General features: G+C 31.2%; 4 protein-coding genes across 5 annotated transcripts; 2 read left to right on the top strand and 2 right to left on the bottom strand.

Moving 5' to 3' along the window:
* The first annotated feature begins 40,799 nt into the window (after window positions 1–40,799).
* Window positions 40,800–97,922, top strand: Apt1 (Acyl-protein thioesterase 1). The gene is made up of 7 exons (XM_075368424.1): window positions 40,800–41,055; window positions 65,520–65,579; window positions 68,756–68,787; window positions 82,404–82,469; window positions 91,068–91,362; window positions 93,651–93,815; window positions 97,151–97,922. Exons 1-7 carry the CDS (start codon window positions 41,011–41,013, stop codon window positions 97,199–97,201), a joined length of 714 nt encoding a protein of 237 aa, XP_075224539.1. The 5' UTR covers window positions 40,800–41,010; the 3' UTR covers window positions 97,202–97,922.
* A 27,939-nt stretch (window positions 97,923–125,861) lies between these two features.
* On the bottom strand, window positions 125,862–187,545 carry l(2)k01209 (uridine-cytidine kinase-like lethal (2) k01209). Its single transcript, XM_075368423.1, has 11 exons — window positions 187,477–187,545; window positions 179,455–179,582; window positions 174,575–174,748; window positions 171,597–171,703; window positions 168,473–168,643; window positions 167,287–167,358; window positions 163,350–163,601; window positions 161,436–161,645; window positions 151,328–151,513; window positions 141,764–141,929; window positions 125,862–139,600 (listed from the first exon to the last, which is right to left on the bottom strand). The coding sequence occupies exons 1-11, from the start codon at window positions 187,527–187,529 to the stop codon at window positions 139,455–139,457; spliced, it is 1,665 nt and encodes a 554-aa protein (XP_075224538.1). The 5' UTR covers window positions 187,530–187,545; the 3' UTR covers window positions 125,862–139,454.
* A 129-nt stretch (window positions 187,546–187,674) lies between these two features.
* Window positions 187,675–233,179, top strand: tilB (touch insensitive larva B). Its single transcript, XM_075369653.1, has 10 exons — window positions 187,675–187,684; window positions 196,799–196,966; window positions 206,970–207,144; window positions 209,701–209,879; window positions 211,966–212,068; window positions 218,348–218,578; window positions 221,798–222,020; window positions 229,205–229,315; window positions 231,320–231,414; window positions 232,996–233,179. Exons 1-10 carry the CDS (start codon window positions 187,675–187,677, stop codon window positions 233,177–233,179), a joined length of 1,479 nt encoding a protein of 492 aa, XP_075225768.1.
* Window positions 233,180–245,752: 12,573 nt separating this feature from the next.
* Window positions 245,753–287,521, bottom strand: Rab10 (RAS oncogene family member Rab10). 2 transcript variants are annotated; one of them, XR_012756713.1, is made up of 6 exons: window positions 287,387–287,521; window positions 274,908–274,968; window positions 271,664–271,802; window positions 260,983–261,072; window positions 258,061–259,553; window positions 245,753–248,720 (listed from the first exon to the last, which is right to left on the bottom strand). XR_012756713.1 is itself a non-coding variant. In XM_075368422.1 (5 exons), exons 1-5 carry the CDS (start codon window positions 287,511–287,513, stop codon window positions 259,368–259,370), a joined length of 603 nt encoding a protein of 200 aa, XP_075224537.1. In that variant the 5' UTR covers window positions 287,514–287,521; the 3' UTR covers window positions 245,753–259,367. The 2 variants fall into 2 exon arrangements, 1 of the variants encoding a protein (XP_075224537.1); XM_075368422.1 differs by having other exon boundaries at window positions 245,753–259,553.
* Between the last annotated feature and the right edge of the window lie 837 nt (window positions 287,522–288,358).

Genomic DNA, 288,358 nt, shown 5'->3' with positions numbered 1-288,358 from the left:
TTCGACGACCAAACAACCGCTTTACTTTTCATGATAATAACAATATAAATTATTTAACTAAGTAAACTTTAAAAAATAGGGAAAATAAATTCGATGTGAATAAATACTATGAATGAATGATTAATGTTACCACAGACAAAACGATTTATCATTTTATTTTCACGTAACCATTTCACTTCATCTACTAACAAACGTCATATTTTGCTATACAATCTTTACTTATTACCAAGAATTTTAAAGTTGTCATTTTTGTTGTTATTTATTTTTTACAAATAAATAACTACGATAAATGGTTACTGAAATAGTAACCATAACTAATTTACATAAAAAATATATATAAAAAAAATAGTTGTTTGAAACTTTAAAATTGTTTTTAATCCCTTCTTATCGACTTTAAGAAATAATAAATAAATAATATTAAATTACCTACAATTATATGGTAATGTTGCCGTCTATGAGAATTTTAATTACATATATATAAATAATTAAAATTACATCGCCAATTATCAAGACTCCATTGCAATAATTATAATATTTAAATACAACAAAAAAGGAAAACTCTTAAATATGTACCCCAATTTGTTTTTTTTTTCTTGCAACTAAATTAAATACTAATTATAAATTTAAAAAAAAGAAAACTTTAAAAATTACATAAAATCTACAACTTAATGGTAATTTCGATTGTTAAACAATTACAATAATAATTATAGATGCTGAGGAATTAGTTTCTTATTACTAATTTTTATAAAATTGCATTTAACTATTTTTTATAACATAGTTAAATTTATAAAATTCAGTAACCATTAAATAAAGAATAATAAATAATTTAATTAATCGATAAAAAATATTATCGAAATAGTCAATACACAAGCAAAAAAATACTTTAGTTTTGTTTTAAAACCTTGAAACGCATTAAAACAAGAGTTTTAAATCGAGTTTTTAAATTATCTTGAATATAATTTTAGAGAAGTAATTTTATAGTTGTAATTTTTAATTATATGTATAAATAAAATTTCATATTACAATTCATAGATTTAAATCTTTCGATATTTTGTAAAATGTATTAAATAATTTTAATTTCTGTTTGTGATGGATTATCATTGTATTGTTTAAAAATTAAATTTTACGTTTTTCCTTTTTAATTTGAAAAAACATTAAGTATAGAAATTTAATAAAAAATTAAAAATTACAAATTCTTATATTTTTTCAAATTTTGATTACGTTAATTTTTGTTTCTTAATAATATTTTTTCAACCAGTATTTAATTACATAATATTTCACTACCCAGCGTAAATTTATTTACGTATATTTTGTAGCTTAATAAAAAAACAAATATATATAGATATATACATACATACGTAATTTATATTTTTATTATATTAGTTGAATTATTTTCTGTTTATCTGAGTCGTACGTACGTTTTCAACTAGAGGTTGATCTGTTGATATCGTATCAATTGAACAACCGATTGTAACCATAGAGTAAAGGTATACATCTTTACCTGTATCAAGATTCTTATCCGGATAGCGTATACTTACTTTGTGACTTGTACACAACTCATTACAAGTGACTTCTACGATGTTAGTACCGTAGTAATCCGATAGTCTTTTTATCAAAAAATTCATTTTACATTTCTTTTCGATCTGTTTTTCTGTTTCATTTCGATTTATTATTTCTATTTCATTCTGACGGGAACAGACGTCCGTTTTCGATATCTTTATCAAGTCATTACGCCTTAAATTTTCTGTAGGCAAAGATGAAACATTAACAAAAAATATTATTATAGTTATCAATATCATCTCGGAGAGCATCATTTTTATTTAAAAAACCAAAAAAAACTATTTGCCAAATTAAAACTATCACCGAAAATTTATGTAACTTTGATTAACTTAAACTCAGTCTCTAAAGTACACTTCAACGTCACTATATATTGTAGCTTAAGTTAACAAATCTCTCTGTATACTGTAATGAGTTCAAGAAAAAAGAAATACGACTTTTATTCGTTTTTTCGTTTCCTTTACCACCTACGTAGAAAATTATAAATTAATTTAGCTCCTTCTTTACTTGATTTTTTTTAAGATAAAGGAAATTATGTTCTTATACACCCACTCTTCCTTAATCGTAAACAACGATAATATTAACGTCAATTAATATTAACATTTTTAAACGGGGAATTCTTACTTCTTTAAGTGGGGAAGTTTTACTTCTTTAAGTGGGGAAGTTTTACTAAACGCAATATATTTTTTTAATTGCGTAATATGTTTTCGTCAAAAAATAAAAATATACAAAAAAGGGTGAAATCACTATTCGAACTTAATAAGACGTTTTAATTAGGTTAAATAATATGTTTGTGATTGGTGAGCCAGTTTTCCTCCTTCCCCTTCTCAGTCTCATCACCTTATTCTTCCACTGCCTGAAGCCTCAATCATTAAAAAACCAATGAACGCAGCTAGCAGTTCAGTTTATTATTTAATATCTAATTTAGATGTAAAACTACAGTTAGCAAGTTACATGAATGCGATTATTATAAATCACGTCTGTAATTTTTATCATTTAATGAAACAATAAAAAAAAAAACTTATTTGCTCATTTATTTGTAATGAGTAAACACGTATAGATGATTAAACAAAAAAAAATAGTTCTTTTTTTGTATATTTGACGAAAAGGATATGTAAGAAGTTAAATTATAATGTTGCTAGTTTCGTACCGTAAAATTAAACAGTCGATCGAATTCCTAGTTAAATAAAGCTTGACTAACCTACTGTTTAATTATCTCTTAATCGACTTAATCTGATACTTCGTCGATCAGATCGTGAATTATTAAAAAATACCTATGAAAAAAGTAACGATATTCTTGATTTAATAACATAAGAAAAAAAATTTATTTCAAAATCTTTAATCTGATTTTTTCCTAGTTTATAAACTGGAGCGTCGACACATTACAATCATTTCTTTATTATCACCTTTATCTGAACTGATGTAATTTTATTTTCTAATTTAAATGCTTAAAAGTTTTTTTTTGTATAAGCTTTTTTCATCACATAAGCTTGAAGACCATGAGTGGAAATAGGAAATAAAAATTATATATAAAAAATGCCACGCCTTACCGAGATTTTGAACCCGTGATCTTCCATGTAAAAAGCTGATAGGCTATCAAATAAAACATAATGTATCTTACATCAAATAAAACATAGTTCTATTTACCTAATAATTACGTTCGTATTAATGAATCAAATAATTAAATTCCTGCCGTTTTTTTTTTTAATTTAAAAACATAGTAACACGAGATTGTATTTATTTCGTAGAAAATAAACGTAAACATGTATATATAAATTTAGAAGAATATACTACCAATATATTTAAGAAAAATGATTTTCTATATAAAAAAATCTGACGACAAAGTTGTTATACGTTCCTGGAATTTTCTATTCTTATATAGTGGAAAAATAATGATACATGAAAAAATTCAAAAGATTGGTATTTGTAAAATTTGATCGGCTCTCCCAACCCTAATATTGCCCCCAAAGTATTTATTTGAGCCGTTTGCACTACTGCTATGCTGAGGAGCATACCTTTTTTCACTTTTTTCGTACAATTCCTTAATTCCGTTGTATTAGTACCAACAAACTTAAATTTAATGTTGATAATTTTTCTCTAACTTTAAATTTACAAGAATTTTTTGTTAATTTAACAGATTCAACAGATTCTCTTTCTTGTTTCAATCTCTTTGACAGAAAGTAAAAACGTTTGTCTAAACTTGGTCTTATATCTACAAACCATTTTTGACACAATTTATGCACTTGACTGACTGGCTGACGGACTGCTGACTGAAAAACTGAACGGCTGGCTCGCTGAAAGGGTAGATAACTGGATGGCTGGAGGCTAGCTAAATAAACACAAATTACATTTTTATTACTAAAAATTGAATTTTTGAAGTAATTAGAACTGCTTGCTTGCTGAACGGTTGGCTGGGAGGGTGGATGGGTTGGTTAAAACATTAATATGGATGGTTGATTGGATTGGGTAACACATGGATTGTTCAACAAATGGTTAGACGGATGGATGGACGGACCAGTCAACACATCGATGAATGGATTGATCGATACATGGATGGAAGGATTATTTAACATGTGGATTGTACAAGAGATGGCTTTATAGATGGATGAATGAATGGATGGATTGGTCAAATCATGGACGGACGGTGAGGCAGGCGGACGGGCAGAAAGTCAGTCTAATGGCATACTGACTGACTGGCCGTCTGACTGATGGACTGGCTACCTGCCAGGCTGAACAGCAAGCTCGCTAAAAGGATAGATGACTGGAAAGCTGGCCGGCTGACTGAAAAATACAAATTGATTTTTTTTAATAAACGTTAAGTTTTTAATGTAATTAGTTAGTTTTTAATGTAAAAATCGATGAAGAAAGAAGCATTTGGAAAAATATAGTTAAAAGAAGAGACAGACTTATAGGCCACATAATAAGGCATCCTGGAATAGTCGCTTTAATATTGGAGGGACAGGTAAAAGGAAAAAATTGTGCAGGCAAGCAACATTTGGAATATGTAAAACTAACTGTTAGGGATGTAGGATGTAGGGGGTATACTGAAATGAAACGACTAGCACTAGATAGGGAATCTTGGAGAGCTGCATCAAACCAGTCAAATGACTGAAGACAAAAAAAAATGTAATTAGACGGCTGGATGGCTTGCTTGCTCGATAGCTGGTTGGCAGGATGGATGGATGGGTTGGTTAAAACATTGATACATAGATGGATGAATGGATTGGATAGCACATGATTTGTTCAACATTTAGAAAGTTAGAAAGATAGATGGATTGGTTAACACATGGATTGTACAACACAAGAAATTATGGATTGATGAATGAATAAATGGATTGGTCAATATATGGATGGACGAACCGGCAGGCGGGCGAGAGACCTACGGACATCAAGACGGGCAGATGGCGGTCGGAGAGACTGACTGACCAACTGGATGGCTGGATGGCTAAAAACTGGCTGACAAACTGACTGGCTGGACAATTAGTCGGCTGGAAGCCCAATTGGACGGCTAGGCGGTGGACGGTTTTGCGGCAGGACGGCTAGTTTATCGCACATACGTAACTATGCTGTCACTATTCGAAGTGATAAAGAGTAAACGAGAGGCTACCATGATCCATAAACGACCAGAAATCGTTTTTGTTAATAGGTGAGAGGGCTCGATAGAAACAGTAACAAAAATTAGGAAGGATTTTCAACTTGACCTTTGAGGCAAAAGGTCCAACTGAGATTAGCAATATGATATTGATCGTCGCCTTTCAAAAGGCGAAGTTATGTCTTTGATTAGGGAAAAAATATGACTGACTGGCTGACCGTCTGACTTTCTGAATAAACAGCTGGCTAACTTACCGAACAACCGGCTGTCTGACCGATTGGCTGTCCGAATGACTGATCGACTGGTTGACTATTTGACTAGCCGAATAACCGTCAGGCTCACCGACTGGCCGAATAACTAACTGGCTGATGGACAGGTTTACCGAATAGCCGATTGTCAGACTGGCTGATCAAACGGCCGATGATTGACTGGCTGACTGACTGGCTAACTGATTGACTTACAAGCTAGACGGTTTTAACTGACCGACTAGCTGGAAGGTTGACTGACCGATTAGTTGGGCTGCTGGCGAAAAAAAATTAAATTTTTATTAGAAAGTTTTATATGTTTTAGCAATAAATATTAAGCTTTTAAAGTAATTAGACGGCTTGAAGATGGCAGGATTCATGAACGGTTTAATTGGTTACCTCATTAATGCATGGATGAATGGATGGAGGAGTAACACACGGATTGTTCAACGTACGAATTTCTCAACACATGGCTGGATGGGTGGATATGTATTTGTTAACAAATCGACGAACCGATGGGCAGGCGGGCTGGCACTTGGGAAGGTAGGATTGCAATCGGGTGGATTGGCCTACAAAAAGAAAGACGGGCTGACTGACTGGAGGACTTACTGACTGGTGGACTTATGACTGACTAATTGACTAAATGTGCGACTTACCTACTAGTTGACCAACTGACTGACTGACCAAATGAACGACTGGCCGACTAGCTAATGGCCGGATTGTTTACGGCAATCTCAAGGCGGATTGTTTACGACCGACTGGCGAAATGACCGACTGACTCCGCCGGCTGATTAACAAGTTAATCAGACAGACTGACCGAATAACTGACTGAATGCCTGACCACTAGCCAATAATGGCCAGGTTGAATAGCTGGTTGTCAGACTGATTGGAGGTCTTGACAGCTGGACATCAAGCCAAAATTTTATTTGTAATTTTTATTTTTCTGATTAGTAAAAAGTAAATTTGGCTTGATAGCTAACTGGCAGGATTCATGAATGGAATGCCTTGTACATGGATAAATCGTTAGATTGGTATACATTAATCCATGGATGGATGGATGGTTGGAAGGATTTATTGTTTATCACATATAGATTGATGGATGGCTGAATTGCACAACATATAGCTGGATAAATGGATGTGGATTGGTAAACAAATGGACGCACGGGCAGGTGGATAGGCAAGCTGAGGACAGGTGGTCGGGGTAGCGGGCGCACAGGCAGTTGTTGTGTCGAGGGGGACCGATTAGAGTGTCGGGCCGGAGTCCTGCTGGCGAAGGCGGCTGGGGAGGCTGGTTGAAAGACAGCCAGTAAGGCGAAATGATAGAAAGATGGGGTGGCTGACTACTGAGTGACTGGTTGACCGACTGGCTAACATAAAGGCCAATGACTGACTGACCTTTTTGTATAAATTTTTATACAAAAAAAGTTGTATGATAATAATTCGCTTACTATGAACATGATATAGCAGATTAATTCCGTAAATAATTTTAAAAAGTGATTACAAATATCAGTATATTTTATCATATTAATATTAACTTTATTCCGATCATTGTTTGGTCTGGATTTTTTTGATGTAGTATTGATTTAATTCACAAAAAGTAAGATATGTATGTAAAATTCCAAAAATATTCATAATTTTTTTACTTTAAAACTATTTATGAACTTTTTTATGTTTATTAAGTAAAAAATTCCAAAATTTACCACTTTTTGGGATAAGTAGAGTTAATAAATGTTACTTTTAATTTAACGGCTCCAAAATGTGGAAAAACAATTCGGTAACGAGGTTTATTTTTTCATAATTTTCTTTTTAATAACACAATTTAATAACGGTTAGTTTTTGTGACTTACAGTTTTGTGTATATAAAAAAAAGCATTATTACTAATTTTTTTTATAGATTCACCGCTTCTCTACGTATGACGTGCGTAAGTGCATATAGAAACTATTTGTTTCTTAATGGTTTATTATGAAGCCTATTCGGAGGTTATAATGTACGTGCACATTTCAAGTGTGTGTATATGTTCCCGAATATAATGATAAATTATTATTATTATTATTATCAAAATTTGATGTGCCTGTAGCAGTCGAGTTCGGCTATGACGTAGTTACGCGCCAGGTTGTGTAGGCCTATGGACCTGTGATACTAATTCAGATAACGTGCGGTCAAACATACCTCACTGTTCCTTAGTTTTTCGTACGCATAATTACTTTTTTCAAATAATACATTTACTTCTTGAGTTTTCATTGACGTCAAGGGTTCACCATTACGTACGTACTTGCGACTGCTTATCGGTTAACTGATAAGCAGATTTTACTAATTGTAGGCCTGTGGGGCAACTTGCGGTGTTTTTCTGTAAACTTACAGTTCAATAGAATAAATAAATAAAAAGATTGTGTATGTGTGTGTTTGTTTGTTGTTTATACACTGTAATTTACTTACGACTATCTTTCCATCGAAATAGATCATTCCAATTTCATACAATCAGGAAAAAATTTGACAAATATTTCTATAATCATTTATAAATTTGAAACTTTTCATGAGAATATGAGATTGTATATGTGCAGGAAATTTCGAACACTGTACCTTCCAAATCAATGGCTAAAATTCTACGGACATTTTGAGTAGCTATTTTCGTTAATATATTCCCGAAAGATAATTCCAAATCTGCCTTCATTTTTAAAACGGAAATGTTCTTATAAATAATTTTTAGTTAATAATTTTGGGTATGCACTCAGTACTTTACACATCACTTAGTTGTGTACATTGCCTAAATCCAGCTAAAAAATCTAATATTCTTCTATCATGATAGATACAACTAATATTTTTCAAAAAAAAAGAATAGAATTTTTCAAAAATAGTTCATTCGATGTTGACAAAATTTGTTAAATCTCTACTTTATTGTAGTGAATGTGCCCAAGTTTTTCAATGATTTTTATTTTATTTATTTTTACTTCCTTGTACGAAGTAAAGGAGTATTTGAACGCAAAAAAATTCGGTTTTTAGATTTCAACGGAAATATCCATTTTGACCATCCCTGAATCATTTTGACTAGTTTCGGCGTGACGTTTGTACGTACGTACGTTTGTACGTACGTATGTATCTTGCATTACTCAAAAACGATTAGCTTTAGAATGTTAAAATTTTGGATTTAGGACTGTTGTAACATCTAGTTGTGCACCTCTCCTTTTGATTGCAATCGACTTGACCAAAAGTGTCCAAAATCCAAAACATTTGTATTTTGTACTTTTTCTTAACTGCAGTAGTAAGCCCTCATTGAAAGCTTTTCAACGATATATCATAAGTGGTACTTGTTTTGATTGGTTTCAGAGCGAAATAAAATTTTAATTAATAAAATAATTGGCTCTTACAAGGGTCTTTTTCTTAATTGAAATGTATTGATTTATTAATAATTATTAATCTGTGATTGTAAAAAAATGTTTACAATAAATAATAATTCAATAATAACAATAACAAATATGAAAAAAATCAGAAGTTATTAGTGAAATAAAATTTTATGTACTTTTAAAAATGTTTATATGTAATTTAATAGGCGTACAAGGAAGTCATTTGGTGTCCAAATCAGTTTTTTTTAATTTCATTTATTTATTTTTTTTTTTTTTGTTTGGCTTGATGATATCATTACATAAGTTTCCATTTAAGCACATAAGTGTGGGATATGGAAATGGAATTTTGTAGAATATAAAAAATGCCACGCTTGTCCGGGATTCAAAACCGGGACCTCCAGATTGTTTTTTTTTACTTGGAAAAATAATCAAGAATTAAATTATTGAGAAAGGATCGTACAATATTTTTACAATTTCAATATTTTCATTTTCACGTAAAAGATTTAATTTTTACATTAATTTGTTTAACCTGACAGAAAGTCTCATAAAATTATTGAAGAATAATATTTTATTTCCGTTTAATTTTATTATTAAAAATAATATTAGAAAAATCTGATGTGGACACCACATGACTTCCTTGTACACCTATTAAATTGCATATATTTTTTTATATATTTATATTTTTATTACATTTTTCTTTCTTTTTTTCTTTTTTCTTTTTTTTTATTGAGTTATTACTTATTGTGAATTTTTTTTTACAATCACAGGTTAATAATATATAATAAATCAATATATTTAAATTAAAAAAAAGGAAATGACGGATTATCGCCCATATGACTTCCCCTTGTAACATCCAAATATTTCATTAAAATGTTATTGGGCTCTAACTTTGGAACCAACAAACATAAGTATCACTTATTTATTATATATGTAGTTGAAAAGCTTTCAATGAGGGCTTATTACTGCAATTAAGAAAAAGTCCAAAATCCACATTTTTTGGATTTTGGGCTTTTTTGGACACTTTTGGTACAGTCGATTGCAATCAAAAGGGGAGGTGTACAGTTAGATGATACAACAATCCTAAATAAAAGTTTCAACACTCTACTGCAAATCATTTTTTAATAATGCGAGATACATACTTACGCACATACGTACGTATGTACATACGTCACGCCAAAACTAGTCAAAATGGATTCAGAGATGATCAAAATACATATTTCCGTTGAAATCTGAAAACCGAAAATTTTCGCGATCACAATACTTTCTTTACGTCAAACAAGGAAGCAAAATTACTGATCAAAGGGAACTTACAAATGTTTGCAATACCAGGAATATTTTACTGATATTATAGTTAAAAAAAAAAAACATATCAGTCGAAAGATTTACTACATCAGTTAACACATATTCACCACAAGGTTATTATCTGAGGTTTTCTATATCTTAGTAAATCTCAGTCTTCCGGTATCAAATAAATGCTCAATTTGCAACACGTTTTTTATAAATAAAACCTAATTTTAAGGAAAAGAGAACTGACTTCCTTTAATGTGTGTTATGTAATATCAATAATTTCTGAATTAAATTAAAATATTATGTCACTGATAAATACTTATTAATTAATATTTTATTAAAATCTTATATTAATTTATAAACACAATTTTTAAGGTTTTTATCACCATTTTTACGGTAGGATTATAGTAAAATTAGTTTCACTTTTGTAACTCATTTACAAGTAAGTGTATCTACTAATTATTATAAACGACGTGAAGTCATTGTTTCTGGATAAGACGTAGACAACTTGTTCAAATAAGTGAATCATCATCATTCATGTTTCACGTTTCATCATCACTCATGTTCGTATGGTATTTAAGGCGACACTCACTAGTAGCGTGGCGACGCTCAACAGTAATTTAAGGGGAAAGTTCTTATTGTGAACGGTGCTTGTAATTAAAAATTTTTGATAGAATTTTAGCTAGATCGACTAGTTGTGCATATTTCGTTTTTCATGCTAAAACCATTAGCCTTAACCTCAACTTTAGCCTTTACGTGATAAATATTAATGGGATAATTTTTTTTAATAATTTTTTCCTTAATTCTCCGTTCAAAATTATATTAAACCACATTTTTTATTACAAAATGTAAAAACTGAATTAAAAAACCAACTCAAAATAATTAAAATTATATTTGCTATGTTTTCTCATAAAATAATTTATTGAATAACAGTCCTAGCGAGTAAATCATGTAAAAAATGTTTTTTTCAAGTGGAAAACACAACAAAATTTTGAATTTAAAAAAAATTACTATACAAATTACATCAGATTCTATTTCGTTTAGTACTAGCGAGAGTGGTTTAATAATTAAAGAAGTAAATGGCTTTAGAAAAATTATTATTTATTCATTAGTAATAAAATTAATGCTACTATTCAACATAATCCTCGACTACAATTAGGCACCTGTCCCATCTTTCTGTGAGCTTTCTTATTCTAGTAGTAAAGAATTGTGTTCACTTCGGTGTCTGAGCCTGATAAATATTTTGGTTAGTGAATCTCGAATTAATTATTGTTTTTTATGGATGACTTATGATAGCACTAATTTTTCAATAAAAATATCTGTAGTTGTCATAACGACATAAAGAGTTTTCCTAAATTGTACGTAATAAGAATGAATATTATTAAACAAACTAAAACATACCGCAAGTATTATTACTATAATGAATTACATCTTTCTATTTTAAAAATTATTTTAATAATAATAATAATAACAATAATAATCAAATTTTAATTAATTATTAAATCATCCTTTAAGGTTTTTTTTGATCACCTAAATTTACAAAGCGTTTATGCAGTAAAAAAAAATTAGTCACAAGAATTAATGATCACATAAAACGTGATTATAATGTATGTAATAACTCGGGTATATCTAAGTAAAAATTCATAATTACAATAAACTCTTAACTTCATCACCATTCTTTACTTAATTTTTACACGACTACCCAAAATGTAAGTATTTAGGGTGTATGTATTCAGTAGCTCAACGATGGAACCGATTTAGATGTATGACCTCCGTTGAAATCCTTACATTACCGGGAGTGTCATAAGCTATATATACATATATATATTTAGGTATTTCAAAAGGAAAGGGAAATAACTTGGAAGCTGATTTTTGAGCTTGAAATAAGGAAAAAAGCTCATACAAAGATATGTCTAAAAACGCTTTGTTATCGAGTTACGGTTAGCGAAAAATTTCCCATAGATTTCAGTTTCCCCAGTGAAATTTCAGTAAATTAGGGGTAAACTTGATACCCACCGGGTTGGTCAAGTGGTGAACGCATCTTCCCATCTATTTGGAAGTCGAGAGTTCCGGCGTTCAAGTTCTAGTAAAAAGTCAGTTATTTTTACACGGATTTGAATACTAGATTGTGAATACCGATGTTCTTTGGTGATTGGGTTTCAATTAACCACACGTCTCAGGAATGGTCGAACTGATACTGTACAAGACTACACTTCATTTACACTCATACATATCCTCATTCATCCTTTGAAGTATTATCTGAACGGTAAGTACCGGAGGCTAAACAGGAAAAAAGAAAGAAAGAAAGAAAGAGGTAAACTTGATGGTTTCTTATGTTTTTTGACCTAAAAAATCTAATAAAACAGAACTTTCTTTTCCGTAGCTTTCATGATATTCTACATAAAACAGAAAGATTCGGTAACGACAAACATTTTTTTAGGTTTGAAATACAATAACTGTGTTAACTAATAAATGCGTAAATTTTATTATCAAAACTTGTAGAAAATTTTATTCTGAGAAAATTGATTTAATAAATTCTATGAAAAAAAATTCAACTTTTAGTAACAGGTAAATTTACTTTAATTAAATTTGTCAAATTTACGATTAGTGTCTTATTCTACAGAATAAACAAATTTGAAAACGTCACCTTCAAACATTTCAAAATGGCGGCCATTTTAATTATTTAATCTTCAATATCTTTGTAATTATTTGTTTGATCAATTTTTTTCTTATTACAAAAGTTATTAAACATTTTATTTTGAACAAAATGACACCTTATTTGTAAAAATCCGCTGACAAACAGTCGACTTATTGCAAACAATTATCCGGCAGTACGCTTGCGCACCATACTGCAAGGTGATAATTTTTATATTATTAATTTACTATTATTATTTATTATTAATAATTTTTATTACATTTAGCGGAGAAAATAAAAACAGGCAAAAAAATGATCAGCTTGCATTACGCTGCGCAAGCGTACTGCCGGGTAATTGTTTGCAATAAGTCGACTGTTTGTCCACGGATTTTTACAAATAAGGTGTAATTTTGTTCAAAATAAAATGCTTAATAAATCTTGTAATAAGAAAAAAGTTTGATCAAACAAATAATTACAAAGATGTTAAAGACTAAAAAATTAAGATAGCCGCCATTTTAAATTTTTGAAGGTGACGTTTTCAAAATTTTTTATTCTGTAGAACAAGACCGCTAGTCGTAGATTTGCCAAATTTAATTAAAGTAAATTTACCTGTTACTGAAAAATATTTTTTTTGTTAAAATGGCGTTCAAGAAGAAAACAAAGCAAAATAGGACTTATGTCAATATGAACGTTTTTGCTCATTTTGGTAGCCTGAATCTGTTTTTGAAGTTCGGCGAATAGGTACGGAACACTCCATATACATTTTTAAATAATTTTTTTTTAAATTTGAAATTATACTATATACAAATACTATATATAAAATTGTCAACTGCAGTTTCTTTAATTATGCTATATTAAACAGCAATGTTTTTAAACACTTTTTTTGCCTTTCGAGTTCGACAACCAGCGACACCGAGTTACTTTTTTACAGTTTAAATATTATTCCTTTATTTAATTCTACCACTCATCTGCGACGCCGTAACATAGCAGACAGAATTTTTTTGGGGTGGGGGTGCGAGTTTTTGCAAAATTATTTTTATAAATATTGTTATTTTTTAATTGTTAACAAATGTGCCTAAGAAATACATTATCTTAATTAAGCAAAATCTCGAGATACTGAGGCTTGCTCTACAGCCTAATCCCCTTGAGCTTTTAAATTGAAAGTTTAATGACCCCCATACATAGGAGTAACCTGACCAGAGTTTGGTCAAAGTCGGTCCAGTAGTTGTGGAGATATAAGGTGATTTGGAGGCCAACATCGAACACACACATGTATACGAACATTAACATCCGGAAAATTTCCACCCGGTTTTTTTGGTTTTCTGTGTTCCTTAGGTGTCAAAATGTCAAGATCTGGTGAAAACCGCATAAGCTCAAATTGAATCGATTACAGTACTTTCCCTTCTAGAGCTCTGCTATAGTCCTATCTAGATGGAAATATAAAATTTAATAGAAAGGAATAAACTAACTTTATCAAATTATAATCAACTGCAAAATTTTTATTTCAATTAATATCCTTAACGATCAATTTATGACCTGCTGCTGAATAAGAAGGATTGTGCTCAAGAAAGCATTTTTTAACGGTTCTATGACAGAACAAAATTGAAAAAACTGAACATGAAGAAACAGAACACCGAAAGAACAGAACAATGAAAGAATTATTATTTGATAATAGAGTTTTTATTTGCGTTCGTTATTTTCTTTAAACATACGTTTTGTGTCAGGAATCCTAAATAAATGTCATTAGAAAATTTAATTATAATTATATGAATAAGTATTTCTCTAATTATTCCCTTCGTTAGTCAACAAATAAATACTGAATTTTCTTTAATCAATTGAAATTAGACAAATATAATATGATATGTTCTGTTTTTCCTTATTCTGTCTTTTCATAGTTCTATTCTATCAGTGTTTTGTTTCTTCATTTTTTGTTTTTCATGTTCTATTTTGTCAAGTTTTCTTCTTTTCGCTACGTTTCTTAACATATCTTCAACAGTAATTTCATATATAAAAATAGACGTAATTTTTTAATTATCAAACACTTTATTTGTTTAGTGCTAATCGTCATCCCCTTCTGTTCGTTACTAATCATTTAACCTTAACATATTTAGCACATATCTTCATTTGCCTCGTTCATAAACATAAAAAATGTTGTCTTCCTACAGAGATTTTACTTTCTACTTATGTTTCTATATTGTGATCTAGTTACAAGTTATACTGCAATTTCAAGTAAGGCACCAAATAGATATTGATATTTGTACAGAAGTCGTTCAATAATAATTAAAGAGACAAATGACTGTATAAAAATTATTATTTATTCAATAATAATGAAACTAACGCTTCATCTCAATTATTATTATTTAATTAATAGTAATTAATTATTTACTGGAGATCGGCTAGCACTCACCTGATCTCCGTAGTGGAATAGTAGCTTGTCAGCCTTTAATCATGGCTGAAATGCCGGAAAAACCCAGAGATTCGAATTCTGGTCAGGCATGATATTTTTGAAGCTTTGAATTAACAATCAACCAAAAAATAAAAAAGTTAAATATATGTCCTAGAATTTAAAGAATTGTTTTCTCTTACAGCTCTTATAATATGTTTTTTGTAAGACAAATAAGTTTTTCTAACTTTCTGACTACGGTTAACTCTTATCGTGTTATTTTCATACTCTATTTTTTACTTTATTTATTTTTTAATAAGTGCAGCCTGAGAAATTACATTTTCAAACAAGCTTTTTAAATAGAAGTCTCCCTCTTGAAGTTATCGCCACAAAATTTCTATTTAACTTTTCACTTCCTTAGACTTCCGAATAATATGTCATATAACCTGCCATAAATCGGCCTAGCTAATCGATCGCTGGTGATAAAATTAGTATTGTTTCATCATAATTACAATTACCTAACCGAAATGCTAACAAAAATTACTAAAAAAATACTCCGTATTTTACGGTACTAGAAAAATATAGGATTGGGTTGCACGGTTAAAAATCATACGGATTATCGGGTATCAACCGTAATTATACATTTAAATCTAATCACTGATTAAAATCTTAGATAATGTCTTATTTATAAACAATTTACACTGGAATATTTTTAGATGTTAACACACGCGCACGCGCGCGGAGAGAGAGAGAGAGAGAGAGAGAGAGAGAGAGAGAGAGAGAGAGAGAGAAATGAGATAAATTAAGATATATATAAAACATCTGCTAATGATAAGATAATAAAGTCTATATCATATATATTATGCACATTTATATCATTAAACGGTAGTAAAATGCCAGTTTCATTAATTCATATTAGATCACAAAAATAACATGTCTCAACGGCCATCATTATCGATGTAAGTAGTTTTTATTATTTATTCTTTAAATAAAAATTTCTTATTTAAGACCAACTTATGATCTGCTTGGAGAGGTTTTCCAGGCAACTCTTCTTATTTATTATTCTGAAAAGATAACTCAATCAAAATTATTAGTGAAAGTAGCTTTAATTTTGGGATTTTTGTTGTTTTTTTTTTTTTTTAACTTTCATACCTCTGAAATATTTTTTATTAATATCCTCACCACTTAAATTATAAAAAAAAAAATGTTTCTATTAATCGAAGACATGGTGAAAATTTTCAATTTCAAAATATGATTCTGTGAATCTTCAGAAATAAACAAGATAAATTTTAGACCTGATTATTAATTGCTATATTTTATTGCGGGTAAACAAATACTTTCTCCTCACAAAAAGAACCAAGAAATGTGCTCATCCAAACACTTTTCATATATTAAAAAAATAGTAATTTTAATAAACGTTAAGAAATTTTTTTGTGAACAAAAAATAAATTTGTTGTTTGACTAACTGCTTATTTATTCAGTATTTATTAAATAGAACTGTTAATTTATGTGTAAAATTTATTTTCATAGATTCATGTAATTGAGTGTTTAATAGTTTAAGTGAAATTTATGTTTAATTATCGTCAATCTTTACCATCTTTATCATACTGTCTTAATAATAAGAAGAATTGGGCCTCCGTGGCTGAGTAGACAGTGTCTCGGTATTTCGTAAGAAGATCACGGGGTTCGAATCCCGGTCAGTCATAGAATCTTTTCATATGCTACCGATTTTCAGCAGGCTAATGACCAGAGCAGTTATGCCTCTCTTTCATAACAAAAGAAAAAAAAAACAGAATTGGAACCCTTAAATAACTTTACAATCGTCAAACACAGAAAAATTAAATTTAACAAACCAGACAATTAAAGAATCCTAGAGCCGCCATAGGGAGCAACTCGAAAATTTTAAATGGAAAGATTAGGATTATGATGGATCATTTTAAAGGGTACTGAAAAAAATAATTTTATCTATAAGATTTTGGACAACAAAACCCTAAAAAATTTAATGCCGTATAATGTATTTCACAGCGAATTTCAAAAGTGATCAAGTACCTCTAAATAACTACCCAACAGCGAAACACAAAAAAAAACAATTATCAAAGGCCCCTAGCTGAAAATTATCTATTAAGATGTCAATTTTGAAACTAGGAATAAAAATATAAAATGACCGCTATTTTACTTAGCTTGTAAAGACTTATGAGCATGTATAGACTTATGCTTTTTACGTCATTTGATTTTATTCATTCTTTTTATAACGGTATGTCATAATCCTACCTTTTCTATATAGAATTGCTCCCCAAAACAAGGAGTATGGAGTTGCTTCTCCATGGGGGATCTCAGTAGGATTGTAATGTGGAGGTATCATACCAAAAAAAAAAGAAAGAATGGTTTTGAGGTAGCAACATTTGCAAAATATCACTTTCCTGTGTTGAACGATTATAAAATTATTTAAGAATCCTATTATGAACACTGTATTTAATTAATTAATATTTTTATTTTTACTTTCCCGGCAATGTAATACATACGGAAAATCACGCTAATAGAACCAAATGTTGTTTGTTGGGGGTTGTCAAAGAGAATAATAATTTATTAACACAATTCTTTACACATGTACTTATATACTTTAATGTTACACTTAATTTTCCTTAAATATAGTCTACTGAGGGCGAAACCACCGACAGCCAGATTTTGGCAACACTAATGAAATTGCAACGTTTATGTATAAGAGAACCTAATATAATACCTGTTGAACAAAAAAGGAAACAATAGTTTTAGTTGCGGGGATGGCTGAAGATTTTTCCCCTTGATAGTGTCACTAGCAAAGACGGTAACTTCTAAACAGAAGCCTTCGCTGTTTTGCAGTTTGATAAATATGAAAACATAGTTAGAGAGGTCTTCGAGCGTTTCGTAACGTTTAATTGTTATCCTCCGAGTGTCAATAACATTCGTCGATGGCATAATCACTTTGAAACGACCGGATGTCTATGCAAAGGGGAAGAGTATGGACAATCAAAGGTGTCTGAAGAAAATGTTGAACTTGTAAGGAAGTCTTTCATGCGTATGAAAGGCTAACAGATACGAAGGTCAGCCGGGAACTAGCAATGTCGGTGATGTCAGCGTGGATTGATTTAAGGAAACGCTTATATATAACGTCCACACCGTTACATTGATACAGGTTTTGAAATCTCATCCACCTAGTGGTGAGCTCGGCATCGTAGATCAACTGATTTCGAAGTCGAGAGTTCTAAGGTTCAAATCCTAGTAGAGGCACTTACTTTTATACGGATTTGAATACTAGATCGTGGATACCGGTGTTCTTTGGTGGTTGGGTTTCAATTAACCGCACATCTCAGGAATGGTCGACCTGATTTCGTTTTTCTGTTTAGTCTTCGGAACCACGTTAGGTATTATTTCAGAGATGAATAAGAATGATATCTATGAATGTAAATGAAGTGTAGTCTTGTACTATCTCAGGTCTACCATTCCTGAGATGTGTGGTTTATTGAAATCCAACCACCAAAGAACACCGATATCCACGATCTAGTATTCAGATCCATATAAAAGTAACTGCCTTTACTAGGATTTGAACCTCAGAAATCTGACTTCAAAATCAGCTGATTTTCGATGACGAGTTCACCACTAGACCAACCCGGTGGGTTAGGAATGGTCGACCTGAGACTGTACAAAACTACACTTCATTTACATTCATACATATCATCCTCATTCATCCTCTGAAGTAATACCTTATGGTGGTTCCGGAGGCTAAATAGAAAACGAAAGAAAGAAATGGTTTTGAAACCCATTAACTATGTTGTGCGTGCCTACTTCGCGATCGAAATGTTGCAGAATCAATATGATGACTTTTTTAATTATACTGGGTTTCATGACGCGTCAAGATTTTATCGTAATGGAAAAGTTAAATTACACAGTCTGTGATTCATCAGAACGGAACATAATCAATTAATTGTAACTTAAATTAATAAATTAAATAACTATTTATTCTGTCAATCACTGTTTCAATGTAAACGACCTAAAGAGCTCCCTACCACGAAGGTAAACACATGCCACAGCTGTTCTCGCCAATAAACAAGTCCTAGCAACCGTAGGCTGAAAGTAAAAATTATAATCTCAAACTCGCAGATAATGGAGATAGTTAACAAAAAACGGTAATTAACAACGAAAATAACTAAGCAATAACTAAAATAAAAGTGAGTACAGATAATCAAAACAACACGAAGTCAAAAGTTATGGCAGCGGCACAACAATAAATAAATATTAACTAAAAACACAACGAAATCATAATTATATAACAATGTTCTGTTTCACGTCGAGCCGTTCGGTGCTGCGATCTAGTGGGGGCTAGCGCTAACCGGAAGTGAGAACGTACTAATATTTTCCGTTAGAATCCCGCCCAGTACGGTCGCATTATTCATTTTGTCCAGAGACAATTAGTGTTAGTTATTTTATTCGTTAGAATCCCGCACAGTGCGGTCGTGTTTTCATTTCAGTCCAAGGCGATTCATAGTTTCTTGATAATGTTCAACTTCAATTATGACTAAAGTTTCATGCATTCTTAAGTTTAGTGTAACTATTGTAATTAAATCAAAATGTCAAGGGTGACAAGAAATTAAAAATAAAGTCCACACTAGCTCTAAATTCTAGCCAACAGAAATAACTCAAACGAAAAAAATAAACGAACAAGAACACGAAAACGAACTGAAATACGAAGAAAACGAAAAACTTAGTATGAGGTGGGAAAAACACGTCTAACCGCTTGACTTGACCTAACCTCTTTTACTCTAAATATTATACAACACCAAGCTCGCCTGTCCCTTATTCATTTATTCATTCCGTTATTGTATTCAAAAATACTATGACGTTATATTATAATTATTCATTACACTCGTTTATTAACATCGTGTTCATTAACATAAAATTCACTGTTGACTATTAATTAAATCAATAAAAGTTTACTAGACACTTTAACACTGTACACAAAACATAAATAAGTCAGTATTTTAATGGGGTTTTTTCTAACTTACCTGCACGTTTTAATATTTTATTTTTATGTAACCGTGATTTTTTACTTTTAACTTACCCGATATTTATAACATTATAATGTTTTAACGAAGTACCCTACGTGTCTATTGGTACCACATCTTATCTATTATGCGAACGGGATCTGTTTCGATATACATGAAAATCATAAGAAAAACTGTTACCGCCAAATAAAAGAGGAAAACCCTTGAAAATTAAAGAAAAAGTATTTAGGTTAATTAAAATTATGATTCAATTCGCTTTAATTTCCATTGCAGAAATCTTTCGCTAAATCTCATCCTACCTAATGAATCATTAATAACAATTTAAGAAAAATAAAAGATACCTTCTACCCCCCGTTAAAAATGAAGTAAAATTTCCGATTAAAGTTGTTTACAAAAACCTGTTTCTCCAGAAAAGTGAGGATTTAACTGATTGTTCTATTACTTTATCATTGATAAACTAAATCTATTTTTCTTCAGTGAAACTGTTCCAAAAAAAAAACACAAAAAAAACAGTGTTTTTCACCTTTTCGTTCTTCACCTCTTACGAGGAGAAACCCATACACAACTCGTGATAATGGACGGAAATTAAGTAAAATTTCAACTTATCCATTAAATAAATATCATTTACAGGATTTTTACAGCTTTCTATTTGTAACAGAAGAATATCATATCGCAAAAAAAATCAGTGAGAAAGAACAGTATATAACATGAGGGTAAAATATAACACTTTCTTGATTTCCGTAAGGTTACCTACCTCGAGGCATGTCCTTTGCCCGTGTCCAATTTTCTCTTTCTTTTATTTCCAGCTTCTTCTTCTTTTATTTTCTATTTTGAATTCTTGTTAGTTACCACCTTTTTTGGATCATCAGTTTTTTCTGCTTTCTTTTTATTTTCTAACCGAATAGCTTAAATCAATCCTTCTTCTCTCATGATATTTCCCATCCGGTAAGCTTTTCAATTTTGAACCATCCTAATTAAGCAGTTATTCTCGAACACTATCCTTTTTAATTTCATTTTTCGTTCTCTCTATTAATTTAATCGTCTTCAATGTTTACCATACATATAATTTAAATATATCCCGCCTTTCTTTTTATTACATATCGGCCATTCTTTTAACTTTTATCAATTTTTTTTAAGTTTTACATCCGGTACAGAAATACATTGCAAATGCAACACTTTCTAAAACGCTTCTTTATTCATTGTTATTCTTGTTTTTATTTTATTTTAACACTTTAATTTTTTGTTAACGTTATATATACGAACCTGAGTTCTTTTATCGGTTCAATCCTTCTTTCTTTTTGTATAATTCACTAGCTTATTGTTTCACAAGATTTTATTTTCTTGAACTTAAGAAAACAAAATCCCGTTCTGTCAAAATGTCTTCCAATTTTGAAATCATCTGCCGAATATCCTACTGTTCATCTTCTAACCAAACTGTAGCAGCCGTCTGGAAACCTTATATAATATATTTTTCTTCCATTTATGCTAAATAAGTTCATCATATTCTAAATTTGTTTTTTTCACAGCTTTAATATATAAATTTAATTTTAACATATATATTACGGGAATAAGCCCTACTTTATTCTTCTTCCTACCAGGAAGCCCCTTTATTTATCCTTTATTCTCTAATTAATTTACTACCTTTCAATTTATCCTTATGATTTTTTTTATATTTTCATTAGTTTATCCCATTTTACGGTCGAATGGTTTATCCAAATCTATAAAATATACATTTAATTCTTCCTTTACCTGTTACTTTCCCGTCTAAATAGCTCTATAACAGAGCTATAGCTCTAGAAGGGTCCGTGGTAAGGGTCCATTGAATTGTAATCAGTCCATTTTGGGCGTATGTGGTTTTCACCGGATCTTGACGTTTAGACACTTAAAGAACACAGAAAACCAAAATACCGGATGGAAATTTTCCGAATTTTACTGTTCGTATGTACATGTGTGTGTTCGATGTTGGACTCTAAATTATCTTATATCTCCATACCTACTGGACCGATTTCGATCAAACTTGGTTATATTACTTCTATAAATGGAGCATTGATGCCATTAAATTTCCAACTTAAAAGGTCAAGAAGCTGAAGCTGTAGAGCAAGGTCACCCTCAGTGTCAGGAGATTTCGCCTAATTAAGGTCTTATTTTACTTAGGCATATTTATTGACAACTAAAAAAAATTTGTTTTGCAAAATCGCACCTTCGCCCGAAAAATGCACTAAAGTACTCCTATGTTGTGACGTCGTTGGTGGTGAGCGGTAGAATTAAATAATTGAATAATATTTAAAGTTTAAAAGAGTAACTCGGTCTGGCTGGATCTCGAACTTGATCGCCCGGTTCAGTCGGTACCGGGTGCGTTAAGCCTCGCGGCTACACAAGGTGCCGACCGAACAAGCGAAATTTGTTCTGTGTAAGTTGTGAAAATACATTAGTTTAGTTAGTGCCGACCGTCGCTGCTAGTACTGCCACACCCGCGCGAATTAAATACGGCATGCGCGCACGATTTAGTTAGAATCATTAAATTTAAAAAAACGAATAAATATTATACTTAAATAAAATGATAAATATTTTAAATTAAGTTGTATGGGTAAGCCGTGCATCAGAAACAACCCACAGTTTTAGGCCTTTCCCGGAACGCGGCTTTAGTTGCGTGACGGGAAAGTCCCACAATTGTGTTGTCAGCTTTTTTTTTCTATCACATGCCACTCATAGTTCTTATTTTTCCGAGGTAATCCTTTATCCATCTTCTCTTCCTGAATCCACATCGTTCTACTGTAACCATTATCTATAATTTTTAATCGATTTTTTGTTCAGAAGTCGCTGAAGAACATTGAATTGATTCAAAATTAAACTAATTGTAGGGTGATGTTTACACTTTACTGTTTTTTGAGATTGGAATAATAATTGTTTTAAGAAATTTTCTCACCATATCCCCGTATTGTAGATAGCAAGATTGTATTATTAAATATAACAATAAAAAATATATATTATATGCACATTTAACATAATACTTGAAAAGGATTTCCTAGCTGAAAATAGTAAATTCTATATATATAGAATTTTTTAAAATTAAAATCTTATTTATATATATATATATATATATATATATGCGTATGTATAAAATTTTGAGGCTCAAAATACTCCAAACTACTACATCAGTTTCATTGAAATATTTTATGCATGAAATTTGATGTGAATTGGTTGAGTTGTTCTTGACCGATAAGGATCAGCTATCTCAGATGCATCACGTCTGAAGTTTGAATATTTTTAAAGTAGTTACTATGGGACTTTCATACGGTCCAGTAAAAAAAAACAAGAATGCTAATCGAAAAACTGTTTCGCGCAAAGATTAAATTTTTATTCAGGATTCTTAAACACAATTCATATATCCAAAATCATTCCTATTTAATTAATAAAATGAATTTGAAAGTACGGAAGGTGTGGAAAACCCGTTCTTTAATGATTACAGAGGTAGCGCGCCGCCTCTCTGCCAAGTTGTCATACTAGCCAGAGGGAGCGCTAGCCTCGACCCTCGATAATCAGTATTATTTACAAAAAAAGCTTTTACAAAATAATAAATAGATTGCGTTAATAATATTCATATCAAGCCATCCTACGTTACCGAAAACAACGGTTACCGATGTAGGTCAAACAATTTTTTTAAGACGTCATCAATGATATAACTTACAGTCATACATTCCATTTGTTGTAAATCGGAACCGAAACGCTACCGTCATTAGCTCACATTGAATGAGAAGGTATTAATGATTAAAAAGAAACCGCGAAAAATAAAAACAGGAAATGTACTCTATCAAAAGCAGGTAAGTGCTGATTACTACAGTGGTTGATTGAAATTAATAAAATAAACAACGGCAACATACGCTTTAAAAGTGTTGTTTTTTTTTTATATTCACTAAGTACATACATAATATTTCTACATACGTAATATGTAGTACGTACAAACGTAATATCTACATATTTCGCGAAAAATTATAATCGTTTTCCTTACTATGAATTTAATAGTTCTAATTTTGTAAAACTTGTTTTATCTTAAACCATCTTCAAGTACTATGTCGAATGCGGTTATATCTTATCTGGAGTTTTTAAAAAGCCTACATGATTTTTTAATATTATGTAATTTATTAGCATTATCGTATTATTAATATATGATATTACATAATTTATTTCACCACATTAAAAAATGGAATTTTTTTAAGGGTCCTTTTACTAGATACCTTGTACTACTGGAATATATATACAGTTATACACACACCACATACACACACGCAATATATATATGCATTGTTAATAATGAACGGAACCCTTTATATTTTTAAATAACTTTCAACCATTAACACAGTAAAATAAAATTCATTAGACATACATTATCAGTATATTCTTTTATTATTTTGTAAGTAGTAATGTGTTAAAGGTCTGAAATAAATATTTAATATAGAAGAGGTCCCAATAAAGATGGACACTTCTAATAATAATCCTAAATATGGAACGGACTTATCACTTTCAATATTTATTACATTAAATCGTTTCTTAAGTACTTTAGTCCATTAATTTGCTTACGATGGAAGGTGATGTATATGTATGAATACGATGCTTGTACGAACAAGTTATATTACATGAGAATTTATACGTAGGATTCATCTTAGTCATACAAGCAATATAAACTAATTTTCAGCTAAGTTATATGAACTTTTTTACTTCTGAATTTTCTATAAATATTTTTCACAGTATGGTAATTGATTTTTAATACAACAAAAGGTCTTTAAGAGAGCTTGTAGATACAAATGTAACGTTTTGTATTGTGTCGTGCGAAAAGGTTATCATGTTTCAAGGAAAATTATGTAATTCCGTAATGATAACGATGGGTGATGATGATAAATTCTCAACTCTAAGCGACAAAAAGAACTCGTAAGTAGTGTAAAAATTTGTTTTTAAAAATATGAAAATTTATTGAATGAATTTTAAGAGTTTCTTCGTATAAAGATCTAAATTTTTTTGTGTGGGGCCAAAATACATTCAAAAATTTACTCGAAAGTATTAGATCAGTGATAACGAAAAAAAAACGGTTGTGATGAAAGAAGCAATTAAAGTATAAAAAGATTAATAGAATACGTATTTACCTACTGATAGATTACTACTAAATTTTTAAAACTTCATAAATAATTCCTTTGAGTATTGTACCAGAAAAGTGTAAAGCTGAGTAAAAATATTTTCGAAGTAAGATTTTCCTAAAGATAAATTCACAATTGTGCGGAATAATATGAAACCATTTTGTGGAATTATAAATATGAGAGGTCTGTTCAGAAAATAACCGAACATTAATTACGCGTCAACGGAGATATTTAGTGAGTGTAGTTGGCAGCATTGTGTTCTGCATAACCTCCTCTCTAACCACACGTTCTTGAATTGTTGATATGTCGTTTAGTTCTTGTGATATTGATACTTTGAGTGTAACGTGTTTAAGTATGTTTCATCGTCACTGGCTTGTTCAAAAAGTTGCCGACAAACGAAAACTCGATGTTATCTTTGCTGTTAGTCATCAAACGAGAAACAAACTTTGTTGCAACTCGATGCATGTTCAATTTTTTTGTCAAAATGTCACGACATGACCCAATCGAGATGCTAACCTCTTCTGAAAATTCTCTGCCAGTCAATCAGCGATTTACACACACCAGATTGTTGATTTTCTGACGTGGGTGTCATCAGTTGAACTCAAAAACCTTCCTGGACAATTGTCATTTTCAATCGACTGATGACTATTTTTAAATCGTGAAAACCACTTGTAACACTGCTTACGACTCAGAGCATCATCTACGTAAGCTTGTTTCAAAAGTTGAAACGTTTCTGTGAACATTTTCCCCAGTTTCACGGAAAACTTTACGTTATATCGTTGCTCCCGAAAATCGCACATTACAAAAATCACTAACAATACTTAAACACGTTGCACTCAAAAAATAATAACACCAAAAGTAAACGAGATATCAACAATCCAAGAACATGTAGTTAGAGAGAAGGTCACTTTGCTGTCGTACATTTCTACGTTGGCGCGTAATTAAAAATGTTCGGTTATTTTCTAAGCAGACCTCGTATGATGAAGCAAAATGATTTTACATTATAATACAGTAAAAACAAATTAAATAACTGAAATAATCATATAAAAAAATAAGTGAATATAACTACTTAAAAGTGAAAAAAAGAATATGTTTGTCACAAGAATTATGTATAAAGCACAGCTAAATACAGAGTGGCGTGCGAAATGATCCAACATTTGGTTTTGTTAAAAAATATTTACTTGAATCGCAATACAGAAAAATAAAATACAACGTGTTTACTATATACCTGGAGATTATGTTCTGCTTATCACATGTTCAATATGACCACCATCATATCTAGCAACTTCTTCATCACGAACTCCTATATTGTAAATAACTCGACGACACATATCCTCGGTTATCTCGTTGCACGCATCAATGATCAGCAATCGCAGTTCCATCACTGTACGAAGATATTTAGGGAAAATCTTTTCCTTTAGAATCCCCAAAGAAAATAATCACACGGATTCAAATCAGGACTGTTTGGGAGCCGGTTCTGTCCACACGCAGTACGATCAGGAAATCAGTTTGAAATGACTTAGTGTTAAAATTTTCATGCAGAAAGTCTAAAACAACATTAGCTGTGTGCGGTCTGGCTCCTTCCTGCATAAACCACTCGTTTTCTAATCGAAACCCTTTTTGCAAGAATCTGAGGAACAAAATTTTTACACAGCATGTTTAGATAACGTTCACTGTTCACTGTCTGTTCAAAAAAGATTATTACCCCGTAACTGGAGATAGCGGCCCGTACCGTACGTAATTCATGGAACGGGATGCACATTTTCATGAAACACGTGTAGATTTTCAGAAGCTCAATAACGCACATTTTGTTTATTAACAACCCCGTCTAGGGGAAAACCCTGTCTAGGGGTAAAACTCCGATATTTTTTTTGTATACCCGGTATTTCAAACATATGGACTGGTGTAGTTTTAATTTATGTGTACGTTAATAACTTTTGGAAAGTAATTTTCCATTAAACACAAATTGCGTCTCATACGAGTGCGTCTCGTAATATATTCTTCCATAATAAAAGTGCGCAACACTGTCGTCGTTGTTGCGCACAACAAACAAACTTTCGTTGAGTGCTGACCGTGATGTAATGACCGACTACTCTGGCTTGTATACTAAGCTGCTAATTTACGAAATAATGTTAGAAGTTACATTTACAATTTTACAGTATTAGAAAGATAGGTTTAATGATAATAAATTAACTATTTTTCAAAGATGAATTATCTTTTTCGGCAGTAAAATTATTAATTTAATTTCTCAAAATTTATTTGATAAAAGTAATTTCATTAATTTTTTGGTTTTAAATTTCTCAAAAAATTGGTTAAATAGTTCTTTCTAACAAAAAAAAATTTTAACATCGAAAATTTCCTAAAGATGTATTTACTATGTATACATGCATGAATGGTGGCTTATATTTTGTATAATAACTCCAATCCGTGGATGGACCTATTTGGATAAAATTTAGCATGATGATTTTCGTATATGAGGCATTGATCTCATTTAATTTTTATCTTAATTTGGCAAAGGAATAGGAAAATACGGAAACAACTCAAAATTGTATTCAAAAGGAAATTAAATCGTTTCAAGTAATGATGTTAGATCTTATACAAACCCGTATAAAACCATCGGACAAAAAATCATTTTTCTTTTTTCTTGTTTCTGGGCTTAAAGTCGCATTCTTCCATAAAACGCACTGGTTAAATGATTCAACTACATTATTATTACGTATTAGTATTAGGATTACGTATCAATTTCATTCAGGGATGTGGGTAATAGACCTATTTTTTTTATTTTCGGCATTTACCCTTTTTCTTGATATCTTCAGACTAGATTAACCGATTTTTATGTAATTCTGCAAGATTATTACGCAATATTGCTCAGTGATACCAATTAATGTTGGTTGGTGATATACGGTCACCATGGCTTTCACATCTCAAAATTTACTCAACGAGTAAAAACCATATTTTTACATAACTCAATTTTTCTTCGAAGGCAATTAAATATTCTTGTTTCTTGTTGTGTCTTATCAGAAGAAAATTAAAAGTTGAAGGGTAAAAGATGTTTTTTTCACTTTTTAATATATCATAAAAATGTCCTTATTTTATTGGCTAAAATAAGTTACATATTTAAAACACAAGGTAAACATTACGAATAAATTTGACAAACGGAGGCCGAAATGTTCGAATTTACGAAGTTCTTAAAAATAAAAACTTCCTGCCGAAGGTGAAACCCGAGAGAAACCGAGTTGTTATGCCACATTGCAGAAAAATAAATATAGTTTTCAATACGTTTAAAATTATGTTATCGATTGTTAATTTATTTTTTAATTAATATTTAAATATTATATTTCTTTACTGTTTTAGTGTGAGTTTCCAGTTTTGAATACCCACTTAATTTATTTTTCACTTTTTTTATCTCCGCAAATATTTATTATTGTTAAGAATCAAATAAAATTTTAAGGAAAGTTGCTATGAATACAATTAATACACTATTGGGCAGGGTTTTATTCTTTTATTGAATTTGACAATAGTTACACTACTAATTTTATAATTCGTAATTTTTATTTTATTTTATTTTGTAATTAAATTTAATTATATCATAATATGAATATTTTAACAATAAATTTCAAATAAATTAGAATTATAAATTTAATTAAAAATTGAAATCTAATATTTCAATTGCACCCCTTCTAAAAAAAGGTGTTTTTTTTTCTTTTGGGGGAGGTTGATTCATTAGTTTATTACTGAATAAAAAAAAATGTATATTACATACTTTACATAGTACTATAGTTTCCTAGTGTTATTATTAGATGAGGAAATTAAGCAGTTCTGTTAATAGTTGTATGTGTGGAGTTATAATAAATGTTAATTTCCTTGCTATCGCTATCCTCAGCCTATTTTTCATTGTTTTTATAAATTATCTAAACAAACTGATTTCTATTTGCTTAGGAACCATTATCATTTGCCAAATTAATACGACTCCTTTATTCGATGACGGTTACGCCTAGAATTTAACGGATCGAAATAATTTCCCAAATAAATCTTCAATAATAATCAATTAGTAAACATTTAGTTCAGCAGCAGTCGGTAAAAGAATAAGAGTAAAATAACCAAAAAAAATTTGAAATTGATTGATGTATGTTAAAACTTTTTACACGCCTGAACATCTAGAATCGTCTTTATCTACTTCACCCTCTTCCCCGATGTATTAAAAATATAATCCTTTAATTTTAAATTTAATTATAATATAAATTTTAAATCCTTTTTTTTTATATTCTTCAAATGCAATAAGAATTCTATGTGAAACGTGGTGTATTCTATGATATATAAAATTCGCTGGGAATAATGAAGAAATGGAAAATTTTCACTTTGCTTCTACTTAGAATAAAATTTGAATAATTGCGTTTATCCAAGAGAAAGGAATTTTACGGAGAGTGCACCGATCTTCAAAAAAAAAATTAGATATTTTTATCATTTTATAAAGAAGATTAACAATATTGATGATAACAAGAAAGAAACACTTTACAATCATTATTATTGGGATATGTTATAATTACAACTAAACTACTCAATGAATCGCAACCAAACTTTTACCCATGTTTCTTGGCATAACTGAGAAGGTTTTTTAGATATATTTCATCTCCAAAATTCTGGAAAAAAAGAAATGTATATATATGTAGTAGTGGAGATTTTGCGGTTGAAGCAAAAACTTTAAAGAATTGAATTAATGAACTGTCAATAGGAGTATCTATGATTGTGTGAGTTAGGTTTGAACTGAATGATTCGGAATGTAATAAATAATATTACAAAAATAATAGAATTTACGTTAAATAAAATTATATTAAATAAATTAGAAAAATTGCTGTTTAACAATAATGGGCTTCCCGTGGGGACTGCGAGTAAGAGTAGAGTAATGAGATATGCGATCACCTCGTGGGAGGCTAGACCAATCATCACTATCAACTAGTAACAAACGGGGTGCCCCTAGAGCGCTGTTTTGTGAGGTGCAATGAGATGCTCTTATTATATCTCTGAAAACAATCGTCCGATTTTCAAAATTCAAACGGGGTATTTGTTCGTAGGTTAAAGGCTAACTTTTGCATGCATTAGGTACACTCTCGATCTAACAGATCTGAGTTATTCGGAAATGTACACACATATATATATAAAGTTTGTCTGTTTGTTTGTTATCGCATCATGCGTAAACCGACTTTACGCATGATAAATGCGTAAAGTCGGTTTACTTTCAAATTTGCAGGATACATTAGTGTTATCCCAGGGAAGGTTTTAAGTCTTCGACCAAGGCCCTAGCTAACTTGAAGGTTAAAATATTAAAAATATTCATTATGTCTTCGTCCCCAAGAAGGGTGAAGTTGTGAATTAAAGACATTCATTAAGGAAAAAGTAGATTAATCCTTTTACTTCATTAATATTTCTGCCATCATGGCAAAGAAATAAATTATGAATTTTTCGTCATCAAAGGTGTGTGTAGTTTAGTTACTGTAGTTACTCTTATTCTATCTATTGTAATTTAGTTTCTTTTTCAGGTTTCTATAAAGCCTGAATATTATAATTATTATTTATCAGTATTATTCTCACAACGATGTGGATAACATACTAACATACAGTGCGGGGATCGAAGGGGTGTAGCCCTCTGGGTAGATGAGAATGGCGACCGAAGCAACCTTTGCGGGTGTCCCACGACACCGGTCTCCCTGAAAAATTGGAAATAGCGAGCTCTGCGGCCATGTAATCGGCCCCTTGGCTCCGGGGGGCCCCGAGGAGCCTCTGAGTGGGCTTCGGGATTTGCCTGGTCTGACCTAAGCTCCGAGAGTCCAGGTTCTGCCTAGACGGGCCGGCTAATATAAATATATATATATGTGTATGTGTATGTGTGTGTGTGTGTGTGTGTGTGTGTGTGTGTGTTTATATACTTGTATAAATTATTTGTCGCTGAGAATCCGGAAAAATGTATAATACAACCGGGTATAAAGAAAATTATTCATGTATACATGCATAAAGAAACAATTTCTTCTACAGGAGTAAAATGAAGTGATACTGAAATTCTCTGAATTTAAATTAAGGGATAAATTTGATTGCTTCAAGTGGTTTTAACCTGAAAGATTGATTAACACAGTTTCCAGAATTATTTTTAATAATATTTTAGAAAATTATTGTAAAAACTAAACTATTGTGTCGCAAAACACAATTTGTTAGGTTTGAAGTGTAATAAATTAGTTTAAAATCTCAGAAAAGAAATAAAATTTTTCAACAAAATATGTAAAAAATTAAATTCTGAGAAAATGTATATATTCTTTTCTGTTTAGGCCCGGGAATCACCCTCAAGTATTACTCCAGAGGATGAATGAGAATGATATATATGAGTGCAAGTTAAGTGTAGTATTGTACAGTTTCAGGTCGACCATTTCTGAGATGTGTGGTTAATTTAAACCCAACCACCAAAGAACACCGGTATCCACGATCTAGTATTCAAATCCGTATAAAGTAACTGCCTTTACTAAGATTTGAACGTTGGAACTCTCGACTTCGAAATCAGCTGATTTCTGAAGACGCGTTCACCACTAAACCAACCCGGTGGGTCGAGAGAAAATGTCAACCGTACATGAACAAGTGCTTAAGAAATATGAATTTATTAAAAAGAAAAAAGCACGGAACGTGTCAAATAATGCCGTATTATAATTGTAAATGAAGGATGAATTATTTTAATATTCGAGAATATCCAGAAATAAAATCAATTATTTATATAATACCAGGATACAGAGTATCAGCACAGTGACATGTCTTCACTTTGCAGAGATGCTAACGCATCTGTTCGCAGTCTGGCGTGTAATTGTAGCAGTAAATCTGTAGTCTTGAACACACTCAGGCCGACCACTCCTGAGTCGTGTGGTTAATTGAAACCCAACCACTAAAGAACACTAGTATCCATAGTCTAGCATTCAAATCTATATAAAAACAACTGTCTTTACAAGGACTTGAACCTTAGAACTCTCAACTTCAAATTTTACAATGATGAGTTTAACAACTAAGTCTAGTGGCTAAACTCAATAAATTATAATTAAAATAAAAATAAAAATTAAATCAGGGTATAATATTTATTATCCTCCCTTTTTTTGTCTTCAGTCATTTGACTGGTTTGATGCAGCTCTCCAAAATTCCCTATCTAACGCCAGTCGTTTCATTTCGGTATACCCCGTACATCCTACATCCCTAAGAATTTTTTTTTACATATTCTATACGTTGCGTTACTTTAAAATACAGATTCGCACTGTTACCCGTGCCTTAGAAATCGGTTGTTTTTTTGTTTTTTTTTTTCTGAGGACTGAATCACCGTTTAATGTTATGTGTCTGTTTAACATATATTTTTAAAATGTAGTAAAATCTATGTAATAGGTATTATTACGTAAAACGTTTAAACAATAAATGAAATTTCGTTAATAGGACTCATATCAGCCCACCGTGCGATCAAACATTTAATTACGACGTCATCAATGATGTTATAGACTTACACATCAACATCAATGAAGTCATTAAGACGTCATAACTCGTCATAAATTTTTGTCATTTGTTGTGAATCGTTACAGAGACGCTACCGTCATTAGCCCACATTAAATATTTAATGATTAAAAAGAAATCGCAAAGAAAGGAAATTAAATAGTTTGGAAGAATGGTGAGTGCTCTTTATTTCAGTGGTCGATGTTAATATAATTATCAATGGCGAGTTATGGGTTAAATATTAGTCTTTTTGCTTATTACACTAATATATAAATAACTACAATCGTTTTTCTTACCATAAATTTATTTTTGTTTTATTATTTTCTAAAACTAATATTGAATTTGATTATATATTACCTGAAGTTTTTAAAACCCCTTCATAATCTAAAATACATAATCATTAAAGACTTCAGTTTATTTACATTGAGAAATACGTTTTTGTTTCAGTGTTATTAAAAATGAATATTCTTTGGATCTTTTTTCTAGAAACAGTGTATTATTGTAATAAAGATTGTACAATAATGAGTAATAGGGTTTTAAAGCTACTTAATATCTCTTAACTTTGACTTTCTGTAATGCAAGTAAAATAAAAAAAAACTCTTACAGTTTTTTGCTACAAGTGAGCATCCTGGCCCTCATAGGGAAAGAAACTCGCCTTGTGACGATCCCGGTCGCCATACCACCCCCTCCGTTCCTAGCCCAGATGAATTTTATCGGAGGTTGTATTTTAGACCTCTAAACTTGATAACACATCACAATTCTCAGTTCGACCTCTGTCAAGATGCCACAGACGCAAATGCGTCGGTAAATATTTCCATCAGTGTATTTACACAACCTATTATCGCCTTCGTATGGCCTCTTCCAACCACGACCAGCTACCATAACTTACTATACTATAAAGTTAACCGATTCGCGAAAGCGCGATCCCCGCCCCTTCCTCTAACACCGAAGGTTTCACACAAAATCTCTTCCTACATTTAACTTCAATTAGACTATGCGCTCAGATCATTACTTGATTGAGTCTTTAAACATCAAAAATACTACCTTCATACCAACAAAACAAGTGTTGATCGCTAAAACGACAATTTTGTTCTACAATTCAATTTATTCAAAGTCCTTTTTATTTAGTTAAAGATCAAGAAACAAATACACAGATTTAATAAACCTCTAATGAAAACATTCCTTATCTCTTTCTCCTCTGGTCCGCTTTCGGGAGCAAGGTCAATGCCTACACCCTCCCAAACCGCAGTTCCAGCACAGAGTTCTCCACACATCCATCTCATCCTAACAGCGAATAACTAAGCTAACCGAGGCTTAATATCAAAATGCCTATCTTGGTGAAGCAAGCACCCAGGCCCCTAATCACCCGGGTTTACATCTACATCTATAACCCGGCTGTATCTATAATAGCATCAGACCCCCCCTCAGCCGTCCTTCGCAGGGATAAGAATCTAAGGAAGCCATCAACAACGTTCCATTCTCTTTCGGTTTCCCAATTAATTTGCAGATCAAAATTGATCCTCGCTAGCTCCCCAATTGTTCCTCGCAAGCCTGGTCAAATCTGGTCAACCTATCTCAAAAAACACAATTTCCAAAAAGAAACTGTGAAATATGCCTACTAGTGGAAATCCAACTAACTACCTGCATACTTCTGACATCAGCAAAGATTTCACGGAAAAATTCCATGAGTAATCAGGCGATTCAGTCCACCTGACTTGTCATAGATGGAAACCCTGGTCATCTATTGCTTTTATGCGACCAAAGGTACGTTGGCCTACCTTCTTGGCATTATAAGGTAATTGGCGCTCAGTCGCAAGGATATCAATGAGCTTAATACCATAAATAACAAGAACCGCCTCTCGAGAAACAGTCCTAAAGGTACCAATCACAGATAATAGTAGGAGACGCTGGGCTCTTAACAAAATATTCCTATAATATTTGTACTTCATTCAATGAGCCTAAACAGCTGCAACATACAGCATTATAGTTCCGCATACACCCTTATATATTACACGCGTAGTTCTGAAATTAAGCTCCCAATCGGGGTGAACTGCTCTCCGAACACCGAAGAAAACAAAACAAGCCTTTTAGGCAGCATATTGAAAGTGCTGCTTGAATCGAATACTCTCATCAAGCATAAAATCTAGATACCTCTGCAGCGGGACATATCTAATTCGATGGCCCGCCATTTATACACGCGGTCGTCGTGCGGCAGTTACTCTGCCCTTGAGCAACATTACTGTAGCTTTCTCTGTATTAAACACCATCTTACGTTGAAAATTCCGTAACTGGAGTATCTTGCAAGCCTGGGTCGCCCTGAATTCGATCTCATTCCTCGAATCTCCTTTAAACAGCAAAAGCCCATCATCCGCTTACCCGATGACGCGGCATCCACTGGGTAACCTCAACCGCATTAAAGACTATCCTGCGAACAACCTTTATATAGCGTTTTTTCTACTTCTGAAACGAAGTTCTCGAAGAACGTCTCAATTGCTGAAATAATTGCATAATACATTCAGCTCATTCTGCGTACAATCACACTTCTGCAGCTGAAACAGGACAGAGGGTCACAATAAATTATTAAAAACTCCTGACAAGTACAGAAGAAATACTAGAAGAAACAAATTTCATAACCTTAAGAATAGCATCTTCCCTACCCCTGCCTGGGTGAAAACCACACCGATTATCCATCGACAACTTTCTAGAATTCAATATATCAGTAATAGGAAGATACAATACCTTCTTAAAACCTTTCCAATAACTGGAAGGAGCGCTTAAGGCCTATAAAAGGAGTTTACAGTGGGGTCTGTGTCACCATCTTTAAACAAAAGTTATAAATAGTCACATAAACATAAATATCCTCCACCTTATTTTCCCCACATCCACATCTCAAAAGCCTCAATCTAGTCCCTTTCCATTTTCCTCATCGTCGATGCAACAAGATACTCCATACATAGCATTTAGCCAACCTCTTTATTAACTCTAACTTCAGATTTTTACTATGTAGTAGTTAGTACACACTATATTAAAATCGGTACAGTCACTCTGGAGTTACAAGAGCAAAAAACAAACAAATATAACATTATGATTTTTCATGAACATTCGACTAAAAATAATTTTTTATAATATCCTATAGATGAAAATTTTTATATTAAAATTATTTGTAAATAATATTCAATAGTTGTAGAGTTAATTTCAATGAGCTAAGATTTTAAAGCTTTACCGAACATTATACTGATAATCCTTCTTCTCGTTAATAACAGATTAATAAATGAGATTAGTTTTAAACTACATAACCGCTATGAATTTATAAAGAAATCTAGGTATTCCAGTGTTGGTATTGCTTACAAAACTGATCAAGTATCGTACACATGACCTGATTCCAGTTTTTCATTTTATTTTTAGAAACCGTTCCGATTGAACGTATGTTACAATCTAATGATGAAACATAATATGAAATGATACTTACCTCCTAATATGACTGCTTTAACTCCTTTAATACATTCATTAATCCAGGTATAATGAAAGTAGGTTCTTCTACAAAGTTATTGTATCGCTTAAATCTGGTAGAGTAAAAATAAGAAAAAGATCTAAAATTATTATATAAAATTTTACTATATTTTATGCAACATACAACATCAATGTGACGTGTGAAAAAAAATTAAACCTATACATTGTTAAGACTGTTTAAAAAGGATTTACTAAACAATAACGAGGATGATGTGATATTCAGACGAAACATCGTTTAAACTAAAATACGAAGATCATTCAATAATTAAAGATACAAATTGTTCTGGAGCTAAAACTGTTTATTTAATCAATTTGACAATTTTTTTCGCTTTTTAACATAATTTCCAGCAACACTAATACACTTGTTCCATCTGTTCACCACAGATACTTAGTGAATATCATTACTCTCAGAGAAAGTATCCCTGATAAGCGCTTATTGTACCTCTGGGTGATTTACGTATCTTTCAGACATAAGGAAGACGGGGTAAAACATAAATGAATGTACCTCTTTTCAAACCGTTTCATTTTATCATTTCTTTCAATTAGTAAGAGTATTTACCCTTTAAAAAAAATTACTTTCAAAAAAGACTCCATCGATTAATTCATAATTTATTTCTAATATTAACAATTTACTTTTATTTAATACATCAAATTTTAAAATTAAAATTTTAAATAAAATCCAAAGAATATGCATTCAAAAAAAAAATTGTGGAGATAATCCAGGGTAAGAGTAAAGTAGTTTCCGGAAAGGATGCGCTTGCACTGATAATGAATTCATATTACAAATAGCCGGCCACTCCGGAAAAGTCATTTAACTCTTGCTACCTAGTAAGTGTTTTGCTGTCGATAAACTATCGAATATTAAAATATATAAGTGTACGAGTAAAAAAGTAATAAAAAAAAGTTGTTCTACTCTGATTAGAATTTCGAAAGACACAAAAAAAATTTGTTTAAATAAAAACTATCACGGGAATCATGGTGACCGTATCTCCTGTGACCGTTGAACAGTTTTAATCAAAATTAAATGTTTATGGCTTATATTCAGAAGCAATCGTAAAAAATTTCATAAAAAAATGGTTAATCAAGCAAACCGACAACTGACGGAAAAAACGAAAAATTAGGTTTATTATTCCCAATCCCTGAATGAAATCACCCGAATACAGAATCAAACATAATAATAATATAATGGAATCATCTAATTAGTATAAGAATACGATTTTGAGTCCAGAAACTGCAAAATAGAAAAAAGGGCTTTTTGCTTCCACCCCTTTATGGAGGTGGAAGCAAAACACCCTTTTTTTATATTAATTATTTTTATTAAAGATTAAGACCAAACAAAATTACAAAGTATCAAAATTTATTTACACAACAATTATAAAATAAAAAATAAAGATTTATAATGTACTACCAGGTTACCCGTCGCGGGTAACCTGATTTGTGCATACTTTTTCGCCGCTTTTTTGACTTGATTCTTTCTTGTTCTATCCGTGAACCTCGCACGACGCTTTTTATTATTTCTAGCAGGAATAGTTGAAGATGAATTTTGTGAAATAGTTTCTTCTAAATCAGGCAAATATACATCAAAATGACCACTATTAATATTCCCAGTAACACACAATATTTTTACAGACAATGTGTCAGTACCAAATTTCCAACAAAGATTGTAGTTGTAATATACTTCAAATAAAAATGGAAAAATTTTTCCAGCTGCAACTAATTCGCAATAACTACTGTAGACAGAATGAATAGACGTTTAGCGTACATATTCCTCCCAAACTGGAAAGTTGTCACCATTTGAAGATTTGTAAGACATATAAGCAAAGTCAATCCAATGATCAGCCACGTACGAAACGATTGCGTTTCGTACCTCCTGGCATCGTCCTTCATCACTGAATAAGTGAAAAGCAAATGCTCGGAACAGGCATGAATCATCTCCTTTGATAGGTTTAACTGTTTGGGTTATTAACGTGTCGTTGACAGTTATCTTTTCAATTGACATGTTTATTCACTTTTTGAAACACTACACTAACCTGTTGACTCGTAAAAAATCATATGATTTCTTTTTTTCTTAAATGTTTATAAACGATCGGTAGGAAGAAGCAACACCAAAAAATATGAGCCAGAAGAAATAAACAATAAATAACATTAATAATAAATTTAAATTAAATTATTAATAAATTTTACTACCGTAATCCATTCATTCAATATCGATTGATCTTAAAACACAAATATTTTCGACACAAATAAATCGATACTGAAAATACTATTATATATTTACTTTAAATACTACTATTTATTTGAACCCCTTAAAATCATTTATTTGAACCCTTTAAAATCAAAATTTTGCAAAATCCTTTCTTAGTGCACGCCTACTTAAAGATACGACGGTACCCTGAAAATTTCAAGTCTCTAACTACAGTAGTTTTGGCTGTACGTTGATTATGAGTCAGTCAGTCAGGACATTCTCTTTTATATATAAAGATTATCGTTCCCCTTCAATAATTAGGCTTTTTAATTTAAAAATAGAATTGAAAAAATATCTATAATAAAATACATTTCTCGTCAAACAATTTACTCCAGACCTCAATTACCTATCTAACTGGGATTAAATTAAATGAAAAACTTGCCTACTCTCTGAAAAAACTGAGATACGGGAACCTTCCTGTCCCCTTAATCAATTGTTACAAAAATTAAATAGCATCAATATTCCATAAACAGAAATCATCATGCCAAATTTCATCCAACTCAATTTATCCAGTCTATTAAGCAAAAAATACATTTTTCAAGTATTCTTTAATACTATTTTTTTTTGTTTGTGCGGACCACTAAGGATCAAATTTTCATAATAGTTAGAAACTTCTTTTGTTTTCCCAGTAATTTCCTCTATTCCTCTTAGTCTTCTTCTCTGCAAATTTAGATTCTTTGTTTAATTTTCTAAATTGGTCTCCATTTAAACAGGTTTCTTTTGAGATTTTTGACGTTTTAAGATTTTTTTTTATTTCTTGTTTTTTTCTTTTTTTTAAGAGGATCATAAAACCTCAAAATCTATACAATATTAACATTACGTTAACAAGTATTAAAAAAATTATACAAACTATTAACATAAGTAAGGAACAAAACGGGTACTAAAACACCTGTGAATAACTTAACATTTTATCATAAACATTAAACTGTTATGAGCACTGAACTAGATTTAAGTATAATATTTGTTTTGAGCATAGTATAATATATCATTAAGGAACATTATTCATAAGGAAACGTTTTTATTAGACGCACATTCATTTATGGAAATGAAAACTGGGTATTTACGAGTTAGGACAGATTTTCCTCCCCGAGTTTCGGAAATGGCTTTCTTCATATCGGTCAAGTCTATTCCCAGACTTGATAAGCTAAGCCATCAAAATATATGAAAAGAGCTTCAAATTTTTCCTGTGAACAGTGTTATTTGATAAGTAAAGAAGTAGACGATCGTGTTTTAAGGAAAGACTTCTAGACATCCGAAGTACGTAAGAGTTATAAATCAAAAGGATGTAAGGGAAGAATACGGGAAAAATAATACCAAAAACTGAAATGTAACTTTCCAATTATAAAACGCTTTGTAAAATCGAAACAAATGTTCCTCTTCTAAACTCTGATGATAAAAAATTCAAAGTTAGATGAAGTGTTTTGTGCTTATTTAGTAAAAACTACGTTATTCACGTTTTTGAAATTTTACGTTAACCATATAAATTGTATAATTTATACACTGGGAATTCTTTACAGAAATAGATCGATATTGGTGGTTAAAAAAATAATAAAAGATAAGAGATTACGTGTAATATAAATACTAAAAATCTTTTTCAGGTTAAAAAAATCCCAGTTATAAATCTATGTTTATGGTTTTGTTCATCCTGCCTCGTAAAAAAAAAAAATATTTATTTAATTTTATGAGCAAGAAGTAGTTATATAACGGACACATTTTTTTAAAATTAATCTGCAATAGTATTTATATTTTTATTCATTTTTATCATTCTGCCTATTTCCAGCAAAAATAACTTTTCTAGATTTTAAGTTGAAATTTTAGGTTACTTGAACGATGCTTGTTTGTATTTCAGCAACACTTGTATTCCAACACCGACAAGCATAATAATATACGGTGCCTGAAAAAAGAAAAAACACAGGTTTTTTTTTGCGAAAAGGAATTTTAAAACCATTTTTAAATGTTATCACTGCTTTATTAGTTTAAAATTTGCGCTGTAATAAAACACTTCTTTTTCTTTTTGTTACAGTGCCGTTGAGTTTGTTGGTAAAATGTAGCAAGTAAACAGTTTGTGGTTTATGAAATAGTGGTCGGTTAGAAATAAATGTTTATTATATAACTGTTTAAAAGTAGGTCATCGACTGGACAACACGTTTTCTAGTAGCCGTGGTTATTAATAATGATAGCAATTTAACGCTATCGAGAAAAAGTCGTTCGTATTCACACTGTGCACTGCATCAATTCATAAATGTTATTCCGATTTCTTAAACCAGTTTACGAGTAAGTTTTCACTGAACCACACTAATTATTCTCTTTGTAAAACTGTTTTTTTAAGATTGTAATACCGGTTAAGTTGAAGAAACAACATTTTAAAATATTTTAGTCTAAATATTAATTATTACAGCTGCGGATACATTATTTGTTTTTGACCGCATTGAAATACACGCTCGTTGAACAATAAACTCGACACAGGACGTACAATTAAGCGGCAGCCGAGGACCATCCGCTGCTGTCGCTAAAACGAACCTGACAGCTAATCGTTAATAATGAATTCGATATTCGATCGCTTTAGCATCTTCGTTTTTGTAACGGTAAGTAGCTAAATTTTATCAAACTACAGTTAATCTCTGGTAACTAATGCAATAAAACAATAATACTTGGACCAGAAATAGTTTTATTTAATAATTATTATTATTAATATTTATGAAACATTTTTAATTAAATTTCTTAGTTTAAAATGGGCTGATTTTTATTCTATTTATCACTTGCTTGTAATATGATATTTATTTATTCAAAAAAGGTGTTTTTACCGCTATATAGTCTCCTGAAAAAATAAATTTTTATAGATATATATTCTTTTAATTCAGGAAACCTCTCTTTTTATGGTTTAAATTAAACAACTTTAAATTATCTAAGCTTTAACAATTACATTTGTAATTGAATTTAAAATATTAACAAATTAATTTACGTCTTATGTTTTGAAAAAACTAAAAATTTAATTTGACTTTATTTTTAAACTATACAGTTAAGTCATAAAATTGCTTAATTTTCACAACTCTTAAAATATTAAAATGTGATTTTTTTTTAATGCGGACTTAACAATATTCAGAAGACTCACAACAAAAGAATACAATAATATAAATTAATTAAATTATTAATATATTAATAATATAATATTAAATAAAAATAGATAAAAATTTGTTTAATTTACTAGATACAAATCAAAAAATAATAATAATAATTAATAATTATAAAGCCTACCTCTACACAAGTGTTAATTTATTTAATTACATTTATGAATATCTTTTGTAATACATTATATTATAAAACGCTTGCGGTTTACTCAGCTTTAGTTTTGTATTTATCTTGTTATTAATTTTAGATATTTTTTTTTATTATTATTATCAATTATATATTTTAAAGTCTCAAGAGAAAAAATCAAGTGAAGTGAGATTAAGAAACTGATGGAGCGGTAGTATGACAAAAGTATTTATGATTTCCAACTGGAATACGAGATAAAATGTTCAACAAAACTAATAAACTGAATTAAAACTTCTAATTAAATATTCTAATCAGAACGTATTAAAAAAAAAAAATTGTTAAATAATCATTTTCGTTAATTTTCCGTGAAATAACACCCCAGATATATTTTTTTCGCTTTGTATAGACGATTGTTGAAACCTGTAAAGATTTTCATTGGTTCAAATCCGGTTATTCTTTATATTAAAATAAACATTATCTAATATCGTATTCTTTTTAATCTTGACAGATAATTAATCCGTTAGATCGTCTAGTTTCATAAGTTCTTGAAACCTGACTTTGTGAGACCGTAACTTTTAAGTGCATTTTATATTAAAAACGATTGTTTTGAAAATTCTAACCTTAGAAGATAATTTTTTTCGATGACATTCTCGGATTTCTTCAGCCGTCAGCTTTTAATACCGTCAATCATATCAACCTGAAGGACAATCAGAATGCGCTGTAACTATTATCCCACAATTTTCGTAAAAACGATCGAGCAAATTTGTATAAGTACAAATACATCTAAAAGTAGATCGAGTAAATCTGTTCAGTACATGGGTATCAGGATACACATTCTGAAACAAAATGTTTTTTTATTTCATACGTCTGCATATAAATTCATTTTCAGATAATATTCAAAGATAAAAAATAATTTCTCTAATGAAAAAATCACTTTATATCCCTTTTCAATTAGTAGTTGATAGATCAAGTAGTCACAGACAAAATATCTGTAATCACTTTATACGAAACGTTGTAGCTATTTATTATTTCGAAGCACAATATTAAAAAAAGGGAATCCACATACCTGTTTTCTTCGAGTAAATACTACCATGCAAAATGCAACATTTTGTTTATCGTCCAACTCCGCAATGATTACAGTGCCTTCGAAACCGTAAAAACAAGGGACGGATTCTATGTCTGTAGAATCATCTTCCAACCTCAATATAAATATCAGAGTTATTACGAAAATGATGTATTCTTTCACCTTTCTGCATAATTAAACCAACGCATGCCGCATTAGTATTACGATTTAGTGTTACCAAAAGTATAACAGTAAAGTAACCACCGACCTAGCGGCAAATTGAAGTTCTAATCTATCATAATTTTTCAAAGAAAGTTTTTTTTTATTGAAACATACTTTGAAATAGTTTTTATGATTTTTCAAAAGAATTTGTGTTTTGAAAGTCATTTCTCTTTTGCTTTCTCCAGAATTTCTGTTGCAACAAAATTTGGTTATATTCTCTTTCTTGATATACTGGACTTATAAAATAAGTATGAATGTAGCACCTTATGATTTATAGTGAAATAAGAATACTCTCCTGTTTCATTCTATTGATCTTCAGTCGATTATCATCACTCTGTTAAATAAATAAGTCATCATTGATGTAAGTTCACACTGATCAAAAAGAAGAAACAGAATGCATAGATATAATCTTTTTTAGAATATATTTTTGTCTTCTGAGAAGAAATATGAAATCAATAACATTTATGCTACCTATTTATTTGTTTTATATCATAACTCATGAATATTGAACATCAAATCAATTTTGCCCTTGTTTTTTACATCCCATCCTTTTACTTTAAATATATATATATATATATATATATATATATATATATATGTGTGTGTGTGTGTGTGTGTGTGTGTGTGTGTGTGTGTGTGTACAATTATACTGTCAAGCCATAGAGTTTATCTCTTCTTTTATACCTATTACAGTAAGCAAAATAAACTGATTACAAAATAATAAAGCTTCATAATATCCACACATAACAATACCAGACCAATAATCTACTAAGTGACTGTTTATGTTGCAATTGCCCCCTTGACTGACAGGAAACAAATTACTTTATATATTTTTCTCAAAGAAATTAACTTACAATTTACAATTTTTTACTTATAAACCCTTTTTTGTTTTTTAAATAATAGAGAGATTTTGTATTCTAAAAACATAGTGTTATTCTACACTAAATATCTGTTAATAACATATAAATCCCAATTAAAATGTTTCACGCAAAAAAATGTGTGTTTATAAGACTTATTTCTTGAGCTTTATTAAATAATTTGATATGTCAAAGAGAAAAAATTGGCAATAAATAGAGTGTAGATTTCAAGTCTGAGCCAAAGAGAGCTTACTATTGAAAGGAATATTTTCAAATTCTGGGTCAGTCATAGAATTTATTAGAATATTATAGTTATAATTCACTAACTCTAGAAAAGAGAAGGAATGATGACTATGTCAGGTTTTGTATTTTTTTTATTTTTACAGAATAACATTGAATTGCAGCAGGTATTCTTTTTTTAGAATTTCCTGGTATAGTTAAAATCAAGATAGCTTTCTCAAGGATGAAAATACAGAAAATTAAAACCATTAATTTTGGTTTTAATTTTTCTGGAAATGAAGCTGGAAACTAATAGTTTTGTTTCAATTTGTGCCATCTCAAATCAACTGAATAATTTCAAATATTAATGAGTGATAATTAGACATTTTGAAACATAATAAAAACTTCATCGGTTTTTGGTGTTGAAAAGTTTGCTTATAAGTCAAAGCATTATAGGTGCATCAGTCATTCTGTGCGTTTTTATATTACAATGAAATACTCTGTAATATTTTCCACTACTACAATTTATCTAATGAGAAAGTAATTGATATTTGTAATGAATGGAGCAGAGGCACAAAGTAAAATGCCAGTAGAGGTTACAAAGTATACAAAAAGAAAATATCCTTAAAGAACGTAGGAGTGCATGTAGAAAACTGTGACCATCTAGTAAAAAGCAAATGATATAGGGTCCGGCATATAAATCTGACGATTTTGTAGTAACTGTTATGTTGGCACTACTGTCAATGATAATGCGGGAGTGTTGTATATTGACAGGTCTATTCATGCTATTTCAGTAGCCAGTATGTCGTGGTCGGGTGAACAACGAGCGTTTGTGATTGAAGCCTATTTTAAAAATAATGACTCGGTTATTGTAACACAGCCTTTATTTCGCAGACATTTCAATTTAAATCGACACACGTCTGTTCCTAGTAGGAATACGATATTGTTGTGGGTGAAGAATTTTAGGAACACAACGTCTGCTTTAAAAATGAAACCAACAGGACGAAAACGGACTGTGAGAACGCCTGAAAACATTAACGCTGTAAGGTTAGCTGTTACGCGGTCTCCACGACGTTCAGCAGCCAGACATGCTGCTGCGCTAGCCATTTCTGATCGGGGTGTACAACGAATTCTTCATGCCGACCTGAAATTCCATCCGTATAAGATGATGTTAGTGCAGCAACTTAATGCAATTGATTGGGCGTCTCGCAAAGCAGCTTGCGAGGTCATCCTCGAAAATGTCCACCAGGATGCCATTATTCTTTTAAGTGACGAGGCACATTTTCATCTGTCATTTTCATTTGTGAATAAACAAAACTACCGTTATTGGGCTTCGCATAATCCACGGCAAATTCTTGAAAAAACACTTCACAGTCAATATGTTATTACAGTGTGGTTTGCGGTTTCAAAGTTCGGCATAATTGGCCCATATTTTTTTGAGGAGTTAAATCGCAGAGTAACAGTAACATCTCATCGATACGTAAACATGTTGAATGAATTTCTGCGACCGAAACTGAATGACTTTCAAGGACATGAAATTTGGTTTCAACAGGATGGTGCCACCGCCCACACAGCTAGAATCGCAATGGATGTTCTGCGAGAAACCTTTCCTGGACGTTTGATTTCCTGATTTGGCGACATTACTTGGCCAGCGCGTTCACCTGATCTAGCGGTTTGTGATTTTTTTCTGTAGGAGTATCTCAAACAAAGTCTTCAGTAGTCGACCACAGTCAATTGCAGAACTCAGAGAGGCCATTCAACGAGAAATTGAAGCAGTTCCACAAGTTATGATTGAGTGAGCAATGTCAAATTTTAGAATGAGGTTAAGTGAGTGTGTGAAGAATAATGGAAAACATTTGGACGACATAATATTCAAATTAAAAAAATCTATTTAAGTAATTCACTATAAGTTGCAAAAATTGATCTATAATTTGATATATTAAATGTTTTAATAGTACGAAACACAGTTTAATTATTATCCCTCAAAAATCGTCAGTAAAATTGAACCGATTAGAATTGTAACATCACATGTCTGCATAAGTTAATTTTTCACCAGTTAAAAAAGATGACCAGAACAAAGAATGAAAAGTTTCATGGTAACCAAACTGCATACACTGATACCACTCAATTCAGAACATAAAAGTAAAAAAACTAAATTATTAAAAATCTGCCCTAAAGAATTTGGAAAAAACTTTGATGGACATATGATGTTACAATTCTAAATGAAAATTTTGTTATTAGGCAGCCTAGGAAAAATTAATTTGGTTTCAGTTATTGATTTATTAATAAATTTTTAAAAAATACAATAAAATCCTATTTTCCTTATATATTTTAAAACAAAAAATATGTAATTTATCAAATTGCTAATCTTCATCACTACCTTCATCATTATCTTTTTCATTCATAGCCCATGCCATTATTGATTCACAAAATTTATTATTATCATCAACAATGTATTATTGCACTTTTTATATATATAACCATTTTTTTTTATTTTATTGGATTCATTGACCGATTGGGGAAGGCTTTTTAAGCTGGTAGTATGATTCATTTTAGAATATCAATGGATTTCAAAAGTTTAAATGAATGCTTTAGAAATCCATCAATGAATTCTCTGGTAATCACGATCCCATCTTGAAAATATTCAAATGCCAGATATTTTGAAAACCACTTCTTGATCTCTCTGTACACTTTTCTCATAAGATTCTACAGATAATGCACAATATTTAAATAAGTCTTTCACTACTTTTTAAAATCATAGACAAGTTCATTATTTTCTAGCAAATTTACAATAACTATACCTTTTCCATTGGAGGCTATGATTTTGCATATTCCTCTGGAAAGTAAGTGCAGTCTATTTTCTTTATCACTCATTTAATTACCCTAAAATGTCAGTCACAAGGTAAATAACTGTGACCCCAAACTGGAAATAATTGGTGGATTGTTTTAAATTTCTTCATCAATGATAAATTTAAAAGAAATCATATTATAGCATGATTATGATTTTGGCCTTCACATACATCTGCAAATATATACAATTCTTCAGCAGAATCAGGAATGGTTCTTCTTAATGAAGTCATAAACAAAACTTATGACTACGTTTGGACTTTTCTTACGTATAACTTTATGGTGCAAGTACATGTAAATGTGACAAGTATCATGTTTTAAATCATATATTCCAAAACAGTTGACCCACAACTGCAAATAATAAAAAATTTCTTGTACTGGAATGTGGGACAAAGGCAAATTTTGCATAAAATCTGTAACTATGCCATATGTAGAGTCACTTTCCCTATATTTCTCCTCTACTTCTTTCATCTAAGCATAAAATTTATTTGCTCTTTTTAAGTGCAGGATTTTTTCATCAACTGTTAATCTTTTAATGTTTTCTGCCAATACAGAACTCTTCATTTTTACAACCTTTTACCTTCTCACAAGTGGAGCAAACATCAACTTGTGGCCTACCAAACCACAAGATAAGGTTTTCTTTAAAATACATGTAATACCAATAACGAACTTTACTACTTCAAAATGTTCCCTTAAATAATAATGATCTTGATCTAATAGCATATTTTGACCTGAAAAGAAGCTATGTGATCATGGGTTTGTTCACATATCTCAGCTGGTATAGCATGCGAGTTGGGATTAAGTCATTAATAGGCATCTCACCTGACAAGGGAAAACTACATATTCTTTGAAGCCTAACTTCAACAATATCGAAAATGTTTAAAATTGCTGACTTACATATCTGAACCTGAGAGTTATTTTCCTTATTTAAATAATATTTGAAAATAACACTCTTAGCTTTTGACTTTTCATAATCATAGCCTAACCTACATCGTGAAATATCATGATTTTCTACTAATGCTTGCTGGTATAAATCTTGTTCATTTTTACTATTTAATGCATAAAATCGTTTAAACAACTGTTTCATATCTTGTTCTATAAATGAATTTAAACAATCTCTTTTTACACTTACATGGTTTTTTTTATTTCTTTGCTAAAACAGTTTTTCCTTTTTGATTTATGTATTCATAGCCTGCATATTTTTCCTTTTTTCTTACATTCCTTTCCATGAACTCTTGTTCACGACTTCACGCTTTCGTTTTTTAGATTCATTATTTTGTCTTCAATCACTACTATCACTATTACTCAACTTCTGAAACTATTAAAATCTTAATATCAACTTAAAAAACAACCTACATACAGCCTAATCAGAGGAATAGTAGAAAAAGTTTAACTAATCTAGAAAAATGTTCATTCAAATATTATTCACTAATCAGCCGATTATGACATGGTTTAGAATTGTAACAACACAAGTTCAGGACATGTGCTATTTCATATCTAAACAAAATTATTTAGTCTCCATAACTACCTATGGACCACATTGGGACATGTGATGTTTCCTTAATCAGTAGAAATATAGAAATGGTTAATGTCTTGATGTTGATTAGTGTCTTAATGAAAAAATAATCCAGGTGAAACTGTGTAATATATTCTACAGTTAGATGTGGTCAAAAAATTTTCTTAAAACAATCATGGTTCCAATCCTTAAAAAATCATGGTGCAATAAGGTATCAAGATCACAGGACAATCAATTTAATTTCACAAAAATTTCATTAAAAACTTCTGTCTTTGGTTAATTTAGTTCCCTGTTTTTCTATTGTTCTTTCCTCTCTGTCTCACGCTTCTATATTACATTACTTGAAGTCCATATCCTTTTCTTCTTAAATGTCAGTTTTCTTAGACTGTACATAGATTACACATAATCATATCAAACAACTCATATTAAACTTATAAAGCATAGAAAAAATTAAAAATAAATTTTATCGACTCATTGCTAGAACAGAAATTCAGTTTGAAAAGAAATATAATTAAAACATAAGTAACGAAATATGACAGAAAAGAAAGTGACAATGAAATAAGATTATTTAGAACTATAAACATTTTAAACAATAAATTTTAACAATATATTTTTAATATACGTTTTTAAATACATGAGTTTTATAATTGCTCTTAAACGCATTATACTAATAAAAGTTTTAAAAGCATTATACTATTAGATTTGATTCAGTTGTGATTTTAAAAAACTTTCATTTTTAAATAATTTTTATTGCCAGCCATCAAGGTAGGCAATGAAAAATGAATTACCAAAGGAAAAAATGAAATGAAATTAAGATATAATCTTATAAACTAATTTTGAAAACTTTTATTTAGCAAAGTAACAATTATAGACAAATAGAGGAAGGTACTAAAAACCAGAAGAAAGCTTACCACAAAGAAAATAAACTTTATATTATAGTGCAATTTACAGCCATCTTTTTTTTAAAATTAATCTCTTTCATAGCTTTTAAAAATGTCATTATTTCAATATAAATCACAGATTACTGTTATTTAATTAGACTACATAAAACAACAAATAAAATTAAAAATAAATTTCTACAAAATGAATTACTGTTACATCACTTCAATGTGTTTTTTATATATATATATATATATATATAAATCTGTCACATCTTACATTTTTCAGTGAAAGAGATTTTTAATCTTAAATGATTTTTATTAAATACATAGCCAATACGTTAGTGAACTTATTTGAGAAGTATCGTAAATTAAAGGTGTATTCATATAGTTTCTTCAAAAATATTTAAAATCCAATCAAATCAGCCAAGTTTAGATAACTGAGCTAACATGGTAATGATTTCAGATGATACCTACAACATGAATTGTTAATCATTAGTAGTTAATAGCTATTATACATATTAACTTATTATCAATTAGTGTGTAACATCCCAACACTATAGGGGAATACACCCGCCTAGTGACGTTCTGATCACCACACCAAACCCACCCCCCCCACCAAAGTTCCTTGCCCTGTTGGAGCTTTAACGGGAAATTAGCATGTAACAGTGAATTCCAGTACTATTATATGTTTGTTGTACTTCTATATACATACATTTATCACTTTTATCAAGTGGTAATTCAAATGATGAGTCATCAAAATCAGAAAAAGCAGTTCATCAATAAGTTCATAATCAAATATGTCTAGAGTTATTAGAATTTAAAATTGCATTTTAACATCCTCCCATTGCAATTTCTTCCTTTGCTGATGAAATTTACAGATTTTTCTGCAATGAATTGGCCAATATATTAGCATCATAATTGTAAGTAATTTTAAATTACTATAATTGTAGCTGTTAATTTCCCCTGCTGAGTTAAGCAATGTATAAAAAAACATTGTTTACTACAGAAGGAGGTATGTTAATCTATTTCTTTATACTATCTGTCTCAGTCTTTCATAAGGCTGTGATGCTTAAAAAGCAAAGACCTAAGGTACAAGATACATCAATTAGTTGCTTTCTCTGACAGTAAAGATGATCACTATACAGGCAGTCCTTGTGATGAACAGAATTAAGTTTGTGCACTGTAAAACTGAATATAACTTTTTTACTGGGTTTGGCATGCATGTATGCCAATCTTCATTTTTCCTTATAAACCTAGCATGGGTTGCTTTGTATTCTTAAGGATGGTCGTGCCATTTTTGGGAGTGACTTAGATTCATGTCAGGTCATCTACAATAACTATGATTATGCTACTTAATATGATGAACTATTGGTATATAAATTGCAATTAATACTAAATAATCAAATATATACTATAGATATTAAGATATCTCAAAGAGGTTTTATTTCGTAAAATTAATTTTAAATTTAATTATATCATTGTGTTCCTGAAATATTGAGAATGAAGACTTTTTTATTATTTTTAGAAGATTCAGAGGGATATAATTATAATAAAAGTTGATAAAACGTAAACTCAACTGTAGAAAAGAATAAGACAAGAATTTAGTCTATCCCTATTGATTTTCAGCTCATAGATAGAAATAACAAAAAAACAGAAAGAAAAATTTTAACAATACAAGGGAAAAACTCAGATGTCTTTTTCCTTGAGCAAGACATTCAAGATTAGATTCGTTATTCATATATAATATTGTAATTGTAGCTGAAAATAAAAGTGACTTCAAAGAAACACTAAATGATATTAATTCACTGCTAAAAGAAAGTTAATTAGAAAATAAGAGTAAATCAAAGGTTAAGATATATGACAGAAATTTAACATAATGGTATATTTGAAGGGTGAACATTATGTTCCACAAGTCAAAAAAATATTTTTATTTTGATAGTAAAACTGCAGAATTTGGATAAAATAAGAAAGTTTACTACTTTTTTACCCATAATAGCCAACAATGATGAAAAATTAGAAACATAAATTAATTTTAAAATATAAACAAATTAAAATGAATTTTATAAAACAAAACGTCATATTGATGATGTGATAGCCAAATTTCTTGAAATGTGCAATTCCAAAAAAAATAGCATACAAGTGAAAAAAATCTGATACGCCCTGAGAGCAATGAACATAACAAACTGTTTCACACAGGATATAAAATCACCAAAGAATTACTACCCCTAGAATATATAAACCAAACTGTTCTGACTGCTCGTTATTCTTCATTGACACAGTTTCACATAATGTTACAGTGACTTAAAAGCCCTCTATAGCAACATAGGATCAGTATTTTCAACCATCTTGTAGACACAATTCACAAGTTTACACAAATTGACAATAATCTAGATATTTTATGCATACCTAAAAAAAATACCATATCTTAACACTTTTGAAAATTATGTAACATTAACACACATCATCAATGCATACTTCATGAACAATTTAAATTTAAACATTCAATTTAAATTCAACATATTTTTCTACCATCCTTAATTAACACATGTCTGCCTAATTTTAAAAAAATGACTATAGTAATATCAGCTGATTCCAGTATGAAAACAGCAGCACTAGTAACTGAAGATGATGGCTGAGTAACTACTAACTAGTAACTACTTATGATGGCTGAGCAACAGCTGAAGCATTTTGGCTTACTCTATGATATCTCTCTATCTCCTTCTATTATTCATGACTTCTAACCAATTGGCTACTTGAAGTTGTTGATGGACTTGCTCAACATTGTTATAATCACTGCCTAGACTTTCCTAGTGGTCTTTTACCCAATAGCTGATGTTTATAAAAATAATCTTACTGTATCTAAAATCAACCGGATTAGATTGTTCTTTTCTCATCACGTTGACCATTTTGTGAGATCACAAAAGTTAAAATTTGTTGAAAGAAGCAGCTTTGTCATAGCTCAATAACTAAGATCTTGTTCTTGCCCTCCATCCTCCTATCCCAATCTTCCAGCACCACAAATCTGCTCCAGCTTTCTGTTCTCCTCAAAGGACTCCAACTTTCTCTACTATTCTGATGATAAATATCAAGCTATTTATAGCCATAGGTAACATTCAATCTAATGATTGCATTATAAATTGTAAATTCTAATTTAAGTAATAAATTTTTTGTATTTAATAAATTAGCCAAAGTTTCTATTGTTCTACATCAACTGTGGATATCTAAAGACCTCTCTACCCATCTCATTTCTCCAGATAAAAACAGCACCCAAGTATTTAAAATACTCAGTCTTCCAAACTCTCAATCATCTTAACTCTAGATCATCCTTGGTTGAAGGAATTTTACCAACTTTTTAAAGGAATTTTGAAGTAGGTTATTGTTTTATTATAAAGTTTGGGTTCGTTCATTATTGCAAACATTTTTTTTTTTTTAAATAAGGAAGATTCTAAAAAAAAAAATATAAAGAAAAACTCTCTACACAAAATAAATTTGCTGTTTTCCAAATATAGTTTTAAGAATTAAAAGTATTTTTTTTAAATATTTTGGGAATAATAGAAATAGATAATCTTCAAACAAAATCAGAAATTTGCATTTGAGTTTGAAAAATGAAGGGGTAATGTCTGCTCAACTAAATGAGTTAAAATCAGCATTCAGTTTAACCCAAAAGCACTGATCATCATGATATTTTAACACTTTTATTGTGAATGGTAGCCAGTATGTTTAACTTGCAGGAGAGAATGTGTAAAAGCCTGAGAACAATTCAGATTTCCTCCTTTAACATAACACTGTTAGATTCACAATGATGCAATGCATTTAGTATGTAAGGAGCTCTTATTGAAGTAATTCACTTCTAGTACTATATGGTAGCAAAATAGACAATATAGAAAAGCCAGAAACCCAAGAAGATAATGGCTTTTGAAATATGGTGTTTTAGAAGAAATTTGAAAATTAAGAAGGTTATAAGGCAGAATAAAGATGTTTCTGAATGATTAATATGGAAAAAACATAAACAGGAGAAAAGTCAAAATACATTAAACAAACAGGGTAGATGTGAGACATAATAAAAATACTGAAATAAAAATTTTGGTGTAATTATAGGTAATGCAGAAGTGTTTTCATTACGGATATATATATATATAAATATTTATTATCAAGTTATGAATATTAAAGTATTGACTACTGATTGATTTACATATAATTTGTTCATATGTATATTCCTTTGTTATTATTAGTTATTTACTATGTTATTATGTCATTAGTAAATGTTTGTTTTCTATGTTATTATGTCAGTTAATAAAATATGTAACAAATTAGATATTTTATCACTGGAAATTTTATTATTGTAGCTTGTATTAATTATGGATGTCCAACATGGTAGCAGGATGTAGTTTTAAACATAAATCTATTATGATGAATGATGATAAGTTACAATTAAAGAAATTCGTTGATGAATGAAATTGGACAACGTAGAAAATTATGAAAATGTCGTAAATTTATAAAACCTAGACCAGATACTGAAAATTATGAAAATAAACTTAGAACGTGGAAAAAAGGCAAATGCAAAAGCAAAGAAAAGTCTTATTTTATCTCTCAGTATGAAGCTGTTACTTCGTATAGCTGGATGTGATACGGCAAAAGATGTCGTGAATAAATTGAATAAAGTTTATAATATTCAGTCTACTGAAAACATAGATTTACTATGACATCACTTTCATAATAACCAATGGGAATCTGCAGGTGGTATGAAGAATCTTTTAGCAAAATTTGATGAGATACAGACAAAATGTTGTTACTTGAAAATCCAGTTGAAAAAAATTATTAATTGCTACAAACTCTACCAAAAGGTTTTGATTACATTTATGTCACTTAGCATGACTTACCTCAAACAGAGAAAACATGGATGAAATTATAAATGAGATGTCTGAATTATAAACTTTGATTGACAAATACAGATAAAACAGATGTGGCCACAGCGATATTATCAAAATCTAGTGTACAGATTAAAAAACAAGAAAAGTTGTAGGTTAATCAACAGAAGGAGGTCTTTCTGTCAAAAACGATGTTTCTCATGTGGAAAAGTAGGACATTTATCACATGATTGTAAGACTGGTATAGTTTGTTTCAAGTGTAAAAAGATGGGTCATAAATCAAATTTTTGTTCTAATTGAGATGAAAATAAACATTAGCCGTGATATCTGCTGAAAATCAAATGAAATATAAAAAGGCATTTTGAGAAAGGTATGTATAAATTTTTTATGAGTTATTTAATTTTTTTAGTTGAAAATAAAAAATTGGAAAAAAAACAAATAGTACACTGATAATAATGCCACACACCACATAACAAACCCTTGTTGACTGGTATGACAGCTTTGAACCTTTTGAAGTGCAAAACAAATGGAAAGTGCTCATCAAGGATTAAAAGCTCTGGTTATTGGTCATACAAATGTTAGTTTTAATGGACAAAATTAGTATGATTGATATTTTGTTGTTGCTTTTGCTGTTGCTGATGCTGCTGCTGCTGGTGCTGGTGTTATTGCTGGTGTTGTTGCTGTTGCTGTTGTTATTGTTGTTCAGATAAATAAAATATCAGTAATTAAATAGACAACTATTACCTTATTCAGCTTTGCTTTTACTTATCAGTATTTACCAAAAACTACACACAAATGCTCATCCATGACTGTCAGTATTTACTCAAAAGACAATATTTGCTCTTAAAGTAATACTGGTACATTTTTAATATAGCAATCTTAATAAATTTGCTTACTACAGTACCTAGATTACATTTTACTTTTAAAATGCTATTAATTTTCATGCCATTGCTGCATTTATGAACATTCAAATTCAAAGAAATTATAGAGAACAACAATTTACGGTCTTGCTTCAATTTCAAAAATTATTATTTATTTAAGTTTTAAAATTAAGTTAAATTAAATTAAAGATAAAAAAATTAAGTTAAATTAAATTAAAAGTAATTAAGTTAAATTAAATTATGTTTACTCCTTAATTTGGGTTCCTAGAATTTCAATATGGTTTTATTTCATTCTTTGCCCAGGAATCTGAACAAAATTTTTTGCTAGCCATAACTCGCTAATTTTTACCACACATTAATGTTTTTACCACACATGTTTATTTGAAATTTTTTCATTATTTTTGCTAATAGAATGAGCTCAGAAAGTGCCCGTAACACTATGTGAATCACTCTGTATAATAAAATAATATTCAATTTTACTTTCAACAGCCAAAAAACATATTCAGTTTTGTTTTATAATTTTTATCTTACTTTGAAACAATATTTCTGTCAGCTTTGTATCATCAAGTTGCTATGCTAAAACAGAATGCAACTTTACCCAATTATTTTCACACCTTAGTTAGCTTATATGTCCTATTTATACCAGTTTCATCATCATTATTTTTTGATTCAGTTGTTCTCCAATCTTGCCCTCAAACATCATACAGTGTTCAGGACATTTATCATTTGCTCTTTCAATCCTCAATCTGTTCTTGATCAGAAATGATTCTCTTCCTACAGCAATTGTTCTTCAAAAATGTTGTTCCTCCAATCCTTTCTAATAAGTTGTATTTATTATCTTGTCCCAATAAATTATAACAATTATACAAAGGTGAACTGAGTATAGTTTAGTAAAACAGAGAGGAAGCTTCAAGTACACATTGAAATTTATTCCTCGTTATAAATTCTCTAATGTTACAAACTTATTGGGTCCTATCTGCAAAATCAATAAATAATTTATTTAAATAACTACAACATGCTGAGACTCAGTAATTATTGATTGATGATAATGAATTTTGTAGTGAGTGAAAAAATTTTATGCTTATCAATTAATTTTGGTTTTGGATTAAAGTCCCGACTTAAACCCAAAACCTCCAGAAGAAAGGTAGAAATCTACCACTTCACCACAGAGATCAGCAGATGGTAATATCTTTAAATGTACTACTCAATAAAATTGTAAACTTACTTTTCAATAATATAGCAAAAGATATAACTGATATAACATGGTAAAATAAATAATCAATATTTAAGTAATTTTATGGAGTAGTTTAAAATTTTGAACAAATTAAAATTTTCTAAACAACTTTTAGAAATTTATTTTATACCTAATTCTAAGGCCTTTCGATAATGTTTTCTATATATCAAGAGAATGAGTCATTTTTAAATCTTTTCTAATCAGATTTTACATGTTATTATTGAACATGTACAAAATTGAAATGTAGAATTGCAAAAAAAATCAAAATCTTCAGTAATAACATGTGGGTCCAATTTGAGCCCTTGGTTAAATGAAGTGTTTACTTAAAGATTATGAATTATAAAAAGTAAAACTTTAAAAAAAAAATATTAAGGTCCCATTTGATAGCTAACAGCCACAACTTTAAAAACAGATAATAGAACTTTATAACAGATATTAGAAATTACAAAAAGATTTTTTTAATTCTCAAGTTTGATCCTATGGGACCCTGTTTTTAAAAAGAGTTCCAATGTCATCTACATTAGCATTTCTCAACCTCCATGTGGCAGTGATATGAAAGATGGGTCATGAGATTACTATTAAACTAAATTAGCCTACAACTTTATACATAAAAAATAATTAAATCATTTTATAAAAAAATCATTTACTATACGCATTTTATTTACATTTATAAGTACACATTTAAAAAAAATAATTTATGAGATGGTTGCGTTTGTTTTTCACTTACAAGTTTCTCCATACATGGATCTATGCTAGAAAACACAAGAGAAAATTGTTTTCAAGTAATAAAAGATGATTCCTGTATTTAGTTTTTAGCACAGCCATAAACAAAAACCCTTTTCACATAGGTAACACGTGGCGAAAAGATTAATATTTTCCATGCTTCTGTGACTAAATTTCCTTAATCACTTTGATGAGCAAACCAAAATGTATCTAAATCGTCAGATGTGAATTGTAACATTTTATTGGCAGACATTTCGATCAGCTAGTTGTGAATCTCAAATGGTAACTTAGCATCTGCCACCATGTTTTCACTAAATGGATTCAGTACCCTCTTCGGGAAATCATTTTTAACTTCTGGGAAATACTCTGCCAACTGAATTTTTGACTCACTCAAATGCATCTTCATGCTACCCAAACAGTGGTTAATAATAGTGTCTTTTCACCCCAATTTTTCCCAATATAATTGGAAGTGAGTGGAAACATACCAAGTATTTACTTTGAAGGTGAAAAATCCAGATATCAAGTATCTTAATGAAAACATGAACTTTGTCTGTCATTAATAAAATGTTTTATCATGTCTTCTAAATTTGCATTCAAGTTGTTTAGATGCAAAAATACATCATGTAAGTAACCTAACAACAGCATATACTCATTATTCTGTAAAAACATTGAGAATGGCATTTGTTTATCCTGGAAAAATGTTATTAATTCAACTCACAATTCCAATAACACTTTCTTTAATTTCTTTTCCCTGTTTAGCCTCCAGGAATAATCATCAGATACTACTTCAGAGGATGATATGTATGAGTGTAGTCTTGTACAGTCTCACTTCAATCATTTCTGAGATGTGTGATTAATTGAAACCCAACCACCAAAGAACACCGGTATCCACGATCTAGTATTCAAATCCGTATTAAAGTAACTACCTTTACTAGGATTTGAATGTTGGAACTCTCAACTTCTAAATCAGGTGATTTTCGGAAATGCATTCACCACTAGACCAACCCAGTGGGTCACTTTCTTTAGATTGTCTTAACTCATTTTAACCAAGTTAAGACAAGTTAATTACCAAGTTAAGACATTTTAATTTTTTCAGAAATCCACTACTCTTTCCTGTTATCGCCTTTGTGCCTTCACTACATACTGCAACAGATTTTGTCCAGTCTATGTTATTGTTTTTAGTAGCTTCATAAAACACATGAAAAGAACATTGCCCTGTTGGATGACCTGTTATTGATTTGCAAAGCGACATATTTTCATTGATTGATATTTCCCTATCGCACTCATATATCATAAAACGTAAGAACTGAGAAATATTTGTCACATCTGTTGATTCATCAAATTGAATACTAAAGAATTCACTTCAACTGACTTGCTGAATTATCTGACTGTGAATATCAGCAACCATGCCATTGATTTACCTTTATACTGTATCAATAGAACAAGGAATTTTTCAATTTTTTTGCTTCTTCCACACCTATTAAAACACTGACCATATCAACTGCAGCCATCAATATGAGGCTTCTGCAATTGTATGGGGTTTGGACATCTTAGCTACTCTTAATATTACGAGATAAGTTGCTTCAAATGTACTTATCAATATGGCTTGATTTACACATAGAAGCTTGTTGATTTTTCAATTTATATCACTTTCCTTCAAAAAATGCAAAATGGTTTGCTTTTATGATCCGGATATTTAGTTTCCAAGTGTCAAATTAATTTTGATGGCTTCATGCTTTCATCAGAGAGGACTTGAAAGCAAACAACATACTGTGGCCTTCCATCCAATGAGGTAAAACCATAATTTAAATAACTGTCATTGTACGATTTTGTCTTTTACCAATCGATTCACTGAATATAGATGGCTCACTTCATTTCTTCACAAATTTATCCATTTTGCATAAGAATCTAATTGAAAAAAAAAACAGTTACACCATTTGACCACACACTAAAAAACCAAAACCTCAGTTATTATTATTTTCAATGAAACTATGCTTTTAAAGACTTAAGTAAAGGCACCAGACTCACGATTTGCATTTGAAACTAAACTGATATTCTGCAACCCTTATACCCTTTTTTATACTGCTGAGAGCATGAAATGTTCAAACATATCATATGCATGTTCAAACATGACACTCTCACAGCAAATATTATGCAAGCAGACCAAATTAAAAGTGGCACATACACATCAAGTTGGAGCCTGTAAATTGCTCATGTTTGTACAATTTATACATGCATGTTCGCTATCAATGCAGCTAAATAGTCTTAAGTTTCACTGGGTGGGGTTTGGGAAGTTGTGAAATACATTACATTTTTTTTACTTTTTGGGGGTAGAGAACTAAAAAGGTTGAAAATCATTGGTCTACATTATTGTTAGATACAATCAAGTTTTCAATCTTGAAAATGTATATTTTAAGTATAGATCCCATTGCTTTTTAGAGGTTAAAGGTTTATTTACTGGTATAATTAATTGTTTACTTCAATAAGTTGGCTCAATTTGGTGCAATATTATTTAACAAGGTTAAAAAAAATTGTATTTACTGAAAAAAAATCACCATGACGTCCTCTTCTCTAATGGAGTCGAAAATTAGCCAAAGCTGGTTTCACATTTATATTACCAAATTTAAACTTTTTTGATCAAACAGTTTTTAAGATAGGAGAAGCTGTTTAAAAATAACATCAATAACTGTGATGAAGAAATAATTCTCCACCCCCTACATTTAATTGACTTAAAACTTAGATTCTCGAAAATAATTAAAATAATAACTAATAAGTCAAATGATTTAATAAGTAATTTAATAATAATAATAATAATTTAAATAACAAGTTAAATAATTCAATAAGTAACTTTTATTGTATACACCTCAACCTTTCTATGATCAATTTACAAAATATCAAAAATTTAAAATTATAAAACCTAACTTTTGGTGAAAAATAATATAACAACCTTTAGAAGAAGAAAGATGATGCTTGATCAGAGAAAAATTATATCAAAGTTAATGTTGAGAACAGTTCTGAGATATTAGCTCTAACAATGGATTTGCAAAGAGTTGACTATCCAGTTACATTGGCATCGTTGTGTTGTAGAAAAAAATTGCCCATCCACTACTTTACAATATATAAACTTAATGACAATGATGAAAATTTGTATATGTGGCATGAAAGTAATGATGGTTTATTGAGCAGTGAATTCATCTCATGTATGGTAGATTATATGATGAACAATAATTTAAAAAATACTATTTTGATACCACAAAGGTGCACCTATCAAAATAGGAATAAAACCTTGGCAAGTGTCTTAAGTTATCTATCCATATAAATCATTCTTTACAATTGAGCAGCTGTTTTTACAGAAAAAACGCATAGTAATGAAAGCAGGCAGTGTCCGTAGTACTTTGGAACATTTTTCAAGCTTCCAATCAATGCACCATATGATTACATTAAGTGAATGCTTATGACAAGAAGAAATAACCATACACTCTAATATAACTGATCTTGTGTTTTTCAAGAAATATGATGGACACAGATCTAACTATATCAATCAGACCAAGAAGAAAATCAGGTAACAACTATTCATGGCATTTTCAAACTAAAGTACACTCCAAATTTGATTTGTGAGGCATTATTATATGGCTAATTTCAAAGATATGCAACATATTCTTCTGTAGAGAAGAACTAACTTTAAGACACCACAAAATATTAAAAGGTTATAATTAAGCCCACCAGCTATCAATGAATCTAAGTACAAGGTCTACACTAAGTAAGAAAAGGATCACCATTCATGTTATAACAGTCTAGTTGGGTATCTAATCAAACATAAAAAGAAGAAAAGTTGCACAAAATAAGACAATTACACTAGTCAACAAAAAAAGTTTTTTTATGCATCTGGAATTGTACATGATGATTTTAACTAATTTTGGGGTGCTGGATTCAAAATTATTATCAAAATTTGTGTAATATGTCATGTTTTTTAGATACATACAATTTATCTACCAATAAATGCATACTCACTGTGAAATAAATATTTAAAGAAATTATTAATTTTAAGAAAATGTTTAATGTAAGATGGTAACAGTATTATTTTTAAGAATGCTTTGTTTGATTTTGTTTTTTAAATTAATTTTTTTCTTAATTCTTTTTTAAAGTTTATTATTGTATGTTTCTACTGTATTTTAAATAAATTTAAAATAGTAATTTGTTTTCAGATATCAGTTATAGTGTTTATTAATACTTTTTGCATGAATGGCATTCAGTATGTGAGCAAAACCTACTATGTGAAAAAAATTTATTTTATAAGTTTATTTATTTTAAGGAGTTAATAACAATCAAAAACATATGAAGACTACATGGTAAAAGCAATCAATCATTTTTTTAAAATGTGGATTTTTGGCGTTATCTAATGGATACTGAATGTAACTACATATTTGTTTGTAGTGATGAAACTTTGAAATATCAATCAGAGTCCATAATATAGTACGCTTTAGGTTAGGCATACAGAGGAACAACAGTCACAATCCACTGTTATCTGAAAGAACAAGCAATGTTCAGCCATTAGTCAGCTGTTACTTACACATAACCTACATTATCTGTGCAGTTTTAGCATTTGTTTGTGAACTATACTTGTGCATGAACTTGTTTGTGCATCTCTCATGCTTTTAAGTTATTTATGTGGTTTCTATAATTTAAAATGGAATCTATTTTATTTTATGAACGTCAAGAACATGTTAATCCATCTGTTAAAGTAACTAGAAATAAAAAGATTTGTGGTTGTCTTTTTGAAGTAAGTAAAAAACTTTTGTGCTTCCACACATGACACCAGTGAGTCTTGTGAATGTAAAAGACTTGATTGTTTTAATAATGTGAATTCTGATGAATAAAATAATAATATTATAAACTACTTTAATTTACTTGGTGATAGAAATAAACAATATGCACAGCTAGGCTGTTTGATTGAAGTAAAAGATGTTTACAGGCAGAGACCATGAAAGGAAACTGGTGGTCTAAAGTTGAACGATTACTCATACAATTATAAAGTTAGAATAATAATTAGCGTAAACAAATTAATTGAAATTCCTGTGTGTTATAAAGCTTTTATTTTTTTACATAGAGTTAATAATCAAATGATGATCACTATTAAAAAACCTCTTGCTTCAACTGTTTGGCCCACATCGATAAAAGAGGGCTTACATAAAAGTCATGGCCACAAAAAAATAATGCTACAGTTGCAAAAGTTCTTGAACACCTATAATCTCTTAAAGGAAAAACAACTAAATGTTAAAAAGTTACATAAATTGTACAAAAATTTATTTCCTGATTTTCCAGTATCATATGAGATTTATAGAAAAATATTTACAACAGAGAACAATGTAGGTTTCAGATATCCAAGGAAAGATTCATGTTCTTTCTGTGATGAAATAAAAAATTAATGGCACCAGAAGTTAATATAAAAAATTACTCCACAGCTGGGAGAGAAATTAAAGCATTAACCATTCAGAAAAATATGCATTTAAAAAAAGCAGATTACTTTTACAAAGAAAAAATGTATAAATTATTATCCAGAAAATTTTTAATCTCAGGTTCAGAATATGGTGCAATCTATATTGACTTTATGAGAAATATGTTATGTCCAAACATAACTACAAATGATGATTACTACTGACAACTATTTGTTTAGTTTAATATCCATGTTATTGAATACACAAGCTATTTTCTCTCTTTTCTCTCTCAAAAGAATGCTTGCTCAATGCTCAATCATTTTTTTATAATATTTTTATAAAAATTTGACAGTGTTTATGGACAGCTCAGCTGGTGTGTTACAAAAAAAAAAAAGATTTGATGCGATTAATATTATTTTAACAATAAGAGGCCACAATTACATGGAACCAGAGAAGAATATGGGTGTCATAAATCAGAAAGTTTGTCTTGAAACTCCAGCCCAGTGGATTGATCGTATTGCTGATGCCTGACAGAATTCGATGTCATTTAAAGTAGTACAGTGTAGCCAGACAATGTTTATGACTTGGAAAGATTTTCTTAAACCCAAGCACAAGAAAATATCACCATTCATGAGCCGAAAAATTTGAGAAATAAATTAACTTATGATAATTCTTCATATATGTACCTCTGAACAAGTTATAATGATGTGTGGGAGTCATTTCAAATACCTATTGCTTTTCCCAGTAATTGTAATGGCAAATCAGAAGAACTTCAAAGATCATACAATAACTTATTAACATTGTTGGTAGAAAAATTTGGTCATACAGCACTTAAAAATTTCTGTTCAGAAGATTATCAAAAACATTTTTCCATGTTACCTGAGCGATGCCAGTTTATTTCTGAAAAGGTTTAATTTGTCAGTATGTTATTAACTGTTTTATTATTGTGATTTGTGATAAATTAAATTTCTTTTTACTTTTTTAATGTGAAAAATTCTATATTTTTTAAAGTTTATTATACTTTTTGTAAAATTTTAAGTTCATCTGTATAGCTTTTAAAATGTTAATAATAAACTACCTAGTTTATAAGTTTATGTTTTTTAAATATTCAAGCATACTGTAATTTAATACAATTAAAGAGTTACAGAAAAATTATTAAAGTTTTTATGTTCAATGCTTGCAAATATCAATCTGAGTTCATTACCATTTTTTTTTTTATTATTTGATTTTGGCAAAAATGTTATTTACAATAGTTTGATTTCTGTAACAAAAATATCTTACATATAGTGCTAAATAATGACTGATTGACCTTAAAAACATTTTATGAAATGAAAGAATAAAGAGATTTACAACCATTAAACTGAGCATTTCTCCAACATATGACTGTTCTTCCCTTGCAGTCTTCATAATTAAAGATGAGGTAAAATGTTTCATGAAACCACACTTCAAAACATCTGTATTCTACATATTAAGTTATTGACATTATTTAGTGTTCTCTGCTTCTCTTGAATTGTTTTGTTTTTAACACATGGTAGATTTTGCCTGCCAATCAATGGCATAAACAATACAAGGTTTGTAAACTACTCATGGTAACTGGAGTTAGTGCTGTAAACATAGCATTATTTTTAATTGACTTTTCTTTTAGATATCGGGTTTTTATTTTTTTCATTAATATTCTAAAAATTGATGACAAATTTCTCAGCTCCCATTCTATTTTATCTATGTCCATTACTTTATTAAAAAAAAACTAGAGCAAATTTTTCTTGGATTCCAATGAAATATATATACATTCAAGATTAACATTATAGCCCTTAACTTCCACAAAATCTTGTTTAATCTTTATCAAATCATCCTTGACAATCTGTACAAATCAATAAGATTTTTAATTTCCTGATATAAATTCTTATTTATTTCACATCTTTTATATCTTATAACCCTTAAAATTTTATAACACATTTACATAAACATTTTACAAAATATATAAACTTTTTTTTTTTACAAAACATTTTACATAACTCCACTAAAAGCATTTTTCTTTGCATAATGAATTACATTCTGGACACATATAATAGCTAGTACTTAATTCAAGAAGGCTGACTGTTATAAACGCAATTACAATGACATCATATATTACATTTTTTCCCATAAAATAAATTATAACTCACAGTAAAGAGTGTAAAAAAACTGAAACAAAACTGAAACGAAAACGAATAATTGATGATTTGGATGGTATTTTTTAGAATACAAGATTAGCAATGAGTAAAAATTTCTGGAAACATTTATCAAGCAGACTACCTAACAGATGATAATAAAAGGTGCATAAAAGTCTGCTTTTAACTCTCCCTGACCATCAGCGAGAAATAAATATTTATATTTATCTTAAAATAAAATAAAAATTTGTCCCAACTTTACATTTCACTGGTACCACTTCATCCATTTTTCCACAGTTCTACATAAAACGTTTAGCAATGTTAGGAAAACGTTTTTTCACAATCTCAATAGTTACGGGGTTTGTTTTTAAATGAAGCTAACTTTAAAATTTTTATACAGCTAACTAAATTTCAAAGAAAAAAGTTAACATCAAGCTCCGAGGGATTAAGTAAATCGAATATGAAACAGTATCTAAAGACTAACAAGTTGAATAATCCACAGTTGTAACGCGTAAATAATTTTCAAGTCTTTAAGTCCGTGTTATTTACAACAATGACCGATAGATTGTGTTGGAGTAGATTATTGAAGTACGTCTAGGTTTACTGCGGTCAGTAAAATTGCTGATACCACTATTTCAGTGTAAGGGTCGGTGAAGCAAACTGCGATAATAGTGTTAATCTTATCTCCTGCTCTGATCGTCTTGTTGCGTTTAGTTGTAAAGACTTTAATGTTCATATTTTAAAGAATCGACTAGTGTACGATAATAGTGTGGTACGATTATTGAACGTGTTCGAACCAATGTAAACATAGCCTGTTTTGCATTTCTGCTGTTTCATTTATAATAATTTTGTTTGAACTCGTTATTGCTTGTTTAATAAATTATAATTTATTTATTAGGTGGTAAAAATGTCTGCAGCTCCTGTTGTTATTGCCGCTGCATCAAAGCCAAACGCAACGGTAAGTTAGGCTGTTATGCCTCTTATTTTTACGAGTATTTTTATTTCTTACTGAGTAAAGAGTTTATCATCATACCATTATATTTAAGGTAACAATTATAAACTAATTAATTAGTATCTTCATTTTAATTAGGTTGTTATAAATAGTGTATTTAGTTGAATCAATTTAGGTTAGGCAAAATTATACTATGAGTTGGTTAATTTTTCTTGTTCGTTGCGAATTTAATTAAATAGATGTGATGAAATAATAACTGTAATTTTATCATGCTATCAGCTGGTAGTATTTCATTTGGCACTGATGATAGCCTTTGTGATTATGTTATCAACTTTTAATTTCTGGGTGTCTTATGTGGTCCAGCGAGTGCCATTGTTAATAATAAGAGATCTTGACAGCTAAAGACTACTTTACTAAAATTACAATACCTGGATTAGTGACTGAGTTTGGTGATGTTAGTTACCTGATGGCTGTGTGTTACCTACCTACAGCTATGTGTTTCTCGTGTAATATTCTACACTATTTTTAACTGCAGTTGTCATTGAACATAATCATTTCTTCTTTAATAAAAGAGTTTATGGAAATATTTATTTCTTATTCATTGTCTCCAGTTTTCAAGTGCTGTGATTCCATTTTACTTCATTTTTTCATACTGAGAAGTAGACAGAAAATATTTAGTACAAGGGCTTGAATACAAGATTTTTTATATTCAACACAATTATAAGTAGTACTGTAAATTGCTTGTAAGTAGCCAGCATTGCTTGTCTATTTTCAATTTTAAAATAAGCCATAACAGAAAACAGAATTATATTCAGTCACAAATTATATGCAACATTCTAATTAATTACATATTTTGTAGTCTAGTCAACAACATATAAAAACCAGTTTCTTACATAACAATCAAGATTTTATAAGAACTGTTATTAACAAATACTGATACTACATGTTAATTATAAAAGAATTAAAAATGTATCAGCAGAGATAATAAACTGTAATGAATATTTCATCTACCATAAAATTAATTATGAATCATTCTTAATTCATTATATACCATTTAATATTTGACTGTCATTGTCATCATTATCCAGTTGAAATTGCTTATACTGAAAATGTCTTTCATTAAAAAAAAATAAATTAAAGTGCAGAAAAAGCTGAGATTCATATTATTATTATAGTACATCCTCAATAAGCAACTACAATACACTTAGTAATTGATAAATACTAAAAAAAAAGTTTTTAAACATTTCATCTATCTTTAAGTACATACTTTTAATGACTCTTCATTCTTAATATAACTTTTCAAATAAATCCATGGTTTAATATGTAGACTTCAATAAAATTATCTGAAAATGTATGAAAATACTAACACATAAAGGTCATATACCTCTTGAGTCTCGGTTGCAGTATTTGCTCCAATGAATACTGCAATTAAGTGAGTGTTTAAAAAGGTTTAATCAAATTTCTTGTCTTGAATTCATTCATGTTAACGATTTTTCCCTTCAGCTCACCTTTATCGATATTTTATGTCATCCACTTGTTAATGTTTTCCTCCACTTTTGTCGTAAGTAATTATGATTAGCGTCCCATTTCTGTTATCATTTGACAACATGTAAAAACCAGTTTCTTACATAACAATCTAGTTTTGCAGTGTGTCTGTTCATTTAATACATGATAGTTACAAATGATTCATTGAATTTTAAAAATTGTATTTAAAAAAGTAGTACACATAAAGTTATGAATGATACTTGAAAATAAACAGAAACTGTCCAAGTCACACTTTCATAAATGTTCGATATGGCATCCATTCATCACACAGTACACATCTATGCGGTAGTCCTGTTCAGCCCATACACGTGTTAACATATCCCTCTTGATGGTCATAAATGCAGCTGTAAAGCATTCCTTAACCAAAGTTATTGGTTGTGGGGGCACTTAAAACACAGTCCAGCCCAAAGGAAAAAATCACAGATCAGGAGATCTAGGAGGCCATTTTAAGACCACTAAGTCATCATTGCATTTTGCCCAATCCAGCGGCACGGAAGTACTTCGTTCAGGAAGCCTTGTACTTCAGCGTGCCAGTGAGGCAGAGCCCCATCTTGTTGCAATACAAAGTTATTGGAGTTATCTTTCAATTGAGGAAACTACCACAACTGCATCATATTGAGGTATGAAATACCTATCACAGTATTCTCTGAAGAAAAACGGTCCATACACCTTTATTTTAGAAATAGCACCAAAAACATTAAGTTTTGTGAAATTACATTCAAGTTCTACAGAATTTGGTTGTATTCAGTAACCCATATCCTGATGTTATGGCAATTCATCTTTCCATTCAAGTGAAATGTTGCCTAGTCACTAAAACCACATAGCAAAATTCTCATTCTCCATAGCTTCTTGCATGTCTCTACAAAATTTGTACATTTGTTGAGGTCATTTGGTTGTAACTTTTTTAATAACTTTATATGGTATGGTTTCAGTTGTAATCAAGTTTGCAAAATCATACAGACAGTTGGCTGTGGAATATAGAGTTCACTACTAGCGGATTGAATTCACTTCTTTGGGCTACGAACAAAACTTGCCCTGACTCTCTCCATTGTTTCATCCGAAACACTTGGGCAGCCTGTGCTTTTATCTTTCCACAAATAACCAGTATCCTTAAGCTGTCAATACCATCTTAGAATGCTTTGATGGCCTGGTGGTTCTGTTTCAAACCATCTCCAGAATAAACACTGCATAGTAACAAAGAATAAACTAAGACTCATACTCTTAGACACAGAATGCTTTCTGTTGCATAGACACCATTTTAGAAACTCAGCTTGTGCTACTACCTGTCAGCAATCATTTTAAACCTAACCTGAAACTTGGACGGTTTCTGTTTATTTTCACGTATCATTAATAATTTTATGTGTGCTACCTTTTTAATTACAGATTTTTAAAATCGAATGAATCATTTTTAATTACTTGTGTATTTCTATGTGTTTGTTTAGCCTTGTTAATATTTGAATATATTAAAATATGGCTCTTTTCCATGTAAGTAACAAATATCATGGTTTTTATTTTGGTGTTCTGAGGACCGATCTTTGAATTAAAATTATTTGATTTATTTATCTGCTGTAATAGAATAATATTATGTTCAAAGAATTTATACAATCAATGATTTAGTGTTTATTTCTCATTTTCAGATTATATTTCTTCATGGTCTTGGTGATACTGGGTGAGTTTACTTTTAAGTTCTATGTAGCGAACATTAATTATAATTTTTTTTTTTTAATAAAATTACCGCTTGTTTTGCTTATATTTTTTTGTTACTCTTGGTGTTCATAGTCAGAGGAAAGAAGATACTTAAATTTGACATCTTTAGTACAACATTGAATATTTAAAAAAATATGTTTTAAAAATTACAACATAACAAAAGCCAGATTAATGTAGAATGTTATTAGTAATTTCAAGAAAGTTATTAACTTGGCAGAAAAAAATTTTTTTTCCTTTTTTTTGTGTAAAATTTTTAGCTCTATAACTTTCAACAATTCTATAAAATGTATAGATAATATTTATCGAAATTAGATTTTATCCTTACCTTCATCAAATTTTTTCTTGTTTCACTGATGGTGACCATTTAAAAGAAGACGTTATATCCATCTCCAGTGGTCATTATCTAGTGTACTGCCTGGTGGTAGGTCCCTTACACCACTGTTGTCTCCATTCATCCCTGTTCCAAGTCCTCTTCTTCATCCCCTTGTTGTTTTAAACCTTCACCTCATCTATTAACTAATCCTTCATTTCCTTTCTCCTTCTACTGTCCCTTCGAATCTACTCATGAAGATATATATAGTCGCTCTGCAATGGTAAAAATATTAACTGTAACAGCTTTTTCTTACTTTATTTTATAGCACTTTATTTTTGCTTATATGTATACTGTTCATAGGTTGTGAACGTAAATTAAATTTTACATATAATTATTTTGTGTATTGCATTACTGAAAATAAATGTTTAGCTGAAGTTAACATGAAAATATAATCTTTTTCAAATAAATTTATTAATTCATACTTTATATATATTGGTGTAGAATGACCAAACTTAATTCCATTTTATCAAATAGTGGCATTCATTTTTTGTAAACAGAAGGAACATCTGCAACATCTCTGCATAATTATAATATAATGAGTGATGGTTTTGTAAGAGAATGGTGCAGAAAATCCAGGGAAGGGTGAACTAATGTGCCCAAAGAAGAAGGATGAGGGGGAACATTCCACTGTGAAGAATGAACTTGTTGAAAGAAATTTTATTAGCGTAATTTATGAAGCCAGCCACAGCAAATGCTTATTGTAAAACATTGACAAAGCTTATGAAAGTGATACAGGATAAATGGCAGGTAAAAGAGATTGTTTTGTACAAAACAATACACAGCTTCACACCACAAGCTAGTACCAAAGGTATACTGAACAAGTTTAAGTGGCAGACTTTTTATCATCCCCCTTACAGTGCTGATTTGGCACTGTCTGATTGTTATCTGTTCACTAAATTGAAGAATTGGCAGCTGATGACTCAACGGTTCAAAAGCGATGATGAACTTAGCAGTTTGATAGAGCCAACAGATGGGTGGGTACGTTGGTGGAAGCATTCTTCGGGGAATAAACAAACTGGTGTCAATGTGACAAGTGCTTGAATTTGGGCAGGGGCTATTGGAGAAGTAATATAAGTATGTATGTAAATTTTTTATGTAGTAAATTTTTTTGATTTAATTTGTTTATTTTTAATATTTGACCATTGGTTAATTAATAAATAATCCTACATATAAGAATATGGAACTATATATATATATATATACACACACACACACTTTCACACATATTAGTTCTCAGAATTATAAAGCATAGATTTCCAATAAGTTTTTTATATGGTATATTTTAACCTATCTTCAATAGGGTTTTAGGTATTTTTATATGCTACTGCAGGATGATAATTTTTCTTTTTGCAACAAAATTCATAGGGAGGATCATATAAAATCACTGATTTTGGAATACTACAATAACAAAAATATTGATGTAGTAGTACTATTTAATTGAGGATATCATTAGTAATTTTAAAATTGAAGTTATATATTAATGGATTTTTTTTTATTTTGGAGAAAATAAGATGAAGGTTAGGAAAAGGAATTGAATATTTAGTGGTCATTATTTATTGTGATCACATTTGTGATAACAATAAGTGGATGCTAACAGTTACAGAAGAAGATATTTATTTTATTTTACATCACCTCTGCATTTTTAAAACTCAGCCTACATAATTAAAGAATATACTGGTATTGTGCTATATTATAATTGTGAAACATGTATATTAGATAAAAGATAAAACACATAACCAAAAATCCACATACTCTTACATATTAACTTACCTACAGAGTATATACATATTTTATGATTGTAATTTTAATAAAACTAACACATTAAATAAAAGCACAGATATAATTTTTTATAGATCATGTTCAGTTTATATGTAACAAAGCTGTAGGATATTGATTCCAAGATATACTTTTATAACAGTAATTCTGTGACTATTTTTTCACACGTTAATTAACATACAAGTAAGAGAGTTAAACTAATGTATATTCGTAGTGTCAATAAATATTAAATATGAAAACAAGGAAATGTATACAACTAAACTACTTTTTTTTTATTCATCCAGCCAATTGCCTGCTATTGCTTATTAAAACTAAATTCTTTAGGATGTACCCCCAAAGTTTGTAAACTTGCCATAATTCTTTATTTGTTATTATTGGTGATATGACACCCCTCCCCCCACTCATGTCTCTCTCTTTCTCTTTCTTTCTTTCTCTCTCTCTCTCTCTCTCTCTCTCTCTCACCCGCTCACTCACTCACTCACTCACTGGCTGACCGACGGTCTGTCTGTGTGTGAGTGTGTGATTTTGATAGTAAAATATAGTTTGATAATTTGCAATTATTCTATGAGATTTCATTGTAAACTTATTAACTAACCACAAAGAAATATAATATTTAAAAAATGTTTAAAAGATTCTTCCCTGGAAAAATCAGGAAACTATAAATTTAAATTTTGCAAAGTTTGAATCTAGGACATATGACATATGACTTATGTACTGTGGAATACAGCTAGTGAAGAACATTTTCAGAATTCTAAAAAAGTGCAGTGAGAATCTTAAGAGTCTGAAAAATAATGAATCTTGTTAAGAACATTTTATCAGTTAAATTATTTTCATGGTTAGCAACTGATTAATAGAGTTAAAAATATATACTGAGAACATAAATAATCATACATTACTGAGTGTCATATAAACTATAAAAATATAGAATTTATTCATGCATCTTATAATCAATGATTTTCAAAGTTTAAATTTTTTAATTTTTCAAAAACGTAGAGTGAAAATATTCTGACGGATTTATTTTCAGCATTAAAAGCAGATTGGTTTCATGTATCACACATTAAAAAACAAAATTTGTGTTAATCAGTGTAATTTTTAGAGAACTGTCTCATTTCAGAGTGTAAATATGACTCTGCATGTGTCCAGTATAGTACACTATTCTCATTAGTCATGCTTAAAATACAGTAACTAAAGTGTAATGACAATCTTTTTTACTGTTAATTTTTAAGTGGGTACAAACTTATTATTGCTGCTGCTGAAATAATTGCCAAAATGATATGAAATTTTATGAAAGAAATAGTAAGTCCATATTTTAACATACATTAACCTAAAGCACTGTTAGTTGTAGTGTTCAGAAATGACACGCAGTAACAATAGAACAAACACACACGTTTTCCCACAGTTTTCTATTAATGTAAATGACAAAAAGGTCAACGTTTTGTTAGTAAAACAAGTTATTACTAAAATAATATTAAACAGAAAAGCTTTAAATTTGGTAATTTTTTTCTAGCCATTAGTTGTGTAGTTGTAAGGACGTAAATTCAGATACTTTCTTTCATTAGTTAAAATATAGCTACTTAAACTGCTAACTATTCTTTTAACACTTATATCTTGCTAATTGTTCTCTGTCACTCAGTTTAAAACGTAAGATCACAATTGTTTTATGAATTAATGTCAAAATTACTAATTGAAAAATTTATTTTACCTGTAAAATAAAATAATATATATTTATACATACATTTTAAATAATATATTTTAATAAATATTATATATTAATATTATATTATTTTTATTAAATATATATTGTTTTTATAAATATATATATATTTCTGAATCAGTAATATAGAATAAAATCGCCCTCTACAAATAAAAAAATATATATACATGGGGTGACTGAAATGTAATGCATGGTTCCTTATAAATTGCAAATGAAAAGAGGTCGTCAGATGAAACAAATGTGGCATAAAGTAAATTTAAATTACTACAGAAACTTATTATTATTTTTCCATGTAGTCATCATTTTCAGCCATACAAATTTCTCCCATTTCTGGACCAGTTTTCGTATTGTCGATGAGAATGCTGCAGTCTTTATGGTCTTTCCTTGATCCATGACTTCACTGCATTGTTCGGTTCATCAGCTATGGGGAAATGAATACCTCAGTATGGAGAGTCTGAAATAGATTAACATTTCAACCTCTCTAGTGCCACGGCAGTTGCATGCAGTATGTGTGCCGTTATCATGCACACTGCTGCAATGTGCAGCAGTTATCATGCTGCAGAATTCTCAACTCCAAGGATTGTTGAATATGACATGTATGTCTCCTATGGTTTAACATCTCTACATATGACAGAATTTATACTCAACCTATCTTCCAGGTAATCAGTCGTGTACAATAAATCAGACTCTAAATCAGAATCAATAAATTCTCTAATGTTTAGAACCCCAGAACACTATCAAGGTCAATTTTTTTACGAAGGGTTGTCTCTTGATTTTCTTTAATTTGTTGAATCATAGTACTGGTATTCTCTACTCTGCCATTTTTCTTCCATATCTTAATGATGCACCCAAATTTTATCTCCTGTCACAATATTTAAAAGGAAATCATTACTCTCATCACAATAATATTTTGGAAGCTGTTCTCATTCCTTTTTTTGTTTGTTCTTTTCTGTGAGTTTGCATGGTACCCACCACAAATAGATTTTATGTTATAATGTCCTACTCATTCTTTCAGTATGTCTATCTAGGTGGCAAAATGTTGTATGATGCAACAGTCATTTTTCATCAGTTCAACCACTTCCTTTAGGTGCTTCTCATCAATTGCATTTACTGGTAGACCTCTGCAAGGTTCATCCTCAAAATTCGATCTACCAGCTTCTGATCCATAAAACTTTATTAGCCACCTACTCACAGTACTTTGGTCAACTGCTTCATCACTATAAGTGGCTTTTAGACAACAATAAATCAGTCGCTATTGTTCACTTGTTCCACACTGAATTTTAAAAATTCAGTCATTGAATTTTATTTCAGGTATGTTGACAAAGCAGACATACTTGGCTCCAAAACAATGGTGACTGGCAGAAAATGAGAGGGCATGATTCATTGAGTTTTGAAATATTAGTAGTAGGAGAATGAAACTACAAGATGGCATCACCTGTTGCTTTGTGGATCATTTTATTCTCATGTTATATTTTGGTGTGCATTACATTTTGTTCATTTCAGTCATCCCTTGTAATTTTTTATTTTTGTTATTGAAAAGAATAAAAGAATTTTATTTATATTACATTTATCTCAAATACCCTTCTTTGTTTACCTTTTTTTACTTCTTTTGGGCACAAGAAAACACTTTGTACCAATTGAAGTAGATGTTTTACTGTTTACCATTCAAATCGCCAAAACTGATGTACACCTATTGTCTACAATTTCCAAATCACTATCATCTTTTTCTGAAAATATTTCACTGTCAGAATTACTTACTATGATTTCAATTACAAATGATTCGCTGAAATCATCTGTGAGTCTCACTTTTTCTGTATTCTTCTTCGATAGTATCAAATAGTCACAACACTTTTTCTTCCAATTTTCAACAGTAATTGAAAAAAAATTCATTACACAGGTTTTTGCATTGCCAATATTATATTACTTGCTACAGTAGATTTTTTTTTTTTTTTTTTACTTAAGCCTGTGTAAGGTAATTAAGCTCAGGACAATATAATGTGTCAGAATGGCCTCTCATTTGTAACAAAAGCACACTCTTTAAGGACAGAGTTCTATATAGAAGATTATTTTTGTTACATACTATACTCCAGTAGTAAGTATTAATTTATTGCAGCATCTTTATGAAAAGGCAACAAGCCTGATAATGATTTGTCTATCATTCAGTTCTATCTGGTATTTTTTTTTTTTATTGATTTAGATGAAAAACTGCTTTTTTAAATATTTATTTAGGGTTTGCATGATGGCTTACTTTTCCCTGTTTTATTTTTGGTCTTTTAACAACCCCTTCCTTAATAATAATTGTTTTTCCCACATAGTACTGCATTGAAAATTAAATTACCTTGTGTGTTTTAATGTCAATTTTATTTTATTTTTCAAAGTAATATTTGTTTTCCTTAATCTGCACATCAACAGTATTATTTTTGGGGAAAGGGGATGATAATATTTTGTGTTGTAACCTTTTTGCCTAGATAATGTTTGCTTGTGAGTATTAAAATTTTTGAGGGATTTTTACTCTCTAGCCTACCATGTAAATTTCTATAAATAACTTGCAAAACCGTATTAACATTATTAATAATTTGGTGCATTGCACCTCTCAATCTCTACAAGACCACAATGTTGATCTTGTAAGTATTATGTGGGCTAGCCCTACCTAAATCCTCTATGGAATGATATCATTTCATGGAATCTACATTATCTATTAAATTTGAAGAAGTTTCAAGTTGAATTGTTTCGTGAGTAAAATCACATTAAAATTAGGAATTAATATTAAATTAGAATTTTAAATTCTAATGTGTATACATACACCAGTCGTTTATTACCAGTAGTAATAATAGTAATCGATACCAGAAATAGTACCTGATGTATAACTAATAGTAGTATAAGTCATCGGTGCCAGAAGTAATACCTTATGTTAAGCAGGAAAATCTCAGTGATCAAACATTTGTATAGAATCACTAAATGAAGCAAATCAATTTTTTAGGCCCATCATCATGGGATTGACATCTAGATTTCTGTACTAGCATTAGTTAATGCAGTAGCAGCACATATCATTCGTGAAAGAAAAGAAACAACCATTTTGAACAAGAGAACTATAGCTCTTGTTTTCTGTGGCACAGAAAAACTAAAGATAATCAATATGGCATATTTTGATTCACTGAGAAAAATTAGACATGCTGTTAGAATCAATAGTTGTGCTATATTATTCAGTAGAATGTGCATTTGTATAACAATACTAGATTTCACACTGTCATTAAACTTTTCAACTTTCATAAGGATTTGCTGGAAAAGTTTTTATAAAGTGCTCCGTTTCTAACCTTGTGCCGATTAAATGTCATTTAAGCACGTTAAAATTGATACCACACTTGTTTAATTTACGTAAATGAAAAAAGCATTCATATTTTACGATGTAGTTAATGGACTTTTTAATACTGGATTAAGGAAACTTCTGACGTGAATAGAGATTTAAAGAAGTCACGGAAAACTGAAAACATTACTTCGACCTTATGTACCAAATTCCAGACGCTGCTTCCATTATCAGAGTTTTGGTCACACCAAAATTGGTTGCACAAAGGAACAGCTTTGTGCGCGTTGCGGCTGTACTAGACACGATGACATCACATACGCTGAGGCAGAAAAATGTACAAATTGTAATGGTCCACATCGGCAAGATCACGAGAATGCCCCGTTTATAAAGAAGAAAAAGCCATGTTGAAAATCTGTACTGAGCAGAACGTGTCCTTTCCTTTGGCACGTCGAGAATACAGAAATTCACTCAGCATGAGGAATTCTGTTGGAATTAGTTTTGTAAGAAATGCGCATCGTGTAAAGAACTAACCAAATTGATAGAGGCTTTGTCAGAACGAGTAAAATCCCTCACGGCTGGAGTTACAGCAATGAGTATTGGCAAAAAGATAATTTCTAACAGAAAAACCGATGGTGGTTTATCTAAATCTACATCAGTCGTTACACCGACAACTAAAGTTCTTGCTCCACTAATTACGCAGCAAACATTCAAACCAACAGTTAAAGTTCCTGGTGCACAAATACGTAGCAAACAACCAAGATCCCCTTGAAGGGATGAAATAAAACATCATCGCCTAGAACGGCATTTCCTTCCTCCCAGGCTTCCAAGTCCCCTCCATCATCTCGAAATTTTTACGAGAATATGGTGGCGGAGAAAGTATCCGAAGAAACAGAGCACTTCTTAAAAATATTAAAATCCAAAAAGAAACACCGGATAGTATTTGATAAGTGATCTGCACACAGAGGTTTTATGTATTACAGAAAAAAGTATTACCTGTGGCTAGAAATGTTATTCAGTGGAATGTTTGCGGTCTCTGTTCTCGCCGTGAGCATATTGAAATCCTGATACAGGAAGATAATCCGTTAATATTGGGTGCAGGAAACTCGCCTCCGTTCCCAGGTTGATGTGTTTTTCACCGATACGTCTGCGAAAGATGCGACCATCAAACTGAGAGTAGAGGACATGAAGGTGTGGCTGTGTTCCTGAAGTAAGTCGTGGTGATAGCTGCCCGTATTTCGCTAGCAAAAATATCCCTGCAGTATCAATGAAGATAATGGCACCATTCAAAATGAATATCTACAACTTATATCTTCCTTCGAATTTTGATATCAGTGAGGATGATTTCTCCAGTCTGTTTACCAAATTCCCATATCCTCCCTAATAACTGGCGATTTCAACCCCCATCACCATTCTTGGGCCCACCATCCCGAGGTAGTATAGTTGATCGACTGAGGCAGAACTTAGATATGTACTTATTGAACGATGGATCGTACACATTTGTATCACCTTCATCAGATACATCTTCCTGCAACAATGTTCAGCAACCTTATTCCCAAGTCTTGAAACGTTTTGGAAATTTCCAACGCGTTTCCAAAAACTTCGGTGGAAGCGATCATAAACCACTTGTAATCTCAGTCGGTAATAGTGATTTGCCTCAGTCAGCCACGCAGATAGGTGGTTCAGAAAGCGTTCTGGTTTCCGTATGAATTGTGTACGTATAGATTGCGCTACCGTTCTTGTCATACCGGCCAGAGCCGGTATGACAATATACAAGAACGGTAGCAAAATTTACACCAAATTCTCGACAGCGCCAATGAATTCATCCCTTTAACATCTGGAAATCCAAGGTGGATTTACGTAATTTTAATCGAAGATCGACGACTGAATTGCTCTGCGCCTTCCGCAATGCGAGGGCTGTTTGCCGTCGAGTGTTTAGGTGTGCTAAACGGATGGGACTGATGATACAATGGACCACGTCCTCTATATGTGTCCCCGATATGAGGTCGAAAGTTCACGATCTGTTAAAGAACTTGAGAGAATGCATTCCTTTCTGGATCTCTGTATTAACTGGATGATCCGCAAGGAGTGATCTGTAGTGGCTGGTTTTCTTCGCGCCCTTTTGGTGTGTAGGTCTGCAGAGAGAGTTTAATCGAAGTATTTGATCATGGTAGGATCCCGGGTGGCTAGGGTTCCGGCCTAGGAATTGGATTGGTTGGAGGTAGGCGCATTGCCATCGTGCCACGGTTATATTAGTATCGTTTGTGATTCGATTTGGGGTTCTCACTGGCGGGGGTGGCCGCGCTGCCGGAGTATGGTAGCCGTGCGACCGGGGGCGTGACTTCGTTCCGCCGGTGGCGGTCTCTGATTGTGACTTTGTAATGCCGCGCGAGACTCCATGATGGAACCGGGTTGGAGTGCGGGGTTTGTCCCCGGCTTCTGCGCGGACCGGAATGAGATTACGTTCCCCTTGTTAGGTGACTTAATGTGGTCGAATTATTTGAGTGTAGGTCTGAATTTCTATGTTGCGTAAAACATAATTTTGATTGGTGTGAGTGTAGCACTGATTTGACTTACAAATCCGTTTGTTTTCTGAGACATTCGCAGTCACAAACGGTTTGTCAAATTTAGACCAGGCACGGGGTCCGCGCTTCCGCGGTCTCTGTTAGTTAGTTTGAGGGAATCATGTTAGGTTGGATGTGAAGATGTCCATTTGAGGCCTACGTTAAGGCAAAATTTGATTTGTTTTTTATTAATGCAGTCACCAGGTATACAGCCTGAGGTATTTACATTGGTGGCAATCCAACCGAAGCCTGGCTGCTGACTGTGAGTACATCTCACAGTCTCTAACTGATTACATATCAGTTAGAGGGTCTAAAGACGACCTCCGGTAAAGCCCATCATTGCTCGGAACGGAGGGGTCTGGTGTGGTGTCCGGTAACGACACAAGGTGGGTGCCCTCCTACGGAGTTGGGCTGTGCTAAACAGAGTTCTTGGCTGAATTACGTCGAATCAATTTCTCCAAAAACACCATCAATTGTATCGAGAAAGGTTCGAACCATGTGTGGATCATTAGCCGATTGGACTGCAAAGTGGCGAAAACCTTGTTACCACGCCAGTTGATATAGTGACCACATTTGGAAGGTCGTTTAAGGCAGCTTCTCTTATGTCATTCTACTGCCCCGAGTTTGTGAGATATAAGTTGCAGGTTGAAAATATCCCGTTGGTGATTGGAAACTCGCAAAATGAATTAACATAACCTTTATAATGAAGTAAGATATGCCTTGAATAATTCTCAAAATACTTCCCCTGGAAATGATATCAGGTTCAATATATTATCACACCTCTCAGATACTGCACTAATACATTTTTGTGTTTCTATAATAAAATTTTCTCTGACCAGGTAATTTCCAGATTCTTGGCCAGAGGGACTGTTTTTCCCCATTCTGAAACCTGGTAAAGATAAATCATGCCCCACATCCTAACTTATTGATAAGGATAAGTTATCATCCTATCTCCATGTCCAGTATCCTGTGCAAGGTGATGGAATGAATGGTAAGCCATCGTGTAGAATGGTATCTTGAAAGAAATGCCCTAATTGCCACAGTACAGTGCGATTTCTGCCAGGGTAGTCGTCTATTGATCACGTAGTTGCCCTGGAAGTTGCTATTCAAGACGCAGTTTTATTTCACCAAGCCCTGGTTGCTGTATTTTTCGATTTTCAGAAGGCATGCGACATGATATGCAGGAGAGGAATCTTAAATACACTTCGTGAATGGGCTGTACAAGGTAATATCCTCACATTTATCAGGGTTTTTTTTCAGTAGTCGATCCTTCCGAGTTTGAGTTGGAATGACAGTATCTGAAAGTTTCACATCAGAAAACTTAGTACCTCAGGGAAGTGTTCTAAGTGTTACTTTGTTTGCCATAGCCATAACTAGTATAAAAAACTGCATGTGAAAACCTGGATATGTGTTCTTTATTTTTAGATGATTTTTCTATTTACATAACCTGTAGAACATTAGCTAGTGGTAAGAGGCTGCTTAAAAAAATAACCCATTTAGAATAGTGGTGTAAATCTAACGGATTCACATTTTCCTCCAAAAAAAAGAAGTGCATTTGCTTTTTCCAGTTGAGGGAACATGTTATCCCTTAACTGAATTTACATGGTGAACCAGTTGAGGTATGCAGGGGGGACAGATTTCTAGGAATTATGTTAAACTCTTAACTAATATGGGTAACACATTTAGAGGAGTTGAAGGTGAAATGTGTAAAAATGTTAGACATGCTGAGAGTTCTATCTAATACCTGTTTGGGAGCTGATCGTATATGCATGTTTTTCTTCTACTGAGCTCTAGTCTGATCCTGATTAGATTATGGCTGCATGATTTATTTGTCGGTGCAGGCCACCACTCTAAAGTTGCTTGATGCAGTCCATCATTCATTCATTCGTCTTGCCATTGGTACTTTTTATTCAAGTCCCATGGTAAGTCTCCTGGTGGATAGTGGTAGCTATCTCTTTGTATTAGATGGAAGCAAATGATATACTCCTATCTGACTCGGATTAAAGCGTAACCTGCTCATCCAATCTTTGATGTGGTATTCCCCAACTAGCTGTTAATCGATACCAGCAGCAGCCGCCGAGTTCCACTGCTCCACTAGGCATCATAGCTCAGCCCCTTTTTCCAGCTCTAAATATACAATTACCTCCAGTCCTTACTGTTGCATCATGTTATTACTTCCCCTTGGTGGTCTTCTCTCATTAATTTATGCTTTGATCTTTGTCAGTATAATAAACACAACACAAATCCATTCATTTTGCGAAATAAATTTCATAATATTATAAATAGCCTTAATCCTGATGCAACATTTACACGGATGTCTCTAAAAACATTAACTCTGTGGGTTGTGATTTTGTGGTTGGCAACAGAACGTAGATGTTTGGTCTCCCCAGCATCACCAGTATTTTCATCACCAAGCTCTTTGCTATTAATAAGGCCTAAATATAATTTGCTAATTTGCCCGACATTTTGCCATGAACTTGTTTGCTCTGATTCCATTAGTGCCTTATAGGATTTCATAAGCGCACTGATAGTGCAGCAAAGGAGGCTTGTTAACAATTGCCTTTTACCGATTGCGTCACTCTGAGCAATCTTTTCTGTTACCTAAAGAGGGTGGTTCACAATGAGTAGTAAAATGATTAGAATGCTACCATGAACAATAAACTTCACCCAATAAAGAACACTGTTTCACCCTGGAGCTCCTCATGCAGAAATAACCATCAAGAGGAGGTTATGTCTGCTCTTTTTTGAATAGGGCACACTAGGCTCACTCATGGATATCTGATGATCCAAACAGATGCACCAGTTTGTGCTTGCTACAACTGCCAACTGACAGTGCACCACATCCTTGTGGGTTGTATCTGTTATGCAGCATTGTGTCGCAGTAGGGGATAACTTGCAAACTATTCTAGGGGATAATGAAATGTTTTAATCTTATGTTTTACGATTTCTTAGGGTGGCCATCCATTTATATTCAAATATATAAATTACTGCAGTATATTTCAACTATTCATGCTATTTCCCATAAAGCAGCTGGTAATTTTATTATTTTAATTTAGATATATAATGTGATATATCTTTTTGTTTTTATTTCACTTTTAGCATGCAATACAGGCCTTTTACTTCAAAGATGTATTTTTGCATTGCTGAATTTTTAGTTTTTAATTAATTTTTAATTGTCCATTTTTTAACATTTATTGTGTCTGGGCAATGATAACACAAAAGTGTTTTTCACCCAGAAAAAAAAAATGATTCCTTACTAGACTGTACTTAAAAATCACATCTAATGATAACAAGCTCACATTCAAATTTAATCACTTTATATATATTTTTTTTTTTTATGGTGGATGAAAAAAAACTTTTAAAAAACTCATGAAATATGCCAATCCTAGCCAGGATTTGAACTCAGATACTTGCATGTGGAAGGTAGAAACACTATTTGTCATTTATAGAGGTCCACTCTATCACACTAATCAATAATGAATAAGATTATTTCATTTAATTTGCCACTGGGAGAAATTGACCACTTTTTTATCAGTAGTTAAGAGCAGATCAGTCAAGGAAAATATTACATGTGACAAAAAGAAAAACAACTTTTTTATATTGCTATTAATTTGATTTGTTGAAAAATTAGATAAATATAAATAATAATGCAACTTGCTTTCTAAACAAGGAAAGAGTAAATTATATTTTTCTCTTAGAGAAAAATCTAATTTTTAATATGGTATACACCATATTACATTACATATAAGTGTATGTACATACATTCATGTAATTTTTTAAACTTATGAAAGTATATAATTTGTTTTATTAAAAGAAGTAATTTTAACCTGTTGTTTGATATGTTTTTCAGCCATGGCTGGGCCACTGCTATTGCTGAAGTAAGGCCATCATTTATGAAAGTCATCTGCCCGACTGCGTAAGTCTCTTTTGACATGCATTTACTTTTTACCATTATGTATTGTACTCTTTTATTTATTCCTAATAAAAGTTATTATTTTAGCTTGTTACAAGTTAGAGAAGGGTTGTTACTAAATAATGTAAAGAATATCTTTTTTAGGAAAGAGTACCATTTTATATCCTCGGGTAATATTTAGTTCTTCTACCCCACTCATACATAACATAAATTGTGGCATAACATTTTAAATAAAAATTAGTAATATGTAACATTAATGAAATATAATGAAGATAAAGTTACATCTCCACAATAAATATAAGAAAATAATACATATATAAAACTGGTTAAAATCATGAGTTAAAACTTTAGTTTTAATTTATGATTAATTTGAAAGTTCTACGAGTAGACCGGTTCTTTTTTTTTATAATATCGGGTGATTCAACAAATTAAAAAAGGACTTCAAAACTTTAAAAACATATAAAAACTTATTTAGATCACTTACAGATTCAGTCGAGGTCTCATTTCAAAGAAAAACACATCAAGTTTTGACCCATATAGTTCATTAGTACCAAATTTGGCCACCACTGCTGTCACTATGTTAAAAATGGATACATATATTGATGCAGAATGTGCTTGTGTGTTTTGGTTTCATGATTTGCAGTCAGTAACTGGAGTTCAATGTAATTTTCATAGAGAGTACTGTAGGGAACCTCCTAGTCGGCATACAATTTACTCTTGGCATCAAACCTTCGTTGAGACAGGTTGTTCTATTAAACATACAAAATCACCAGGATGCCCATGCACTCCTGAAGCTGCTGTGGAACAACTCAGAGAAAGCTTTGCATGTAGTTTGAAGAAATAAACACTATGTGAGACTGGCATTTCACAAAAGACTGTTTGGCATGTATTACATAAACTACACTTGAAGTCATACAAACAGATGCTTCATTACAAAACAGATGATGACAAAGTTTCTCGGCTGAAGTTTTGCATGGAAATTAGAGATAGAATTGCAGACAATGATACATTTCTAGATAGTATAATTTTTAGTGAAGTCAACACATCACATCAGTGGCAAGAGGAATAACTGCAACCCCATAACTGTCGAATATGAGGTAGAAAAAACCCTCATGACACTTTGCAGCACATTTGTGATAGCCCTAAGAGCAATGTTTTTTGTGCCCTAAGCAAAGAATGTACTGTACTGTTCTTCTGGAGGCAACCATAAATCGTATTGTTTATCTGGGTATGCTTCAAAATTGTCTTAATTCCTCAGTTAGATGATGATGATGTTGACCAAGATGGATGCCATTACAATCAGCAAGATGGAGTACCACCTAGAAGTCCAAGATTTTCTTGATACTCATTTCCCAGGTCAGTGGATTGGTTGTGAATGTCCAATTGTATGGCCACCTTGCTCCCTAGATTTGACTCCGCTATTTTTTTTTGTGAGGTTTTATTAAAGATCAGGTTTATGTACTACCTTTGCCTGCTGATCTTGTTGAACTAAGACTTTGAATTAACACTGCAGCTGCAGAGGTAATGACTTGCTAGTTACAGTATAGAATGAAATCAACTTTAGATGAGGAGTATGTTGCATTACAATTGGAACCTTATTAAACGAAAGAGAATGTTTGGTGATAAACTTGCTGTGTTTTTCTAAGAAATGAGGCAGGCCTCAGCCAAATCTGTAACTTATCTCAATAAAATTTTATTTGCTTTAAAAGTTGTGAAGTTCTTTTCAAATCATCTGGTATAATATTTAACATCCTTTTGATATTTTACATCCTTTTTTGCTTTTTGTACAACACAAAACCTTTTCTATTAAACTTTTGAACATTTACAAACAGGATAAATTTGACAACCTTTATTGATCATAGATGCTTGCCTAACAAGTAATTTTCTTTGATAGATATATATATATTGGTGCTTAATGAGTATCTTTTTCTACAAAATATTATGCGAGGGCTTTGAATACAAGTACAATATTAAAACTAATATCCATATAAATAAGCAGTTTAATAGTTAGTCATCCTTTTTATCACAACATAAAATTTCAATTTACCTCCCCACCAGAATATATTATATAATTTATAAACAATTTTGTTAAAAAAAAACCTTCTGTTAAAATATTAATTACAATTTTTATTTGCTTGATGTTAAAGATCGTTCCATGTCAAGTGATAGAGTTTTGTAAATCGTCCCCAGTTGACCATCTTCCAATATCATCAAGTTTTTAGTGGAAGTTCCCCATGGTCTAAAATGCTGTTTTACCAAATTGCAGCTCTTTATCTGTTGTGGCTGATTTTTTGTGGCCTCTTGAAAAGGGGGTACTTACTTGTTTGTGGACATATATAAAATTGTTATCTTTGACCAACAATTTTGACAGCAGTAATAAAAATACAGACTCAAATTTTGGTACTGTTGGTTAACTTTTTATGCTACATCTGAATATGTTAGTCAAAAGTTTCTTTTGGAACCTGGATTTGATATATAGCAGCTGAAATTCAGCCAAAAATTTAACGCAACATTTTGGAAGAGTTTGAGCTTATATATTTATATTTTCCTTATCTAATTCTTTAACTGGAATGAGACTTTGTAATTTGAAAAAGAAAATAATTATGTGTATGATCCTGCAATTTCAAAGCAATTGGAATCTTATGTTAGGAGAAATCTATCACCAAATTTGGTCAAAAGTTTTTATCATGATTTTTGGCTTATCTTCAAAGGCATATAGATATACCTTCTCAGATTTTGTTAGTTCTATAATAAGTGGAAACGGCAGCTTTTAAACAACACAATCCATGCATTTTTTTTTGACCCACACGTTATAATAGGTAGGAAGCCTTTCAAAGATAATTAATCTTTTGCATGTGGCAGATTTTTAATCTGTGGACATTTGTAGTTAACAGCTGACGGTGGAAAACATTCAATTCTTCAGAATATTATTCAATTTTTAAAGAATGTTCTAAAATTTACAATATCTAGAAAAAATGTTCAGTATTCTAGAAAATGTTGGACTATTGTAGAACTTTCTAGGCTGATCTGAAAAATTTATTTTCTAAGATGTTCTAGAAATTTCTAGCTGTAAAACTCAATTCTACAGAACATTACAGAAAGTTCTGGAAAACTCCATTCTCCAAAACATTCTAGAAATTCTGGAAAATCCCATTTGTCTAGAAGATACTAGAATATTCTTTATTTTGAAGAAAGGATATACAAGCTTCAACTTTTTGTGAATTAGCAGTTATTAGTGAATAACTTTTATAATCAGTGGTGACATTTATTGTTATTTTCAACTATGTTTTGAATTGTTTTGAAATAAATGAAGTTCTTGGCCCTTGCCATTTTGACAAACCTGATGGCATTGAATACCACAAGTCTTTATGTAATAATGAAAAAGCTTTTTTGTTGCCTGTAAAAGAACTATCGGCAATGGACAAAGAACTTTTACAGCAGCGATCTGGAATTAGCTTTAATGAAGATGCTGACATATCTTACTATCATAAAGCTGTTTTGTTTAAATTCCTACAGAAGAACTGCTGTAATCCATTTGCAAGAGTCGCATAAAGACAGAACAGGATTGTGATCGATCTATTGATATTGATTCTGTTGACCAATTAAAAGCTTTAACAAATTATTACTTCAAGCCAAGTCAAAAGTTATGTCCAGGATATAGGCAAGAATTGAAAGAGAGATTCAGGCAAAGGATGTTCAACCGGAATCAGAATCTAGCGATGTGGTTTCTGAATTAAAGGATGCCTCACTGTCACCATATAATCTCTCCTTTGCAGCTTAAAAATGTCAAATCTTCTTAGCATGTCACAATTGGTATTTTATATCTATATATATAAAAATGAATGTTTGTCTGTCTGTATGTCTCTTATGCCTTCCTAAACCATTCATCCGATTGCGATGAAACTTTTGTAAGTTGTTTTGCGCACGCCTGCGAAGGTTTCTAAATTAGTTTGAATTAATTAATTAGGTGGCGCTGTGGTCGAGAGATTTTGAAAAATTGTATTTATGGTCCAATTTGGCTCATATTCAGAATACATATTAGTTATGCGATAAGAGACATTTTTGCAAAAACTATACCCGCTAGGTGGCGTCGGTGTCAAGATATTTATGAAACAAAGAAAGAAATATACAAAAGACTTATGTGTTACTTACATGGAAAGAAATACCTCTGCAAAAAATGGACCCACTAGATGGCGCTGGGGTTGAGATGTTTGGAGAAAATTGCATTTATGGTCGGATTTGGGTATGATATTTAGAATACATATTAGTTATGTAAAAAGAAATATTTGTACAAAAAATGGACCCGCTAGGTAATGCTGGAGTTGGAAAAATTGTATTTATGGACCGATCTGGCTCATATTCAGAATACATATTAGTTATGCGAAAAGAGACATTTTTGCAAAAACTATACCCGCTAGGTGGCATTGGTGTCAAGATATTTATGAAACAAAGAAAGAAATATACAAAAGACTTTCTTCTATATATATATATATATATATATATATTTAAAAGGCAATGTTCATATGTGTGTCTGCTACAGACTAAAACCTAGTAGACCGATTTACGCTACTGGTCCAATTTAAAAGGAAAGAGGGGAAAAGAAAAAATAACAGGGAAATAGAGAAAAAGAGAAGAAGGGGAAAGGTAAAAAGAGAAAAAAGATGAAAGGGAAGAAGGGAAATAGGGAAAAAGAGATAAAGTGAAAGGTTAAATTTTATGAAGTTCTGTAATGTTAATCTTTTAATATATAGAGCTACAAAAACAATAAAGGTTCAACTTACCTACTCAAGGCATATCACTTAGCTTGCAACCAGGCCAGTATGTGGCTTGCATGTATGACAATACTTGGTGGCTTGGAAATATGTGTGATATATCATTTGAAATATGATGTTCTCATTAGTTTTGTACACCCTCATGGTGCAGCTCATTCTTATCATTGGTCCCATAGAAAGGATACTTTCTGGATTCCAGAACAGCACATTTTTGCTACTCTTGAAGTATCAACAATTTCATCAGAACGACAGTATATGTATCCAGAATACATCCAGTCTATGATTGAGAAACAGTTTAAGCAGAAGCGGTATTAAAGGTATTGTGCTAAAAGGTTTCTAACTACTTTAGATATTTTTATTTTATTTTGAAGCTACTGTGTTCTATGTGTACTGTGTAATATTGTAATATTTTATTGCACTCTGTTATTACTGCTACGACTATATTTCATTTCGTTGATGATTTTAGTATTTTTGTAAATATTTAAATAAATATTTTTTTAAATTTTGCTTTAAATACCGCTAATACAGTTAACAACTTTGTATTGATATTACTTAATAAAAAATTACTTTCTATTAGAGAATATTCATTTAATCCATAAACATTACAGAAAACTTGTTCCCTGTGTGAAAGATGCATTATCTCTAAACTGTTTTTTCTGTCACTTATAAACAATGGGTCAAAAAACAAACTACATGGATTTTGTAGTTTATAAGTTGCTCTTTTTAATTATTATAAAACTAACAAAATCTAAGAAAGTATACCTGAGATGTAATCTTTCAAAGGTAGGTCAAAAATCGAACTAAAGCATGTTTTACCAAATATGATGATGAATATCTCCTGACATAAGCCTCCAGTTGCTTTGAAACTTTAGGTTTTTACTCATAATTATGTTACAAAGTCTCCTTCCCATTAAAGTACTAGATAAGGAATTATGTAAGCTCAAACTTTGACTTACAAAATGCTGCAACAACTTTTTAGGTGCTATATCTTATAACCAGGTGCTAAAAGAAACTTGTGAATAACATATTTGATTTCAGCAAACTGTTAACGAAAAGTATTAAAACTCAAATCTGCAGCTTTATTATTGCCTTCATAATTATAAGTCAAAGTTAGAATTTTTTGCATGTATGCGTAAACTACCACTAAGTACCCTTTTTTCAAGAGATCACAGAAACTCAACAATAGCAGATATAGAGCTACAATTTGTTAAAATGGCATTTAAGACGACAGCGATTGTCCACACAAAATTGATGAAGTTTGGAGATGGTCGACTGGGGACCACTGGTCCACTTGATGTAGAATGACCCTAAAGTAAGCTATTTTGGATGTTTTTCCTTTTTAGATTTGTTTCATTTTGTAAACATTTGTTCATATTTTTATTTTTGCACTTATATTATAAACAAAAAGATCATTGTTTTTCAGAAACTAGTAAATTGTCATACATTGTTATAATTCGTTACTAATTTTTATTGTTATTCTTTGACAATTTTCTTTATAAATAATAGTCCAGAAGACGGTATATCATTTTAAGAAGATGTTATATCATTTAACTGAACACATTATTAAACCATACAATAAAGTTTTGCTATCTGCTACAATTTGAAATAAATTCTTGACAATCCATCTAAAAGATTTTTCTTTAATCTATGATAAAATTTAAAGATTTTGTATTACAGAAACAATATTACTCTGTCATTGAGTTTTTAAAGAATAAGATAAGAAGTGATATTAAAAGCACCTTATGTTTTTATATCTTTGTTTAGCATATGTTTAATATGTGCTCAAATAATTTACATTAAAACTTTTTTGATTATTTCTTTTGTACATTCTTTATTTATTTATTACCTTCTGATATTTAATTTGCAATGTTTCATGAATTTATTATTTTTAATCATTAATATGGGCTTAACTGCTTCTATTTTTTATTTAAAAATTAATTTATTTTTAGTAATAGGCGCTGTGATCAACATTTTACTAAGACTTCTTTTGATTCATCCAGATAGATGCTAGGGCATTATTATTTTTTTTTAATCATTGAATAAAAGTTTTTATGTAAATATTAACAGTCTCAATAACCTTTGAATAAGGTTATCATGTGGAGAGAAACATTATTTTATCTCCATCCAGAAATTACTTATATTGTGTAATTTGTGTACTTTAAAAACCTTTAAATCCTGTATATTATATATTTTAAGGTTCAAAGAATGGAAAGTAGAATTAACACTACTAGTTAACGCAACATTTCCTTTTTGTCTTAAGTGATGATGGTAGTTTTTCCAGGTTTTATCCAAGAGGCTTGTACATTTTTCATGAAAGTAAATGTATATCTTCGTGAAACAATAATAGGCATACTTTTGTATGCCTTGCTGTACCAGGTGTGTAAATGTGAAACTGGAATTTTTGTATAGAAAATATACGTTTATTGTATGAAAGTGATAAAAAATATTTTATTCAAAATATTGGCTATCGCTAGCTATGCATTTTTCCCATCTCTCTGACAATTTATGAATGCCACGCCAAAAAAACTGTTGCTGTTTTGAGGCAAACCAGTTGAGCCGTTTTCTTAAGAAGTGAAGCACTGCTCAGCAAGTGCGTGTCCCATTGATACAAATAAATAGTATTGGGACAGAGCCAAGTTTGTTGAGTAAGCCGCATGCGAAAGTATTTCCCAACTGAACGCCTAAATCATTTCCTTGACCGGTTTTGCCGTGTGTGATGGTGCATTATCATGAAGCAAAATCACTTTGTGTTGCTTTTTTTGATATTCTGGTCATTTTTCACACAATGCTTGATTCAAATCAATCATTTGTTGTTGGTAACGTTCAGTATTAATGGTTTCACCAGGTTTTAGCAACTCATAGTAGATCACACTCTTCTGATCCCACCAAACAGAGCATGTTTTCTTTCCATAGCGATTTGGCCTTAAAATCAATGTCGATGGTTCACCTGGAGTTACCCATTATCTTTTACGCTTAGGATTTCAGAATATATCCACTTTTCATTTCTTGTCACAATTCAATGGAGAAATGACTTTCTTTTGTACCTGGCGAGCAGCATTTTGCAAGTGGTTTTTCAGATTTCTTGCTGTCTTTCATTCAACCATTTTCCCATCTTCTGGATCTTTCCTATGGCTTTCAAATGTATGGAGATGGCTTCTCGTGTTACATTTAATTGATGTGCAAGTTGTGTTGCATTTGAGCATCATCCTCATCCAACAATGCTTGCAATTTGCTGTCATCAAACCTTTTCAGTGGTCTTCCACATTCTTCATTTCTCACGTCAAAATCACCACTTTTGAGTATTTTTTTTTTAAATCACTCAAAGCACTGTGATTTACAAAGACCATGCTCACCATAAGCTTCGACAAGCATTCGATGCAATTCTGCAGCAGTTTTCTTTAAATGGTAACAGAAAATCAATGCTGTCTGCAAATCATAGTTTGCAGGTACAAAACTATACATGTTCAACACTAATTAAAACTATGCTGTTGAATGGAACTTGAAGTGTTGCGAGTTGAAAATCTATGTCAGCTGTCAAAGAAAGAAAATGGTGCCAGTGATGCTGTTTGACAGTTACTTCATTGACAGCTAGGGCCATCTATGGGCAAATTCCAGTTTCATATTTACACACCTGGTATTCATTGCATAGAAAAGAGTCTTTGAGTTAATTTTTCATAAGTAATAGAAAAAATAGCTGTTCTATCTCCATATATTTTCAACATGCATACAATTTCATTTGTAATATAAAATTATTATTCTTTTATTTTATTTATTGCTTATAAACTGGTAAATCAGTAATGTTTATTGGGAAATGTTTATTGTATTTTAGGCACACTATTCCAGTGACTTTGAATAATGGGATCAAAATGCCATCTTGGTTTGACCTCCGATCCCTTGATGCCAGTGGCCCAGAAGATGAGGCAGGTATTAAAAGGGCTACAGTTACGATTCACTCTTTAATAGAAAATGAGATCAGAGATGGCATACCATCAAACCGCATTGTTCTTGGTGGTTTCTCTCAAGGCGGAGCACTTGCATTGTATTCGGCTCTTACTTATAATAAACCTCTTGCTGGTGTCGTTGCTTTGTCTTGTTGGCTTCCTTTACACAAACAGTTCCCAGCAGTAAGTAATATATTAAAATTTATTGTCGCACTTAGAAGTAAAGTTTATAAAATAGATTTATATTCAAGGCTTTAGATAGTTTTCTGATCATACAATATAAATAAATTACAGCAATATCAGTAGGATAAAAACATTTTGTCAATTTCATTTTGGTATAAAATATCAATTACAGAAATTTCTGATTTATATCTAAATGCCATAGGTTCTTCAAGAAGGAAATGGTGTTTCAGTAAAATAATATTTTAAATATGAAGGTTAATCAAATATAAATTAGGTTTTCATGGCTTGTGTATAAACATTAGTGGGCTGGAATGTTGGGATATTGATGATGGAGATGTGGGGAGAGGGTGGGTTCTCCAGCAGCCACCTTGCCTTTGCATCTCTCATCGTCAGTTGTGCAATGTATCAAGAGGGTGACAAACCAACCAAAATATTATCTAGGCTGCATGTGCAGTTTTGAAATATGACATTGTCACGTACCCAAATCTACAACTGGGCCTGTAAATAATGAGTCAAAAAGGCATTCATGGAAGAATGTGACAGATGACAACATTTGAGTGATCTGTTTACCTTACAATTTATGAAATTGCTTCATAAGTCTGTATAAGAGATGAATGTGTCCATTCCATGATTAAAACTCACCTTGGGTTCCAAAAAGTCTGTGTGAGGTTGCTTCTAAGACTTTTGACCCAAAAAGGTGTGACAGAAAATTTGCTAATGGTTCCTAAATCGATTTAAAAGAGAAATCATTTTTTGTATTGAACAGTCACATATGTTGAGACATAGGCACCATGTAGTGTAGTGGTGCCCATCACTGCACCCAATTCAAAATCAAGCATGGAGTGGCATAGGGATGGAGAGCCTTCCTTTATAAAGACAAATGCATCTGTCAGCTGGAAGATTGCACACCACCATCTTTTGGGATTGAAAAAGGTATATTGCTCATTGATTTTCTTCATAAACATTGCACTGTAAGTGCTGCATAATACTGCCAGCTCTTGGACAAAGAGAAAGCCACCTGCTGGAACAAAAACCACAATCAGCTAATAAGAGATGTGTTTCTCCTTCACAACACCGGGCCTTGTACAACCATTAGCACTCAGGATAAACTTAAAAAAATTTGCTGGAAGATTATAGAACAGTTCAGATTTATCTCCTATAATTACTTTTTATTTGGACATTGACAGGAGCACTGGGAGGACTGATTCCTGAGCAACAACAAAATAGAGGATTTCATGTAATTGGCTCGTGACACATCCTCATACTTAGTATGAAGAAGGAACAAGATTGTAGAATTTCTGGGAGACTACATAGAGATGCAATAAATATGTTTTGTACTTCTATTCTGCACTAGTAAATGTTAAAAGTAAAAGTGGTTTGCATTTGACATACCCTCATATCTTGAGTATTAATCAATTAATGCAAACTCTTCATTATCTACTATATCAAAGTTTGTACCAGGTGCTGTTTTAAATTTCTTGTTAAATTTTTTAATGATCCTCATCATTTTAGATTTCTCCTATGAGTGTATTAATTATTATACTCTTCTTTTTATTTTTAACCATATTTTTTTATCTTAGTCATTTTATTGTGCACATTTTAAAATTCATTATCTTTGGTATTTTAATAAAGTGAACGCAAGCTGTTTTTTTATTTTTAAACTTAATGATTTTACTGTTCCATTTTAATATTTTTAGTTTATTGTGCCATCCTATACTTTATAATAGAACAGAATGCCACAGACCCAATATTTATCTTTACAACAAGCAATACATTAGAGTGCTCATAACAAACATATTGTACACGTGATTGTGTAGAATCTATTTTGAATAGATGTAGATACAAAAGTATAAAAATTTAGTGTGAAAACCTCATTCAGTTTCTAGGATCTGAACTTTGTTGCCCTGATAGATTAGAGAGTTGTGTGTACAACCCTCCCTATTATCAATAAAGTAACAGATACTGTACGAGCTTTCACTTAGCGAAGGAAACTGGTAACAATACCAGCACTTTAATTTGAAACAATTGTCTTATGTTATGGTCTTGAAATTCAGTTTAGTTAAAATAACCTCATTTTAATGACACCTGCCATGTTTAATGCATTTAACTGTACAGTGACATTAACAGTTTATATTTAATTAACTATTTTTTTAATATTTGTTATGATAAGCTGATGAGGTGATTCAGTAACTGATATATTGTGATATTAAACAGTTACGCTGTTTTATGCCATGAAGTGTAAAAAAATTATTTGGCTTATATGTAATAATTTTTTTTCATTGTTGCAGGCAGCTATTGGCAATAAAGACATTCCATTCTTGCAGTGCCACGGTGACTGTGATCCTATTGTTCCGTACAAGTGGGGCCAGATGACTGCATCTTTGCTCAAGTCATTTTTGAAACAAGTAGAATTTAAAACATATCGTGGAATGATGCACTCGTCTAATCAAGATGTAAGACTAACTTTTATTATTTATTACTAATTGCCATTTCATCACCACCTCAAAGTTGTTTTAGATTGCATTATCCTCTCTGGTCAGATGGCCAGCACTGATGGTCATTGCCATTACTGCATTAGCACATTTTGTTTTTAATTGCTTTGTCCTCTCAAGTCGGATGGTCTGCTAATGATTTCCCATCACAGCTGGCCATTCTACACGTTTTTTATTTTATTTCAGTAAATAATTGTATTCTTTCTGCTTGATGGTGAAACTTTACAGGGAAATGTTGAACTAAATGAATTTTATGTTTTATATGTTGGCATCGCTTAGTAATAAACAGTTTAACCTCTAATGACCATTATTCTCCTTGCTATGCTAGGTTAGTTGTCCACTAGTGTGTCATTTGTGTATGTTATATGTGGTTATATGCGTCCAGTATGAGTGATACAATCCACCAGGTTGGTCTGGTGGTAAACACATCTTCCCAAATCAGCTGATTTGAAGTCAAGAGTTCCAGCATTCAAGTCCTATTAAAGGCAGTTACTTTTATACGGAATTGAATACTAGATTGTGGATACCAGTGTTCTTTGGTAATTGGGTTTCAATTAACTACACATCTCAGGAATGGTCGAACTGAGACGGTACAAGACTACAATTCATTTATACTCGTGCATATCATCCTCATTCATCTTCTGAAGTAATACCTGAATGGTAATTCCCGGAGGCTAAACAGAAAAAAGAAAGTATGAGTGACACATTCTGTTTTCTTGTAAAATATGATGATATAAGAGACTGACTAGAAAATGTAGAAGTTGATTATTCTAGTGATTCAGCTTATAATAGTGATGTTGACTGTAGTGTAGGCAAACAATTTGAACATGAGGTACAATTTGAATTTAGTGATGATAATTTATCAATAGACGAAAATGATGAAAATATTAGTTATAATGAGAATGATGGTGGTGGAGAAGGGAACGAAATGGAGGATGAAGAAGATGGTTGGAGGGAATGGACTGAGGATGATGTAAGTTTCAATAAATTTATTTCAGTAAATAATAGTGGCTTTCAACTATCTTTAGGCCCAAGGCTACAATCAGAACTTGAGCATTTTCGATAGTTTTTTACAGATAATTTAATTATAGAAATAGTAAGTGAAAGCAATCTGTTTGCTAAGGAAAAATCTAGAAAAATACTCCATTAAGGAAGAAATCGATCTGGTTGTCATGGAAGGGCATACTGTTGCATAAATGAAGGTTTTGTTTGGGGTGTTAATAAACATGGGAATAAATCCCAAACCAGAATTAGATGATTACTTTTCAACAGATTACATTGATTATTTCGTTTTTTTAAGGAAACTTTTTCCAAAGAAAGGTTCCAGCAAATATCTTGGAATATACATATTAGTCCTCCTCATAATGCTCCTGTAGGAGGACTAATGTCATGTTCTGGAAAAATGCATAGAGTTGTTCTTTATTTGGACAAAACGTTTAGACTACTATGTTCCTGAATACAAAGTTAGTATTGACAAGAGTACTGCGGGGTTTAAAGGCAAAGAAGTTTTCAAGGTCTATAACAAAGACAAGCCAACCAAGAGGGGGTTTGAAATGTTTGTAATATCAGAATCAAGCACTGGACATATTTGTGGCCTAGAGCCTTACTTAGGTAAATCAACCACTGACCAAATGGACAGAAGATTTAAGATTAACCAGCAGAGTAGTGTTACACATGGTACAAAGACTTAAACAAGATTATGGCTCTATTGAAGGTCTTCATGAATTCACTGACCGCTACTGTACAAAAATGGATTTAACATCAGCACTTTTTATAACAAGACAGTTTATATTACTGGGACTATTATGCAGAGTAGAAAAGAATTACCCTATCAAGTAAGACCAAGAAGAAAGGGAAAAGCTGCACAAAAAAACAAAAATGAAAGTTCCAAAAAAGAAGTCTCAACAATTTAGTTGAAGAAAGGTGAAATAAGGCTTTTCAAAAAAGTGACAAGTTTTCCTTAGTACTTTGGAGTGATACAAATCATGTCACTATGCTTACAACTCTGTGTGATGTCACAACCCAGACCATGAGACAAATAAAGAAAAAAGAAGTTGCAGAGAATGTAATAAAGCCAACTGTGGTATATAAATACAATCGGTCAATGGATGGAGTAGATGCACCAGAACACTATATATCATCTTATACATTCATTTTAATATCTATAAAATGGTGGAGGAAGGTTTATTTTTTGGTTGTTAGAATGTGCAATTGTTAATTCATTTTTACTGTTTAACAAGGAAAAACCAAAATATCAGAAAGATAGACAGAGAAAATTTAGAAAGCAGCTAGGCAAACAATTAGTAGGAGAAGTACAAAATATCAATAAAAATCACAGACCGTCTGATGTTGTAGAAGGTGAACACTTAAATGGCAAACTGCATATCATGTACCCTGTTGAAGATAGGAAAACCAAATACTGTGCTGTGTGTAGTGACTAGTGGCATAGGAGCCTAAAAAAGAAATAAGTTTTACTGCAAAACCTATGAATCCAAACCAGGCCTTTGTGCTGGATTATGCTTCGAAAAATACTACACTAAGAAATATCATAATAACTAAATTTATTAAAAAATTACAATAAAAAACTGTCAGTAAAGTACATTTTTTGTCATTTTTCATTAGTTACTGTTTATTATTATTATTATTATATAGTTAAAAAGTAAAAATACACAGTGTGATCCTTCATTTTTCAAAGTTATAAACACCTAATCACGCTTTCAGCTGATAAATAGAAAAACAGATGCTGAGCTAGGGGAAGTGAAGAGTCTAACATAGCGGTCAAGCTGTCTGAGAAAGCTATGTACAGTGGTGCTGGCCATCCAACCTTAGAGGACAATTCTTAAATTACTCTTACAAGCGCTAAGGGTTAATTGTATCTTCGTTTAAAATTTGCAAATTTTGACAACTATATTTATTTTATATTGTTATAAATGTTACAACAAAGGTTTAATATTCATAACAATTAAAGAAAATTCAAATTTACTGAAGAAAAAATGAACAATTGGCAAAAAAAGGATGAGTTAAAAGAATTAAAAGATATCCTCTACACTGTTCACAAATAACTGATACAGCTATACAAAACAGGTTCATCAGAATGATGAGAAATATCCAGTATCAATGTTTACTTTGGTTGTCATCGCCACACATAGTGTTTGATGTTAATACAATCATCATTGAATAATATAATGTTTATTCATTCATTAGTAATGTGTAATTAACGACATATTTTGTTATAGTTCTTGATCTTGCTAATACAAACAATTTTAATTTTATTAAATAAAGTTTTTTTGTTTCAGGAAATGGATGATGTTAAAAAATTCATCGCAAAGGCTGTTCCCAACCAGTAAATGAAATTTATCACAGTTAATTTTTCAGTCTTTGGAGATGACAGAGCTACTACTAATATGATTTTTTTGTGATATGTATTTATAGACTAAAAGTAAATCCCCTTTAATTACCCTTAGATTGGCCAAGTTTAATTTTGTATAATACAGTAAATGGCCATTCTTTCCTGTAATTAAATTAAAGAACTAAATTATTTTGGTATAACTTTGTTTTAACATCTAATATAATGTACTTAGAACAGGAGCTACTCTTTGTGGTGCAAAATGAATTGTTTTTATCAAGGGACTATTTACGTTTTATGAGAAGTATAACATTTAGATTTCTTTGTAGTTTTATCAGTTGTTTTTGTTAGAAATTCATTCGGAATTACTTATTGTCACTTCCTGCATGATAATTAACTTTCAGAAACCATGTAAAATTTTTGAAAATGATCAATTTAGTCATTGTATCTGACAGACATGTTAGGTGGTTTGTCTTTAATTAAAATTAAGATATTTCATGTTAGTCAAGCCCTCGTGTTTATTTTCATTTGGAGAATGAAGTGAGTTGATATTATATTAATTCGGTGAATGAGGTGAAATGTAAATGTATGTGTAAGAAGTATATTGTTTGCAAACATTTTTATTTTATTATTGTTAGATTATTCAGAACAAGATGTTAGATTATAATAACAAACTTATTTGTATTGGAGATTAAAGAACAAAAGAAAATTTATACTCCAGATAGATTTATGGTTGTTTTTCATTTAATTTTTTTTTTTTTTTCAATTTTTGAAGCTATTACTTTTTTCTATGGTTTTAAAAATTATGATATTAAAAGAGAATTAAATCTTAAATTAAAAGAAAAAAATATCTTTTTAGTGAAGCACAGTGACATATCTTTCTTTTCTTAATGTTGATCAGGTATATTGCATCCTTTTCATCCAGCTCATACAGTTTGTAATTTCCATTCATGCAAATGAATTGGAAAATTATTTGGAACAGTTAGAATCAACAAAAAAATTTAGTCCAATTGCTTCAACATCTTTTTTTAATGTAGGATCAAATATAAATTTAAGAAAGGGAAATTTTTTTTATGACAACTAAAGATAAGATTGTTATAAAAATCTTCTAAAATAATAATGAAAAATTTTTAAAGATTTGAACATATTAAAAAAAAATAAACTGTTTACTTAATTTTTGATAATAATAATTATTGATGTGACCTTGACTTTTTTTATTTGAGCTTTTGAACAAGGTAGATCAGATGATTTAATTATTAGTCAGAAAAGCTTCACCTTGGTCACTAATTAAATCTGAAAGCATTTCAAATCAGCCAGTATCCTTGGGTCAGTGACAGCAGTTTTATACTAACAGCTGTTTATGTTCAGTAGAGATTTTCAGTTTAATTAAATTCTGAATCGTTATGTTTATTATTTATTATTGTCAAAACACTATAAAAAAAATAAAATCATAAAATTTTATTCCAAATGAAAGAAGAATTTTAATTTTGAAACAAGTAGATTACAGTTTTTTTAGTGGTGATTGTTGATTGCTTTAATTATTGAATTTATAATTATTTATTTCTAGTACCTAGGTCATAGAATGTTATTTTAATGATTCAATATTATCAGGAAATAATTTTTCTTGAAATTCATGTTTTATTTTATTTTTATAAAAACATAGACATTCAGAAAGCGATTACCTCATGTAAACCAAGGTGTTTTTTTCCCCCCTAGTAAAAAAGTGGTTTTCAATATTGAGTCTTTGTGAGTGAATTTGTTCAGGCACTTTATTCAGTGCTTGAATCTATATGTTATTACACTGGGAGATTATCTTTTAAGTCTTCAGCAGCAGACAACTATTAAGTAATCTTACATCATTTTCACGTTTCTTCTACTTTTATTGCGATTCTAGAATCATCCTTATGTAGTTTTTAAGCGCTAAGTAACAAATTTGATACAAGAAGAAAGTGTGTAATATCAACACTTAAAACATCCTGACTGGAAAGTGCTAGTCCCCACTTACATTTCAATCAACTACATACTGATGAAGTTATTTTAATCATTGAGCATTTAGTCTGCCGCAGGCATTTTTATCCTAATTCACTTCTTTCAATTTCCAAGATTTCCTTGAGGCATCCATGCATTATTTAACCATCAGATTGTAAAGGTGGTATGTAATGTTTTTTTCTTTTTATTGTCTCTGATGATTTTGAGGTATGTATTTTAATTATAAAAATTATTTCATTCACTAATAAAATATTATATTTCATGTAATAATATCTATGCTTATCAGTCTAATTATTTAATGAAAAGAAAATGTGGCTTTTTACCAGTGGTCTTCAACCATTATGAATTAAAGTGCCACATGACTGAACTTGGCAGGGATTACAGCTCAATGATTATGTAAATATTGGTTAAATATGGTGATATATCATTATATGAGAGTAAATGTGTTTTTGTATATGTTTGTTTAAAGGTACTATGGATTTGTCTCATGGAAAGTTATATATAATATGTTTTATGTTTGGTTTGATTGAATTTTTCAAAGAAACCAATTGAATAGCAATTATCAAATACTACATTTTAAATTTATTTCAATATTCTTACAATTACTGGTGAAAGGTGTCATGAGTTCAGCGAGACACTTGACACTATTTTCTCTTCATTAATTTCTTAATAACAGCTTTGATGTTGGAAGAAGAAATTCTAAGGGTATTCTCCACAAAATTTGTATCAAACAAACAATTTCTCACTTTTGATTTTGTGTATTTCATATTAGAAAAAAACTGCTCACAGATAGATGTATTTGGTGTCAAGAAGTGAAGCTGCAATCAAAGCATGGTTTCAAATTACTGGGAATTTGTCTTCATTGACATACTGTGAATAAAAATCCAATATTTCTCAACTTCTCGTGCAAATCCCTATTGGATTACAGTTCAATTAGTTCCATTTATATATTGCTGGGAACTTTCTCAACTTCCACTAAAGTCACTTGAAAGAAACAGTGGCATCCACATACTTCTCTTAGGTAGTAATTTCACAGAGCCATTGTAGGGGAGTGTCTAAAGTCATTTTTTTTAACTGAAGTTCCCCATAAATGTAGCTTTGTTAGAATGCTTTTGTTTTGTCAAATAGGTTATTGGCCAAATTGTTTCTGCCTTGAAGATGCAAGTTCAAATCATTGAGGTGCATGAAAATGTTGGTAAGAAAAACAAAATCAGCCATCCACTCAGGATTATTGAACAGATGAAACATTGTGCTTTATTGTTCATGAACTAAGAAATTTCATCTTTAAGAACGAATAATTTCTTAAGTAATGTTCCTGTAATGAGCCAACAAACTTTTGTATAGTAGTGACATCTCAGTACTCTGCATCCATATCAATAAAGAAAGATTGAAATTACCTGTGGTTCATTTCTTGAGATCTAACGAGATCAATAATGTTTATAATGTCTTTCATTACTTCCTTAAAGAAACATTTTTCACACACAATTGTTTTTGAGCAGAATACAGTGATACTGCATTAACTGTGTTTCCACAAGAATTTGCTTCATTTCAAATTAGGGCAGTGACATCTTTCTTACCAACCATTGATAGGACCTCTCAGTAGTAGTAATTCCTGAGAGATTGTCAGCTTTAGATTGAATCTTTCTAAAGTTGAGGATAAAGCTTTGAATATGTCACTTCCTTTTGTGGTGCTTTTCACAGGAAATAGAGCAGCTATTTCCTCAGTAGTATTAAAGTCTTTGTCAATACGTCTGATAAATGCACATCTGAGCAGTGTCTGTAAAACATCTGTACTCTCATCAAGAGCTACAAAATAAAACACAAACTTAGAAGCTGTTATTTTCAATATCTTTAGCCAATTCATCATTACTTTTCGAGACAGTTACTCCAGATAAGCTAATTTTCAAAAATAAATGTTTTTATGCCAGCCATAGAAATTCACCTGCTGACTAAATGTACTCCTTTACGAAATCACTATCAAAGAAGGAAATGGACTGAAATTTTTTTTTTTCAGTTATTAGGTAAATAGCACTTATTCACTTCAGCACTTGGCTTTTTAAATGAATTTTTTTTTAATCTGCAGTCTCTTCTTTAAATCTGCCACTTTATCTAAACAAGATTATCCCTGATATTGGTCCATTTTGCAAGCGTTTCATCATGGTGTTTTATAGAAGCATTGCATATCAAATATACAGGTTTTTCTTTTACCTCATCAAAGAAATATGCTTGTCACTTATACTATCCACTTGTCAAAACAACCATCTTTCATCTGAAACTTTCTGTTTTTTGCTGGAGCTTGCAGCCATTGTGAAAATTATAAATCACAAAACAACAGTATGTACACAAAAATAATGTTTCACTAAAATAATCATCAGATGCGCCAAAGCAAACTGAACTACCAAAAACTAAACAAAAACAAAGAATGAATATTAGTAGGCGATAGAATTAGAGTATAGTTACACTGGTGGGGGTACCAGTAAATCAGTTCTACCTTCTATTGTATGCAGTGAAAATTCCTGGCAAATGGACTAACCTTGCGTACTAAAGACAAAATGTCAAGAGTGACCATTGAATATGTATGTAGATAAGCAATGTAAACATTTGTCTAAGAATGAAATCAGTTTCATTTAAAATCATATTTAACTTTACTATTTTTAAAGATGTAAACATAGTGTTAAGCTTTTTGCTATAAATCTTTCATCAGTTACAAGTAGGATTTAAAGTTAAAAGTGAAGCAACAAATAATATTCAACAAGCCTTGGGCCACACAAAATCATGGTGGGCTGCTGGTTGAAGATCACCGATTTGTAGCAATACACATTTACCTTTAGTAGTTGACAAGGTAAGATTTCACTCCACTATCATAATAATAATGAGAAATATTGATGACTATAGCTTGAGAATCTGCCAATATCTTACACTGATATTGTACATAGAGTACACAGATTTACAATTGTGTGCTCTAGTTTTACTTGCATTTAACATGTTAAAGTGTTAGGTCATATAATACAGAACTATTGAATTGATCAAAAACTTTGCAATGTTACTGTCACAGTCAGTACATCATAGTTGTAATGTTTATCATGGTTAGGATTAAAAGTAAATGATACTATCAATATAACGATCAAGGTTTTCATCATTATGAGAAAACTCATTATTTGTAACAAATTGCAACTCTGTAGGTTGATCTTCAACCATAGCTTTATGTGGCTTTCAGAATCTGAAAGCTTAAAACTGCAATGTGCAAAGTAGTTATTAATTGTACTGTTGCTTATCTGTCGCCAACTATCAGCAGCAAACTGTGTGTAGCTTGCAGAATGTTAAATTCTGCAGAAGTTTCTCTGGCCATTGACTGCAATGAAAAAATGTTTGCTTCAGTTTCTTCAAGAATGTGCCTAACCAATCTTCCATGACACAGTGATTTCAAATTGTTTATGGTATCCATATCGAATGGCTGTATCAAATACATTGTATTTGGTGGAATATCCCTAATTGAATGTTTTGTAAACAGTCTAAATTTAGATGTGGTGAACAGTTATCAACCTGAAAAATCTTCTATGAATGAAATAGTAAATTATACTATCAATAGATTTACTATATAACCTGTCAGTTCAAAGTTCTTTGAAGGAGCATGGTTTTGCTGACTTTCTTATAACTTACAGTTTTTTCTTGTCATTTCCGGACATGTTTGTGCAACACAACACTGTCAGACAATCTAATGCTTTTTTATGTCCTGAAAGTATTTTATGTAAATATTACTATAATAAAGCCCAGTTTTGTTGGTGCGTATGTCATCTACTGAATATACTTCTAGAAATCCAGCCAGTTTTGTTAATTTACAATCTTCAGCACTTTCTGCATTACACTGCCCTTTTCACTGCTTTTCGTATGCACTTAATAAAAAATTTGATTCAGTAAAGTAAAATGATAAAATCTACTGTACTCTTTAAATACGATGATGACAATGAATACAAAACTAAGTTGCATGTTCCTTGGTAGGTCATGCATGATGACTCATGACCTGCCTTGTCGTTTGTTACCCCATTCCACTCTCTCATCTCACAGGCAACAAAGTTATTATGATTACAAAAGATTTCTGCTTGAAATTATTCGCTAAATTTGTACCAATTCACCGACGCATGCCCCATAAAAGCAAAGTAAATTATCATTTACTTTAACAATTTGTTTCTGTTTTTTTAAATTGTCCTATTTAATCAGCTGTCCTAGTTAAACAGTGGCTCAATTAAACAGAATGCACTGTAATTTTTTATGTTTTTAATTTTATTGAGTTTTTCATGATTTTTTTATTTTATTTATATTACACATTTATTTGATTTATTACCATTTTATCAATAATAAATATTATTTTTATAGGACTGTGGGTAATTTCCTGTGTATCTTATTTTTGTTAATTTATAAAATACATGTTTTAATTTTTTATATTACATATTATAACTTTCATTTCCAAAAAGAAAATTTACCTTATTTTCTTTCAATTCAGAAATAAATTTTGTTTTTTAATGAATTTAATTTACTTATATTTATAATATGATTATTTTAATTGTGGGATAGTAAATGTATGTGAGTAATATCTTATAGATATATCTAATTTTCTAAAATGTCACTTCTGTAATTAATTTATAAAATGGCTATCTCTCACAGTCCTGCCTGTATATATTTCAAACATTGTTGAAATTATAGGATTTTTAATAAATATATATTGATTTTTTTTTCTTTGATTTAACTTCAAGTGCAACTTGGTTTACATTAGTTTATTTATACAATGTAACTAAAATAATGAAATCTTCTGGGATAGCTATAATTTATTGTCTGAATTATTTTTATTCAATAAATTTTTGCTGAAATTGCATAAAATTTGACACTAAAATATTTTATAAAACTTAAGTCTCCTGTTCGTTTCTTATTTATCTCTGTTTTATTTATTATTTAATTTTTCTTTTAAACTCTTAATTTATGATTTGAAAAAATTATTAATTTTTTTAATATTATTCAAGGTTTTATTTAATATCATTTTTTTAATCTGATTTAGCTGTATAATTAACCTTGATTTTTATTTATTTTTTTTTATTATACTATTGTTTAATACACTCTTCTTGCTTCATATAAGTCTTAAATCTGTTCTTACTTCTCTTCCTTATCTCAGTTCTTTGATCATTATAAGATCTTTTCATATGATTTTTATATTTTAAGTTTTATTATTACATTAATATAGCCTTATAAATTTAATCAAAATGAAGTGTATTATATGTTTCTACTGATTTTATCATTTGTTTGATTTATATTTTCTTATACTATGAAAACTTATAGTATTTTCTTATACTATAAGTTTATCTATGAACTTATAGATGAACTATAAGTTCCATATTAAGGAACTTATTTCAAGTCTTAGCTGTTTAAGTAATCTTTAAAGCAGTGTGTTTTAGAGTACTCTAAAACACACCAAACTAACACACTAAAACCTAGACCAAATAAAACTTATATTTGTTTTTTTAAATTTTCAAGTAAGATTTTATTTTTTTTAATGATGTTAAAATGGACTCAATTGTTATTTATATTTATCAACATGACACTGAGCTTCATTCTGTGATAAAATCAATTCACCAGTTGAAAATAAATTTTAAGTGTTTTAAAAAATAATCATTATTTGAATAATGTAAATTTTTTCTTGAAAAAATTTTTTTACCCGGTCTGGCTTGACATTATCAAAATGGCATTTTTAAATGTAAAATCTGTTGTCTGAAAGAATGCGCATATCAACTGTTTTCTTCTGTCAAGACAAAAAATAAATTAAATTTGAAATATTGTTATTTTTTAATTTTGTATATATTATAATTTTATCTTATTTTTTATATGAATACAACAATTAAAATACTCATCTTTGTTTCAATTTTTGAAATAATTACTTGTGCTTGAATGTAATACTTTTCTTATTTTGTCATGCATTCAAAATAAACAATCATGAGGAAGAAAACATTAAGATTTTTAAAATAATTAAATATTTCTCCCATTTTTAAAACTTTTTTCCTTTATTTAAGTAAATATGAATGCCAAATACTACTTGTAGAATTACCACTTTAATGGTTGATTAAAAGTAACTTTAAAAAATCTCTTTAATTTATTTTATAAATGACATTAAGATTTACTGTAAATTTATTAGTAAAAAATGAGAGTTTGTCCTTCTTTATTTAAGATAATTTTTTTTTTAATTTTCTAATAATCATGATTTAATGTGTCACTAAGGATGATGCTTGTGTCCAAACAACGGTAACTTTCTATTAAAAAAAATTATGTAACAATTTTAATTTTATAAATTTTTTAGTTTCAATCATGTTTTACCCAAATATTAGGACTGTTTAATATACAAAAGCATTTTTGTATCAGTGTTTTAGGTTGTGTATTTTATAGTGTTTAAGTGAAAGAGTCTTCACTTTAAAAGTGAGTGTTATATAAACAAAATATTTCTCTTAAAAGAAGAATGCTTGATTGCCGCAAGTACAGTTATGATAAAAATGTATATCTTTAAATCATATTGATTAACTGTTATTATATATCTGAAATTGAAAAACAGTCATTTCTAATGACTTTTAAAATGGCTGTGGACAAGAAAAAAGGTAGATCAAGGTAAATAAATAAAATCAATTCAAATTTTTGAACATTTATTGCAACATAGAGATTAAATATATAATTATGTAATAATTTACACAAATATCTTTTTGAATGTAATCTTTATTTCCTTCACAGCTCCTTACAAACATCCAGCATTTTATTTATTTTAAAAATATTGTAGTTAGATTAATTTAATGATAAAACGTTGGCTTTCTGAAATATCAATGACAATATAAAATTCATTATTCAATATTTATATTGAATTCATTATTAAATTTATATATATATATATATTTTACAAAAAAGATTTAAATTCACTTAATTTGAGATTAAAACTTTTTCAAGTTATAAAAAATATAAGTATATATTAAATATGAATATTTTTTTATAGATTTTTAAAATCATCATTATGAAGAAGAAAAGCATGACATTTTCCCGTTTTTACATCATTGATAATTAATTAAATTAAGGATAACAAATAAATATTTCTTTATTGGTTTTATGTAAAAATAATTCGATATTACACCAATTTTTTTTATAGAAAGATACTGTACTACAAACACAAGCGTTGTCTTTATCTATATACACATTAAAATCTCATTCTAATTGTGTGTGTGTGTATGTGTGGTGAAAAGTTATACAGTTAATTACTATCAATGATGCTGGAGAAGTTAACTTGTAGTATTTAATTGTATTTTTTCTTTTACTTGTTATACTTTTTTATAGCTTTCTGATCAAAAAATTAAATTTTTGGTAAATATATTTTTACTAGTGTTATGTTTGACTATTAGTGTAAGCTACTGTTGCAAAGTAATATAATAAAACTTGAATTATAATAAAATACAATTTTGATTTCTCATTGGTTGATTATCATCTATTTTGGCAGAAATTAGTGTCGATTCATTGTGCTTTTTTTTTAGGTGAACAACCAGAGAGGTTATTACACTTAAGAAATGTGAGTAGTTGAATGTCAAACTATTTCATACAATGAAAAAAACCATTAAAAATGTAGTACACAACAAAATACACTAAATATGAAATCAGAATGCAGCAAATGCATTTGATTAATCTTACAGCATAATGTATATTAGGCACATAGAAATTGTAAAGGGACATCCACTAACATCAACATCTTTTAAAGTCTGACATACATGAAAATTCATCTTAAATTGCATATGTAGTAAAAAAAGTAAATTATTTTACATGTATAATTTGTAGGGCTCTTACAAAAATGAAAGTTGAAACTGACAATCCAATGCCATAATAATGTACAAAGATAGAAATATGATGCACAATTATGTGGCATTTACCCAAGTAAATGCCTAAAAGTATAATGAAAAAAAAAATGTATAATGCAAAGCGGTAGTAAGGAATTTTGTTTATCATGTACTAATTTTTTTTAGATTTTAATGTAGCAGATTTTAATTTTATTTTTCTTTCACACTAACCCTAGTTTGGAGTACACAAGTCATCTAGATCTAATATTATTGCTTCTTATTGATAATAGTAATGCGAATTTATGTGACAAATAAATATGATAAAGTATATATTAAAATAACTGATAAACAAAATTCTTTGATGATATGACCTGAGGTTGTCTACCAGTTTGAAGTTAACAAGTTCAAAAATAATAAATTATCAGATTAAGACATGCAGTATTTATCTCTCCATCCATGTTTTAGATAATGTTATTTGTGTTACCTCTTGTAAACAGAAGTAATAATCAAAATCTTAATTAAATACAGGGGTCATATATACATTCTCATTCAAGATTCGTACATGCTACTTATATGTGCTACATATAAAATGTGTTCATAAAACAATACATTGATAATGTAACATAATCCTTTAACAGGAATCAATTGATAGAAACTAAAATATTCATAAATAAATCAGAAATTTGGCACAAACAGCTACACAATATTAAAAATAATAAACTGCCACAAAAATATTTTCTCCTTTTAAGTAGCTTATAATCCATTTCTTCTCAAGATCTGTAACGATGTGCCATATCTTAATATCCAATACCTCCCTCACGTTACACATAGAGTATAATCTCCCCTCCTTTTCACTACTAGGCTGTTGCTGAGATAACATTAAGCTTGTTCTGAAATAAACAATGCTCTGTACATTCTTTTCCCCAGATTTGAATAATGTTTGCTATAATTACTACAGGTTGGCCTTTCCACACACTGGCTTCTCTTCCTATCTCTCAGACTTTATTCTGGTATTTACTAACTGAAATGGCCTCCTTTCATCCTGTCATTGCTGTCGTTTAAATGACAGTTATGTCTGTGCCAAACTTTTTAACCACCCAAACCTTTGCTTCATTATTAACTTTATGTCTTTACAGTCTATGGAGAATTTTTTTCAATTTTGAAACGTACAGTAATTGATATCACCGCGTCTGAAAGTGCATATTCGGAACACACAGCCTCCTAGGCTAAATAAATAGTATAATTTAGTTATACTATAAGTACCAAAAGATTATCTTTAAACAAACTGCTTATTGTTATAATGTTGACTTGACATTAACTCAATAATAATAATAAACATATTTAAACTAGTCCAAATAAACTATATTTATTTTAGGGCATAAAATTCCTTTCCTTTCCCCTCAAAAGTCTGTAGATCCTTCTGTCTTGAAAAGCTCACAACACTATAAAAATTTTTAACACTTTCACCAACTATTTGTAGTTATTTTTTTAACTTAAATTGCATTACAAATTTTCAATTTTTAACAAGAAACATGGGATGTAGTTTCAATCCTATTGAAGTTTTTTAAAAATGTTTTGGCACATGGTAGTTATTATTTTTGTGTTGCAGTGATGACTTTTTTGTAGATTTAATAAATAATATATAGGTGTATTTAATCAATTTAAACACAAAGAATTGCTCTTAATGTATAAAGATTTTTGGAATATCCTGACTCCCTAGGAGAAACACCCACATTGTGGCGATTCTGGTCATCTCCCACCACTTCTGTTCCTAGCTTTGATGGACCCTACTGGAGGTCGTCTTATTGAACCTCTAACTCTCATTACATATCACAGTCATCAGGATGCCACCAATGGAAATGCCTATGTAGACATTTCCATTAGTGTTTTAACTAAACTTTGCTTAGGCTTCTTCCAACATTTTCACTTGTCTCAATGTAATTTGTAATTTCTATTTGAATTGCAGAGGTTAGTATTATCTGGACAATTGATACTCAGTGGCAAGGATATCAATTGGTTTTACACCCAGAATGACAAGAACTGCCTTGCACGAGAGTTCTGTAATCACTGATTATAATAGAAGACAATGAGCTCTTAAGATGTTCCTGTAACATATATTGCATTCACTGAGCTCAGACAGGTGCAGCATACAGCATTATAGCTTCGCAAACATCTTTATAAAAAACACTTACGGTTCTGAAATTTAAACCCCAATCGGATTATATGACTATATTCCGGACACCTGGATAAAGAATTATCTACAGACAACCAACACCCCATGTATTACTGGGAAAATACCATGAACACATGGATTGTGAAAGGTTTACAGGTTGAAAGATGGGTTTCTCCCAATCCACATGTTATTCAGTTTATTTATGGATATGGTGCTTTTAGGAACAAGTGACTAGATTGGCTCAGGCCTATGCCCAGAATGTCAAGTGGGTCTTTATTAGAATTGAATACCATCTTGTGCTGTTGACTCTACAACTGGAGTATCTTACAAGCCTGGGTTGCCTTGAACTCTAACTCCTCGAATCTCCTTTAACCAGTAGAAGCCCATCATCCCCATTAGCAATAATGCGATACCCACTAGGTAATCTCAACTGCATCAAAAAATTGAATTTGATAACCCTTGCCACAGATCCTAATACACTGCTCTGCAAACAATGTTTCTTTGATGATTCTTTCCTGCCTCTGAGCCACCCTCTTGACAAATAATGACTCAGTCACTGGAATAACTGAACAGTACAGTAATTTTATCCCGCATGCAACCACACTTCTGTAGCAGAAACAAGGCTGAGGCTGACCACAAACTGTTAAATTTACAATGATTAATTTTCCTCTAACATCCAAAGATCTTTTTACAGTATTCAGTAACTCAATTAATTTGTAACTGTGAAATAATAAATTTACAGATAACAAAAATAAATTAATACATTGATTTTCTCTGTTAGTAACAGATCTAAAATGTCTTATAATATAATTTTGTGAAAATAAATCGAACCATTTGATACACACTGTAACAAAAAGAATGAACTGATTTCAAAACCATACGTATGTGACACCTGATCAGTGAATAAAATTTGCGCCATTTGAAACTGAGCATTCTATAGTTTAAAATGCTGCCAAACGTACATTAACCTCGGTGGTAAACAATATGTTGTCCATGCAACAGAAGGCGTTTTGTGTTACAATTTAGCAAAATTCCGTAACAACGGTTCGGCGTGCGTTTCAGGATCGATCAACTCTGTTAAAAATATTTAACTAATTTGGATTAACATTGTGTATATGTAAGGGAAAGGATTCAGGGCGATCATGGACTTAGAGGAAAATATTCAACGAATTCAAAACGTTTTGCATCTAAGCCCGAGAGAGTCCTCTCGTCGCGCCTACAAAGAACTTGCGATCCTTCATATGACTGTTTGGTATGTGTGTTAAGACGACGACGCTTACATTTCAGGTCGTACAAGTTATTCGTGTAAGTTACAAAAGAAAATGTTAAGATTTCTGTGATATACTCTTACTCGATATGAAAGACAATAGGTTCTTACCACGGTTAACGTTTAATAATGAAGCACGTATCATTTAAGCGATAAAGTTTCACGTTACAATGTTCGCGAAAGTGAACAGCAGGAGCGAGGTTCAACAAAAGTTAATTTTTTGTTTCGTTTACAAAATTTGATAGCTCCATATTTTTTGAAGGAAACACAGTAACAGGTTATTCTTATCTTCAGATGCCGCATGACTGGCGTTTTCACTAACAAACGAATACTGAAAAATTAGTTTTTCAGCAAGATGGAGCCCTGCATCATCGGTTTTTAAATGAAGCATTCCCACAACGCTACGTAGGGCGTACGGGAGCTCAAGATTTGGCACTACACTCTTAGTCCTCGAGATTCTCATATGTTACACCTTGTGATTTTCTTGTGGGGATATGTGAAACAGTGTATTTATACCACCATTATGTACTGATTTGGATGAGCTGAAAACCAGGATCTTAGCTACAGTAACTTCTGTTACAGAAGCCTGTATGTAACGCATCGCGTTGCAGGAGAATCCAGCTATCATCTTATGTTATGTGTGCAGCATATGAAGGGTATATAGAACATTTATAACTCGTTAAGTAAAATTAAAAACATTTTTTGAACAGTAGTATGAACAGAGAGGGCGGAAAGCCCTTAACCCTGAAATAAATCCAGTTTAATCGGACTACAGCTGCTATGCCGCTAATATAGTTCGCTGCCGCAGGAAAAGGTGAGGAGGATAAGCTGTGGTAGGAATTGTCCAGTCTGTTCATTCGTGGTGGGATAACCTTAGCCGTAGTCGAATGTGGACCGCTCGTTCACTATCGAAAAGCGTTTGTTAGCATGTATGTGGGTCCACGAACGTCCACACATTGGTAAAACATTGGAGAACATTATGAATGACTTCTTTGTGCATTTTAGGAAATTGTCACGGTAAACGGTACTGACAAAACTTGATGTCAACAAGACTTTTTCTTTCTTTTTCCTGTTTAGCCTCCGGTAACTACCGTTTAGATAATTCTTCAGAGGATGATATGTATGAGTGTAAATGAAGTTTAGTCTTGTACATTCTCAGTTCGACCATTCCTGAGATGTGTGGTTAATTGAAACCCAACCACCAAAGAACACCGGTATCCACGATCTAGTATTAAAATCCGTGTAAAAATAACTGGCTTTACTATGACTTGAACGCTGTAACTCTCGACTTCCCAATCAGCTGATTTGGGAAGACGCGTTAACCACTAGACCAACCCGGTGGGTTGAAGACCCAATCGGGTTGGGTTCTTGTTTCAGTCTTGTTGGGAGAACCCAACAAGACTGGGCGAAGCTTTTGCAACGGAAAATGATTTTGATGATTCACGCATTTGGAGGTCGAGCTTTCGATCTGAGACATGTACTCCTGTGAAGGCAACGATCACTGATGAAATGAACGCGCAAACTTTCTACAGAGTTTGATATTATAATTTTTTAAATTCGGACATCATTACTTTCAGCGAAAGCAGAAATAAAAATAATTAAAATTTCTATTTATGAAGGTTGTTTAATTACTTTGCCGGTTAACGGCGAGTAAGCCACTACATTTTCGTATGTTAATAAACAAACGCGATTGTATTTGGTTTAAAATTCTCTTCAATATTAACTTCAATATTAATTTTCAAATCAATAACACCCATTTTTATTTATTCATCCTGTCGCGAATAATCAATCACGTACAATTTGTTTTTATTGTCTGAAAATGTATATGGCGAAACGGTCAATTTATAATACAATTGTAGAAAATCGACAAACATTTTGTACAAAAACATCCGATCACCTCTAAATCCTCGTATGGATAACAGTTTGAATTTATAAATACTTTAATATTTTTAACGTTACACGAATCAAATTCCGACGCGTTCTTTGTAGCTTTTTTTATTTAATCAATCGGTTTGAAAGCCTACAATAACGTATCTAGGTTTGTCCAATTGTGATGATGTTTTTATATTCCAAACCATAGATTTTGCCTGTGACACTGTTGTTCTGATGAATTTCCCAACTTCTAAACGGTATATGCAATTCGTCATTTTTTTCTCTCAATTTGGCAAATTCCAACTGATATTGACTCGATACCTTTAAATATGGTAAAAGCCATGCAACATCTGTTATTTGTAGTCTAGATTTATGATCTGAAACCGTGGCCAGTATAGCGTTTACATCATCACTGTACGTTTCAATAACAATTCTTGCCTGTTGTATATAATTATTTCCTTATAATCTTCGGCAATTCCCAACAACAAGAAATTTACACCAATATTTGGGTTTTGTGCTTCAAATTTATCAATATCTTTAACACAAACAGGATATTCTATTCATTTCATGTTTAATCGATTTTCAAATTGTTTATATACTGAAATACGCCACTTGTGATTATTATTGATGGGAAATAGATGTGCTAGAATTGATCATAAAAAACATTTTTCATCATCATTCTGTACATTTATTATAGCGCGTTTATTTAATAAAGCTTTTTGTGTTTGTAAATATGTACTATTACCCCCATAAACTGGATCTAATTCTGATATAAAAAGATACAAGATTAATATTTTATTCATACCCAACCACTTCCCATTTGAATAAATCTTTCAAAAGATTAATTTTTTCATAGGCTTCTAAATACTGTTCATTCAAGACGGTTGGATTTTCACATACATTTAAAGCAAATCGAGTGCTGCTGTGTAAGTTAACTTTAAAAAAATCACATTTATCACCCACACATTTTTTCAACTCTACAACAACGACTATATACTATTTAATATTGTCTCCTTTATATTTTTCAACTTGTAATCTTATAGCGTTAAATACCATATCTTTCATAACCATTAAACATTCATAAATATCTACAAAATTTTCTTCACTAACATTCCACTAGTATTTTAAAAGAACCATCTAATGCTTTGTTTTTTGTAACTGGTATTTTAATATGCAACATCAATTCATAAACGGATATTTCTTTATTTAGTTTGTGTTTCAATTCAAAGTATTGGTCAAATAAATCATCAAAAGTTCTTTCAATAGACAACTTATTTTCCACGAAAAGTTTTATTTTTTCCAATTTGTTTGATTTATAAAGATGTTTTCCATATGAAATAAATAAATCTTTATTATATTCACATATTAATTGCATAGTAAATGGATTAGAAGTGTATTATTTATACAATTGTTCAATATCACCATTTATATTGAACATTACATTTTTTTATAAAAATGTAATTAAATCATACTTGGTTGGACAGCTATTTTCGTTGTACCAAAATACTAATTTACTGGCATTGTCAATTCGTTCAAAATTCATGGTCTTATAATAATGAAAATAATTTAAAGAATGATGTGTGTTTGTTATGCTAGCACAATCCCGCTTTCGCTGAAAGTAATGATGTCCTAATTTTAAACATTAATTTAAAAGTGATTAAAATTGTTAACTGAGCACATTTTCAATTCATTTCAGCATAAATTTCAAAAACGTTTGTGAAAATGGCGTAACTCGAGAACGGGTGGACTTAGGCGGATGAAAGTAGTGTCAATCGATTCAATCGAAAAGTTAAACCTTTCAAAATCGCGTTAGAATTGGCCTAGGACGCACCGTTTTGAGATATTTTAAAATTTTAAAAATACCGTTTTTTTTAATTTTTTAATTTAAAATTGGCGTTCAATCTTACCTGAGGTTAGCTCTCGTGAAAAAGACGCTTGCACGGTGAGAATTTAACTGGAAAGTGGCAGTGCTCTCCGTGAGAAGAAACCTCATATACGGCTGTAATATATTGGAATCAATTATAGAAAAAAACAGAGTCGGGTTTTGGAGTGCTTTTTGTGGAAGATAGACGCTTGCGTGGTGAGAATTTAACTGAAAAGTGGCAGTCGACTCGTGAAAAGAGACCTCGGTGGATTCTTTAATGTTAAGAAACGAGATATTTTTGCAAAACATGGACCTCCCCTAAATGATGGTGGGGTCGAGACATTACAAATATTTTATGGTCCGATTTTGTTCATATTCAGATTATATATTAGGTACGAGAACCGAAATATTTTTGCAGAACAAGGACATCCAAAATGTTGGTGGGGTGAGATATTACAAAAAAAATTTATTTGTGATCCGATTTCGTTCATATTTAGAATATATATTTGTTATGAGAAACTAGATAGTTTTGCAAAACATGGACCTCCTAGATGGTGGTAGGGGTCGTGATATTACAAAAAAATTTATTTATGGTCCGATTTCGTTCATATTCAGAATATTTATTAGGTACGAGAAACGGGGCAATTTTTGCAAAACGTGAACCTCCTAGGGTCGAACCTGGTGGGTCGAGTTATTACAAAAAAAAATTTTATAGTCAGATTTCGTTCATATTCAGAATATATATTTGTTACAAGAAACGAGATAATCTTGAAAAACATGGACCTCCTAGATGCTTGTGGGATCGAGATATTACAACAAAAAAAAAATTATGGTCCGATTTCGTTCATATTCAGAATGTATATTCGTTGCGAGAAACGAGATATTTTTGTAAAACATGGACCTCGTAGAAGGTGGTGGGGTATGATATTAAAGAAAAAAAAACATTTTTATGGTCCGATTTCGTTCATATTCAGATTAGGTATTAGTTACTTGTAACGAGATATTTTTGCTAAACACGGACCTGCTAAATGTGGTGAAGTCGTGATATTGCAAAAAAAATAATTTTTATGGTCCGATTTGGCTCATATTCAAAATATAACTTATTTACATGAAACAAGATATTTTGGCAAAACTTGGACCTGCTAGATGGTGTTAAATTATGATATATCGTTGAAAAGCTCTCAATGAGGGCTTACTGCAATTAAGAAAAAGTCAAAAATATTTATTTTTTTGGCTCCAGAGTTATATCCAAATAAAATTTTAATAAATGAAATATTTGGATCTAAAAGGGGAAGGCACCTAGGTTCGAATCAGAATTTGTTTTCTATGTTTTTTTTTTTTCAATTTAAATATATTGATTTATTTATTATTAACATCTGATTGTAAAAAAATGTATTCAACAAATAATAATTCAATAAAAACAATAAAATTAAAATAAAAAAATATTAATAAAATAAAATTTGATGTACTTTTCATTTAAAAAAAATGTGTATATGTAATTTAATAGGCATACCAGGAAATCATGTGATGTCCAGTCATGAAGTATTTCCAGCTGATTTGTTTCATTTTACAAATATCAGCTGATATTAGCAGAGGAAGTTAATTCTGATTTGGAAAATAATTACAGTTGATATAATTTGTCGTTTCATTGTTAATTATTAGTTATTGTTTATTATTACCAATATTACAACTTTGCTATTGTCTACATTGTGAATTGAAAATGCAATAAAATTGATCATGCATCTCGTTTTATTATTAACACGGTTTTTCATCATTCCAAATTTGAATGCTTAAAACTCGATAACGAAGGCGTTAACAGAAAAACGGCGTTCACCACTGTTTTTCTTGTAAAATTTTAAACCGAAATCATATATCATACGTCAACCTTCCTATTTAAAAAATTAAGTTTGATTCAATATGGCGGAAAAAATTAAAAACCCATCATATGCAGATTTTTTTTAACTGAGTTAAACCCCATTTCTTTCTCCCTCCAAAGACCTCTCAGGTATGCAGTATAAAAATGTTTCCGTACTTAAATATCACTCTGTATATAACACTTATAACTGCATTTCAAATGCTTTTTCAATCTTGTACAGGAAGTGTAATACTGATCTGAAAATATGTGCGCGCGCGCACACACGCTTTTTTCGAAGTATAATAAATTTAATAATTTTTTTTTTTAAGAAGGATTCGGTGATTGTATTTCTTCTTCGCTTCCTTCGCCCCAATTTAGCGAATATACTAGCTGCAGAGGCATGCCTATGGCACTCCCTCCGCATCTATACCTTCCAAACGGGTTGCCCTGGCGGGTGGCGTCTCGAAATTGGATTATTAGGTGTCTGTCGAAAATTGATTACTTGTGTAAAAATATTTTTTTTGAATGAAAAATATTTATATAATGAAAGTTAAATAAGAAATTTAATTCTAGAAAGTGATACTAACGAATCGGGATTTTCCGCCAGTGATCGGAAGATTCAAGATTCAAGTTCATTACTTTATGAACAAAAACAATCGCATAAATAAATTAAAAAAATGTTTAAAACACCGCTCTTAAATTAAACGCACTAAAATATAAAAAAATAATTTTAAGACGGTATCTCAGAATGGATTTGACAAGTTTTGACGATGGTCATAGCTTCAAATTCAATATTAGATGTTTTTGCCAATTTTTTTCTTATTCGTGTTTGAACCCCACTCTTTAGGCCATTCATCACGCATAAGAAAAAATTTTCACTAACATCAAATTTTTTGTATGGAATTTTTTGTATTTATTTTATGGAAACTATTTGTATCCAATTTCAAATTAAGCGATAAAAGTAAATAGTAAATGAAATACTGCATTCAATAACAGATACCTAATTCTGAAAAAAACGTTTTTTTGATACATTAGCTTTTTTTAAAAAAAACCTTGCAGCTTTTCTTCCCTACACTGAGCTGCAGAATGTTTTACACCACACAAAAAAACGCCACACCAAAAACACTACACAGATTACAACATATACTCTTACACTGCAACACAGCAACGTTACACTGTTCTTCTTACACTTACATTCAATAGTGTTGTAACACCTAGCAAAATGTAACCATAACCAAGGTAGAAACTATATGCCAATGGGTGGATGGCTCCTACGTAGTGAGTTTCAAACAATGTCCTCTGGATGCCAGGGTGAACCCAGTTGTATGAAGTCCTAGCTCCAGTAGACATGCGATCTGCTGCTGGAGTGGTCTGTTAAATTACCAGTACTTGTGGGAACTGTGTGTCAGTTCCAAATAATAATATTTAGGTGGTTATTGGCTCACTTGAAAAGTTCAAAAAGACTTTGACCAAAATTGTCAGCCAAAGATATGTTGAGCAATAAGGAATCAAGTTATGTAACAGTGCTAAGGTAAAAAAAAAACTTATTCTTTTTATTTTTAATAATCCTTTGTCGGGCTTTAATAATTCGTGTCATTTCCTTTTTAATGTATGGTTTCTTATAGATCATAAGGAAGAAGGTTTCTACCTTTTTAATAAAAAAGCAAAGCAACAAATATTTTTTTTACATTCAAGACCACCTTCCACCCATGACCCCCTGGTCTTGAATGTAAACATTTTTTTCACGAGCGCTGATTGGTCGAGAACCTCTGGTTATTTTCACGAGATCGATCGCTACTTTCCAGTTAAGTCTCCACTTTAAATACAATTTTAAAAAAGGGCATATCTCGAAAACTGTAAGTCCTAGACTATTTTGAAAAGCTTAATTCTAAGGATATGTTCCAACTTTTTGAATCTACAGCCACTAGTTTCATCGGCCTTCATCCATCCGTTCTCGAGATACGCCCTTTTCTCACAATATTTTTGTATTTGATGATGAAATAAAATGAAAATGTGTTTTTACCACTCGGTTAACAGTTACATGTATCATTACATTCAGCGAGAGCGGGATATTTCTTCAATAAATAAACGCATTAAAAGATTGATCCAGAAGCTGAGTAACTTATACAATACATTAAGGAAGATTGAACCAGTATATGAGTAAATTGTTCAATACATTAAAAATAAAAAAAATAATTAAAATTTCTACTTATGAAGGTTGTTTAATTACTTTGGCGGTTAACGGCGAGTTAGCTACTACATTTCCATATATTAATAAACAATAAATTGAAGTTGAAGAGAATTTTAAACCAAATACAATCGCGTATTGTTTATCAATATATGAAAATGTGCAGTGGCTTATTCACCGTTAATCGGCAAAGTAATTAAACAACCTTCATAAGTAGACATTTTAATTATGTATTGTACGTATTTAAATGTATTATTTTAATGTATAATTTACTTACATACTGGTGAAAGTGGTGGGGGTGATTACGTCATGTGTGGTGGGGGAGGATTTTTTAATGTGTTGTATAAGTTACTCGTATACGGACGTAAAGTGGTTGTGGGAGAATCGGCCAACCAGCGCTCGTGAAAAAAAGCTTTACATACGGTCGTAAGGTGGTGGGGGGCGATTACGTCCGAATGTAAGGTGGTGGTGGAGGGAAGTTTCTATAATGTATTGAATAATTTACTAATATACGGGTGTATAGTGATGGGGGGAGAATCGACCAATCAGCGATCGTGAAAAAAGTGTTTACATACGGACGTAAAGTGGTGGGGGGGCAATTACGTCCGAATTTAAACATTCTATACTAGCAATTAATCTCCGAATAGCCCTCGTAATTGCATTAATTACATGGTTTACTAAAAGTATTGTTAGGTTAAAATATTTTACTTCTGGAAACAGACGACCCTTTCAGACATGAGACCCAAAATTGAATTAGCTACCTTTTGGCTGTTATGTGCTGTTCAGTTTCTTTTTACGTAATAAAAAACCGATTTTCTAAATTAAATCAACTTTTGTTTTACCAATTCCAAAAGTAGTATTAAATGTTTGAACAAAGTTACATTATATAATCTCTTATTGTATTGACAAAATTTTTTATTTCATATTTGTTTCTTGAATTAGCTGAAATGGTGAATCTCATTGTTCGGACTTAGGTTTCTTTAATTTTTAAATACTCTTTACTTATTTATATTTTGTTATTATGGTTTAAATGTATGGAACCTAAATTTATTTAATAAGATTTAATAGACTCTCTGGTATCTTTTTCACGAGCAGAGATTGCGTTGTATGAAGTCTTTTTCAGTGCTATTTTTGAGCTAGTGGTCGAGTGTGAACCTTCTCCACAAGTTCCACAATCTTGCTGTCTGAGAACTGTTACAACGGTTTTGCGCCCTTACTGTTAGACGATTCATAATCCTTTTCACGGGGATTCAGAGATTTTGGCGCAGGATTTGTTCGAGCACCTGCCTCATCGCAGCGAAGAGTGGCAGCGACTTCTGGTCGCTCTCAAGTCCCTGTTACGAGCAAAGGGGCCTTTACCCTTAGTCCTACTCGCGCGCTCATAGAGCGAGGGCCGTAATCTGTAACTGTGTGTTGATCTTTGATTTCACACATTTGATCCAGTAGCGGTAAAGAGGTGCAAATAGTGACACGAGAATACAGAATCGCTGTGGGTAGTCGTCACGCTTGTGGGCTTGTGCCCAATATCTGTGATAGAAGGAATACAGCGAGCACTTTGTTCGTATATTGTTAGGTCAGGGCATCTCTGACCATGATAGATGTTAGTGCGATAGGTAAGAAGCCTAGCCGGAGGAGGGACCAGAGCTTTTTCCTTCGACTTCCTCGAACACTGGTTCTGACAACGATAATTCATGAACCCACTTATTGAATAGTTTTTGCAAGCCGGGGGCAGGCCTGGCAGTTCTGCTCCATTGGGCCGTGATGTTTTGGTGGAACTGGGTGGCTTGTCTTCTTATTTAGCTAACCCCAAACGTACTAGTGCAGCTATCAACAAGAGATTATTGCCTCGGCTCGAATTCTTCCGAGCGGCTTTCATAGCTCTCGTCTAGGGCTTCGAAAATCTTGTCTCGAAGCCTAAAGAAATAACCGTAGTTCAGAAACCGGCCCCGGCGCAACCGCGTAGGTAAGCTGAGGTGGTCAGGGGCAGACATGAAACCAGCCAGTCCTCTAAGAAACCTGAGGTTGCATTTGTTAATAGGGCGGAGGGCTCGACCGACTATGTCCAGCAGTCAGCTGAAAAAAGACCTCCAGGTTGCCCTTCGGGGAGACGGGAAAGGCCTTAAAATCAGGAACATTAAAGAGACCGGCAAGGGATTAGTTGTGGTAGCGGATGACACAGAGACCATTCAGGCAATTAGAGATTCCTTGGCGATTAAGAGATTGAATGTGAAAATAGACCCGAAAAGAACGCGTAGGCCCCGTATTATAGTCTATAGTATTGATCGTAAACTGACCGACGAAGATGTCTTGTCCCTTATTAGGGAGGAGAACTCTGATTTGGATGAAGCCGCCTTCCGGCGGGACTGCGGTTGGTCTTTAAAACGGGTAGGCGTGATACCCAGGGATATCACGGAAACTTTGAGATAAGTTCTGGTCTCTTTCAAAAATTTATGTCCATAGGCAGACTATTTATTGATCTAGGGTCCTGCCGACTCAAAGAGTACGTGGATGTCCAAAGATGTTTCAAGTGCTGCAGATATGGTGGTAGGGCTAAATTTTGTAAGTTTGCCTTAGTGTGTGCCCATTGTGGAGCAGGGGGCCACAAACGTGACGATTGTTCACATAGGTCCGAGACTCCAGTCTGTGCTAACTGTAAGAGGTTGCACAAGAATCATGAGTTGTTAGTAAGAGGTGTGGTTGTTACGTAAGAGCCGTTGCGCTGTACTTTAACTTTTTAGATGGTTAGGTTTGGTCAACTAAATTCCCAGGGTGCTTGCTTATATAGTCCAGGTTGAATTAGATGAGATTGTAGAGAGACTGAGCTTCGATGTTGTCCTTCTGCAGCACCAATATGTAATTAGGGGTGACCTGCCAGACTTTCACAACTTGAAAAAGTTTTGTGTAGGGCATACCTGTATGTCTGCTACTCTGTGCAGGAAGTCGCTTGATAGTGTCTTTATATTGTAGGTTTTTGACGCGCATCATGTTGTAGTCAGACTTGCCATTCGCGGACAGAAACTTACAGTTGTTAGTTCATATTTCCAATACAGGAATCCCACTGAGGAACACCTAGCGAGATGAGATAGGATCCTTCGTATTGTGGGCAATGGTCCAATCCTTATTGGTGCCGATGTTAATGCGAAGTCGCTATTCTGGCACAGTGGGATCACTGATCATGGCGGTGGCCTAATTGATTCGCGCAGCACAATTTGGAGGTCTTTAATGTTGCAGACGAGTTGGCCACTTACGTCGGTACAGTTAACGGACGACTGGCCTTTCAGGTACAAATATTGACATCACCATTGGTAGGGACATCCCTGGCAGGGTCCTTGACTGGTCTGTGGTCAACGACTGTTCCAGCGATCATCGGTTGACACTATTCGAAATAGTGGATGAGCTGCGCGATGTCAATGAAGGACACTTCCTTTCACCGGGGGCACTTCATGCATAGGAAGGCGGACTGACCTAAATTCTCCTCTTTGTTGGAGTCCAGACTGAGATTTTTTCTCGAGACCTTGACGGCCTGCCAGAAAATTTCACTTCTGCGGTGGTGGCAACGGCTGAAGCCGCCATTCCTAGAGGCACTGGCCGGGAACGTATATCTGGTTGGTGGTCTCGGAATCTTGACAGTAATAGAGCAGCCTGTGAACCGACTCAGAAGGGCTGCGCAACGAGAGGGTGATCCCCATCGGCGTGTGGCCCTAACTGCAGATTACCGCAGAACGAGGGTAGGTACTTTCATAGCATTAGGTCCTTCAAGCGTAATTCCTGGCGCTCCTTCGTTCAGGAGCAAGGGAATAGAGACCCTTGGGGCGTTGCGTATAGAGCTCTTGGACATAAGCGCAGGAAAGATGTCCTCCTGTCAGCTTTTTCAACCCGCGAGGATGTGGTAATTGATAAGGACCGTGTCCTTAATATTTTGCTGAACGATTTGCTCCCGGATGACACTATGGTGGGTGAGGTTTCATACCATCGGCGTGTCAGGCGGAAAGTCGCGATTTTCGAAACCGACATACAATCTTCTGAGATCACTGAGGCGGAAGTGCGCCAGATAATTGTTGCTGGCATGGCACAAGGCTCACGGATATGATTGTATCACAGTGGAGCTCCTCGTCTGAGCGCTTCCAGTGGTACTAAGTCCTCTAACTAGAATACATAATAGGTTGCTCTTCGCCGGCCACTTTCCAGCGTGAAGACTTGGTGTTGTTGTTCAAAGGTAGCGACAAAGATCCTACTGTTAGTTCTTCTTACTGTTCACTAACGCTCTTGCCCGTGATTGGCAAGGTTTTTGAGAAGGTCCTATATTTGCGTATTAACGTTAGATTGGCCACTGATCATTTGCTAATGGACAACCAGTATGGTTTCCGACCGAGCAAGAGCACTGAGGATGCCATACTAAGGGTGATGGATAGCTTCCTCCAGTCCATGTAAATATGTATTGGGGATTTTTCTGGACATATCCGGGGCATTTAATAACTTATGGTGGCCTTCTGCCCTGTTTCAGATGCAGAAGCTTGTGTACACGAAATGAACTAAAAATGCTCTCAAATTATTTCAGCCATCGGACCGCATCCCTACGTGATGGCGGCTCACAGGTTCGTAAGAGATTACTAAAGATGCCCTCAGGGCAGTGTTCTCAGTCCCCTTCTTTGGATCATAGAATTCGATTCGATGTTGCGTTTAAGGTTGCCATGTGGTTGTTGTGTCATCGCTTATGCTGACGACGCGCTGCTATTGATTGAAGGGGATTCGCGTAACGAGGTAGAATTCCGAGCTGCTCGTTCTTGTCAGACACTCCAACTGTGGAGTCTCCAACATAAGATGATTTTCAGACCATAGAAAACCACAATGATATTGCTTAAAGACCGATTGGCTGCTTCCCGACGAATCCGGGTTCAGATGGTTAGTCTCCCCATTCGGTACGTTACGACTCAAAAATACCTGGGTGTTATCCTTGATGAGAATTTTCGGTTCAAGAAACATCTACAGTACGTAGCAAAAAAGGCCGCTGATGCTTTTTATGGAATCCGTAGTCATTCATTCCGATTGGGGGTTGAATTACCGTACCATGCGTATACTTTACAATGGTGTCAGCGAAGCTATTATGCGCCTATATGGGCTCACCGCATATCTTAGTTATTGCGCCGACATTTTGCTGCGAGCCTAGTGACTCTCTTGCTGACTGTTGTAGGCGGTTACAGAACAGTCTCGCGGGAGACAGTCTGTGTTACAGCCGGAGTAAAACCAATAGATATTTTGGCTAATGAGCATAAGGAACGCTACATTTCAGAGGTAAATAACCTATTGACGTCAGAACGAAAACAGTTGATTAATACCGGGGCCTTGCGTCTTGGCAGGTCAGGTGGGATGAATCCCCCGCAGATCGCTTCACGCATGGTATATTTCTTAAATTGTTTAATTAAGGTGCGATTAGATGGTCCCCGAATCGGTATATCAAACAGTTTCTCTCCGGGCTTGGTGCCTTTCTAGCGAGTATGGCTACGTTTCGTTTGGTCGATTCGAGTCAATGCCCGGTTTACGGGACTGATGATACAGAGGACCACATCCTCTACGTCTGTCCCCGATACGAGATCGAACGTTCACGAGCTTTTAGGGAACTTGAGAATACATTCCTTTCTGGATCTCCGTACCAACTGCATGATCAGCGAGGAATGGTCTATAGTGGTTTTCTTCGCGCCCTTGCGATGTGTAGGTCTGCAGAGGAAGTTTGATCTACGTACTCGATCGTGGTATGATCCCGGGTGGCTGGGGTTCCGGCTTAGGGCATTGGATTGGTTGGAGGTAGGCGCATTGGCATTGTATGCGATTCGATTTGGGGGTTGTCGCTGTTGGGGTGGCTGCGCTGCTGGGGTATGGTAGCCCGTGCGACCGGGGACGGTTATGATCGTGACCTGCTAATGCCACGCCAGACACCATGATGGGACCCCTTGTTAGGTGATCTAAACTAATCGACTATTTGTGTGCAAGTCTGAATTTCTATGTTACGTAAAACACAATTTTGATTGGCATGAGTGTAGCACTGATTTAACTTTAAACTCGTTTGTTTTCTGAGGCATTCAGTCACGAACAGTGTTGTCACATCTGTACTAGGCGCGGGATTCGCGCTTCCGCGGTTTTGGTTAGTTAGTTTGTGGGAATCACGTTAGGTTGGATGTGAAGGTGTCTAAGGGCTACGTGAGGGCGAAATTTTATATGTATTTACTGATCCAAATGCAAAGCATTTACATCGGGGCATCCCGACTAAGGCCTGGCTGATGACTATGAGATGTAATCAGAAGGTCTAAAGACGACCTCTGATAAAGCCCCTCAGGGCTTGGAACGGAGGGGACGGTGTGGCGAATGGTAATGTTACAAGGTGGGGGTGTCTTCCCCCTACAGGGTTGGGATGTCATTCTTGTGGTCATTCATTATTCACTCTTCAGTCGTCAATCTTGTTTAGTTCCAGCCAGTCACCTACAAATGGCAATGCATTTTTCAGTATGTTCGGACTTATTTCTTTCATTTTTACATACTCTTTACATATTTATATTTTGTTATCATTTAAATGTTGGAGCTTTATTATATTTAATAGGATTTTTAAATTAAAATATCTTCTTCGGCTTTGGTTGGATTCATTCGGTTATTTACAGTACACTTGACTCCTTTCATATGCATTCAGCTGCTGACGATTCAGTGGCTCCTTACAAATCACTCAGCTCCTTTCGAATGCATTGGACTCCTGTCAGTTCACATCACCCTTTTGGATATATTCGGCTCCTGACAAAGCAGCAGCTCCAGCAACATTATTTAAGCAAGTCCATTGTCATTCATTATTCAGTCGTCATTCTTGTTTAGTTCCAGTCAGTCGCCTACAAATGGCAATGCATTATTCTTGTACAATCGCATTTAGTAACAGTTCCAGTTCATAATTCAATTATAATAAACATTTAATAATACATAAATAATTCATTTAATATTTCAAGTATATTAAACATTCAATTTATACATAATAAAGTATTTTCAAATATAATAAAGAATTGATAATAACATCAACTTTTATGACTAATTATTTAATAATCATCGCTGAACTTCATCTGTTCGTACACCCATCACTACTTTTCAGTATACTGTTAAAATATAAAAATTTGTCACTTTTAGATCATAAAAGTTATCTATTTATAACTGTTTGCAAAAAAATCATGCAAATATATAAAAGACTTGCATTTTGCAGATAAAAGATCTGCAGAAACTGGTCCTTTCCCTCATGTATTTTTCTATTTATTCTCCAAGTCAACTAAATTTTGTAATTTTACTTTTGCATCTTCTTCTGTACTGATGTTAAAAGCTTTATCATGAAAACTATCGGTGAATTACAGAAAGAGACAAGTTTCCTGAACAATGAAATATCAACAATACTGAGTAATAGGAAGATAAATGTGAGTATATTACAAGACAAGGGTATATTATCACAATTTATCACATTTTTTTTAAAAGAGAATTTAATTTTTAGGATATCAGAATCATTACTTCATAGATAATTTCTTATTAAAATCCAGATTTGTTAACTAGTAATTTAAGGTTTTATTTAGTAATACAATCAGAATTTATGACAAATCACAATTTTATTTTCTCAAATACAAAAACCAAATTACAAAGAACAAAATTGATGCAAACTAAATTAACAGAGTAAAATACACTAAAATTAAAAGCTTAAAATTAAATAATTCTTTGATTTCATATTTTTAAGTTTCTTATATCACATAATAAAAATCACTAAAAAAAATTGTCAATATCAAATATTAAATTTGGATCAGAAAGAGAAAGCAAAGTTACTCTTTTCCTTACAAACAAACTGTTACTGCTTCGTTACTAGATCTTTAAAATTGATTAATTCACAGACCTCTATTATTAATTCAGACTTTGGTTTTGAAAAAATATAAAATCTAGTCATAAATAACTAATCAATTTAAATGAGATAAACAAAACTTTGGTAATACATAATACTAAAATAGTACAACAGTTTAGTACCATTTCTCACACCCATAAATCAAAAGCTAAATTAACACTTTCATGTCTATCATTTACTGGACTATCTGGCTAAAACTAAACACAGACTTTAACAACAATACTGGTTCTGGAAAATTTCTTACAATATACTTACATATACTTTTACAGAAAGTATATGAAACTTATATTTCTGGAGTAATCAATTAAATTACGATAGTGTATTATGATTATGCTAGTGTACTGAGTTCATGGAGTGGTATCTAACATTCCGCTAGTTTTGGGCATTAGTATATTTATGACAAGTCAGGCTAACAATGCTGTTAACCTACAAAGTTTATTGTCAATTCATTATGTCATTTTTTTAATTTGTTTTGTACGTTTGTCAGTCAATAGCTGGCCACTAACACAGATACTTGGAATGTGTTCTTGGAATGCCACATATTACCACCAGATTTAAAATATGACATTTTAAGTACTTTGTCACCCACAAACATAGTTTAAAATAAACATCCCATAGATACATATTTGGCACTGGAAATTCTTGCATGTTCATTTATGAATGAAAATTTCACATCTTACATATTTCAAATATGTATGCTAAGAACTCCACCCATTTTAAAATACTAAATGTATGACATGCAGTATTTTTATTACATCGATTGAAAAGGTTGTATGCATATTAACCTACTGGTAAAGGTATTACAGGAAGACTAAATTAAAAAATTTAATTTAGTGATTTTCAAAAATTCTGTGAATCGGTTGAGTTTTTTTCATTACAAATTTTTATTTGCTGTTTTATGGACTTTTTTTACACCAATTATGTTTATTACCCTACTAATTCAAACACTGTCATTTTTAAATTACAGTTCAGCATTATCTTTACTGCCCACTTCCCATAAACATGGGTTTATAAAGTTCTATAAAGGCTACCAAAAATTCTTTAATCCAGTATCCCATACCTGTATATTTTACATGAATTATAAAATAATAAATGCAATCAAAATCATTAAAGTTATAAAATATTAAACCCAATCAATAAAACATAAAACAAATAAAATATTATGTTATAAAATATGTGCCAAACTAAAAGCATGGAACTTGTTATATCAAGTATGTGGTGTGTGAATCAAGTAACACACGCTCTAGTATGCATGCTTGACATATACCATTAGAAAGTCGCATGCAAACATCTCTGTTAGTGGCTCGCAAAATCTAGTAATGTTTTGGTAAAAGTTTTGACAGTTGGCAGTTTTATCCTTAAATAATATATACAGATTTACATTTCAAAGCCATAGCTCATTTCAACATGCTAGAAAAATGTACCAAATATTAGTTTTTGGAATGATTTCATTTAGGATTCATTTCAGCACAAGATATATTGTGAGAAAAAAATTTTTTTTTTTATTCATTTTTTCATCTCTACCATATATCAAAGAAGTTTACACTTGCCACTTCCAGGATTTCAATAAATTACTTGCCTGTTACAGTGGCAATAACAAATGAGATATATGTTGATTACATAATTTTTTAAAACAGTACTTGACTTGAGAATAACAATTCTCAAGTCAAGTACAGACCTGAAAGTGTTAATAGTTTAATATTTATTGGAGAGGAAATTAGTTTACAATATTAACTAAAATAAAATTTCTCATAGTACTTATAGGAACTCTCCATACTAACAAAAAGCATAAATGACAAAATAAAATTTCTTTCTCAATTAAATTTGTAATCGGTTAATAAGCTAAACAGGAACTAGAAACTTAGATACACCATACTACATCAATTAATACTTTAGAGGTGACTATCACTTTTAAGCAGCACTTAAGGAGTAACAAAAAAAACCACAGAAATATAAAATGTTATACTCATAAAATGCTATATACAGATGGTACCTCGGTATACGTCTGCTTTGGAATACATCCTGTTTGGACATGACAATTAATAATCAATTATATTCGAAGTTGATGTATTATTAACTGACTGATCATACAAGTAAGTGATATCCTTACTTATATTACTTATATAGCAAAATATAAATATAGATGTCATATAGCAAAACAGGAGTCAATAAGTTTATTCCATTGGTTTTTTAATTTAGAATCTACCATTAAGTTACATTTACATTTTACAAATTAATTACTGTATGTTAAATAAATAAGTGGATATTTTTTGTAAACCTCTAAGAAATTATTTAAATGCTGTTCATGACTGATAATTTGTTACATATTCTGCTTAATAATAGATGAATTTAAACTATTAATACGATACATTGTACTGAACAGCATGCATGCATGGATGAATACGGATATGGTGGAGATATAGACACGAGTAAAATACAGTACTGTTATCGGTTGAAAATCAGTATGGCTGGTGCTATAGAAGTAAAGAATATTTGTTCTATACCTTTTTGTTAATTTTCTTGTGATTTTGATTTTTAAGTAAAATTTTATTATTTTTAATAATCGTGGAATGTAGAATGGCAAATGAAAAGAAACACAAAATGAAAAAATAACTAAAATCAGTATGGAATTGATAAAGGAGATTGTTGAAAAATATGAAAGTAGCATGCGTATCTGCAACTTAACAGATAGCATATTGTATACAGATAATGACAATATTGACAACTGTGAAAAATAAAGATATTATTAAATATGCTAACATTGCCAAGGGGGTTAAATCAATTTATAAACAAAGATCGGAGACATTAGAGCATATTGCGAAATTGCTTTTGCTTTGGATAACTGAAAAACAGTGTGCTGGCAATAGCGTATCAGAAGCAATTATTTGCAAGAAAGCTAAAATGATACATGCCAATCTCATGAAAAATCAAGCAGGAACTAGCCAGGAAAGCGAGGTGTTTAAAGCCAGCCATGGCTGGTTTGTGAATTTCACAAAAAAAAACAGTATTCATAGTGTTATGCGGCATGGAGAAAGAGCTAGTGTCAATAAAGTAGTCGCTAATGGATTTGTTAAACAATGGGGAGTTTGTGGAAAGTGAACATTTTATTCCCCCAATAAGTTTTAAATTGTGATGTAACTGGCCTGTTTTAGAAGAAATTGCCAAACAGGACCTATATCACTCAAAAACAGAAAGTTATCGCCAGGGCACAAGCCAGTGAAGGGCAAGCTAACTTTCTTCTGTAGCAGTAATGGGGATTGCAAAATGAAGCATTTATTGATCTAGCACTCTGAAAACCTGAAGGCATTTAAAAAACACAATGTTCAAAAATGTCAAGTGCCTATGATGTGGAGTTCAAATGGCAAGGCTTTACTGACAAGAAAATACTTCAGTGAATGTTTATGTTATGTTTGGCCCAAGTGTAAAAGGTTATTTACAGAACAACCTGCCTTTGAAGGTTCTCCTAATAATGCTCCCACTCACCCACCAAGCTTGAAGGATTATGTCTTGCCTGAGTTTGACTTCATTACTGTAAAGTTCCTTCCCTCTAATACGAATCCTCTCATTCAGCCCATGGATCAGGTCATAAATAATTTCAAGAAACTTTAAACTAAAGCGTTATACTAGAGGTGTTTTCAAGTAACCTGAGACAGAATTAACCCTGGAGAGTTCTGGAAAGATCATTAAGTTTGCCACAGAACAATGAACTTTGCTTTGGAGAAGTTTATGGCCACATGCAGTAACTGCAAGGGACGTTGAATCTGTGCCCTCTATAGTGGAGGATATTGTTTCTCTGGCCAAAACCATGGAACTGGATGTATGTGATGATGATGTGGAAGAATTATGGAGGGACACAATGAAGAACTGATCACTGAAGAGTTACAGAAACCAGAGAAGGATGAGCATCAGGCTAGAATGGATACACCTCTTCAGATTCAGAGGAGGAAGAGACAGAGGAAACTCCTTCTTCATTAATCAAAGAAATTCTTGCAAAATGGATGGGCATGAAACATTTTTCAGAAAAATACTGCCCAACAAAGTCAAACAAATTGCAATAGCATCAATTGGTAAGACCAGACAATGTCACGCTTTAGAAACATCCTGAGAAGAAGTCAGAAACAAAGTTCTTTAGAAAGATTTTTAATAAAAGTCAAGCCAGCTGAGCCAAGTGAAAAGTGATAGAAGACTGATAAAGAAAAAAACACCAGAATGTCAGGTTTTATTACAAGGGGACTCCTCTTCTTCCACAGAATAGAATATCATTTGTTTCTTTTTGTATTTTAGTATTAAGCAGAATTTAAATTTAAAAATCTATAATAAAATCTTGTTTTTTATTTATTTTACAACCCCATTAATGCAGTTATAATATCAATAAGAGTTTATGTTTTACATAGAACAGATTAATAATTTTTACATTTCTTCTTATGGGAAAGGTTGGTTTGGTATACATCCTGTATAAGTTCAAACATCAGCAACGAACGGATTAAGGTCATATACCAAGGTACCACTGTACTTTTCATGATTGGAAATGGATAACATTCTGAATTTTTATCTATGCTTATGCAGATTTGAAATACTCCAATTTACATCCAGGTAATATTTTAAGATCAATCTCCTAATATATGAATTGACCGATATTTTTGAAATTTAATCACACTTTTACCTTATTTAAAAACATTAGTGATCACAATTTAAGAAGCAAAATCTAATCTAGTTTTCTGCATAACACGCAATCTTATACACAGTGAAACTTATTAACATAATTTAATTTTTTATAATCTCCTGAGTTAAACAATTTTTTTTTCTACATTTAGTACAATTATTCTTTAAATTATTTGCATAAGACTTATTCATACACAACTGTATAAAACAGTGATCTTCATCCTGTAGGCTGTGGCCCAATGTTGGATTAAATATCTGTTGAACTTGAAATCCTATTTGTAACTGCTGAAAGAATTACCAAGGAGCTTAACACTACGTTTACATTTTTTTTAAACTAATAAAGTTAAATGATGCTGATTTCATTCTTAAGATGAATGTTTACATACATGCATATTCAATGATCACTTTGAAAGTTTGTCTTTAATGCTACAGCTATTTACACATGCTACAGTCCATGTGCCGATAATTTTCATTGCATACAATTGGCAGAACAGATCTACTGGTACCCCTACCATTGGACACTTCAATTCTAATGCCTACTTATATTAATTCTTCATCTTTGTTTAGTTCTTAATTCAGTTTGCTTTAGTGTATCTGATGTCTATTTCAGCATTACGTTATTTTTGTATACATATTGTTTATTGATTTATAATTTTCATAATGGTGACAAGCTCCAGCAAGAAACTGAAGGTTTCTGATGAAAAATGGTTGTTTAATGACAAGTGGGCAGGTTTATATTTCTTTGTTGAGGTAAAAGAAAAACCTGTATATTTGATATAAAATGAGTTGTCTATGTCAGTGATGAAAGAGTTTAATATAAAACACCATGATGAAATTAAGCATGCTTGCAAAATGGACCAACATAAAGAGTAAACTCGTTTAGATAAAGTGACAGAGTTACAGAAGAGACTGCAGATTCAAAAATTTTAATTTAAAAAGCCAAATGTTGAGAGTGAATTAAATGTTAAGGCTAGCTAATATCCTAAAAAATTATTTGGTAGTCCAAACCCTTCTGTGATGACAAATTTGTAAAGGAGTGCGTGGAGTCAGCAGCTGAAATCCTATGCACAGCACAGAAGCATTTATTTTTTTAAATTAGCTTATCTGGAATTACTGTTTTGAGAAAAATAGAGGAATTGGCTGAAGATATTGAAAATACTTTGAAAGAAATAACTTCTAAGGTTATGTTTTATTCTGTAGCTCTTGACGACAGTATAAATGTTACAGATACTGCTTAGTTGTGCATTTTTATCAGATGTATTGATAAAGACTTTAACCCTACTAAAGAAATAGCAGGTCTTTTTCTCATGAAAGGCACCATAAAAGGAAGTGACATATTCAAAGCTTTATCCTCAGCTTCAGAGGTTCTATCTAAAGCTGAGCAATTTCTCAGGAATTGCTGATGGGGCCCTATCAATAGTTAGCAAGAAAGACAGCATTACTCCTCTAATTTGAAATGAAGCAAATTCTTGTAGAAGCATGTGATTAATGCAGTATCATTACATTCGGCATCAAGAACAAGTATGCGCGAAAAATGTCTTTAAGGAAGTATTGAAAGACATTATAAACATTGTCACTTTCATTCAATTTCAAGGACTGAAACACACAATTTCAATCTTTTCTCAGTGATATGGACGCAGAGTACGAAGACGTCCCTACTGCACAGACATTGGCTCAGTACAAGAAAATTTCTTGAGGAAGTGGTTATCTTAAAGATGAAATTTCTCAATTCATGAACAACAAAGGTAAAACGTTTCATCTGTTTAATAATCCTGAGTGGATGGCTGATTTTAATTTTCTTACTGACATTCATGCACCTCAGTAATTTGAAACATGTGTCTTCAAGGCAGAAACAATTTGGTCCATAACCTATTTCACCAAATAAAAGCGTTTGAAACAAAGCTACATTTACGGGGAACTTTAGTTAAATTGACAATTCCCTACAATAGCTCTTAGTGAAATTACCACCAAAGAGAAGTATGTGGATACCATTGTTTCTTTCAAGTCTCGACTTTAATGTTGAAGTTGAAAAAGCTCCCAGAAATATGTAAATGGAACTAATCAAGTTGTAATGCAATAGGTATTTGCAGGAGAAGTTTAGAAATACTGGATTTTTAATCACAGTATGTCAATGAAGAAAAATTCCCAGTAATTTAAAACAATGCTTTGTTTGTAGCTTCACTTCTTGACACCACATACACCAGAGAGCAGTTTTTTCTAAAATGAAGTATGCAAAATCAAAAGTGAGAAATCGTTTGTTAGAACACACTTATTTAGAGAACAACCTTAGAATCTCTTCTTCCAACATCAAAGCTGTTATTAAGAAATTAGTTACGAGAAAATAGTGTCAAGTGTCTCGCTGAACTCATGCACCTTTCACCTGTAATTGTATAAATATTTAAATAAATTTAAAATGTAATATTTGATAATTGTTATTCAATTGGTTTCCTTGAAAAATTCAATAAAACTCAAACATAAAACCTATTATTGCATATAATCTTCATCTAGCAAACCTATACCATACTTATACATACACAAAACCACACATTACTCATATAATGGTATATTACCACATGGCCAATATTTACATAAATTATTTGCTATGCGGCCCACTTATATTTATAATATAATATTATATTTATAATGGGCAACTTATAATTATGCGGCACTTTATTTCATACAAATTGAAGACCACTGGTATAAAATGACAACCTTTCAAAGCTCAACAATTTCACAACAAAGAAAAGATTTATCTATCAGAATTCACTTCTTAACTGTCAAGGTACAACTTAAAATTATTAACAGTAACAGAAAGATAAACAGGTATAAAATTCTACAATCTTACAACTTAAAAAAAAAAAACTGTGAGTATCTCATAATGCAGAGTATTTTGATGTTCTTAATTACAAAAATGATTCATGCTACTCATTTTAAGAATTGATGGCGAAAAATAGTAATATATTGAAACAAATTGATATTACAGCTTATTTTATAGAAGTAAAATGAGATTTTTTTTATACACAAATTACTGGAATCACAGGCTTAGTATAAAACTCAACAATGCATTAACTAATATCGAAAGACACTTGAAAATTTAACAGTACTGCTGTCTTGTCTTAATTCAAAACAATATGAGAAAAAATTCTAAAAAAGATACAAAGAAATAGCACAAAATAAAACAAGTGAAATATCTAACACTAAAAACAGATAATGAATAAATTTTAATGTGTTGTAACTGAACTTTTAAGAACAAGACATATGAATACATCCTATTCGTGTAAAATTCATCATTAGATGTTAAAATCACATAATATTTCTTACTATTAATCATTCCAAGATATTTCAATATTTCTCCTCCAAACTGAACTTAAAACTTTAAAAATGCTTAAGTTATGCAGTTCACAGAATTAACAAAAAGATAATACCAAAATAATAAATTTAGAAAAAAAATTAAATACATACTAATATTAATAGTAACATATATTATTATAAATATTTTGCATTTCATTTATCAACTGCTAAAATTATCAGCATTAATTAAATGTAACCCAAATACTTGCTACGTGCCAATTTGAAAAATTTTGGAACAGAATCTTGCTATTATACAAGGTCAACATATCCAAAAAAATTACTGTTCCAATTCAGTAATCCACACATTAGCACTATTACTAAATTTTCAAGCCGTATGCCAAGAAATGGATCAACCTGTTATAATAATGGATGCTAATAACAAATTCTACATCATGCAAAAATGTTGGTGCTGGTTGTATTTTAGATGTCCAGAAAAAGCTTGTAATATTTATAAAACTTCTGAATTTCTCATTTCTTTTTCATGAATATTTCTGAACATATTCAAAGTTATGTAATAAAAAATAATACCAGATATTTATGAATTTTATGGTAGGTTCAAGCAATGTATCTGAAGAAAAATCAGAAAGAAATTCAAAACTGAAAGAATATTTTGATATAATATTTTTGATTTGGTAAGAGTGTAGTGTAGATCACAGTGCTGATAAGTTAGTCATGCCTATTCTCCTATTCTACACTAAATAGTAGTGAATTAAATATAATTTAATTCTGTAGAATGAAAACTGTACTGATGAAAACAAAACAAGAATAGATTTTTCTTTTCATTTATTTAATACCCATTACAACCTTTAACATAGTTAAATAAAATGTTTTGTCTCAAGGCACATTTACCCAGAGACTGAAATTTTTCTATCACTGATAAATTAAGTTTGCACAAATTAAATTCTTGATGAAATCAAGAAATTGATTTAAATCACATGAAATAGTCAAATACACTAATGTTTTTAATATGCAGCAAAATAAGTTTTTCTACGTTTAGGGTCTTGCCGATTCTTTTATCAATACTAAGATTCTGAATATAATCAAGATACACAAATACCTTTGATATACTGAGGCTTAACTGCATGCTTTCCGCTAAAAATCCACCGAGTGATGCAAATAAAATAAACATTTAACAACTTGGAATTACAGCAAGCATAAAAAACGTTTCTGACATAAAAGAGACTCATTCACTTAACTCCCTGTAGTCCTTAGTGGTGAGAAAAACAAGATTTAACATCTATGATTTCATTTACAGATGAAAAATATAGCCTTTTATAAAAAAATATTCTAATAAAAAAGTGTCAGTGAAGATAATTTATTAAATTTTTATGTTTCAAGGTAAATAAATTTTATTGTAATTAGCGCTACTTGCACAATTTATTTTTTTATACATATTTATTATTTCAAATTATTGTATTTTTATTTTTTTGTACAATTTTATATTATGTAATAATTATGTTTAATTTTATTTTTAAATTGATTTTGATGTTTTAGTAATACCTCAAGACTTTTTTGGCACTTGACAAGTTTCTCGGTTTCACTCTTCAATTAAAAATTTTTATTGCTCAATGCACTAAAAACATAGTACATTAAACACAACTGTGATAATAATTTTAGGAAAAAACTGCTTTGAAATTTAAGAATTCTCTCCAACACAATGTTATTCTATATATCTAGTGTTTTCTGGTAGCATTCCTTATATACATGAATAGCAGACACAAATGTAATATGTCATTAATATATTATATTACTTATTTGTATATTTTTTTAAAAATTGTTAAAAGTATTTATTTTCACCTTATTTATAAATTTATTCTTCCTGATTATTTAAACTTATAAATATGAGTAAAATATTTACAGTAACTTTTTATTTATTCAACAAATAACTACTGGTTATATTATTGATGCGTTGGCAACGGTGGTTAACTAACTTTATTAGTAACTAACTAAATTTTAAAGATTTGTTCATAAATCTTATTTATATTTTTAATTGAGGGTTTTATGTTAATATTTTTGCAGGTAGAAGATATTGATTTGTCTCTACTATTTTAAACTTTTTAATACAAACTGTATGAAATCATGTATCTAACAGTGCAATATGTAAACACATCCGTAAAGAAAAAAGAAAAGATACAGTGAAAAGCAACTTAAATAATTAAATAAATATTTACTTAATACAGGAAGTACTTTGTGAATCATTGGAAATGGACAATGATAAATTTAAAACAACCACAAAGGTTTACTACTATCTAGAGTAAGAACTTACTTAACAAATATCATTTTAACACTATGCAGATGGAAATTAAAATGATCCATGATGAACACACCCTTGTTGCCAACTGGCATTAGTATCTCACATTAATGTTGAATTCCTTTAAGACATCATTCTACAAAGGACTACAATACAACATAAATAGCCAGCAATCCTCATTCATTTTCCTCTGAAATAATGATTCACTACAGACAAGCAAACAAAATGTAAGCAAATAATTTCTGCTTAATCGTTAAAATTCCTGAAAACGTTTGATATTAGACATCTTAGAAAGCATATAAAAGTACATTATTTTTTTTTTTTGATGATAAGCAAAACTATAACTGGAGTATAATTACTTCTGTAAGTTCATTGCCATTCTTTTTTTTTTTTATTAAAACCCTATTTTATATCAAACAGTAATCAGAAAATTTCTGCTACATGTTGGCAAATCCAACAGTGTCATTGTTTTTTTATAGCAACAAAATATCACTGATTTTTTTATACATTAATATAGATATATATATTACACCTGTACAAAAACAAAATAATACAATCTACTGAATGAGATTGTTAAGACTTTACTTTAATCTGTTTTTATTTGATCTTCCTTTACCTCCATTAAAAATATAAATAATTACGTCTCTGAAGAGAAGAAATATAAATCTCAGAAGTATAAAAAATCTATTATTGGATAAGTTATTTCTGCATAAAATGCAAAAAGTCGACTTTTATTATCAACCTTAGTTTATCACATGAAAGAAAACGCTAAGAAAGTATGGAAAGGGAAATCAATTTTTGTTTGAATGTAAATTTAAAATACCTGCAAAACAAGAGAATGTAAAAAACTGAAAGTTTCTATTTTCATAAAATCTGATCATTTATCATTTAATGTAGTTTATGCTTGATCAATCAATTTTATATTGTGTAATACATGTATTTACCGCTTATGTATTTCACATTATTGTGAATATTTCAGAGAAAAAACGATATCAGAATACTGTAAAAAAATGAACTAGCTAAAGGATTTTCATATAAATTATCATGTTTGAAATGAACTAGTAAAGAAAAATATGTTCAAAAAGGTGATTTGGTTGGTTACTACTTAATGTACTGGTTTGAATATTGAAAATTACCATATTACCCTATTTAATAATATCTTCTCCCTCTTTAATTTCTAAAATACATCTATCTTCTTTTTTAGCTTAATTTTTTAAGAGATTTTTTAGTAATGCAATTATACAACTTTTCTAAAAAAAAAAACCTTTTTAATTTTTATTATTAGTACCTTAATATAATATTAAAAAAAAACCAAACATTTAAGTGATTTATTTATGATATATTTAGGAAAAGGTTACTTACACATATGTAAAATAATTTCACATTAAGAAGAAGAATTAAATTAAAATCAATCAGTCACCATAAATTATTATTTTCAATTACAACGTACCAATTATTTACTACTAAACATGATTTACACTGCATATAAATAAAGGTAATGTATAGCTGCCACTACCCCAGTAACAGTGGTAGGAGCATATACTCAGTATAAACATAGGTAGGAGCATTATAAAAGATACAGTACCGGTATGTATTTTTTCTATTTGGTTTTAGAACATTTACACAATGTTAATTTACAGATTTTATATTTTTTAGTCTAAACATTGCAGATACTAATTCTATAAAAAATACTTAGGAAGATTTCAACATATATGTGTAATCAAACATAAACCAAAATTGTATAATCTCTAATAAAACAATTTGTTGTATTTAAATAATTTTAATACTGATAAAAGGTAGATGAAATAACTCAAGAGTTGTGGACTACAAACCTAAAAAATCTATCTACCTATTTTCACTTTGAATATGTTTAAATTTGACATTCTCAAAAGCAATTTTACAACTTCATATTTTTTTATGTACAACAGTAAACAAAAAAAGGATAATAAAAGAAGTTCATGTGTTTGTACGGGAATAATTTCATTCAATTTTCTTTTCTGATCATAAAATGTTGAAAAAGATAGAATATAATTCAGAACAAAAGCATTGCTAGGAAGTGCACACTGTATGATATAAAAATGCAAGATCTGTATTATAATAACTATATCTTTTAAAAGTTTCTTAGTCCATGAGAACAAATACAAATGAAAAAAAAAAAATTGCCTTTAATTATTACAATCTAGAAATCAATTATGTATAACAATATATGCATGAAAATAGAATTACATAACTTTACAAACAGTAAATACAAAGAAATACCTAACATATAAAAAAAATGCATGCTTACTTGCGTGACACCCATCAGACTTTTCCAGAAAGAAAAATAGCACATTAAATAACATGCGACTAGTTTTATCTTAATCTAATATTGAAGATATAACTTTGTTGTAAAGTGTTGACATTCCACAGAATAATATATAACAACAATAAATAATAACATTTCTTAAAAATCAACTTATATAATAATAATACTAAATTTATATTAAGTGAACCAAACGTTACATTTAAATATCCCCATTTACAATAATACTAATATTTTTATTGTATATACATATGCTTCTTTGTGTATATCAAATAATAAATGAACTACCAAATAAATACTAAACAGACCACACAACTGAGAGGCACTGTTCCTTCCTAACATCTTCAGTCTTTGTTTTTTAATAATAATTTTTAGGTATATTAGTTATGCAGTAACAAAAAAAAATAAAAATGAATGACTCCAATATAAAAATGAACATACACCAAAAGTTTATGTCCTTAATAAATATTATATCAAAAGTCGCCTCTCCAAATGATGAATTTTGTTCAACAATTCTGGTGGTTCATTTATCATTAATATATCAATATGTAGTTTTAAATAAATATAATATAATTTAAATATTCCTAAGTAGGAATAAATTTGTAAACCGATCCATTTAATAATTATATACTGACAATCACAGATTATAAACTCTTTTTTTTGGTGATCAACAATATTTACATCAATTATAAAAAGAAAAATAATTAACATAAAAGGAACCTTTTTCTCATCACACATCACCCGGCTCGGTACCAAAATATCGATCACCAAAATTGCCAATACCAGGCAACACATAAAATTTTTCATTTATTTCTGGGTCTACAGCTGAACTGACAATCTTGACTTGAGGAAATGCATATGCTATTGTATGGACCCCTATAACAAAAAAATTTTTTTAAATACACCAGAATATTCTATATAACTGTTGATAATAAGAAATTTTGAGTTATTTAAGACGATTGACAATTCACTTTCTAATTCAGAGATCATTTTTAAAGAAAATATAATAACTTAATATCAGGTGGGTTCAGTACACTGGAAAACTTTAATTAAACGAAGACCACAAAAATCAGAGAAAAATAATAAATTCTTTAAATGTTTATTCTTCTAGCAGCCTGAGCATACAAAGTGCATGAATGCAGTTTTCAAACATGACACAACTTGCCACGTATTATAATACTTCCCACGTATTATAATACTTCCCACGTATTATAATACTTCCCACGTATTAACCACTTACAATAACAGCTAATAGTCACAAGCAAAGAAACCAAGAGTGGAAGAAAATAATAATGTTACCAACATCCATAGCTGTGTTGGTAAAAGATAAAAAAAATAAGTTTTTTAAAAGTGTATGATTTTGATTAAAAAAATGAAGACACAAATCTCCCAATGATGAACCAGTTTCCTCATTCAATCAATGAAGAATGTCGATGGTCTTTCCTTGATCTACAACCTCAATGTATCCTTCAGTTCATCATCTGTGATAAAATGAATATCCTTAATACCACTCTTTAAATGTGGAACGAAGTGAAAATCACAGGGCGCCAAATCTGATGTGTATAGAGAGTATGGAATAGGTTCAAATTTCAACTTCAGAATAGCCTTGGCGGTTGCAAGCAATTTGTGCATGTGGCCCAACATTAGAATTGTTGAATATGACATACATCACCTAAGGTGTTTAACATTTCTATGTATCACAAAGAATTTAAATTCGACCTGACTTCCAGGCAATCAGCCATATACTTGTATTTGGAATCCCAGAACAATCTAAAGAGAATTCTGTTTGCCGAGGATTATTTTGAATTTTTTTTATGGCAAACTAAAATGCCAGTTTTTTCTGGGTCATAATGACATACCCAAGTTTTGTCTCCTATCATCTCTCTCGTGATAACATTTCAAAAGCTGTTCATAGCATTCCTTTCACGGTTTTGTTCTTTTGTGTAAGTTTGCATGGCACTCACTGTGAACAGATTTTGCAGTAACCAATTTGTGCAACAATGTGTCCTAGTCGTTCATTCAATGTACCTACCTGGATGGCAATGCATAATTTTGTGATCCATCAGTCATTTTGAAACATTTATCCAGCTTCTTCTGGAGCTTCTCATCAGTCACAGAAACTGGTCGACAACTAAGACAGTTATCTTCAATATTCACTTTATCAAATTCTGATGTACAAAATTTTACTGCCCACTTACAATACTTCAATCAACAATTCCATTACCATAAATGGCTTTTAGATGACAATGAATGTCACTAGTGTTCACTTCTTTCCACTGAAAATTTAATCACTGCTTGTTATCTTAGATGGATTGATATAGCAGGTGTATTCAACTCCTAAACAATGATGACTGACAGAAAATGAGAGGGTGTGAATAGAGTTTTAGAATGTTAGTAGTAAGGTAATAAAATTACAAAATGGAAGGACCTTCACTTTATAAGACATTGTGGTTCTCCTGTTATGTTCCAGCGTGCATTACATTTCAGCTGCCCTTATTGTATCATTTAGTGTAATATAATAAGTTATTATATAATATACTAGTATTATAACTAAGAATAAAATTTTAAAATACAGTTCAACAGCAACTCACAAAATCCATACTCATTACAGCAACATAATTTACTTAATTGCTTTATGATACACGAAAAGATAACAGAATCTTGTTAGAAAAGAAACCACCATCATGCAACTGAATTAGCCTTAACTGTATATCTGACCTCTACAGTAACCAGAAACCTGGCTGTTTATCCAGCACATTTATGGATACTCAGCACTTACCCAGCATATTCTCAGTAAGTGATCTACAAACAAACAAATTTTGTTATCTGCTCCTATTTTCAGATTCCCTGGTTTGAATCATACAGTATAGAAAACTACTCTCAAAAAATTCATTTCTCCTCTTTGGCGGTCTGGCCTCATGAACTTTACTTGCAAGTGTTCATATATGAGTATCATATTAACATATAAAATTACTGTCACAAAACAGAAATTAATATCATTAAAATAAAATGATTAAAATAAAAAAAAGGATGACATACCTGATTCAGCCATTAATAATGAAACTATAAGAATATTCTGTTCAGGAACATCATGATCCAATAATACTCTTATGGCCATCATGGCAGCTGCACCAGTGGCGACAGTGGCATCCATTAATATAACTTTATAATCTTTTATGTCTTTTGGTAATCTTAAATAATAAAGCTGAAATATAAAAAAAAACTCAAAACTGAAAACTAAATACCATAAAAAAATTATGAACCTTATCACTTAACAAAAAACTAAACAGAATTCTTATTCCCCTTTAAATTACAATAGATATTTATGAAAGAAAGCATCTACACTATATTAGTTTTGGAGCAACCAAAAAAAAAGTACTAAAAGTAACACCACCCTGAGCCAGATATTTAGTTAGTTAGCTGTTTTCACAGTTTATTAGTCTCAGCAACTTTACAACATCTAAGATATAATAGAACTTTTTTTAGTTCACTCACATATATAAACATCATCAAACTGTCCTATCAATGAAGTTTCAAAACTATATTTTACTTTTTTTATATTAGAAAGAGGTTGAATTTCAAATCTTGCAATACTTTTTAACATACGAGGGCTAGTCAAAAATTATCTTCGCTTTTGCCATAACTCATCTTCAAGGTTGTCATACTGCCTTCTATGCATAGGTGCTAAGAGTTGGTATGACTATAGGCATGTGGAAAATCTGATCCCAATCATTGCATTTGCCCAGCTATTGCAATATAAACTTGTCCACTCCGCTAGCAGTTTGCATCAAGGAAACACGAGCAGTAATCCGATTTCTTTTGTCAGAGGGTGTAAAAGGGCTGAAATTCATTGTAACTTTTATCGCAATACACGGACAGTGTTTTAGTGCGTAAAAGTTTTTTTAGTGGATAGAGAAGTTTAAAAGTGGCCGGACAAGTGTGGTAGCATGGGGTGCAGGATGCCCAACAACCTCCACCATGGAAGACAAGATTTAGCAAGCTCAAGAGATAGTTATGGTGAATAGGTGAGTTACCATCGCAAAGGTAACATCTGCTTTGAACATCAATCATGGTACTGCCCATCAAATCATCCATAATGAGCTCATTTCTAAGTATGTGCATGATCAGTACCAAGACACTTACTACAGAACACAGCTCAAACATGTTGACATCTGCCAATGCTTACTCGATCACTTCAACAAGGAAGGCAACACATTTTTGAGCAGAATAGTTACCAGTGACAAAACATGATTTCATTACTATGAGCCTTAAAGAAAATGTGAGAATATGGAGTGGAATCAACTGGGATCTCTGACAAAGAAAAAATTCAAGCCTTAGCCACTGGCAGGAAAGGTTATACAACTGTTTTTTGGAACAGAAAAGTGCCTATACTGGAAGACTTCATGGAAAGGGGACTATGATCAACAGCACACATTACAGTAAAATGTTGGAAACAAGCTGAAGCCTACTGGCTTCACAATAAATCTCCAGATCTTGCTCTCACCAAGTTCCATCTGTTTGGGCCACTCAAGGATGCTTTGCAAGGTCATCAATTTTCAGACTTAAGACGTGCAGGAAGTGGCTTTGCGACCAACCAAAACTTTTTTTCTGGAAGGAATACATAAGGTTTTGGACCACTGAACCAAATGCACTGACAATGGAAGTACTACGTAGAAAAGTTATGTACATATCTAACACCTACCTTTATGTAAATAAATTGTAGAACGAAAAGTGTAGGTAATTTTCAACTCACCCTTGCAGAATAACTTTTAATATGGCAACTGTATTATATTAACATACAAACAAATTTTTCCATAACATATCTTCTTTTTCAATTTTTATTTTATAAAATAAAGCTTAAAATTTCATAAAGGAATTCTTTTGTATACATTGTAATCATAAAAGACAAAATGAACTACAAATATCACAGTAAAATAACTTTTATTCAGTCTTAGCAATATAAAAATATATCATGTGATGGAATAAGATTGGATTAAGTTTTGTTTTTTATTTTAATGCAACTCTATAACTAAAACAAAAATTCTTTTTTTCCAGTTTTAAACCAAAAGATCATTACAACAAGGGTTATTAGTTCTGTTGTTTATGAAAAGTATTGATGTATCTTTATTCTTCTTCAACCTGGCCTCAAAAATTTATCCAAGATCATTCATTGTGTCCTTACTATTTCTGAACTCCAATTTTTCTAATTAGTACCTGTTTCACTTTACATCTTTTATGCTAGTAAATTACCTCAAGTCTTTCAATTTAGAGATATTTGATTGAAACACCAGTAGGTTTCAGTTATTAGTTTCAGTTTTCTTTGATGGATTTAATAATCGCACTGTTTAAAAATCTGAGGCTATTACTCCAGTTTATAAATCTGTATATCCTTTGCCCATTCTGACCTCCCCTAAACAAGATAATAATATTTATTATCCACTTTTCCTTCTTTATTTACATTAAATATTTTTTCATAGAATTTTCATCTTAAAACAGGATATATTATCAACATTTTATCCATTTTAATCCAAGATTTTATTTTATTTACAATATAATACTTACATTTACTATTTACTTATTTTATTTATTACTTTACTACTTAGATTATACTTTTTTTTATTACTTATTTACTATTTACTTATACTTTCTGAATCTACTTTTTCTTCTTCAACTCATTAAACATCAACTTCAACAACCTGCTATTTTCTTGACTTCCAGCTTATCTCTTATCTCTTGAATTTCCATTTTATCTCTTCAGAACCAATGTATTTATTTGCTTTCAACATCTTTCCATTGTATACTACTTATGTTTATTCATTAACATACATACATACATACATACATACATATATATATATATATATATATATATATATATATATATATATATATATATATATAATATATATGTACATACGTGTACATACATATATATATGGGTCAATCCATTTGAAGTGACTTTAGCTAAAGTGCGTGGGGGTTGCTTGACCAATTCAAAAAACTGAAACTACTTGTTTCCTACATGTCTCAGAACCTTAAAACACGAAAAAGAAAAACTGGATTACTTACAACTAATTTTTATATATTTTCCTAAAATTCTGAATCTGTAACTAACTTTACTTACAAACATTATTCAGTGGAACGTTAGAAGTCTTTGGTCCCGCATTGAGGATATTAGGGTATTAGGGCGCGTGTATGAACTACTAATCATGTTCCTCCAAGAAACACATCTTCTACAACACGACACAATAGCGCTCAGAGGCTATTTCAGAGTCGCTATTTTCATGCAGACTGAGGTGTCGGCTACAAGAATGCCACTAGCTACTCTTATTCCTGCTGATGCTGTGAAGGTCTCTATCCCCTTCAAATTGCTTATCTGCAATTTGTATCTCTCACCGAACTCTCAGTTCAGCACTCTATAATTGCCAAATCTCCTCACACATACTTTCATGACATACTTTCATGTCCTTATCATTTGGTACACTGTCCAGCATTAACCTCTCCGTATGCTCACAGAGTTTACTCCCTCATCTGAATTGGTCGGTTTGTGATGACTTTCATGGCAGTCATCACAGCCCAATTATTATTGCTTTTGATGATGACTGCGAGGTGAGAACAAGACCACGGAGATGGATTATTGAAAAGGTGGATTGGAACAGTTACCATAAAGCCTTCCCATCACAGTATGTCTGTGGCACAGACATCCTTGATCATCTTTCCTCTTTTACATCTACGATACATGAAACTGCTAATAGATATATCCTACAAACATTGGGAAACCCTACATATACTTCTGTTCCTTGGTGGAATGACAATTGCCAGAACACTATTAGCAAATGACGGCAAGTTCTGCATAAATTTAACCACAGGCCTACAGATGAACATCTAAATTTGTATCGTCAGGCTGGAGTGGTATGTTATCAGATATTCCTGGATGCTAGGAGGAGGTCATGGAGGAAATATGTAGACACCAATTCACACACTACTACTGTATGGAAAAAGATCCATATGATTTGTGGGTCACCCAAACAGTCTATTTTCAGGCTTCTTCATGAAGGGGAACTCCTTTCAATATCTTCTGAGGTGGCAACTATAAAAGCGAATACTTTCCACTCGGTGTCTCTCACTTCATCATATAGTAACAAATTTCAGAGGTACAAGATACAGATGGAAAGATTACCGTTGAACATTGGTGATTTGTTCAGTGAATTAAATGCTCTATTCACAGTCAAGGAGTTATTATATGCACTTATAAACTCACATGACACGTCCTCTGGACCTGACAACGTTCATCTCGGTATGCTACCACACCTCATTCCGCATTACAACACCTATTATTGGATATTTATAATGAACAATTCTCTGCATAAGTTTTCCCAGCTGTCTGGTCAAAGTTGTTGTCATGCCAGTACTTAAGCCTGGTAATGACAAAGCGAGACCCTCAAGCTACTGCCCTATCTCCTTGAAAAGTGTCCTATGCAAGATAATGGAGAGGATAGTGAACCTCAGACTTACATGATATTTGGAGAGGCATGGCCTTTTATCTCCAGAACATTGTGGTTTCTGACAAGGACGATCCTCCATTGACCACTTAGTGTCATTGGAAACAGCTATACAAAACGCTTTCCTACTACGCCAGCGCCTTGTCGCTATTTTCTTTGATATCAGGAAGGCAATCATCATGGCCTGGCGACATGGTATTCTAAACACCTCAAAGAATGGGGAGTCAGAGACAATACGCTTGTTTTTATTGAATGACTAAACTTTCCATGTTCATATTGAGATTATCTTTCGGTTAGCGCCGACTTGGAGAATGGAATACCTCAAGGAAGTGCATTAAGTGCTACTTTATATTCTACAGCCATCAACGGTATAACTACATGTGTTTAATTTTCCTTATTTATTGATTTTGCTGTATATGTTGCATCCCATTTAACAACCACAGCTGAGAGGCTACTATAGAACATTATATCTCACCTTGAAGCTTGGTCCAAGGATACTGGCTTCATAGTTTCACCTGAGAAAGCAAAATGTGTAGTCTTTTCTCACATGTGAGACCCATTTGTTCCGCAAGTCTTTCTCAGTGGAAAGCTAATTGCTATCACTCCTTCTGTCAGATTTTTAAGTTTATTTTTTGATAGCCGCCTTATATGGATCAAACATATCAAAGAATTGAAAACAAGGTGTTCCAAACTTTTAGACATGCTGCGAGTCCTTAGCAATACCAATTCGGGTGCCGATCAGACATGTATATTGCATTTCTACTACTCCTTGGTTTGTTCCCATTTGGATTATGGTTGTGTCACCTACTTTTCAGTGCGTTATACAGTGCTTAAAATGCTGGATGCTGGACATCATGCTTTCCTTCGGCTTGCTACAGGTGCCTTTAGATCAAGCCCTGTCATCAGCATCCTTGTTGACTGCAGGGAGCAGTCACTTGCTTCACTACCTGTGTTACTACATCTGACTTTATTAACCATGTCAATCATGCACTTCGTGAACGGTAGCAAGATGACTGGATTGCCACAGTAGATAACAAACTTCGAGAAATCAAAGATGATACTGTGTTGCCAAGGAATTCCTTCCACAGGAAATTTCACTGAGAGGAAGTGGTCCTCTCACAATTGTGAATGGGGGTCAACAGCTACTCACCGGTACCTGATGTCAGCAAAAAATGCACCAATAATCATATGATGCAAGTGCCGCTTGACTGTGTGCCACATCCTTGTGGATTGCATATGTTATGCGGCCTTGTAATGTAAATTTAAATTGCCCAATTTTTGTCAAAATCTGGGCAATAATATAGAGGTTTTGGACCGGGTATTTTTTTCTTCGAGCTATTAGTATTTTGCACACCTTTTAATAGTGTTCTTAAAATTTTTTGTATGTTAGTTTTATTTTTTTTGTGTTTAACATTTTAGTTTAAGTTTTTTTCTTTGTCTTTGTTTTTAGTATTTTAGTTTGAGTTTTAATTTTGTTTTTATATTTTTACTTTATGTTTTTATTTTATTTTAATTTTGTTGTTGTCTTATTAGATTTGATATTTTATTTTAATATTCCAAATTTTGTTTTTTTCTAGGCAATGGTAAAAGAAAATATTTTTCGTCCAAAAAAATTAACATTTAGACTAAGTTTTTGTTTTGTTTTTGTTTTTCATACTTTTGTTTGTTTTGATTTTGTTTTTATATTTCATGTTGAGCGATGATAACGACAGAGCATCATTTTTTGCTCAACAAAAACTAAAAAAAAACCTTAAAACTACTTTTTTTTCATTTTTTATTCAAGTAGTTTACTTGTGGTGGCCATTTTTGTTACAGTGTGCACACCTATTTTTGTGATTGTATGGATTTACAGAAAAAAATCGTAACTAAAAAACTATTGGTCCTGGAAGAATGAAACAAAAAGCAATTTATTCATATTTTCTCAAGGTAAAAGATTGGTGCACTGGTTTGATTACCAATCTCTCGTCTTTCTAGGAGAAAATTACCAATAAATTTGAACATGAAAACAGTGAAATATCACTTTTGGTAATTTTTTCAAGAGGCAGGGATGGTGTACACAGTTTGAATTATTTTTTTATAAGTAGGTAGGTATACGTTAGTAGTTTTACTATAAATATTAATGGTGATATATATATACTTACCGCTAAATTTTTATGAATTTTTGAAAACGAATTATTTTTTTTAATTCAAATTTTGGCTTCAAATATCTATGATGAGGCTGGTGATAAAAATCTCAAATTTTCACAATTTGCAGTGTTTTTGTAGTTGTTTATGGCAAATAAAAATGTTTTTTGTATATTGTGCTAACAAAAAAGTTATAACCTCTCAGAAATCATGAAAAACCTGTTAAAAGCGATACCATTTTGACTCACTAAATAAGTGCACCAACAGGGTGCACTTATTTTCTTCAGTTCTTGTCTTCATGGCACTTTAATATTTTTATACTTATTACTATAGTTGAAACAGACTTTGTTTGAACCATTCAACTGCAGTGTTCATGTTATAACAGGCGCTTGAAGTCATTTCTAGTCGTCAGGAAAATTCATGTTGCAACATGTTCATTTATACTTCTTGACTCATTTAGCTTTGCAGTTACAGACTGGTCAGTTTGACATTAGTCAGTGTGACTTGTTCACATCTTTACAGTGTCTCAAATTTCATCCTGTGTTTGGAATTGTTTCTTAAATAAATAAGTTTTACTTACTAATAATTATATATTTGTGAATTTAGTAATTAAAATCAACAACTTATATTTTTATGTGTTAATTCAGATGTCACTACTGTTTGTAAATATCATGAAAAAAGGTTTTTGTCGAAATTCAGCCACCTGTATCGACAGTTATGTTGTGACCTATTGAGAACTCATAAAAACAGTTAAGAAAAACTTAAGACAAATAACATTAGAGCAAGCTCTTAAAGAACACATTTTTCCAAATTTAAATTTAGTTCCTGGAAAGATTCTGTGTGTTAACTGTTTCAAAAGTATTTTTTCTCAGTAGAACAAGTATGTTCCTGAGTCAGAAGGCATTGTAAGATGTTACTTTACTTCAGACTCCAAGGAATATGAAGACTCCAAGGCTATGAAGACTATGAAGTTTCAAGTATTGTACCAACTTCACTTACGAAAAAAGACTCTACTGCTATGTGTATGACGATCAGTCATACACACAAAGGTGAAATTTCACCATTTTTCATGTTCAACTTTATTTGTAATTTTCTCATAGAAAGAAGAGAGATAGGTAAATAAACCACTGGACCAAACTATTACCTTGAAAAAATATGATTAAATTGCTTTTTGTTTCATCCTTCCAGGACCAATAATATTTAGTTATGATTTTTTCCATAAACCCATACAATCACAAAAACAGGTGTGCGCACCATAACAAAAATGGCCACCACAGGTAAACTTTTAAAGAAAAAATTTAAAAAAAATAGTTTTAAGGTCCTAAAATATGTAGGAAACAAGTGGGTAAGTTTCAATTTTTTTTTTTTAATTGGTCAAACAACTAGCTTATGTTTTTTTGGGACACTTCAAATGGATTAACCCATATTCTCTCATTCATCTGTACTATTCTACCTATTTTATCTCTAAAAAAAAATTCAGCCCAGGCTAAAACAAAGCTACATCAGTAGCTGATGAAATACAGCATGTTCCAGAAAGTTGCTGTGCATTGCAATTATGGAAGTGTAAAGACAAAACTTCTTAATTACTTTGCATTTATTTCATTATTTTACAGAAATAAATATTTCAATAACTGGAATGGTTTATAAAATTGTTGAAAATAACCCCAAACATCAATACAACAATGCAGATATTTTGATTTGTTTTCAAACACTTTAATCAGCTGATGAACTGTAATGTCTCGTACTTATGCTGTTATTGTGATTTTTAGTTCGCCAATCATTGTCTGTTGCAATACACTGCTTGTTTCACTGCCCCCATAGAAAGTAATCTGGGAGAGTCAGATCAAGCAATTATGCAGGCAAAAACGCCTTGAAATGATTTGTTCCCCAAAGACATTACATAAAAAATGTCATCAACCTGTTAGCTGTGTGTGCTATGGCGCCATCTTGTTGGAACCAAGCATGATTGATTTCCACTTCTGTTAACTGACAAATGAAGTTTGTTAAAAAAGCACAATAAGAATCAATATAAACTATATTTTCAAAAAAGATTGTACCCTCAATGCACATTCTACTCACACTGACCCAGACTCCAATTTTTGCTTTGTGTAAAGATTGTTCGTGTAATTCATGGGGGTTAGTTGTCAACCACAGTCATATAGTTTGTGAATTAATGCCCTCCCAGATGAACCATGCTTCATCTATAAAAAAAAAATATGTCTAAGATTCCTACGGAATTTTGGTCAATAAAACGTTTAAATTATTGTCAATAATTTAGGCATGATCTTTAGGTGGTCTGGAGCTTTAGGTGGTTTAGGTGATCTTCCACTTCAATCAGTGTCTTCAGCAGAGTCTGTGGCTCAAAATTTATCAATAAGAGTTCGTTTCAAACTGTATTGCAACAAGGAACAGAAGTATTTGGGAACTTTTCAGAAAACTTGTGCTTCACTACATCAGTATACTTGTCATCTTCAAAAAAGATATGTTTAACAAGAAAAATGTGTTCCTCTACTGAAAGAACAATTACATTTCTTGCAAGTATTGATCCTGATAAACCAAACTAAACAACATGAAACAAAATGAAATAAGTTCACTACTCAACAACTGACTTCTTGTTTTATTACTGAGCAATGTCCAACAAACCCACAGGGCAACCATCCTAACACTGAAAGAACAGAATGCACAACATAATTCTAAAGCATACTTCACAGTGTCTTTCCAAACACACTGTATAAAATGCAAATTACTTATAGTTAGAACTATACTGTCGGACAGCACACTAGATCATCAGGATAATCATGTTTTCAAGACTGGATTATTTTTCTTCTTTTTTAATTCAATCAACCCAAGCCCATGTAAAGCATATCTAATATATGTTGTTAATGTTCTTTTTTGAACACAATAATTAAAAAAATAATTATAAGATAATTGTAAAAGCCAAGATTCTGCTTCATAAAATATAATGATTTTTACTTACCTCAGGCTCACCTGTAGTCAAGTTAGTCTGTATTAATATTTTACCAATACGTATATCTTTACAGACATCACAGACTGCTTGTTCCATTGTTTCACCAGCTCTCAATATAGATACACCACATATTTTATCACTAGCGCAACGTTTACCTTGATAAAGCATACCCTGTGGGGTTTCTACAACAATTTCCTGCAACAGAAGAATAATCATATATAATCAGTATTTACAGAAACCACTAATATAGGACAGAAATAACTAGCATATAATGGAAAAAAAATCTCTAAAAATACACTATAATAACATTAAAATTAATTATGAATTAGTTAATTTACTGAAATAAAGTGATATTCATTATTATTATTATTATTATTATTATTATTATTATTATTATTATTATAAAATTTCTTGACAATATCAGTAAATGCTCATAAAAGAGATCTGTTCAAATAAATTTTATTTTATCTTACTTATTTTTTTATCAATACCAGATAACAGAATAAGATACAATTCATAATTATATAAAATAACCACACTGAATCCTGCAGAGATACTTAAGCTTCAGTACGCAGCCTGGAAAAACTTAGCAGCCAATACATAATAAATTTTACGTTAATTTAGTGAACACAATAAACTTAATAACTAAAGTATTCATTACATTTTTCTTAGTACTAAAATGTCTCTCTATTTCAAATACATATCGTTTTTCATTTAGTGTTCTAACCCAACTTTCCAATTTATTTTTGAAGCTCAAACTTTTGAGTTCAGGTGTTAACAAGTTAAAATAAAATACTGATGTATACACATGTTTTTTTTTTGGTTTTTTCATTGTTGACTTTATGCAAAATTATAGCTTTTTTCATATAATGGAATTGTTATTAACATATGTATGTGATAGTTCTTTATAATGTAATGCAATTGTTTCTAATATGTACTTTTTTGAGAATCTTGATAACCTTATTATGAAAATTTTGTAGTTGTTTTATTTTCTCACCCCATACAATAATAGCTACCATAAGTAAACTCTATTACATACAGCCCATACATAATCATGAAGAAAGTTTTAGTAGTAAGTTCCTAAGCCTGTATAAAATTTAATGTTCACAAAATTTCATGTTCTTTTTGGGTCAGTTTTATACCTGTTCAGTTTAGACTCTTCTAAACTGAATTTTAATCTCATTTTTGCTTCATTAACAATGAATTTAATTTTTAGCATATTTTTTATGAGCTTTTTATTGTTTCATTTTCTGAATTTTTTTCCATAGCTTGTATATCATTATTTAACACTTTGTGATTTTATTAGTCCCTGAGTAATGTATGGGTTTCAAGGTACATTATTAAGATTATTATTTTTAATTATCTGTGTTGATTTACATATAATTTCAACTATAGTATTGACTATGAATTTCACCACTTCATTCACATCTTAGGTTTGATATATCATATCAAAATTTGTTTGACTGCATAATTGTATAAGTTCTCATGATTTATTTTCGTTACATTATTTATACTACTATTCTTATTCAATAATGAATGATTCATTAGACCATAATCCAGTTTTATTGATCGTATTTCAAGGTTTGATTTAATACAGGCATTATCAATACATGGAATGTATTCAAATTCAAAGAAATTCCTTATTAAATTTATACTTTCTTGATCTAATTTATTAGTATCAATATTATAATTACTGGAAGTAATGTATAGGATCAGACTTTGTAATTTTTCTCTAAAATAACAATTTAACAAAAAGTCGGATTGAGCCTCCACAAAGTGCCCCTGGATACATCCAGAACAAATAGGAGAAATTTGTCTGGTGAACTGAATCCAAACAAACTTCACAGCTTCATTTATCATCAAATCACACCTCACTAGATCACATCTGGAGTTGTAACTTCAGACCTAGTCCCACCACAGGTGAACCCTTGACAGTCAATCGTGAAAGGTCTTTTAAAGAATACAATACTGGCTGAACCAAGCAACACCAGAGTTTACAGAAGGCAGCCTTCGAGTACAGTGGGCTGCTATTTAGAAGATAACTTCAGAAGCATTGGAATGCCTTAACACTACACATGAAAAATACAAAGCCCAAAATCAAACCAAAGCAAATCACCTACATTTCCACATATATAGCATTCCCAAAAACCATGTTTAACAATCAAAGACTTCAATGTTCAACTAGGCAGAGAAAGAAGATACTGCAACATCATTGGAAAATGGCCCACCCAAAATAAAACAAACAAATACGAACAGACTCGTTGATTTCTGCAGAAACCACAACCTAACCTTAAAATCCACATACTTCAAGAGGAAACCTCAAAACTTGGAAACCCCCCAAGGAGAAAGGCAACTAGACCATGTCTACATGGACAAACACCACCACAAGGAGATCTACAATGTAAAAATCCTCCAAGGAGTAGACACAAGTTCAGACATTATATAGTCAGAATTAAAATTAAAATTAAATTTACTCCTCAAAGAAAGCAAGAAAACCAAGCCCCCTAAAACAAAAAGAAAAATGGACCCTACCGAAGTAATCAAGAATGAAAATTACCAAAAAACAACTGAAAAAATAACAATCATAGATAAACTCAAAGATCTAGTTAACAACCTTAAATAAATTGCAGAATAATTACCCCCAATAAAATCTGGTAAAAAATATCAATGGTGGAACAGTGAATGCAACGAAACAGTGGGAGAAAAGAAATCAAGCATGGCTGTTTCACCAATTATAAATAAAAAAAAATTGTTTTTCTCCAAAATGTAGTAAAACTAAGTGTATGTACCTAAATTAAATGAACAGAAGCTGCTTGGTATTTTGGATGCTATGGTCAAAAAACCATCAAAATCAATGCGCAAGTTACGACAGCAGCAAGATATCAGATTTGTTACTGAACATAAAGCTGTAAACTTTTACCCTATAAAGTAATGTGTGTTTAATAACTGAAACTTACATACTGTGCCAAAAGACTAAATTACTGACAACAGTTTAAACATTTAATTGACCAAAATTCTGTAGGTATTACACAAACAATCTTTACACAGAACGAAAATTGGAGTCTGGGTCAGTGTGATTAGAATGCACACGCGCACTGTGGGTCCCATATTTTTTTGAAAATACAGTTAAGAGTAATTGTTGTTGTGTTATTTTAATAAACTTCATTAGTCAGTTAACAGAAATGGAAAACAATCACGGTTGGTTCCACAACAAGATGGCGCCACAGCGTACATAGCAATGACTTTTTTTTATGAAATGTTTTTGGTGAACCAATCATTTCGAGGGGATTTGTGGTCTGCACGATCGCCCAATCTGACTCCCCCAGATTTCTTTCTACGGAGGGGCAGCGAAATAAGCAGTATATTGCAACAGACCACACACGACTGACACAAACTACAAAAACAACAATAATGGCACACGTATAAGACATTGCAGTCACTTCTTGGCATAGTGAAGTCACAGATGATAACGGTGAATTAGTTGAAGGCTTTGTTGTGCAGTATTGAGAAGAGATCTTTAATATTTTCGGTGATTTACCAACATATGCTGTAATGTAGATGAAAGGAGATTGTTTGTTGGAACAAATATTTATGTTACTGTTGGTAGGAATATTCCTGCTAGAGCTGATGCATGGTCTGTTGTTGATGATTGTTCTAAAGATCATTAATTAATTATCTTTGAGTTGGTTAGGGAGTTGCAAGATGCTTAGTGATGTAACTAGATAGATGTAATATCCCTGATGAACAGGGATATTACATCTATCTAGTTCAGTCTGCCTTCCTGCACAGGAAGGCAGAGCCTAAATTTGTTAATATTCTCTGAGTTAGACTCAAGTCTTAGTCCAAAGTCTGAATGATATTTAATTGGAAGACCTGACAGAAAGATTTCCTCTGGCTTTCATTGATGCCGCTGAGAATTCAATTCCCCCATATTTCAGGTCAAGAGAGAATTGCCCTTGATGGACTAGATAGTTGAATATTTTCAGGTGGTTGGACATTAAAAAGAGATTCTTTTCATTAGAGAAACATTCTTTTGTTAGGGAGCAAGGAAATAAGGATCCTTATTGGAGGTATTGTGTATTAAGTCCTAGGGCATTAGCGTAAGAAAAATATTCTTCTTTTGAAGGCTCTTTCGACCAAACAAGGTTTTGTTTTTAATAAAGCTGAGATTTTAAACATTCTACTGAATAATTTATTGCCAGATGATGCTGTGACTAATGAAACCTCACATCATTTGCGAGTCTGAGAAGAAGTTGCTCTGATGTTTATCTATAGAAATTACAGAGGCAGAGATACATCAGGTAATTTGCAGTTCTGATAGAAATAAAACCCCAGGTTTTGATAAAATCACGATGGAGCTTCTTGTACGTTCTGTTGGAATGTGTGGTACTTTGACTAGAATTTTTAATAGAATGTTCTTTGCTGGTTATTTCCCTGTTTACTGGAAAAAAGGTTTTCTGCTTAGTACAGATCTTTAATACAGCCTTTTCTTCCTTATAAAGAGTGTATTCTCAATACCTTACCAAGTGTGGGTATTTATAATTAACACATTTTTCTATTTTAGCACATATGCTATCATCATGTCCCATAGAGCCACAATGTGCATAAACTTGTTCCTTCATGCAACCATCTTTGTTGTGACCAAAACCCTGACGCTAAAAGTAGTATCTTGAGTTTAGTGTATATGGTCACACACAAACAGAATGGTAACAAACTTTTATTCGATCAGGAATGGTAGAAATAGTAAAACCAACGAGGATGTTGGCACATCAACACCATTCTCCTTTCTCATAATCCTGCAGAGACATGACTGACTGCAGCAACAACTCTTCTCTCTTCTTTCAGGCAACTCAACATCAGCAAGTTACAGCAAAAGATCACTTCCTTGCTGAAATTGAACATTTTATGTGGCTCCACTGTCACTCCATCCTTCCCTATGTAACCATTCAAAATTTTGTTGGTTACGAACAAAATATATTCTGTCATAAAGAAAAAAGTTTCAATATTTTAAAAAGTAGTTAATATTAATTTGGCTTAGCTGATATTAAAAACAGAAAATAGGCAATAGTATTATATTATTTTAATAGTTAAATAAACGTAATTAGTTTGATAAGAAATTGTATTACATAACTTTGTTTTTGATGTATGACATGGTCTGGATAGCCAGATGGTGATGTCATCGTGGGCTGGTGTGAGCATATACATTCTCAGAAAAAAGTGTGTACGTGCATAAATACGAACGAGCGTCTGGTGGAGGAAGCCAGACTGACATTCTTTGTTTCAGGGCTAGTGTGAATTTAGCAATCATGGAGTGGAGACGTGTGTGTTCTTTGTTTGATGAGACAGGACAGTGAGACTGGGTAAATAGGTGTATTCGATGCGAGGTCATCATTATTTTTATATGTGCAGAAAAGTATCCTTATGTGCAGAAAATTAATGATATGATTCAAAATATATGATTCCATATAATTCTGATATAAATAATATCTTTAACTAATGTTAAAAAAATTATTTTCTTGTATTGTTAATGTTAATTACTTTATTTTATTATTTTTTTTAAATATGACAGACGAGTAGTGTGGAATTGTGTTTTCTATGACTCCATATATATGATTCAACATAATTTTGATATGCTTAATATGTTCAATTTATGTTAAAAAATTATTTTTCGTATTGTTAATGTTAATTATTTTTTTAATTTTAATAATATACATGTGATCAGACTACATAGCCCTAGTACATTTTTTCGTTGTTCCCCCCTTAATTTGAATTGTTTTGTGATTGAGCTTTTATTTTATATTGATTCACTTGAGCTTTTCAAATTAAATTTTCTTTTATTTTTAATTTGGAAGTAAGCTCGCACCTACTCACTTAAGGAGTACGAGTTTTCTACATTGCTCTTCATTATAAACTTCCATCAGGAGGGTGCCACTCCTGATGAATTTCACAGAACCTCAACCTATGTTAACGCACTATTTATCAGAAAGGGAGAAACCTTAACAAAGGGTCTGCCTTCTTCATTGTACCTCAGCACCAAAAAAACCAAGAGCTAGGATTGCCTACAACTGAGTTCATCCTAGTGCCCAGACGACAATGTTGAGATTCACTACAAAATACATAAACCCATCAGCACAATAGTTTCCACCTTGGGTTACAGTTGTGTTTTGTAAGTTGCCACAATAACAAGTGTAAGAAGAAACAGTGAAGATGTTGGTCTTGCAGTGTAAGGATATATGTAGTAATTTGTGTAATGTTTGCAATGTAGAGTATGTATATGTTATAAAAGGTTCAGCAGTTCAGTGTGTAGTAGGAAGAAAAGCTGCATAGGCTAGGACCATGGGGATGCCAAGCCCCAAAGTCTTAAAAGAGTACGACTCCCCATCCGGGTAATTTACCTTTGAGATGCTTATTATTAACAGCAAGTTCTGTATTTATTATCATTTTTTCTTGTAATTCAGCATTTATCTCTTCTAAATGTTGAGCTTTTATTCAAATAATATTTTGGTTTTTTGTGTTAACAGCCAATTGTGAGCTTTTGTTGTTTACTGTAGTATTTTATTTTGCTTTCAATTCATCATATGCCTGTTTTAAGGTATGCATTCTTATACTTGATGTTATTCTCTTCAAGTCTTTTATTTCACACTTCTTTATCTCATAAAATATTTTTCAATTTATTATAATTCTGTCTTTCATAGTTAACTCCTATTCTGAAGGCAATGTTAGATCGAGGTTCTGATGTTTACAAATAATGACTACATTGGTTACAAAAATTTGATTTGTTTTTGTTATAATCATTTCAATGATATGCACTACTACATATTATACATATAATTACATCATCAAATTGGTTATTATGACATTTCAACATGTGGAATTTTTTCTTAACACTACTCACATCCACCTTATTGGCAGGAAGTGCCAATAACTTAATCTTTTATCTCTAGTGCTTGAAGAGTTATTTTGAGACTTGCAGCTGGCATAAACTGCATAGCACAGGAGCTAACAAATAATCCCCCACCACCCAGGTGTATCTATGGTGATTAGTTTTTACATAGTATTCATTCAAAGTAGGTGTTTGGCTTTGGTAATTTTTATGAGGACCGACTTACATGAACAAAGAGTCAAACATTTCAGTGAAACACACAAAATGATTCATAAGATTCAAAACAATTCCTTACTTGTTCACTTAAATAATGTGGGATTTGTCCATTGGTATTGATGACCTTCCTGGATCTCTGAAGCCAACACAAACAAGGCTATGAATAGTTCAGGCATTTTAAAAGTGGTGGAGAATCTATTGAAGACTATGTTAATCCAGGAAGAACATTGATATCAATGGATATATCCAACATTAACCAAGAGAACAATTTGTGAAGGTTAAATCGACATTAAACAGTTGAAAAATAGCAGAAAAGAATGGGAATTTGGAGGATCCATTTTAACCAAAAAATTAGGAACGCATTGTGTTGCTAACAAGTTTGTTTCAAAACTCTGGACGATATCAGAAACATAATAGTATACCAATCCATCAAGAACCTTTGGATTGAGTGAATTACAAAGAAACCTTATTGATGATAATAACAATGAGACACAGGTGTATGGCATGATATGTAAACAAAGTCTTAAATCATCACAGCAGGTCAGAAAATTGTAGAAACCAAAAAAAGCACACCGGTCATTCAACACAAAGGTGATTTTGACATCAAAGGAGTTGTTCATTATTAGTTTCCTCCTGCAGGGCAGACAGTCAACCACCAACCACTACTGCTACTTAAAAGTAATCAGATATGTGTGAGAAAATGGAAGAAAAAAAAATATTTATATAGGCTTAATCATTAAAAATTTCAAAGCATGGAAAAATGCTTTAATTCAATTTTGGAAGTAGGATAAATAAATTAAATTTTATTTATGCAGGTGAATCAAATATAAACCAGAAATTTGTTTTATAATTTATTGATGGAAAATAAAAAAACATACAATATTATTTTTCTACATAATTTCCTCTTTCGGAAACATTTTTCCCAGCTAATAGTTAGCTTTTTGATCCCACTATCATAAAATAAAGGTGGGTGTGATGTCAATCAATTGTGCACGAGCACTTCAACAGTAGCATCGTCTTCAAATTTCTGTCCTACAAGTGCTTCTTTTAGTGGCCCAAACAAATAAACAAATGATAATCACAGGGCAATAAGTCTGGACTGTATGAAGGGTTTTCCAGTGTAGTCCAGAATAAAGATGCAATTTTTTCTTGAGTTTGAGCTGCAATATGGGGCCGAGTGGTGGACATCTCGGATTGGAAATTGACGTCTTTTTTGATGATATGCGAGTTTTGTTTTGTCTACAAGTTGACAATAGTACACAGAATTCACTGTATGATGTTCACGGAGAACACATGCAAAACTCCTTTGAAATCAAAAAATACCTATGGCCAGAACTCGTTCCAGTTGACAGTCAAGTTTTGGCTTTAATGGGTGCAGTTTCTCCCTTTTTTTGCCACTCGATACTCGCCTGGGGTATAATGATGCAACCAAGTTTCATCGCAGGTCATGATTCAATGAAAAAAAAGATTCTCCTTTAACTTGGTAATGACTCAACAACCAGTGCCACACCTCTAGCCAATACAGCTTCTGACCTTTAGCGAGAAGACAAGGGACCCATCATGCTGCCTCTTTTAAATCCAAGATCACCAGTAATGATTGCCTGAGCACTGGCACAGCTTATTCTGATCTCAAAAGCAATTTCTGCAATTGTTAATAGACGGTCGTCTTTGATAGGCAACGAACCATGAGAATGTTTTCAGCAGTAGCACTTGTCCTTAGGTGACGTTTGTGACCTTCATTTTCAACTAGTTCTTGTCCTTCCAAAAACTGCTTATGCCAATCATACATTTGAGTCTTTCTAAGTGCGTTGACCTCGAACTGTGCCTGAAGTCTTCTCAAAATTTCAGACAGTTTCACACCCTCTGCTGTGAGAAATTTAATAATACATTGCACAATGCACGATGGTACCTCCTGCTCCAACACTGTAACATTGACTAGAAAAAAGTAGTGAGCTGGCTTTCTAAGAGTGAGATCCTCCTCCACGCATCCCTACATACAACAGTGAGAAGTCATACTCCTCTCCATTAGCCATGCACCAACAACAAAAATTCTGGTTTACATTTGATTCACCCTCGTAATTCTTAAATACCATTTAAAAATACATCACCTGTTGAAAACAATTTTTTAATTATTTAAGTACAACAAAAAATTGAGATCCATAATTAAACAGCCATATACAGTCAGCATAATATAATGATCTATATTTCAGTAACATTTAAAGATTAATTTTAAAAAATATACTATAATTAAGGGTAATAAAATGTGTTAGAAATATCTGAAACATCTTTTATTCATCAAAGGCAACCTTCCATTAAATCTAACTTACATTTTATAATACGGATCTCATTGGTGAACATAAGGAAGGTCATATCATATCCAACAGAGAATGCCTAGAGTTTAACTAAGACCATCGTTCAACGATAAAAAGCAGTTGCTGGAAGAGGATTTACATTAATTCGGTAGTTATAATAATTTAACCAGTGATTATAGCATTTTTTCTTTTGTTTTCAAGAAACAACCACCATTATGTAATGTAGGTATAATTGCAACATAAACAGTATAATCTTTTCAAAGGAAAATCAGAAGCATTACTTAACTGAACTATAATAAAAATGATAGCTGTAATAAAGCATGTAATAAGAATTAATTTGGCAAACATACAGAATACAACAAATGAAGAATTCTATATAATAGACCATAAGAACAACAGAATTCCTGAAAAATATTATTTAAGAAATGTAATTTATGTATAATTTGGAAAACCAACCAATGAATTTGGAACATTTTCTAAACTGCTTTGAAAGAGAACAAAGTTGATTCAGCGGAAGGAAAAATCTTCATTTTACTGACCTACAATTTCATGTGCTGACACTTCTTCAATAATGTGTACATACACACAATTTTAAACATTTTGACATTACTAATTTTTTGATAACAGAGAAATTAAAAAATCTCATGACTTGAAAAACCAACATTACCAAATAATAAAAGCAATTATTAATGACAGAAAATTTTACCTTAAATGGAAGTAATGACAAAGCGAACTCAATAACAAGACGAATTAATCGCTTTGAATAAAAAATAAATTCATCTCTAGGAGTATCTTTATTTCGAATGAATGTATGAAGTCCTTTAATCTGTGGAGTCTCTGGTAATAAGTAAAGTGAATTAGGTAATGGTTGGCCAGTAAATGAATGAGCCAGCTCCTCTCGAACCTTAAATCCTCTCTAAAAAAAAAGAAAAAATACAACAAATTAATAAGTAGCTCGTAATTCTTACATTACATATTAACAAAATATTTAAAAAAAGGAAATAACAAAATACATTAAAAAATACATATGTAAATATGAAAAAATACATTAAAATACATATGTACATATGAATGTACATTCTTCATCAACTTTTAATTTTGTATTTTTGGTCTACTCATTGACAAAGTAGAGTTTTTAGTTTGCACTGATAATCTTAACTGATAACATAAACAATGAATCATAAAAGAAAAAGAACAATTATAAATTTAAAAAAATTAATTTCAGTATTTAAGAAAACAGTTCAAAGCATCAGAGAATACAGAAATACGTGGGAGTTAAGATTAAAAAAAAATCTATACATATCTGGTGTGTTAACCAAGTGAAATATTAAAAAATTAAACAACAAAACAGGATACTACTAGTACAACACACACAGGAAAACCAAACACACCATAAATCAAACACCAAACATATCGAAAAGTGATGATAAAATTCAAATAAGTCAGTTAATAACCCGAATGGCAAATATCAATAAAAAAATAATGTAACTTTACAAATATTTTAATTTTTTTTTATAATTAATTTTTTTGTTGAAAAATTTAAATCTTCATTTCAAAAACAGAAAGATTTTAAGCCATAAACTGAATCTGAGGATTGAAGAAGTTTCTGAATTTTTTATCAATGACGTTATGTAGACACAAATATAAAACCCACATAAAATTTCATTTTACATAATAAAATTCCTGTAATTTCTTACTGCCCTGTTATTTAAATTAGGGATTATTTTAATACAAGGTGTAAATAAATTCTTCTCTCATTATTCAGATAAAGAAAATTATCAATCCACAGAAATACTTTTGGTCACGATAATATACTCTACTGTATAAAACTAAATGTTAACTGCAATTTACACAGAATTAATACTTTTTATATTACTATTAATATTTAAATTATTTATAATACTTAAAAATTCTGTAACTGAGGCAATGGAATGGTTTAAAATGCACATTACTTGCATAGATTAAGAAATTACAAATGTTTACATCATTTAGAAAGTAAATTACATTCATTTTTGCATAAATATGTTATGTAATACTTAGGTCACTATAATATGTTCATTTTTATCACAAACTGAATAAAACTTAAGAGCCCTGAAAACTGGGTTAATTTTTTTTTCTACTACTGTTTTCAATCCTTAATAACGTATCTGAGAATTAAAGCAACATCTAAGAAACAGAACTTATTGCTGTACTCTTTTCTATGTGATAAGAATAGTAATTATTTTTTTAACTATTTTATAAAATACTGAGCTATGTCCACTTAAAGTTATCTGTAAGCCTCATCAGGATTTAAACACACAGCCTTCCTATTGACAAGCAAGAATCAGTCTGCCACATGGAATTTGAAATAAAAAAGCACATTTTTATTTTTTTTTATTTTTCAAAAACTCACATTTTCAGGATCTTGTGTAGTCATCTTGTAACTTCAGTGTTTAAAAAATAAACCAGATTATAAGTACTATAATACTAGAAGTCTGTAAAGTATACTATCATGTAATCAATTATATACTCTCTTGAGCTAATACATAAACTAAAAACCTTTTTCAGTTTATAAAGTTATGATATTCAGTAGTTACACACTGTTAAATAAAAAATCAATTATAACAGTAATTACACATACCAAAGTCAACTGTGTGTGAACATGATGTACTATCAACTCAATGGCTACAGTATTATCACCACCCCTGGGCACAATAATATCAGCATGTACCATTGTAGGGGCAATATAATGGTAAAACGCCGGTTTAACAAATGTTGAATATTGTTTTAATACACCATCTAAATCTCTTCCACGTTGACAAATATCTCTTTTCAGTCTACGTGCCAACCTCACATCAGCATCCGTGTCAACAAATACTTTCATATCTAGCAACTATACAAACATATAAAGTAAAATTATAAATATCAGAACTGTAAAACTAAGTCAACATTTGAAATTATTAACTTTTATTTATGTCAATGAAATCATTTAAACATTTATACTTATAAACATTTAACATTAATACACTTATACATTACATTTCTTTACAGAAATTATTAAAAAATTACCCTATGGTATTTTCTGAAATGGAACACAGATCACTAGTACTATACATATTAGTGTTCCAAGAAGCCAACTCCTCAAGCTGAAAGATAAATTAAACACAATAAAAATCATAATAGAAGAATATACAAATGGAAAAAGCCAGGTGATATTGCAAGGTATCAGATAGAGCATATCATGGTTAAGCAAAGATTTAGAAATCAACTTGTCAACTGCAAAGCTTACCCTGGAGCAGACATTGATAGCGACCATAATTTAGTGATAATGAAATGTAGATTGGGATTTAAAATCCTTAAGAAAAGGTGTCAGATGAATCAGTGAAATTTAGAGAAGCTTGAGGAAGAGAAGGTAAAGAAGATTTTTGAGGAGGACATTGCAAGAGGTCTGAGTAAAAAAGTTAAACTAGGAAATGTAGAAGAATGGGAGAATGTTAAAAAGGAAATTCTTAAATCAGCAGAAGCACGCTTACGTGGAACAAAAAGAACTGGTAGAAAACCTTGGATTTTAGATGATATATTGCAGCTGATGGATGAACGTAGAAAATATAAGAATGCTAGTGATGAAGAAAGTAAAAGGAATTATAGACAATTAAGAAATATTATAAACAGGAAGTGCAAACTAGCAAAAGATGTGGATTAAAGAAAAGTGTTCAGAAGTGGAAAGAGAAATGGACATTGGTAAAATAGACGGAGCATACAGGAAAGTTAAGGAAAATTTTGGGGTACATAATTTAAAATCTAAAATGTGTTAAACAAAGATGGTACACCGATTTATAATATGAAAGGAAAGGTCAATAGGTGGGTGGAATATATTGAAGAGTTATAGGAGGAAATTAATTAGAAAATGGTATTATAGAGGAAGAAGAGGAACTCGAAGAGAATGAAAGGGGAGAAACAGTACTGAGATCTGAATTTAAGAGAGCATTAAAAGATTTGAATGGCAGAAAGGCTCTTGGAATAGACGGAAAACCTGTAGAATTACTGCGCAGTGCAGGTGAGGAAGCAATTGATAGATTATACAAACTAGTAAGTAATATTTATAAAAAAAGGGGAAGTTCCATCAGAAAAAGAGTGTTATTGACATGATACCAAAGAAAGCAGGAGCAGATAAATGTGACGAGTACAGAACAATTAGCTTTACTAGCCATGCATCAAAACTAGAATTCTGTACAGAAGAATTGAGAGGAGAGTGGAAGAAGTGTTAGGAGAAGACAAATTTGGTTTCAGAAAAAGTATAGGGACAAGGGAAGCAATTTTAGGCCTCAGATTAATAGTAGAAAAAGATTAAAGAAAAACAAACCAACATACTTGGCATTTATAGACCTAGAAAAGGCATTCGATAATGTAGACTGGATTAAAATGTTCAGCATTTTAAAAAAATTAGGGTTCAAACACAGAGATAGAAGAACAATTGCTAACATTTACAGGAACCAAAAGCAACAGTAGTAATTGAAGAACATAAGAAAGAAGGTCGTAATAAGAAAGGGAGTCCAACAAGGATGTTCTCTATCCCCGTTACTTTTTAATCTTTACATAGAACTAGCAGTTAATGATGTTAAAGAACACAATTTAGATCCAGAGTAACAGTACAAGATCAAAAGATAAAGATGCTACGCTAATGCTGATGATATAGTAATTCTAGCTGAGAATAAAAAGGATTTAGAAGGAACAATGAACACCATGGATGAAGTCCTACACAAGAACTACTGCATGAAAATAAAGAAGAACAAAACGAAAGTAATGAAATGTAGTAGAAATAATGAAGATGGACAGTGGTCCATCTTCACATGGTCATTTTCACATTCAGTGGAATGTGAAAATAGGAGGAGAAAAGATTGTGGAGGTAGAAGAATTTTGTTATTTGGAAAGTAGAATTATTAAAGATGGATGAAGCAGGAGCGATATAAAATTCTGAATAACACAAGCAAAATGAGCTTCCAGTCAGAAATATAATTTGTTTACATCAAAAATTAATTTAAATGTCAGGAAAAGATTTTTGAAAGTATATGTTTGGACATCGCTTCATATGGAAGTGAAACTATATTAGCTTTTGAAATGTGGTGCTATAGAATTGTAAAAATCAGATGGGTAAATAAAGTGACAAATGAAGAGGTGTTGCAGCAAATCGATGAAGAAGCATTTTGAAAAATATAGTTAAAAGAAGAGACAGACTTATAGGCCACATGTTAAGGCATCCTGGAATAGTCGCTTTAATATTAGAGGGTCAGGTAGAAGGAAAAAATTGTGCAGGCAGACAACGTTTGGAATATGTAAAACAAATTGTTAGGGATGTAGGATGTAGGGGGTATATCAAAATGAAATGACTAGCACTAGATAGAGAATCTTGGAGAGCTGCATCAAACCAGTCAAATGACGGAAGACAAAAAAATCCGAGATTTTCAGAATTTTTTGTGATTCGGTTTTCAAAAATTTGTTTTTTTTTTAATTTTAAACAGTTGGTGTTGAATTTAATTACATAAATTTTCTCAGAATTAAACTTTACAAATTTTTCTTTAATTTTATTTGGTTATTTGGATAATTTAACTGTGAATTAATGTAAAACCTAAAAAGCATACTTTACAATTCTAATTTTTTGGGTTTTATAACAGTTTTCTCAAAAACTACTGGAGATGTAGTTCTGAGACCCCAATTTTTTTTCAAATATTTTCTACGACAATATAAAACCAAACAATCTACTTAATAATTTATGTTCCACAAGTTTTAATCTGACCTTTAGAGAAATCTTGACAAACTTTTTCACTGGTCATTACTTGAAAATCTAAGAACAAGTGTTCTTAGATTTTCGTTTATAGATTTTTTTCATTATTCTGATGGGAATAAAGCTAAAAAATATGGCAAAAACTTCTGTAAAACACCTTTAAGTGTTAGCATCTATGCATGTGCATACGATCTGCATAATTGATGTTAAACTCAAGATTCAGTAAAGTAATTCTAACAAGCTTTTCTTAAAAAAAAAAACCAACTTAAAATAAAAATGACAATAACATCAAAATCGTTTGTTTGTGTAAATGTAATTTCAAGTAATTAAGATAAGAGTGTAAAGGACTATCTCACAAAATATACTGAAGCTTAAGTAAAGGGCCAATCCAATCAAATTACTGCCAATTCTATGGCTTTCTTCTTTTCAATATATTTTTGAATAGCAAACAGTAAGTACATCACATAAAAGATTAAACTATTAACACTGCTATTAACATATTAAAATCTCCAACTGTGTTTCTCATATCATAAAAGTTTCAACTATGTTTAACTATTGGAGATATAGCCGACTCTGATACAATACAATGCCACAAAAATGACTTAATAATAGATTCATAGATCTCAAATTACTTTATAAGATGAATTTTTAATGACCTGACAATACCTAAAGTAATACACATAGCGAAGTAGTCAAGAATATCAATTTTAAGACTCTATCATTATAAAAACTTTCACCAACCTGATTTTCTACATAACCTACAAATGTAATAATATTAAACTGTTGTCATACTCACCTTTAAGACCTGTGATTTATAAAATGCTAGGATCCCTTCAAATATAATAACATTAGCTCCATACATTGTTTTCTAAAAAATGGAAATAAACAAAAATGGTTAATTATGATTTGTAAATATTGATTATTATTTATTATAATAATAATAATGATTAGCAATGTATTCAAAGCATTTACAAACCTACAAAAATTTAAACTTCATAAAATAAATTAAGTGTAGAGTTTAAATTTTTTTAAGTTACAAGTTTTCATCAGATATATCTCTAGCAAAATTGAAAACTGAACTTATTTTTAATTAAAGTCATTTTGAGATAATGTAAATAAATATAAAGTTTTTAAAGGCAACAATAACCACAAATTTGCCCTAAACTGACCCAAATGGTGATGATAACCCTTACCATCAAAGATTAAATAGGGAAAGAAAGACAAAGATCACAAATTCATTAAAAAAAAATAAAAGTTATTGCTTAATTCTCAACATTAAAGTTATATTCAAAAACAAATCTTTGGAAAAAAGAACAATGAGGTGGAGTTTCAATGGAAATGCCAAAAAATAGCTACTAAATTGGAGCATAAAAGCACTTATGTTTAAATAATGTACACATAAAAATGTAATCATAATAAGAAATAAGTTGGGATTGTAGAGGGTTTCCATTACACAGAAAAAAAATGCATAAAGCAGATAAAATAACGTAAATAGATCAGAATTTACCAGCAACAAGGACACAAAGAAAAACTCATTTTATATGCCTATGTTACTTACATAAATAGATTAAATAAATAATTACAAAAAATTTTTTTTTGACTCCAATTTTTTTGGACTACAATTTACTTGGAAACTAATGATAATAGTAATAAAATTGTTAGAGCCCTTCCCTTTTTCTCATTTTTAGGTCAAAAATATATAAATAACTGATTTTGACCTATAATTTGAACCCAAGAATTTCAGTATAATATAATTTTACCATAGGAGCAAACATCAGGGCAAAACGTTTTACTAGCAACTTCAAGGCGTTTCCGAACCTATGTTTATATGAGCTTTTTTTTATTTTCACTAGTAAAATATACCCAGAAATTATTTATATTTCTTCAGAAGAGATTCTGTATAATGCAAAACGAATCTTCCATCAGCATTTCCCACAAAAATTAAATTAGTAAATTACTTTAAAAAGAGAAATAATACTTACAGTTCTACTTTCTCTTGAATGTGTGTAAAAATTATATACTGGCACTTCAACTTTTTTGCCTTCTTTTAGTCTTTGTAAAGTTTCAATGATCAGTTCGAAATCAAATGCATCTGGATGATCAAAATTGTACTCATTTAAACTTGCCAACTCACTCTGCTTTGGGCTTAATACCTGTCAAGTTTTAGATAATACAATTAACACATACTTACCATATGAACTCAATACATTTAAAAAGCTATCTGCAAGATAAGAAAAACCCGACACACACAAACAATTTTAGATTTAATAAAATCGTAACACTTCAGAGCAGCTAATAAACAAATACTTTATTTATATTTGTCACACAGATGCAACAAATGTACAATGAGTATGTGTAAATGCATACAACCAAATAAAGACATTTTTACAAAGTACTAAATAGTGGTGTTTTAGAAATAAATAACCGTTATCTTACATAAGTCAACATCAAAATGTTAATAAACAAATTGGTTCACATGACTTCATAACATTTTATAATTATACACTTAGAATGTTTAACTTACTCATTCAACAGCATCAAAAACTTTGTTGGTCAGTTTAGTGTTCAATGAGCACTTATAATACTTAAAAGATATAATTACATCTGACTGGACTCAAAATACCATTAATGTCAATACATTAATTGATCCATAAATATAATGAATAGTATTATCACAATATCAGCTGGTCTCAGGTCACAATACACTAAATGCTGGATTAAAGAAACACTTTCACCTAGTCAAATGAAAGGCAGTAAAACTGTTTACAATTCACCTACTGTACTAAAACTCAGTAATAACACAATTGCTGACAAAACTGTCTAAAGAATGAACCTAAGGAATAAATAAGATTCTATATTGTAATGGTGGAATGTAAATATGTTTCCAGGTTTCTGGGATATACTATTAGGATACTTCAGAATAATCTACAAGATTGAAACCACCTATTTATTTAATGAACAGAGAATCTAGACTAAACTCTTAAGCCAATATTTTGTAAGTTCAGTCACTCTCTTAGCAATCTCCATGCCAGTTGCAGTTTTTGATAACAATATGTAAAGATACATATTCCTCAAAATCAAAAGAGAGAAATATTAAATACTAGGATCATAAAGTTTAATACTAGGGTTTTATATAGTTCTAAGCCTAACAAAGAAAACACAAGATTTTTTTAGAGATTTTTCAACAAATGTTATTTTGCAGTTAAATGCATTATTTACAACAATTTTTTAATACCCTCAGTATAATGCAATTTGTCTAACTGCAATATATGTGATTGTCCCGGACTCTGACCTCATCATTTGAATTCCAGCTGAATTGGGAGTCATTTCTTTAATTTTGAAAAGAGAAAGTAATCACTAGAAGCCAAATCTAGCAAATGTGATGTATGTGAAACACTTTGAAGCAAAGGTCATGAAGTTTAGCAACAACCACCCAAGATAGTACATGAATGTGGTGAAAGAGCACTTCCTTTTCAGTCAGATGTGAAAATTAATTCTGAACAGCACTCTTCAATCAGTCTAATAGTAAGTACAATTCTCACCAGTGATAATCCTACCTTTTTTCCAGTACTCTATAAGCACCACACCACAAGAATCCCAGAAAACTATAATCATAATTTTTCCCTGCAGATGGAAACATTTTCTCTTTCTTTGAAACACTTTCACCTGTTCCCATCCATTGTTTGGTCTGTGGCATGTAATGGCATGCAAGTGCATTTTTAGTTGACTGTTAAAAAACACACAGCACCCATTGAGCGAAAATCTTTTACATATCCAAAACATCATGTACAACAGAGTGGACACAGTCTATTGAGATGTTGATGTTGGCTCACCTTCAGTTTGTGATCATTTAATGCAGGATTGTAAATTTTTGTAATGAATCCATCAGTCATAATAGTTTTTGGGCATCCCAAGCATTCATCATCTTGAATGGATGTACGACTGGGTTTAAATTCAGCAACCCACTTTTTTACCTTCAAAAACAAAGGGGAGGAAGAATCTTTTTAAGCAGAATCTAACTCTTTTTGTATGTCAATCAGGTTTAGACCTTTTAAAACAAAGTAGTTACAGAACCACAAACTTCAATTATATCCATTTTACAGAAAATGTCAAAAATTGTTTGCTTTACACGACCACCACAAACCTAACAACTAAAACGCACCTGAAATTTTGCACACTACATCAAAAGGATCACATTTGTCAAAATCATATTCATTTGATCATACTTACCAACTCTGTGTCAAACCAATAACTTTCCAAACAACTCTTGTGTTTTTTTGAAAAGTACTATATTTTATGAAAATATGATTAATAACTAAGATAAGCTAAGAAAAGAAACACAAAGATCATTAGTGATTTACAACATACATCAATAATAAAAATGCATTAATCTCATGCCATTATATCCACAGTATTCTCATAACAAAAAGATATTTTATATGATTACCTGATTTTTCTAACAGTTTACTTTATTTTAGTAAATCTCTGCTGAATTACATATCATTTTTCATTTCTCAAAAATATTTTATCAAATATTATAGTCACTTATAATAAGATCAGCTAATTCTTTTTCACTGATTTGTTCACTTTGTTTTAAGTTTGAATTATACAAAAAATGTTATTATTACTCAATACTTAACATATAAAAAGGTAAAATAAATATTAAAACCTGATTAAGGGACCACAATATTCTTCCTCGTGGTATACAAGACACTCAGAGCTGAGGTGTAAGGGCATTCCTCAGAGCAAGCATGTGTTCTGTTGCTGCCAAATATTGCCACACATAAGAACCAGGAGAGGTGCAACAGTCAGCAATGGCTTTAGTGATTGCATAGAAAAATTAATAGAAAAAATGCTATCACTACCTAGTAGGTAGTTTTATTTTATTCAAACTCTTTTTAACATTTAGTTTCTCAAACAGAAAAAAAAAATATATACATATAATTCAAGCTGGAGAATACAAATATTAATATATGTTATAATACTTAATCTATAACACTTTCTGTTTGTTTATGTACAGTTAAATAGTTATGCACTTGTTTTCTTGTTAGTAGCTATTCTGACATGCATTATATAAGGACTAGTAAAGTACAAAGATAAATATACCTTATAAAATGAATCCATGCTAAGTAAAGTAACCCAGGGAATATTAAGCGATTCAATAATTTTAGTGGCAACAGTTGTTTTACCTGAAGCACTGCCACCACAAATACCTGGAAAAATATAAATCATGCGGACATAAAATACTCAACTTAATAAACTAATCTCATAAAAGAAAATAAAACAGTATGTTAAAAAACTCTATGTGCAAGCATAATTGTGAACATGATTTGATCATTAGAATGGTTAATTTTTAAGCTTAACAAGAGGGAATATTACCTCATGTTATAAAATTAGATACGATTCTGATTACATGCTTATATAATTTAAAATTTACTGTGTTGGATCTTTTATTTCTCATGCAGAAATGTAAGTATTAAGGCAAGAATAATATCTATACAAAAGTATATACATGTATTTAACTAAAACAGAAATGGCATTTATACCAAACAATATATATATAACAACAAAGTAAAACTTAAATTGAACAAATTCTAACCCTATTTCCTAACAAATATTATATTAACTGAAAATAGAAAAAAAATAAATTAGTAGATAAAAAAGGTAATCAAAACAAAAAAAAAAAAACCAAATTAATAACTAAGATTAATAACAAACAAAATTAATATAAGGTAAGAGAGGTTAGTAATAATAGTGTTCTATCAACAAATACAAGTATACAGAAATTTGTTATTTCATCAAACATGATGATTCTACTCATAAAATAATGAATTCACAAGTACAAACAGTACACATTCAAAAATGTGCACCTACCTAAAGAGGCACATAGTAACTGATCTCTTATAGTGATTTTTTCATAATTTTCACCCAATTACATAATTAGACAGTAAAAACAGTTTTTAATCTATAAGTACAACAAATAATACTGTGCACTTTATTTACTTTTAATATTATAAAAATCTATTAAAAAAATCTACCTTAGGATAAATATACACACAATCTGTCCAATGTCGTCGCTGAAGTTTAATTAATATAATTCTGGTTTGCTTGCATTTTGTTTTATTAGTCTTCTGTATGATCCTGCATATTTTGTTTGTAATTTGAAAGTAATATGGTGGACATCTTCTCTGATAATGCATTAGCATTTTCTATTATATTTTATTTTTATTTTATTCCACATTTATATAGCACATAAAAAAATTATTAACAAATAAATGAATTATTATTATACTACACTTGATTAATGCAACTAGGATATTAACGTAAAGTAAGCAATACTCAGATTAAGAGACTGGTTTCTGTAGCAAATTTAAACAATAACGGGAGAACAAAGCTCATATGCATCTAGTCTGTCACGATTAGCCTCAGTCAACAATCTCACGGTCTAAAGGATCGGAATGTAAATAACAATTCTGTCCATAAATAAAACAAATTAATTATAACCGCCACTAAATAAACAATGACCCGCTCGTTAAATGAAACGCACAGCAGCAAGGGATACTTGTCCAGGTTCTACGTTTAGTAGGGAGATACAAAATCTCCCACTATCCTTGTGTTTCTTTCAGAGTAACGATCAGAGCTATTAATGTTAACGAAACTTAGATTATAGCACAGTGATGTAGACAGCTCAAAACAAAATGTGGTAGTTGAAAATCTTCTTTTTAAAGAAAGGTTGAAAGAAGGTTGTGATAACTGAAAGTAGCCGTCCATTTTATTTTTTCCTTAAAATACACACTGCGACCAACTATCCCAAAAAACCTCAATTTTAGGTCACAGCAATGGTACAGTAGAGTCCTTTGTTTACAATAAGTTCTCATCAGCATCACATTTGACAATTTCTCTGATAATAATCTTCCCTTCAAATATATAAATCCTATTAAATTGTAACATACGCCAAACATTCAAAGGAAACTGTTTCTTTTCTACAATTGATACATGAAATCCCACAATACCAAAAGAACCTGACTGACCAAAAACTGGACTACTGAAAAAATTTTACACAAGTAGAGCTAGATTTTTTTTATTTTTCTGCTTTACAAAAGTAATTGTAAGGCTTGCGATTAATTACATTTTATATATTTGTGAACACTCAAAATTGCATTACAAAGCAAGAAAAGAAGAACACTGCAGTTCTATAGAAATAAGATATTTTCCCACGACCCTGTTAATCCAATTAAGAATCTAATGAAAAGATAATTTATCATATGCTTTTTATAAAAATGTTTGTACATCATAAATAAATAAATAAATCTTTATTATGAACAAAACATAAAAATAAATATTATATAGATCACATCAATAAAAAGATAAATCATAAATGTAAAAACAAATTATAAGATAAAAAATACATGTTTTAAAAATCTATACTAATTATTATTTAAAAAAATTTTTTAGAAAATTTTTAAGAGTAATATAAAAAAGCTGAAAAAAAATCAAAAACTAATCAGGCAAGACATATTGAGATACTGAGAGTCCTTGGCAATCAGGTTTTTTGATCCTCTAAATTTTCAGACAATCTGAAATTAATACAGAAAAGAGATTTATAACAACAACTGGACCAAATTTGGAGTCAATCAAATTATTATTTAGATAATTATCATGCAAACAAAATTTGAGATTTTTGTGGAACTATTTAATAAATAATAATAATAATAATAATAATAATAATAATAATAATAATAATAATAATAATAATAATAATAATAATAATAATAATAATAATAATAAGAAGAAGAAGAAGAAGAAGAAGAAGAAAGATAATAAAGAATGTTATCCCCAAATTAAAAGTAGATATGAAAACACAACACAATTTTTTTTAACCAATGTTTATTAAGGAGATTTCAAGAAAATAATCAAATTCAACCAATTAAAATATATTTGTGTGCTTTTTGGAGTTATCTGTAATTTCTTTAACAAAAATATAAACAGAATTTTGAGCAAATGTGGTTTAACAAATATTTTAAAAAAAGAAAGGTTAAATCTTAGTTGATTATTCGCTTTTTGAAATTAATCAGCTGACTGACCAATAACAAATGGTTCGACTTGTTGCCCAGCAGAGTTATACCATGGAGGACGACCAGCTGTATATATAGTCCTAGTATGACTGCGTAAAACTGATACTGATGCGGTTATTTTGGACTGTTGCATAGTCATCGATGTCGTCCTTTGACGTCTTGCCCTGGGTGACTTTTGTGAACCTAAAAAAAAAAGAAAAAGAATTGCTAAAGAATTTTCAGACTTATTATTACAAATGCATTCCAAAAAAATAAATATCTTGAACCTTAAAACAGAATTTACTGGGTTACAAAAATGCTGAAAGTTTTTTGTTCTAAGCAAAAAGTTTACTTTGAATGAAACATTTACTTGAATATATTCAGTAAAAAATTAAATATTTACAAACAAAAAAAGATTTGAAACATTCAGTCAATCTCTGGGTCTCTATATTTTAAACTACTTGTAAAAAGAAAAAAATTGTCATGATTTATGTTTTCATTTTTAACCTAAAATGAGTTAAATTAGTAAATTCTTTACTAATCAAGAAAAAAGAGTAAAAAATCATAACTTTCAACTAACAATTTCATTGTTTACTTATCAGGAATATCTTTATTGTTGTTTGATTATTTTAGCTATTAATATAATTGTCAGTACTAAATAAATAAATCTTTTACAATCAATATGTAACATCTTTACATGATCGATACAAAAATAATACTATAGATCATGTCATTATCAGATAAATTATAAATATTAAAACATAAATTATAAGATAAAAAAATAGATGTGATTAAAATCCATATTAATTATTTGAAATATTAACATATAAAATAACATTAAAGAAATAAATAAAGATGTTAAACATAAAAAATAATTTACAACTGGGAAGCAACTACGGAAAATTACTTTGAGCACACATTTATCTATATGACTACACAAAATTCAGTTTTTTTTTTTTCATTTTCTTAATTACTGATTAAAAATGAATGGGCAGAGTAATATTTTTTCTGTAAAAGAAAGGTTTTTAATTGTATACAAAAAAAAACAAAAAAAAATTGTAAATAAACCAGAGAGAAAACCTTTAAATGGTATGGTAATCTATTAAAAATGGCAACAGAAGCAAAAAAAAAGGCTCTTCCTCATAATCCTTTGTGTTGAATTATTCTTGTTCAAAAACAATCCTGTTGCCTGGTTTGGAAGTGGTAGATATATTTATGTTTAGCAAAGATTTCACATCCATAAATACAAACACTTAACTTTCTAAATATTGGTCTACATGATTCATACTTAGCAATAAGCAATGATCTAAAAGCTTGTAATAACTGTTTGATAGAGCCCAAACGACATTATAGTTTTGATGAATTACACATAAGCATAATAAATATTTAATAATAATAAAGAGCTTAGCATTTTTTATTAAGGCTCTTCAGAGCAAAACAATACTTTTTGATTTTGTTACAAACGGAATCAATTTGATCTTTCCCAAGCAAATTTGTCGTCTAAAACTCTCAGAAATTTTGCTTCATGAGCAACAGAAAGTGTATTATTATCATTAATGGGAATTCTATCCATATGATCATCAAAGTTATGACTACCTGAAAAGCCCAGTGTGACAGTTTTGCTCATATTTTTTCATATATTAATACAGCTGTGTCATCTCTGAAGAAAAAAAAGAAAAGACAATGAATGGTTTCAGATTTTGAGCCCATTAATAAACAATAAGAAAAGCAAGGGACCAAGGATTGTTCAGGGACCAAGGATTGTTCAGGGACTTCCCTGAGATAATCTGCTTTTACATCTAGAAGTGAGGATCTGAATTTTATATTGTATTCTTATCAGAAGATGAAATTTCAACTACTTGTTTAGGGTTTGTAAGATATGACTTTAAACAATTGTAAACAGCTCCTTTGGTACCATAGCTATCACTAAAAATTGTAGAACTAAATCAGATTATACTCACAAAGATCACAAACAATTGAAAATAAAACCTTTTTCCTTACAATTAAAAATATTTTTGAAAAAAGAATGTAAAATGTATGTGTCCAGATAATTTCCTCTAAAACATGATAAAAACGTGTTAATATTAACATATTGAAAAGCATAACTACTTTTCAAGAAATACTGAAGAGTAACTTTTCATAACTTTTTCAACTCTAAAAAATATAGGCAATGACGAAATTGACCAACAACTTTGAAAATTAAGCGGTGGAGAAAAACACAGACTTGTTAAAGCATTATTAATTCATTCATAACAAAAAAAAAATATATCAAGAGAGTTTTATTAATTGTTCTAATTATGTATTTTGAAGTGAAATTTATACCTTACTAACTTTTTATTATCTCATTTACAAAAATATTTTAATTAAATTTTTTACAGTTACTTTTTTATTATTTTTTTTACTGATAAATAATGCACCATGCTGAAAGTGTATAATGTACGTGTAATTATAAAAATTGTACATATTACACACTTGGTAAAAAATGTCAATACATAATGAACAGTATCACTTCAGATTTATGTATTCTCTTCTATACTTACAGTAAATATTACTGTAATATTTTCACCTTATTTATATTCCTTAGTAAAATTAAAACAAATTTACCCATTCACTTATTTTCTGATTCAACATGTTACTATACTTAGAATTTATACTTATATAATGAAATTTTATGATTAATATTATTTGTTTATATATATAATTATTAATTATATTTATATTATCTGGTTATATTTAGTTGGGCATATTTACTTATTCAATGGAATAAGTAAGTATGTCCAACTAAATGAATAACTAATGTATTCATTTTTATAGCATATCTTTGATTTTTTTTTTAATTTTTGCTAAAACGCTGCGTAATCAGTATGCTTCAAAGCCTGTAACAGCTATAAAGAATTTTCATTATAGCAGAAGACCAGTGGAAATTTCAATTTACTTTGCAAAATCACATTAATGATCTTATTTGAAGAACACACCATAAAACTTTGGGAAACCGCTGAAATTTGTAGTGTGGGTATTGGCATTGACCATTCCATTATCCATGATAAGATGAATTACCATAAAACATGTTCAAGATAGGATCTGAAACAGTTTGCTCAAAGCCACAAAGAATCCTAATTCACATTTGTACAGTACTTAAATTATGGTGTTTACCAAAACATGTTTTTTCTAGATCGCATAATAACTTATGATAAACTCACATTCATCATTTTGAACCACAATTCAAACATCAGATATGGAATTGAAACATCCTAGTCCACCCAGTAGGAAAAATTCAAAACTTATGCATCAGGCGGTAAAGAAATGCTAATGGTAGTTTGGGATTTCAAAGTCGCAATTTATTACGATTATTTAGAAGAACAATGTACAATCAACAGCGAGTATCATTAGTGACATGCCAGAAAATAATGTGAAACCTGCAAATAAAAAGAGGTAACTTCCTAGTTCACTCTCAAAGGCATAATTCTTTAGCATAATAAACCCTGCTCTTATACTATTCAAAATATTAGAAGCTATTCAAAAATTGGATCAAATCCACTTTGCAGTCCCAATCTTGCACTATCAAATCTTTTTTGGCTCAAGATATCGAGGTAAACAATTTCTTTGAAATTGTGAACAACTAGAATAAAAAAGCTCACAGAAACAAGGGGCAAATTCCTTAATTAGCCAGGATTATGTTGAAAAGTAATGATAGCTTCTTTGACATTGAAGAAGTAATCATTTTTCTACAGTCAAACTTTCTCTTTAAACATTGAATGACTCATAATTAATCATTTTTTATATGTGTTAATTAATTGTAATAGATGTAGGAATGTAGATTAAATTCTAATAAAACTCAAACAACTTAAGGAATTTTTTTTAAATTGTCAAATTTCACATCATCATATAAAATAATACCAATTTTGTGTGTAATTTAAAAATCTCTGACGCATAACAAAGACAATCAAGGGAAATGTGACTAATCTAGTAAAATGGCAGTTATTCAAGAGGCATGTTAAATTGACACTAATTTTTACTGCACTTGGATTATCACTGAGGTAGCTTTCATAAAAACATTATTGGGAAAAATTGTCTTTTCTGATAAGCTAGTTTACTTCACCATTATAAACTAAATAATCATTTAGAAGAACAGCATACAATCAATCTTAAATCATTTCTATAGTATGTGCATATACTCACCAGTGATACAGGCTTCAATGATAAGATGTTGAAACAACAATTATACACTAAGAAGCTAAGGTTGTGAGTAACAACAAAATAATGAAATTTTATGATTCAGAAGAACAATAATAACAAAACTTCAATTTTTGTTTCCATAATAAATTATTATCGCTAACAAACCAGTGAACAAAATATATATTTAGCTAGCAACTTACCAAATTCAATTTAGAAGTAATTTGGATATCTTTACTTTTTTAGCTGGGTATATTTACCAAAACTGTACATACAATTAAAGAATAAACAAACTAAATTATCAAATATAACTGATGTATGTAGTTAGTTTGAAAGTACTGTTGACTATCCTGTTTGAGAGACTACTTCAATTAAGTAACAAAACAGAGCTGCTGTAAAACATGCATTAACATTATAACAAGTGGCTTATTTCCAGTAAATTCATTAATAAAAAATTATAAACGATAGTTTTCTATAATTAAATAATCTAAACAACTTTACCTCACTCAATAAAAGATAATTGCATCAATTACTAATAATAAAAATATCAAGATACTACAAAAATCAAATATTCATACACGTAGTACTTTTGATCTGATTAATATGTTTAACATACGTTTAAGATAAGAGAAAAAATAATTCTACTGTTTACACTATTAGTCTCAGTTAAGATTATTCCATAAAAATATATGAATTTATATACACTTAAATTTATGCATGCATATACATCGTCTTACCTGCAGATGGTGGTCTCGGGGATTGAGGAGGCAGTGGTGACATAGTTCCATCATAAAAATCACCACTCCTACCTTCATCATCATCGGCTGAATCATTGAGTTCTGTAACTTCTCTCTCATCAACACCACTGAAAAACATAATTACTGATTATTCATTGACCATGATATGCACAAATACACACAACAAAAATGGGGAAAAAAAAAATTTTTTTTGGAGTTTTTCCATGAAAAACCAATAAGACAAGATTCTTTTTTTCATAAAGATGAAAAATATTCAACTAATAATACAATCTAAAATTATTTATCTGACAGAAATATTTTCAAGTTGATAAGTTGTTATAAGATACAAATGTATCTTATATGTATAATATCCCTGGATATTATATTTCTAAAAAATTAAAACAACAAATTACAGCATTTGTACAAAAAAACAAAAATTTCATTATGCTAAGAAAACTTTATACATAGAATGAAAATGTTTTAACCAGTAATAATTAAGACAACAGGTTTTAAAGTTAAACTGGATTAGTTTCTTCTTTTTTTTCAAGGAAACCACTATTTCTACTGAAAAAGTACTTTTAACAAAGTCAATTTTCCCTCCAGACAAATTATACTCTTAATGTTACTAATAATCTCAGACACTTTACATGTATTTTAACAAAGAACAAATTATGAATGAAATCATATGTAAAAAAATGCTAAACCCTCACCAGGAATTAAATCCTTGACCAACTGATCTAGAAGAATTAAAATGTTAATAATCCGTTGATTTACTATTCAACCTTATGTCTACAAATTTTACACTATCTAATTGCACTTTTACAACTTATCTGTTTTCTTTAGCCTACCATATATATAACATTTTGCTTGTTACTAATGCACTTGCTAGGAGTTAGGAAATATAAATTAATTACTTCCCATGATTATTTCATTACACAAGTATAAAATTTTATTTTGACGAAAAAAGTTTAAACATTTGGCACAATTTAGTAAACAAAATAACTTCAGCAATCATAATAATTATCTAGTAACTATAAGTGAAATTTCAATCTGTAGAGCATTAAATAGTAATGAAGTATTAAGAAATGAAGAGATAGTAACAAAAGAGGTAATAGTTTTTAATTTAGAGGTATAGTAAGGTGAAATCTGAAAGATTAAATAGAAGAAAAGTGAACAGTTTTGAAGTAACTTGACCATTGTACCTTAAGAAAAACCAGCCAAGTAGGAAGACTATGAAGTTAAAAACTTGGGTAAAAACAGAATTTAAAAACCAAACGAATATTCAGAACAGTGATCAAATTAGCAGGCATAGTTGCCTAGAAGAACTAAGTAGGTCCTATAAAAAAAAAAAAGTTAAATCAAAAGCAGATATATAAGTACTGTAAAAAATATATATTTGTCATCAATGAAGCAATCTACTTTATAGACCTTAATAAAAGAAATTATCCTCTACAATCACTTTTTTTAACAACCACAGAGATCATGAAAAACCAGAAGGGTTATTATACTTAAACACAAATTAAACAATACACAGGGGTTAAAAAAGTAATTATTTAATTCTGTGCATATACCAAATGAGAAAAGACCATAATAGTAAAATTAAGACATGATATATATATAATCAACAGCATAATTTTGTATCTATTTCATAACAAAACATTAAGAAATCTTTAAGGTGAAGTCTGAAACTTAGAAAAATGTTTCTACACTTAAAAAATTACGAGACGTTCACATCAATCTGGGATTTTTGTTATAGAGTACAAACAGAGATTCCTGCGCATTCTGCTGGTTGTATACATAAGATATAAGAGTCAACTATTATCGTATGGTGCACTAGCGTGAAGCAACATTAAACAACAACAGTCAGTTGTAAAGAACATGGCATCCAATGTAATTAATGAATATGTGGAACAGTGCATTGTAAAAAGATTTCATGTGAATGAAGACATAAAACCCAGTGAAATTTATTCACAACTCCTTGCACAATACAGTGAAGAGACTCTGTCATGAAAACATTTAAGTGGTGCAAACATTTTAAAGAAGGCTGTACATCAGTGAATGATGATCCAGGTTGAGGTGGTTCAGATCACCAAAGTTATGGCCTCAAATTTTTAGGATAAAAATTACATCATACACATCGATTTTCTACCCCATGGAGTCAATATTAATAGTGAGTACTATCCCAAAGTTCTTCAAGATGTGCACAATGCTCAGTGCATAAAACTAAAGGTGCAATCACTAAAGGTGTTCTGGTTCTGCAGGATAATGCATAACTGCATACAGTCCACCACAAGACATATACACTACAAGATCTTGGCTGGGAGTTACTGTCACACCCTTCCGTACAGTCTGGACCTTGCTCCCAGCAATTTTCATTTGTTCAAGCCCTTGAAATTATCCCTGAGAGGCCAGCATTTCAACAGCAACACTGAGGTGAAGCAGTCAGTCCTATCTTGGTTTTGACTTAACAAATCTTTCTACACTGCTAGTATCCAGGCAGTAAAAAACACTGGCATAAATGTATAAATATAGCACAGGATAACATTGAAAAATAGAAGTATTTTTTACTACCATAAGTATGTTCTACATTTATTAAAAATTAGTAGTCCTGGATTAACCTGAACACCTCTTGTATTATTTTATTAAGATAAACAACACAGACAAAACATGACAACAAGCTAAGAAAACATTACAGATCCTCATAGTAGAAACAAGAGATCCATTTATTCGGATGTACATGATATTGGATGTAGACCTTTTCTATTCCCCCAAAAGAAACAATCTGTTGAAGAAGCTGATAAAAATTTAGGTACAAATCAAATGGGGGGATGGTGGAATCAGTTGTCTCTTTGTGGTGCCCCCTGGATAACGTTGAACAACTGATAGTGGTTGCTTAGTAGCCCAGAAACAAACTCATAAGCAACACAATGGCCAGGACCATACATGTAAACGACCTGGCAAGCAGTCTTTTTCAAGGCCATGACAACATCTTGCTCAGAACCTTTTCCTGGAATGCAGATGACCTAATAAGTTAAAAAATTCACAGAATTTAAACAAATAGTGATAGATAAAGATATAGATTTCTATACAATAGCTGAACCAGACACATCAACTGATAATGAACAATTCTTTCAGTTGCAGGGTTACCAAACATATGTCTTGAAGAGGTCTAGAGTGGTCACGTCCAGATTGCTTTTGGCAGTTAAGAGCTGACTCACTGTCCGCTTTAAAAAAATAAAACAAATAATCGATGTAGACAAGTTGGAGATGGTGGATCTGGAGATATGAAAAAATAAATTTAATGCAGATTTATAATTACTTACAACCCTCCAAGAAATCAACCAGATCTGAGCTGTCTGGAAGACACGTGGGATCACCACAGTGTCCTCATGGGTGACTTGAACACCCATTCAACTATTTGGGGATATCCCCAAATAGTTGTATATTTGTATATAATAATACAATAATAATTGTATATTAATTGTATATTTGTATATACAAACACATGTGCTACAGGAAGAATAATTGAAGACTTTTTAGCTAGTAACCCTGTACAGTTAGTTCATAGAAAATGATACCAGCGGACCAATGTTTTCGTTTATGGAGGTGGAAAAAATCTACCTCCATAATCAAGAAACATCGATCCAGATGTAGTTCTTGCTCACACGGCTCTATCATCATTTCTTGAACACACCCTACTGCTAAGTCGAAAAGGCTTTGGACATAAAATACTTTTTGTAACTCTAGTCGGCCAGATGAAGACTCTGGAATAGTTGTCAGCAAAAGGACCACAATGGAATTGAAAAAAAGCAGACTGGAAGTTGTACCGGAAATTGCTGAAAACCTAGTGACTCAAGGTTTGGTTGACAGAAATATCGATATGAGTTGTTCTAGGATTAGAGAAGCACTCCTGAAAGCCACCAAAACCTTCCCCACAATCATCCATGAAGTGTAACTATAGCCTGTTTCAGGATCATTTTTGGACAACTACTTGAGTGCTCACCTATATTGAATTGGAGTGGCAGACAGCCCTGTCTGTGCATTATGCAACTCGGAAGATCTTATGAATGGTGTTCATTTCAATACATGTGAAGCACTAACTGAAATCTGATGACTGCCACAAGGGCAGGAAACATTATCATACACTATGACAAGTAATCTTTATTGGGCTGCTTGATGAAGAATGATGTTAAATCAATAAATATAAAGGGCGTTGTAAAAAAAAATATGAATCAAAGGATTTAAGAAAATTAACAACCTCTCTCAGGACTATTAATCTAATTTGGATCCAGTGAATCTAGAGTACTTGAACTGGTTTTTAATTATCTTTTATAAATCCCGGCCTACACTCACTTACGGTGATGAAATCATTTCATCCCTTGAAACGTTGAACAATCCAGATTTCTGTGTGCTATCTCTGGTAGAGGCAAATCATTTATCATCTTATTATCAAGTACATAGTTTTTTCTAGTAAACCAATTTTTTTTTTCTCAAGCCAATTGGGCTGCTATATTGGACTATTCCGAATATTATAGTAAACTGGTACAAAGAATTAAACATACCACTGGATCAAGGACAGCACTTGTAATATCAGAAAATAGAAATGAGTAAAAAAAAAAAATTATAAATATAACAAAGAATAATAAAACACTTAAAAATAGAACTGGTAGCTGGAATGGTAGTTAGAAATAACTGGTAGCAAAGATGCAAAAAACATACATTTAAAAGTATTAGCAAGATGAACAGAAGAAAAGATTATGGTTAGATGGATGTGTACTCATTCAGGAGTACAAGGTGGAGAAAGAATAAAAAAATACAGGAAGGAAAATATAGGAGGTGATGCTGTCTTCAGAGCTTTACAATAAATTCATGAATTATTTACATCTGCAGAAGATACAATGATGTAAGTGTTCCAACAGAAAATGGTAAGAGAGGGTGTGAGGGGGGGGGGAGAGAGAGAGAGAGAGAGAGAGAGAGAGAACCAATATTTTTTATGTTTAATTTATATTTTTCCTATGTTTTAAAATTAATGGTAATAGTTCAAGAAATTAATGTACCTAAGTGTGAAATATAAGGGTTTAGAGTGTGGGATTGGATGGCATGTGGATGCAGAAGCAACAGACTGAGACGTTACTAGAAAATTCAGGTGTCCTAAAACACTGTAAAGATGAGATTTTCATCTTATACAGTGTAATTTGAGAGAATGAAAATATTACACATTTTATTGGAACATGCCAGATTATAGTAAACATAAGACAAAGTATTTTAATAAGTTAGTTGATTATAGAAACTAAAGTTTGTGAATGGTTATACATGGGAAGGACTGGTGTTAACTGTTGAAATATGAGAAGGAGGTGCAGATATAAAGCACAATTAATAAGCAAGAGCAATACATTGTTACTACCATTAATTATAGAAAATTAAGTTTAGTATTGAAGTACATGAAAGTGATAATATAGTGTGTAAGGAGAGAAACACAGATAAATGGAGGAGAGAAAATGTGTATGTGTATGTGTGGGGGGAGTACAAGAAAATTTAAGAGAATTAAACTACATGTGATTGTTGGGCAACTATAATTATGTTAATAGCAAGTAGAAAGTTTAAGTTGAAAATAAGTAATATAACATTTTTAACTCTAGTTAAATTTAATTTAAATGATTACACTGACCTTGTAAACATTGATAAGGTGGTATAATTTATTTTTGTTTGAAAATTTTCAATATGTATAATTATGACAGTTATTTATTATTGTTCTATTAATCTGATTTTATTTATAGTTATTTATATGAATACATTACATTGTGTAGCGGATATTTTCCATTTACAAATCAAACATTATCAATTTGTTTCCTTTTAAAAATTAATCAACTCTTTTTTTTTTTACAATTTTAATTTTCAAGTTATAGTTATGCTATTTTGATGGCTATTTGCCTGGCTATTTTGATTCAGAAATTTATTCAAATATTTTGTCCAGTGCGTTGCAATCTATAACTACCAACAAAAACCACCCCTGAATATACAAAATTAATAACAATTTCAATACAAATTTACCAATGTACATATGTGCCTTTAAAATCCACAGATTAAATTAATTTTTATCAGTTGTCATATGTTTAAACTGACGTCATGATCAACTGAACTGATACTGTAAAATTTAAGCCAGATATCAAAACAGGCATGCCAATTTAAACAATTCATTATTTTAATAATTTACCAACTCATTTATCAGTATGTATTTATATTATTAATAAAAATATCAGTTTGTAAAGTAATAAAGTAATATTTATAAATGTAATATTTTTCTAGATATTCAAATTTATTATTTATTTCTAAATTTAATTAATTAGATTTTATTTAATAATTTCTAAATTATTTTTTTTTTATATGTAATAGAATGATCAGCAACATTTGCGAAATTCTTTCTTTTATAATTATATGAATGTGTGTATACATACATATACACCCGCACATTTATTGGTTTAAAAAATATACATAATTTTCATTATCATAGACAATTAGTTTTAACACAATATTTATTACAAAATTGTTATATGCCAATGAAAAAAACAGACATCTTTTAAATTGTAGATGTTACATACTTTTATTATTAAACACCTTAAATTTTTCTATCAAAAGTTCAGACAATAAGTTTATCCTTTTTATTATTGTAAAAGGTTTTATTAACTACCCTGCAATATATGAAATTATACAAATATAGACCATAATGCAAACTTATAATTCCTTTTACCACTTGTTTTTTTAATTAATTCGTTAAATATTCTGTTCATGGTATACAGAATAGAAATATTTAAAATTCCAAACATAAAAAATTATAAATCAAGATCTTTTGGCCAAAGGCTGAGACATACCCCACCACAGATCAGGACACATATTTCTCATCCTGCTGTTAATATTAATTGTAGAAATCACTGCTGTTGTAGTTAATCTTCATACTGATTTATATTTAATTTTAACATAGTTTTTAATAATGTGACTTAATTAATTAGTGTTATACTAATACATGTTTTTATTAAATTATGTATATTTTCTAATAAATGTTATACAGTTTTTTCTAATCATGATAATACTATAAAAAATGTATTTAACTGATGTTAGATAACGACAAAGCAATTTTTCCTAAATAATAAAATACCTACTAAGATAAGGAAGTAACTTAACACATCACTAATTTTAATTAAAGAATTACTCAAATTAACAACAATAAACACAAAAATACTTTTAACCAGCGAGATAAATATAAGAAACCATATATCTTATCCAGGCTAAAAATCTGCTGACTATAGGGAAACTAATAGCTTCCCAAAACCTTCAAAACTGATAAAAATGCATTGCTAATATGCTGTAAGCAACAATTACACCTAACTTCACCAATATTTACTTCATTTCCTTACAAAAAATTGTGGCAATTACAAAAAAAAATCGATTTCGTCCAGAAAAGGAAACTAGCAATCCAAGTCAGAATATGCACAGCACACGACGTGACGCTAGTAAAGGTTAAGATTTACCTTTCTTTTCCAGGGAATTCAAATAAATTACAAAACGTGACATTAAATCGACAAAGCTATTCAATCAAATAGATTATGGCTGGGAAAAAAATAAAATAGCAAATTACAATAAAAATCAATCCTACAACCCGACCACGTTTCATAACAATGGCTTCACCGATTTAATTTATGCAGTCATAAACAACAGTTAACAACAACTACTGACATCATATTGCGAAAGAATAATACAATGAAATTAAAAATAATAAATTTTCTACGGATAGTCAGCATCAAACAGAAAATCACAGAATTTCACTTGAAACATGAAAAAGCTTCATTTAGAGGTTAACGATTGCATTAAACGAATGACATGTCACAACACAAGCATGTGTTTTTAATCGAACACTTGAAAGGAGATTAATTAAAAAGTCTTTATATAAAAAAGTATTGCTTAAGCTTTTAATGACGATGAACTATTACGAAAACCCCGATAAAATATGTATAAAATTTGACATACCTTTCGGAACTCGCTGAGCTAGGAGGATCAAATTGCTGTAACATGGCAGCCATTCCTCGGACTGAAGATGGAAAGTGGTTGCCATGGTTACGTGCTCAAATTGTATATCAACATCCATTGACACTTTAAGCTTGACTCGAAGTAGATGCTATTAATTCACAGATAAATCGCTGATAATATTTACTAAGAGCAAAACTAATGGTTAGAAGTAAGTAAAATATCATGATATTGTTTGAAATGTATTCTATAAAATCATAACTATGTATGAAAAGACCAGTGGGCTTTTATTCATCAGTTTAGAATACTTTTTTTATTATTTTAGTATTCAGACATTGGAGATGGGTTATTTCTGTTTTAATGAGGAAGGTGAAATAATATATGAAAGAGTGAGAGAATCTCATTAGGAATCAAATCCAGGACTATCAGTTCTAGAAAGCAACATGCTAACTACCATATCAACTGGATAGTCACAATTGTTAAATTGTTACTAATTATTATCATTCATACTTACTAACAAATGAACTCTATATGAGAGTTATATACGATTTATATAAATAATCAATTGAAACAAACGACGTAAATGGACAGTAAAATAGGAAATACTTTACAATAAAACACAGTCTGATATGGCCCTATCGGGTTCATTGTATCATATCTGTCTCCACTTTCCTCTGTGTGCTGAATTTTGTTCCAGTTAGCTCTCATTTATTTCAAGATAGTCTACACATAAGTTTTACCCTTTTACCACCTCTCTTGTTTGGATCTTCTATTAATCTTTTAGTAGTGTTTTAATCCACCTTTCTCCTCATATATGCCAGCCAACTAACTTTCATATCCCTAAATGGTCTGAGTAAGCTATAAATATTATTTGCTCTTCTCATTACTCATTTTTCACTCCTCTGTTCATTTAATTCTCCAGTAAAAAATGTCAAATGCCTCTAGCCTTTCCTTTACAGTCCATTTAACATTTATACAGAAGAATACTTCAAATCTAACTCCAACTTACTAAATAATACCTATTTCTTTTCTTTAAATCCTTCCTTAGTCATTGCAGCTCATGTTTTTTTATTTACTTTCACTTTTGCAACCTTTTGTTATTATAGTATCTAAGTAAGTTTGCTGTATTATTTGTTCAATCCTTCCTATTGAGCAAATATTAATTGCCTTATCACCACCTAACCTTATTACTTTGGTTTTCCTAATATTCATTTTCATACTATATTTTGTTACGTCTTATAACTTTTAAATCACTTGAATGAATATTCTGCGCGTTATTTCCTAAAAACAGCATGCCATTTGCAAACCTTGCCGACTTTATTTTCCTTCATCTTACATTGATCTCTTCAATCTTTTTTAACTTTTTTGTCACATCTTCAACAAAAATATTAAACAGTGTTGGAAATAAGGACTAGCATCCTTACCTTTCCTAACTGAGACAGAGCACTCTTTATTTTCAAAGCTGGTTTCTGATTTATCTATAATTTTTTACTAATATTCTATCTTTCCTATCCAGTTGCTGGCATTTGTAATATTTCTATTAGTTAATACCAAAAATATTTAATGTGGTTAAATGCTTTTTAAATAACTAAAAACATATTTATTCCTTTACCTATATGTACATTTCATTAATACTATTAGCCAAATCAGATGCTTTATGCTTCTTCTATTCCTATAAAATATTACCTAATATTCATTTCAACCACTGTTGTTTTTTTGTTCATCAATATTTAAAATAGGTTCTCTCCTGTTATCTCAATTATTTATAGTAGGTTCAATTTATTTTTTCCTACCCGCTTTTAACTCTCTTCAATACTATTTACATTTTTTCTATCACAAGTACATAATCATGATTGTCAGCTTCTAACAATTCATATGCCTTTTACTTTCCCAACTATATAGTTATACTCTATACAGCCATACGGAATAATATAAGGGAAAGTATGCTGATATGGTCAAATTTGCATTTGAGGTTTTGCAAATCTCTACATTTAATTACCTCCTTTAACAAAAAAACACAATTTTAGCTTTAAAAAATTCTGAAAGATATATGTTGCCCAATTTTTTGCTATCAAGCAAGGGTTTGCAGATATCAAGCCCTAAATCTTTTGGAACACTACAGCAAGCCAGTCCAAAGCCTGAACCCATTACTTAAATAATAGGGAAATGTAGTGGGGAGGAGTAACACCTTGTAAAAAAACCTTGGTCCATCTAGCTCCTGCTGATAGAACATTGCAAGGACCCCTGCTTATGGTTACTAGTGAAAACTGACCAATAGCCTTGAAGGTGGAAAAGGAAGAAATTCCCACCGACAGAAAGGGTGGAAGATCCACTCTGGCTCTTCCCAGAGGAATTCCAGGGTGGGCAAGGCTCTGTAAACTACAGCAAAAGCAACTTGCGTAGGAGAAGAGAAAACCCTGCTCCTCCTGATTGGAGGGTGGGCATAAATTAGTGGTTATTTGCTACAAACACAAATTACAATGAATGCAAATAATAACTCTTAGTTCAGGACTGGAACGGAAAGTGAAACTACAAACATTAATGTAAGGGACTGGAGAGTGTTTCCATGGAGGAGGGATAATTGGAAATAAATTGCAGCTGAGTCCTGCAGACTGTAGATAGAGTAAGTAAGTAAATCTGTAGACATTAAGATATAGACCTTACAGGTCCTATACCTCAAACATTTACTCAGATGAAGAGAAATTTTTTCATCTGATTTAATGCCACTTATATATATAGTTAGATACTTTTTGATCAAGTTTTGTATTTTTCAAACCCCCATAAAGGGGTGGGCAAAAAAAACTTATTTCTTTTTTGCCAAGTCTGGGAACAAAGTCAAATTCTTGTGCCAGGTAATTAGATGATTCCATTACATTAATATAACACTTTTGTTATGTATTTGGGTTTCATTCAAGAGTAGATGATAATAAATTTATTTTTTCTCATCAGTTATCATTTTGGTTTTGCTTTGGTTTTTCTCAATTATGATTCTAGTTTTAAAACTAAATTAACCAATTTTTATGAAATTTTGTATGACTTTTAAATGTGTGTCACTGGAGTTATGTATTTTAATTGCAATTACAATTGTTAAAGGAAATGAGAGATATAACTATATCTTCTCATAAAGACCGTTATGAGAAAGTGGGAAAATTGTAGTTGCCATCAGTCACCATTATTTTGTCTTACAAAAATGTTTACCTCCTACATTCATTCATCTTATCTATTCATATAATAAATCAGTTTTATCATCTTCATATTGACAAACTGAGATTTAACTACACTTGTTAAAACAAATCATTTGGGTTGATTCCTATCCTGAATGCAATTATCCTACCATTAGTAAAAATCTTCATTTGGCTATTTCTTTGTTTAGAATGATTAACACCTCTTTTTTTTAATTGAAAAGTGTATTTTAACACAACAGTGTTAACCTTACTTATTTCTTCCTATCTTATTTAATTTTTTTTATTCTTTTTATTTTCATCTTTCTTTTTAAATGTTCTTACTTTACTACTTATAAAAATCTTCCTACAGTTCCATGAGTTTATTCATACCTTCTTTCTATTTCTTGTTGTTCCCTTCTAACAACTCCCTTTCTCCTCTCGGAGATTCAAATGAGAAATGAACCTATCTTTGGATTATTCAACATAAGTAGACTGTGTCATGATGCAAAAAAGGATACAACAATTCTCAGTCAGTTCACCCAAAAGGAGAATCATTGTTTATTCCATTGCATTCCCCTATACATTAGCTGCCCTTAACACTGGGAACAGATGTTTCTGTGAAGTAACTCTTATTCTAGCTTCTAACTTCAGTCTATCTGACTTAGGAAGCACCCATATAACATATATTAAATAACATCCAAATCTAATTTTTATAAGTCTTAGGTTGAATATAACTATCTGATCCCACATTTTAGAGTTGGTTATCACAATCTTCTTAATATTGTATTTGACCAAACCAATTGACAACAGTCCACAAAAATTAACAATCTTCATAGTAGACAGAAATAAGGTGCAATCTTGTCTATTTATTGTTGTCATAACACAGTTGAACGAGTTTTATAAAAGCATTTATATTATTACATCTATTGTCATTTTCACTATAATACTTCCTCTGAAAAGTTACTGTATCTTAACATAAGATTTTATTAATCTATATTATTTGTACTTTTCATTGAAATATCATTTCTGACCTTCATTTATAGTTGATATATTTTATTTTACTATCAATGCTTAACTATATTGCAGGGGTGCCAGGTTGAATCATTTATAGTTCAGTTGGATTTTTTTTGGAAATAGTCAAGGATTTTCCTTAAGGAACATTGAACTTGTTCTTAAGAAGCTTGTATATTATTATTTGTTCTAAATCATCAAGCAATAACAATCTGAGTAAAGATATGTGAATTTCATGGAATTATGAGAAGAATGCTTACTGACCTGAAGCACTCCTTTGAATGGGTTTTTTGTCTGTTGTTTCACATTCCCTCTGTGAGTAGATAGTTCCTTTCATACTATTGGACTTCATACATCCTTTTTGCTTAACCTTACCTTCCTGCTGATATTCTGTAGGTTTTAGCAAGGTGCTCACATGATCCATAACACTGGTCAATAAAATTTAATTTTTTGTTTGTTAAATGAGAGAGAATGACTGATTCTTATAGTATTTTTTATGGTGATTTCATATATGTTAATAGATTTTTTCTATTGAGCTAAGTTTTTTTGTAATTGAAGTTTCTTTTGAAACAAAAATGTATGGTGAACATAATATGACAATACATTACATGCATTTTGTATTCACCCAAAATCTATTTCTTTTGGATTTTCTGTTGTAATTTGGTAAATCCCTCTTTAGATTCCAACAGTAGTCAGCTAACATTTCTGGGTTCAATTTTCCCTGCTATCGTGTTTCCATTATAGGTATCTGCTGGTGAAAGCGCTCTCCATGTTCATCACTGATAGCGCCGAGAATGTTAGGTAGTTTTGAAGGAGTTCACTCAAAAGTTCTCTGTAGTTACTGACCTTATGGTTTCCAAGGAAGTTTACCGCATTTTGAAATTATATCAATGCAGCAACCTCCAAGTCATTGAAACATTTTTCAAATGCTGGATCACTGATTAGTTTTCTTATTTATGGCCCAACAAATACACCTTCCTTTATTTTTGCATCATTTATATTAGGGAATTTGTTTTTTTAGAAACTGAAACCCTGCACCATTATGATCCATTGCTTTAACAAAATTTTTGAATATACTTAGCTTAATGTGTAATGGCAGAAGATAAACTTTTTCTGGTTTTCTAATGCATGTCTAACAACATTCTTCGCTCCTACAGTTCTTTGGCCACATCTCTCTCTTTGGCCACTGCTCTTTTACAAAATGGTTTTTCCTATTCCTGTTATCCTACTTGCACAAAAAGCAACAGAACTTAGTGTATTCAAGTTGCAATCCAAGCAAAAGCACTATTACTTTCAGATCTCCACAAATATGCCATAAATATTTCTCATATGACTCCTGATCCATACAAGTTTTATATTTTCATAAGACTTCTTTATGCCTTTATGTGAACAGCGTATGCTAATGGTATTGATGGGTATTTTTTCCAGTGTGAAGTAAAACAGCTTTCAAATTAAGTTTTGACAAGTTAATAAAGTCACCATTTGTCAGGATGGTGCATATGTCCCAAAGTTTCCAGTAAAGAGTGCACATCATTGTAATATACTAAGTTTTCATACTGAGAGAAGAAGTTCAAATTCTGACTGTGGAAAGCACTTAATTTAATATTTTTTTTTATTGTAAAAAATGTCATCCTTTCAATCTTGATACCAGTACTTCTGTTTGATTCTGTTATAAATTTAGATCACAAACCAGATCATTTAATTCTGACTGATTAATTAAATGGAGTTCACTATATATATTTTCTAAAAAGTTTGGATCTCTTTCTTCATCGCCTGATAAGTCAGCACAAGATTGGACATTTTCATCTTCATCAGAATTCCATGTTTCTGGTGGTACTGAAATTGGAAGCTCTTGGCTATATGGCACTGGCCTCATGTTAGAGGGAATATAAGGGTATTTAACAGTTTGTCTAGTTTTAGCTATTATCCCAGATATCTTTATTACACAAAAATAATCGTCTGTGATCCTTTGGTTTTCCCCAAACAACTGGAATTGTACTCACTTTACTGAACAAAATATACTCACAAATACAAAAGCCAGCTACAAAACTGAATGTTATACACACGAGAACTTGCACTTGAATGAGAATTAAAAATATTTCTCTAGTCTGCGCAACAGTATATAAGTAAATAATGCGACAGAAATAACTAATAAGTGGATGATGTGTTTATAGTAAGATGAAAATAGGAAGAATGAGTCACATTCTTGTTCATTTTAATTAGTGTGTAAACAATAAACATAATGTCTAACAAATCAATGTGACAACAATTAAGGGACTGTAATAAATAAACAAAAGCTTATTTGATAAATAATATAATAAAATACGTTCACAAAATGCTATGCTTATGGAGTTCATACATGATACTACCTGAAAATAAGAATGGTAGTTACAAAAAAACCAAGCCTAATAGAAGAATTCTGATTTCATATTTGAAATCAGCGTGAAAAAACTTTAAGAATCAGTTATTCACTCTCATTTAACAAAATCATTGTTGGTAATAGGAAATTGGAAACATTTAGAACTTTATCTACTAAAGAATGTATCCTTTTACGAAAAGCCCACCCAGTATCTAAGATCAATCTCAGATAAAGCGGAGCCACCTAATTACTCCTAATAAATTTATATTTATACCTCAGTATACTTTCAAATAATATTATTACATATTTTCTCCCAAGGAATCTCACTAATTCTCTTGCAAAAAATGTAAGTCAATGTTATGACTAAATAAACAGAAATGGTTTTTAATGGGACAAAAATTTTTATGGGTTTTAGAACCAAGTTTTTTGGTTGCAATTCTAAAATATTAAATTCCTGATCATTGAGCCATCTCACTGATTTCGCCATATGCTCTGGGTCTCCGGGTCTGTTGAAAAGTGATACCAGTTTCCTTCAATAGCTTATTTTTAACTGTATATAATAATCTCAACTTTAAGATATCAATATACACATCTTGAAGAGACACTGAATTATGTAAAAAAAAGTCATTATACTCTTTGAATAAACTTTTGAGAAAAAAGAGTCTTAAAGTAAGTAATATATCTCCTCACCCCTTTTATCAGTTCTAACCAAAATTAAATTACATCAATGACCCCTATTCAGAATTCATCACAAAATTTCATAGAAATTAGTTAATCCTGTTTAAAATGTCAAGCAAATCAATACGTGATAAAAAAGAGCAAAAAATTAAATATAATATAAAATAATATAATCAAATCAATGTAACATATTGGAATCATCTAATTAGTACAAGAAGTGATGTGAGTCCAGAATTTAAAAAAAGAAAGAGGATTTTTTGCCTTTTTGCCTAAGAGGAGGTAAAGAAGATTTTTGAGGGTAAGAAGTAAATGTAAGGTAAGAAATGTAGAAGAAGACAATAACACTCTTTTTTTTCAAAAAGAGTGTTATTGTCAAGATACTAAAGAAAGCAGGAGCAGATAAATGTGAAGAATACAGAAAAATTAGCTTAACTATTCGTGCATCAAAAATTTTAAATAGAATTCTGTACAGAAGAATTGAGAGGAGAGTAGAAGAAGTGCCAGGAGAAGACAAATTTGGTTTCAGGTAAAGTATAGTGACAAGGGAAGCAATTTTAGCACTCAGATTAATAGTAAAAAGACGATGCTCACATACTTAGCATGTATAGACCTAGAAAAGGTATTCAATAACGTAGACTAGAATAAAATGTTCAGCATTTTAAAAAAAATTAGGGTTCAAATACAGAGATAAAAGAACAATTTCTAACATTTACAAGAACCAAACAGCAACAGTAATAATTGAAGAACATAAGAAAGAAGCTGTAATAAAAAAGGGAGTCCGATAAGGATGTTCCCTACCCCCGTTACTTTTTAATCTTTACATAGAACTAGCAATTAATGATGTTAAAGAACAAATTAGATCCGGAGTAACAGTACAAGATGAAAAGAAAAGATGCTACAATTTGCTTATGATATAGTAATTGTAGCTAAGAGTAAAAAAAATTTAGAAGAAATAATGAATGGCATGGATGAAGTCCTATGCAAGAACTACCGCAATAAAATAAACAAGAACAAAACAAAAGTAATGAAATGTAGTAGAAATAACAAAGATGGACCACTGAATGTGAAAATAGGAGGAGAAAAGATTATGGAGATAAAAGAATTTTGTTATTTGGGAAGTAGAATTAATAAAGATGGACAAAGCAGGAGCGACATAAAATGCCGAATAGCACAGGCGAAATGAGCCTTCAGTCAGAAATATAATTTGTTTACATCAAAAATTAATTTAAATGTCGGGAAAAGATTTTTGAAAGTATATGTTTGGAGTGTCGCTTTAAATGGAAGTGAAACTTGGATGATCAGAGTATCTGAGAAGAAAAGATTAGAAGCTTTTGAAATGTGGTGGTATAGGAAAATATTAAAAATCAGATGAGTGGATAAAGTGACAAATGAAGAGGTGTGGCAAATTGATGAAGAAAGAAGCATTTGGAAAAATATAGTTAAAAGAAGAGACAGACTTATATGCCACATCCTGGAATAGTTGCTTTAATACTGGAGGGACAAGCAGTATTTCTTTAATACTGCAGGCAGGCAACGTTTGGAATATGTAAAACAAATTATTGTTAGGGATGTAGGTGCTAGAACGACTAGCACTAGATAGAGAATCTTGGAGAGCTGCATCAAACCAGTCAAGTGACTTAAGACAAAAAAAAATACACCATCAGAAACTATCTTAGCTACTTAAGAGAAATTTAAAAAATTTATCTACTTTATGAGTAAATTTTTGAGATCTGGGACCCATGAGGTCCTATATCATATCTCTTTGCCCCCTTGCTTAATTGTAACCAAAATTAAATGGCTTCAATGTTCTATATACAGAAATCATTATACCAAATGTCATCTGTCGGTCTTTCCAGTTACGAGATATTATGGAGAATACAGGCCAATGTACAATCATCCTTCCAGAATTTTTCAGTGCTAAAATTATTGTTTTTTTTTGGATTAGAAGGGGTTGTGAAACATCAAGATGTGCAAAAATCCGAACATGCAAAATTTGATCCGGTTAGCATACTTTCCCTTAGGTATTATACCACAGCTATACAGTATAAGTATGTAACCAGGAAAGTAAAAATTACAGCTGACGCCAGTGTACTAAATAATTATTACAATTTAGTTACAGAAGAATTGGTCAGAAAACGAGCTGAACACAATGAAAGAGAAATTGGAACTCTAGAAGAAATTTCTCTGCATCAAGAAGATATAGAAAAGATTGAACATCTTCAGCACTGGTGTAAAGATTTGAAAATTCTGTTACTGCAGAGCAACTTAATATCAAAAATAGGTCAGTTTATATATAATCAATATAATACTTTCTTTAATATAATCAACATATGCTCCTTAAAAGGTTTCATGACCACGTAATCACATCACATTAATAAGTATTACAGTAATTTAGTAACAACATAACACATTATTTTAAATTAACTACTTTTCAATCTAGAGAAACAATGTATTTGACTCTAAAATTTCATATTTAACACATTACTTTCTGAGCTAAAGATGAATTTTCCTCATATGAGAAGTTGCTGACAGATAAAAATAACAACTACCTGATGCTGTTTTTTTGCTCATAACCAGTTTATGGACAATAATTCCCAACCACTTGTTTTTTTTACCATCTTCTGGTAGTCCTGAAATAGATAAATAATATTACAAAATAAAATAAACATATCACAGTACTTCACAGTTATTAATCAGGAACACTTTCATTGTGTCTATAAGGTTATATTTTTCACCTTGTGAAACATAAACTACTGATTAACAAATTTAAATTCAAGAAATTTCAGAATTATTTTTAACCATTCCAGGGTTGCCATCTTAGATACATAAATATCTGAGTGACTAATTATGGTATCAGCATTAATGTAGTATATAAATCTAATATTATTAATTTAGTATATTATAGTTTACTAGGAAAGCAATTATGTGAGGATAAATAAGTTATACTTTAAAATCAGTGCTTTGTCTGTTGTCTTTAATACACAAAGTATTGGTTTGCTTGGCATTTCTCCCGCCACCACCCCATTCAATCGCCCTAAAGCATTAGACAGAATGTCTGTGCCACAAACAGCAACTAAGCCTTGAACAGTTTAGCGGCCAGTATCCTCCTAGAGTCAGAATTAGGTAAGCTTCTAGAGCTTACCTAACAGCATGAGCAGACTAAGCGCAGTGCCATACACCACCGCCTTATGTGTCCCAACCTAGTCATATATTTGCTAAAATGGGTAGGGACACCCCGTCAACTACTAAAAATATATATGACATCCATAATAAAATTTATTTCATCTAGGCAGCAATTCGCTGCCACACCTAAGTCGCTGAATACCAGCAAGTACCTGTCCACCATTTTATAACACTTGAAGCCATAATAATTATGGTAATGCGGTAAGAGTCTTTCCCTTAAGCAAACTATGGATGCCGGTTGAAAAAAGCAACCACATCTAGGAACTCCCACACGGTCCGACAATGCGGCTCTCGCCAGATTGAGTTGCCACTTATGAGCGCCAATTTTCCCCTTGATTTCTAAGTTAGGGTGGCTCGATCTCTGCCCCATACAAGGATCTTCCCTTAGTCCTGGTGTCCCATTCCAGCTGCCATGCTTCCATCGTGAGGCTCTGCAGCCTCTTCCACAGGCAGGAGATGGGCAACTAAATGGAATTTAGATCGGGTGCATTGTGATCACTGTTCTGCTCCAGTATTGGCCAGGCTCAAAATCACATCCCAAATCCCTTGATCTCCCGGCCTCTTCGCAATCTCCACGTGGTTGCCTGAACTTTCATCACAAAATCGATTGGGAGAACCTTTCCCAATACGGTGGTAGCCTCATAGGAGGTTGTTTTAAAAACACTGGTGCATAAAAATTAAGGTTCTGCATTGGGCACTCCTTAAATTTTGAAAAACTGTTCTATTCATATCTAACCTATGCGTCCAAACGGGCACCGCGTAAGAGGTCATGCTTTCGAAGAAACCGTTGTATATCATGTACATTTGACGGTCCAACAACTCATAGTCTTTCTGAGCAATCCTCCTGAGTTTGTGCATCACTGAGATGGCGTCCACGGCTAGTTGCCTAATGTGGTTACTAAACAGCAACTTTTCATCAAACAAAACACCTAAATACTTATGAACTCTGACTCGGCTGATTACACAGCCTTTATATTTAATATGAGGGTTACAACTGTACGATAATTTGTCTGCATCCTTGAGAAACATAAACTTCATCTTAGGCACAGAAATCTTTAATTTTGAATGTCCATCCAGCCCTCTGCAGTTGACAAGGCCGCCTGCACCTGGTCTTCTAGCTGTGGTCATGAATTACCACGAACTAAAAGCCATCAGTGAAAGCCTAGGCCATGACCTCTTCTGGAAATGTCAATCCCAGAAATCCATCGAATACCAGGTTCCACATCAGGGGACCAAGGTGGAACCCTGTCCAAGAGAAAAGTGAAAGAAGGTGTTTTTTTAACAGCCGATTAGATTCACCAGCTCATTAAAGATGCTAAACTTTAAAACTTTACAAATAACAGAACTCTAGGCACGAGCTCATTCAAGAAATTCCTGGTTAATGTTAAAGATGATCAACATAACCAGATTGTAAAAATCACAATTAAAACATTACAGGAACTGAGACAAAATATGAATTTCAAGTTATATTTTTTATACTATCATTTACACTTATCCAAAAAACTTAGAAGCATTTAGTAAAAAACAGAAAACAGACAAAAAAGAGATGGAAAATAAGTAGCAGAATCACAATCTTCTAAGTATTGTTGGTGTTTGAATTGATACCCTTATCAGGATCACAAATGCAAACTTCTTAAACATCATTCATTATAAATCAGTGAAGAAACTACTTTAATTTTTTCATTCTTTCTTTTTTTGTGTTATCGATCTGTAAATTAGTTGGTTAGTATCTCTCCATACGTCTCATTGGATATTCATTATCTTGAGCTCAGCATAGGTCCATGTAAATTTGTATTTGATTGATATGTTCAATCCTAGCATTCTAGATCTAGAATTTTTCCTTCTGTAACACCTTCTAGGATGGACTTAACTAAGTTATCGTATCTTAGAATATGTCCAATCCATATAGGCGTTCCTTTCCTAATCATTTTCAACTAGCATGGATTATACTAACCGTATTCTCAATAAAATTTTAACATTTGAACCTTGTGTGAACCTAAATTCAGATGTTAGTGACTATTGGGATGAGGTCGCTTTGTGTTGAAATCTCTCAAACTAAATTATATAAGGGCGAATCAAACATTATCTACCCTTTTCATTATGCAACTTATTTACACAAAGGTAGGGATTCAACATATACATAATTTTTCTACATAATCACCTCCCTTGTCAGTGCACTACGTCCAGTGTTCCATAAGCTATATTCCTTCCAAGAAGAAGGTTTTTGATTGGTCGTGATACCATTTTTACATCACTTCCTGCACATTGACAACCTTGCAAAGCATCCTTGAGTAGCCTAAACAAATGAAAGTCAGAGTGAGTAAGCTCACTCACAAAGTCAGAGTGGGCTGTAGGAAGAGTGTTCCAGTTCCTCAGAATTCAACTTATTGATGGTTTGAACAGAGTGGCGAGGCTTGTGTGACCATGTGTTGTCATACTACAACACTTTCTTTGACAATAGACTTTACAGAAGCCAATTTCATCATGGATGATTTGATGGGCAAATGGGCACTTCTCGCATCACACTCGTACAGCCAATTATAGACTTCTCAATCCAGAAAAAACACTTTTACCAGATAAAGCACCATCCCTGTATTGTAATAAAAATCTTCAGTGAATTTCAGTCCTTTCACACCCTGCAACCCCAGAAAATGGATCATTGCTCATTGTTGCTCCTTGATGCAAACTGCTAGTGGATTGGATATGTTTACAATATAAAGTCATAAGATAAATGATGTAATTGGGGTCAAATTTCGCACACATGTTCACAGTCATACCAACTGTTAGCTTGCATGCACAGAAAGGTAATATGACAATCTTGGAGGTGTGTTATGGCGAAAATGTAGATAAGTTTTTGCTTGCCCTCATGTAAATATTTAGTTTAAGATTGGAATATAATCTATGTTTGAAGAATCATATCTCAATGTTAAGGTTTAAGCTCAATTTGTTACCAATTTTCTATTTTTTTTTTAAATATTTCTGGTAGTAATATTATAAAAAAGGTGTACTTTGCAATGACAGTATTAGGATACAGTATGGTATTGCATGCTAGAGTTACTTATGTAACTTATTTTAAGCCTTACTGGCATTAGCTTAATACCTTATGTTATTTTTGACAAAAATGGTTTGTATTTATAATTGGGAATTGAGAAAGACTGCTGCACTTTTTAAAAGCTTTTATTTAACTCACCTTAGGAATAATCAAATCTTGCAACTGCTATATCTTTTGATTTATCGTATGAAAATTAATGAAATTTGGTGCACGTATGTAACTTTGATGACAATACAGCACTATGGTAATTTGATGTGACTCACTCCCACACCCCCTCGCGCTACCCCTATGCTAAATTCATGCATTTAGTTGAAAATTATAATTTCCCATGAACTATCGTATGAAAATGATTGAAATTTGGTACGCATATGTAACTTCGATTGTAAAAATAAATATTTTTACCTTTTTTCTAGTAAAAAAAAATGCAAAAATATATTTGATTACATATAAAAAATTATTTTTTAAAAAAGCTTTTATTTAACTAATATTAATAATAACATTACTAAAAAAGGAAACAAATTAGAAAAACCCTCTAAAAAGTAAAAAATAAATTACATAAATATCTAATAAATCTATATATATATATATATATATAAATGTTAAGTTCGTTTGTGTACGCTTCAAAAACTCAAAATGTTCTACACCGATTGAGCTCTATTAATTTTAGCACGATATATAACCCGCATCAAAGATTGTTTTCATCTATTTTTAATAAATCTATCTATCTATTTTTAATTTGTACATTTTTAATTTGGAAATGTAAACAAAGGAAAACCAATCAGATCAATGCAAGATGGCAGCTGTCAAACACAACGACCAATCACAAAGAGCCCGTATGGCCGTTGCCAATGTAAACAAAATCACAACTGATTAAGTAACAAATTTCTTTGAATTATATTTAACAGCTAAAACATCTGTATTTTATTTAAAAAAACACCAAAACAAAAAGAAAAGCCACCAAGAAGGATGACTTACAGTAAATAAATTAAAACACCCTACTTTCTTATAGCCCAGATAGACTTAAGATTATACAAACAAAAAAAGTCGAAATAACCAAATACACAGAAAATAATATCCCTACATAATGACCAAAAAATCCTTTGTTAGGTTAAATATTCACTTTTGTCTGAATTTACAGAAGGCATTTACAACGAAGCATTGATAAATATTGAAGACAAGTGCTTAGCTAATGCAAACAAAGTTCTTAGTCAATTGGGAATGCCAGCACCCACCCGAGCTGCGATTGCTTCATTTGATGTGGATTTACGCCGTGAACAGAGTTACAACATTGGTGCTCTTCAGTCATATGTCCAATCAAACATTCCCAAATTAACGCGTGAACAGAAAGGCATTTATGATCGCATAATGCAAATGATAAATGACGGAGTTGAAAGACCTTCTTCTTGGATGCGCCAGGAGGAACTGGGAAAACATTCCTCATTAGATTGATTCTAGCAACGGTTCGATCAAAAAATGACATAGCCTTAGCTCTTGCTTCCTCTGGAATAGCTGCGACATTGTTACCAGATGGAAGGACTGCGCATTCAGCTCTGAAGTTGCCATTAAACATGCAAATCATCGAGACCCCCATGTGCAATATTTCCAAAGCATTCTGTATGGGAAAAGTATTACAAAAATGTAAACTCATTGTTTGGGATGAATGCGCGATGGCACATAAAAAATCGCTTAAAGCTCTTGATCGATCGTTACGAGATTTGCGTGGAAACGTTCAACAATTCGGGAATGCTTTGATATTGCTCGCAGGAGATTTTAGGCAAATATTGCCTGTAATTTCTCGATCGACACCAGCAGACGAAATAGATGATTGCCTGAAATATTCAACACTGTGGCGACACGTACGTACATTACAGTTGACTACGAATATGCGTGTCCAGTTGCAGAATGATCCATCAGCTGAGGTGTTTTCACGACAGTTACTGGACATTGGAAACGGACAGCTGCCAGTCGATGAGACGTCTAGACGAATATCATTCCTGATAATTTTTGTAATTTAGTAATATCGAAGAAGAACTGATCGAAAAAGTATTTCCTGATATTCAAATTAATCATACAAATCACGATTGGCTCAGTGAACGAGCTATCCTTGCTGCAAAGAATAAAGATGTCTACCAACTTAATAATGTTATTCAATCCAGCATTCAAAGTAAGGAAATTACATATAAGACGATAGACACCGTTGTGGAAGCAGATGAAGTAGTTAATTATCCAACGGAATTTTTAAACTCACTTGATCTGCCAGGGATGCCACCACACATATTAAAATTGAAAATAGGTGTGCCAATTATCCTGTTGCGGAATATTAATCAGCCAAAACTCTGCAACGGCACGCGACTTGCAGTTAAGAAATTGATGAATAACGTAGTGGAAGCAACGATTTTAACGGGGTCTTTCAAAGGTGAAGATGTCCTCATTCCTCGAATACCCATGATCCCGACCGATACACCATTTCAATTTAAAAGATTGCAATTCCCAATTCGATTGGCACTTGCAATCACAATCAATAAAACTCAAGTTCAATCTTTAGAATTGTGTGGTTTAGATTTAGATGCGGATTGCTTCTCACATGGACAACTGTATGTGCGCGTTCCCGAGTCGGCAAACCAGATAGCCTTTATATCTACGCAGACAGTGGAAAAACAAAAAATATTGTATTTCCACAAGTATTGCAAAATTAAACTTCTATGAAACATATGCTTTGTTTTGTTTCTCATTTCTCATCCATGCAACCACAATGTGCCACAGCGAAGCGTGCCGGGTACAGCTAGTAACCAATAAATAAAAAATAAATAAATGTAATAATTATTAAATTTTTAAATTAAAAGTAATGAAAATATTTAGTTAAATAAAAGCGTGGCGCAGTTTTTATAACAATGTTTTCGAATAAGTATTTATAGACATTTGCTGTATTTTAAAATATATTTTTTGTTTAATGAGGTTGTTTAGTATATGTATATACTTTATTTATCTGTAATAAAATAACTCAAATTTTAATTCTTTGATGGTTCAAATTTGCACCGAGATGACCTTTAAGGGTTAATAAGATAAAAATAAAAATTAAATTTAGAAATCTTGCACAAAGTTATTACATTTTGACGGTAATCTGAAAAATTATTAATTATTATCATTATTATAATTGTAATCGTAATTATGAATTCATTAAATAAAAATTCATAATTAATTAAAATTAAACTTTTAGAGGAAAGAGTGCGTTCAACTTGGCTTAGATTAAAAGCAGAATTCGAAGATGAACTTCAACTATGTGAGAACACATACAAAGAAAGCGAGTGGGTGCATTTTCCCAGATTGTTACTTGTAGCTAGTCAGTCTCAACTGGAGAGGTTCCAGCAGACCTTTCCGCCTCCTCGCGTCGTTATTGAAAATGAAAATGAAGATTAATTGTTGTAAAAATAAATGTTGTGTTGTTTTAAATAAATGATAAAAACTGCGCCATGCTTTTATTTAACTAAATATTTTCATTACTTTTAATTTTAAAATGTAATAATTATTACATTTATTTATTGGTTATTTATTAGATATTTATTTTATATAATTTATTTTTTACTTTTCAGTGCATTTTATATTTATTAATATATTATATTTTTTTGTTTAAAATTCTCAATTTGATTTAATTCTTATTTTTTACTTTTTAGAGGTTTTTTTAAATTTGTTTCCTTTTTTTATTAATGTTAATATTAATATTAGTTAAATAAAAGCTTTTTTAAAAAATATTTTTTTATATGTAATCTAATATATTTTTGTAATTTTTTTTTTTTTTTTTTTACCTTTTTCAGAGAATTATCTATACTACCTTTGAGATATTTATATATGAGTAAGATTCAAAGGTATATTTTTTAATTAGTAGGTATCTTGCTGATCTAAGAAATAATTATATTTATAGCCTTAAATATGCTTCAAAAGCACCTAGAATTTATACAGATTACCAAATGATTTCAAAAGTTTAATCAACTAAAACAAAGCTCTAAAAATGATTGAGAAATGATTTTCTAGAATGGAAAATATATTAATAATTTTTGATATTTTGCTATAAGATTTAGTTTATATTAATAGAACTAGAGCAATATGTGTCTTGATCATTATTATTATGTAGTAAATATATAGATTGTGAAAATTCTTATTTTTGTAGTAGCACATAACATTCACTGTGTCTCCATTGGCTACAGTGTATAACCAGTGCGAAGTTAGGTACACTGTACCAAATATTCACCTTGGAGTAAAATGAGTTTTTGTTTTGATTGTAATCCAAATCAACTTCCCTTAGATGATGAGTTTAAAAATTTGAAGTAATCTATCCTTACATATGTATATAATCAGAGTGTTTATAAAAACATTTCAAGGATTCAGGGGATGGCCCTCCACAATGAAATAAAGAAAATCTTTTACATCAACATATGTCCAGAAATATTTAGATTACTGACTAACCATCATTTTGTATTTTTAAATAAAGATTTATTTCTCAGGAATGGTTAATATCAAACTGAAATTTTGTATATTTTTAGGGTACCTAAAGATTTACTTATAAAAATAATGGACCTGATTTCTCAATCCATTTCAAAATGGTAGCCATGTAAACTTTTTAATTGTTAATGTCTTTGCAACCGCTGGTTTATTTAAATGTTATTTTATTACAAATAAATGTTAAGCATTTTACAACAAAGAAAATGGCATTTATTCAAATCCATTCAAAGATTTAGTACAAAATTACAGCAAGATTCAAAGTGAGTCATGCTAGATTATAAATACTAGTTTTCGTTTCCTCTTAAATAAAATTAAATAACTCAACATGATTTCAACTGGAATAATTATATTAATGTTGTTATGTAATAAATTATAATAATTTAATAATATTGAAAATATTAGAATAATATAAAATATTATTGAAATCATGAAAATAGTTTTATCTTTATCCCGATGTAAGGTACCATCCTCTGAATTCTTTAAACGTTTTTCTTAAACACCTGTATATATTGCATATAGATAGATAACTTAATAAAAATTATGTCTTTTGAGAATTTGTAAAAATCTACAATCCATTTTTGTAAAATCTGTGAACTTTTGTAAATTTATTTTATAAGTTTATTGTTGATTTCATGACAAGATAAATTGTTTTAGTTTATAGTAGTTCATAAATCTTGCGTGTGTTTTTGTGAATAGTCAAATTTACTTTTTATGCTGATTTGATAAACTAATTGTAGTTGATTTGATTTGTTTTTATTCTTGAGGAGATTATTTTTATTAGTTTAATATAACTTTATGAATTATAAATTCTATCAAGATTGTGTTTATTTGTAAATTTATGATTTATATATTTTTTTGGAAATAAATGAAATTGAAAAACATTTCAGATTTAGGTTTGAGGAAATTTTATTTTATTTATTTTATTTGAGGAAAATATAAGAAGCATTCCAGTTTTTCCAAAGTTTCCCCTGATCCTTCCACAAAAATTCTGGAATGTTTCTTTTTTGTTATCTATTGAACGGCACTTTACTATTCCTAACATGACTTATACCAAGAGTAATCACGCCATGATCATAATAAAGAATTTATATATTATACTAATATTTGAAATACTTCTTGAACAAATTGTGTAAACAATAAATTATGTTGATAATTTACAAAAGAACATGAAGATTTAATTATACTAAACAATTTATATAACAAAAATTTCATATTTGAAACTGAAGAAATGAAAACATGAACAATGTATATATAATGTAGAGTAAAGAAATATTAATGCAAAATGTGAAGTAAGAAATATTGATGAAAAATGCCAAAAATACTGTTTTGGGAAAAGGACCTAGTACCAGATTGTTTAGAACCAGCTAGCTGATCAGCACATTAACTCATTGATCACTGATCAATGTAAGTAAAAATACTTTTCCTGATAAAGATGCTAGATTTCTGCTTTTAAAACAGTAAATTAAAAAAAATTAATTAATGTAATTATTAAAATAATTGTATTTAATATATCTGCTTCATTTTATTTTTTTATATTACATTTCTTTTACAGAAAATCTCAAAAAACTGAAAAAAGTTGAATATATAAATTTAGCAGTCAATAATATTGAAAAAATAGAAAATCTAGAAGGATGTGAATCATTACAAAAATTGGACTTGACATTAAATTTTATTGGTGAATTAACTTCTGTTGAAAATCTACAAAATAATTTACAACTTGAAGATCTGTAAGTTATTAGTTGATAAATTGTAGACAAAGGTTTGATAAAAATTGTTAGCCTATGGATTAAAAAAAAAAAAACAATAAGCAAATGCAAAACCATGCATATTGCAATAGCAAGATGAGAATTTCAGAGGCAGTTACCCTGTGATACCTCATCCCTTTTTAATCCTATTCTTTCCATACCACTCACCCTTCTTACTATGGGTATTTGCGGCTAGTTGCTGCCATGACTTCATCTTTGGTGCTATACAGGCACTTTCTAGTGGCTAAACCATTGTTTTACTGGAATTCAGTGGGTTGATATCTCTACTTGAATACTGTTTAAGGACTTTATTTCTTATCTGAGATTGCACACTACCTAAATTAGTGGTTAAAATACCTGTTGGTCAAGCTTGCTACTCCACCCAAAACTAAAGATAGAATCATAAAATCAAATTAATTAAATTGTTAGTTGTTCTTTCACTACCTGCTGTTTCCATTTATTAGTGACTAACGGCCGCAGCAGTTATTAACACTCAAGAAACAAAAATATAGTAAGTTATAAAGTCTTGTTCTGAACGTTATAATATTTTATGGCCAATTTCCCCGATACTGCAATACCAACCAAATAAATCTACTATTTTTCGATTAGCGTCTACAGAGTGACCGAGAAGTCACCGTACCCCTAAAGTTAACGAAAAATATGAGTTAGGATATGTGTTTAGAATATACGGTATTTTCGTTGGGGTCGATTGGCAACAGTTTTTTTACATCATCCACTGAGTAAAATACAGTAGTGCTAAAATAACTGACAGGAGAAGTTACAGCGTCGAGGAGGGGTTAGTGACAAGTGTATGGGTTCATGAACGACAACAAACGAATCAAACAATGAAGCTAATTAGTGAATGATATTTTCGGCAACGTTTCAAAAGGGGTCACCACGAAAAGCAACAATGTTGGCTTGGGAAAAACGTGCGTTTGAATTAGGCAGTGTTAAATGTAGACCGCGAAATAAACGAAAGTTAACAGGGTTAGAAACATGTGCTGCTGTTGCAGTTTCCATTGAAAATTCCCCAATGAAATCAACTCGTAAACGGTCAGCCGAATTTAGTATACCGCGGACGTCAATGCAAGACCATATGAAAAAAGATTTGAAAGTTAGGTCATTTCGTCTGATATTCATTAATGAAATGTCAGATGCAGACATGGAACATCGCGCTGCTTCCAGCCGGGCTTTATTAGAAAAATTCCCCGCTGCAGTAAACCGTGGAAAAGTGCTTTTTACAGACGAATGTGTAATTTATCGTAGTTAGCGTGCCAGAAATGTGCTATTTTATGCGAAAGAAAATCCTTATTATGCGACAGAGTCGGAAAGAAATCCACCGCACGTCATGATATGGGCTGGAATGATAGCTCGTCATTTGCTTGGTTCTTTTTTTTGACGAGCCAATGATTGCATAAACTTACTTAGAGATATTGGCGGCACGGTTAATACCACAACTTCAAGAGAAGGATCTCATGGAACGAGTATGATTGCAGCAGGATGGAGCACCTGCACATTTTGCTCTATCAGTTTGCGCGTTTCTGAATGAAAAATGTCCAGGATGTCGAATTGGCCGCGGTACTCCAGTGTCACCAGCTCCGTTATAATGGCCACCACAAAGTCCTGATCTCACCACACCACAATTCATTATGATGAATTATCAAGACACACGTATGTGCACGTCGTTACAACACTAATGATGAATTGCGTGAAACTGTGAGGAACGCCTTCCGTAACGTAATACCAGAAATTCTGCGTCGCATGTCACAGAGGACGTGGCGACGTATAGAATTGTGCATGCAACATGAGGGCGAAGACACAGACCCACTGGACCATTTATATTAATACTGTGTATCAATTGAGTAAATAAAATAATTTATTATTATATCGCATTATTCGTTTATAACTCATTAAAAATTTTTAGTTCTAACTTTAGGGGGTACGGTGACTTCCCGGCCACTCTGTAGATTTCGTGATATAGGAAATGTAGCTGATCCTATATTAATGATCCTCTGTCAGTATTTACGTGACATTCATCAATCGCTTTTATAATTTCTAGCTTTTATAATTGACTATAAAGTCAATCGGGGAACTTTCCAATCAGACCGAGATTTTCGGTAAAAAAAAAGTTAAAGCTATGCCCGAGTATAATTCAAGTAGTGCAAAAACATCAGAGTACCGAACAGACTTCAATATACTGTGGGTAGCTCAAACGTTTCATTCGAAATGTGTGCATGTTTTGGACAATGTTTTTTTATTCAGCGGAAGAGTGGTTTCGGGACACATTAACAACCAAAACGTTAGAGAAGGTCTAAGAATCCATTTATCAAAGAAGGACATTGCATTCTCAAAAACTTGGTATTTTGTGGCGACAGAGTGATATCGGACCCATTTTTCACAGAAAAATTAACTGCAGAAATTATTATCAATTTTGTAGCATCATTTGAAATCTTAAAGCAATTTTCCACTAACTATGGCTTCCAAGGTACCCAGTTCTCTCACCACCAGATTTGTATTTGTATTTTTATTTTTTTAAAGGTACTTAACAGGAAATCCCTGTACAGATTATAAAGGATACAGAGAATATGTAATAACTGCTTTACCACAAATTAAAAGGCTCGACAATAGAGAAATATTAAGATCTGAACGAATTCAAGCACTACAAAAATTTGATATAATAAGAAAATATATATTACAAGAGCAGGATGAGTACAGAAGTAAGTACCATTAGTTATTTATATGATTTTATGTACAACGGTTGATTAAAAATACAGTAAAGAAATGAAAATATGTAGAGGTATATTTACAACCTAAGTTGCTGTCAAAACATTTTTTTATCCATAACTAGATGACAAACATAACCTCTACATTTTTATTTAATAATTAAAGAAATATTTTATTATTTTAAAGTTTTAGTTAATTGTTCTTTAATGTATGCAAGTAGACTGTCCACACTTGAAGAAAAAACAATTTTTGATAAAAAATATTTTTAGTTGATTTTATAAATATTGTATTGTAGGTTCCAATTCAAGGGTTTAAGTTGTAATGAACAAGAAATAATAGCTATTAAAATCGTTTAATTAAATACGCATTTACATAATATAACAAGTAGTAAATGTTATATAATACTGTTAAGTATCATTAAAAAGTATCATATAACATTTTTTGTACAAACATTCGTTGTATCAAAATATATCCATATATTTATAACACAGGCCTACGCCATAAAACATGCTACAGAGAAGAGCTTATCAAGCCTGGTTTGCGAATAAATGAACTTTATATTCATGTTTAAAAAGTCGATCAGTGAAGAATCTACACTGACGGTAGTGGCTTGTATTATTGTGTTAGCCAAACACGAAAGGAAGAGGAAATAATGGGTCATTCCTACTAGCAAGAAAAATATGCAGTGGAGTGATTTTACACATTAGTTAAAATGTGCTAACCGCAGTTCTTTAAGACGTGAAATTGTACGCGACGGGAAAAAAATTTGTTAAGAATGACGAGCCGAGACTTTGAATATTTAATATAATGAAGCACAAATTGTCTAAAACTAATACATCTTTCAGAAGTGCTATTCTTAAAACAGAATAAGCTGCTCTGACTATAACGTTTTTAACGTCTGGAAATTGAGCCACAGTTATTTGTTCAAAATACTGAAGTCCGCTACATCCCAGTTCGTTCAAAAAGTGTGTGAAGCCCTGATTGATCTACTGAAAAATAATATAAAAGTAAGTATTCAATTATTTCCTTGCATATATATATATATATATATATATATATATATATATATATATATATTATTATTATTATTATTATTATTAATGCTGTAATTTAATTCTATTTACTTCTATATGATGTAACTTATTTCTACAGATAAAAAACGTTTATTCTTGAGAGCGGAGGGAAGTTTATAGAATTTAATAAATACACGTTATTCAAGGTAATCATATCATTTTAATGGAAAATAACAATTTGCAAAAAACCACACATAAAGTATAAGAAATTAATAGACTATGCTGAAACCGATCAATCAAAGTTCTTATTTTTTCTCTACGACTCGAGATATTTATTTCCATTTGTCACGTTTCATATTCCTGTCTTTGTAATGAAAACAAGCGGGATCCAGAGAACGGATTTCTCTTCAAAAAATTCACTCAATTTCACAACTTCATCTTTACCCCATTCCATCCACTCAAACTTTTTCCAATTGCGTAAAAGAGAAATGGTCTGTAAGCAGATATAACGCCAACATACAGCCTACAGACTACTGTTTAAAATCACAGTTATAGCGTAATTACCCCAAGAATGTTATAACATTGCTAGAGAGTTTTTTCTTTACCGACAATAGATGAATAAAATCTTTTCTGTTGTGCAACATTGGTTTATAGCAGTGTTACATAACATCTCTTGTGGTATTAGGTTTTCTGTCAAGTGTAATATAACACTGTTACAAAGACTTATTATTCAACATTTGTTATAAATGTAAACGCGGCTTTATAACCTGTTAGAAAACGTTTATTTTTTTTTTAATATTAGCAACTCACTTTTAAACCGACATTTGGAAGAATTACCAATATTTTTTTTTAACATTGAAAAATAAAATGGGCGCATTTCGTAAAGTTGATCAAGAAATCATATTTTTTGCTGCAGGTAAGTCTTTATTTACAAATAAAATTCAATCTGTGTTCAGATAAAGCTAGGCCTAAAGTCAGTTATATATATATTTCTTGTGTTGTCTTAATAACCCAATAAACTTATTTTGTATTTATTTATTTTTTGGTTTTTTGTTTGTTTTTTTAGAAAAGAGAGAAAGACAAAAATTGGCAGCAGAAATAAAAAAGACTACTAAATCTGATAAAAACATGAAGGATAACGAATTGTATGTACTTGAAGATGAAGAAAGGTACAACAAAAATTATATTTGTTAGATAAAACCTTATGGAAAATAAGCCAGTTATAATTAAATAATTGATATAAATATATATAATAGGGCAAATATTGAGGTGTATTAATTAAAAACCTTTATTTTTTTTTTAAGAATCTAAATTATCAATCATTAAGAATCTAAGAAAACTGACTGCTTCAGTGGTTCTATCCTTATCATTACTGTCTGCTAAACTGATGGTCCTTTAACTGATTCCCAGCAAAGGCCTCAATTTTTTAGTGAGATAGAACTATCTTTCAGATCTCCATATCGGTAAAAAACTATACAGAGTAGATGCAATATGTATTTTCTGCAGCAACCTTGTCCTTTGACCCAATGATGACGTCATTGGCACTGCATAAAAGTAAAAGAATGAAACAAAACAGTTTATGGTGGAAGGTATCATTGGTGCTGTAATAAAAGTAAAAGAAAAGTTGATACATTTTATACTGCATGACTTCATGTAGTTCGGTGCAATCCAAATCCGTTAATGGTTCAGCTCAATCGATATTCAAACAATATTGAAACCTAAATCGACGACTGAAACTTTAATATTTTTACACCTTCTCGCAGTGGTAGTGTACTAACGTTAATATTATCGTCTCCGGTTTAATATTACGCGATCTCCGCAGTGGTAGTGTAATGCTTCCTCTACTCTCAGTAGCTCCTAGTTCACTATATAAGCCAGTTAGATCCGTGTCTGCAGATAACCCCTTTAACACCTCTTCTATTAACTTCCACTTGGTGACTTGAAAATGTCGGTTATATGACATGGTATCAAATCATTTCATTCCGCTCTACAATGCAGACCGCAAGATGATTTCTCCACATATATCACAACTAATCCATCTATTGGTGGAATATCTTTGAAGTGGTTAATTTTGGTAACACTCTACGCTACTTTTTCTTAGTTAGAGTCTCGTTCACTGACATAACGTTCAGTTTCTTCATTCATTTTTAGTATTTGTTTATATTCGATATGACGTTTTAATGCATTTAATGCCCTGTGAATGATAAATTTTCGTGCTAATAAGATAACAGTGGAATCTAATTTGCAAATAACTATTGGGTTCTAAATAATCCATTATATCCTTATTTATTAAGCATAGGAAAGAATCTTTCTATTTCATCATAGCATCCATTGAATAGGTTACGGAGTATCGGTTCGTAGCATGATTGTTTTAAGTCCAAGTTTTATGATTCTATATATAAATAAATTTCATTTGTCTATAAAACAATATCGTGTGACGTTTAATTGTTGTTAACAATAGCGACATCAATACTTTGAGCTGTACAAGTTTATATACATATTATTCTTTAATTCACTGTATTCACTTCTACGGTCAGCGGCGCGTATTTTACCAACGTTTAGTTTACGACCACGCAATACGCCATAGAGTTTGCAGGAATATTGCAAACTGGACTTTCAACTCAATCGGAGCAGATTTTACAGACTCGTTCTTATGCTAACAATCGACTACAAAAAATGGAACTTCCACCGAGAATTCAAAGTGTACGCCGACTATGGGCGACGCAATAAGATCTTTGAAAGTCCTTAAACATTCTGAACATCTGGCTGCCGTCAATTCTAAACTCGTCGTACGGATAATAATCGAAGTTAAGAAACACTTTGATATTATTCAGTTTACAATGATCGAACTTGGCCATATCCTTAGTGGTATCGTTTTTCCTGGCCGTGTGGAATTTTAGTATCACCCAACGTGGCTTCTTTTCTTGAAATGTTGTCAGTATGGTCCACGTATTATTATTCGTCTGCATCATGCCCTACCATTCGAACATCTCCCAGTTGTAGAAACCTATAGGTAGCTTCTTATTCGATTTAAATATATTATTTAATTCCACTGTTTCTCTGAGCTACCCTCTTGATAGATTCGGCAATTCCATCAACATTCCCAGTGACTTCCTTCCCATACAATTGGTATCGTATTTCGTCAAACATAAATGCTACTGAGTTATTCACCTAACACACTTTCGTAGCCTTTTTATCTTTTGCAACGCCTGCTGTATCTACTAACGATCCTTTTACGTGAAAAAAAACTCTCGTTCGGAAAAGTGTACACGTCAATTCGATTGATCGGTATACGGATATCTTCGCCATTCGTATAAGTAGTAGTTCCGTACGTTGAATGGCTGTCATATTCAGTAACTCATCACGAGAGAATGATTTTTCAATCGAAAGCCGTTCAACGATATTGTCTATTTAGATTTGTCGTCGGATGTTTGTCACGTATCATATTTATCTAAATCACTTATAGACATTTACCCATTTGATTTTATAACTCCTGGATCGTAAAGCGGCTATTCTACCTTCCGTTAGAAGCCAATTTCTTCTATGCATTGCAGGTTTTCGTGCAGACTTGAGGTGATCCAATATCAACATCATATATACTTTATAAGTTTGAAAAAATAAAAAAAACTTTATACATCTTTTATATCATATGTTATATGTTTTATTATGCTTGAAACAATTCATGATTGCAATCTCCTCAATTCCAGCCGCAAACTTACGGGTTCGCCATGTAGATTTAATGGACGATCATGCTCGTCAGTCAGCTGTAAATAGAATGTTCGGTGACCGGCAGGTATATTACGTTTCAAGGCATCTCTTCAATCATATCGCCGGAGTCTGCCGCTAGAGAAAAATCGTGCAGTATACGATCTTGTTTGCAATTAGCGTAACTGCCGCGTATGATATTACACTTAAGATGGATCACATTCACGGGCGCAATGTTCACTGGGTTTTCGGATGTGTGCGCTAAGTTTGGTACACAGTTTGGGGAATGTAAACGTAAACTTGTTATTTACACCTGTTCAACGTTTTGTATGCTGTTGCTCGTCGTTATGTAATGCAAACCCAGTTCCTGGTGGTAGTTGTAATTCCGGAAAGAATCGATGGGTGATTTTCGATCCGACGCCGCTGAAAGATAAAGAAATTGACATGGCTTCTTGCTGTAGGAGACTCACCTCGGTTCCCAGGATAATGTGTCCTTTAGTAGTTACGTCTCCGAAAGATGCGACCACAAAACTGAGAGCAGAGGACGTGAAGGTACGGATGTTTTCCTGAAGGAAATAGTCGCTATGCGTATTCCGCCACCGACAAACATCCCTGCAGTCTCATTGAAGATATTGGCGCCCTTTATTATTAATATCTACAACTTATATCGCCCTCCAAATATCAGTGAGGATGATTTGTCCAGTTTGTTTTCACAGATTCCTTTACCCTGCCTAATAATTGGTTTTCAATTTAAGTTGCTTTTAGTATTTTACGTAGTGGCGAGAGGCTGCTTCAAAACAAAATAACACGTTTAGAGTCGTGATGTAGTACTACTAGATTCAGAATTAACTAAATTTACGTTTTCTCCAGAGAAAACAAAATGCATTTTCTTTTCACTCTTGAGAGAACATGTTGACCCTCAACTGTTTTTACATAATGAATCAGATGAACAATGCACACAGGATAGAATTTTAGGATTGTAGTTTGACCAACAACTTACAGAGGTACGACATTTAAAAGAGCTGAAGGTAAAATGTCTAAAAATGCTAGACATGCTGACAGTTTTATCTAATACTACGTCTTGCTAGAGGTGCATTTTGCCCAAGCTCCGTGGTAAGTCTATACTGTGGATCATGGTGAGCCATCTCTTCGAAATAGATAAAACCAAATGATCTACTCCTATGTAGCTCACATTAAAGTGCAACCAAATTATGCTAGCTTTGATGTGGTGTTTTCTAACCCTCATTTTAATCAATATAAGGAACAGCCGAGATCTACCGCTCCGCTAGGCATCAGATTTCAGTGCATTTTCTTAGCTCTAAATGTTCAATTACCTCCAGTTCTTATTGTTACTCATTTTTATTACTCCCCTTGGCACCTTCTTCCATAAATTATTTTTTTATTATTTGTAGATATCATAAAAACTGCATTAATCCAGTTATTTTGGAAGAAAAATGTTATAAATAGCATGAATCCTGATGCTATAGTTTGTACAGATGGCTCTAAACACAATAATTCTGTTGGTTGTGCTTTTGTGGTTGGCAACATAACATACATATTTGGCCTTCCTTATGTCGTCAGTGTTTTTGTCACAGAGCTGTTTGCCATTAATAAGGCCAAAAACATAATTAGCCCAACATATTGACACATACTTGTCTTTTCAGATTCCATGAGTGCCTGTGACATGTACTCCAGACACCCTGCTGTCTGTGAGATTCACTCAATAATTTTTGAGAAGACACAGCATAATATAAGTGTGAGCTTCTACTGATCTCCAGCTAGGAACACTGTGACACCAAGGAGTTTAAACTAGGGGCTAACATCCAAAATATCTTAGGCAACAATGAATTGAAGTTATTAAATGTCTTACCATTTCTTAAGGCCATGCATCTGGATTAAAATATTTGATCATTACTATTATGTATTTCCAACTTTTATGCCATTTGGCATATGCCAGATTGTTGTTTTATGTTAGATTTTTAATGTTTAATTTTACCTTAAGCATATGGCGTAGACATTTTACTTCTATGCTGTGTTTTTTATATTATTGTTGTTTAATTTTTTTAATTTTGTTTTATATTTAAGTTAATTTTTAATTGTCAATTTTTAATATTGACAATTTATTAAATGCCCAGACACGTTATTATATCAATAACGTGTCTGGGCACTAATAATGACATTTAATTGTGTGCCCAGGAAAAAAATTATTATTGATTATAAAAAATTTTATTGGAAAATAATTGTGTCTAACTACTAATGATGAAAAATTTCCTGATAATTCATATCTAATAGTTTTGATTCATTCTAATGAACCTTTAATATAAAAAAACTCTGTTTCCTTGTATTTACATTTTAATTTAAAAATATTTCAATTATTTTGTTATCAAGATTTTATATCTTTCATTGTTAATTTAACTTTTTTCAAGAGTATAGTATGGTATCGTTAACCAAAGATAATTATTTAACAAGAGCAGAGAATTCTACATCAAAAGATTGTTCACTGGGTTAATTACAACTATATAGCCTCATTAACATGTACATTGCAATATGCTTCTCAAGTAGACATAGTATTGCTAATTGCTTCGATGGTAATAGTTATACCTACCCGATATCTGACCAGTGATCAATGTAATATATAGATTATTTAATAAAAGATTTATTATTTTTATTTTACATGGAAGGATAACACTTAGTCAAAGCTGGTGCAAGAAGTGTAAAATTAATAAACATTATTATATAATAATGATTGAAGTCCATATTTATACATAAAATAGAAAAATTATGAAACAGCAATGAAGTAAATATGTGAAGATAATAAATAGATTAAATTAGTACAAAAAAAAAGATGTTGATGTTAACAAGTTATTTATAAGTTAAAAATTAAATGTGAATACAGACAAATGAGGTTTATTTATTTAGTATTATTTAAAAACTTAATAACAGAGTAATATTGATTTTATGAAGGATCTTCTTTTAATTTAATTGTAAACCAGCACAAATATTTTTTTAATGGGTAGTAATTTTTGTATGTTTATTTTACTTAAAGGTAAATATAAAACTTTTAAGATTTTAGTAAGATATATTGCTGTTGCTATCAGAGTAAAAAAAATATAATATCCATTCTCAACACCAAATTTATAAATATTTTCAATTGTTTTGCAACCTAGATGTTTGGAAGACAGAAATCAATTCTACAGGATATCTGTGTAAATAAGTTGTTGCCTTAATTACTTCAGAATTACTAGTTACCATTAAGCATACTGGTGTATGTTTAAGGATGGTAACAAAGCACTCATTTACAGAACCTGAACAAAAAACCAGACAGAAATGTAAAGGTGTACATCAAAACTGAACTTTGTGATATAAAATGCTACACTGAATTTATCTTCATAATTAATTGTTGCTTCTGAGATGTCATAGTCATGCATATCTAATATAATATATTCAGTTGATATGCGCATTTTCAGTAATGCAACCTTATCATGGTCATAATTTCCAATAAATAAATATATATATATATAGAGAGAGAGAGAGAGAGAGAGAGGTAGAGATAATAATATTTATATAATAATAATATATATAGAGACTAGATAATATTTATTTTTTATAATATTTTCAGTTAATAAATATTTCCATTCATCAAAAGCTACATCAGGTAATTGGTAAGTAAGTAGATAACTAGAAATCAACTTTTATGTGAAACATATTAAAATATAAACACGTTACATGAGTACAAGTTTCAGATTTTGGTCACAAAAATCTGAGCACACACCAGAAACACGAACTGAAATTGCTAATCACATTAGAAAGTCAAAGGAGCTAAAAGAGAAAAAGGATAGTATAAAACAAAAAAGGACAATCAAGTTATTTAACAAAGATGGCAAACCTAACAATATAAATGAACCGAAAATAGAATTTAAACTCATACAAGATGATGAAAATAACTCCTTCATTTTAGAATTACATATATACAGGTACAGACTTATTTGTTTTAGTTAAATCATAGCCTAAATTTAAACAAGGCAATTTAAAATATATAATATCAGTATTTTAACAGAGATAATTTAAAGGTAGAAAATTAAAACAAGTAATAGTATTTTTTCAGTGGGTTCAAGGTTGTAAAATAAGCTTTATTTCTTCTCTTACACAGATATAAATATAACAGATTGGTGACAAAAATATGACATCTAGCAGATTATCCTGAAATTTGGCTTTACCACTCATTAAATTACATAATAATTATGCATAATACCTGATATGCATAATTTAAGTGGCTTTCATCAGATATTTAATACACACAAAGGTCATTTTAAAAAGTAGAATCATTTGCTTGTCAAGCACTTTTGAAAAATTGCTGTGCACTGGAATTATGGAAGTGTAATGACAAAACTTTCTTAATTATTACTTTGTATTTTTAATTCATTATTTTATAGAAATGGATATTACAGTAACGAATAATTTACTAAGGTGTTAAAAATGATCTTCTGCATAAGTTTCAATTTATTTTCTGAACTTTAACCAGCTGATGTATTGGAATGTCTCGTACTTATGCTGTTATTGCAATTTTTGGTTCATCAATCATGTGTGGTCTGTTGCAATACACTGCAACAGACCACACATGGTCTCTTGTGGTGTCTTTTAACACTGTTAAAAAAGCACAGTAGTGTTCACTATTAACTGTATTTTCAAAAAAGATTGTATCCACAATGCACATTCTACTAACACCAACCCAGACTCCAACTTTCACTTCGTGTAAAAATTATTTGTGTAATTCATTGATGAGTTGTTAACCACAGTTATGTAATTTGTGAATTAATACTCTCTCAGATAAAACTATGCTTCATCTGTTAAGAAAAAGGTAAAGTCTAGGATACCTACTGAATTTTGGTCAATAAAACATTTAAACCATTGTCAGTAATTTAAGCATGATCTGTAGGTTTAAGTTCTTGAACACACATTACTTTGTAGAGAAAAAGTTTCAGTTTTTTCTTACAGCTTTATGTGCAGTAACAAGTCGTAGAAAATCTTTCAAAGTGTGTAGAAATCTTTCTACAGTGCTAACTTATGTATTGGCTTTGATGGACTTTTGGCCATAGCATCTGAAATACCAAGCAGCTTATGTTTGTTTAGTTTAGGTAGTCTTCCACTTCAATCAGCATCTTCAACATAGCTTGTTGCCTGAAATTTTTTGATAAAAGTTCGAACTCCATTGCTATAAGGAACAGGAGTATTTGGAAACTTTTCATAAAACTTGTGCTTCACTAAGTCAGTATACTTGTCACCTTCCCAAAAGATGTGTTCAACAAGAAAAATGCTTTCCTCTACCAAACTATTACATTTCTGACAACTATTGATTTTGATAAACAAAACAATATGAAACAAAACGAAGCATGTTCAATCACAACTCAACAACTGACATCTTGGTTTATTTCTGAGCAACATCCAGTGAACCCACAAGGTAACCAAACACCAAAAGAATAAAATGCTCCACATAATTCTAAAGCATTCTGCACATTGACTTGTCAATAATTCTGTACTAACAACAGAAATAGACACAAATGCAATGCCCAATGAACTCACAAGGCAGAACCTAACGCCAAAAGAACAGAATGCACCATATAATTCTAAAGCTTATTGCACAGCAACTTTCCAAACTCACTGTATTAACAACAGAAATAGACACAAATGCAACTTGGTTGGGAACATGTGTTTGTGATGCTGTCAGTTAGCTTCAAGTTCTTGAATCCATTGGACTTAATTTTAAGTATCATTTCATTAACCATGTCAATTGTTAATTCCACTGATTGCAAATGCACTTATTTCTTAAATCCACCCAGCTGAAATTCATAGACAGTTAGTTGAAATGTATGAAGATATGAAGAACAAGGTAAACGTGCAGAAATATTGTTGGTTATTCAACAAAGAAAAAACAAATTTTCATGATGAAACAAGATCTCTGGACCCCATTATCATCATAGACATATTTTGGGACAGGAAAGATCTTCTAAATATATATCTACCTTCAACGCAGAAAATTATTGCAAAACCTTTAAAAAGTTACATTCCCTATATATTGATGACATCTGCTCACTAAAGGAATGCGTCTGCTCCACGACAACATATATCCTCACATTCCTCAAAACAGGTATAGAATAGTTGCAAAAGATAGGAGGTACTGGACCAATCCTGCCTACAATACAGACCTACTTGACAACCATTTTTTTTTTTAACTGGTATACATTGCAGATCAATGATGACATCCACCAAACTGTCAAGAAATAACTAACTGGTTCATAAAACAGATGTCAGAACTCTTCCATGCTGAGATTGTAAAACTTACCTGTGATCTCAAAAATGCTTGGAGGTCAGAGGAATTTTGTTGGCATATTTTCACAAATTTCTATATTACCATACTCATCTCCACTACCTCCTCCATTGTCTTCACAAGTCTTTATTAGTTGGCTCTTACCTAAAAGCTTAATCATTGTCTATCTCACTGCAGTTTTATTTTTTTATCAACTTTCAATTTAATTTGTGGCTCAGCAAATTGTTTATCTTCTTCAAATCATCCACAGTTATATTCTATGCTTTATTTCAGCCTTAACCCTTATCCTTTTCTAGGTTTAACCAAAGACACTTGAATTTATTTGCCATTTGTAACTTTTCACCCTGTACTTTTATAAATAACTCTTTCTCTCCTTTCAGTACTATATACTCTGATTTTTTCCAAAACTTCCCTTAATTCTTCCATCTACTTCTCAGTTTCATTAACTTATTTTTCACACAATACATTATCTTCTGCAAATAGCACACTTTGTGATAGTGTACTCTTCACCTCCCTCACGAATACATCTATTGTCAAGTTGGACACATATTCACTGAAGTCAGATTTTTATTACAAAATCATCCATCATACCTATGCTACTGTTGATCTAACTAAGAAATTAAACTATTCCTCTTCTACTACTGCCAAGAGAGCAACAGGAGGAATATTTTAGAACTCAATTACTTAGTTTTATAAAAATTAAATATAAGAAAAAAGCAAAAATGTGCTCATAATGCTAATTATAATAATATTCATAATGCAAATGTGCATTATACTAATAACAAATTAAAATAAAAAAATTAATTTTTGTTATTATTAAACTAATGTACTTAAAATAAAAGAAACCTTTTGTATTTTAAACTTTCAGATACTTGGACATTTCATCAGTTGATATAGATGTACAACCAACATATGTAAAAGTAATGATTAAACAAAAAGTGTTTCAACTGGTACTTGATGAAGAAATTAAAACAGATGAATGTTCAGCACAGAGATCAAAAACAACTGGACACTTGGTCATAAAAATGCCAAAGGTAAAAGTTAAAAAAATCACTGCTTTACTTCAATTATTTTTAAATAAAATACTGAGTGTAAATTTTCTTTAAAAAATTAGCTCTCTGGTGATAGAATAAACTGTTTTCGTTATTGACCTGATGCTTCTATTACTTAGGAGTGGGCAACATCATGGAAATTAAAGAGCAAGTATGTAAATCCATATTAACCAAATATTTTACCACCATACTAATATATATAAACCTTTTTACCTTTTTAAACTTAATTTATTTTTCACTTTCTCTAAGATTGATAATTTAAAAATCCTGTCAAACATATTATCAATTTTTAAGAGATGTACATTTTAAAAATATTTTTATTTAACTCAAATTGTCCGCTCTTCTGAATCAAATTTTGTAATCAATTTTTTTATCCACTTACCATTTAACTGACTTAAAACTTTGCTCTCAGGATCATTACTGGTAATATATGATAATGAAATAATAAAATAAACTGATTAGTCATCGAACATAAGTATGATAGAGTCCATTTAACAAACATCTTTTGTTTGCATTTTATATATTTATTTTGGCATGATACAAGGCATTCGTAGTTAAATATAATGAAGAATTCTCTTTGATTCACTCAAGGATTCAATTAAACTAAAATTTTATTGACTTGAAATAAGCCTTGCAACAGTGAAAGATTGAAAGAAAAAACACAATGATATTAGTCGCGAAAATCAGCTTAATTAATTAACAAACTTCAACATGTGTATCAGATATGGTGATAGCACAACTTTGTAAATTTTATATTAGGAGTGTTTGATAAGCTCATTCTAAGTCAATAGATGGCATTCATAGATGCACATTGTTGTCATTCTTAGTTTACAGCAAGATACATTCACAATTTTATTATTGGTAGTTTTCGAAGTTATTCAAGTATTCTGATATCCATCCATTCTGAACTCCTGTAGGGGAAGATTAGGGGAAGACCCGCTTTGTGATGATCATGGGTCATAATCATCAGTTTGGTCTCTGTCAGGATGCTATCAATGCAAATGACTCAGCAGATATTTCCATCAGTGTGTTTATACAGTGTATTGTCATTGTTGATCAAAACAATGACAATCTTATCCTAAAATTCAATTTACTCAAAGTCCCCTTGATTTACTTAAAAATCAAGAAACAGATTCACAAATATAATATGCCTCTAATGAAAACAAACCCTATTTTTCTCTGCTCTGGTCCACCTTCGGGAGTGAGTCAATGCCTACACCCTGCCATGCACAGCTCCACAGAGTTTTCCACACATCTTTCTTATCCTAACAGCAAATATCTCAGCTAATCAGGGCTAGATGCAGAAATGCCTATCTTAGTGAAGTAACACCCAGGGGGCTCCTAGTCAACCAGGTTGCTATTCTATCTGTACATCTATAACAGCATCAGATCCCCTCGGTCATTCTCCGCAGGACTAAGAATCTTAAGGAAGTCAGAAACTATGTTCCATTCCCCTTTCGGTTTTCCAGTTAACTTGCAGATCACAACCAGAATTGATCCTCACAATCTCTCTTAACTACTTTGGTACGTTCAGCTTTGTACCTGGGGCAAACATATAAGACATGGCACACATCAATATCCCTACACTCAGGAAACAAGTCTGAATTAATCAAATCAAATCTGGTCAACCTATCTTGAAAAGCATCATGTCCAGAAAGAAACTGTGTAATTTGCCAACTGGGGGAAATCCACCTAACTATCTGCATACTTCTCACATCAGAAAAAATACCATCTGTGTAGTGGCCATCAGATGACCTGCCATAAATGGAGACCTTGGTCATCTATTTTTCATGTGCCCAAAGGTAAGTTGGCCTATCTTATTAGCATTATAACATAATTTGCGCTCAGCTGCAAGGATATCATGGACTTAATACCAGAAATAACAAGGACCGCCTCTCGAACACCAATCACAGAAAACAGTAGGAGGGTTCTCAACAAAATAGTCCTATAGCATATGTACCTCATTCAATGAGCCCAAGCAGGTGCACAGCATTATGACTTCACATACACCCTTGCATAGAACACATATGGTTCTGAAATTAAACCCCCTATCGGGGTGAACTGCTCTCTGAACACCGAAGAAAGCCTTTTTGGCACCGAAGAACAAGCCTTTTTGGAAGCTTATTGAAAGTGCTTCTTGAATCAAAGATTCTCATTAAGGATATTTCTGCAGCAGATATATCTAATTTGATGACCTGCTATTGATACACGAAGTCATCGTGTAACAGCTAGTCTGCCCTTGAGCAACATCATCGTGTTTTCTGTGGGCTAAACACAATCTTAGGTTGCAAATTCCACAACTGGAGTATCTTGCAAGCCTAGGCTGCTATTAATTCGATCTCATTCCTTGAATCTCCTTTCACCATTCATTAGTAAAACCCCATCATCCGAATACGCGATGACGCGGCATCCACTGGATAACCTCAACCGCATCAAAGATTCGAATTCAACAACCCAAAACAGGAGTCCTAAAGCAATATTCCGCAAATAACCTTTAGATAGCGTTTTTCCTACTTCTGAGATGCCTTCTCGAAGTATCGATTGCTGCAAATATAACACAATCAGCTCATTCTGCGTACAGTCACGCTTCTGCAGCTGAAACAGGGCTGAGAGCCACCACAAATTATTAAATACCCCTGATATATCCAAATAGATACCTAAGATGTACTCGACTCACCTGAAGAAACAATGCTCTTAACCTTAAGAATAGCATCTTCCGTGCCCCTACCTGGTAGGAAACCATACTGATCATCCATCAACAACTTTCTAGAATTCAATCTATCAATAATACGAAGATACAAAACCTTGACAATGAGCAGCCGTGTTAAAGACCTGTAGGAGTTGGTTCTTTGTCACCACTTTTAAAATCAAGTTAAGAACACCTTTTTTCCACCAAACAGGGAAATAGACAGCAAGGAGCATCCTGTTAAAAATTTTAGTCAAAGTACCAACACAAATTCCGACAGAACGGACAAGAAGCTCCACGGTGATACCATCAAAACCAGGGCTTTATTCCTACCAGAACAGCTAATTACCTGACTTACCTCCGCCTGAGTAATTTCTACAAATAAAATATCGGAGAGAAAATCAGCAACTTTCTCTCAGACTCGCAGATGTTATGAGGTTTCTTTAGTCACAACATCATCCGGCATTAAATAATTCAATAGAATATTTAAAATCTCAGCTTTTTTAGAAACAACACCTGCTGAGTCGAGAGAGCTGACAAAAGAATATTTTTCTTACGGCTATATCCTAGGACTCTACACACAGCACCCCAAGTACCCTTATTTCCTTGTTCTCTAACAAATGAACTCCAAGAATCATATTTTGGATGTCCTGACCAAACGAAAATTTTCAAACCTCTAACTTCGGCAGTCATTTACCATAACTGCTTGCCGTTCAGGATCACTCTCCCGCTGAGCAGCTCTCCTGGGATTGTTAACGGACTGTTTCAACAAAGACAACTGTTTAGTCCACTAAGGAGCTATTTTCTCTCGACCCGAAATACAGGGATAGAATTCTCAGCGGCGTCTATGAACGCCAGAGAAAAACTTTCTGCCACGTCTTCCAATTGAATATCTTTCAAACTTCTGCCTAAGACATAGATATTAGGGGGGGGGGGGGTTTCGTGTTATCATTGCCCGTCATGGAATCTAGCAAAACATTAATAAATTTAGGCCAGTCTACATTCCTGTGCAAGAAGTGCTACTGATGAACAGGGAAATTGCATCTATAGGCGTCTCCCAACACACAAATCAACCTCATCGATATATTAATCGATGATCACTAGAACAATCATAATAACAGATCAAGCATCAATCCTACCAGGAATATTCCTACCATAAGTAATATCAATATTCTGGTATGTTAAAAATGGATAAAAGAGAATTTCGTGTGATAATCAAACATTACTTTTTGGAAGGGAAAACCGCACAGAAAATTAAAGCCAAGTCGTATAAAGATGATGAGTCGGTAACATCGATGAAAGTTTCCAAGTAATATGGTTACTTTCAAATAGGTTACAGTAAACAAACAACATCGTCGAACTTTCCGAACAGCCTGTTGAGATTCCAGATAATATTGTAAAAACCCATGATATGGTTATGGAAGATAGAATCTTGAAAGTGTACGAGATCGCTACGATAATACGCGTTTCAAATATACGTCGCATATTATAGTATAAATGCTACCCGAAAGTTGGGGGAATTTTACCATAAAAATAAAATAGCGTACCATAACTTATAATTTCCACTGTCTCCTTCAAAGTAATCCCCTTGGGCATTGATACAGTGATCCCAGCGTTTTTCACATGATTCCATGCATCCCTGGAAGTCTGCAGGTGTAAGTGTTCGAAGCACGTCCTGCATTTCTTCCTGAATCTCCTCAATTGTGTTAAAACGATGGCCTTTCAATTAAAATTTTATTTTCGGAAAGAGAAAAAAGTCACACGGGGCAAGGTCAGGCGAATAGGGTGGGTGGGGAATCACTTCCGACTTTTTGGAAGCCAAGAAATTCCGAACGGCTAGCGATGTGTACGCCGGCGCGTTGTCATGGTGCAAAACCCAGCTGTTGTTACCCCACAAATCTGAACGTTTGCGCCTAATGCTTTCACTAACCGCTTCAAAAATTCACAATAGAACATCCCATTGACAGTTTGACCAAGAGGAAAAAATTCCTTATGGATAATGCCTTTGATGTTGAAAAAAACAATCATCATGGACATCACGTTGCTACGAAATTAGCGTGCTTTTTTTGGCCGGGGTAACTTGGTGACTTCCACTGCTTAATTTCAGGGTCATACCCATGTCTCACCACCGGTTATAATGTTGGAGATGAAGTTAGGGTCATCTCTTGCTGAATTTTTCAATTCACTACAGACAGCTACGCGATTTTGTTTCTGGTCGCTGTTCAACAGTCCCGGTACGAATTTTGCAGCAATGCGTCTCATGTCCAAATTTTCCGACAAGATGCGTTGCACGGACCCATATGACATTTGTACGATTTCACAAACATCATGAATTGTTTGTCTACGATCTGCAACAATAACCTCTCGCACTTTCGCGATGTTTTCCGGTGTTGCGCTTGTTGATTGTCTTCCTGAACGCTCATCGTCATCGACTGTCGTTCGTCCATCTTTGAATCGTTTGTACCACAAAAAAGTTTTACTTTTACTCATAGCATTGTCACCAAATGCTTCCACAAGCATGCGATGGGTTTCTGCACCAGTTTTTTTAAGCATTAAGCAAAATTTGATGCAGGTTCTTTGCTCTTTAAAATCTGCCATTTAGAACTTCGCTGAAGCTGTAAAACACAACCGCATGAAAGTCAACACTGCAACCTCTCCCGTCACAGCTGTTGGAACACTGATTCACATTAGCCACATCTAGCAGCAGGAGGTTGTACCATCAGTTGTTCGCGCGCGAAATTTAAATTCCCCGAACTTTTGGGCAGCATCTCGTACATGCAAAAACTGTCTGTAAGATGTGTGCGCTGCGTTTGCTCACGATCAATTAAATGCTTAACTTTTCTTAGAACTGTTTGTGTCTTTTTCTACATAATCAAGAAGAATTTACACACCGTTTCATTAAATTTTATGATATCTGGACACATTTCTACCGACCTCAAACCAAGGAACAGTCAAAACTATGGGTTGCAAACTATGGGTTTGAGAAACTCATTCCAAAGATGCCGAAAATCATTCCACCTGTTGAAAATGACACTGTCTTATATAGTATAATTTTTATTTCTTTGTGTGTCATAATTCTCATTGGCTATCTGGAGAAGGGTTAACCGTAACTGGGCAATATGCGTCTTAGTTGGATCTTGTAAATGAGAAAAAAAAGAAATAGCCTCATTTAACGAAAAAGAAGATTTCTTTCACCAAGACAATCAACTTGCACAATCTTATGTGATTGTGAAGCACAGTAGTTCAAGTTACCCTACGAAATTCTTCCACATCCCTTCTCGCCAGATTTAGCACCTTCAAACTATAATCTGTTTTCAGAAACGAAGAAATAGTCTGCTGGAAAGAGATTTTTTGGCAAATGGTGTTATACCGAAACCTGTGCAAACGAAGGGTTGAGACAAGTTGTAGGGAAGTGGGTATTCTGCGTCAACAGCCAATCCCGTAGCAAAAGTTTGGTCACGTGACGCAAGTCCCGTCCCTCCGCCATCTTGTAATTTCCCTTTTTCCCTATGGGAATTTCTCTTTTCCCCCAGAATTCAATTTTGAGGTCCCTTTTATGGTGTACAGTGTACGATGAAGTAGTGAGACTGAATTACCCAGAAGATATAACACCACTGGCTTTTGGAGCTGTCTTGGCCTTAGTTGTTAGGGCCAGGAAAGAAGAAGAAGAAGTGGCATCTGCGGCTAACACTAACTTTTTGAGTGGGCAATAAAGCAACAAAAGATCCAATCGGCGGCCCGACCCGTTATGTCGAACGTACAGCCAGTAGGAAGGGCCATTTGAGTTTAAAGGACATGCTCCTGCATTGAGCTATGCTTAATTGCTGATCCAATGCAGGGGTGGTGGGAAAGAAAAAAAAGGTTACCATTATGACATCTGACTTTTATGGCGTCACAAAATGGCGGCTATGACGTCACAATATTGTGGAGAGGGAAATGGGAAATTGTAAGATGGCGGAAGGGTGGAACCTGCGTCACGAGACCAAAATTCCGAAAAGGAATTGGTTATTTTTACTAGTTTCTGTCTGTTTACTACTAATTTCTGTCAGTAGGACATCTTGCCCTATTTTAGCACTACTGACAGAAATAAATGGCCAGACCGGTGGTGTGTAAGGACCTGCCGCATAGCAGAACACCAGATGTGACAATGATAACCTAGGTCATTCATAAAAAATTTGACCCTTCAGACTTTCAGAATAAATTTTCGAAACACAGGCGACAAATCATTGTTTGGCACTTATCAGTATGAAGTATTTTTAACATTTCTTGACATTTATGAATTTGGAATTCTAATATTTGTTATACATTTAATTTTGGAAATGAATTATTTACCATTCAAAGAAAAAATTCATTTATTTTTAAAAGTAAGCATATCCATTTTCATTAAACTAGAAAAAATTATATTTTTTATTATATATATTACACTAGCCAATAAGAAATAAAAACCTTAAAATGCTTTTATTACTATTTTAACTTCCCAGAGTAATTTAGAGCACAGTATTTTAGAATAAATTATAAATTCTTTAAATTTTTACAGTCTACAGATTACCCATCAAATATTAGAAGTAATGTTCATTATATTAATAAGGTTTTTATGATAAATTCACTACATAACTATAATGCTTACTACAAAGTTCCTTTACATGATGTAATATACAGATTGATAACACTGTATATCATCAGATCATAGTAAAAATTAATCAGTTTCTACCATTTACTCCACAACATACCAGGTTTGTTGGAAGCTGAATTTCATGTCGCACTGGTTTTTCAAAAAACAAGTGTAGCGCATCCTACAGAAAGAAAATGTTGTTTATCCTTTCCACCTGCAGAAGGTTCAGAATTTGCGGCCAACAGATTACCTCCAGCGGTTAAACTTTTGTAATTAGTTTCTAGACAATGCTGATAAGGTAATTCAATTTTATTTACTGATGAAGCCACTTTTACGAGTAACGAAATCTTCAATTCTAAAAATAATCATTAATGAAGCGAAGACAACTCACATGGTAGCCCTCTGTGGAATTTTCCAACATAGATTTCACATTAATGTTTGAAGTGGCATTATTTATGACAAAATTCTGGGACGATTTGTTTTCAATGAAAACCTTACGGGAGATGCATACATTCACTTCTTGAAAAATAATTTGCCTGCTCTTTTGGAAGCTGTATCTTTACAAACTAGTGCAACGCCACATTTTTCTTTAGTCGCTAGAAATCACTTGAATGCTAATTTCTTAAACTGGATTGGATGTGGTGGACCACTCGATTGGCCACAGCCACCTGAATTAACGCCACTAGATTACTTCATTTGGGGCCATATAAAAACTATAATATACCAACAAAAAGTTAATACTAAAGAAGAATTACTCTTTAAAATACGAAATGCTATTGAATTTATTTGAAACGATCCTGAGATGATACGGAAAGCCACAGGAAATATTTTACGTCGGACAAAATGCTGTGTACATTGTGAACGAGGGAATCTCGAACAATTACTGTAACTGAGGATTGTTATTCTGTTACCATTTATCATTTCATTTATTTTAATTTATTGTTTTGCTATATTAAGAATAATGTTTATTAGGAACAAAATAATACTATTTTCTGTCTATTTTTCGTCTGCTTTGCTTCAATAAAAACCGATTTTTAAAAGTTTTTATTTACATTTTATTGGCTGTATTTACATTTTATTGTATTGTATATGTATTTACATTAATTTTCTCCGAATTTTTTTAATTTAATTACTCATTTTTTTCAAATTTATTAGTCATTTAATAAAGCTATTGTACAACAAAAGTAAAAAAAAAACTTGTTTTTTGGCCCAAATTTTGTGATTTACGTTGAATATCTTAAAAACTACTGGATTTACAGTTCAGGAACCTTTCCTTTCCTTTCTTTTTCCTCTTTAGCTTCCCGTAATTACCATTCAGATAATACTTCAGAGGATAAATGAGGATGATATGTATAAGTGTAAATGAAGTGTAGTCTTGTACAATCACAGTTCGACCATTCCTGAGATGTGTGGTTAATTGAAACCCAACCACCACGATCTAGTATTCAAATCTATGTAAAAATAACTGACTTTACTAGGACTTGAACACTGGAACTCTCGACTTCCAAATCAGCTAATATGGCAAACACGTCTTCACATGTTCACTAGACCACTAGACCAACTCAGTGGGTTTATACTTCAGGAACCTGTTTTTATTCTATTTCCCAGTGCAAATTACAAGAAACCACCAACTTTACTCTTTAATTTGGGTCCCAACAATTACAGTAGGGCTTCTTTTTATTAGAAGAGCTGAAATCTGGACGATTTTTTTTTGCTAGCTGTAACTCGAAAACATAGCGTTTCCAAACCTATGTTTAAATAAATTTTTTCATTATTTTCACCAATTGAACATGTCTTGAGTGTTCTTCATGGAGCACTCTGTATATGTCTCTCTCTCTATAAATATATATATATATATATATATTTGGGTGAAGTTATTACATATCTTTAGAGGTTCATTATTAGAAAGTGTTATATACAAACAATTTACTATCTTTCCTTAGAGTTATTTTTTAACTTTATTAATATTTAATTAAATGCTAGATCATTTTGATAGCTTTGATACCAGCGTTTAATAATTAAATTTGTATAAATTTTCAGGCAAAAGATGTGATAAAATCTAAAAAGCTAACTGTCTCAAAACTGTTGCCATTCATGCAAAAGGAACACATTGAAAACAAGGGAGGAAATGACCAGTATGTAAATTACAGTAAATAATTGATAGTTGATTAATGTGCAGTTGTTCATTTTTCCTGCCTCTAGGTATCTGTTAATGTATGTGAATGGGTGCAATGGAAGTATATAGGATGAAGAAGGGAGTAAACCATTATGTGGCCGGTATAATAATCAGTCTCCAATCACTTTCCATTTGACAATGTCGTGTCATTGCACTTTGACTAGACTTATTTTTCAATACTTCAGCAAAAAGTATTTTGTATACTAAATAAAATAGCCTCATTATTTTATTTTATTTTTTTTTAATTAATTATTCATGTTACCATCTCAGTATAATGAATAATTATGTTTTATACTTTAGTATTTGATATGCATACTAATACATAAATAATGCACCCAAAGACAATGATGAACATTTACTCCTGGTTTTATGCATACAGGATTCTTAAGTGTTATTTTATTTATTTAACCATTTTAAAACCATGGTTCAAGATATTACACCAACTGTACCTATCACAGATCTTGGTCAATGTGTGTTTAATATTTTACAAAAAGCACCCAGAAAATTTTTAATTAAATATTTTCTTCACTATATAGCTTAGCAATTTACTTTCATGAATTACGTTGGTCAGGTGTTATTAATTACATGTTTATCGATTGTTTTCTTGCTTACAATTTATTCTGGCTATTATTTTTATTTTTTAAGCTGTAGTTGAGAGAATGTTGTGTTGTCTTTTTGTTAAAACATATTTCATTACAGCATTTGTATATTTTGTTAGGTCTGCAAAGTGTTTTTAAAATTAAATAAAGCTATTCTTAAATTTTAATTAGAGTTAAAAATTTGATAGATTTCAGTTTATAGCATTTGGTTATTTTTTACACGTCTTAAAATTATTTTTATAATACAATATCATTTTATTTTTTAAGCAAATTCATAAACAGTGTTTGGTGTAAGATTAGAGGTTACAAATTTTTCATGAGACTGGTATTCGTGTGAATTTTAATTTTACAAATTATCATTGGTTTCATAGTATTATCTCAACAAGCAATTCTAAAAAGATATTGGAGAGTGATACCCAAAAATAACCAGATAGCTAAAAATATATATATATGTATATATATCATTTATATAAATAAATAAAAATAAAATACAGAAAATAAAAATTCAGTAAAAGATTAAAGCAATATAAAATTTAAAAACAATTACAGAAAGATAAGAAGTCACATGTTGAGAAACAGGCTTCTTCTGCCTGCAAAAAAACCCATGTGTACATGTTTGTGTGTGTATTTTTGCAGACAGCATAGTGTAAGTGTGTACTCACACTCTCAGGTGATTGCACGTGTTTTTTTGTCACATTTTGGTGCTGGAACATTATAGTTCCCTCACCCACATCTAAAACACCCCTTCCAACCTTGTAGCATAAACATTAATTCGTGTTTACAACTTAGTTTGATGTAACAATTTAGTTGCAGTTAATCTAAGTGTTATAAGCATACTTCTCAGAACAGGTTGGAAGGGTGTTACTTCAAATTAAGTTGTAAATGAGAATTAATATTTATGCTACAACCTTGTTAAAATGAAATATAATTATTTTTTTCAGGCGTAGAGAATTTTTAGAAATTGGAAGAAGAGACACAGACTACACAAAAATCTGTGAAAATACAAGAAAAGAGTATGAATATAAAGGAATGCATATTAACAAGATAGTTAAAAAAAGTAATATAAAAGAGAAAATACCACCCTCTGACTTTATTGATGATAAAGATGTACCACTTTTAGAATAAATATACATTGACAAATTATAGTAACATTGAACATAATATGCACAATTTTCAAGATATATGATTGCAGTAGATGTAATTTCTCATTGTAATTGCAAACATTACAAATACAATAAGATTTATCAAATAAACAGGTTATCAAATAAAACAGTTAAACAGGGCAGCTTTCCAACTATGTTAATGTGCTATAAATTGTAAATCATTCAACACATGCAAATCATTACAACAGATTTTAAACACATGAAATAATAGAAAACAAGTTGTAGTAATTGATTTATTTTCAAATTTATTATCCATTATCAATTAAGCAGTGAATGATAGGAATACTTGAAATTTTACTTTGTCTTGTAATCTGTTTACATTGTAAATTTCATTCTGTCTCTTTACTTAGCTTCAACCAGAATTGAATCTCTATCTGAAGATCCCTTATCCCATCAGTAACTCTTCATTTCCATTCTACCCTTCCTCACACCACTATCTCCCCCACCTACCCAATCACATTACACAGTTTACATTTTATCTAAAATTTCAAAACTTCTATTGTTCTTGTTCTTGTTGTCATCATTATTTTTCTTTTTGAGGTTTTAGAGGCATTGACTACTTTGGTCATTCCCCCCTTACCACAAGAGAAAATATTTCATTCCCTTCCCCATTAATTCACTAGCAACATAGTCAGCAGACTAGTCTTGCCAAAACAGATCATCTAAAAATAGACTTGTCAAAAGTTTATTAAAATTCCAAAAAGAAACACAAAGTGACAAGGATGTAAAGGGCCCTTGCTATTTAAAAATATAGACCATTTCTAACAAAACATTATCAGAATTATCAAAAAAACTTCACCATTATAAAAATTTATGAAACACGCATATTAAAAAATGTTAAACCCAAGATGACAAGGTTGTAAAGAGCCTGCCCTTGCCACTTAAACAAAACACAGACCACTTTTATCAATGTTATCAAAACATCTTCAATGTCACACAAAAATTAAAATGTGCATCCTTTCATAAAAATTCATCAAAACACATAAAAACAAGTTTCTTCTTCTTATTCTATGTCTTATCGCCTAGGGTTTCCCTTGGGCCATCCGTTCTTGCTTCTCGCTTCTCTTTTCCGTCTAAAGGCCTCGATGTGAAATTCCAATGTATCTGAGGCCTTAGAGATGGAATCATCCGCAGTAAAGAAAGGAGTATGCTTTGCTACAGGACGATACTGGCGTGTGTAGACTCTGGTTTCATTCATGTTAAAATTCGCTATTAATGAGAAACATTAATTTTTATTTAAAACAAACTTTTAAAATTTAAAGATCTTTTCGATAGCTCTGCTTGGTTGTACTCGGCTACGGTCGGATTCACACAGCTCTTGACGAATACACGGCTCCGTTCGGATACACTCCTGACGATTCAGCGGCTCCGTACAGTTCACACAGTTCCTGACAGATTCACGGCTCCGTACTACTTACTATATTAGTGGGTCATGCTCTGTCGTCAGATCAGTCTCTGAATATCTAATGTTGAATGTTAAATCTAATGCTGAATGTCTAATAGAAAAACGCAAACATATTGTAACATTATTTGTATCTACTGTTGTATTCGAATACTCAGAACGATTTTCATCACTACATACTTTAATTCGCACCTTTAGTTTTTGTTTCAGATCTATTCATAATACCAAATCAAGACAATTAGAACGAATTTCTGGTCCTTTAACTACTCAGGAATTAAACCACACTCTAACCTTTTTTATTCAACAATCACAACACATGCATTTTAGTGACGAATTAAATAATCTTAAAAACAATCAAACTATATTTAAACAAAGCAAACTTATATCTCTCGATCCATTTCTGGATAATTCAGGCTTACTACGCGTAGGTGGCAGACTGCAACACTCTCTGTTACATTGGATGTTACAAGTGAAACATCCTATTTTAAATCCTAATACTAACACCACGAAACTAATCATTAATGCTGAACACTTGCATTCTACTGTTCAACTTATTCATCATTATTGGATAAAATTATTGGATAATAACGGCAGGAAAGTTACTTCCTCTATCACTCATAAATGTATGATATGCTTTCAATATATTGCAAAAACCCAAGTACAACAGTTTACCATCGCTACCATCTTCCAGAGTTATTCCTTCCCGACTATTTTTTACTTGCGCAGTCGACTACGACGGTCCAATTATGATTCGTCTTGGCGGACAGAGGTTTAAAACATTAAGTAAAGCATACACAGTACTTTTCATATGTCTCGCCACTAAAGCTGTTCATTTAGAATTATTTCCTGATCTCACCTCACAGTCTTTTATAGCAGCACTTAAAAGATTCATATCACGTAGGAATATTCCCCCTTAAGTCTTTTCTGATAACTGTTCCAAATTCGGTTCCGCCAAAATGTACTTTATAATTTGTATTAATTTTTAAATTCAGAAAACTTAAAATCAGTCATTGGAGCATTTTCTATAATACAAGGTATTACTTGGTCATTCATTCCTCCCTCTTCACCCCATTTTGGTTGTTTATGGGAAAGCGCAATCCAAGGCGTTAAATATCATATGCGTCGTGTAATAGGACAAAACATCCTTAATTTTGAAGAATTATATACAATTTTAATACAGATTGAAGCGTCTCAATTCCCGTCCTATCTTCCCTATTTCAAATGATCACGGAACCAGGATACTTTCTTACTGGATGTGCACTCATTTCCTTACCTGATACCAATTACCAACAACTTAAACTTAATCGATTAGGCCGCCGGCAATTACTCCAAAATTTTTGTTCAATCTATCTCGATACAATGGTCAAAGGACTATTTACATTATTTACAGCAACGCAATAAATGGCGTTTTCTATCACGTAATCTTTGTGTTGGAGATTTAGTATTACTTACCAACGAAAATTCCCCACTCATGCATTGGAAACATAGAACAGTCATCCAGGTTTACCCGGGCTCTGACAATCTTGTAACAGTTGTTTATTTGCAAACAGTTAACGGTCCGTTAAGAAGACCTATTCATAAATTATGCCTGTTGCCCATTCCAAATTATTATTTCAAATAATATATTTTCTTCTTTGTAATATTTTTTATCAATTTAAATATTTCATACATTTGTTTTCTTTAATTTCATTTGATTGTATTTTTATAAAATGTCTGTGAACACACTTATAAATATTGTTTTAATATTTGGAACCTCATTACATATCTGAATTAGTTTAATTGTGATTATGTAAACAGCGAATTAACAGATTGTATTATATAACAATATGTTAATTATGTTATTGTCAATTTATACAACTAAACTTGTTATTTATTCAAATACTTCGATTGAAGTATTTGTTCCAAAAATCGTGTTTAAAAAAAATATACGATTCATGATTTATAACAATAATAATTTAATTTATATATCATACGATTTTTGGCCGGCAGTATGTATAGACTCAGGTTTCATTCATGTTATTTAAAATTTAGTGATAATGAGAAACATTAATTTTCATTTAAAATTTAATCTTTCGGATAGCTCCGTTCGGCTGTACTTGGCTACGGTCGGATTCACACAGCTCTTAACGAAACACGCTCCGTTCGGATGTTCTCGACTCCTGACGATTCAGCGGCTCTGTACAGTTCACACAGCTCTTTTCGGATGCACTCGGCTCCTTACTACTATATAAATAGGTCGGCAGATTATATAAATAGCTCGTATTTAAATAGCTCTGTCGACAGATTAGTCTTACGGAGTGAACATGCACTAATTACATAATGTTACATATAGACTTTTAATATTGTTACATATATTAATAAAAATACAATGAATTTACATTTAGATTTACAAGTTCAATAATGTTTTATATATATGACAATTACAATTTATAATAAAAAAATAACACTGATAAACATATTTTTTATTTCCTAACATGCGATGCATGATTTTAATCTGTTTTTTGATCTGAAAACGAATATGAACTCAGAATTCCTATCACCCACCATTTTTTAAAAATGTTTAAATTTTAATTAAAGGAATTTTTTATTTTTTAACGTTATAGTTAGCATTTTAAGCTCCTATATTGTATTTTGTTACCTCATTTTTTATTGTTTATCTTTGTTTACATAATTTATAAGCCATAAATAAACAATACTAGACAAAGAATTATATCATACCATAGTCACATATTATGACATCATATCTAATACTGAAAAGTGAGCCGTCATGGACAAAATTAATCATATTTGTGCAGGTCAAGGCAAGTAGCTGAAAACACGCTATGTTGTTTGTATTAAGCATTGGATTTAGGAATGAATTAATTTTTTTAGTCTTATTGCTGTCTTAAATTTGTTAACAGTGCAGTGACATTAATGCCTCGAAATTGTGTAAATGATGTGGATGCCTTTTGTTATGTATGTGGTGAGTTTACCGTAAAATCAAATAGAAAAACATTACACTTTTAATTAAAAAGTCATATCATTTGTACTTTCAGTGTAAAGTTGGTGATCAGGATAAGACGTGGGCTCCTTATATAGTATGCACTAATTGTGTATATTTAAGAGGATGGCTGAAAGGTACACGGAAGGCTTTGCCATTTGGTGTAGCTATGGTTTGGCGTGAACGAAAGGATCATGTAACCGTTAATTATTTAACCGATTGTTACTTTTGTTTAACAAGTGTGTCTGGAATTTCTAAAAAATTTAAACATACTGTAAAATATACTTCATTGCAATTTGCAATCAGGCCTGTACCTCACAGTGAAATTAATCCAGTTCCTGAGCCACCTGTGAATGTTTGTTTCGAAAGCAGCGATGAAGAATCAGGTAGTACTGAAGAAGACAACAATGATTTTGAATTATCTTCCTGTAAGCCACATCTTATATCACAACGTGAATTAAATGACTTGGTTAGGGATTTAAATTTATAAAAAAATGAAGCTGAACTGTTAGGACCAAGACTGCAAGGTTGGAATTTACTTCAAAGAAATACAAAAATTTCGGCTTCGAAGCCGACAACAAGAACTTTCTCAGTACTTTATTGATGAAAATAATTTGGTTAATTGAACAAATATTGATGAGCTTATGTAGCACTTAGGATAAGTTCATAAACCTGAGGACTGGCGCCTTTTCATAGATTCGTCTAAGTATAGTTTAAAAGTGGTTCTACTACACAACGGTAACAAATATCCTTCGATACCAATCGCTTATGGTATTAATTTGAAGGAGACATACGATGTGAGGAGACGTTCTTGAAAAATAAATTATAAAAACCATAGCTGGAGGAACATATGAAGTGATTTGAAAGTTATAGCTATTTTGTTTGGCATTCAATTAGGCTGTACTAAGTACATGTGTTTTCTTTGCGAATGGGACAGCCGAGCTAGGAAAAATATTTTTCATCAGCCCTTAGCTGAACCCAAAAAAATATTTTTACCCCCTCTCGGTAAAACCCTCTTAGGTAAAATTTTCTCGGCAAACAAAAATTCGACAATTACCACGATATTGTTTATCAACTTCTTACTTCATACAGCTATAGGATGTTATATATCTTTGAAAATACATTTCCTCTACCCACATCTGGAGTTTTCCTGGACAACCTCGGATACGTAAATGACGAACACGGTGAACGTTTCCAAGACATTTTGGTGATGAAAAGCAGCTATAAAGGGAAATGGAATACTAACATGCTAGCCGATTACTCTTTGACATTAATTCGGGATGTGCCTGAGGCTGTTTATAAAATAAAAGCATCAGCGAAATCATTCTAACACAGGTATGGCCATGCAAAATTATAAATTTTACAAATTTTTACTATATTTTCCCTTAATTTTTTTTTGAAACGTTAAAGCAAGTGGGGCGGCTGAAATTCCCTCACCCTCTCACTTAAAGGCCTCTGTGCTTTTGGGGGCTCCATTATTATTTTTCCTAAATCTTCTTTTTCTAATATTTTTATCTCTATTTTCTCAGTTTTCTGCATAGGGACTTTTGCAATTTCTACTTAAGTTTCAGGCTTTTAGTCTATTTTGTATTCACTGTCTTTCATCTTGGAACTGGTCAAAGGCTCATTCCTTATTTGAGATGAATTATTTCGTTCATTAATGTCTGTTTTTATCTTTTACAACTTCGGGCTGCTATCCCTAATTGGTCGATTCTTAATCTTCTGATTAGTGATCTGTTCCATTAAATTGGCTAAGACTGGCGCCAGTTCAGTTATCATATCCTTTGGTTTAAAGGAGGCCGTAGGGATGGTAGTAAACTGCGCACAGGACGTGATCTTTGGCGATCTGCTGAGCATGGTTTTTTTGGCCTCAAATAGCTGACCTTTTGAATGGTTTTTACCTTCTGTACTGCACTTCTTTCATGTATTTCATACAATTTCTTGATCTTGCTGTGTAATGTTCATTACAGTTGACACAAATTGGTGGACCCCTACTCAGGTCATCCAGATATAATGTGTATCCACAATGCTTTCTCTTGTATCGCGCTGCAATATGTCTGAACCTCTGACATCTAAAACACTGCAGTGGAGTCGGGATGAAAGAACGTACGTCCATTCTATGAAATCCAGACTTTAGTTTTTTTCAGACACTTAGTATATTAAACAAAAAGAAAACTTTTTAACTCCCCAAAAAAACCCCGGATTCCCCCCAAAGTTGTCGTGTGGGGTGTCTAGAAACTCAGGATTGGGAGTACAGTCTCCAAGCACTAACCAGAAGTAGCTTCAAGTGCCTCTGTGGTATGGAAGAGTAAAAATCGAGGATAGAGGAAGAATCTTCGGAACGGACCAGTTTGACTAAAACCAGCAAGACGGATAAGGGCAGGAAGAGTGTTAAGCAGTGTTCCACAGAAGAAGAGGAATCAACACCAGGGAACCTCAAGGACCTGACATGCCGACTGGATCTCGCCCTGCTTATATTACGGCAGCGCATCGCGGTGTGAAATTAAAGAATTATATCTTCACCCATGAGAAGGAGCTTCAGGAGATAATAAAAGTTATGCAAGAACCTACAGAAATGTCGGTACCGTTGACCTTAATCACGCAGGCCGCACAAACTAATGAACCGCGACACATAGATTTAACAAAAATACTGGATATTCAACTAACTGATGATGAGTTGGTAAGTGCAGCAACTGAAAGATGGCCAATCGACATCAACGAACATATACTTGATTCTACGAACTTAAGTAGTTATGGGACTTCTGAGTCAAGTATGTTTATTGTCATTTTCTTTATTTTTATAAGTAATGTGTATCCATCGCTGCTAGAAATATTTTTTGATGTGTTGAGTTATTGTAATTTTTTTTGTGAAACTCGAGAGAAGCATAAGCAACATAGTCCTAGTACATTGTTTCGCAAATCCCAACATAGTAAGTTTATTTTACTTGTTTATTAAAAATTTATTCTTATAGAATTATAAAATTTTGTTTCTGTGTTTTATTTAAATTTGATGTTTTACATGAAGCACATAGCATTGTCATTAATATTGACACCTTAGACAATAGCTTGTGCTCTATTTAGGGCACACAGGAATTGAGTTTGTATATTTTTTGTAATGGCTGTTAATGAAAAATTTTTGACTGTTTGGATTTATAATGATTTCCTTAATTCTGATAGTGTAAATTTTAACATTATATTTGTGCAAATATTCTAAAATTATAATTGTAAAGCTTTTTACTGCTGTTAAATAATAAACTGTAGCATCTTTTATCGTAGTTATATTCTTGAATAAATTGTTATAGGAATAATACTTGGGCAACAAAAAATAAAAAAATTGAAAACAAATTAGACCTTTAGGTAAATTAATATTATAATATAGCTTCATCTTAGTTAATTGTAAAACTATATATGTACATAATAAAAACTAGCATAAAGTTTTTAAATAAAGTTTAAAAAGTATATAAATTAAACAGAAATGATGATATATTTTGTTTAGTCTAATTTAAACAGTACATCAGAGGATGAAATTACTGATTTAAATACAGCAGATCTAATCAGACTGCATGACAGTATAAAGATTGCCATCCATTCTTATATTGGCATGGCAATCTAAGAATATATAAACCACAGGATGAACACCAATTATATGATCAAGGGGCACAGCTGCCTAGTAGTATCAAAAAAGAAAACTGGAACTAGATATCTGGAGAACTCTAAAATATTAGATGAGCCATTCAGATGTATACCCAGAAAAATCTATTTTCTCTTCACAGATAAATTTTAGAATAGCAAACAAGTCAATCAAATGGAAATCCTATATCTTCAATTATATTATAAATACTCACACCAAAGTCCAACAAATCATTTTCTATGGAATATATCAAACTCATATTTTAACACAGTATAGATATATTTGACATTCCATAATTTTATATTAACTAACGGTATAAAATGAACATTATTAAAGTTTTAAATAAGTAACTTAACTGCTGAAACAGATGAAGATTGTATAATAATCTCTGAGTATTATACCACCAAATACAGTATAAGAAAAATCTAAAAACAATTTTCTTTTTTTTGTTGATATAATTGTAGAATTATATACTGATGATGCAGAATCCCACAAAAGTCAAATATTGTATTAGTTTTTTTAGGTTTTTCTGTTACTGTGTTTGGTGATTAAGTTGTTGTTTTTTGGTTATAATACTCAATTATTTTTAGGAGTAGTGAAAGTAAAAAGAATAATGGAAAAATTAAAATATACATTTGAAAACTAACATCAAACAAATTACAAGTAGCAATAGAGAATGTAACCAACCACCCGTGGTTAAGTGATATAATATTTATTATGCAAACAAAAAGCACAGTATATAAAAGTTGAAGATTAAAAAAAAACATGAAATTGGGTTATGGTATTGAGTTTTCTTAAACGATGATATTTATAAAAAATGTTATTTGTATTTTAAAAATACAAAACAATTAAGCCACACACAATTAATACACTTTTGTATATTTATAAATAAATATACAAAAATTAATCCATAAGGATACTTATTTTCAAATACGTGGATTATTAATTATGATATATGAAAAAGAGAAGTATAGCACCATTTTTAACCTAAACAGTAAAATGTACAATAGTTTGAAATATTAATTAAAGTATAAATAAATATAAACTAAGTAGAATGTATAAAATAAAATAATTATGACTAAATTTGTACTGAAAAACCAAACAGCTTTTAAAATTAATCTTAAAAATATTTTAATACGCAGCAAAATTAAAAAAAGTTACTAACACTCAGAACAATTTTGAGATCCTTGGAAGAAAGAGTGATAAAACAGAAATAGAATGAAAAATTATTTCTTCTATGAGAGCATTCTTTCTAAATATAAATTTTAATTTTAGAGAATTGCGTAGGAAAATATAAAAAAATATGTAATTCAAATCTGTCAGAAAAAATTGTTAAGATATTGTCTCCTAGGGAAGAAAATATAGAGAAAAAAAATGAAAAATTTTTGTCAGCAAAAATTAATAATTTTAATAAATTAAAATATCCAATCTAAAGTTCTGAAAGAGTTGGATGGGAAAGAAATAGAAATAAAGATTTGATCACAAACACATCTCTTTACCATTAATCTTTAAAAACTTTCTCTTGTTAAACAAGCAATGATATGGAGGAAAATGCACTTTATTGTTAATATTTTTCTTCCAAGGTGTGAGATCATACTTCTTGGTCATTGTCACAGTACTTTTAATAAAACAGTTTTTCTACAAATTGCTAATTCATTCATATACAATGTGCCAGACATTTGTTTAACCAAGATAAAATTTTAGTAACAAAGCTATAGTTTTTTAAAGCTCTATTTAACTACAAAAGTTAAAAAGTTTAAATTAAATATTTAGTCTGTGTATTTTAGATTTTGTAATTATTATTTTTAAAATGTGTTTCATATGTTCATGCTTTCCCATGATTTTTTCATTTTGTTTTCTATTGTTTTATTGATAAGTATTTAATCTTTTTACTCAATCTTATCATATTTATTTTTATTTCTTATCCTTGTATCTTCCATATTATATGGAAATATAATATGGAATATCCTTTACAGTATATTATAAAATGGAAAACTGTAACTTCAAAGATTACAACCAGAAGATGAGATATTTTTATTTCGAACACTATATATTTTTTTCATTTTGGTAAGAAGACTTTGATTTCATGACTAGAATATGCAGATGTCCTTTAAATGATAAGAAATTGATTCTGTGAAGAGCGAAGTAGTTCTTTTATAAACAGATATTACAAGTTTCTTAGAGGGAATAATGTGGGCAGGCAAACAGTCATGACAATTTGCTTCGGTTGTGAAACCGATACAAGTCCACGTACATCTTCCAATCTTGTACACGCCTAAATCTTGAGTTGGTTATGATTTCTATCAGAAAGAAAATCCTTTTTAGCGACATGTATTATGTTTTTTTTTGGTATGATGACTGTGAAGTGCTGCTAAGCTATATAAAGTCCTGCTTGGTGATGGCCATGGAAGACATTAAGCCAATCAAATAGATCAATTGAGATCGGGATACTAGGTAACCTCTAGGGTAAAAGCAAAGGGTTTTCTATCTGAGTGTGAAGGATTTTTTGAACAAATGTTCATAGTTTGCTCTTTTAGAGCAAAAGTGATGATTTGAACTGATGCTGCCAATAGATCACAATATTAGCAAGTCTTTATAGGAACTATCTAGAGGTTCATGTCAAAATAAATTAAGAAACATTCTCCACAAGTTTTATCCTCTTATTGCTATTAGTCTGTGAAATAATGAGTCATAAATTAGGTAATTTTAACATTAACGGGATAGAGATTCCAGTCTTACCTTAACCTGGCCTGGGGAGTCAGGTACTGCCAAATCCAGATACCGACATCTCAGGGTTCACATATAGCTGTAAGGGCTCCAATACCCTTACCCACCTGTCAAGGTGGGTAATCACCTCGTGGATGTCAAGGGCCAAAGTGATTGACTCACACTGGATTCGGCAAAGCAAGCTCACAGCCGTACACCTTCACAGCCAGGAAGAAGGACAAGCACTTTCCATCCACACTCCGCCCAGCATCAGCAAAAACAGATAATGGTCATGCCTCCATCCCTGCTGTATACAGCAAAACCGAGAAGCAAAACTGCACCAGCTCAGGACCACTAATCCCATACTCCACAGGGAACTCCAGAGCAAAACCTTTGCCCCATTGCCTGACATAAGTGAAGGTTTGTCCCTTGGTACAATTTCATTGCCAGTCTTGGACGTATAGAAGTTAGAAGCATGGACAAGGGGTTGGAGTTTATCTGGAGCTTTAATATTTTTCTAAAACACTGGTTAGCCCAAACAAAAAGGCAGTAATTATTGAATAGGTTTAACATTTTCTTCTCTTTCATAAGAAGAAAAATAACTTATAAATTTATAAGAGGAATTTTTGTCATACTAAATAAATAAAGCAAAATCAATGTCTGAATAAAGAACCGAGATTAAGCCAAATAATTTTTTTTAGACTTTGAGGGAAAATTAAAAAAAGTTTGTTTAACATTTAGTACTTATTTGAGCAAGCCGATGTCCATGGTATGCTGCAATGATGAGGGCCCACAATTGTTTATTTTTCAGGATTGTTAAGGTCCCTTCCTCTGTAATGTGATCTCAGAGAGCTTCTCACACACTGTTAGCTGAATATCTGAGCAGAATGTGCTCCAGCACAATCTTTTAAAAGGAATCTGAGATACTGTCCATTAATAATGCGAGTGCTAGCCACAAATGTGGCAATTCCCCTCGATACATTCCAGGATAAAGCCAAATCACAGTAGGTTCTCACTATTTCACTATGTGAAATTCAGTGGCTAGCACTCGCATTATTAATGGACAGTATCTCAGATTCCTTTTAAAAGATTGTGAGGAATTGCTGGAGCACATTCTGCTCAGATATTCAGCTAAATTTCACATAGTTGTCAACCTGTGTCCTCTGTTCTCCATCTTTCTACCAAAGTCAATCTGAGAATGCTGGCAGCTGCCATCCTGTATCTGGTCAGAGTGAGTGGGAACTTGGACTGAGTGCATGTTTACTTTTGGAATTTTATCAGCCTGCTCATTACCTAATACCCCACAGTGTGCAGCTATCCACTGAAAGACCATTTTTGACTACTTAATCTCTGCTATTCAGAAAGAGTAATCCTCAGGACAGGATCCACCTTTTTCATTGATTCTATGGCAGATTTAGTCTGAAAGGATGCCATTCTAATCAAGCATCCTGTCGGGGGATGATGAGCAGGAATTAAGCAGTCATGCTAGATCTTGAGTTTCCAGATATATATATATACACAATACAAAAGTCCAACATTAAAAAAATTTCAATACATTTCCCTGGACTTATGGTGACAAACCTTCCCTTACTTTCAAGGCCTGGGGAAACATTTTTGCTAATTATAAAATTCAACTAAAAGTTGAAAGATTAGTAAAGCCAGTAATAGTAATTACAGTATTATGTAAAATGTATCGAGTATGATTTATAAAATATAGTATGATTTAATCATACACTCATTAAGTAATAATGTGATATAAATATGTAATATCATGAACACCACAAATACACTCAAGTGATTAAAACAACACATAAAATATATGAAAATTTACAACTCATTTTATTTATACTTGAAATAATATTTTACAAGTTCAGTTGTTCATTTATAGACAGAAATATATATATTTATATAAAAATAATACAAGCAAAAATAAATTAATTACTATAAATACTATTTTGTGCATATTACAAATATAAAATATTAATAGTCCTTTAATAAACTTTTTTATCCTCATATAGTATAAGTTTTCTTTGTAGTCTAGTGTATAAACAACATATTCTCGCACATATACAAATACAAGATAATAACAAAACAAAATACAAAGCATATCGACCCATCAGTATTAGAATTTTTCCCTTTTGTTGAACAATTTTAAAAATCATAAAATTATTAATGTCAAGCCAGAATGTACTTCTCTTTCAAAAATTGTTCAAACAGCAACTTTCTTTTAATCATGTTTAAATGATTATTTAATCATTATTATATTTTATTTTTTATCATTTCTTTCAATCATCATATAAAAGATCATTGTTAAACAACTATATAATTTATGAAACTAAATTTCAATTCTAGTTATGACTGGTAACTGCCAAAACAAATCAAAGGAAAAGCAATAAATATCCCCAGTCCCCAGTACGGATTATTCTACAAGTATAAAAAACATGTACAGACCAAATTTAATCATAACAATTAACAAAAAATAAGACAGTTATTTGCATCACCAAACACACTAACTAAAATCAGGCAATTTATCATCCACAAAACTGCTGATGATTAAATTTAATGATATTTAGAAATTACATTAAACCACACTATTAATTATTCATAATTTTTAAGGACAAAAGATGTGCATGGTATAAGTAGTAATGATTTTTATATACATAGCCAATGAATGTGGTAAATCTGATATTTCATAAACAATGTAATAATTTTAACAATGAATACCATATCCACTGTATGTGTCTACATCTAAGGATGGATTTGTCTATGAAGAAGACACACACCATATTACATATTAATAGTTTTCAATCTGAAATACAATTATAAAACATTGGTTATGTCTGTAATATTAAAAACGAACTAAATAACAGTTTTTACTAAATAAATTGTATTTAATTTATTTTGTCAGGTTTTTTCAGGAAAGCAAATTAAAATTAAAACTCTGGTATCTCTTCTGATTGAATTTTAAACACATTACTTCTTTTTTAAACACATTACTTCTTTTTACTATGTATATCTGTCACAAAATAGATAAAATTACACAGTAAAAACATTTTTCTTATATATTCTATTTTTATATACATCTTCAGTAGTGAAATAACAGAAATATTGTTCTGAATATTTTTTAATAGGTTTACTCTATCCCGCTTGAGGAAACTGTGGTTTAAAAACTGATTATAATTTAGGCACTTCATGGTAACTTTTCAACATAGAAAGAACAGTTACCTCTATAAAAAAAAGCTTGTTGACTTTGCTCTTTTAAATTTAATTAAAACACAAATAAGACAAGCTATTGTATTACTAAAATAGAAACAATACTCTTAAATGAAATTTAAGCAAGATTTGTATTTGTTGAAGTGTTTTACAGTATAAAAAAACCTGTAATCAATCAGATTATTCTGGCTGACATTGACATTAAATGTACCACCATGATAATACTTCCAGTCTACAGCACAAAACAACACTTGCATAAGCTAAAGTGAACTATACAACTTACTTATTTTTTAAATTAACATTGCATGCATGGTGTAAATAACTTTTATGCAAGTTTAAGCTTCTAAATTATAAAACACAATATACATAATAAAATTTATACATAAACTTATAAATGAAAAAATAACAAATTAGTGAAAAAAAATACATGCATACATATAATTTGCAGTTAATAAATAGACAAGCAAATTGAATCCCAGCAGTAGAATATAATTACTTATAAAAATCACTTGCTCTAATTACACTTCTCTTCTTTGGAGGAAAAATAAAGGAATAAGTGGAAAAAAAATAATTTTTATAAATTTAATTTGCTTAAAACATTACTTTATACTTTAGGCAACAGATTTTAAACATATAATAACAAACAAAACACTCAAAGTAACAATTATAAAATCAGTATGCTGCAGTCCATTACAAATATCATTACATTAGTCAAATACATTATAACCAAATAAATATAATATCTATAAAAATCATTAATACAAAAGTAATGTTTACACCAAACACATCAGTCAAGAAATTACAGCATAATTTGAATGATTGCTAGCTGAATTCTTCATTACTTTACTGCTAGTAATTTGAAGTAAATACAATTCAAATAGACACAGAATGTTTTCCATTGAATATTTTCAAAGCATTATACCTGTGTGTAGTTGTGTGTGTACTATATACATATAAACTGGTTTGAACACAAATGAAAATGACCTTGCACAACCATAGCATATTATTATCTTATTAAAAAATATAAAATTGATCTAAAATAACTTTAATATCTTTTCCCTTCAAATAAATAATCATTTTATGGTAATCAAAAACACTTAAAACAATCCTGAATGATCCATCTAAACCATATCCTCAAAGTTAATAAAATCAGGAAAAACCTATAATATATTTTCTATAAATAAAAATCACATTATTTTAAAAAAAACTAATTTTCTGAAAAGAAGAAATCAACTGATTTTGAAGAAAGAAAAACAGAAACAACAATCTATTTTTGGCTATAGCAAACTGATTATTCTGTAGTTTTAATTGTGGTAAAAGACCCAACCTAGAAGTAATTAGAACTGCTGTAGTTGCCTTCTTCAAGACCTAATCATGGACAATTTTTATAAGATTCTGAAGTATAGAAAATAAACATTTATGCCACTTGCTTTTTTTTTACCAACAGATTTAAAAACGTATGACTTCTAATTATACAGGATTATGACTTATAATCTTAAAACTTATAATTACAGATTACTGGTTTGTAGATCATAAACTATGAAATTATGTAACTCTCATTATCCAGTTGTCTATAAAAAAAATTAAATAAGCTGTAATTATGTAAAATAAATCAGTTCACAATAAGACAAAACAATATCAGCAAGAAGTAAATAATCCTATTCAATCAACATTTTTCTTAAAAAAAGTAGAATTACAGTTAAGAACTTTTTTCACAATAAAATAAAAGCTCAACCCCTTAACAGTTATACTATGTCAGTCACATGTGTAGAAAAAGGAAGTCCAAATGTGATTTAAATTTATCAGTTTTTGCCTAATTTGGTTCACTTAACAACAATATATTTGATTGCCAGACTAGTTCCTCTTTTTTACACGAAATTCTGAAGCACTACATAACTTAAGTGAATAACTATCAAAAAGGTCAATTTTCTCATCGATTTTTTGGTTAATGATTGTGAAATATTTTATTTACATACAGTTGAGTTCTGTCTTGCACGAATTACTTCATACGAGCTGATTAGTAATTATTTTTGTTTTTTTGGGATACTTTTTTTTGTATCTTAAATGAGTGTGTGAGAATGGTTGGGGTAGTGAAACATAGACATTGCAGACCTTTTGTCTGCTTGGATCAGATTCTAGTGATGGTGACTCTTAATAGTGACCGATATGTTGTAACTGAGGATGAGGAAGATATTGAATTGTAAAAATCAAAATCATTGATGATGAAACATGATGGAACATTATCATGGAAGATAATGTTCCAGTAATTGAGGTTGTACATAAAACAAAGGTTATTTACAGTTATATAAACAACCACTATACCAGCAAATTTTGTGTACCTAAAATGTTTACTGCTATACCTGATGTTAATGTTCCTATAATGTATTACAGTAAACCCCTATGAATTACTTAGATTATTTGTAACAGATGAACATTTAGAAGAGATTTGTTCATCAAAGAGAGTAACCTATATGCAGAAAGAATTTTATATTTCTGCAAGTGTTTTCTTTCACATCTCAAGGCTTGGAAACCAACAAATAAAGATGAAATATTCATTTTATTGGCAGTTTACATGATAGATGACCTTGTATGGAAGCCCAAATTAGATGAATATTATAAAAACACAAAATTGTTTTCAACATCAGGAATTTCATCTCTATGCTCCTCAGCAGGGTAAAATTACTTTCTTGACTTTTGCATTTTGCTAATAATTCTCAGCTACTAATAATAAAAAATAAAGTGATTTTTGATTATATCTGTAAAAAAATTTCAAACTAAGCTTTCACCAGTTTATCAGAATACAGACAACGTGATCAAATCTTACATAGTATGTGAATTTTCATCTGGATACATTCAAAATATTATTTTGTATATAGGTAAACAGAATAACAAGAAATCATGGCTGTGGACACTCGATCAATGCAGTGATTCTAGTTTTGGAAAATGGATTCCTAGATAAGTGTTACTGTGTTTACACAGACAACTGTTACATAGCCCTGAACTCGCAGTGCAGCTGAACCAGAGAAATACTGATCTTTTAGGAACAGTGCAGATGAAAAGAGTCAACAATTAATAAAGGCAAAAGTTAAAAAAAATAATTTACGGCCAACTTCTAAAATATGAATATATGATGTAAAATGTTGAATGTGAAAAAAAATCATCATTAATATGCTAAAAATTTATAATGAAGTTTTTACATATAAAGGTAAGAATTGTCTGATGTAAATAATGTAGTCAAACAGTCGGTTAAGAATTAATGTGTTGATATGCCACAACGCACAACAGGACAAGTAATAATGGTATAAGAAGTGTGGTGGGATACATCCAAAGGAAATGAATAGTCCACCTAATAATACCAAAAGTTATGAGATACTACACCACTAAAAAGTAATCTGTAAATAACACAGCAAAATTTTTTTCTTTACAGTTAAAAAATGTTAATTCATAATACATTTTAATCTAGAATAAAATAGTTTTTTTAATCCTTTTTTATGTTTTCGTGCACACACAGTATTGTTTTAAAGTTTTACAGTTTACACCTGCAATCTACAAAATCATGTATATTTTATTGAACGAAGATAATTATTATTTATTTAAAACATTTTATCTATCTAATTTGACAATTTTTCTTTCTAAAAAAAAAAAAAAAAAAAAAAAGTTTTTTGGTACATAATTTAAATGCTTCATAAATCATTATTATATTTTTCACTTTATTATACTCTAAAACATTTACACTGCAATTAAAAAGATATATTTAATTATTCATTAATAAGAACAAGTAAAATTGTACCACTATAATGTCTTTTAACGACTTCTTTTTAAGAAAAAAAAGTAAAAAAATGGGAAAAAAGATAAAGTAATAAAATTTCCATTAAAAATTTGTTTTTGATGACAAAAAAAGGAAAAACTAAAACAGTTAATTTATGGAAATAACTGAAGGCGAAGAATTCATTCTTTAAGTGAGAACTAGGTTATGAACATATATAAATTCTACTAACACATGCAAAGCAGAAATTAATTAATTTCATAGTTTTAAATTGATCTTCACAAGAAATGACAATGAGAACAAGGACGCCAATCAACAGCTGTGGAAAGATATATGTTAATTAAATTAAAAATAATTACAAGACAAAATAAATTAGTTGTTTGGGGGAACTAACTTGCTTATATGAACCTGGTATCACTATTACAATAACCGTTGACAAATAAACTACGACAAATATTTTTTGTCATTTTTTAAATAATAATCAGTCATTTCTAATTTAATTATTTACTACACAATATTTACCGTTATTTTTTTACAAATTCATATATATTATATTGCATGTAATTTGATTTATTCCCATTTATTTCTCAATATAGAAACTTAATTACCATATTAATTTAAAAATCTTTTAGATTATGTCTACTATGATATAAATACCTTATAATGATTTCACCTAAGTCTCAACTCAAAAATTATCAACTCAAATAAATAAATAAAAATAATGATATTTATTCCCAAAACAATAGGTATGTGGTGTATAATTAAATAATTACTATAATTTTAAACATGCAGTAAAAGTGGCTTTACAAATTTTCACGTAACTGATACAATTCATCAGTGAAGGATGAAAATTAAGCGGCACTACTCCCTCTCCCTTCAAATTAATACTTACTGCACTAGCATTATAAATACCTATAATGAATATGAACAAGTTATACAAGTTTATTGTTGTATGATCATATGTTGAAAATCACATTTCAGAAGTTAATAAAATTATGCAATATGCAATATTTTTAATAGGTTACATGAAAAAAATAGTATTATAGCATCTATAGCTAAGCATAGGAATATGAAATATAGGCAAAGATTGTATCCTCAACCCTATGAGTTTAACATTGTAATCTTGCTTACACATGCCCACAGTGGCAAGGATTAAATGACATGTAAGAAATTTGGAAAATAATATACTTCAGAATAGCACTGACTAGAGCACAATTTACTTGGATTCAAAAACCAAACCGTGTAATGAATGATAATAGCATTACATCATTATTCTGCGATAAGAACCAATGTTAATAGTTGTTCTAACCAGGATTGTGTAAGTTGGTAACCAGATAGATTTAAGTTATCGGTCATTAAAATGTTCTTTATGACTACTCCATCTCATTATTCAAATTCATAGCTGAAGAAGTAATAGTAACAGCAGTTTCCTCAGATATATAATAGGGGTTTCTTGAAAAGTTTAACTATTCCTTAATTATTTTTTTTTTAATGTTTATAACATAACAAAACCTGATATGGCAATTAATACATACAAATAATATATAATTACTAGGGAAATGTCCAATAGATCAATCAGGAATTTTGAAATTAAAACAATCCTGTCAAACAGAAATATATTCTCTCTCTCTCTCTCTCTTTCTCTCAACACACACACACACACAAACACACAGAGAGAAAGGGGGGTCTTCTTTAACTTCATTATGCATTTTTTTAAAGTCTACAGTAATGTGCTAATGTATTTTAAAATGTAAAAGTAATTAATCCAATCACCATTACAATAAAGAAAGATGGAACATCTAGAAAGTATGACTTCAGGATAAAGGATATACTGACAGAACAATGAAAGCAACAGAACCAGAATATCAAAAGCAAACATTAAAATAAATAACATATAAAAATAACTATATCCTTATGGTTTTCTCATGCTACTGTTAGCGTAAACTAAAATCACACTATTATTGGATGATCTTTGGTTTAACTAACCCCCCTTGGACATTACTAGGCTTCAACATCGAAAAAATCTCCTTATCAAGGGAAGCCAAGTGTCAAGAAACTACATCCTTATAATTTTGGTTTAATAAAAATAACTACAGAAGATAGGGTTTGGATGGATCAAAGGGATCTTCAATGTGCTGTAAAATTTGTCACACTAGGCACTGGCCTTTTTACTATATAAGCTACATTATTTTGGGCATTAGAAATGTATGGTATTCGTGACATGTCATTATTATGACATGTTATTGAGTCACAACATCTCCAAATGATTTCAACAATTTATAGGAGTAGTACAAATAGATCCAGTATATTTTGTTGGGCATTACATACAGGTTTTTCAATTCCTGCTCATTCCTTCTTTTTATTTGTTAACAATTTGCCTTCCAACTTAAGAACTTGTGTTGTAAAGAAATCTCTAATATCTTATGAATTTTGGATCATTTTTTTCAATAAATGTCAACTACTCAGAAACTGATTTGTTTCACTTCTAACCATAAGATGCAAGACAAAATAGGTAAGTTTAAATGTAAATTACATTACGGGGGGGGGGGGAATCATACCATTTATTCCTACCATCATATAGATTTTCGAAGATTAAAATAAAATATAAACATGGACGGATCACATTTATGCAGCTATATGATAATTGTATACACACGATCAAAAAAAAAAACTCTCACTTCATTTTTCAACATTGTATGTGTTTTGATACTCTTTCACATGTCCTCTCTGCATAAAAAAAGTAACAATAACATAAAAATTGAGAAAATAAAAGATGAATCAGAAATTTTAAAACTTTCTTAATTATATATATTTTGGCATATCAGTTGTTCAGATATTTTTTCATTTTTAAAATATGTATGACGTACTTTCCTTGTAATCTTTGTTTATCTTCTTTATTTGAGCTTTTTAAATTTCTTTTGACTTTACTTAGATATTGATTATATTATTTTGAGTTTTCAAAACATTAATTTCATAGTTTTAAAGTGATCATCATGAGAAATGACAGATTACTGAGAAAGAGAACTGCAATCAATAGTTGAGGAAAGATACACATTAATTAAATTAAAAATAATTACAAGAAAAAAAAATTAGCTGTTTGGGGGAAATAAACTTTACATTCTTTTAAAATATTAGAAATGTATGGTTATTTGTGATGAGTCATTGTTATAGTTTTTACTCGTAACATCTCCAAAATATTTTAGCAATTTATAGGAATAGCACAAACAGATATTACTGGAGAATTGATTTTAAAATTATTTTTTTACTTAAAAATTTCATAATTAAAAAATTTTATAAAGTACAATTTCCTGTTTTAATACAATTGTTCTTTTATAATGATGTTTATATTTATTTAATTTTATAAATACATACTTTAATTTTTATAGCCTATTTTCTTACGATAATAACAAGATAAATATCCATTTTTTTTATTTAATCTCATTCTGAAAAGTATTATAAATTAAAATTTTTATTAAACAAAACTTAGTTGTATTTTTTCTGACCTCACCTTTTTACTACATTAATTTTCAGAGGAACATTCATTTGAAATAAAAAAATCTGTTTATTTCTATAAATATATATAATTTAAGTGTAATTCATATTATTCATGTTGAATATAAATTTACTAATATTCAATTAAAATTAATATATAAAATTTATGGTTGACGACTAAAAACAAATTCAATTATACATAAGTCTTAAAATGTATAACATACATTATAATAAAGCATTATACAAGAAAAAAAATCTTCATATTTCAAGATAACTAAGAAGGTTTACAACAGATACTTCCTTTTGGTGGCAAGATTAAATAAGTCAGTCTCCCTTTCCTACAGTGAGAGTACTTTTTAAACTTCAAACAAAAAAGGCAAGAATTCTTGGCATAGTAGATTAATATATGCATGCAAGAATTTAAATTTCCAAAAATAAATTGATTATCCTTCCAGCAATATATATTATTTATGAACTAGCCATTTTTATTAAGCATAAATGAAGATATTCTTTTTAAAAATGTTAATACAATACTACAAGAAACAGTTAAATGCTTAAACACCTAACTGACATACTCTCTATTCAACAGTAATAGGTTTAAAAACTTGCATAATAATTCACAGGCTTTAAAGAGTATAACTCCTTGGTTGAATTCTTCAAAAGATCATATTGTGATTTTCTTATATTCTAATAGCTGCAACACACTTCCAGAGAAACAGCAGATGCTTTTCTTGTTTTTAATTTATTATTGTTAATTAATAATTTATAACCTCACATCAAGTTACACTTTCATTTTAATTATGACAAAATGAATTAATAAAATCAGCGTCACAAATTTAGACAATAAAACAAGCAAACCATGTACGTGTACATGTACATGGTTTGCTTGTTACATGTACATGTACATTTATGCTACATAAAAATATACTTTGCAGAAAATATTTTAATAAGGTAGTTACTACATAGTAAAGAAATACAGACCAAAATCCTAAGTATGTTACCATGAAAGACTGAAATTAGAGAATATTAATATTTTCCGGTGAATGTCGACACATATCATTAGTCCCATTGGTGAAAAACTGAAATATTTGCTTATATTGCTATACATTTGGACCTTCATCGGTATATGTCGACAAACACAGATAAGATCTGGTGGGAGTCATCCTGATAGGGTTCTAGACTCTCTAACACTCTGCTGTTGTTCAGTCTTATGCAAGGTTTGCCGAGGAATATAATGTTTGCTTTCCTTAATTTTTATTTTTTAATCTGATACCTTAATTTATATTTAATGGCTGCTGCAGTGAACTGTAATCATTTTTTTGAAAAGTTATGTGCATAATTGCAAGTAAATGAGAAGACAATTGTGTTTACTTTCCTCAAGAAAAGCACTCTAAAATACTTTCTGAAGTGATTTGCTAAAACTAAATGCAGTATATCTTTGGATCACAAATAGTTAAAAATGTTTTGACATTTTAATAATTAATGATGGGAAGTTAATTGTGTAATTAAAACAATGAAAATACAGTATTATGTTACCAATAATGTTCAGTATACTATCCGAAACTCAATCAGAATAGGCCATGAGGAAGAACACATATGCTCAAAGAATTCCAAGTTAAATACAAAAATATTACATATTAAGTTGTAACGTTGTATTTAAATTTATGCTAACAACGTCAAATGAAACACAGCACACCTAAAAAAAGGTATTGTGAAACAATGGTTCGGAGTTAAACTCTAGATTCCAAGTCGATCCGGTAGACCTGCAGTCACACATGGATGGCAAATACAAGTTTATAAAGGTACATGAAGACCATTTAATGAAGTTTGTCCACTTACGACATCAGACAAGAAGTATCGATCATCTTCTTCAAATATTTTTAATAGTTGATACTCCAGCTATATTGCATTCTGATAATGGTAGAGAAATCAGCAATCGAGTCATATCCGAACTATGTGCTATATGGAAAGACGTCAAGATAGTTCACGGAAAGCCTTGTCATAGTCAAATGCAAGGCTGAGTTAAAAAGGCCAATCAGGATGTACAGAATATGTAAACTGTGCATGGTTGCATGATATCAATACAAATAAATGGTCAGATCGCTTGACCTTTGTTCAACTTGCCAAGAAAACAACATATCACATAGGAATATGCCAAAGTCCTTATGAAGCCAAAGAGGAGGTTTTAATGCCAAACAGGAGGCATAGTATCATCTTCTCTGCCTGGAGAGTAAATTGCAAATATTGAAACCGAAGAACAGCTGCAAGAAATTGTTAATACTTGTAAAGAAAATCTGAGCAAGGACCATACTGATAGCCATACTCTAAAGGAAAATATTGAACAGGAGTAGCAACCTATCAACCAAGTCTTCATATCAAGCACTGACTGAACGACACAAATTTATTTCTATAAAAAGAGCAGCCACAAAACAGAATATTCTACTTAAAGTTATGAACTTCAAAAAGAAAATTTCCTCCTACTCAATTTGGTGATAATGTATGAAAACATGTTCCTGATGCTGACCATGGACGTACAGATGCCCAAAATATGTTGTGGTGGTTGTTGGAATAGAAGACTCCAACTTTTATAAATTAGCAAACAAAATTTGTACCCTCAAACAGCTTTATACCTATAAACAGTTTTTAATCTTTAAACAAAAGTTACTACTTTTTATAGATGAGATTTCTTCTCAAGAAATGTTGCTGAGAGAAGCAGCTGCAACTAATTTGAGTAGTGGAGGGCAAGGCTACACAAGCTGTTAATTGCAAAAAGAAGTGTTACATGAATAGATACAGTTGTAGAAGTAAGAGAGACTCCAGTGCAACTTTTGCAAGAAGTTGCATTTTTGTCTTAATGTAATAAAAATATTTTTATTAGACTTTTACCATGAGTGCATGCTGAATGTCAACCACTTGCCAGTGTTGAGAGAAATAATTATTTTTAGCAAATATTTTGTTTTTTCAGACGTATCTGGTATGAGTCGACATTCACCAGAGAATATCGACATTTGCCAGATATCAGTCTTTCATGGTAATATATACATTATTGACGAAATAGCTAAATACAAAACAACGACTAAAAAGACCATCATATCACCATGAACTTAAATTAGAGCCGAACAACTCTAAAGTTAGGGGTTGAAATAATTCAAGTTAGGGTTGCTCTAACTATAGCAGAAAAATATGTGAAGTGGATAATTGTTGGAAGATGTTATAGGAATAGTTTATAATAAATGCTGACAACAGTACTGACAATAGCAGAGAACAAGTAGTAATAGTAACTTAGATGTTTTTACCAACTTAGATGCAACTTAATAACTTAGACGTAACAACAAATTAATAATATCATTTATATTATATTTATGAATAATAATTACATTTTTTAGGAAAATAAGTTGTTTATTATTACATTCCTGATACTTTTTATAATTAAAAAACCAAATAAAAGGAAATAAATGTTGGTAACTGAAAATGTTGCAGTTATTTTATTATCAAAATTGGATAAATATTTTCATAAAATAACACTTAAAAAAGTAGCATCAGTAATCCACAAGTTTTTTTTCTAATTTCTTACCAAATAAAAATGAAAATTAAAGCTCTAGTACAAAAAACAGAAAAATTTATACAATAGCCTTTAGAACTAGGTAACATACCGTATCAATTCACATGAACATTACATTGCATGCATTTGTTTTACTCTGTTTCTGGGGATTTGTTGATGAACAGACTTTAGATGACTGTGACCATCCTAATGGTAAATAAATTACGTAGATAAAATTCAGCAGAGAAATAAATACCAGAATCTTGTCAATCCTAATTCATCATAGATCTCTCAGTAATAACTATGTCACTAATCTCCAGCAATAATTTTTTTGTTGATTAAAATATGGTATATCTCACAAATAGTAACAGTACAGCAACTGAAAAAAACTATGAAGTATATAGTCACAAATTATTACAATAAAATTAATTGAAATAAACCAAGTATTTAAATGCATACAGAATGCAAAATCTACAAGATTACCACAATACCTTATAAAGAATCCATGAATTTTATAGCTAATATTTTATGATTGAAAACATACTGTTCAATAAATCTTCCACGACAGATTCGTTCTTGGTTCTAATTAATGTATAAAATAAGCACATTATTTAGTCCACCTCGATTTAATTTAACTATACTATTTCCTACTGACAGCGGCTTGAATAACAAATAAAATGAATCTATTTTGTCATTATCGATGACATTACTTAATAATTGGCATCATAAACATTCTATGGTAACTTATCCAGAACTATATCTTTAAATTAATTAACAAGTGAACAATAAAAAATTATTTATGTTCATTTCAGTTTGGTATGTGCTCAGTAATATCACCATGAAACTGACAGTATAATCAATCATAACAAATCTATTGATATAAACAATTTTTTCATACCATAAATTTTGTATAATAAAATGACTATAAATATATATAATGTGGAACTCATATTATGTACAAAAGTTATCGTAGTTAACTGAATTTGATATTATATTAAAGAAAACCAATATAAAGCATACACGTGAGCAGCAAAACTATAAAACACATCACATTTTATTACATACAAATTAATTACTTAACTGAAGTCCACTAAAAGTCACAGTCGCTTGTATAAGTATAAAATAATTACAAGTAAAAGCATATATATATTTATGTACACACACAAGCACACAAACATACACACACTCATACACACACATACGCGCATGAGTATTAAAATTTTGATACAAAAAAATTTGAAGACACATCCAGTGAACAATCAAACCATCAAATAACAACCTATCAATCAACTTATCTTTTTTTTTGTTCCTGCAGTTGGAATTAATGACACAATGCTGGCCAGATGATAATTCATTGCTAGACATACTGGCCAATCAAAGTCATACAAATTGCTTAATTCAACAAGATTACCGATTCACTTAACAACAGCGATTACCCCCTCGATCAACCCTCCTGTCCACTTGTACCCGATCCGGCGTTTCAATCAGATCCCGTCCTGCAGTTTTAACTAAAATTGCCTCAGCCAGATCATTAAATGCCTGTTCTATATTGATGTTCGCCTTAGCCGAGGTCTCCATAAATCTTATACCATGCTCTCTAGCAATCTGCAACAAAAACAGAAAGTTTATTGTTAATTCATTAATCATTATCTATTTTAAGATACGATTCTCAGATATACTGAAAAGGCACGACTGGTTTCAAAATCACAGCACATTAGAAAAATGTATACAAAACAGGATAAGAATCCAGTCGCACAGAAAAATAGGTAATAAAAGAGATAATTCAGTATACAATTTAGAATCTGGAAATAATGAGATCGATTACTGGGAGTTTTAAACAAGACTACTGCCTTTTAAGGGCAAGTTTGCTAATAATATGTTACTGATCAATCCTTCTGTTCTAATTTTACCAAAATCAAGATTCAAGACACATTTAGAAGTTAATTCTAAAGGGATGCTATTCCCCAAAATGTTATAGGCAATATAGAACAGTCAGGTTGCAAAATGTGCAGTTCTTGTCTTATTCAAGATTAGTTGCTTGTTTCCGAGTTCATAACCTTCTATTTTTCATCCCAATTAATTAATCAAGATATTTTTGTAGATTTCAAAAAAACAGAGCAAGATTTTATGCGACACTTTTTTTAATCAGATCAGAAATCATGTGGAATATAAAATAAATTTAAAATGTAACATCTATAAATTAAAAAGTTTAAATTATCATCTTTTCAACGTTAATGATCGGTTTTTTTGCATACATTTCAAATCATCTGAAAGGTAGTCTGTAAATTAGTTTATCAAATATACCTTCTTAAATAATGTTATCAATCTAATTTGTAAAAACTGATACAGCTTAATACATCCAAAGCTATGATGAACTGTCAAGTAATGGGAAAAAACCAGCGCATAGGCTGTAATTTTTATAACGTAGTTAATATAAACAATTACCCCACAATGGACCTTAATTCACCAAAAACTATTTTGTTATATCAATAAATTTATTTACAATTTATAAATTTATTTACAAAAAAAGAAAAAATTAGAATTATAAAATTTACGTATATAAAAAATTAGCAGAAATAATTTCTTATTTTTCAAAACATTCACTAGCCCCAAAAATTATAATATATTTTGAAAACCTATAAGCATTGTAAATAAATCTTTACATTCAGCTTCTCTTTTATATTTAAAACAAAATCGGAGATTGCAAATTTTACAATCTCTACTAAAATATTTATAGGCTAAAATATGTCACATATGAAAAAAGTTTGGAGAACTGAAAAACGTTTTCTTAAACACATCCTATTTTGAACATATACTTATGCTGTATTCTACATCAGAGAAAGTCTATCACCACACAACAAGAACAACTGGTCGAATGTTATGTACAATGAGTATTCTCTTCCACAGATAATGCAACACAAAACAATTGCACAAATTTTAAAAATCAAACTGCCCACTATGATCTTTGTATATAAATAAAAAATAAAAAAACAAAATTACTAATTAACATTCAATAATATAAAAACTGACTTACAGCTTCACCTCTCTCCTTGCTAACTGCCCTTTTCTCATCCATATCGCACTTGTTACCAAGTATCATCTTTTCCACATCCTCATTTGCATGCTATAAAGAAAAAAGACCATTGTTAATAACATTTTTTAATATAATAATTCAAAGTAGTTTAAAAATGAGATACCCAACTTTAAATCAACAACTAAATCACAAATAATCATACCTTAATAATAACAAAGAAAATAGGTAAAAACAAATTTTAATTAAGAAAAATAATTCTTAGAAAATACAATATGCTTAACACAAATTTAAAATGATGAAATAGTAGTGCATATGTTAATTATAACAAACATAACGTTAATTTGATACAGCAAACAGTTACACATTGCAAACAAATAAATTAAAAATAACAACTGCATTAAGATGACATTAAACAAACATCATTATTACATTCTGAACATTCTGACGTCATTGCAATCATTTAAATTTGGAAGAACATTCAATTTGTTAATGGTTCTTTTTATTATGGTATTTTTGGTTTTCACGTCCACTAATCTAACGAGTCCATCTTTACCTGGATTTACTTGAACAATTATTCCCAATTTCCACATCAGTGGAGGGAGGTTACTTTCTTTGATTATAACTACATTGCCAACACAAATTTTATTATTTGAAATTTACACTTGTTCCTCTGCTGCAAGGAATGTAAGTAGTCATTAGACCATGTTTTCCAAAAATCATTTAATAATTTTTGTATAAGCTGCCACCTAGTAAGCTTATTTACATTAATGCCTGAGAAATCAGGATCAGGTAAGGAAGTTAAAGGAACAAAGGTTAAAAAATGTCCAGGAATAAGTGGAGCAGGATCAGATGAAGGTAAATATATGGGTCTGGAGTTTAAACATGCTTCTATCTGGACTAACAACGTGGATAACTCTTCATAATTTAAAACAGAATTTCCCATGACTCTTCGCAGGTGAAACTTCATGCTCTTCACAGCAGCTTCCCACAAACCACCCCAAGTAGGAGAGTACGGAGGAATGAAAGACCACTTTATGTTGTTTGAGTTGGAGAAAGATTTAATTTTGAAACTAGCAGTATCGGTTTTAAGAAAACCATACATTTTTTGAAGGTATCAATTTGCAATCCAGAAATTTTTTCCATTATCAGAAAAAATATGAGAAGGTAATCCTCAGAGTCCTACAAATCTTTGTAGTGCAGCTATAAAACTTTCGGTAGATAAATCAGTTACAAGTTCAGGTGTACTGCCTTGGTGCTGAGACATACGAACAATGCGATGTAAGCCTTAATAGTCAAAGGATTAGTAGATTAAGTATATCGCTCACCATGACGGATAAGTATTGGACCAGCATAATCAACACCAGTTGACTGAAATGGTCTGAAAATTGTGAATCTTTCTTTTGGCAGTTGTCCAAGTAACTGACTCTGAGGCTGAGCTCTAAAATCTACCGCATTTGTCCATGGTCCTCCATCACCAGATCAAGTGGATCAAGGTGTCACTGGATTAAGGGGCTGGATCGTCAAGTTGTCGGATCGAAGATTATTCATAAGGTCGAATCAAGTCACTGGATCAAGCAGTATTTATAATTCAAGCTGAATTTATACATTCAAAGGTGCAATTAACAGTACAATTAACATTGGTGAAATATTTAAAATTAAATATACTATAACAACAGTAGGTATACGTTTCGGGCCTTCAAGACTGTTTTTTTGTAAGTTACACTTACAGAGCTTGTTAGTTTCATGTTACATATTGGGTCGTTTTGACCTGAAGGAATGTCTAAGCCAGCATATAAAATGGTATCAAATACAAATTCTAGTTATCTGGTTCATTCAACTTTTAATCATAGACAATAACCTAACCATCCTACATAAGATTCAACCTTGTTATCTCTACTAGTATTACCTTATGATAATTTAATTTCTAATCAATTTAACTTTATCTCTGTTAATATTATAATTCCAGTAAAAATGGAATTTAAGGATTTAATTAAGAAATGAAGTATTATTAAAATAGCATAGTTAAACTAAAAACATTCAGTGACAATTTCAAGTCTGAATCAAACAATTATGATTTGTTCACTATTAAATTCAACAAAACTATTAGAATACAAAAAAACATTTTTTTGAAGTTAAATCTGAAATAGAATTGCATCGGGGGTCTACATTGGCGTGACAAAAAAATGGGGGTTCACAATTCGTAAGCGGGGATCCACGAAAATTCATCTGGTTTCGATAGTGAAGAACTAAAATGTTGGCTTGACTTTGCGTATCAATCTAGGCACATAATATTTTGAGAAGCTCAGCGACTGTTACTTGTAAAAACTTGCATATTCCATATTCAGTACAACAAACGTGTCGAGACTTGCAAAGCGCCGCAGCCATCCGCAACGCTTGTTCAGACATGCAAAGGGACGAAATACCACTTGTGGTGTGTGTGCTAGCAATCTTGCATGAACTTGTTTGATTCTTCACTAATATAAATACGATTGCCAAGGATAAACGTTACTCATTTGTTTCCGGAATTTCGAAAAGAAAAGTGAATGGATGTTAGCGTTTGCCAGTGTCGGAAAAAGTAGTAAGTACTTACCTGCTTTTTTGTTATACTTACTTTTATTTGATTTATTGTTTATTTATTTATTTGGCAATTTATTGTACACGTCAGTAAACAAAAAATACACAAATTACAAAAAATACGTAGGTACACAAGGCGAGGCTTATTCCTAAAAGAAATCTCTTCCGTTTAAGGATTTATTAATTTTTGGTCTAAATTTTTTTCAGATATATAAAAAAAAACTATTGGAATCTACTTAAAAACTGATCCTGAACATACCATTTCCTGGTTGTAACCGTTATTCTGTAACACGTTGTATATTTTCACAAATTGTACCTGTCTTTACATACTCGTAACGTATATCAAAGTAATAAATAAATTATTAAAATCGCAGAGTTGTGATATCTAAATATTGGTTATTTAAAAGTATTTTCTATAGAATTTACAGAAATATATCAAAATATAATTAATGAAAAAATGTTTTACATAACATTAAAATCGGTTCAGCCAGTTTCATAAAACTTTATTATGGATCTTACAGATTTATTGCTTTTTATAATTAGAATCAGTTTGCCGCTGGTACTTTATTTCATTGAAATAATTAATTAATCCTATTCTGTTAAAATAGTCATATCCTGTTAAGTAAGACCGCCTTGAGATTACTAAAACAAAGTTTTTTTTTTATTTACCGGTAGGTAACTGATACGAAACATGGATGAATCTAAGAAGAAATGTCGACTGTACAGTGTTGATTATTTAAAATTTGGATTTCTTCCATCAAAGGCAGACAAGCGATTGCCTATATGCCTTTTGTGCAGCAAAATTTTGAGCAATGACTCTATGAAACCATCGAAGCTCGAAGATAATCTAAGAAGGCGTCATCCAGATAAAATAGGTAAAGATTTGAAATATTTTCAAACATTGAAGGAAAAATATGAAAAGAGACCTACCGTGCACAGTATGTTTGCTTCAATGTCTGAAAGTAACAATGATGGCTTGCGGGCATCGTACAATATTTCATTACTTCCCCTTAATTTAGTAAAAACAAAGGGTGTAATTTCAGCTTTTCTTGGAAAATTGAAATTTATGAAACAAAATATTAGTCGGCGCGTATTTTCCCAGTTTTCAAACTTGTTACAGGTAGAATGCCTTGATGAGGATATTCAGACATACGTTCAACGTTCAACATTTAATTGCCCTGCATGATGACTTCAAAATCAGATTTGAAGATATTCTGACGATGGAAATACCACCATGGATGATAAATCCATTTGATGAAACGGAAGTGGAGAATGTGATATTACAAGAGCTACTCGAGCTTAGCACTAATGAGGAGATGAAGGTGAAATTTAAAAGAGGGTATCAAACATTTTGGCTGCAGGCAGAAATACCAGAAAAATATCCTGGACTGTGGGGAATTGCGAGAAAGCTTTTGATAGCGTTTCCCTCATCATATCTTGTAGAAAAAAGTTTTAGTGTCGTTACAAACCTTTTATCAAAAAAAAGGAGCAGATTCAATATCACAGAACGGGGAGATTTGCGCTTATTCCTAACAAAACTGAAGCCAAATATTGATAATTTGCTGTCAATCCATCAAGTACATCCCTCCCATTAAAATTGTAACTATTTTGTGATTGTCATTGTAGAAGTTACATTATGTTATCAATGTTTAATTTTAATTATATTATGACAATTTTATTATATTACATTGCAATATGATAATAATAATTAATAGTGTAATAATTACATATTTGAATAAATGCAACACAAAAAAATATACTATTTTTCTTTTGCTTTTTACCACTCTGAATGGGAAGTTTTCTAAATAAAATAAGTGAGAATTGATTGCTTTCTTGTGCTGCGAGTAAATGTCAAAAATGTAAAGTTAGATGGAAGCATTTTTTTTGATTGGCCAACTTTACTTTTTTGACATCTACTCACAGCACAGTCAATCAAAAATTAACCAATCAATTCTCACTTTTTTTTCAGAAGCTGTTAGTTCGTGGAACTCAGCCGTAACGCAAATTTTCATAGTTAGATCTAATTTTTCATTTACATTTTTCATCGACTGGAAATATGGTAGAAATGTAGCTGCAGGGGATCCACCAGAACCAGCAAAATTTTGAAAGTGGTCTATGAGAAAAATAAGTTTGGGAACCTCTGGTTTAGTTCATAACCGAGAAGAATTTTCTAATGTTGAAAAATTTTACTGCCTTACAAATTGCTTAAAAGGTAATGCACTTGATGTAATAAAAAATTTATCGGTAACATCTGAAAATTATGAAACTGCAATAAAATTACTTCAAGCTAGTTATGACAACAAACGACTAATTGCAGCCAAACATGCATAAAAATTATTAATCAAAAACCATTAAAAAAGGAAAATTCTGAAAATTTATCTAAATTCATTGATCAAATTAATTCAAATATTAATGTATTGAAGAATCTAAATACTGATTATTTAGAATTTATTATAATACAATTAATTACTCAAAATTTAAATTTGAATACTTAAAGATACTGGGAACAAACATTAGAAAGAAGCTAATGAATTCCCAAAATTAGAACAACTTATTTCTTTCTTAGAATTTAAGCGTAAATTGCTTGAATCCACTGACATAATTCAATGTGATGAAAAGATAAAGCCGTCTTTAATGTAGCCTTTAGCAGCAAAAAAATATGATTATTAAAAACCTACTAGTAAAAATGTATTTTATGTAAATAATTCTAATAATTTTATGTACGCATTATGTAAAACTGCCAACCATAAATAGTACAATGTGATAAATTCTTAAATTATAATGTTAATGAAAGGAAAAATTTTTTATTTCAAGAAAAATTGTCTTAATTGTTTAAGTAAACAGCATATTGTGAAAGATTGCCAAAGCAATCGTAAATACAAAAAATGCTCACGAAGGCATCATACACTAATTCATTTAGATAAAATGCTGCAAGAGCCAGCAATTAAATCTTCCAAGCCAAATCAAGCTCCTCTGACTAATAGTTCATATTGTACTTTAAAATCAGAACCTAACAAGCCCGTTTTACTTGCAACAGCTGTAGTTAACGTCAAGGATAAACAAGGTAATTTCATTCAAGCCAATGTCTTAGTTGATTATGCTTCGATGATTTCAATTTGTACTGAAAGGTTTGCTGCTAAACTTGGGCTTCAAACCAAACCTGTTTTAATGCTGATCACAGGTATTAGCAATGTTGTTACTAAATCTAAGCTGTGTTGATTTAAATATTAATTTTACATATGAAAACTTTAATTTTAACTTGAAATGTCATATACTGCCATCTACTACACGTTTGTTACCTAATGATTTTATAAACATTTTTCTTGCCAATCCTAACTTTAATGTTCCTGGGCAAGTCAATATTCTTATAGGTGTTCAATATTATCTTTCTTTGCTTAAGCCAACTCATAATTCTAATCATACCATACTTCAATAAACTCGACTTTGTTTCATAGTCTCTGGTCAAACCCCTAATAAATCTAGTAAACGGAAAAACAATTCAGATTCAATATCACTTTTTGTTAGCAATGAACAACTTTCCCTCAATTAGAGTCACTTTGAAGATCAGAAGAGATCAAAGATCATTTACCGACTAAGGAGGAATCTTACTGCGAAAAACATTTAGTTGAAAACACCTTTCGTGATGACCACGACAGATTTGTTGTATCTCTTCCTCGTAAGGAAAACTGTGCTTTAGGATATTTGTATGAGAATACAAGGCACCGTTTCAATTTGTTACATTGTAGATTCCAGAAAACTTCTAAACTTAAGGAAGATTACTTCCATTTCATGAAGGAATATCAAGAATTAGATCACATGCAACCTGTAGATTCATCTCAGCGTAATGCTCCATCTGAAACTTTTTATTTGCCCCACCACGCATATTTTGTGAATCTACTACCAAAACCAGAGTGGTATTTGATGGTAGTGCAAAAATATCGAACGGCCGATCACTCAATTCAATTCTCACTACAGGTCCAGTAGTGTAACAAGATTTATTTTCGATTATAATTCGTTTTAGAACTCACAGCTACGTGTTATCAGGAGATATTCCGAAGATAAATAAACAAATTCACATCAATCCTCAAGACTTTTCATTTCAAAGAATCCTTTGGTACGATAATAAAACCTCATCAATAATTCCATACAATTTACATACAAACAGTTGCTTACGGTTTGGCAACTTCAAGTTTTCTAGCTACAAGATGTTTGATTTAAATTTCAAATCAAAATCAAGCCTCCTTTCCTCAAGCTTGCCGATCAATCAAACAAGATTTTTATGTCGAAGATTTTCTAACACGTTGTGACAACACTGATCAGTTAAAAGAATTATACAATGATATTTCGTTAGTGCTTAACAAATACGGACTTTCACTGCATAAATGTCATTCAAATGTGCCTGGTATGTTTGATGATTCTGATTCATTCATCAAATTGGATAAAGATGAAAATATCAAGACACTTGGGTTATATTGGAATCCTCAAGGCAATAATTTCATTTATCAAATCAAACCAAAAAATAATAACACTTCGTACACTAAACAATCTGTTTTATCAATTATTTCTTCATTGTTCGAACTTTGGGTCTACTAGTTCCTGCAATTGTTCCATTTAAAGCAGTCGTACAAGAGTTATGCTGCACTAACCTTCAATGGGATGAGTTCGCTAGCTGAAAAATGGAATTCTCTGTATTTTCAGCTCAAATCGTCAAGTAATTTTAAGATTTCTAGATTAGTTAAAATCAGTGTTTCAGTTGCATGGATTTTGTGATGTAAGTAGTAGCGCATGTGGTGCTTGTCTTTTCATCAGATCTGTTGATAGTAATGAACACGTTGAAATCCACTTATTGTGTTCAAAGTCTAGAGTTGCGCCTGTCAAGCAAATCTCTATTCCAAGGTTGCAGCTGAACGCGGCTCTTCTGTTATCTCATCTATTCAATAAGGTTAAGTGTATTTTAGGTATAAGTTTTGATTCAATTAATTTTTGGTCTGATTCTACGGTAGTTCTTTACTGGTTGTCTTCGTTTCCTAATAGATGGAAGATATTCGTCGCATAGAGTTTGCGAAATAAAAGAGTTAACTAAGGAATGCTTATGGAAGCACGTTCCTTCAAGGGATAACCCCGCAGACATCTTGTCATATGGTTGTATGCCAGACGCATTAACTTCGTTACAACTTTGGTGGAATGGTCCGTCGCTACTGAAGCAAGATGAGGACACCTGCCCATCCAATCTGACTATCAGTTCTGTGATTCCACCAGATTCGCTCAAGGAAGAGAAGAAACCTAGCAAAAATAATGTGTTTTAAGCTGCTCTTCAAATAACAAACTTTAGAACTCTCACAACAATTTTCTTTGTTTGTACGAACATTAAACTTATTTTCATATTGTCGTCGTTTCATTTACAATTTAAAGAATAAAAGCAATCGTATATTGTCAGATGTCACCGGAAGAAATCTATTTCACGTTGGAAATAATTATCCACCACATGGACAATGCGGTAGATTTTAGAATGAGGGTGAACTGTATTTCTGTTGTTGAAGATGATGATAAAATAAAACACCTTATTTGTTCTTGATGAATCGTTGTATTTAATTTCTTTTTACACATAAATTTCTTTGAACATTATCAAGAATTACAATTAATATATATACTTGAACATTATCAAGTAACACTAAGCCTAAGTGTCCATCTGGACTAAAACGAAAAACATGACTGAACTGTACAGAATTCTAACTTTGAATGAAGGTCATCTAGACAATCATAACTGCTCCTTGCAGTATTCTGATGTATAACGATCGTATGATCCTAGCTTGCCGGTGAGCTCTAGTACCCACTAGATAGCAGCACTTGATGGCTAGAAGTGTTACGTAACAGTTAATTTGATACAACAAACAACGTATGTTGGTATTACATTATCAAATTATTATGTTGTATTTACACAAATAAAATTTCAATTTGATAAATCATCACAGTGTTGAGGGAGACTGTCTCATAAAAACTGTAACAAATCGCAGCACTCTTGTAAATTAATACGCAGTTTTCACTACTTTAGTATTTTTATTTTAACAATTTTATTATGCAATAACTATATATATATATACACACACACACGAGGTGCTATCCAAAAGTTCGGAGAATTTGAATTTCACGTACAAACCATTGCTGGTACAACCTGCTGCCGCTAGATGTGACTAACAGTACTCTTTGTGAATCAGTGTTCCAACAGCTGTGACGGTGAGAGGCTGCATTGTTGACTTTCGTGCGGTTGTGTAACGTTGTGTTTTACTGCTTCAGCGAAGTTCTAAATGGCAGATTTTAAAGAGCAAAGAACCTGCATCCAATTTTGCTTCATGCTTAAAAAAAGTGGTGCAGAAACCCATCGCTTGCTTGTGGAAGCATTTGGTGACGATGCTGCGAGTAAAAGAAAAACTTTTTTGTGGTACTAATTAAAGATTCAAAGATGGGCGAACGACAGTTGATGACGTTGAGCGTTCAGGAAGACCATCAACAAGCTCAACAACAGAAAACATTGTGAAAGTGCAAGAGGCTATTGTTGCAGATCGTAGACAAACAATCCATGATGTTTGTGCAATCGTACAAATGTCATGTGGGTCTGTGCAACGCATCTTGTCGGAAAATTTGAACATGAGACGCATTGCTGCAAAATTTGTACAGACTGTTGAACAGCGACCAGAAACAAAATCATGTAGCTGTCTGTAGTGAATTGAAAAATTCAGCAAGAGGTGACCCTAACTTCATCTCCAACATCATAACCGGTGATGAGACATGGGTGTACGGGTATGACCCTGAAACTAAGCAGCAGTCATCACAGTGGAAGTTGCCAAGTTCACCGCGGCCAAAAAAAGAACGCCAATTTTGCAGCAATGTGAAGTCCATGATGATTGTTTTTTTTTTCAACATGAAAGAAAGGCATTATCCATAAGAAATTTTTTCCTCTTGGTCAAACTGTCAATGGGATGTTCTATTGTGAAGTTTTGAAGCGGTTATGTGAAAGCATTAGGTGCAAACATTCAGATCTGTGGGGTAACAACAGCTGGGTTCTGCACCATGACAATGAGCCTGCCTGCGCACACATTGCTCGCTGTTCAGAATTTCTTGGCTTCCAAAAAGACGGTAGTGATTCTCCACCCACCGGTGGAAAAATGGAAAGGTAAAAAAAATGTTAGAACAATGATTGTAAATTTTCCCAATCCAGACTATAATAAACTAGTTATTCAGTAAATTTGGGCTTGAAAATACTCTTCAGATAAATATTTAAAACCAACTTCGGGGTTTTTTAATTCAGATTTTTTTAAGGAGGGCGAAGGTATGTGCCTCAACCACCACAGCCACTGTCACCATTACTGTAAGTGTGATTGGCTGCACCTGCCTCCAGTTACTTGACTAATAAACATAAAATAAATTGACCACTACAAGAAATGCAAATAATCATATAGTGCGGGCAAAGCTGCAGCAAGGAGCTGGTACGTATATATATATATATATATCTCTTCAAGGCAAATTCAGAAAACTCCTTGAGACATTTCTGATCCAACATTCACTTAAAAGTACAGTTAAGATTCACAATATCCTGCAACAATTGTTCACTTCTTAGACAGCACTGCAGCTTAACTATAAAAGCCCAATTAGAAAATGAAATGAAAATGTCCTTTAACAACATTTTCAATCATTAAAAACGTATAAATCTTTTGCAAACTAATTCAAAAAATATTATTTGGCAGAAAAAACTTCTAAATAAATGATTCTAATCACTATTTTTGATTCTCATTGATTTTGAACTATATGATCCATAACTGTGTTCGAGAATATTAATCCACTTAAAATTAAACATTCAGCAATATTTTACTAAGCAAGGACACTAAGTGAAACACTTTCTTCTCTAGAAAATAACACCTTTAAAAGAGATATTATTTACTCTCAAAGTAGTGCTGCACTTTTAAACCCCATTCAATACACCCCCAATAGATAATAAAAAAATTAAACAAAAGAAATAATTGTTAACATCAAAACATGCTTTTCAATCAGTAAGAACTGTTAATGTAATACCTAGTATTTATTTACTATTATTAAAACATAATATTTTTACCTCATCAATATTTCTTAACCATTTGACAATATTTTCAAAACTTTTCTCATTTGTAATATCGTACACCAACATTATGCCCATCGCACCTCTATAATATGATGTCGTTATCGTATGAAACCTTTCTTGACCCGCTGTATCCCTGTAAATTAAAATGAATTAATATAGGTATCTTCATGTACACATTAATTATGTTACATTATTATGCATAAGCCCAATCCACCACTTTACAAATACTTCATATAAAGTATAAATTACAAATATGCCAGATAAATTACACGATAGTTTATCTTTCTGGGATAAGACGTTTGGTTAAGTTCCATTTCATATTCCTTCAATTATTTAGGAGATGACTGTATGTTATGTTAATTTAAGTCTTATTATCAACTTTGGAAATGTATTTTAAATAAATTACTCATAAGCTAAATGTTCAGAAAATACCCACTTTAGGGTTTTACCAAATCTTATTAAAATATAAATCAGTCAATGCGATCAATGCATAAGACCACATGTGATGTTACATACTAGGGTAATATGGAAAGTTTTCAACCAAACAAGGAGATTGAGACTACTATGACCGAATATTTATATTTATTCATTTCATTTATATTAAAAGATTATATTTGTCCAGATCATTTAGATGTTGTATTACACAGTTTCAGTCACAAGTATTTAGTTATTTGTGACAATCAAGTAAAGTAAACAAGTCTTGACATTTTCAGAAAAATGGATAAATTGAAGTTTGAGCTTTTATAGAGTACTTTGTTTTTAAAAAGTTTAGCTTAGATGGATATTCAAAAATAGTTAGATTCCCGTTTAAAGAGTTCTTCCAGTTTTGAACGGTAAAAAAGTAGACTGTTGAATTTAAATGTGGTACTACTACGACTGACAAAATCATCACAAAAGTCTACAATGACATTTTAAATGGTCAGTGACTAAAGGTATGTGAGCTTAACTAACATTGCAAACATATCAATAGATTGTGTCCACTACCATTTTACATGTTTTACGAATAAAAAAGCTTTCTGTTCGATGGCTGCTGTATTTGTCAACTACCAAGGGTGTTTAAACATATTTAAATACATTTCCGCTGAGTTTCTTTGATGTTTGATAATAACTGTCAAAACAAAAAAATAACAAAAAGATAATTTGAAAACAAACTACAAATGTTATTAGCTCTGTATAATTATTTAGCTTTAATTAACTGTATTCACAGTTAAACAAAACTAACAAGCTACAATCTAAATGAAAACTAGAAAAAGTCGTTTAATTATACAGCTGAGCAATCAGTGGAATGATCTGTGAGCAAGATGATCCAAGATAAGACAGTGATATGATGTCATTTAGAACTTGATTGAAGGTTGGCATGTGATGTTTTATTTTGTTACATAGTGCATTGTTAATATGATTACTGAATATATTCACTTACCTTTTCATTGTACTGTCTCCACTTTCTATAAATAATTGAAATCGTTTAACAGTTTGAGTTAATAATAATTACTGTGCAGTTTAAAAAAAGATAGCATGCCTATCAAAATTAAAGACAATCCAGAATTCAATTTTAAATTTCCCTCTGTAGTAAAAAGATGCTCTTGTTTACACGATTGTAAAAGTTCTGATTAAAGTAAAATAAATTTGGAGAGGATAATGCATAGGAAGAAAATCCAAAAAAAAAGTTTAAAATCAATAATTTTTCATTCATTTTCCTCAAATAAACACATGCATCTAAGCAATGTTTTCTGATGTCATTATTGTTTATATATATATATATATATATATATATATATATATATATATATATATATATATATATATAAGTAATACAGTAATAGCCAAATGGGAGCATATTTGGACACACACGGAAGAAAGTTATTTAGACCTCACCTATAAGATAAAAGAGAGGAAAATCATGTTTTTTCATCAGAAAATATCACTTACAGATATATAAAATACAACTAAATCAATACACAAACTTTGAGACAGCAATAAACAGCTGAACATGGAAAGAAAACAAGATATACAGAAGTTTCAGATTAGAGACAAACAGGCAGAAGAATATTACACATGGGTCAGACAGATAATTGAATCACTGGCTTTTAATTTTTGTTTTTGTCATAGTCAAAAGCTTTTGAATAAAACAATACAAATTTTGAACTAAAGAGGATACCAAAATATATTACTAATATGGCAAATCAAGTATCCAAAAATTTGAATTAAGCTAAAACTAGAAAATTTCAATTATTTTCTTTTTTTTTAATATGACCTTTCTTTCATAAAAAATAAATAAATCATGCAACCAAAATCACAAATGCACAATACAACCTCTCATTTCTGCCTCTTTAAAAATATAGATCTTCTGCAACATCAGACTTATTACAGAACGTACAGCATAAAATGTTACTTATGTCTTCTGCTTTTTCCCAAATTGCCACATATAATTAATAAGTAGAAGTATAAATTCTCAAAAAATTTATCAATATTTTGGTTTCCAGTATTTCTGGCATTCATGTAATCAATCCAGTACACAGCAATTCACTAACAAATACATTTACATGTACATTAGTATAAACAGCACAACAATAGTACATGGTGCTTTAGAGCTTACCTCTAGACAAAATACAATATAGTTTTCTACAGAATGAGGCAAGTTAGTTTGATGCTTTACACTATCTGTCTTTCTTACGACTAATGCATGTACAGCAACTGAGGTATAGAAGCACTAATCAGTCAGTTTTTTGTTTGGAAATGATGATATTCACCATATGACCATGACTTGTACTGAATAACCACAGGTGAATACCTGTGGTGAATAAAGTAAAGGTATTATTTGTACAACTGAATACCACCTTCACATTAATATTACATCTAACTTTGTGAAGAAGACAACAAAAAACCACATCACACACACCAAGCCAGATATGAAATGCTTTTTTTTTAGGTCTAAGAATGCCATTTTTGGAAGTGAATATGTCTTTTGACTAGTCACCTACGTTATGGTTGTGAACTTAACATACATACAGCTTTATAGCTTTGAAATCTATGGGAAGTTTAAAATGATATGCCTGGAGTTGAATCCGTTAAAATGAGACTGAAATCAGATAACAGTGTACTGTAACATATTTTTCTTTTATTTTTGTCAAATGTTGATGTAAAAGTCTTTATTATACCTATAAAATTACCCAATATAAATAACAACCTAGTCAGATATAACACAATCAATTTAAGTAACACATTTGGCAAAACTTACCATATCTGAAGTTTAATTTTTTTCCCTCTCAGTTCTACAGTTTTTATCTTGAAATCTATTCCTAAAAAAAATAAATTAACAAATTACTTCACAGATAACATTCATAATAATACAATCAATGAAAAATTATCATACTTTGACATGTACTCAACATTTTATATCAATGCTCAGCCCACACCAAAAGACTTGGGAAACTGAAATTTGATAAAAGTTGTTCTTAGTTACCATTAAGCACGCTTTCAATTTTGTTGGAAACTTCTTTAAACAAAATTTCTAGTTAAATTTTTTTAATAATCAGTCAAGGCCATAAACAATTCTGAGATAAAATAAATGCTTACCATTTAATTAATGAGTATAATAATATAATTAATACTATTAATTATAACTAATTCGTAACTAATCAAGTAACATCTAAGTAATCAAGTAATCCGTAACTAATCAAGGACATAAATCAAAGTTAAAAAAATAAACACAGATTCATAATATTCTGTTTTACTTTACTTATGACCTCAATTTTAACTTTTACTATTATTATTATTATTATTATGCTTTTACGGCCAACATGGGACCACTTAAGTCAATTTTAGTTGGATCTTTTCTGAGAAAAACGTGTTATTTTACTCTTTCGAGCTGCCCAGTATTTCTTCATCCGTTCAGATCTTGCTTTCTTTTCTTCATCCGTAAACACCCTCTTCGTTGTATTTTGTCTGTCTTTTGTTTAAATCTAATGCTCTTATCTTTTAGCTTTGTAATTTTTCCAGTTTTATTCTGTAGGTCAGTCAGGGAAATTCCCAATTCTTTCATATCTTCTCTAATTTCTTTGATCCATCCTACTTCTAGCTTTTGGAACCAGAGCTTTTCAATGATATTTCTTGACAGTCTTGTTTCCGGTGTCCTTATGAGATGACCGAAGAAAGAGATTCTTTTTTTCCGCATAGTATCAGTAACAGGCTCTATTTCTCGATACACCACCTCATTTGGCACAATCCACCATTGGCCTTCTTTTTGGTGTTTTTTATTGATACACGTTCTGACAATTCTCCTCTCTATTTTCAGAATTTTTTCAATTCGGTTTTTCTGGGTGATTTTGAAAAGGGTCTCGCTTCCGTAGGTGACTTCTGGCTGTACTACAGTTTTATAATGTTTAAGTTTTGTTTTAGCAGAAAGGCATTTTTTGTTATATGTTGACCAAGTTAATGTTTGGGATTTAATCATTTTATTTGTCCTGTTTTGCCATGTCACTTTTTCATTTAAATTATAAGTTATTATTTCCCCTAGATATTTAAATTGTTTTACTATTTTAATTTTCTGATTGTTTACCGTAATGTGCTCTATTACCAAAGGATCTATGGCCATTAGTTCAGTTTTTTCGAAAGAGATATGAAGCCCTATCTTTTGTGCTAGGTTTTGAAGGCTCATGATTTGTGTTTTGGCTTCTTGAATATTATTTGCTAAAAGAGCGAGGTCATCTGCAAATCCTAGGCAATTTAGTGTGATGGAGTTTTTCTTAATACCCATTTTTATATTTTTGGGATTTATTTCATACCATTTTCTCATGACAAATTCGAGGGCGCAGTTAAAAAGGAGTGGTGAGAGGCCGTCTCCTTGCCTCAATCCAGTTTTTATGTAGAAGGGTTGAGAGAGTTCACCTCTGAATTTCACTCTGGACTGGGTATTGGTTAAAGTTAATTTTATCATGTTTACGAGTTTAGGGTGAAGGCCCAGGTTTCTCAGAATATTCAGCATGGATGGTCGGTGTATACAATCATAGGCCCTTTTAAAGTCGACGAAGGTGATTATTAGTTGTTTTTTCAGTCTTTTATATTAGTCCATCATAAGTTTTAGGGATATTATTTGTTCCGGGCAACCTCTCCATGGCCTAAATCCCCCTTGGTATTCCCCAAGTTCCAGTTCAAGTTGGTCTTTGCATCGGTTGTATATGATTCTCGACAGGATTTTGTATGTGCAATCCAGGAGAGATATGCCTCTGTAGTTTTCCGGATTAGTTTTATCCCCTTTTTTATGTAATGATGGATGAGGGCTGTGGTCCAGTGTTCTGGAAGTTTTTCTTCGTTCCATATTTTCATGAGGCATAGATGTAGGGAAAGTTTTGACTGAATAAACTGATGAGTGTTTCCAGAGTTCTGCGAAAAGCTGGTCTTCTCCGCTTGCTTTGTAGTTTTTTATTTCATTTAAGGCTGCGAGAACTTCTTGAATTGTTGGCGGGTTGATATTTACTGGTGAAGTTTTAACTGGAGTTTCAGTGTCAATCTCAAAAAGCTCTGGGGGGTCGTCACAGTTGAGGAGTCTATTGAAGATTTCTGCCAAAATTTCAGCATTTTCTTTATTGGTGTGGGCCATATTTCCTTTTTTTCCTCTCAGCATAAGGGTGGGTGGTTCATATCTTTGAAGAGCCTGACCAAAAATTTTATAATAGTCTCGGAAATTAGTTTTCTTGGAACTTTCTTCTATTTGCTGAATCAAGTTTTTTTGGGCTTGTCGTTTGGTTCCTCTTATAATTTTCTGAGTTATTTTCCTTTGTTTGGTGAATTCATGGTTAGATTCTTCAGTTTTCTGGGTTTGGTGGTTGATCCAAGCCCGGTGTCGGTCTTTGACTGCTTTGTCACATTCTTCATTCCACCATTGGTGTTTTTTTCTTGGGTTTATAGGGGCTAGTTCTTCAGCTATTTCTTTCAGTTGGATGTCAGTTCTTTTAAATTATTAGTTAATTTGATTTTTTTTGTTGTTTCTTCAAAGATGGCATTGTTTATTAATTTATGTGGATCATAAGCTCTTTTGTTTTTAGGTTGGGATTTTTTCTTTTTATGCGGGGTGAATTTTATTTTAACTTTAATTAAGTAATGGTCCGATCCAGTATCTGTTCCTCTCAAGACTTTTACATTATAAATCTCCTTGTGATAATTCCGGTCCATGCAAACATGATCAAGTTGCCATTCTCCTTTTTTCCAATCTGGGTGTTTCCAAGTCTTCAATTTGTTTGGTTTTCTCATAAAATAGGTGGATTTTGAGATCATATTATGGTTTCTGCAAAATTCGACAAGTCTTTGGCCGTTCTTGTTAGTTTTCTTTTGGGCAGGCCATTTTCCGATAATATCACGATATCTTCGTTCTTTACCAAGTTGGGCATTAAAGTCCCCTATTAAAATCTTCGTGTGGGTCTTATTTATGTTGTTTGCAGTTTGGTCAAGAAGTTCCCAGAATTTGTCCATCTCTTCTCTATCTTTTTTAAGATTGTTTTTGTCATTGGTGGGAGCATGGACATTTATTATGGTGTAGAATTTATTGGCTGATTTTAGGGTTAAGGTTGAAATCCTGGGGGAGTAAGACTTAAATTCTACGACTGAGTCAATTATTTTAAGATTGATTGCAAATCCTGTTCCGAAGTGTGGGCAATTCTTCATCACACGTTTCCCGGGGATTCCTTTGTAAATTCTGTAACCCTGAGATTCAAACGGCTCTCGATCAGTGTTTCTCATTTCTTGAAGTCCTGCGATTAGGATATTTTGTTTGTCCATTATGTCTGTTAGAGTTTTTAGTTTGCCGGGTTGAGTTAGAGAATTAATGTTGTGAGTGGCAATGTAGATTATTTGCTTGTGTCTTATCCTCAATTTTGAAGTTGTGTTGTTTTTGGGTGTTTCCAAACGCTCCGATTCATTGTTATCTTTTAAGCAGCTGCCCACCGGATCCGAGTGCAGCCTTCTCTGGTATTTACCAGACGGTGGATTTTTTTCTTAAAAGACCTTACATATTTGACTTTCAAAGGCAAGTCAGCCTTGGGTGGGAATAAATTCCCGAGTTACAACTCTGGATGTGATCCAGAGAGGTGATTCCGATTTAGTTCACCAGTAGAAATCTCCACGTTTCTAACTGGTTATCCAGACGAACCAACGTGGAGGCGCAAACCGATTTTCTTAATTGAGATTTTAAGTATGGAGAAAGTTTAAATCGGTTCCGGAATCATTTCGTCATTTTAACTTTTATTATATAATTTTTTTAAATTTACATATATGTGGGACGAAATTTAACAAATCAAAATATAGTCATCTCCTTACTGCTGTGCATAATAATCCACAGAATAAGTTTCTGGGAAGCTGAAATGACCTATTAGAGAGGAAGTACAATTACTTAATTGCCTTAGTATATCTTTCTTGTATAAAACAAGATACCAAAAGCTCATGAATATGGTGGTCTGTATAGCATTGTATGCAAATGTACACTTATTACACATTTATAATTTTATTGTTTCATTGTATGATTAAAATGCTATTGTTTTTTATTTTGTACCTAATTAATTAAATTTATGTGACGTGATAAAGAATTTTTTACTTCTAATCTTGCAAGATGTCAATACAAAAACTGTACAAATCCTGAAATAAAACATTGTAACATAGAATGATAAACATGCCTGCAAACAGAAGACTGATAGCTGTTGAATAATAAATGTGGTAACTTTTCAAATGATCACCAAGTATAATAAAACCCAGCAACTAAAGATTGCATTAGCTGCAGAGTTCAAAATAAAATTCTACTAATCACATGAAATTTGGTCTACCAGCCAAATGAATGCACTTTTATAACATTACTAACCTGCAAAAGCCAGGCAGTTTCCACAGCCTAAATTTAATCTTTACTCCCCATTTACAGTAGCATGCAAATTAATCCAAACACCAATTTTTAACTTTTTTTAATAAAAAAGTAATTTTATTTAGAAAAAAAATCATACTTTGTACTATTTGTAAATATCTAATAATTAATGTCCTTAATTCATAATCATTTCACGTACACTATTTGACATCAACCCAACAAAGTGTACAACACATTTTTTTTTTACTTTATCATGAAATCATACTGATATTTTGGCATTAATGGGGTCAATTTTTGTGGTACAATCCATTTTTGAGTCATATTTTCTGACTATTGCCTAAAAATTTTCAATTTGGTTTAAGTCTGGGGAGTTGCCTGGCCACAGCAGCACTTTAATGTTTCATTCTTCTAAAACCTGTTCCACTTTTTTGGCAGTATGTCATGATGCCATATCTAGCTGGAATACTCAGTCACCTTGTGTGAATTTTTTTTTTGGAAATTGTGTCACAACCATTTCCTTTTTTAGAATCTTGGTACATCCAACACTTTTCAACATACAATCTTTTTTTTTTCCTTTTCAGCCTCCGGGAATCACTCAGGTATTAACTACAGAGGATGATGTGTAGGAGTGTAAGTGAAGTGTAGTCTTTTAAAGTCTCAGGTTGACCATTTCTGAGATGTGTGATTAATTGAAACCAAACTACCAAAGAGCACTGGTATCCATGATCTAGTATTTAAATCTGTATAAAAGTAAAACTGCCTTTACTACGATTTGAACGCTGGAACTCTCGACTTTGGAATCAGCTGATTTGCAAAGATGCATTCACCACTAGACCAACCCCGTGGGTTTTCAACATACCATCTACTGGAAACAATGAACAAGAACCTTCAAATCTAAAACAACCCCAAAACATTTTTGTCCAATAGATTGTTGGACATGAATCAACATCTTTTCATCTGATGTTCTAACACATGGAATCCTTTGCCCCTGAACATCTGAACATAAAGATGTGACTTATCGAAAAACAAAATATTTTTCCAGTCTTCTTTGGTCCAGTTAGCATATATGCTTTGGCCCACAAGAGCCTTTTTCTGCACATGGCTGTGTTAAAAGCTGCTTTTTAGCTGGCTAACAAGTTTTCTCTCCAGTTGCAAGAAATAGGCATCTAACAGTTGTCACATGTAAATCTGTTCCACTGGCTGCTAATTCTCGATTTTAGTTCACAGCAGATAATTTTGAATTAAAGTTACTTTTTTTCACTAATAACTAATTGATCCTGTGTTGGAATAGTTTTTAAGGCGACATTTACCTTCCCTTTGAGGTGAAAATGAGTATTATTCACTACACCTAGTCAAACACCATACTCAGAAGCTATTTGTTGTTTTTGTCATACTGGTATGCTCAGAAAGTGAAACAATTTTCAAAAGCTTTCTTGGAGTATGTTGTTATATATTCAAGACAGAATAAAATATACTAAAATATGATTTTGTAATAAAAATGAAACACAAAACATTATTTATAACATGAAAACTGCTAAATAACCAAAGAACAATAATCTCACATTACACAGATAACTTAAAGAATGAGTGTGGTCCAGCAGGGTAGCTAACAACATAGAAATAAATAAAAACATTCCCTGGGTTTGAATTACTTTGCACACTACTGTATAATGCTAACTTTCCTAAATGAATTTCCTTGTAAAACAACCAACAAAGTAGGTATAAATGTAAAGTTTTCATCCAAAATTATCCAATTTTGCTATATTTTGCTACAACAATTTAACTAACATATGTCATGATTGTGGCAAAATTCATCATAATGCTATTAAAAAATATATCCCTCAATAAATGCTAAGCATTTATGTTAATAAAAATTCAGTTTTGTATAAAAAGTCCCAATTCTCTAAACTGGGAGGTTTAGATGATTTTTTTTGTTTAAAAGAATGCATTAATAAATCTCTCCAATCCTGATTAATGCAGGCAATCAATTCCAAATCAGTTAGCATTATGTGATCTACAGGCTAATTCCCTGTATAATATTAATTATATTCAGTGTTATTCGTCACGGAAAAATAATCTCTAGTTATATATATTTTTTTAAGTGTCCATATAATTTAATAACTGTATTTTAACTTTTATCCCTGTCAACAATGTTCAAAATCAGTAAAAATTCTGTCCACATGAAATTGATAGTTGATAAGCAGAGAGCTTTAATGCAATAAGACAGTTTAGACTTATCAGGTGCAGCATAAAAATATGCTATATCTATAGTGGAAGTAAGTGGGAGTGGACGAAACAGGGTAGTCTTCTATACTAAACATATCTATTTCAATGGCTGTAAAGAACCGTGCAATACAAATAATGAATTTTCTGTTACAGCATTTACTGAATGTAAATTAATCACAAAAGTTCAAAGACTTCATAAAAAAATTTTAACGTGCCTTAATGTAGATGAACTTATTCACAATTATTCTACGACAGTACAAAAATGTACAAACAATAAGTTTTTTTTTGTCATCTGTACAGTTCTGAAAATACTGAAATTGTTAAATGATTCTACAGAAACCCTCAATCACACTCTTCCTTCTCACTTGTACAGAATTCAAAACATGCACAGAAATTCTCCCAAATGACCTCATTTCCATTTAACAGGATATGTGAACAAACAAAACTGTAAACATTCATCATCCAAACAACCTTATCTAGTGCATGAATAACCATTACACTGTGAAAAGTTAACTGATTGATGTTGAGTAACAGTGTTTGGAGTCATTAGTCATCATATGTTTTTAAGTAAATGACAAGCAGTAGCAGCTAAAGCTCAGCATTATTCCAATATATTTTTCATCGATTTTTGGTCTTAAACTAAGATAGGTATAAAAAGAGAATTGTGAATATGGTTTCAATAAAATTATTAACACATACCATGGGAATATGTATGAATATTTACAATGTTTCCTGATCAGTTGAGGTCTCAGAATGAGAATGCTAAACATTAATTGATCCAACATTTATAGTATAACAAAAAAAATAAATTTTTTTAATTAAAAAAAAAAAACTATGAATATCTATATCATTAATCTTCCTTAAAATACTCTCCTTCCCACTGCACACATATTTCCCTACACCCAACATAACATTTTTATGTTGGGTGTAGCATAAAATAAGAAGCAACTCTGTAAAACACTTTTTGATATAACTTTCAGGGCATTCTGTGAAATCTTTTTTACTGGATTTAATTGTCACAAATCTTTGTCCATATAACAGTAATTTTGGATTGCCATATTTTATTAATTTTGGAAAAAAAGGTCGGCAGTCTAAAAAATTAGTAGCAGGTAAGGGATGAAACAAGCAAATGTTTTATACAAAACTCACAAATTAGTAACAACATGTGGACTGGCACATAGTCACAGCGAAGGGACAAGTTGTTACACCAAAAATTCTGATTTTTTTTCTTTTTGTGGACACACTTGATTTCTAGCTGGTAGTGGTGGTTGACAGTTTGCCCAGGAAACTAGGTTAACAGGTAAAAAACTCTTTACAATTTTCCAGCCCACTAGTTTCAGAATGACCTTGCTAGCAACAATGAATTTTTAATTTTTCAATTAAGATTTCATGATATGAACCACAAAATCCCAAAATCAAACTGCCAAATGTTCATTTGGGCCATGTGGGATGTACAGTAGCACAGTAGCCACTATGTGACTGTGAGCTTGGATGATCAGCTCACACATCACTGCTATACTACTGTTAGCAGTAGCATAAACTACTGCTATCTTAGTAGCATAAACATGAAGCAACTATTGTTTATGAAGCAATGTATTTTTGTGTGTGTACAGTATTAAAAAAGTGATATTTAAAATACAAAACAATTATTTTTATTATTTTTTTTTTTTCTATTTTGCTTTTCCATGCATACAAAGTTTAGTTCTGTTAGTTTTTCCTCTTACTATGATTCTTTTGGTATGTGTTGTGTATTTTGTTACATAGTCTATTGTTACATAATCTATATCTAATGTACAATACGATAATTTGTAACAAGTCTCTTTTATCGTGGTTATGGTTGACATTTTTTATAGTTCATACACATGTGAATAATAATGGTTGAATTTAAGTCTGCTGTGAAGGGTAAAAAACTTTGAATACAGGGGTACACAATTGTAAGCAATGTGTATGATTTCAAGAAAAAATCTTTGGCTGTAGGAAAATTACAAGCATTTTAATTGCTACACAGATGTATGAAGAGAGAATTGCAGTTGCTTGTGGCATTTCTAGGACTCAGGTTCAATGCATAAGAAACGAATAAATAGAACTACTTAGATTCAGGGGGCCAGAATGTTCGTTCATCACCCTGAAAGAGTAACATTCTAAACCAGTTAATGGATTACTTGATTTTAATAAAAGTGTGGTAAGGCAAACTGTGAATGAATTTGACTCAAAGACAGGGGAGTGAGCTGCCAACAATTAACAAACTCTATAATAAATTGAATTAGTTTTAACAGCAATGAAACATATATCTCTTACATATCTCATAAATATGTAACTTAACGCAGCATAAAAAAGCTTATCATACACAAAAAATAAATTAAAAATTAATTTTATTTTTCATTTTTGAACTTTTTTTGTACATTACAAATTAAAATTTTTAATATTATTTTAAAATTTATTTTTTTATTGCTGAATGGAACATAGCAGCAACTGCAAAACACTAGCAGACTTGTAAATCAATATTATATACCAAAACTAAAAATAAAATACTATAAAATTAATCAAAAAAAAATTATTAGACCAAGCACCAGTAACAATATATACAAATATAAATCGTTTAAAAAAATACAGCTTTGGTACAAAGTAGTAACAATTCACAATATCAATATTAAGACAAAATCATTAAAACATTAAAATGTTAACTAATTTCAACTAACTAGAAAAAATTTTATAAAGGTTAGGACATATCAATTTCATAAATTCTACAAACTCAGATGATAAGAATTAATACATGAAGTATTGTAAACTTATAATAGACTATGAATATCAATTAAATCATGATCTGAAAGGAAGTGGAAAATAATCTTATCAAATACAGCATCCGTTGTAATAATTACATCATTCATTTGTATTCTACTTTTTAACTGACAATGGATTGTCCCCCAATGATGGAATAAGCTTAAAAAATTTAATTTTATATTAGCAACTACAGGATGAGGTAGTATATATTTCTACATTTCATTAATTGGAATTTTTATAAAACTAATAATTAGCAACTACTAGCTAGCTTTCAAAATACATCATAATTATTTTTTAAGATTTTTTCTGAGTATTCATTAAGTAGCTGCTTTCCAAATAAAATTAACAGTGCCATAGTTGTTAATGGTACCCAACTTTATTTAAATAAACAGGAAATCCTTTAAACATTTCTGCTGAATAAAATATTTAATTTACACTGCTATATTAAAAGGATCTTAAGCAACTTAACATAGTTGTCATTATCTACAGTGTCAGTCCAATAACTCTACTGATGATGGAGATGTGTATTAGCTTTGAAAATATCTTATGAAAAAGCTTATTTCAAAATAATCTGAAAGCAAAGTCATAAATAATTTTTAATATTTTAAAAATCATTATCAAGATTCATTATTCTATCTACAAATAAAACAGAAATAAAAAATACAACAAAAAAATAGTACAGAGCAGCAATGAAATTAATCATTGCAGCAATAACTTCTGGACACACTATGAAAACTGTTATCTTTCTTCTTAAACTTAAATGATTAAACATTTACAAAAAAAAAAAGTAAAACATACCCAAATACATATATATTTTTAGCTTATATATACCCAATTGCATGTCTAATAGTTTTCTCTTTGAGCTTCAAGTGTAATAAAAAATAGCATAAAGTGGCCAAAAACAAGCACTAACCTGGTGTAGCTTATCACCTAAAAGGAAAGAAGCCATTACAAATTTACTAAAACGTTTCTAAATTTTTTAAAAACACCTAAATTTTGAAATAAATAGATGAATATTTTTTTTTACAAGCACAGCAGAACATTTTATATATATTGGTCTATTGTTAGACCAAGCACCAAATAACAATATATACAACAAATATAAACACAACAAATCGTTTAAAAAAAATACAGCTTTGGTACAAAGTAGTAACAATTCACAATATCAATATAAATAATAAGACAAAATCATTTTATATATATATATATATATATATATATATATATATATATATATATATATATATAAACTGACCAGAACATATATACATATGTTCTGGTTGGTTATGTGTATACATAGGGAGCCCTAAAGGGTTACCAATCTGCAATGGAACAAAATGTGCAAACACACACACACAGCGAGAGGGGGGTAGAGTATCACCATCCTCTTTCTTTTAATATAAAAGACATTCTCCAAGTATAAAATAAAGACTACCTTAAATGAAAATCAAGATTTATAAGAAAAACCACATTCAAGTATTTACAGCAATCAAACAGATTTAAGAACTTCAAATATGTTTCAACATGATAAAATATCACGTTCACGGTTTCAATAGTATAAAATTTACAAATCAATTTCCACAAAAAATAAAACTTCATCAAATTTGACATCATAATCATCAAGAATGTTGCTTATAAAACTAACAGCAACCAGTTGATGTAGTGATTAGTGAATGGTATATAAATCGGCTAATCTCTAATGAGATTCTCTGCATGCCATATTTTATACAAATTATTTTATCTATTTCACCTTCCTTGTTAAAATACATATGTGTAAATTATTTTATCTATTTCACCTTCCTTGTTAAAATACATATGTGTAACATGTTAGAGGTCATAATACTTCAAAATCTAAATGTAAGAAACAACAGTTAAATAAAGGTATTCTAACAAATATCTTTTGTCACTTTAACAAATTATATAATGTACCATTAAGACATCTGTGAAAGTTTGTTCACAGGCAGCAGTCACTTCCGGAAAAAAATATTACCAAATGATGCCATAATAGTATTAAAAAGAGTAATGATGATACTTTTATAACTATAAAAAAAAAAAAAGTTTAAATATGTTAGATATACGAAGTGAACCAAGAAACAATGAGTAAAAATTTTTGACATTTGCAGGATAACACCACCAAAAACTTGAGTCACCAAATAGATTCTGCAAACGTTATTTTACATTCAGAATACCCACTTTGATATATTCAAAATATATAAAATAATAAATCATACAAGTTAAAATTAGTTAACTAGGAAATACATAATCTGGTGCAATAAAATTATGATCAACTGTTTTCTTAATGGTTAAAATTCTGAATCGTGCTAATATTATGGCAATTACTATTTAAACAAACACACGCCCAAACATCGCTTGCGCCATCTACTGGAAGATGATCACCAATGTTACACACAGATTTGTACACAAGAACCCACGATTGATATACCGTGCGATGGATCATTCTAATGTCCGAAAATTGATCAACGGCACAAATAAACCAATTCAAAATGTATTTTCAGTATAGCCACAACTTAATTGATTCTGACACAAACATGGGCATAAAACCAAACTCTTATCAGATATCATAACTATAACAAAAATTCACGAATACAAAAGGAAACATTAATCATTCTTATCAATAATGTCAATATTAACACCATCAAAATGCAATGAAACGAAAACATACATTTTTAAATAATCCAACTGAAACTCCATGGAATCAATATTAATCCAGAGAAATGTGGTACCAAAATGTTGTCTAGCCTAATAACTAATGCCTCTAACAAAACCTCTTCTCAGTGAAGACTCGCCCGTTAATTTATTAGTCGAAATGAAAGTAAAATTAACAAATAAATTAGTTATATCCTTACCAATAGTTGAAATAAATGTAGGAGTAAATGCATCGTCCGAAAACCTAAACAAGACACACGTTTTCCCCACACCAGAATCTCCTATCAAAAGCAACTTAAATAAAAGGTCGTATGTTTTCTTCGCCATTTTGCTAAGGCAATTGAAACAATATGACGTCACAGTTTATTTTCCGACTTATTAAATGACGTCATAGTACCAACTTAAACTCATTGTGCAAATAATATTTATCGCCATCTACCTTTATTTTCATGTTTAATAATGACTTTTTTCAAAAGTGTTGTCACATTTCCGCATTGCTTTTATGGGCTTTATATTTTTTTATGAATAAGGTGAATTTTTTTTTCTTTTGAAGAAGCCTAAATAATATTTATATAACCAAAACGAAGTATCATATTCATTTATTTAATTGTTCAGTTTTAATATGGAAAATGGTATTATATTAATAGTTAGGAATTTCAGCTTTGCTATAATTGAACAACCAACACCAGCTAGTTAGAAAGATATAAGATCTCGCAGTTCGACTGTAACGTTGTACCAAGACCAAAGCAGTACTTTCAGTGCCCCAGTATTTTTCATTAAAAACTCAACAACGAATGATAATTATTGGGTGTAATATAAAAACAGCAGTATTCTTAACCCTATAATTAAAGAGGTACGAACTAGGAAACCAGACGGATTTTTGTTTTTTTTTATGTTGCTCACTCTTTCGACATTACTACTTCTGTACCTTCTAATTAATGAATTTTGTGTAATAGTTATTTTTTAATGCATTTGATGATAGTTATTTTGGAAAAGGTTTTGCAACACCCTCATCAATTACATATCTTATCTTACTATCTCCTACTGGACGACATAACGACGTTTTCATTACACATTGTTATTAAATTATTTACCTTGGATAATTAAGAAAAATGCTTTATGAAATCAAAGTGAAATAAAACAAGAATGATGAGATTAACACTATATATCTG

Source organism: Lycorma delicatula, chromosome 6 (genome assembly GCF_047948215.1).
Source record: "Lycorma delicatula isolate Av1 chromosome 6, ASM4794821v1, whole genome shotgun sequence".
Taxonomy (NCBI): Eukaryota; Metazoa; Arthropoda; class Insecta; order Hemiptera; family Fulgoridae; genus Lycorma; species Lycorma delicatula.
The sequence above is the reverse complement of the archived record's forward strand: the minus strand, read 5'-3'. Positions and strand labels throughout refer to the sequence as shown.

Coding starts and splice junctions, on each gene's coding strand:
- tilB (XM_075369653.1), top strand. Junction 218,579..221,797: donor TTAGAATTACATATATACAG/GTACAGACTTAT, acceptor TTAAACTTTCAG/ATACTTGGACATTTCATCAG. Junction 229,316..231,319: donor ACAAAGTTCCTTTACATGAT/GTAATATACAGA, acceptor ATAAATTTTCAG/GCAAAAGATGTGATAAAATC.
- Rab10 (XM_075368422.1), bottom strand. CDS start 287,513: ATGGCGAAGAAAACATACGACCTTTTATTTAAGTTGCTTTTGATAGGA. Junction 261,073..271,663: donor GGTTAAGAAATATTGATGAG/GTAAAAATATTA, acceptor TTTTCTTTATAG/CATGCAAATGAGGATGTGGA. Junction 259,554..260,982: donor GCAAGGAGAGAGGTGAAGCT/GTAAGTCAGTTT, acceptor TTTTTGTTGCAG/ATTGCTAGAGAGCATGGTAT.
- Apt1 (XM_075368424.1), top strand. CDS start 41,011: ATGAATTCGATATTCGATCGCTTTAGCATCTTCGTTTTTGTAACG. Junction 65,580..68,755: donor CATCAAAGCCAAACGCAACG/GTAAGTTAGGCT, acceptor TCTCATTTTCAG/ATTATATTTCTTCATGGTCT. Junction 82,470..91,067: donor AAAGTCATCTGCCCGACTGC/GTAAGTCTCTTT, acceptor ATTGTATTTTAG/GCACACTATTCCAGTGACTT.